Raw genomic sequence first — 231329 nt, 5'->3', positions numbered from 1 at the left:
AGGCACTAAAGTTGCCCCCAAGTGGTTTCAAAGAAAGTCACTAGCCAGCCTCTGTTCCCCTCTGAATTCTGAAACGATTACGAAGTAGAGCATCCTTATGACTACAATGTGAGCGTCATGGCTGGAAAAGCCAGAAGGGAGGATGTGGCTCAGACCAGAGGCCAAATGGGCTTCCTCCACTGTCACTGGACAGTCCCAGGCAGGGCATCCGACCACTCCTGCCCCAGGCCACAGGGAGGAGTAAGGTAAGGAACTGAGAGAGGGGCCAGAGGACCCTTCTAGCCCGGGCGATGGCCAACAAATGGCACAGGCCCCAGCCGACAACCACTGCAGACAGCCAGGTTCACCCTCGCAGGTGGGCACAGACCTCCACCTTCCCCTCCTTGGAGGCAAGAGGAGGGATAAGCAGCACCCTCTCCTGGTTCTGTCCCAGCTGCAGCCCAGGAGACCTTTGCATCCAGTTACACTTTGCTCTTTCTTTCTTTTTTTCTTTTTCTTTCTTTGTTTCTTCTTTCCTTCCTTTTCTTTCTTTTTGATGGAGTCTTGCTTGGTTGCCCAGGCTGGAGTCCAGTGACGTGATCTCAGCTCACTGCAACCTCCACATCCTGAGTTCACGCCTCAGCCTCCCGAGTAGCTGGGACTCCAGGCGCCCGCCACCATGCTTGGCTAATTTTTTGTATTTTTAGTAAAGACGAGGTTTCACCATGTTAGCCAGGATGGTCTCGATTTCCTGACCTCGTGATCTGCCCGCTGGGCCTCCCAAAGTGCTGGGATTATAGGCGTGCGCCACGGCGCCAGGCCTGCATTTTTTTCAGGACTTTGACCTTGAGTTTCCTTGCTAAGGGCCACAGGCTTCACTGCTCCTCCTGGAACCAAGAGGCACCAAACTCTTGAGCCTCCTTCAAGAGAACTTCGGTCTCACGAAAAGCTTTCCTACCCGGGTCCCAGAGAAAAGCATGGAGCAGGGAGGCTGAGGGCCCAGCGTCCCTACATCCCTACCTTGGAGCTAAAGTAACCAGTCTTGGCTTTTCTGAACTTTCTGCCCCAGCTTTTAACCTTCTTTCCTCTTATCTGAGACAGGCACCTGCGGAAACTATGTGCTGAGCCACCAGGCCCTGGGGTCAGGGGAGCTCAGGCCTTTGCCCACCCCCACCTGCTGACCCCCTGCCAAGCTCCGAGCACTCATTCCACGCTGCCCAGAGTCAGCACCCTGTGTCAGAACTTCTCTGTCTCCTGTTGATTCTTAGCCCCTAGGAAACTGGCTCAGTGCAAGATTCTCAGCCATCCTGGGTGGACTCCCAGGCCAGTCTGCATTTAGCGACTTGGTTCCACCTCCCGTGGTCACGTGGTCCCATGTTTCGTTCAACTAAAAACTCTGCCTCCATAACATGCAGAGTTAGAGCCACAAGAACTGGCACAGAAATAATTATTCCATTTCCCTAATAAAAATGCTGCTGATTAAATGATGGGTGCACCAAAATCTCAGAAATCACCCCTAAAGAACTTATTCATGTAACCAAACACTACCTGGTCCCCAAAAACCTATTGAAATAAAAAATAAATTAAAAAACAAAAAGTGCTGCTGAGGGCCAGGCGCGGTGGCTCACGCCTGTAATCCCAGCACTTTGGGAGGCTGAGGCGGGCGGATCACTTGAGGTCAGGTGTTTGAGATCAGCCTGGCCAACATGGTGAAACCCCCAGCTCTATTAAAAATACAAAAATGAGCCAGGTGTGGGGACTCACGCTTGTAGTCCCAGCTACTCAGGAGGCTGAGGCAGAAGAATCGCTTGAACCTGGGAGGCGAAGGTTGTGGTGAGCCGAGATCCCGCCACTGCACTACAGCCTGAGCGACAGCGCAAGATCTTTTTAAAAATAATGCTGCTGAAAAGTCCCTCTCCTCCAGCCCAGCAGCCCCATTCTATCCTGGCACTGGTGTTACTTAGAACAGGCCGACTACCCGCCGGGCGCGGTGGCTCACGCCTGTAATCCCAGCACTTTGGGAGGCCAAGGTGGGCAGATCACGAGGTCAGGAGATCAAGACCATCCTGGCTAAAACGGTGAAACCCCGTCTCTACTAAAAATACAAAAAATTAGCCGGGCGTGGTGGCGGGCGCCTGTAGTCCCAGCTACTCCCGAGGCTGAGGCAGGAGAATGGCGTGAACCCAGGAGGCGGAGCTTGCAGAGAGCCGAGATCACGCCACTGCACTCCAGCTTGGGCGACAGAGCAAGACTCTGTCTCAAAAAAAAAAAAAAAAAAAAAAGAATAGGCTGACTACCCAACCAACAACCCCAAGCATATACAGGATTCATAGAATAGAAGTTCATTTCTCACTCCTATAAAGTCCACTCAGCTGTGCAGGGGTGGGTCCTAGGCTCCACCCAGTCCTGCAGACATTCAGAGACCCATGGAGACTCTGCCATCTTCAACATGGGCTTCTTAGGTTGCACTGAACATTGATGTCCAGTGGGCAGTTGGAGGGGAGAGAGAATAGATGATACTGTGGGTGGAAAGCCTTGTGGGAGGTTTTAATAGACCATGAAGTTGTGACTTCACCCTCTGTCCACATGCCATTGGCCAGAACTCAATCATGTGACCATGTCTAAGAGCAGGGGAAGGTGGGAAATGTAGTCTAATTCAGGGGAAAAGGAAAGCTTGGGGAAGAGCTGGTCAGTGTCAGCCCCCTGGTCTCTGTCTTTTGTTTGGTAACTCCCTGCTTGGCCTCCCTCCACCAAACTTTTTTGGGCATGCCCACTTTAAAGTGACAGCTTTTCCTGGGACTGCATCAACCTGTGTGTCCTGAGCCCCTCCTTCAGCTCCAACGTGATGTCTGACCTCTACTCTCTCCAGATGCCCCGTCTGTAGCATGGGTCCATACTACTTTCAATCCAGGTTGGAGGGACGGTCTTGAGCTTGTGCCTAGACGCAAATAAGAACCACGGAATTACTGAACATCATGCTTAACAGAACTGGCAGACACTTTAGGAATATCTCATTCAACTTGATCATTATATCCACGATCAAGATACCAGCAGAAAAATGCATACATTTGATCATTATAGAAAAGGATCAGGCCCCAAGAGGGAAGGAGAGGGGTAGAAGGAAGGAAAAATGAAAAGAAAGAAGAAAATCATTTTTTGAGAATTTTCGTAACAACCGTGAAAGGGAGCTACCGCTAGCCCAGTGGTTTTCAAGTAGGGGCAATTTTGCATCTCAAGGGGATGTTTACCAATATCTGGAGATATTTTTGGTTGTCATAACTTGAAAGGGGGGTGCTGCTGACGTCTATTGGGCAGATGCTGAGGATGCTGCTAAGTATCCTACGATGCACCAAACAGCCCCATGCTTCATCCCCCAAAAGAATAATCTGCCACAAATATCATTCGTGCTGAGGCTGAGAAGCCCCGCACTCACTTGATTCAACAGTGAGGGAAACTGAGGCTCAGAAAGGGTGACACCACTCGTGCACCATCACATGGCAAGTTTTTGGTGCTTACTGTATCTAGGTTGTGGGCATACTACGAAAACGCATATGTTTAATCCCAGCATCTCCTTTCCCTGCAACCCATTTAGATTTCTGCCTTTTTCTTCTTCGTTGTTGAACCAACAGTTTCAGAAACAGACACTGGAGTTCGAGGAAGGGAATGGGAAACAGCCCCTGTCCCTGGGGAAGAGGGCTTTCTTGGAAGCCTGTGACCCTGTGTCTGGGAACAGAATGATGATGGAATTCAATCAGAACAGGCAGCAGGAGAACAAGCCCAGAAGCCTGGCCCAGCCTGACACAGGGATTCACCCTCCTCCGCCTACACCCTAGAAGCCGCAGTGAGATGGTAGAGGACCAGAAAGATGGAGATCAAAACCCAGCTCCTCCACTCTGAGGGGCAGCACTGGGCAAGTCACCCAGCCTCTCTCAGAGCCTGTTCCCTCCTCAGTCACATGAGGCAGGTGACATCCCCCACCTCGCATTGTTGAGAGAATGAACTAAATTTTCAACAAGGAAATGCACATAAACACCCCAGTTCAGCGACTGGCATTCTAGTGAGTGGTCAGGAATGTTTGTTGACAAACAATACTAAAGGAATTTCCCAAAGTGGATTATTCTAGAACAGCTGTTGGAGGCAGTGCTCTGAGAGCCAGGCCCAGAGGGTGCCTGGTGCACTGCACTTTGCTTTGGGAGAAACCTGCCATCCAGTATTGAGTCTTGCACCTGGGAGCGCCCCCTGCTGCCAGCTCCTTCTATTGCCGAAGCCCATTTGTTTTCACCCTCAGTGTCCTGGGCTGCTGGGCGGAGGTGGTCAGGGCAGCTGTGTGGCTGCTGCTTTCTTTGCAGGACCTGACAACCCCCAAACCCTGCTGGGGCCCTCCTGGTTCCATGAAGGTTATGCAGGCTGCAAGAACCCAGTCCTGACCAGCTCCCAGGTGCCCTGTTCTGGTTCCCTAACGTGGAACCACAGGAGCTGGCACTAAGGAGAGGCCTGGGAGAAAGAGGGGTGTGCGTGGATGGGAAGTAAGGGGGCAAGGGAGACCTCCCTGCAGGGAGCTCAGAGCCAGCCAGGTTCTGAGCCTTCAGCTCCCTGCATTGGTACCCAAGACAGCATCCCTCCATCACTGCCTAGCCCTAGAGATCTGGGGCAGGGGGGAGGGATGGGAGGACAGAAATGGTTGCTCAGGGACCTTAGGATCCAGAGGGTGGAAGATGGGGCAGATATACCTGAGGCAGATGTTCTTAAACTTGCAGCTTTCAGCAAAATGGCTGGTGCAACCTCAAGAACAGAAGTCCTGCGATCAAAAAGGGTTACCAACCCACATCCTTGTGTGCTTAGAGCCCATTCTCTCCTCAGTCACCTGAGGAAGGTAACATCGTCCAAACAGCAGTGTTGGACCTGCAGGAGAGGAGGCTTGGAGGGACCTACACCTGACCTTTGTCCCCTATTCACTCCTATAGGACACCCAGAGGCCAATGAAAAGGTCAGGCCTTCTTGTCTACCTCCAAACCCAGCCAGGAGCTTGTCCACATGTGCAGCCTGAGGGCCTGGGCTTTGGGGACAGCAGCCTCAGCCACCACCTGCCCCCACTCCCCCCACCACTCCACAGCCAGCAGCTTCGTACTGCTCTCCTCTCCAAAGGCTGAGCCTGCCTCATCCACCAGACCACACATTTAGCCATTCTTTGCCACCCAAAATAGAATTCCCTCCAGTTGCCTAGTATATCCGTCAGTAGGGCTGTGTAACAAACTGCCTCAAAACATAGTGGTGTTAAACAACCGTTCAATATACTCAAGGACTCTTGTCTCTGCTTGAGCAAGACAGGGTCACGATGATTTTTCTCTACTTCACTGTCTGGGGCCTCAGCTGGCAGGCTCCAAGGCTGGGGGCTGGAATCATCTGGAGGTTCCCTCTTTAACTCACATGTCCAGTGGTTGATGCTGGCACTTGGCCAAGACCTTAGGTTCCGTTTTCAGCCTGAATCTCTATGTGTAGACTCTCTGTGTGGCCTGAGCTTCCTCACAGCATAGTAGCTGAGTCCAAAGACGAGTGTCTCGAAAGTAAGAGAGAAAGGTGGAGGTCTCAGAAGTCACACAGCATCACTTTCAGTGTATGGTAAGGGTTGGAATGGTCAAAAGGCCACTTAGGGCTCAAGGGTAGAGGAAATAGACTCCACGCGTTTATGAGTAGTAACAAGGTTCTGGAAGAAAAAGTGGGAGCAGAAACACTGCTCTGGTCGTTTTTTGAAACCTGCTCCCCTCATCTCTCTAGTACCTTGTCAGGCTCTAGGCTTCTCCACCCACAGACCCTCCCTCCCATCCTCCATCTCCACTGTTCCCCCTGGAACTTGCCACATCTTTACGTCTCCTTGCTGTGGTCTCCTTCCATCTCCTGGTGTAAAAGAAACCATACCCTCACCCAAGGACATTGTGTCCTCCCTGGTGAAAGCTGCCCATTCTGTAAGAGGTTCGCTCTCTGCCCAGGTTCCCAATACAGCAGTCCCAGCAGCCCAGCCCCAGACTCAGTCCCAAGAGATACACAGGTGGGAAGGGAGAAAGGATCTGAGGGACCTTAGACTCCAGGGACAGGCTCAGGCAGACACACCTGAGACAGATATTTTTTAACTTGCAGCTTCCAACAAAACAGCTGGTGCAATCTCAGGAATAGAAGTCAACGATAACAGATGGTTATGAACTCATGTCCTTGCACGTGGAATTGCAGGCAAGGAGAGTTGGTGGTGGTGGGGGGGGGCTGCTAACACCTGCAAACCATCACTCCTCCACCCTCCTCGGGCAAAGTTTTCTCCTCTGAGGGTCTAAATTGGCCATCCTGAGCCCTTTCTCAACACCATCACCTCCCCAACTCCTTTCCAGCCACTCAACTCACTTTCATCAAAGACTTCACCTTGGCTAAAGCCTTCCTCTGTACCCCAAATACTGCCACCATCACAGCACATTGATGTCCATGGGACCAACCACTCTGACTCCTGACCACACAGCTCTCTGGCCTTCTCACCTCCATTGACCTTCATCTCCAACCTTGACCTTGTCGTCACCCCTAACTGTCCTGGTGTAATCTTCAGGACCATCATTCTCTTCTCTGACCACAGTCTCCAATGCTCTCAATTCCTCCATGCTCTCTCCGCCATGACACCCGTTCTTCAACCTCATCAAGCCTCAAGGTCTTGACTCCTCCATTTTCTCCCAATCTATCAATGCTTCCTGGTTTCAGGGCCATCCTAACCAGTCTAGACCATGGTGAGGCATCTTTTAACCTCGCCTTTGCCAACACCTCAGTTCCCTTGGGCTCTCTTCTAGTATTTGTCTCCTAGAAGATCCTCAACCCTCTTCCAATCTCACCTATCAAATTTTCTCCATCTCTGCACCTGAGCCTCATGGTAGCACCAGAGAAAATCAAGTGATTTGTAAATTGGTGCCTGTGGGAGGCAGAATGGTGGTCCCCTGAGATGTCCACATCCCAATCCCTGGAACCTGTGAATATGTGGCCTTACATGACAAAAAGGACTTTGAGAGTGTGACTCGCAGGTGACTGAGGAGAGAATGGGCTCTAAGCACACAAAGAATCTTCAGATGCTCGGATTATCCTGGATTATCTGCATGGTCCCAGATAGAAGGACAAGGGTCCCTCTAAGGGAAAGAGGGAGGCAGGAGGGTTGGAGGAAGGCTGTGATAGAGCAGCAGAGGTCAGAGTGATGGGACTGCTGACTTTGAAGAAGGAAGGGGCCGCAAGCTGAGGACCACTGGCAGCCTCTAGAGGGCAGGAAATCTGAGGGGTCTCCCCTAGAGCTTCCAGAAGAAACACAGCCCTGCCAACACTTTCATTTTTAACTCAGTGGGAATTAAAACCTCCAGAACTGGTATGATAATACATTTGCATTGTTTAAGCCACTAAGTTTGAGGTAATTTGTTCCAAGAGCAAGAGCCAATGAATACAATCCCATGTGTATGCATGGGGCTGGTACTGTACTGCACCCCAGCTATCATCCTTAATGCCCTTGATATGCTTTGGCTGTGTCCCCACTCAAATCTCATCTTGAATTGTAGCTCTCATAATTCCCACGTGTCGTGGGAGGGACCAGGTGGAGATAATTGAATCATGGGTGTTTCTCCCGTACTGTTCTCGTGATAGTGAATAAGTCTCATGAGATCTGATGGTTTTATAGATGGGAGTTCCCCTGCACAAGTTCTCTTGCCTGACACCATGTAAGACGTCACTTTCCTCTTCCTTGTCTTCCATCACGATTGTGAGGCCTCCCCAGCCATGTGGAACTGTGAGTCCATTAAATCTCTTTCCTTTATAAATTACCCAGTCTCGGTATGTCTTTATTAGCAGCATGAGAACAGACTAAAACAGCCCTTGTCAGTGGACACTCCAATACTCACAACAGCTATTTCACACTCTCACTACCTCCACGAAACCCTCCACCCATCATTTCCATCTCCTACTTTCAGCCATTGGCCCTACCTCTGAGGTCACCAAGAAAACAGAAGTCTTTAGATGGCAATCCCCTTACCTCCCCCCGCCTCACCACCTGTAGACTGGTTTCCCTCATGACTCATCTCTTGCTTGGTCCTTTCCATCCTGGTGGGGGAGGTCACCCCCCTCTTCCTGTCCATCGCCAGCCCTTTCATTTGAGGTCTGGTCATCCCCATCCCCTCCCCTAGAATCTTGCATTTCTGTCTTAAAACAGCAAATACCAGGCCGGGCACAGTGGCTCACGCCTGTAATCCCAGCACTTTGGGAGGCTGAGGCAGGCGGATCACGAGGTCAGGAGATCGAGACCATCCTGGCCAACACAGTGAAAACCCATCTCTACTAAAAATACAAAATATTAGCCAAGCATGGTCGTGGGTGCCTGTAGTCCCAGCTACTCAGGAGGCTGAGGCAGGAGAATGGTGTGAACCCAGGAGGCAGAGTTTGCAGTGAGCCGAGATCATACCACTGCACTCCAGCCTGGGTGACAGAGCTAGACTCCATCTAAAAAAACAAAAACAAAAACAAAAACTAAAAAACGCAGCAAATACCAAACTTCCCTCATGCCTCTCCTTCCCTTCTAAGCTGAGCACTTTACAAAAATGTCTAAACGTGTTGTCTACCCTTCCTCGCCTCCCATTTCACTCCTCAATTTATTACAGTCTGCCTTGATATTTTTACCTGCCAGTTGTCAAAACCAATGGACATGTTTCTGTCTTGACCTCCATAGTGCCAAAACTTATCAGCCACTCTTGCCTTCTAGAGATGTCCTCTGCTCCTGACCTCTAAGACACTACCCTCTTGGTTTCCTCTATTTCTCTGCCTTCTCCTCTTCTCCTTTGCTGGCTTCGTTTCCATTCTGTATCCTTACATCTTAGGCCACAGAACTCCTGGATTCCACTCTTGGAGCTCCTCTCCTCTTTACCTCGTCACTTCCCCTTAGTAACCTCATTCCCTCTCACTATTACAACTACCACCAAGTCCACATGTCTAACTCAGATCCTTCCCCAAGCTCCAGATCTCCTCCTGGTGTGTCTGCAGCAGACTGCCCTTGTCTCCCAAAATCTGTTCTCCCCTCTTCCATGGTAATAGAGAGCTTTAGCTGGCTAAATGGCCACCCAGCTAATCTCCAGGGCCCTTGGAGATGGTCAAAGTTCTCAACAATTTAAGTGTTTTGTGCAACTGGTGTGTCCACTGTTTATAAGGAAATTGTTTGGTTTGAACTCCAACTCTTTCCCCCTTTCTTGTGGTCTGGAGCTGCCATGTCAGTGACCCTGGCCTTGCACACGAGGACGATACCCCAGAGCATGGTGGAGCAACAAGACAGGAAGCACCCGTGTTCCATTAATGACTGGATGGAGACAATCACCCTGCCAGCCAGACTGTGCTTGAAAGAGAAGCATGCCATGCTTCTGCCTAGTTAAGCTGCCTTTGGGGGTCTCATTGTGATAGCAGCATGGCCTGTATCTAATGAATACAGTGCCTGAGCCCGAACCCATCTCCTGAACACTCAGTCTTTTTTTTTTTTTTTTTTTTTTTTTTTTTTTTTTTTTTTTTTTTTTTTGAGACGGAGTCTCGCTCTGCCGCCCGGGTTCACGCCATTCTCCTGCCTCAGACTCCCCAGTAGCTTGGGACTACAGGCGCCCGCCACCTCGCCCGGCTAGTTTTTTTTTTTTTGTATTTTTTAGTAGAGACGGGGTTTCACCGTGTCAGCCAGGATGGTCTCGATCTCCTGACCTCGTGATCCGCCCGTCTCGGCCTCCCAAAGTGCTGGGATTACAGGCTTGAGCCACCGCGCCCGGCCGAACACTCAGTCTTTTCTCCTCCAGTTCATCTCATCTGTCAGCAGCATCACTGTCCACCCAGGCCTCCGAGTCTGAAATCCCAACTCCTTCCTTCCATGTTTAGTCTCTCACCAAATCCCTTTGGGTCTCCCACGTGTGGATCTTCCCAGTAGACCCCTTCCTGCTTTGGTTCCCACTGCCATCTCTGTCTTCGTTCATGCTTTTGTTATTCCATCTCAACCCCTTCTATTGCCTGCATTGCTGTTGGTCCAGAGTATCAGTCCATTTTCACACTTCTATAAAGATACTACCTGAGACTGGGTAATTTATAAAGGAAAGAGGTTTAATTGACTCACAGTTCTACATGGCTGGGGAGGCCTCAGGAAACTTACAGTCATGGCAGAAGGCGAAGGAGAAGCAAGTAATCTCTTCACAAGGCAGCAGGAGAGAGAGAGAGAGAGGAGGAGGAAGTGCCAGACACTTAGCAAACAACCAGATCTCATGAGAACTTCCTCACTATCACAAGAACAGCATGAAGGAAAACCATGATCCAATTACCTCCCACCATGTGGGGATTACATGTGGGGATTACAATTTGGATTGACATGCAGGGATTACAATTTGGATTACAATTCAAGATGAGATTTGGGTGGGGACTCAGTCAAACTATATCATCCAGGCAGATGTAGACACATCAACACTGTTTAAAACCCTTCTGCACACTGGTCATGGTAGCTCACGCTGTAATCCCAGCACTTTGGGAGGCCAAGGTGGGTGGATTGCTCAAGGCCAGGAGTTTGAGACCAGTTAACATGGCAAAACCTCATCTCTACCAAAAAATACAAAAATTAGCCAGGCCCGGTGGCAGGCGCCCATAGTCCTGGCTGAGATGGGAGAATTGCTTAAACCCAGGAGGCGGAGGTTGCAGTGAGTCAAGATCGCCCCACTCCAGTCTGGGTGACAGAGTGAAACTCTGTCTCAAAACAAAACAAAACAAAAAACAAACGAACAAAAAACCTTCTGCAGCTCCAGCTACTCTTAGAACAAATGTACGCTATTTTCTGATATGGTTTGTCGGGCTCTGCAAGGTCCGATCCCTACTCATCTCTCCAGCCACATCTCTCTGTTCCCCGCTTGCCTTGCCTCCCTTGCACCTGCCCAGACCTAATCACTTACTCAGTTTAGAGTCTGGACTCCTCCTCCCCATAACCTCCACACCTGCTCTTCCCCTGCCAGCTGGTCCTTCCTTCCTCTGTCCTCACCCCACTCAGCCTCCATTTCACCCATGAGGTCTCCTGACTACCCTCTCCAGTGTCACTCTACCTACGGTAGTGGGCCAGGGGTCCCCAAGGCTGCCCTCGAGTGGTCTTAATGATTCACTAGGAGGACTCACAGAACTCAGAAAAGCTGTTATACTCATGGTTACAGTTTACTGCAGTGAGAGAATCCAGATTAAAATCAGCCCAAGAAAGGGGTGCAGAGGGCAGAGTTCAAGAGAGACAAGGTGTGGGCTTTCAGTCGTCTCTCCCAAGGGAGTTGAACAGACTTCATTCTCCCAGCAGTGCTGTGTGACAACATGCACAAAGTATCGCCAACCAGGGAAGCTCCTCTGAGGTGAGACTTGGTGTTCAGGTTTTTTATTGAGGATCGGTGCCTATGTGAATGACCTTAGCTACTCAGTATTCATTCCCCCATCCCAGAGGTCAAACTGTCTGAGGTGGTCCAACGCCCTTACCATCAATCACATTGTTAGCCTAAACTATCTGGTGTGGTCCAAGACTCCGGCTAGGCAAAAACACTCTTACCAGATAGAGTATTCCAAGGACATAGACGTTATCTCCCAGGAGCCAGTTAAGGGCCAGTTCTCTCTTTGGAATGTGTAGGGTTTGGACAACCCAGGCCTGCTGAGTTAACCCTTTACTGAACACCAATGTTCCCAGCATGCCCTCTGCTATCCATCAGAGCAGACTCATGTTAGTTGATGCCTGACTCTCCCACCAGACTGTGGGCTCCTACAGGGCAGACTCGATGTCTTATTCACATTCTAATAGCCCTACAGTGATCAGTAAGTGTTTGATGGATGAATGAATGACAACAACAGTCACAAAATAATATTTCCCTAGCTCCATCACTACCCATTCTGCAGGAACCACTGTCATCATCAGATTTCTCCAGAAGCACTCCCAGAGTGAGAGTAGTGAGGCGGACAGTCAATGGGGATTTGCATGTTCTCATCAAACTTCTCTTTGCTTGGCTAGAAAATCATCATCATTATCTTTTGACTCTGACCTGCTCAACAAGGTGTTTCCTGCTGCTGCCCAAGCCATGGGCACCAACACTGCAGGTGTCCAGCCCTCTCAGAGTCCCACAAAGCTTCGTATGAAGTAACGTACATCACAGTCTATACGTGCACACATACATTACTGCATTTAATTCTCGCTATAACCCCACAAGGTAGTTATGATCCTCCCTTCTTTGTGAGCAAGAAACAGGCTCAGAAAGGTGACCCATCTCTCACAAGGCACACACACAGTCAACAGCAAAGCTGGGGTTCCAGTCTACGACTGTCACTCCCAGAAAGGACATGCGCTTTCCCTGACAGCTGCGTGCTTCACACAGCAGCCACCCCGGGACACTGGCATGATGCTTGCCACATCCTAGGCGCCACCTGTACAATTACTTGCTTCATCTCTTTCTTTAAATTACCACTTTTAATTTGATCTTGACCTAAAGAAATAATATTAATGATATAATCCAGATCCTCATGAAAAGAAATATGAAAATCGTTAGGCCAGGCGTGGTGGCTCACACCTGTAATTGCAGCATTTTGGGAGGCCGAGGCGGGTAGATCACTTGAGGTCAGGAGTTCGAGACTAGCCTGGCCCATATAGTGAAACCCTGTCTCTACCAAAAATATAAAAATTAGCTGGGCGTGGTAGTACATGCCTATAATCCCAGCTACTTGAGAAGCTGAGACAAGAGAATTGCTTGAACCCAGGAGGCGGAGATTGCAGTGAGCTGTGATCACACCACTGCACTCCAGCCTGGGTGAGAGAGGGAGACTCCATCTCAAAAAAAGAAACATAAAAGTCTTTAAATGACTTTTACAGACACGATGGCTCACGCCTGTAATCCCAGCACTTTGGGAGGCTGAGGCAGGCGGATCACGAGGTCAGGAGATCGAGACCGTCTGACTAACACAGTGAAATCCCATCTCTACTAAAAAATACAAAAAAAATTAGCCTGGCATGGTGGCAGGCGCCTGTAGTCCCAGCTACTCAGGAGGCTGAGACAGGAGAATGGTGTGAACCCGGGAGGCGGAGCTTGCAGTGAGCTGAGACTGCGCCACTGCACTCCAGCCTGGGCAACAGAGCAAGACTCCGTCTTAAAAAAAAAAAAAAAGTATTTAAATCACAGGCTGCCTTCTCTCCTCTTGCACGTATGTACAGGGTGCACTTTGAGAACCCTGGCTGCGGGCTCAAGCCTCCTGAGGGGCCCATGTCTTGCCTGGAGCTCCTCCTCTCCACACCTCTCCAAGCAGGCTGAGTTCTGTCCCAGGAGACCCCCACAGCCCCTCCCAGTACAGTCTCAGCTGCCCTAACAATTTGTGGACTCCTCAAGGGCAGGGAGTGGGTCTTCTCCTGCTTGGCAGGGCAGAAGTCCCAGCGTGGGCCTTATTGTGCCCCAACTTAACTATGGCCCAAGCCCTGGCTGGCCTGTATGTTCTGGAGGCCTCAGGAGGGTCCTGAATCAACAGGGAGGGAAAAGGCCACTGTGATCAGGGCAGTCGGAAAAAGCTGCCAGAATTGGAAGCTGGCAGAGTGGGGTTGTAAAACCAAAGGGAATTGGGCTGGTGTGGATAGGATAAAAATATCTCAGGGGTGCAAGTAAGCATCAACATCTGGAGAACAGAACAGGAAAGGAGCCCCCCAGATTTCCCACAACACTGTGAGTGCCAGGCATCCAGGGCGATTGATTTCTTACCATTACATCCTGTGCTGAATCAAGTACTCAATGCTCTATTAAATGCATGATGGCCTCTCTCCGGTCTCCTCTTATGAGAACACTGCTACTGTTGGGCTCTGTGTCCCCACCCAAATCTCATCTTGAATTGTAATAATTCCATGTCACGGGAAGGACGCAGTGGGAGGTAACTGAATCATGAGGGTGTCTTTTTCTCTGCTGTTCTCATGATAGTGAATAAATCTCACAAGATCTGATGGTTTTATAAAGGGCAGTTTCCTGCACGTGCTCTCTTGCCTGGCGCCATGTAAGATGTGCCTTTGCTCCTTCTTCATCTTCCACCATGATTGTGAGGCCTCCCCAGCCATGTGGAACTGTGAGTCCATTCAACCTCTTTCCTTTGTAAATTACCAGTCTCGGCAGTGTGAGAACAGACTAATACAGACACTACTCCCATCACAAGGCCCCCACCTCCAGGAGCTCATTTCATTATCTCCCAAAGACCCCATCTCCACACACCATCACATTGGGGGTTAGGCTTCAACCTATGAACTTGGGGAAAACATGATGCAGCCCATAGTGCCTACCATGGCTAAGCTGGTCCAATGCACTCCCTCCTGTCCTTCTACCCTCTCCACAGCCAGGCCCATTGCTTTCATTTTACAAAGGGCAGCTTAGAAAGGCTAATGACTTGCTGGAAGCTGCACAGCTGGAGCCAAGCAGTGCAGGGATTTGCTCAGGGCTGGCCAGCTCCATCACCCTCTAGCTTGGTCCCCCTCTCGCATGCTGCCTCCCTGAGATGCTCTCCTCCCTGCTGCCCTGGAAAGGGTGAGATCTGGGGGGAGGACATGGATGTTGCCCTGCCCAACTCTCAGCAAATGCCTGTGGATACTGAAGTCCTTTCCTGGCCCTGCCAGGCTCTTGGGGAACCAGGCAGGCAGCGCGGCAGTGCCTCTGTGAGCAGAAAAGGTGTATTTGAGGGAGCTTTTAGTAAACAGGGGAGAGAAAGTGGATCTGTTGGCTTCGTGGTGCGACTTACACAAAGATGACTTCAAAAGGCAGAGGCCATCAATCTTTAATGCTTTCACTGCACTGGGGCGGAGGACTCTGGACCCCTGCATGGGGCACAAACCTGCCCCCCACCGAGGGAAAGAGCAGCAGAAGTTCCTGGTTGCTGTCCCCGCCGAGACCTGGCATCTTTGAAGGGCCTGCAATATCATCATGGCTGGTGCTGGGTGCACCCTGTGGGCTGGGCCCTTTCAGGGTGCTTTCCAAGGCCGTCAGAGGCTCTTGGCACCGAAGAGCTTAGGGCACCCACACCCACCACATCAGGAAATTCAAAAGACACTTTTATTCTTCCAGCGACACTGTATTTACTTGTAGTGCTAAAATTAAACAGCTTCTTTCTAGATATTCTGTCTTAAAACACTGGAACCCTATTCTGGCTCCCCAGCTTCTGCTTTGCTTTGTGCCTGGCACTCAGTAGGTCTGCTCAAGCTGTCCAGCACCCCCTGAGATCCCCAGGTGCCAGGATCCTGAAGCTGGGCCCCCACAAGCAACAAGAGAGGGCTCAGAGGCTGCGGCCATGTCCCAGGTTCCGGGAGTTCCCCATGGAGACGGTCCACCCACCTGGTGACAGGCAGTTTCTCCGCGAGCTGAAGCAGGGGCGGCGGCATATGTCAACAATCAGTCAGTGATCAGTCAGTTGTGATGGATTAGCACCCACTGGGAACACAGAGGTGGGGGGACAGGGAGGAAGGGAAGCAGAGATTAGAACAGTGGGGAGAGAAGCTCTCGGGAGATTGTAATATGGATGAGAGACTGACTTTAAAAATATGAACGTTTGGATGGAACTGCAATAAGCACGAGCCTGTGGCTGGAGACACGAGGGTTCAGCTCAGCCTCGGGGCTGTTCACCAGGTGGTCCTGGTTCATCATGTCTCCTCTCTGGGCTGCAGATTCCTAATCTGTCACAATAGATCTTCAAGCTTCTTCCCAGTTCTAACCATTGGTTAAGACTTCGGGCTCTGGGTCCTGAAACCTGGCTTCCTCATTTTCCCGCTGTGTGACCTTAGACAAGTGACTTCACGTCTCTGAGTGTCCATGTCCTTGTCTGTGAAATGGCAGTAACAGTTGTGTTACTGTGAAATGGCAAAAACAGCCACAGTCCCCTTGTGGATTTGGTGTGAAGAGTAACTGCGATGATGGATGAAGGCTTAGCAGAGTGCCTGGTAGATAGTAAGCACTCACTGAAGATGAGCCACTGCTCCTATTATCATCATCATGAACTTTCTGTGATTCCAAGGTTGGAGGCCAAAATGTTTCTGTCCACATGGGCAGAGTCTCTGTAAATCGTGTCAATCTGAGGCAAGAATTTTGAAGTTCAAGGCCCCACCCAGCTCAGGAGGCTATTCCTGATCATGCATCAGCCTCTCGGCTACACCCAAAAAGGGCCACCCAGTGAGCTGAGAAGGGAGAGATGGCACAACCCAGGAGAGACGTAGAGGCCGCAGCCTCGGGGACAGGCCTGGGGGCCAGGCAGGCGCACAGGACCCTCGGAGGGTGGTCGATCCCAGGCTTTCTGTGTTCTCTGCCGTATCCGCACACCCATGAGCTCCTGATGATCCCCTATAAATCAACCTATTCGTTCTTTTTCACTCACACACATATTTTGCAAATTAAAACGTAACTGGAAAATCGTTATCACCTGCTGTTAGTAGACGGCAAAACCAAACACAGTGCCCTGAAAACAGAACAACCAAGTCCAGCAGGATTCCTCGTCCTCTTCAGGCCGTTCTCGCTTTGCTTCAGAGGACACTTTGCGGGCAGTAATGACACTGACCTCGAACGGAGCTCTGCTCTGGACCCAGTTTTGGGGATGGAAAGAGAATTGAAAAGGAAGTAATGTTCTCGTGGAGGGATCAGAGTTGGGTAAGGCCAGGCCTGGGAACCACCTAAAATCTTCCTATGGTTTGCGGGATGCTGTGGGGTTTGTGGCTAAAACGCTTGCCTGAGAGGTGGACTCCACAGGCCCCGGACAGGGTCCCTGGGATGTCCCTAGACAGAATCCTAGGCCCCCCAGATCCCAGGATGAGAACCTACTCACTGCCCCGCCGGTAGTAGGCTTACAATGTGGGAGCCCGGGACGGCCGTGCAGCCTGCAGCTCCTGGTCTCCTCCCCTGGCCTGGGGTGCCCTTTCCCATCAGCCCAGAGCAGACAGATCTCCACCCCTGGGGCCCTGCTGCCCACCCCTCGCCCCCTCCCAACTCAGGCACCCTGAGCTGCTACTCCATAGAGGCCTCAATCCACCATCCAGAGCCTTCTCTCCTTGCCCCACCCCCCACTGGGGTATTTCTGGCTCCCAGAGGGGCAGACAGCGCTGAAACCCGAGCAGAAGCCGTCCCCGGTGCCACGCCTGGAGAGGGGCATTAATAGCAGCCTTCCTCAGGCCCCTGACGCGTCTGGGCAGCTGCTCAGCACATCCCGCGTCCCTCAGCCCCAAGGCCAGCCCACTCTGGCTCAGCCAGGCACACTAAACTTAGTGGCCACTCCCAACTCGACAACCACCGCCACCCCCCAGCTCGGCTGTCACCTGCCGGAGGAGACGCAGCTGCCGGACCCTGCCCAGGGCACCCACGCCTCAGCGACCACCATGTCCCAGACCAAAACGCTGAAGGTCCGCGTGACCCTCTTCTGCATCCTGGCAGGCATCGTGCTGGCCATGACGGCCGTGGTAACTGACCACTGGGCTGTGCTGAGCCCCCACATGGAGCACCACAACACCACCTGCGAGGCGGCCCACTTCGGCCTCTGGCGGATTTGTACCAAGCGCATCCCCATGGACGACAGCAAGACCTGCGGGCCCATCACCCTGCCCGGGGGTAACGTACCCACCCTCCGTCCCGATCCCCACCTCCCGCCCTTCCCCGTCGTCCCCCGGACAAATTTGCCCATGCCAAGGAAGGCAGGTTTCTCAGGCTAGAGATAGGGCAGCCGCCCAGCCCTTTCTGCCCAGGGAAGAAGATCTGAATTGCATGTGCTGTGCTGGTGGCTGGGGCTGGGTTGTAAGACGAGGGCGTTTGTCCCAGCTATTTCTGTCTGGCTGGACCCTGGGGCTTTTCGCCCAGAACAGAGATCTGGGCAGGCTCAAGACGGGAACCGCAGCTCTACCAGCCCAGGGACTTCTGGGCTCCATCTGGTCACTCTCTCCCTGCAAAGACATGCTGGGTGGCTCTGTGTCCTCAGGCTGGGGGAAACCATGGAGCTGGCAGGTTTGTCCCTGGCCTCAAGGCAGGGGAGGAGAGAGGACAGGCGACGGAATACGCAGGGTCCTGTGCAAAATGAAAATGCAGGGTTCCTTGCTCCAAATTACCAAGGATTTCAAGGCAGTGATAGCAGCACATGAATCCAAGCATGGACCCTTGTGGGCCCTGGGCCTGGAGAAGCTGCACAGGTTGAATGCCTGTGAAGCAGGACGTGGCTGTGGGTGAGCCACCTGCCCCTACCTTTTTTTTTTTTTTTTTTTTTTTTTTTTGAGACAGAGTTTTGCTCTGTCGCCCAGGCTGGAATGCAGTGGTACAATCTTGGCTCACTGCAACCTCCGCCTCCTGGACTCAAGTGATTCTCCTGCCTTGGCTTCCCCAGTAGCTGGGATTACAGGCATGCGCTGCCACACCCATCTAAGTTTTGTACTTTCAGTACAGACGGGGTTTTGGCATGTTGACCAGGCTGGTCTTGAACCCCTGACCTCAGGTGATCCACCTGCCTTGGCCTCCCGAAGTGCTGGGATTACAGGCGTGAGCCACCGTGCCTGGCCTCCGCCCGCCCTTTTGTCAGGACGTCAGTCCATTATGCATCCTCCGTTAGCTCAGACCCTGTCAGAGTTACAAAGCATTTCCTCACCCTGTAATTTAAGCGTATTCCTCGATTTCCTACCATGTGACCGAACCACATGTCGAAGGTAAGCTCCTTTTCAGGAGTACCTGGTAGTTGCATGACTAGCCTCTATTCTGCAAATGCCGAGGCTTCTGGATTCTTAGCAAATACAGCACTTTAGAGGAAAGGGTGCTACGTGGAGACCAGGCGGCCAGGGATCTAGTCACCATTGCCCATTACCCTCAAATGACCATCCAGCGAGGACAAAGATCATCTCAGCCTCTGCTTCTTCCTCTATAAAATATGGGACTGACTCTCAGCAATGTAAGATCCCTTCCCAGGTTTACAGACGCCCATCCACGGTGGCAGTGGAGCAGGGTTATGTCAGTGTGATGTCCCACCTGGTTTTCAGGATTATTCCCTCTTTTACCAGACTTTGGTGTTCCTTGAAACCTGTCCTTCAAGGACACTAGGGCTGAGTCCCCAAAGATGTTGCAGTCTGCATGTGAACCAAAGAGCCAACACCCCATCCTCCCATATCTCTGCTCCCTCTTCCTTCCCTGCTGCTTGCTCCAGAGATCCCCTCCCTCATTCACGCCCACTGGATGCCCAGAAGACTCGTAAGTGCCCAACTGTTATAGAAACACCGAGTCCCAGGGCTGAGGGTGACAGGTGTGGCCATGTGCTGGCAGGGTATCGCATAGCCCGGATGCCCATGCCCCTTGGCGACTGCCGAGCACACCCATAAACAGGCAATCCCTCCAGCCAACTCCCCTGGGCAGGGCAGGGCAGGGCAGCTTCTTCAGGGACCGCGCATAGGGACGTGCTGTTACAGTCCTGTTCACCCGTCCTTGGAACCATCTGCCTTTTAAAGTCAGAGCAGAGGACTGGGCAGTGAGCAGAGTCCACACAAGGAAGAGACAGGCTGGTGAGAGGTGACTAGACCAATTACAGGGGACCAACAGGCATTGCTTGTTGGACCAACAGGCCTTGAGCCTCACCAGGATCTACCTCTTTGCCTTCTTAGCCTAACCAGCTATGAACCATACTTCCCACACTTGTGACACTGAGCACTACCTTTCTCCCAGTCATCTTCCAAAGTATGTTCCTGCCTTTTTCCCTCTCTTTTCTCTGCAAATGGACATCTTTCTCCTTCCCCATATGCCCTTCTTGTGCCCCCTGGGACCATTCTTGTCTGGAGGGAGGAAGCGGCTTCATATGTGGCCTCTCATTTATTATTAACAACAACAACAATAATAATGGCACATACATGTAACCCTATGTGCCGAATATTTTTGTAAATGCTTTACATGTATCAACTTTGAATGACATCACGAAAAAGATGATAGAGAAAAAGAACTTCCAAAAATCTTCTTCTCCATAAAAGCAATGAGAAGGCTGGTGGAAATGGTCAGAATCAACATTTTCAGAACTCTGGAAATTAACCAAAGTCCAGCAAGAAAAATGGGTGAATCTCAGGAGGACCAGTGAGTTCTGTGGTGTTTTAACTTGACTTATTCCTGATTCCCTTTCCCAGCTCTGTGGTAACCTCGCAAACCAACATTCATAACCACAGCGAAAATCAGCATCCCAGTAGCCTCTGGAGGGGAGAGAATGGGGTTGGATCAAAGGCCCATTCCCAGAGCATTGTCATGATTTGACCTGTCTGGTGATTCCCTGAAAAGCCCCACTTGAGAAGCTGTTTCTGTTTGACCTGACTCTGAGCTCACCCAGTACAAAGAGTCTTTCTCCCTGGGGACATTTGTGGAAAATAATTAGAGATGATTACTTAACATCATGGCTGTCTGAGGCAGTAGATAACAGTTGGGAAAACAACAGGCTAACCAAAAAACTGGAGACTGAGATGTCCATAGGTTGCTTTGAAAAGCTCCAACAAATTCCTGGGAATCTAGGAGGTCACACGCATGCACAAGGCTATGTGCACACTCAAGAAAGACCTAAGAAGGCCCTAAGCACTCTCTGCCTTATCTTAAGGCTCTGTTCAAGCAGAAAGTGAAAGCTAAGGCAGAGGTGTGGGTGGCTTACCTGAGTGTGAGTCATATGCACAGAGCCCCTCAGTAAAGACTGGGGGAGTCATTGTTGCCAAGCATTTTAGGAAATTTCTAATTGGTCACTAAGCTAATTGAACAGGGATTTCAGTGGTCACACATGACAAAAAACAGACTTTACCATCTGAGTTCAAAAAGTCACTAAACAATAGGAACAAATCCTCAAGAAGGGGGAACAACTGATTTCCAGAGTTGCCACATTATATTGTTTAAAAAATACTGGCTGGGTGTGGTGGCTCACTCCTGTGTTCCCAGCACTTTTGGAGGCCAAGTAAGAGGATTGCTTGAGGCCAGAGGTTTGAGATCAAACTGGGCAATATAGCGAGACCCTGTCCCTACAAACAAACCAACCAACCCCACAAAATAGCCAAGAGTGGTGGCATGTGCCTATAATTCTAGCTACTCCTGAGGCTTAGGTGAGGGAATTGTTTGATCCCAGGAGTTAGAGACTACAGTGAACTATGATCACACCACTGCACTCCAGCCTGGGACAGCGAGACTGTCTCTAAATAAATAAATACATACATAAACACAAGACATGCAAAGAACTAAAATGATATGGGGCATATATGGGGCAGGGAGAGCTCGATAGATCCCTAAGGAAGCCAGATATTGGACTTACTAGACAAAAACTTTAAATTGGCTATAGTAAGTATATCCAAAGAACTTTTTTTAAAAATCAAAAGCATTAAAGATGAAAATGATGACTCATGAAATAGAAACTATCAAGAAAGAGACAGAAATTATTTTTAAGGACAAAATGGAAATTCTAGAGTTGAAAAGTACGATAACTAAAATGAGAAATTCACTAGAGGGGCTCAATAGCATATCTGAGCAGGTAAAAGAATCAGTGACCTTTAAGATAAGTCATTTGAAATTAGTTAGTCTGAGGAACAGATAGAAAAACAAAAGAAAGAAAAATGACAAGAGCCTCAGAGACTTATGGGACACCATCAAGTGTATGTAAAGGAAGTCCCAGAAGGAGAGGGAAAGGGAGAAAGGAACAAAAAAGGTATATGAAAAATAATGTCCAAAAGCTTCCCAAATTGGATGAAAAACATTAAAAATCTACAAATTTGTAAAGCTCAATGAACTCCAGGTAGAATAAACTCTAAGGGATCCACACCTAGACATACGATAATCAAACTGTTAAAAGAGACAGAGGCTCTTAAAAACAGAAAGAAGCAATTCATCACATACGAGGAATCCTTAATAAGATGAACGGCCAATTTTTCCCCAAATCGATGGAGTCCAGAAGGTGGTGGGATGACATACATATATTAGCTCACCTAATCCTCACAAAAACCTCCATGAAGGCCATGCTATTATCATCATTCCAATCTTACGGATAAAGAAAATGAACCACTGAGAGGTTGAGATAGTTGACAAGGTAACACAGGTGATGAGCAGAGCAGCCAGGACTCATACTCAGATGATTACCCCTAACATTCACCTTCTTAGTCAATAAATCAACTACTTTACAACAACCCAGTGAGTGGATTCTTATTCTACAGGTGGATCCTATTCTACAGGTGGTTCTTATTCTACAGGTGGTTCTCATTCTACAGGTAGGAACATGGAGGCTGAGCATAGCCTTCCCCAGGCCAACTAGCTAACAAATAGAGGTTCTCCACCCAAGTCTTGAATCCAGAGCCTCCTTTCTCTCCAGTTCCTTCCCACACCCTCTATTGTGCATGTAAACACAGCTCCTAAAAGCTCTGATCCAAGTGAACACAAGGAGTCCAGCTTTTGACATGGCATAGTTTGAGGGTAGCCAGACCAGAAGCTGGTGCAGTGGAGGAGACCTCTCACGGTCCCATTTAGTCTTAGAATGTTGGAGGCTCAGTGGGCAAGAGTTGTCTAATTTTTCTACTGTCCCCCACAAGAGTTGTCTAATTTTTCTACTGTCCCCCAAAGAGTCTTAGAAGGACTTCCATGTACAACATCTAAGACCAATTCCAATGCCTCCAGAATGAGAGCAGGGGCCTCTCCCATAGGAGAGACTATGTGTTCTGAAAGTCCAAATGAACCCGCAGAGAGGCCATCCCCTGCCCTTGGGCTGGGTGAAGTGTTGCTTCTTTCAGGCTCTGCCTCTTTAGGGCAAGGAGGCAGGCTGCCCCAGGGCCCACTTTGCCTAGTGCCCCATTTTCCCTACTGGTCCATCTTCTCTCAGTGCAGGAATTGGGACTGGATGAAAGAGCATGATACTACTGACCCCAGGAATTTCATGGGCTCCCCTCACCACTCAGGAGTCCATGCCAGAGGCCTAGGCCAAAGCCAGGCTTCTCCCACGGAAGAGTAGTGCTCTGGAGCTCCAGGGTCAGGTCTTGGAGATTTCTCCAGCCCATTTTATAAAATTCTTCCATCAGAGGTGTGGGAGGAGACACAGCCCAGAAAACCACTGTCAGGAGCTGATAGAACTTCTTTTACCAAAAGGCTAAACACAACACTGGCATCAATGCAACTTAGAGGCTTTCTTGCATCCCTAAAGTACCAGTTTCTTTGGTTTTGGACAAATCCACAAATTATCTTTGAGTATATGAAAGTCTCCATGGACTGTCACTTGGTACACTGATACGTTCTCAGTGATAACCCAAGGCATCCCCTAATGCTACCAGCTACTCCAATGATCAAAGAAAGATCCCTCTTAACTCTAGTTCAGCTTGGAGCTAAATGTGGCTTCTGCTCTAATTCTTCGAAACTGGCACACTAGACATGGTTCTGCACAGTGACTAATGCCCTTAACCAGAACACTTGTTTAGCCAGACGGTTCCATCCCCCAGTCAAGTCTGAGGGCTGAGTTCACCACAGTTTTAATAAATACCCCATTTAATATTTTTAAACCACTGAGTCTTACAGAAATAAGGAGATTAAAATCAGCATAAGCCATTTGCAGAGACAAAGGAGAATGGCACAACCTCAGAGTTCCTAACACCCCAGATCATCATCCTGGCATTGGAATCTTTGCTGACTTAGTCGGAAGCAAAGCTGCAATCCCTGAGCTTTGTGTAAGTATGATGGAAGCCAGGGCAGTGGGACAGAGAAGGACATCCCAGAGGCACAGGCAGGAAGGCTCAGAGTCTGCACAGGACCGTCACAGTCCCTCTCCTCTTGCCCCATGGCTAAGACGGGTTCCCCCTGGATGTCCTTCCTCTTTACGTTGCCCTGGATGCTCAGTTTCCCAAATAATATCCACCTGGACCCAGGGACAGGGCAGGGAGGGAAGGGGCTCGTAGTAGGGTCTGTCCATCTGAACAGGACCCTCGCCCTCTTGAGTGACATGGGCAGATGCCTGGCCTGATTTATCCTGAATGGGGCCTGGGTCTGACGTGCCCCCACCCCTACAGGGGCCATCAGGGACCATGAAAGGGTTTATGGTCTCCAGTGGGCAGCCACATAGCCCAGGAGTGGATGTTTCTCCCAGGTTCAGGGCAGGACACACTGGCCTTTTTCATGTGCTAAGCCCAAGAGAGGGGACAGGTCGGCCCATCCGTCCTCAGGCCCCTAGTTCAGCCATGTAAGAGTGAAGCTGAGGCTTCCTGATGCCCCGAGAAGGAATCCTAGCCACTGGAGGCCCCCTCCCTCCATTTGAGGACACTTAATGGAGAAGAGGGAGGGGGAACATTATCCCTGGACCACCAAAAGAAAAGCATACCCCCCAAAAGCTCACAACCTGGCTCCTGCAGACATGTAGGCTACCCCTGTGTCTGAGTTAAGATCATTTCTATCCAAGCAGCCAGCAGCCACACAGAGCCTGGCGTTTATCTGGTGGGGATTTGGCGAGCCAAATGCTACCTGTGCGGGAGTCACCTCAGCAACCCACCGGGTGCAAACAGCCGTGCTCCAGCAAAGCGCTCCGTGGCCCTCATCTCAGGGTCCTCCGCTGGGAAGGATTTTAACTGACAGCTTTCGAGCAGTCAGGGAGGCAGCTGACGGTGAAATACACTTGAATTCAGTCAATTCTGACAACTGAAACTGGTTCTTAAAGAATACAACGGAAACAGAAATGTTTCTTTGTCCAGAGGGGGACACATGGAGACTTACAACATAGCATGGGCCATTTCGAAGCAGTGATTCAAGAGATCTATAGCTAATAATCTAACAAATAGAAGAGGTCTGCATTATGCTTTAAAATAGCACCGGACGCCGAGAGAGAATAGCAGAGCACCAATTCTGACATCACCACCAGCAGTCAGACACCCCAGGTAATGTGGTTCAAAAGGAAAGTGATTTAAATATAGAAGCGCACAGAGAAAGCTGTTTATGCCAGGAACGGGTACTGCTGCTAAACCACATCCCATCTCCAGGGTCATTTCCTTCCTCAGCCTCAGGAGAGGCAGCAGCCCCGACTTTTGGGGCAAGGAGGGGAATAGTACGAGACCACAGGCTTAAGGAGCAAGAAGATGATTTAGGTCCGATTAAAGAAGGCCTTCATCCCCCCAAAAAAAGCCTTGGTATCACTGCAGGTACGTTTCCAGAAAGAACTAGCCATCAACCGCCTTGTGAGCATCTAAATGAAGCCTGGAAGTGAACAAATGAATTGACAAACTAGACACCATCTAAACTAGAGGAAGAGATGCCTTTCTATTTGAGGGTCATTGACCCACAGGAAAAGAAATCAATGAAGGGCCTCCACAAATAAAAAGCAAACTAATTTAGTTTTTGAAGGAAACATAATATAAAATAACCCATTCATCCACTTCCTAAATCAAGAGCAAAGAAGATAAACTGGATTTAGGAAGAGATAAGACTGTGCAGACTGTGCTTTTTTTTTTTTTTTTGAAACGGAGTCCCACTCCATCACCCAGGCTGGAGTGCAGTGACACGACCTCAGCTCACTGCAACCTCTGCCTCCCAGGTTGAAGCAACTCTCCTGCCTCAGCCTCCTGAAGTGCTGAGATTACAGGCGTGAGTCACTGCGCCCAGCCTGTCCTTTGATTTTATAGTATACCTAGCTATGAGAGAGAGACTGAAGGAGAAAAATGGAAGTGAAATTATATTTTAAATCAGCATGAATTTCCTTGTGCTGAACCCCTCCCCTCTCCCTCATCAAATTCAGATTCGTGTTCCTACTACCCACAGACTTTCCATAGCTTTTATGACAATTATCAGGTGGGCCAAGCGGCTTTGCGGGGCAGGTCTCATCTGGGCTGTCTCACAGAGACCAGCGACCCAGTGAAACCACATGATGGTCACATTCAGCCCTCGTAGGGGTTCCATCTGCGTCCCGGCCATCCCAATGGCCACTCGGAAAAAGCCCTTTGCGGGGCATTTTAAGGGGCCTGGAGCAGGGTTCCCATCCCGGCTGCACATCAGGATCTCCCAGAAAGCTTTTGAAAAACACTGCTTCCCAGGTCCCACCAGTGAACCAGGGTGGGCCTGGATTCTGATGAGAAACAGTCGCAGATTTGGGGTTGGTCCAGGGTTTCTCAACCTTGGCACTCTTGACATTTTGGCCTGGATCATTCCATGTTGGGAGGGCCTGTCCTGCGTGTTGCAGGATGCTCAGCAGCGTCTGTGGCCTCTACCGGCTAGGTGCCAGGTGTACCCCTCTCACCACCACCATGTCCCCAGGCATTGCCCAGTGTCCCCTGGGGGGGCAGAATCGGTCCTCACGGAGACTGCTGTTTGGTTCTTTAGTGATTGTGCACCCTGCACACCCTGAAAAATGGCTTAAGCCTGGGCCTCGGTTACCCCGTCTGCCTAATGGGGTGCAGAACCCATAGGCCGTCTGCCCTGTGGACTCATCCAGCCTCAGCTCCCTGAAGACCTCTCAGCCTTCCAGGCAACCTCATTATTCCACTGAGATGTTGTTCTAAGGGTCAAAGACAGACGTTTCAGCCCAGATTAAGGATCTGGGGAGAAGAGAGCCTGCCAGAGCCCCTGCGTGCCCAGCAGAATGACACCGCACTCTCTGCCAGGCCTCTGTCCTTGCTACAGGTCCCTGCCCTCAACTCACAGTGTGTCTCCTCCTTTGCAGAGAAGAACTGTTCCTACTTCAGGCATTTTAACCCCGGCGAGAGCTCGGAGATCTTCGAATTCACTACTCAGAAGGGTGAGCCTGGGTGGAAAGGGGGCTGGGGTGACAAGAGGGGACTTCTGTGTCATGCATCACTGGGCCAGAAAGCCACTGGGGGCAAAAGCACTGACTTCCTCAGGCCTGATGAGAAGAAGCCCATGGTGCATTTGAACAACAGCCTCGTCACCTCTCTGCTCCGGAGGCCCCAGGTAGCCGCCTTCCATCTCCAGGGCCCAGAGCTTCCACACCTCGGGGCCAGGGAGCATTTGCAGAAGCAGCACTTCCTGGCAAGCTCCTACCCAAGGGCAGCTGTTGTGACGGGAGCTGTGGATGTGGAACAAGTGCTCGGAGGCCCTGTGGTGGCTCTTGGTGGGATGTGATGGTTAGAGTCTTCAGGGACAGTCTGAGTCCCTCCCTGGCCTAGAAATCCCTCCCCAAGTACCGAGAGGGCGCAGTGGGCTCTGGAGCTTTTCAGGACCCACAGAGCTCAGACGCACACCCACTGTCGGGACACACACCTGTGCCTGCCCGCGCCCAGACAACTGCACACAGGGTGAGTGGGTAGACACACAGACACACACTGACACACACAGACACACAACACAGATACACACATACAATGACACACACAAGACACACAACACAGATACACACATACAATGACACACACAAGACACAGACACACACACACTGACACACAGACACACAACACAGATACACACATACAATGACACACACAGACACACAACACAGATACACACATACAATGACACACACAGACACACAACACAGATACACACATACAATGACACACACAGACACACAACACAGATACACACATACAATGACACACACAGACACACAACACAGATACACACATACAATGACACACACAAGACACAGACACACACACACACACTGACACACAGACACACAACACAGATACACACATACAATGACACACACAGACACACAACACAGATACACACATACAATGACACACACAAGACACAGACACACACACACACACTGACACACAGACACACAACACAGATACACACATACAATGACACACACAGACACACAACACAGATACACACATACAATGACACACAGACACACACAACACAGATACACACATACAATGACACACACAAGACACAGACACACAGACACACACTGACACACAGACACACAACACAGATACACACATACAATGACACACACAGACACACAACACAGATACACACATACAATGACACACACAGACACACAACACAGACACACACTGACACACACAGACACACAACACAGATACACACATACAATGACACAAGACACAGACACACACACACACACTGACACACAGACACACAACACAGATACACACATACAATGACACACACAAGACACAGACACACACACACTGACACACAGACACACAACACAGATACACACATACAATGACACACACAAGACACACGCAACACAGATACACACTGACACACACAGACACACGCAACACAGATACACACATACAATGACACACACAGACACACAACACAGATACACACATACAATGACACACACAGACACACGCAACACAGATACACACATACAATGACACACACAGACACACGCAACACAGATACACACAATGACACACACAGACACACAACACAGATACACACATACAATGACACACACAAGACACAGACACACAGACACACACTGACACACAGACACACACAACACAGATACACACATACAATGACACACACAAGACACAGACACACAGACACACACTGACACACAGACACACAACACAGATACACACATACAATGACACACACAAGACACAGACACACAGACACACACTGACACACAGACACACGCAACACAGATACACACATACACACACAACACAGATACACACATACAATGACATACACAAGACACAGACACACACACACTGACACACGTACAATGACACACACACAGTGACACACACAGACACACAACACAGATACACACATACAATGACACACACAAGACACAGACACACAGACACACACACTGACACATGTACAATGACACACACACAGTGACACAGGCAATGACACACAGACATACAATGACACACAGGCAATGACACACACAATGACACACACGATGATACATACACAAGACAATGACACACACAAGGCACACACACAGAGACACACTGACACACATGTACAATAACACACTAAATGACACATATGACATACTGACACAATTACACACACAGTTACACACACAAGACACAGGCACACACAGAAACACACACTGAGACACATATACAATGACACACACAATTACACACAATGACACAAAATGACACAATGACACACATGACACCACACAATGACACACAATGACACACACACCACACAATGACACACAATGACACACACAAGACACAGTGACACACACAAGACAATGACACACACAATGACACACAAGACACATAGACACACAGAGGCACACACACATGTACAATGACACCCACACAATGAGACCCACACAAGACACACAGAAACACATACTGACACAATGACACAAGATACACACAGAGACACACACTGACACACGTACCATGACATACACACAATGACACACACAAGACACACAGAGACACACTGACACACATGTACAATGACATGCACACGACATGCAGTGACACACAATGACACACACAAGACACAGTGACACACACAAGACTGACACAATGACACACAAGACAGACACACAGAGACACACACACGTACAATGACACCCACACAATGACACCCACACAAGACACACAGAAACACATACTGACACAATGACACAACACAATGACACAAGACACACACAGAGACACACACTGACACATGTACCATGACATACACACAATGACACACACACAAGACACAGAGACACACTGACACACATGTACATTGACATGCACATGACATGCAGTGACACACAATGACACACGAGACACAATGACACAAGACACAGTGACACACAGGCAATGACACAGACACTAACATGCACAGATACATGTACACACCAGCACATGCAGACACACATACACACAGTGACACACCAACACACTGACAGACCCAGATACACATGCACACACTACCATACGCAGACACTAACACATTCTGACAGATCCTCACATATGTGACACATACATGAACACACACACTAACCACACACAGACACGCACACTGCCACACACACTGGCAGAGCCTCACGTGCACCGGGCTGCGTGACAAGCCACCCTGTGGTCCTTTGCTCCTTAACCCCAGGCAGACCACCCGCCACCCCAGTGCCTCCGGCCCTGTCACTCGAGGAAAGTTTCTGCTCTGGAAAGGCCTCCAGCCACTTGCCTCTGGCCTCTGCCCCCGGTGGGGACCTTGCAGCCTGATGCTCTGGGAAGACATGGGTAGAAGAAGCCCCATGGCAGCCTGGCTCTGCGTGGGCCTTAGGGAAGGACTTGGCCCCTGGGGCTGTCGGCTTTCTCGTGTGTGAGATGGGAATTGTGGTGCATGGGGTGGTCCCTAACCAGCCACCATGAGAGCTCCTGGACTGAGGCCGCATGCCGGGTGTCCCTTGTGTTTGCAGAGTACAGCATCTCGGCAGCCGCCATCGCCATCTTCAGCCTTGGCTTCGTCATCCTGGGCAGCCTCTGTGTCTTCCTGTCCTTCGGGAAGAAGAGGGACTACCTGCTGCGGCCCGCGTCCATGTTCTACGCTTTTGCAGGTAGACTGGGGGCTCCGCCCGAGCACCGGACTGGGGGGACCATGTCGTGGGGGATTCTCCGCTCCACTCTCATGCCCACCGTGGGATTTGGGTGGGGGGCATTTCCCAGGCTCCATCCCCATCCAGGGGCAAACCTGGCCAAGCCCTCAGCGACCCCAGGTGGGCTGGAGGGAGACAGAGCTTGGCGGTCTGTCCATTCCTCCCCATGATTCAACCCTCAAGGCCCCAAAGAAATTGCCCAGAGAATGATTAACAGAAGAAGGAAAGAAACGTGGTCACCTTTCTTTCTTTTTCTTGGGGGATGAGGAAGAGGGTCTCGCTCTGTCGCCCAGGCTGGAGTGCAGTGGAACGATCACAGCTCACTGCAGCCTCGAACTCCTGAGTTGAAGGGTTCCTCCCGCCTCAGCCTCCTGAGTACCTGGGACTACAGACGTGCACCACCACACCTGGCTAAGTTTTTATTACATTTTAATTTTTTGTAGAGACAGAGGGCTCATCACTATGTTGCCCAGGCTGGTCTCAAACTCCTGGCCTCAAGCGATCCTCCTGCCTCAGCCTCCCAAAGTGCTGGGATTACAGGCATGAGCCACCGTACCCGGCCATGTGGTCGTCCTTCTAAGGGATGCAGGAATAGGGTGGTGCGTGGACAAATGGATCCTTCTGCAGGCTCCCAGCTAGAACCTGCCTTGAGGCAGCTTTTCCCCCAAGGCAAGGTCACTGCCTCCTCCATGCACACAGGCTGGGGTGGGGCTGGGGGTAACCGCAGGCACCCGTCCGTCCCTGAGCGTACCTGGCTCCGCCCCCAGGTCTCTGCATCCTGGTCTCGGTAGAGGTCATGCGGCAGTCGGTGAAGCGCATGATTGACAGTGAGGACACCGTCTGGATCGAGTACTATTACTCCTGGTCCTTCGCCTGCGCCTGTGCTGCCTTCGTCCTCCTCTTCCTCAGTGGTCTCGCCCTCCTGCTGTTCTCCCTGCCTCGAATGCCCCGGAACCCATGGGAGTCCTGCATGGATGCTGAGCCTGAGCACTAGCCCTCCTGTGGCCCTAGCGACCCTCAGACTTCTTCTCCAGGAAGCCAGGTCTCAGCCCGGAACCTTCCAGAGGGGAGGCGGGAGCAATTTTAGCTCCACCATGTTCCCATCTGCCCCCTGCCACAGTCGCAGGCTGCTTCCTCTCTCTGAGCTCCTCTGGGCTGCCGCAGGCTCCCCTGGGAATAGAGCAAGAGGATGTCAGTCTCAATCTGGCCACAGTTGGGAAAGGCAGGGCCAGCAGGTGGACAGGTGTTTGCAAGGGCCCCACTTCCCCTGGAGCTCAGAGGTGTCCCCACTGTACCAGCCTCTGATAAGCTGCCTCCGGTTGTCCTTTATGAACATTGCAGGGACAACCTGTGTTTGCCAGTTCTTGGTGTTCTGTGTAAATAGCCAGCCCCTCCCTTTCTCAGTGATAAAACACACCCTCTCTGGTGAGCGCAGCGTCCCCTCCTTGGCTTCCAGGAGCCCTGGGAAGCATTTTTAACTGAGTAGAATCTGTCTGTGGCTTGAAATAAAAAGCTCTCAGAAAACTCACGTTTTCCTCACACCTTGCATAGAAATTGCTCAGATTCCTGGTCACATCAGGGGCCCCCTGACGCGGAATGAGAAGGGAAGGCAGGTCACCCGGGTACGTTGAGGACTTTTGTGGGGACAAGAGGGCAACACACGTGGCTTAGAGGCTCTGAATTCCAACTCAGACAGGGTTTCTCTAGGCCCTGAGATTGTTTTCGGGAGAAACTAGAAACCTTCTGATGAAGCAAGGGTGTTAAAAATAGGAGGGGTTATTTCTAGAGCCTGGCATGCAACGCACCTGGTGCCAACGCAGCGCTAAAGCAGCCAGCCAGTGTCTGATTTCTGATGCTGGATTTCTGTTGTGAAGAACATCAGGAAGCAGGGCTTAGCAGTTAGACGCTTAGGGCCACATGAAGAGCCATGATTTGCACACTTCTGCCTTCCAGAGCCCCACAGTACTTGCCCAAGCTTCCGAAGTGGAGTTCAGACATGATTGGCAGATGGGATCTTTGCCTTGCACCCTGGAGAACCCACTGGAGTTCATGCTCCTAGGGCAGGGTTTGGCAAACTGTGGCCCATTGGCCACACCTGGCCTGCCCCCTCTTGCTGTATGGCCCACAAGTAAAAGGTAGTTTTTACAGTTTTAAATTGTTCAAAACATTAAATTAAAAAAAAAAAAAAAAAAAAAGCCAGGCTCGGTGGCTCACACCTGTAAATCCCAACACTTTGGGAGGCCAAGGTGGGTGGATCACGAGGTCAGGAGTTCAAGACCAGCCTGGCCAAGATGATGAAACCCCATCTCTATTAAAAACACAAAAAATTAGCCAGGCGTGGTGGTGCGCACCTGTAATCCCAGCTACTCAGCAGGCTGAGGCAGGAGAATAGCTTGAACCCGGGCGGTCGGAGGTTGCAGTGAGCCAAGATTACGCCATTGCACTCCAGCCTGGGCAACAGAGTGAGACTCCATCTCAAAACATTAAAAAAAAAAAAACCCAAAACAATCAAGGAACTGGGCATCGTGGCTCACACCTGTAATCTCAGTACTTTGGAAGGCTGAGGCAAGAGGACTGTTTGAGTCCAGGAGTTTGAGACCACACTGGGCAACATAGCAAGACTCCATCTCTACAAAAAATAAAAATAAAATAATTTAAAGATAAAAAGAAGAAGAATCTCTCATGACATATGAAGATGATACGAAATTCACATCTCAATGTCTGTAAATAAAGTTAGATTAGAACCCAGCCACACCCATTCTGTGGCTGTTTTCGTCACCATTGAGTAGTTTCAACAGAGATCTTCTGTCCCGCAATGCTGAAAATATTTACTATCTGACCCTGTATAAAAACGTGTGTTTACCCTTGTTCTGGAGAAAAACTGTACAAACATCAGCCCACATATCAACCCCTTACTAGTCCCATCTGAAAGCTGAGGGGAAGTTCATTCTTTCAATTTGCCTGCGGTACCTCGGGGGTGGGGGGCTGGGCTAGGAGGGGTGTCAGAGAAGACTCACTCAAAGATGCAAAGATCCAGCCAGGAAATAAACTTGCTCCAGGTAAAGGAGAATCAGAAGATGACAGTCCTGGCCAGCCAGGGAGCTGAGGCCACAATTTATGAGGAAGAAGGAAGAGAGATAACTTCCTCCCATTGATAACCATTCTGGAGGTTGATATTATCGGGTTTTTTCTTTTTTGAGACAGGGTCTCATTCTGGAGTACAGTGCCCAGGCTGGAGTACAGTGGCACAATCACAGCTCACTGTAGCCTCGAGTTCCTAGGCTCAAGTGATCCTCCTACCTCAGCCTCCCAAGTAGTGGGGACTGCAGGCGTGTGCCACCACACCCAGCTAATTTTTTTCATTTTTTGTTGAGACGGGGTTTCAATATGTTGCCCAGGCTGGTCTCTAACTCCTCAGCTCAAGCAATCCACTAGCCTTGGCCTCCCAAAGTGCTGACATTACAGGCATGAGGCCACCACACCCAGCCTGCTTTTTTTTTTTTTTTCTAACAGATTGGAGTCTTGCTACACTGCCCAGGCTGGCCTCAAACTTCTGGGCTCCAGCAGTCCTCCTGCTTCAGTCTCTGGAGTAGCTGGGATTACAGGTGTGAGCCACTATGCCTGGCTCCCATATTATTGTTTTATTACTCTTTTTACTTTTAGCAGAATCAGACTGGCGTGCCTTTTTTCTTTTCTTTTCTTTTCAGTTCTCTTCTCTTTTTTCTCTTCTCTTTTCTCTTCTCTATTTTCTCTCTCTTCTCCCTTCTCTTCTCTTTTCTTTTCGATGGAGTCTTGCTCTGTCACCCAGGCTGGAGTGCAGTGGTGCGATCTCAGCTCACCGCAACCTCCACCTCCCAGGTTCAAGCCATGCTCCTGCCTTAGCCTCCCAAGTAGCTGGGATTACAGGTGCCTGACACCACACCCAGCTAATTTTTGTATTTTTGGTAGAGACGGGGTTTCACCATGTTGGCCAGGATGGTCTCAAACTCCTGACCTCAGGTGATCTACCCACCTCGGCCTCCCAGAGTGGTGGGATTACAGGTGTGAGCCACCGTGCCCAGGGCCTTGGCATGCGTTTTCTACTTCCTCATGGGTGCCTATGGGTTGGTGCCCCCAAAAGACATCTGAATGGAATATCCACCAAACAGAATACATTCGGCTTCCCAGGCTTTTAACTCTTTTAAGATATACTTCAGCACAGCCAGAACTGCAATGCAAACCAAAGGGTTGGAGGCTGTCTGCCAGAGAGCCACACATCCTGGCATCTGCCCCAGAAAGAGGCAATGGAGCAAAGCAAAATAGAGTCAACCAAACCAATGAGGGAAAACGTCTTACTCCCCACCTGCCAAATGCTGCTTGCCAGAAGGATGTCCAGAGGGGAAAATGGTCGGCTTTGGCAGGGACTGAAGGCCTCACTTCAGGGTCCGTGCAGGTCCTGCTCTGAAGGCCACCCACAGCCCAACCACAGAACAACAGTGCCATCTGCCCTGAAGCCTATGGTTGGCCTCAGAAGCCCATGGCTTCTCACTCCTTGCTTGGAACTGCGTGACTGACTCTTTCTTTCTTTCTTTCTTTCTTTCTTTCTTTCTTTCTTTCTTTCTTTCTTTCTTTCTTTCTTTCTTTCTTTCTTTCTTTCTTTTTTCTTTCTTTCTTTCTCTTTCTGTCTGTCTGTCTTCTTTCTTTCTTTCTTTCTTTCTTTCTGTCTTTCTTTCTTTCTTTCTTTCTTTCTTTCTTTCTTTCTTTCTTTCTTTCTTTCTTTCTTTCCTTCCTTCCTTCCTTCCTTCCTTCCTCCTTTCCTTTCCTTTCCTTCCTTCCTTCCCTCCCTCCTACCCTCCCTCCTTCCTTCCTTCTTTCCTTCTTTCTTTCCTTCCTTCCTTCCTTCCTTCCTTCCTTCCTTCCTTCCTTCCTTCCTTCCTTCCTTCCTTCCTTCCTTCCTTCCTTCCTTCCTTCCTTCTCTCTCTCTCTCTTTCTTTCTTCTCTTTTTTTTTGATGGAGTCTCGCTCTGTCGCCCAGGCTGGAGTGCAGTGGCACAATCTCAGCTCACTGCAAACTCCGCCTCCCCGATTCAAGTGATTCTCCTGCCTCAGCCTCCTGAGCAGCTGGGATTACAGGCACCTGCCACCACGCCAGGCTAATGTTTTTACTTTTAGTAGAGACGGGGTTTCGCCATGTTGGCCAGGCTGGTCTCGAACTCCGGACCTCGGGTGATCCGCCCACCTCATCTCCTGGAACTGCGTGACTTTGACACCCAGCACAACTTGATGTCCTGTCACGCTTGCAATTTCTCAGCATTTTTTGTTTATCTATTTATTTTATTATTATTATTTTTGAGACAGAGGCTTACTCACCATCTAGGCTGGAATACAGTGGAGGGATCTCAGCTCACTGCAGCCTTGACCTCCTGGGTTCAAGTGATCCTCCCGTCTCAGCCTCCCGAGTAGCTGGGACCACAGGCACACGCCACCACACCTGGTTAATTTCTGTATTTTTTTTTTTTTTTTTTTTTTTTTTTTTTTAGAGACAGGGTTTCGCCATGTTGCCCAGGCTTTCTCGGCTTTTTTACATCCATCATCTTCCCTGAGGCAAAGAAGGCAGCAGAGGCAGGACCAGCAACTAGTTCATCAAGATCCAGACTTAAGTGCGATTTTTTAAGAACTGTGGTAAAATATACATAATGTAAAATTACTATCTTAATCACGTTTACGTGTAGAGTTCAGTAGCATTAAATACACTCACATTGTGCAACTCTGACCACCGTGCATCTCCAGAACGCTTCGTCATCCCAAGCTGAAACTCACAAGCACTTACTCCATGTCCTCTCCTTCCCACAGCCACCCTTCCACTTTCTGTCTCTGGGAGCTTGACTCCTCTAGGTACCTCAGATCAGTGGAATCACGGAGTATTGATCTTTTTGTGACTGGTTCATTTCCCTCGGCTGCTGATGCCTTTAAGGTTCATTCACAAGGTACCAGGTATCAGAACTCTCTTCCTTTTTCAGGCTCAGCAATATCCCACTCTACGTAGTCCCATATTTTGTTTATCCACTCGTCCATTGATGGACGCTGGGTTGTTTCCAACTCTTGGCTCTTGTGACTTACTGCTGCTATCAACATGGCTTCACGCTCTGCTTCAGTCCCTGCTTTCGGTTGTTTTGGATATACTGACTGGGACTTTTTTTAAAATTAAAATTAATGCAAAATCACCACAATTAACACAATATCGAAACTATTAGGTCGGTGCAAATGCAATTGCAGTTTTTGCCATTGAAAGGAATGGCAAAAACTGGCCAGGAGCGGTGGCTCAAGCCTGTAATCCCAGCACTTTGGGAGGCCGAGGCGGACGGATCACCTGAGGTCCGGAGTTTAAGACGAGCTTGGCCAACATGGTGAAATCCTGTCTCTACTAAAAATACACACACAAAAAAAAGTTAGCCAGGCGAGGTGGTGGGCACCTGTAATCCCAGCTACTTGGGAGGCCGAGGCAGGAGACTCACTGGAACCTGTGAGGTGGAGGTTGCAATGAGCCAAGATCCTGCCACTGCATTCCAGCCTGGGTGACAGAGCGAGACTCTGTCTCAAAAAAAATGGCAGCCGGGTGCAGTGGCTCACGCCTGTAATCCCAACACTTTGGGAGGCCGAGGTGGGCAGATCACGAGGTCAGGAGATCGAGACCATCCTGGCTAACACGGTGAAACCCCGTCTCTACTAAAAATACAAAAAATTAGCCGGGCGTGGTGGCAGGTGCCTGTATTCCCAGCTACTCGGGAGGCTGAGGCAGGAGAATAGCGTGATCCCGGGAGGTGGAGGTTGCAGTGAGTCGAGATCCTGCCACTGCACTCCAGCCTGGGCAACAGAGCGAGACTCTGTCTCAAAAAAAAAAAAAAAAAGGAATGGCAAAAACTGCAATTATGTTTGCACCAACCTAAATTAGAACCAAGGCTGCTGGTTTCCCACCAGTCTGATGAGAGCCCTTCCCAACCCTCACTTGGCCTCTGCCCAGGTTCCTGGGAGAACCAAGAGATGGCTCCCTCTCTCTCTGGCCAGCACATGGTAGGACCTGCTCCAGTGGCTTGGTGCTTAGTCCCTCCTTAAACTGAAAATTACAAGGATCTCTGTGTACCTCTATTTTTTTTCTGGCTGTGCTGGTTAAGATGGATTTTAATCACATCCTATCTCAATATTTCCCCTGCCAGTGAGACTTGTTCCATTTTGACCAAATATTTTATTTACAAATCCATTTCTAATTTATACCCTGCCCGCTTTCAGAAACGATTAGAAGTGGAGACAAGGTATTAATAAACCTATGATGTGGAAAGTATCTATTAAACCAATGATTGGTATTCAGGCTGGGACGCAGCTGCCCCTGGCCTCCCCAACCCTTCGTTTCTCAGTCTCACTCAATTGCAACCACTGAAGCCATAAAGTAATCCCCACACAAGGCATTGATCCTGCACACTGGAGAAAGTTATTTAAGGTCATTGCCATTACAAGCAGTGATACTTTCTGTCCTTTTGACTTTGCTTCTGACAAGAATTTTTGCCTAAATGTGAAAGCCCGGACTTTTTGGAAATGTTCATCATTTAGGGGACATGACTTTCATACATAGCTAGCTCTACCTTACTGCTACATTATTATTATTATTATTATTATTATTTGACACAGAGTCTTGTTCTGTCGCCCAGGCTGGAGTGCAATGGCACAATCTTGGCTCATTGCAAGGCTGGAGTGCAGTGGCGCAATCTCGACTCATTGCAACCTCTGCCTCCTGGGTTCAAGCAATTCTCCTGCCTCAGACTCCCAAGTAGCTGTGACTACAGGCATGCACCACCACACCCAGCTAGCTTTTGTATTTTTTGTAGAGACAGGGTTTCACTATGTTAGCCAGGCTGATCTCGAACTTCTGACCTCAAGTGATCCACCCACCTCGGCCTCCCAAAGTGCTGGGATTATAGGTGTGAGCCACCGAACCCGGCCTTGTACTTTTGACCTCTGCTTCCTTCATAAAATTCTCCAAAATTTCCCCCGAAGATTTCCGTTGTACAATGTTTGCGCTTCTACCATCTGCCCTTTAAACTTTGGTGTTTTCTGCCAGGTCTCATCTCACATCACAATTTCAAGGAAATCCCATTCATCTCCAGGACGTCGGTTCCCGTAATCATCATGAGCTCCTGCCCATCTCTCATGCAGGTGTCAGATCCGGTGTGTTGCCTTGCTTTCTGCAGAAACCTTGTTCTCTGGAAGTTCTAGGCCACCCCACGTGCTTAAGTCCAAACCCAACCCATGGCTTTTTTTTTTTTTTTTCACTCTTGTTGCCCAGGCTGGAGTGCAATGGCTCCATCTCGACTCACTGCAACCTCTGCCTCCTGGGTTCAAGTGATTCTCCTGCCTCAGCCTCCCAGGTAGCTGGGATTACAGGCGCACACCACCATGCCTGGCTGATTTTTTTTTTTTTTTAAGTAGAGATGGGGTTTCAGCATGTTGGCCAGGCTGGTCTTGAACTTCTGACCTCAGGTGATCCACCTGCCTCCGCCTCCCAAAGTGCTAGGATTATAGACATGTGCCGCCATGCCTGGCCCCAACCCATGACTTTTCTTAACCAAACCGACTCTGCCTTTTCTGTTCCCTCACTTCGATGGGCACCCTATGTACCTATGCCCCCAAGCCAGAAGTTGCTGTCATTTCTCGGACTCCTATCTTGCTCACTGAGTCAAGCCTCGCAGATTCTGCTTCTGAAATGACTCCCAAATCCATCTCCTCATTTTTGTTCTTTCTGCCACTGCCTAAGGGCTCTCTGACCCTCTCTCTGCCACTGGTAAGCGTTGACTGCTCTGGAGAACACTGTTTCTCAAACATACCAAGCCAGCTGACATCCCTCCCACATGGGGCCTCCTTCACTTAAACACACACGTTTACTGAGTATGTTCGCTTTCCATGGATGCTGTAGCAAATAACGGGAACTTAGTGGCTTAAAATAACACAAACTTATTCTGCTAGTTCTGGAGATCAGAAGTCTGAAATGAGTCTCAGGAGGCAAAAATCAAGGTGTCCGCAGGGATTGTTCCTTCTGGAAGCTTCAGGTGAGAACTGATCGCCTTGCTTTTCCAGTTTCTGGAGTCAGAGGCTCTCCTTGGTTTGTGGCTGCATCACTCCAGTCTCTGCTTCCATCATGGCCTCTCTGCCTCTTTACTTTGATTCTCCTGCCTACCTCTTAGAAGGGCCCCTGTGATTACACTGGGCCTGCTCAGAAGATCCAGGAGAATCTCTTCACCTCAAATCCTTCACTTAGGCCAGGCACGTTGGCTCACCCTTGTAATCCCAGCACTTTGGGAGGCTGAGGCGGGTGGATCACGAGGTCAGGAGATCCAGACCAGCCTGGCTAACACAGTGAAACCCCGTCTCTACTAAAAATACAAAAAATTAGCCAGGCGTGGTGGTGGACGCCTGTAGCCCCAGCTACTCAGGAGGCTGAGGCAGGAGAATGGCGTGAACCCGGGAGGCGGAGCTTGCAGTGAGCCGAGATTGCACCACTGCACTCCAGCCTGGGCGACAGAGCAAGACTCAGTCTAAAAAAAAAAAAATTCTTCACTTAAGCACACCTGCCAAGTCCCTTTTTCCATATAAAGAAGCAGGTCCCACAGGTTAGGAAGTGGACATCCACACAGGGTCTGAGCATTCGGATGGGGATATTTGGGAGGACCACTATTCTGTCTACCACGTTGATGATCAACATTGCATGCCAGGCTAGGCACTGTGCTAAACTAGAATAAAACAAGGAATAAATTATGATCCTGTCCTTCAGGAACTCAGAGTTCAATGGCAGATGATTTTAAAGTAAAGTGCTGGCCAGGCAAGGTGGCTCATGCCTGTAATCCCAGCACTTTGGAAGGCCAAGGCAGGTGGATCATCTGAGGTCAGGAGTTCGAGATCAGCCTGGCCAACATGCTGAAACCCCATCTCTACTAAAAATACAAAAAGTTAGCCAGGCATGGTGGTGGGTGCCTGTCATTACAGCTACTCGGGAGGCTGAGGCAGGAGAATCTCTTGAACCCAGGAGGCAGAGGTTGCAGTGAGCCGAGATGGTGCCACCGCACTTCAGCCTGGGCAACAAGAGCGAAAGTTCATCTCAAAAATAAAAATAAAAATAAAAAAGTAAAGTGCTATGAGATTTGGGATGAGGACTAAGCTCCATTTTTTTTTATCTTGCTCAAATTCCTACCTAAGCGGTCTAAGGAGTCATACCCTACAAATCATAATCCTCATCAGATGGGTTTTATTTGACCCTATATATTGTGACTTACTTTTCAATCTGACTGGCATAACATTATCAGACAAGGAAAAAAATATTTAACCCCAAAATATATTTCCTTGCCATACCTCGAAATTACCCTGCAAAGTCTCTTGTGGGAAAAATCCACACTCTATGGAGAATCCCTTTCCCCCTTTGTTTTCCTGCCTTTCTTTCCAGATCCAGGAGAAAATCAACTAAGAGCCAGTCACCCTTTTAGGTCTGATAAGAAACATTTTAGGCTGGGCACGGTGGCTCATGCCTGTAATCCCAGCACTTTGGGAGGCTGAGGTGGGTGGATCACCTGAGGTCAGGAGTTCAAGACCAGCCTGGCCACCATGGTGACACCCTGTCTCTACTAAAAATACAAAAATTAGCCAGGTGTGGTGGCACACGTCAGGAATCCCAGCTACTCGGGAGGCTGAGGCACGAGAATTGCTTGAACCTGGGAGGCAGAGGTTGCAGTGAGCCGAGATCATGCCACTGCACTGCAGCCTGGGTGACAAAGCAAGACTCTGTCTCAAAAAAAAAAAAAAAAGAGAGAGAAAGAAAGAAACATTTTACAATCTGCTGTCTCTCTCTGAAATCTGTTATCTAAGAGATTCCTCTGCACAATAAAAGTTGGTCCCCACAATCCTTTATCTTAACCTGAACATTCCTTTCCATTAATCCCAGGTCTTCAGATAAACTCAACCAATCGTCAACCAGAAAATATTTAAATTTACCTATAGCCTAGAAGCCCCCGCTTTGAGGCTGCCCTGCCTTTCTGAATCAAACCAATGTATTTCTTAAACGTATTTGATTGATGTCTCATGCCTCCATAAAATATATAAAATCAAGCTGTGCCCCGACCACATTGGGTACATGTTCTCAGGACCTCCCGAGGGCTGTGTCATGGGCCATGGTCACTCAAATTTGGCTCAGAATAAATCTCTTCAAATATTTTACAGAGTTTGATTCCTTTTGTCGACAGGGAGGGTTCCTTTTTTTTTTTTTGAGACAGAATCTCACTGTATCGCCAGGCTGGAGTGCAGTGGTGCGATCTTGGCTCACTGCAACCTCTGCCTCCTGGGTTCAAGCGATTCTCCTGCCTCAGTCTCCCAAGTACCTGAGATTACAGGCATGTGCCACCATGCCTAGCTAATTTTTGTATTTTTAGTGGAGACAGGGTTTCATCATGTTGGCCAGGCTGGTCTCGATCTCTTGACCTCGTGATCTGCCCGCCTTGGCCTCCCAAAGTGCTGGGATTACAGGTGTGAGCCACTGCGCCTGGCCTCGGGAGGGTTCCTTGGAAGCATAGAAGGGGCATGTGGCCTGGCCCTCTCTACCCTACTTGTTCTGCAGGGCCCAGCTCAGACATTATGAGGTGAGATATTCTCCAACTCCTCAAGGCAAAATTCATGCTTCTCTCCTCTTTGACACTTTGTTCATATTTCTAGTACTTACCTCGTTGTAGTACAGCTCATTGGGCCACATGCTTTGCTGATTATAAATTCTTTGAAAGGACGGACTGTATTTTCTGCAGAATCATCCTGCCAGCTAGAATCACCCCCTTCCCCACAATCCTTTTGCCAAATCCTCTGCACAGCAGCACACAGTGACCCCAGGACATGCTAGTGCAGTAAATAAGCTCATGAACTACAGTCAGAGAGGGAATGGGCAGGAGGGACGCATGCAATGATGCTACAAAAAAGAATCGGGGCTGGACGCAGTGGCTCACGCCTGTCATCCCAGCACTTTGGGAAGCTGAGGCAAGAGGATCACTTGATCCCAGGAGTTCAAGACTAGCCTGAGTAACATAGCAGGACTCCGTCTCTACCAAAAAAAAGAAAAAAGAAAAAAAAATTAGCCAGGCATGGTGGTACACACCTATGGTCCCAGCTACTCAGGAGGCTGAGGTGGGAGGATTGCTTGAGCCTGGGAGGTGGAGGCTGCAGTGAGCTATAACTGCACCACTAAACTCTAGCCTGGGTGACAGAGTGAGACCCTGTCTCAAAAAAAAAAAAAAAAAAAAAAAAGGTGGTGGGAGAATCCACACCATAAGAAGACCTCAAGAAGCAAGAAAAGAGTACAAAAGAGCCCATTCACAATCCAGGTCCCTGACCTCAGGTGTTGGCAGCCACAGTGGCTTGTCCTTGAGCTTTGCTTAAGTCAGATAAATGTGACTGAGCCAGCTGTATTTGCTACAGCAGAGCCCACAGCTGCACATCTCTGAGATGAGATGATTTTCCGAGCTAGAACACATCAGCTGACAGGTTTTAAGAACAGACAGATTTCAGGTAAGGTGCGGTGCCTTATGTCTATAATTCTTGCACTTTGGGAGGCCAAGGTGGGCGGATTGCCTGAGTTCAGGAGTTTGAGACCAGCCTGGACAACATGGTGAAACCCCGTCTCTACTAAAATCCAAAAAATTAGCCGGGCGTGGTGGCAGGCACCTGTAGTCCCACCTACTCGGGAGGCTGAGGCAGGAGAATTGCTTGAACCCGGGAGGCAGAGGTTGCAGTGAGCCGAGATCGTGCCATTGCACTCCAGCCTAGGTGACAGAGTGAGAGTCCATTTCCAAAAAAATAAATAAATAAAAAGATTTCTGTAATTACGGTAGATCACAATTTATTTTTTTCCAAAAATGTTGGTCTTCCACTCTGTTAGCTGAGCCAGCCCAGCAGGAATTACCTGTGGTCCTCGACAGCCACCCTGAGATTTGATTTATCAAGATGAAGCCTATTCCCTCACCCATCTCCCAATCATCTTCTGTTAATTTTGCCCCAGGTTATACAACTTGCTTTAAACCTGGTTCTAAAGCTGAGAGGATTGAATCTGCAAAACTTTGTCTAAGAAAAGGAGCCTAGAGCCCCCACATCTGTTTAGCTTTGGAAAATCACAAACATCCCTGAATTCTAAACAGATGGAAGACTTAACCAGTGGGTGGGTTTGGGGACCAGGCACCAAGACAAGGCCACCTACTCTTGTGACTTCCGGACCTTCCCTTTAGGCTCCCGTGTATCTTTTGCCTATAAAGGAAACAAAACTCAGAAGACTAATTGGAACATTTCCAAGTTTCCTTTGCAAGATCTCCAAAACTTTCAGGCACTCCCCTCCTACATCCAAAACAGCTTGTCATCAGTGTTTCTGTTCAATCTTCCCAGATTGAACAATATCAAAACTCCATCCTCCCACGGCTCCATGTGCAGGGGAGCACAGCATGTGAGCTGAGTGTCCGGCTGGCCATGCCTACCTTCAGAGTCCTTCACTGGCTCCTCTATATCACCTCGCCTGCATCACTTTGTTCTCAGGGAATTGCAGCACAATTTCCTGAAACAAAGGTTCAAATCAATTTGCAGAGCAGCAGTTTTAATGAGCTAAAAGTGGGATAATGCCATAGGTTTTGCAAGCTGCAGCTTCTATTCAACTTAATTACCTTCCTCTGTGGATTTCAAATCAACCAGAGCTTCAAAGGGGGAATTTCATCATATTCCCAGAGCACTGCATGGCAGGTATATGCCTACAGACCAGAATGTGCTAAAGTAGGCAGCATCCATCAACACTGACATAACCATGGTGAAGCTGTCAGGAAAAGGGTTCTAACAGTGATATCAGGCAAGACACAAAATACTCATGAATGCTAATACTTTGTCACTGCTCGGAGAACCATGTGGAATGGGCAGAGACATCACTGGACAGGACAGCTTACTCCTCCTTCATTCCAAGCCATCACTCTCCTGCCAAGTGTTGTCATAAGGCCACACTGTGTGGGCAAAGAATGTCAGGCAAAGAATGTCAACGGGGAGGGGAGAGCATCTTTAAGCTCTTCTCTCGATCAAACCCCCAGATCCAGTTCAGCAAGCGTTCATCAAAAGCCTGCCATATAACAGGCACAGAGCTGGTGCTGGTGGTTTAGAGGTCTGAGGACATGATCTCTGCTTCCCAAAAGCTCATAGACTCCCAACTATAATACAAAAATGGTGATAAGGGAGGTATAAAGCTTAATTGCAAGCACAGAGACAAAAGGGGCTAATTCCAACTGGGTAGTGTGGGAGGTGAAATTGAGTCTCAATTAATCAGTATCTCTGGGGAGTGGGAGTCTGAGAGCTGATGGGCACGTTCCAAACAAAATCGAGAGGCCGGAAGATCAAGGGTTTATTCAGGAAGTGACGGTGACTGATCTGCTATAACCTGGTATGTGCAATGCACAGGAACATGCCTTGGGTGCCTCCAAGTCCAGCTAAGGGACGTAGGATGTGATGGAGAGCCACTGAAGGCTTTTCAGCCAAAGAGTGGTACAATCTGATCTATTTCAGAAAGGGAACTGGTTGCAGTTGGTAGCATGAACTGAGGGCTCTTCAAATCTTAAGAGGATTTCCACTCATTAGGGAATTGATTTGTTAGGACAATATTATGTAACTTGAGCAGCAGAGTCAATTTCAGACTAAGTGCTCTTTGGCTGTTCAGAGCTAACCACAGGAATATCTGGATGTTCCAGTTTAAAAACGGCTCTCCATCCCAGCACTGCTTCTGCTAATCAGCTTTCACTCTTCATGCTTGACCTGCACTCCACATCTTGCAGTTTTGATGAAAGGAAGTGATTGTTTTATCAATTTTCACACACACTAACTTTCATACTAATACCATTCTCAGAAAAATGCTTCAAAGGGCATCAATATGGCATAGGGCTAACACCTGAGGCAATCACATCTGCATTTTCCCACTCACAGTGGAGCCTGGGGTTATTTCATCTAGAGCAGGGAACAGCTCAAGGAGCCCCCCCAAATCCATTTGATTTATATAGAAAGAAGTTTTTATTTCTAAAGTCCAGATTAGAATAATGTCATATCAAATCAACTCAAAGCGAGATACCTAGCTTAAAATGGATTCACCACAATGAGTACAAACGGTCCATTGTCCTTAGGAAAGGCTGACCGTCCCATCTACTTACATTTACAAACTTGAAGCACAGTATATTCAAGCTAGATTTATGGTGCCACATTAATAGGATGTTAAAAATAAAATAGCCAGGGCACACAAAGCCTTCTGTGACCTGCTAATGCTTCTCAAAATCACATCATGGCAGATGCAAAGAATTATTTCCCCAAGAAAAACAAGACGTTGACTTAGGACAATTTTCTGCACAACCAGCAATTTTTTTTGTTTGTTTTGGATTGTTGAATTAATGCTTGTCACACATCACTGTGAAGTACGTGACTATACCTACATAATATATTGCTACAAACTAGGTTTATGAGTTCTCAAATAAATTCCGGGCTGCATTAACAACTAAGTGACGTGTTAAGAGTAATTCAGGATAATTTTCTTAAATTCGTAAGATGTATGTTGAATGACTCTTTGAAAAGGGCTTATTTTCTCACTGACCACTAGAGATCTTTAAACTTTCAGGTAACACTTTTAAGTCTTAAAAGCATTACTGCTGAAGTTTGGGGATTTAAGCCAAGTCACAAATTTCTGGAAAGTAGAATTACAACTTTACAAATTCACACTGAGTTCTCAGTTACATTCGTTTTACCATTTACTATCAAGAATAAAATCAAAGGGCTGTGCTTAACTTCAGTCAGACCTTTGACCTTAAGAGCAGAAGGAAGCAGAGAATTACAGTTCACACATAATAAACACATCTCCAAATTATTAAAAAGGCATTTTATTATAAATACATTTTAGTTGTAGCAGTAAAATACATTTTGTGTTACCATGAATCTTTGAAAACAAAAGAACTTCACTGAGACAATGAGCACACTGTAGGAACTGTAGACCCCAAGTTGAAAACTTGTTCTATGGAACCAAAGTAGCTAACGTAATTCCAAAACTAAGTTAGAAAAGATAAAGACAAAGAAAGAAGAAAATAAAAACCCTAGAGAGTGGCTTTGGGGTTATTTTATGGTACAAAGTCACTTTTCCTTTTAAGGATCAACTCTTTAGGTATTAGAGCCTCTTAGATGAGGTATCCTTTACTGCAAAGAAAAAACATTGTTCTAATTTTGCCACAAATTATGCTTATTTAGATGGCTGTATAACTGGTACTTTGAGGAGATGAACCTGACCACCTCAATTTTGTACAGCTTCCCTCAGGAAGACTTCCCAAAATAAGACCCAGTATGAATTTGCTAAGTAACTCATCTATGAAGTTAGCTGAACAAGTTTAGATAAGAACTATATGTATGAAGCATTAAAAAAAAAAATCCTGTGTCACTAATAACAGGACCCTTTAATAAAATGCAGAACTCATTATCTTTATAATTTAGAAGAGAAGTATTTTAATCACCATATTTACCTAGGATACAACTACTACATATAGCCAGTACCTTTATGGGGTTTAAAGGATCAGGTCAGATGACTGGCACAGGAATCAGATACAGTACAATGTCATATACATGGATTTATAGGAAGCAGGCATGGTCTGGATTTATGAAAATCCAGGACCCTTCCTCTGTAAAGGGGGAGGCTGAGAGACATTCTCAGCTGCACTGACACTTTGGGACTTCAACCAGGACAAAGAGCCCTCTGACCTACTGAAAGATATAAAGAGGTCTTCGCATACAAGGTATCGTGCAAAGCGAAGTGTAAATAAACCAAAGCTCCCCCTAAGTTGGGACTGCATAAAGGAACCTAGGCTGAAAATATAAACAATCCTCTCCGAAGGTTAGCGAGCCTTTTCAGCAGGAAGGACTGTGTCTTAAGAAAACTCCAAAGCTGTATATTCTACGACGGTCTTCACGTGTACTTTTACACCTAAGTCATTCTGTATTCTATTACCTTAAAAATAGATTTTTTTTTGTCTTTCTAGTATCTCAGTAAATTCAAAGCCAAACTAAAAACCAGAAGCAGAGCCCAATACCCCCCAAGATGCAGTCCAGATAAAACAGCAACACACAAATTAAAAACTACCCAAAGACCTGACAGGTTTATTATATTATAGGCAGTTTCTTTCTCAAAAATAACGTGCCCATCCATGTGCATCTATGACTTATGAATAATCCATGCTGTGCAGGTGGCAGATCCCCCTAGGCTGTTTTGCAAACACACATAGATTTTTTTTAAAGGTAGCAAAGTGATCAGAGACATTTATTTTCTGCCATATATAACACTTCAGGCTCTCTCTAACACCTGCTGGCATGCCAGAGAATCTAAAATAACTTTGTTAACCTGAGAAACACATAATTTGAAAAACAAATCCTTTGCCCTCACCACCCTCCCCCCGCCAAAAAAATAATAATAACCATAAAAACTAAACATTGGCCGGGCACGGTGGCTCATGCCTGTAATCCCAGCACTTTGGGAAGCCAAGGCAGGCAAGATCATGAGGTCAAGAGATGGAGACCATCCTGGCCAACATGGTGAAACCCCGTCTCTACTAAAAAATACAAAAATTAGCTGGGTGTGGTGGCGCACACCTGCAGTCCCAACTACTCGGGAGGCTGAGGCAGGAGAATCACTTGAACTCAGGAGGCAGAGGTTGCAATGAGCCTAGATCACGCCACTGCACTCCAGCCTGGGTGACAGAGCAAGACTCCGTCCCAAAAAACAAAACAAAACAAAACAAAACTATTATTTAAGGATTATCTGTTGTTTTCGATGCTCCAGGCCACTGCCATCGTAGGACAGGGACTGCTGCACTCAGTGCCTCGATACATGCTAGGTGCATTCTCATGGCATTCTGATGGCTTCTTTCCAGGATTCTCACTTCCATGCATGTGGATCAAGATTGACTCTAAGCACACCAAACAAATGCACAGCTTCTAGACCAATGCCCAGGCAGCAGTGTACACAAAAGCAAACTCACCCTAAAACCAAAGAGCTCCTTCACCCTACTGCGGAAGAGCAGTGCAGACCCCAGCAGGGGTGACAGGGAGGAGGGATGGCGGTCAATCCAAGGGCCTGTCGCTCCATGGAGACCTTTCTCCACAAATGTTCCACTCATGGCACCAGATTTATAAAAATGTCTCCAGAGATCAGTTTTTTACACTGAGTAAATAAATGCATGGTTGAAAAGACATTCAGACTCTGAAGGTCTCTGAGACTTTCAAACCGTGAGAATCAGACCAGTGATTTTCAAAGTGTGGTTCCTGGACTGGCAGCATCAGCATCGCCTGGAAACTTGTTGGAAATGCAAATTAACAGGCTCCAGACCAAAATCAGAAATGCTGGGGGTGGATCCAGCTATCTGAATTTTAACAAGACCACAAGGCAATTCTGATACTGGCTAAAGTTTAAGAACCATTGCTCCATCCTGCTCACAATTCTAAAATCTTAAAACAGGACAGATTTGTAAATAGTACTATATGACTTCTACTCTGTGTTGCAACCTATGTAATTTGCCACCCTTTCCCCTTTACTTCTCAAACATTAAAAAAGTATTAATGAAAACACTTCATAAAATCAAAAATTTCTTAAAAGGTAATTGATTTCCCCTCCTCTACATAGTTCTAAGGCAGGCAATCACATGCTAGTATGCAAAGTAAAATACAGAAGAGACCTCATATATGAGGTAGAAACAGTTAAAAAGACTCCCCACGAACATAATGAAAATTTCATAATATTGTTTAATGAACTCATAGAATTATATAAAACTTACTATGCTTTATGCTTAATATCTGTATCAAAATAAAATCTCTCTGTTGAACAAATTGCAAATAAAATCTGGTCTAATACTCTGATAACTGAAACTATATGAATGTCTCTGGGTTTTCTTAACACTCCAGTTTTAGACGCTTTAGACGACCACTGCAGAACTGGGTTTGGAATTTAAACACAGTTCACATTTCTAAGTCTAGATTCCTCTATTAGGTACCTCCCTCCCCAAAATTTTTAGAAACTCCGGTGACTGTTTACTTAAAGTTCACTCCAAAGTAGACATTTTCAATTGGTTCAAAAATTTTAAATGTTACAATTGTTTTAAAATCTCTTGAACCTCATATTCTAGTTTAAAGTAGTAACAATATGTTTAATAAGATTCACTCCTTGCAACAATGGTCTTGACATTACTAATTAAACAGGTATGAAAGTAGAAAGTGTGACTTTAGCAGTTTTAAAGTCTCAGCTAATAAATGTCCATCCTCAAGCAGATGGGAAATCTGAGGAGCGTATCATAACGAGCACTTTCAAGACTAACATGCCAGGTACTCTTTCAAGATGGAGATGGTGTCTTTGTAAGTGATTGGCACCACTACGGGATATTTTGAATCATAAATCATAGTTAGAACATTAGCTATTCTTTCTAATTTCTAGACGGTTTGAATGTGGATCAGATGGCAAAGAGTGGAGACAAATCAGATCCATCAAGACATTTATACCTTGAGATTCAGGAAGACATATAGCGTGACAGTAGAAATTAAGGATTTTTCATATGTTAAGGGGATGGTAAGCAAGAAATAATGTCTGGTAAATCATAAAAGACAAATTACTACCATTGAGGAGCTGGAGGGAAAAAAACAAAAAACGATGGCTAGCCTACATAACATCTGAAAGCACCAATTTGTATCTTTCAATACATTTAAAGTTTTAACCTTGTATTTTTATAGATTCTTTCTGGGATTCCCTTTTTAACAACAACTCCACTATAAAACAATGCTATAGAAGGTGTCTGTTTTTAAATGAGTATTTCAGTAAGTCTAATTTTCTTAATAACGATAGTTGAAATACTAAAATTTATCTTGAAATTGTTCTTCACACCCTGAACTCTTAACAAAGGTGGCTCGCTGTAGCTAAGGGGGCTAGAGAAATACCTTTTACGTCTGCAGCTTTGCTCTTGACATGAAAAATATTAAACACATAAAATCAACTACACTAGAGCAACACAATACTATATATTAATTATCCCAAAGTTGGGAAATTCAGTTAGCTTTCTCAGCAGCTCCATTGCCTCCATAAAAGAGGAGAGTATTTTCATAAATAGGTCTTAGAAATTGCTATGTTTAATTAGGTAATGCTTATTCAGTGGGAATTCTGCTTATTGTATGTAGTCTGCAGTTCTCTGAACTGAAAAGACCAGTTGATGCTTACATCGAACCTAAACTTATTCTAAAATCTGATGATTAAAAAAAAAAAAACCCTACACAAAGCAGTTTGTTATTTCACGTGTAAAAAATGACCTGGATAGAAAGCATATCTGTGTGAGGAAAGGAAAATTAAGGTCATGTTAGTTTAAATGGTCAATAATTAACTACTGATTAATCAAAAACAAAGTTCTGCTATAACATTTTGGCAAAGCATATGTCCAAATGACAACCAAAAGCCCCTTTAAAAACACACCAGAAAATATCCATATTACACGGAATGAGATTCTTCAAATCGTAACAAAATACCATTTTTAGATCATGAAAAGAAATTTTTCAGCATGAAGGCTCTACTTTACAAACTCTATCATCTAAAATACGGTCTTTAAGATCTCAAGTAGCACTGAAATTAAAAAGTGAAACAAAATATCCTGGCAAGAAAAAGAAAACTTCAGAGTGACACAAAGGACAAAGACGTAAAAAGACATTATGTGAATAATTAACCTCACTTAGAAAAAAATCTGTTCTGAAGAAATGGAGGCTGGTAATACTTGGTATTATCTGAGCGCTATCATCAAGTTTTCTGGAAAAAAAAATTTATATACATATACTATACATATATATGCATATATAAGGGTTGAACCTAGTATATAAATTATGTTTCATAAATCTGATTTATGGGTACTTGCTACTACTACTCAAGTAATACCCAAAGAACATCAGCTGTACTCAGGAGACATGCCTCATTTTGATGGAAACTTGCAATGATTCTTACACAAGACTTGTTCAAAATGTTCTAAGATACTATGCGTAATGAGCAGGTTCTTTAAAGCACGGTTACAAAGATGGCATTATGTAATGCTGAGGAAGAGTAAGCTTGTTATAAGTCAAAATAAGCATTTGATGCAGAATCTAAGAAGAGTATCAGATGGAAGCAACATGAGAATCCTTGACTGGCTATGGAAATGATAAGGAATGAGGAGCACTCATATACTCACAGCAGAGAGGTGGGCCAATAAGCAGCTATTATTTTTAGTTTTTAGAAATAACTGCTTAGAACAAGGATGTCATGACAACTTAATAGACTCCTTATCCAAAGCTTCCATCATCAACATATTTATATAAGGTAATGGGGGTGCATACATGACCCCATGACCCTTAACTAAATATAAATATAAATAATTTAAAAACTGATATTTTTTAAAGATTCAAGTATAGAAAACAGAAAATTAGGCAATAACCTCATGACAAGGGGTCAACTGAAAGCCTTGACTTGACAATTCTGTCTTCATATTATCAGATTGCTTTTGAACACTTATCTAGCTTGCGTTGTAGTCCTGTGTACTGGGGTGGGGGCCGGGGGGTGGATAATCACTGATGGGAAAATGATAACATCCTCACATCGGGGAGATCTAATTTTCATTCAGACTATGTCTTGAGTTTCGTCATAGACTTAAAAGTACATGGCAAAACTTTTTCTTCTTTTCTTCCTACTAAAGTATGTTGAGTAAAATTTGACATTGCTAAATGTGGTGATCTAACATCATACAGAGAAAGTGTGGTGCTGGAACTTGCTGGCTCAGTTTTCCAACTGTGATTTATACTAACCATTAACACGTCTGCAGTTTACAAGTCTATGTCTGCCACCTTACACAGAGACCCACAGCCTGTAACGCGAAGCCACACACAAATGAACCGCGCTCTTAGCAGAAAGGTAGAGCTGAATAAAAGAGGCACGCGGCGCTTGTCCTGGAGCTTGCTAACCATTAACCAAAGGCACTCTTTTATCCCAAATTGTCTGAGGATTAAAAGGGGCTGTAGCTGGCCAACATAAACTAAACTCCAATCATAGAAGAAATGTCAGTAATTTTTCTTTACCTTTGCCACCTCTCAACCTGGTTTTAAAAAAATGTACTTTGATTATAGGATGTCCTATCAAAAGTGGTCTTCCAAAAACCTGTTTTTGAATGGATCATCAGGAAGACTGGGTTCATTTGAAAGGTTTCCCAGCCTCGTCTTATTATTTTTTAAAAGTTTATACTGTAGTTTTAAGATACCTCTGAAATATAAAAGTAGTATTACTAGGTCAGGAAAATAAGGACATATATTGCTTTAAATGTGTGACAAGACCAAAAGTTTCAAGAGGGTAAACATTTTCCTTTGGATTTTACCAAAATTCATTCAAAGCAATTTTTAGATGGTAGAATATTTAAGATGGCTTATTAAATTTTATATTGTGTACAAGTTCAATAGGAGAATTTTAGAAGAATTGAAAGACATGAAAAACAAGGGTAGTTTTCTGCCCCAGATTCTGATGAATTTTGATACATTTTTGACAAACAGTATATTTCTTCTTTAATGGTCTTCCTCAAACAAGACAGCTAGCAAAATATTTGAATTGCCACATATAATGTCACATTTTAATGTAAACATCAAATAAGGTACCAAAATTTTTACTGGAGGGAAAAAAACCCAAACCTTAAAGCGGCACAATTCTTTATACCACTGGAGAAGAGGGAAGCCAGGTTACAAACATTTACACATGCATAGTGAGAAAAAAAGAATTGTACTAAATTCACGCATTTTTAAAATAGTTATCAAGTCTACTAAGCACCAACAATCCTAAAAATTTTTCAGCTTCTTGATTTGTTTAAAAAAAAAAAAACACACTATCAAATTAACATTAAAAACAAGCTTGAAGTGTAGCTTGTCCAAAAAATAACTAAGTATGCCAACGTTTTTTTCACATTTCAAAAAACAATGGCATACAAAATATGCCTGCAAAAAGAATGCCTTTAACTCTATCCTATGGTGGATGGAGATTACAACAACACATCATACATAGTCTAAAACTATAAAAGTTTTAGAACGCAGCATCGTGTCACAAAAAAAAAAAAAAAAAAAAAAAGGCTGATAAAGTACTTAGAAGATGCTGCCCCTTTATTTTAAAAAAAATTTAAATGAATTTAAGCAAAAATAACATACATTTGTACATCAACTGGCCATTTCTGGTACAGAAACCCAGCATATGGTAATATATTGAATAAATGTAAATGCTACTTACAATTTTTTTTTCTTTTTAAATACATTTTAGACAAATTTTTTTTTTTTTTTTTTTTTTTTTTAATAGTTGCACAATTAACCTCTTGGCTGCTAGCTTGATGCAAACATGTAACAATACACAAATTTAAAAATTTGTTTTTATTCTACATAAAAGCTGTCAAAGTTTTGACACATCAAAAATGCAAAATAATGGAATATACTTTAAAAAAATTAGTTGCAAGTCTAGCAGCAAAGCAATTAAGTGAGAACATATTTAATATTAAAACAAAGGGAACTGTGCATCTATAGATGAAGTCCAACTACCTTAATTCTACTGATACAAACAGAAATTAAAACATTCTCCCTTGAGGGGAAAAAAAAGTGATTATTTAAAATATGAGTAAAAGCCATTGCTGCCAGATGAGCTTCCCAGGCTCAGTTCCTGGAAGAGAGACAGAGGGTCGCTACTCTTCTTGGCCTGCTCAGGAGGGGGCCTGGGCTTTGGAGGGGCCCGCAGAGCGCTGGCATAGGACATGGCAGGCTTGCCCCCTGCAGAGCTCTGGGGGCTACTGCTATTGGCTGACTCCGCGATCTGCTTGTTGGGCATAAGGGGTGGAAACTGGCCGAGATGCTGCAGCACACTGTAGTTGAAGGAACTGGACACCTCGAGGTTCTCCGACTTCAGTTGATCCTCAGGGGGTTTGACAGTCTTGGGTGGCGCTAAAAGCAGAGAACAGTGACACTGATTTAAGGATGAGCCCAGCAATGTTCATGTGCCTCATTCACTCAGTGTGTCAGAACTGGCTCTCATCTCCAGGAACACGGGGACAGTAGAGCCACAAGGACAGACACCTTCTGCCACAGAACGCTGAAATCACAACACATCCAACCAAACGTCTCTATCTTATAGACACATAAAACAGCCATGAGAAGTGGAATAGCTAACATCTAAAAACTAAAGTTCAAATCTTAAGGCTTGCTGAAAAATAAAGTAGTTTGTGTAACTGTACACTTTGATATTTATTCTAGTAACTGCTCATAGTTTGTAAACAGGCACATGCTCTCTCTTAAATAAAAAGGAGCTGCATATCCAGACTCCTGGTCAAAACAGCTTTTATTACTGAGCTAAGGAACAGTGCCATGGGATTCCATTTGTTTACAATGCTACCCTTCCTTGTATTATATACTGAGTAACATGGAATAAGGTGTGTGTGGGGGGACTGTAAATGACTTCACATTTCCTATAATCTGCCTGACTTTCAAGGTTCCTTAAAATTTGACTCCATCCTTCCTAACCAATTTTATTACTCACTAAACCCACAGCTTGCTTTCAAATAAATGCTTTTCTTTTCAATCTTTTAAAACTTTACATTTTACTGGATTATAAACAATACAAATTCACTGAGGACAATTCGAAAATTTCAGAAAAGTTCAAAGAAGAAAGTAAGTCATTCATACTTCTGAATACCGAGATAGGCCTTAAGTTGTTGTTTTATTTTTCCCTAAGTACTGGATTTACAGTATTTCATAACTTACTTAGGTAATGTCTCATTTTTAGAAATTTTCATTATCGCCAATTTTTCCCTTCTCTGGACTGTGATGTTCCAGGTAAATATTTCTAAATATTCATGGCTACTTCCTCAGGATAAATGCCTAGGTGTACAATGGGATGTACGAGCTATACGAATTCATGTATTTCACAGCTGTTTCCTAGGATAAATCCCTAGGTGTCCAAAGCTTCTAACAACTGTGGCCAAACTGCTCCGCAGGAAGATGCTGCCCATGTGTACTCAGCCAGTCATGTCTGTCCACTGCCATACCCCATCACAACACTGGCATTATGACTGTTTAAAACCTTAGCCTATTTTATTAAGCAAATAATTATCTTGTTGTGGTTACAATTTGCATTTCCTTGATAGTTGGTGTGTAGGAACAGTTTTTCCCTGTTTATTACCTATTTGCAGACTATCTTTGTCCATTATTCTATTGGACATACTATTCTATTGTTTTTTCCTATTATTTTGTAGGCACTTTTTACATATGAAGAATACTATTCTTTTGTCACATGTTGCAAATATTTTTACCTGTTTCGTGATTTCCCTTTTAATGTTATTTATAATGCTTCCACTTTGTCAATAAAATGTTTTAGATTTTACTAAGCAAATCCATGAACTAGTTCCTATGCAAAGTCAGGTAAATATTTACATCTTTTTGTGAATCTTTAAGGGTTTCCTGTTTCAAATTAAAATTTTATAATCTATCTGCAATTTATTTTGTTATGTGGCATTAGGTAAAGATATAACTGTTCATTTATTTTCCCCTTGAATAATTAATTAAATAATCATTTATTGAATAATCCATCCCTTCTATGCTGGTCATACTTCTATTATTACTAAATTCTTTTGTGCATTGAAATCTGTATCTGGGCTTTCTAGTCTTCATGTTCCACTGAACCGTGTTTCTATTCCTGTGTCAGTATTTTTTAAGTTTTTTGTGACCCTATAATAAATTACGTTCTCTGCTCTTTGAAGTCTTCCTTATTTTCCACCTCTACGTCTTTTCAAATAAATTCTGGATATTCTCACAGACCTTCCATTTAATTAAACAGTCAGGTGAGCCATGGTCAGTGTGCTTTTCCTGCTTTCTCACAGGTTGCTTCTCATATCTGGAATTTGCCCATTTACCCATCCAAAACCTTGAACTGCCATCTCAATCCAATAAATATTTATTGAGCACTTACTATGTATTCACTGCTGTGCTATACCCATGAAAGTATACAGTTGGTTAGAGCAGCCCTTCAAAAACTTATCATTTTATTGTGGAAATAAGATAGAAACCCATGGCAAGGCTAAATAACAATAGAAGTGGAACAATGAATGCTGATAGGTCCTAAGGGAGTTCTGGGAGAGCCAGGAGGGAATCTACACAGGGAAGATGAAACCGGGGATGAGTCCTGAAGGATTTAAACAGGTGGGGAAAGACTAGGAGGGCATAGGAGAGACTAGTAACAATCTCTTGGTTTCCGTGCTTTCCCTGCTTCCTTTTAGGTACAGAAACCCCACCCACTACACTAAGCTTAAATTGGACACGTGGTTGCTCATCTAGTGACTACATTTCCCAGCTTCCCTTGCAGCTGAGTATGGCCAAGTAACTAAATTTGGCTTAATCAGATATGAGCAAAAGTGTGCATGCAATTTCTGTGTCATCTCTAGCTTGAAGATAAGCCACTTGCCTTGAAACATTTTCATGGCAGAAACCTAGCTTTGACTACGCAAACAAAGACAAGCCTTTAGAGGACAGTGGGACACAGTAGAAGGACCTTGGGCCCTTCAATGACTTTGTGAAGCAAAGCTACTCAGATAGTGTGAACCAGCCAATTAGGTGAAAGAAAAATAAGTTTCTATCTTATTTAAGGCACTGTACTTTGGGGTCTCTTTGGGACAACGACTTAGCCTTTACCCTAACTGATACAGGTAGGAAAGGACAAACATGGGAAGCATTTCCTCATTAGTCTCCTCTGAACGTAGTAAAAGGTTAATATTAGACAACAGAGGGCGATAACAGAGAGGTGAGTTAGTTCCTCTTGTACAAAGTTTTCTCCCAACTACTCCACCATCTTTAAGGGTACAGTGTCTATACTGCACATTTAGCACTTAGTTTTATGCCATTTAATATTGATTGTTATTGCTTTATGTATGTTAATCTTATTTCCCAAACTAGATAGCTCCTTGAGGGAGAGGACCATGCCATCTTTTTCACTGAGCTCTATGAGTATGGCACTCTGCTTCTTGATGGCCCTGTGGTTAGCGGGCCACAGAGACTGTCTCTTCCTTCCTTGTGTTCATGTCAGGAAGAAAGTGTCCCACTGGAACATACTTGATTCATATGGGGCTGGATTTCTTTTCCCAGAAATTTCAGTATGTGTATGTGAGGTGGGGGCCGGGGGGGGGTGTGGGGGCGTGGGTGCAGACAGAGAGGTAAAGTGAGACCTTTAGCTAGATTACTTAAAACACACAGAAGAGTACAGTGATCAGAAGACCAATTCACAGAAAAGCAGGACAAAGGAACAGGTACACAGAGGAAGCCATAGGCCTGGAGGGAGATGCTAAGACCATCACATGGCGTGGCTATTTACCATGGGCCAGGCACTTTGTGCTATGCACCTTCCGTGGTTTAAACACAGTGGCCAGAAAATTATCCAGCTCCCCTCATCAACCCAGCTGGCCTCCCTGGACCTTATTTCCAGTAAAACTATTTTTACCTGAGCTACTTTGGGTTGGTTTCTGTTTCTTGCAATCAGATGTAGCTTAAGACAATCATCAAATAGAATGAACTCAGATATTTGATCTTCAAATATTTAGCGAGGTACCTCTATCCTTGAGTTCAAAATAAGTAAAAAACTGAAACCACAAGAAATCCCACTAATATTTCTTTTTAAAACTCAAACCACAATGGTTCATTTCCTCTAAAACACACTAGTGACACCTGATGGAAGCTACTTTACACTCAGTATGACAAAGTTTCAAAAGCATGTTAACATCAGCAATACAGCTGTGTCCAATATAACATAAAACTAGAATTCAGAGGTTAAGGTGAAAATATTTCACGTTTTAGCTTGAGTATTTTCTTTATTCAATATGTTAATTTTATAGTACTATTTTAAAATTTTAAAAATTCATAATATTGTTCAAAATGATTTTAAAGCATTTAACATCTTTCTAGTATATTTATCACTTTTCCCTCTAAATGTCACTGATTTTGTGAATTAAACAACTGCTTTCAAGAACAATTTAACAAATATTTCAATATAAAAATGTTCTTTGCTGTCTAAAATAATATATAAAATAAACATGGCTTTGGTTGTTCAAGAACTTACTATTTTTATTTACTTTATTAAGACTTATTTAACAATGTTCTCTGTTCCATAGCAATGTAATTAGTTTTAACTGGTTTTTTTTGTTTGTTTGTTTTGTCTTTTTTGAGACGGAGTCTTGCTCTGTTGCCCAGGCTGGAGGGCAGTGGTGTGATCTCGGCTCACTGCAACCACCGCCTCCCGGGTTCAAGTGATTCTCCTGCCTCAGCCCCCAAGTAGCTGGGATTACAGGCACGCATCACCACAACTGGCTAATTTTTGTATTTTTAGCAGAGATGGAGTTTCACCATGTTGGCCAAGCTGGTCTTGAACTCCTGACCTCAGGTGTTCTACTTGCCTTGGCCTCCCAAAGTGCTGGGATTACAACTGTGAGCCACCATGTCCAGCCTAGTTTTAAATTTTTTCAATTAAATAAATACTTAGAAAATAATATTTTAGAAGCAGTTTAACTTAATGCCTACATCCTTGTCTAACCATGAATACAAGATCGCTACTAATTAATCATGTATATATTCCCAATAAGAGAAAACATTCTCTGAGACTATGAATTTCACTAGTCTTACAACGAATATTTTTCAAAATACACATCTCAGCTGGGCGCGGTGGCTCACGCCTGTAATCCCAGCACTTTGGGAGGCTGAGGCGGATAGATCACGAAGTCAGCAGTTCTAGACCAGCCTGGCCAACATGGCGAAATCCAGTCTCTACTAAAAATATAAAAATTAGGCAGGCGCCTGTAATCCCAGCTACTCAGGAGGCTGAGGCAGGAGAATTGCTTGAACCCAGGAGGCAGAGGCTGCAGTCAGCCGAGATGGTGCCATTGCACTCCAGCCTGGGTGTCAAGAGCAAGACTCCATCTCAAAAACAAAACAAAACAAAACAAAACAAAAAACACATCTCTACTCTAAAATTTTCATCCCATGCATTAAAAGAAAATGTCTGCTAAAGTATGTCTTGTCACCAGGTAAGTGAACAGAAACCAAACATACCTGTGTTGGAGGAGCGACTCCCCACCCTCTGCAATGCAACTGGGTCACCCCCTTAATTGCACAGAATCTAGTTTCATTATCTCCTTTCTTCACAAGCATTTACTAAGAGCCTAAAGTGCATTCAGTGTTAAAATGGGAAATTCAAAGTTTAAAAAGGCCAAAGATGGAGTTTCTATTTTAGGCTTACAGCTTAATTGTAAACTGATATCCATATCAAATACAATGATCTTTTTAAAATTTCAAACCAATATAATATAAACGGTTTTCTTCAAGCTCAAGAAATAAATTTCTAACTTCAGTAAGAAGTCTCTCTCATGTAATTATTTTATGTCTGATACCACTACTACAATTCTCTAAAAATAAAAAATTGATAAACAAGAAGTTGTGCTTCAGGACACTCATGATTTGAATTAATTTTTTAATGCCTAAGTGATACTTTCAATTTAAAAATACCACAGTACGTCTCCAAGCAATGAAGAAAATAATGACTTCATATTTGCAGAAATGATACCATAAATGACATGAGCATTTGCTCAGGAACTTTCTACCTTATCAGCTTGGGTCAGCTTTTTATTAATTTTGGCCAAAAGCTATCCTAAAACTTAGGTTAAAAAAAAAACAGAAAGAAAAAGAAGAGAAATGATGTTATCTTTAAAAAAATTATAATAACCAAAAAAGTAACAAATTATCATCACTGATTTGTAATGTAGATGCTTGCCAGGAAATTCAAATATAACATGAGTGTATTTATACCAGTGTATTTATACTATTTATGCTTTGAAAGTGACAAAGCAGGCTCACACCTGTAATCCCAGATCTTCGGGAGGCCAAGACAGGTGGATCACTTGAGGTCAGCCTGGCCAACATGGTGAAGTCCCGCCTCTACTAAAAATACAAAAATTAGCTGGGCATGGCGGTGCGTGCCTACAATCTCAGCTACTTGGGAGGCTGAGCCAGGAGAATCACTTGAGCCCGGATGGCGGAGGTTGCAGTGAGCTGAGAATGCGCCACTGCACTCCAGCCAGGGTGACAGAGTGAGACTCTGTCTCACAAACAAACAAAAAAGTGACAAAACAACCAGGCACAGTGGCTCATGCCTGTAATCCCAGCACTTTGGGAGGCCGAGGTGGGCAGATCGCTTGAGTTCAGGAGTTTGAGACCAGCCTGGGAAACACAGCGAAACCCCATTTCTACAAAAATAAACACAAAAATTAGCCAGGCATAGTGGCACATGCCTATAGTCTCAGCTACTTGGGAGGCTGAGGCAGGAGGATCGTTTGAGCCTGGGGTGTGGAGGTTGCAGTGAGCCGAGATTGCACTACTGCAATCCACCCTGGGCGACAGAGTGAGACCCTATCTCAAAAACAACAACAACAAAAGACAAAGCAACCCGAGTCAAAATACAGCCGTTTACTCCTAACAGGTACTAACAAATGTCTAAAGATTAAAATGGCAATGTCTTTTGCCAGGAAATAAAAGCAAAAGCTTTAAAAAAATTTTTTTTCTCTACCACGTCTATTGTTCTAAAAATATGCTTGCATGGCACATACTCAAAAATGGGCCAGTTATGGAAACAATAGATTCACATTCTAAAGATGAACAAAATTTGTTTCAAATAAAAAATTGATGCTACTGGGCAAAAATTCACCACACAAAGATCTCACACTGTTCACAAAGATCAACGTCTACAGCATACAAAGAGAAGGAATTAGAGAATTCAAGCAATATAATTAGTTTCTTGATATTCAATATAAAAAAGAGAACAGAGGAAAGATCAAAGTGCATTCATCTTTAAGGCTAAAGAGGAAGACTCTAGATTTTCCATCAGACAGTACAAGTTTAGAGTGTCTTATCCATTCCAATCTCTTTCTATGCCTTTTTTGTTCTTTAGCCATGAAGTTCTACAGTTTATCAGAATAAAGGAATAAACACAGGATTCCTAAATCTCAAAATGTTAGACTTTACTGGTCTCTCTCGTGGCCACACTCTATTATATAGCAAATTGTCAACACTTTACTGACAACAAATCCTTGAAAACATATTAATCTAACCAACTCCCACTTGCCCCCCTCAGCCCTGAAGGAAAAAAAAACAAAAATTCCACAGATATCCGGGAGCTGAGAAGTAGAGATTAGTTTTAGCCACCAACTCTGTCTTACCTATCAACTCTCTGGGCTGAGCTGTCCTGCTGGATCCATTGCACGGAATGTTCTGATAAGGAGTAGATGAGGTGGTGTTTACCCAGGACTCCGGGGATGAAAAGTTGAAAGAAGATTGATTACTGTGGTCCTGAAGCTCTTTACACTGAGCCAGACTGTCTTGAGGAGTGCTTACTTCTTCAGAACAAGGTTGAACTGAGCTAGATGAGATTCTTCTTTGGTACAAGGGCCGACCAGGTCCTCTGGGCTCATACTACACAAAGAAAAATAACATTTCATAAATCAGTGCACCTTGTGCCATAGTCCTCTCTCTCTTCGCTCCATAGCAATCTCACTATATAAAGTAAAAATTCTCAAGAATACTCTGTGACTGTGAAACCCTCCCTCCACCCTACTTCCACCAAAAAGAAAAAGGGTCGGGGAGGGGGCAGGCTAGGCTCTGGACATGGTGTCAGAAGACCTGGGCTCAAAACTCAGTTCTGTTCCTCACTGCATAGTCCTGACAATACATGTCTGATTTCTGATTCTGTTTTCTTATCTGTAGAATATGGGAACTGAAGTAGTTATTTTCAGTTCTAAAATTCTATTGACATTTTAAATAGTAGATTAAGAAAAAGCATGAAGGCACAAATCCGATCAAAATTAAATGGGTAAAGTATAGTCGATTGAGTCATGGCCCTCTTGAGCAGAGTCATCTATTCTAGACTTATCTCTTGGGTCCTTCCTTTATAACATCACAATTTGTTTTTCTTTAGACCTGAGGGCAAGATGTGATTCCTCCTGTCCAACATAAGTACTCTTGACTAGACTCCACTGCATTTCTTTTAGTCAAACTTCAAAGGACACAGAATACTCATTCATTTATTCAAAAAAATATTTTATATGTTTGAAACCGAATTAACTTACTCAGTATATTTTCTCCTCCCTAAACGCCCTGTATTTGCACAAGCCAAATTCCTTTAACCCTTCCAACAAGATCTATGTGGCAGCCATGTCAAAATTTTTTTATAGTTACCCAAGTGCTGTTCAATTTGTTCTTGCCAGATTCTTGTGATCAATATTCAGAGTCAATTCTAACGGCAAGGCAGTGTACAGCAGTGGTTAGGTACCCGTCTCCATCTAAAGCCAGACTGTCTGTGTTAGACTTCAGACTCCGACTTTTATTGGCAGTGTCACCTTGGGCAATTGATTTAACTTCTTTGTAACATGAATTACCCACAGTCCCCACATCTTGGGATTGTTGGGAGAATTAAATAAGGATGCATAGCATTTACAACAGTTCTTGGCACACAGGAAGGGTTCATTGCTATATAATTATTTTAAATATATAAAGATAAAATTCCATGTTCAGTCTCAAATGACAGAATGGGATTGGTGTTTTATTGCCCCTTTCTTTTTCCTCTTTTCTTTTTTGGATAGCAAATAATAAATTTGCTGTTCAGTCTGCAGTCAATTATGACTCTCAGAAACTGTACTTTCACCACTGTTGTTAGCAATAATTGAAAATCAGGAACTGGAGGTTGGATTAAAAAGAAGGCAGAGAGATGAATTGGCACAGCAATAACAGGATGGCTTCTGGAAATATAAAATAGCACAAGCAGACACTATCAAGCCAATTAAATGTGAAAATTGTGGGGGTAAGCACTGAGAGTATTAAGTCAAAGTAGATGGAACCACTAGGATACAAACTAGGGAAGAAAATGGGTCTGGACTGGCTGCCCTTGTGCAGAGAGGCAGGAAAGTGGGGAGGAGAACACTTCTCTCACTATTAAGTTTTGAGGGCCTCCATTTCCAAAGTCTTAGCTATTGAATGGAGGAAGGCAAGAGGTAGTGCTGCCATCTAATTAATTTCTTTTTTCATGAAATTTTATAGATCTGTTTCTAAGCATAGTATCTCAATTCATGTTTAATTTTACTCTGCTTTAAAGGCAATTGTTTTCAATGGTCAAATCATTATGAATTTGATTTTGTTTTCTAGAATATTAACCATCCAAATTAATTTAGTGTCGACTAGGAATGTAATCAGCACATTTGAAATTTCTTTGTCTAAGGCATTAAATTACGGTAGTGAGTGGAATAAGTAACCTTTCTAAACTGCACGGTGTGCTCTATGCCTGACAACCCTGGATCACAATGGCTGTGCAGTGAGTCTTTTTTTTTTTTTTTTTTTAATTGAGGTTTGTAATGAAGACAATTAGCTCTTAAAGTTGAAATGTAGTATTTCTTTTTATGACTATCCTCTGAGTGTTTAGTCACAATCTTCAGGGGATTACCTTCTAAAGTTTTCATATGTGAATACCAAAGTACAAAACTAACGTTGGGTATGGGCTCAGAAAGAGCAGGTTATGATAACCAAGTCTCCTGGTGACATAGAACACTCAATATACTCTCGTGAATTTCACGCGTTAACTTTATAAGCCCCTTTTCATTAAATAATGGACATACACAAACCAGTAGTATAAACAAAAACCTTTTTACAATGAATAGACATATGAACCAGAAAGCTTAAAGGAAGAAAACTAAAACTCAGAAAGAAATGGAAGGCTGATATAAGAGACAATATGCAATTAAACTTTATAGAAAATGTGTATCATTTGTATCTTCCAAACTGAAATCCAAAGTAATCACTCAGTTGACATGCACAGCAGGCTCCAGTGAAGTATTGTATAACTTATCTATAGCTATTGACAGAGATAAATGTGTAGATAAAATATGAAATTCAATTTCAAATTATGTTATGAATATGATCAATTTTTAATGTCAGAAAAGCAAAGCCGAAACTGGAAAATTTTTTAATGCTTTTCAAATTAGATATATTGGAGATTATATATATATGAGAGAGAGAGAGACAGATTGATTGATTTTTGTGTGTTGACCTTGTATCTTGTGACCTTGCTAAATTCACATTAGTTACAGGAATCTCCCAAGGAATTGGGAGATTCTTCGGGCTTTTTCTATACTGACAACCATGTCATCTGTGAATGGAGACAGCTTCATTTCTTCCTTCCCAATCCCTAATGCCATTTATTTTCTTGCCTTATTGCGGGGGCTAAGACTTTCAGCACAGTGTTGAAGAGGAATGTTGAGAGCAAATGTCTTGCTTTATTCCTAATCTTAGAAGCATTAAATCTCTCACTATTAAGTATGATGGTAGCTGCAGGATTGTTATAGATGCCCTTTAACAGGGTGAAGAAGTTCCTTTCCATTTCTAGTTCACCAAGAGTTTCATCATCAGTGGACAGTGCATTCTGTCAAATGCATGTGGTTTCTCTCCTATGTCTACTGATATGATTGTGTGATTTTTCTCTTTAGATTGTTAGTATGGTGTATTACATTAATTTATTTTCAAATACCACGCCAGACTTGCATTCTAGAGATAAGCCCCCCATGGTCATAGTACATTATTCTTTTCATATATTGCTAAATTCAAATGGCTAATGTCTTGCTGAGGATGCTTACATTGATATTCATGGAAGTGGATCTGTGGTTTTCTCTTTTTGTACTGCCTTTATCTAGTTTTGGTATCAGAGTAATGCTGGCCATACACAATAAATCGAGAAGTGTTCTATTCTCTGGAAAAGATTGTGTAAGTTGGTGGTTTTCTTCTTCATATTTTTGGAGGAATTCCATGCTAAAACCATTTGGGCCTAGAGATGTCTTTTTTGGAAGGTTTTAATTACAAATTCAATTTCTTTAACAGTTACAAGACTATCCATATGCCATCCATTTCATCTTCGGGGAGGTTTTAAGGAAGTGGTTCATTTTATATACGTTGCTGAATGTATGTGCACAGAGTTGTTTGTAGTGCTCCCTTATTACCATCCTTTCAATGTCTACTGGGTCTGTAGTAACCCAGTCTCCTTCCTAATATAGGTAGTTTGCATCCTCTTTTTGTCTTCGTCAATCTTGCTAAAGGTTTATCAATTTTACTAATCTTTCTGAAAAACTAACTAGGTTTTACCGATTTTCCTTTATTGCTTTTCTGTTTTGAATTGTATTAAATTCTGTTCTCATCTTTGAAATTCCCTTCCCTCTTCTTGATTTGAATGTATTTTGCTCTTCTTTTTCTAATTTCTTAGGGTAAAAGTTTTGATTACTGATCTGAGATCTTACTTCTTTTCTAATATAAGCTTTTATTAAATTCTAATATAAGCTACAAATTTAAATTCTAATATAAGCTATAAATTTCCCTCTGACACAGCTTGAGCTGCATCACACAAATTAGGACAGGCCGTATTTCCATTTTCACTCAATGTAAAACATTTCTAATATTTCTAATAAAGAAGCTTCCTTTGGTCAAAGATAGGGGACAAGGTATCAAAATGTATAATGACTACAATAAAGTAAAAACTCAAATATATAATGATATCAAATAATAATATTCAAAGTGCAAAAAGAAGGGGAAAAAAAAGCCTCAATGATCATCCTGAGGCCTAAGGCCTCAATTCATTACTCTGAAAATTGACTAATAAAGGGCAAGGATTAAACATTTATCCTGCCCTTTCTATATAGACTATATTTTAGGTAGTAATTAAATATTCAATGAGGAAAAGTTCTCCTTTATAAAAGAAAAATAAATAAAAAAGAAATTCAAGGAAGTTTTAAATAATCATTTTGCCGTATCTAATGAAGCAACAGATCTAAGCAACTACCATCAACAGCTGCTAAAATCTGAAAGGTTGCTGGGAAATTTAAAAATCAATAGATCAGAATGACATCATCTGATCACTGAAACACAGTGATCAACTTAACATAGCTAAAGTGGGAAAACTGGATATTAGCTACATCTTTAAACATATAATTTAAAATGAGACATTACATAATGCCTGGTAATTTTTCATTGAAATATCATCGATATCTTTCCATGTCATTAACACTCTTATAAGATTTAATAAGCTGCATTTTTTTCTTCATTTACTTAAAACTAATCTATTTAATTTCCCCAAGATTTGAGGAAGAAATCCTTGATTATAGAACACTTAGGGTCTACTAACTTATTTCAATTTAGCTCCCCCTCAAATTATCTTCTGCTTAAAGCAATATGCTACAGTTTGCTAGATACGTACAGTTCCCTAGAGAGAAAAAACTAGGATGGTGCAAGGAGAGGACTATCACTATAAGATTAAAAATAATCCATTTATTAACAAGCCAGATAACGTGTGATGAATAAACTGTAGTTTACAACAGTAATATCTGTGGGTTCATATCTATGGGTTCATGTGATGTAATCTATTGAAAAGCACTTGATAAACTATAAAATCATTTTTTAAAAGCATGATTCTCAGTTAATGGTGGCTATTGGCCCAAGACTCCACTAAAATAATAATAAATGAATATAAAAGATATACAGCAATCAAGACCATGAGACTGGTCATCAATAGAGGACACATTTCCAGAATACATGGAGACTGGATGGAGGAATGGTGTCTGTGGAAGAAGAATGAAATTACAGCTACCACCCAAGAAGGGAAACAATTCACCTAGCAGAATTCCACGGAGGCTTGCGCCTAAGAAATGCCAACTAATACAAAATGAAAGGAAGATGAAGGGATAAAATTGGGGGGTAAGTGAAAGACTATACAGGAAACAGCCGGACTCATATTATACTCCTCCCTACAACTAGTCGGACACAGCCAGCCAGGTACCTACAATACAGACAAAAAGATAAGGAGACAGACAAGCAAAAATCCAGGAAAAACGAAGTCCTCCACATGGATTCAAGCACTAAAACGTCCCCAGCGAAAGGCCTGCCAGGCAATACATCCTGTGATATACACAAAACTCCCAAGTTGCTTTTTAGTGAAAGATAATCAAGCGGCCCGGCGCGGTGGCTCACACCTGTAATCCCAGCACTTTAGGAGGCCGAGGTGGGCGGATCAACTGAGGTCAGGAGTTTGAGACCAGCCTGGTCAACATGGTGAAACCCGATCTCTACTAAAAATACAAGAATTAGCCGGGAGTGGTGGCAGGTGACTGTAATCCCAGCTACTTGGGAGGTTGAGGCAAGAGAATTGCTTGAACCCAGGGAGCAGAGGTTGCAGTGAGCCAAGATTGTGCCACTGTACTCTCGCCTGGGCGACAGAGCAAAACTCTGTCTCATAAAAAAAAAGATAATCAAGGATTACCAGACTTTTAGGGAAGCTCTCCAGCATAAAAGATGGTCCCAGATAAATAAGTTGAAAAAAGGGAGGCCCAGAAAGAAACAATAGTGATATTTTAAAAATATTTTAGAACATTGTTTTAGTTCTTATTAAAAATTGAAAACAAAACAACAAACCCTCTAATTGGTGTTCTCAGAAAAGGCACAGCACTTGGAAAACAAGATGTCACGAAAAAGGAAAAAGCTCAGAATAAAGAACTCTTGTGAGTTTAAAACCTGAGGGCTCAAATATTAAATGCAACAGAAGTGCTTGTAGATAAAATCAAGGAAATCTTCCTGAAAGTAAGAAAAAGTACAAAGGTAACAAAGTATGACAGGAAATAAAGATTTGGAGAATACAGGAGGCCCAACATCTTATCAAAAGAAGTTTCAGAAAGTGAGACATGGAGAAAAATAATGCTAGACAATTATCCAAAAAAGATGAATAATAATAGACAATTTCACAGTTGAAGGATATGAGTCCTTCTCTAAAGCAATGCTGTCCAAAAACAATTTCCTGTGGCGATGGGAATGTTCTGTGTCTGTACTGTTCAGTAAGGCAGCGCCTTGCCACAGGAGCTCCTGGTCAGTCAAAATGAGCCTACCAGGGCTGAAGAATTCAATTTTAAATCTTATTTCATTTCTAATCATAACCTCTCCATCAAGAATTCCTCTAGGTTCTACCTGCAAAGTAGATTCTGAATTTATTTCTTACCATTTCCACTGACACCACAAGCCACAACCACCTCTTGCCTAGGTAACTATGACGTCCTTCACTATTTATTTTATATTATTTTTAAAACTTTAAAAAAATAAATTGCATTATTTTCATATAATTTTTAAAGTAATTTTAACGTCACTTTAGCCTTATAAAATTCAATCATAATGACAGAAGCAAAAACGTATCTTAGTTTCCAAAACTCTAGTAGATTTCTAGGTTTTATTGTTTTCCTTAAAAGAAAGATACAGACCAAACTCCCGCAACATGCAATTTATCCATATAACAAACCTGTGTGCGTACTCCACTGAACCTAAGATAAAAGCTGGAAACAGCCTGCAGTTCCAGCACTTTTGGAGGCCAAGGTGGGCAGACTGCTTAAGTTCAAGAGCTCGAGACCAGCTGGGTGACATAGGGAAACCCTGTCTCCACCAAAAAATACAAAAATTAGCTGGGTGTGGTGGCATGCACCTGTAGTCCCAGCTACTTGGCAGGCTGAGGTGGGAGGATCACTTGAGCCTGGAAGGCGGAGGTTGCAGTGAGCTGAGATCATACACTGCAATGCCAGCCTGGGTGACAGAGGGAGACCCTGTCTTTAAAAAAAAAAAAGAGAGAGAGAGAGAGAGAGATACAGGCATACCTTAGAAATAATGAAGGTCTGGTTCCAAACTACTGCAATAAAGCTAATACTGCAATAATGTGAGTCACGTGAATTTTCCGGTTTTCCAGTGCATGTAAAAATTATATTTATACTATACCATAATCTATTAAGTGTGCAATAGCATTGTATGTTTTAAAAAACACAACATATAAAGGCGGGCATGGTGGCACATGCCTGTAGGCCCAGTTACTTGGGAGGCTGAAGAGGGAGGATCACTTGAGGCTTAAATGAGCTATGATCGCACCCATGAATAGCCACTGCACTCCAGCCTGTGCAACATAGTGAGACACTGTTTCTTTAGACTTTTTTTTTTAATGTATATGCCTGAATCTTAAAATAATGTATTGCTTGTGATTCTCTGGCTAAAACATTTAAGAACAAAAAATATATACTGTATTGCTAAAAAATGCTAACACTTATATGAACCTTCAGCAAGTTGTAATCTTTTTGCTGGTAGAAGGTCTTGCCTTGATGTTGACGCTGCTGACTGACCAGGGTGGTGGTTGCTGAAGGCTGGGGTGGCTGTGGCAATTTCTTAAAATAAGACAATAATAAAGTTTGCTGCATAAGTTGACTTTTCTTTTCACAAAAGATTTCCTTATAGCACACAAAGTTGTTTGATGGTATTTTACTCACAGAACTTCTTTCAAAATGGGAGTCAATCCTCTTAAATCCTGCCAGTATTTTATCAACTAAGCTTATGGAATATTCTAAATCCTTTGAAATCCTTTGTTGTCATTTCAGCAATGTTCACAGCATCTTCCCAGGAGTGGATTCCATCTCAAAAAACCATTCTTTGCTTATCCATAAAAAGAAAGTCCTCACTGGGCTCAGTGGTTCACGCCTGTAATCCCAAAACTTTGGGAGGCCAAGGCGGGAGGATCACTTGAGGCCAGGAGTTCAAGTCCAGCCTGGGTAACATAGTGAGACACAAACAAACACACACCAAAAACAAAACAAAACAAACAAACAAAAAAACAAAAACAGAAAAACAAAAAAATTAGCCAGGCATGGTGGTATGTGCCTGTAGCCCCAGATACTCAGGAGGTTGAGGTAGGAGGACTACCGGGGTCCAGGAGGTCAAGGCTGCAGTGAGTCATGATTACACCACTGCACTCCAGTCTGGGTGATAAAGCAAGACCCTTCTCTTCAAAAAGAAGGGAAGAAATTCCTCATCTATCCAAGCTCGATCATAAGATTACAGCAAGTTAGTCATATCTTCAGGCTCCACTTCTAATTCTAGTTCTCATGCTATTTCCACCACATCTACAAGTTACTTCCTCCACTGACGTCTTGAACCCCTCAAAGTCATTCATGGTGATGGAATCAACTTCTTCCAAACTCCCATACATATTGATATTTTGATCTCTTCCCAAGAATCGCAACAAGAAAGCATTTTTTAGCAATACAGTATATATTTTTTGTTCTTAAATTTTTTAGCCAGAGAATCATTAATGGCATCTAGAATGGTGAATCCTTTCCAGAAGGTTTTTAATTGACTTTGCCCAGATCCATCAGAGGAATCACTATCTGTAGCAGCTATAGCCTTACAAAATGCATTTCTTAAAATAATAAGACATGAAAGTCAAAATTACTAATTGATCCATGGGCTGCAGAATAGATGTGTTAGCAGGCATGAAAAGAACATTCATGTCCTTGTACAGCTCCATCAGAGTTCTTGGGTGGTCAAATGCATTGTCAATGAGCAGTAACATTTTGAAAGGAATCTTTAAAAAAAAAAAAAAAAAATCCCCCCCCCCCCCCCCCACGAGCAAAGCAGTAGGTCTCAACAGTGGGTTTAAAACATTGGTAAGCCACGCTGTAAAATGGATATGCTGTCATCCAGGCTTTATTGTTCCATTTATAGAGCACAGGCAGCGTAGATTCAGCATCATTCTTCAAAGCCTTAGGATTTTTGGAATGGTAAACTGGTACTGGTTTCAACTTAAAGTCACCAGCTGCATTAGTTCCTAACAAGAGAGTCAGCCTGTTCCTTGAAGCTTTGAAGCCAGGTATTGACTTCTTCCTCTCTCCCTAAGAAAGTCCTAGATGGCATCTTCTTCCAATAAAAGGCTGTTTTGTCTACACAGAAAATCTGTTGTTTGGTATAGCCATCTTCATCAATGATCTTAGCTAGATCTTCTGGGTAACTTGCTGCAACTTCTATATTAGCACTTGCTGTTTCATCTTGCACTTTTATGTTATGGGGATGGCTTCTTTCCTTAAACTTCATGAACCAACCTCTGCTAGCTTCCAACTTGTCTTCTCCAGCTTCTTCATTTATCTCGGCCTTCACAGAATTGAAGAGTGAGGAGGGCCTTGCTCTGGATTAGGCTTTGCTTAAGGGAATGTTCTGGCTGGTTTGATCTTCTAACCAGACCACTAAAACTTTCTCCACATCAGCCATAAGGCTATTTCATTACATTCTTATCATCCATATATTCACTAAAGTAGCACTTTTAATTTCCTTCAAGAACTTTTCCTTTGCATTCCCACCTTGGCTAACTGTGATAAGAGGCCTAGCTTTTGGTCAATCTTAGATTTTGACATCCATTCTCACTAAGCTTAACGATTTCTAGTTTTTGATTTCAAGTGAGACACACGCAACTTGTCCTTTTACTTAAATAGAGGTCGTGGTAGGGTTGTTAACTGGCCTGATTTCTATACTGTTGTGTCTCAGGGAATAGGGAGGCCCAAGAAGACTGAGTGATGGGGAACAGCAAGTCGATGGAGCAGTCAGAATACACATAACACTGATTGCCCAAAAACAATTACAATAGTAACATCAAAGATCACTGATCACAACAGAAAAAGAAATAATGAAAAAGTTTAAAATACTGTGAGAATTGTCAAAATGTGATACAGAGGCACAAAGTGAGCACATGCTGTCGGGAAAATGGCGCTTCTAGACTCGCTCAACATGGGGTTACCATCAACCTTCAGTTTATAAAAAATATAGTACCTGTGAAATGCAATAAAGCAAAGTACAATAAAACAAGGTATGCCCATATACTGAAATAAATGTGACTTTGCAACACAGTGCACCAAAATCAATTTGGGTCTAAAAGAAAAAAAAAAAGCCATTTGAAGCATCTCAGAGGCAAGGGCACTTAGAATTTACAAATAGTATTTTCCTACTAAGCAATACTATTTTCCTATACATCCATACACAAGGTCATAGAAGGGATACTAGAATGAATACAATATTACATCTCAGAGAAAAATGTCAGATTCACTGCTGTGACATTTGGAGCTACCTTGAATCTATCTGACTCTTGTTTACTCTTCTTGAATATGAAACAGTGAAGTTAACAATTAGAGAGCACAACAGCTCTTACAATGAGCAAATGTCGGGGTGGATAGGAAATAAAATAGTTTGCAGTAAAAGTTTACTCTTTGACCCATAACTATTTGCATTTTCTCTGAAGATTCGTAATTACTACAACTAAATAAATTTTACACCTTTTGGAAAAAATGTAATGCTGGAAAGTGTGTTTATTCTTACAGAATGTGGAGAAATTAAGTACATTTCTGATATTTGAAATCTCTAAATTAATCATTTGAGCAGTCAAACATTTAGCAGCTACAACTGGATAGATTTCAAGAAATCAAGAATTCTAAAATGAACTAGCTCCCTTTCTCCCCACCACCCAGAAAAAAGAAAAGGCAAATTTTACACAACTGAAGATTGAATTCTTCACAAGAACATAATCTTGCTTTTCCCCACATCTAGTTCTGTGTGATTGCAATCATTTCTCATTTTCTAAGAATAAACCTTACTCATGGAACAGAGCTCTGAAGAGCAGTGTGATGCTTCAGAAACTGCATGGGACTGTCAGGAGTCTCCACTCCCTTGGGTTAATAACTGCTTAAGTTACAAGTCCTATAATATCTTTGTGCCTCAGTTTCCTTTTAAAAGGGGGGAGTTAAATGATCTTTAAGGCCTGACTAGTTCCAAAGTTACAAGATTTGAAGTCTTTGATAAATCAAAGTCTTTTTCAATGAGAATATATTTTAACTTTTAATTTAAAATGTCCAAACAAAGCCAGGTGTGGTGGCTCATACCTGTAATCCCAGTCCTTTGGGAGGCCAAGGTGGGCAGATCACCTCAGGTCAGGAGTTCGAGACCAGCCTGGCCAACGTGGTGAAATCCCATCTCTACTAAAAAAAAATAGAAAAATTACCTGGGCGTGGTGGTGGGCGCCTGTAATCCCAGCTACTTGGGAGGCTGACACAGGAGAATTGCTTGAACCTGGGAGACAGAGGTTGCAGTGAGCTGAGACTACACCACTGCACTCCAGCCTGGGTGACAGAGTGAGACTCCATCTCAAAAAATAAAAATAAAAATGTACAAATATCTATCATCTTTAACAACCATCAACAATTTGATAGACTCACTAAACTATTCCAAGTGTGATGACAAATCCAAGCCTATTTATGTGATTTAAATTCAGAAAACTACAGGACATGCTAACTGACTGCAATGAAACGCATTCTGGGCAACAAGTTAAAAATGTCCTCTTTTTTCCTCTGCCAGAGGGTACTTCCTATACAGTAAGTTGAAAGACAAAGGTCCCCACACCAAAATTTTAGAAAAACATCTGTAGCCTGCAAAAGAAAAATATTTCTGACAGAGAAATCCCTTTACATCTCCATCAACACTGTAGTTTTGTGGGCCCCTAGGCTGTTTAAACATACTTTCCTTCCTTTCTTTTCTCATTTCTTATTCATTCTTATTTCTATTCTTATCTCCTATTTTCTTTCCTTTTTTCTTGACTTTGTTTCCTATTGCTTTCACCCAGTTCTGTTTCAGGAGGTGAGTATTCCTTCTACGTACATCTCCAGCCAATCAGATTGTTCCTTTATTTTCAGACGGCAACCCTTCCAATGACTGATGCTCAGGTTTAATTTTAGAGTCCTCAGGTCTTAAATAATTTCATTAATATTGTTTAAAGGCCCATTTACCCTGCCAGAGAGATTCTTAAAGAGATTCTGGGTTCAGTATCAACTCCATATATGATTGTGTGTTTATAAATATGCTTCATGTTTTACTGTGAAATCGTTATGGTACTACACATATAATAACAATTTTCAAATTCTGCTAATATTTCTTTCCAAATATTAAAATGTAATGCTAACATTTCAAAAGCCATTTAATACATGAAATCTAAGAAAGAAGGAAAAAACTAAACTACAAAACTCATGTATAAATTTTTACTGTTAAAGATAGTTTTAGTTTAAGTAAAAACTCCTAATTTGCTTACCATTGTCTTATAAGACACACCTCTAATATATGACGTTACCAAGCCATTTCACCTGTGTGTATATAAATAGATAACTGGGGAAAGGTCAGCAACTTAATTAATAAGGGCTCTATTTATAATTATGCTATCAAAGCTAATCACCAAGTAAGAGCTAAATACACTAGTGGAAATTCTAAGTCTCATTAACGACGGTGCCAGAAATTTTAATTAAAATAGAACATCTCATTTAAATGATTAGCTTTGATAATTTAAGCATGAATAGAGGCCTAATTTATTAATTTGCTGATCACTGTTAGATGGTTTATTAGATATCATACATTAATGATCTCTCTGAGAAGCTAGGTCAGAGAAGACAGCAATATTTCTACCTGGTTATACAACACAAGTCATAAGTTATCACCATCTATTTCTAAGGTGACAATACGCAATAATCAACCAAGATTATAATCTTCAAGATACATCTGAACAATACCTTCCTCTATAAAAGAGAACTTGGGGGAGTCACGATGATTAGACAACAGTATATTGAAACTAAAATTATCAACTAACTTCAAATCTAGAGTTGTTTGAAAGAAAAAATGAAAATGGCTCAAAGCGTCTTTGCTGAAAAACCAACACACAGAACAAGAAATAGTTCAAAGCAGACACATCATCGAAACATGTCATCTCTAAGATGATGTAAGTAAATGTCAATTTACTGAAAGCTGATCAAAATAAGTGACCTACTAGCATTCCATTTTTATCAGAAAGCCATTACAATATCACCACCACAACACAAAAATGAGCCATTTCACAAGCCAACTCTGAGACTTTTACAAAGACACTTTCAAAAAGGATTTTCTATTTATTCCTTATGAGCACTTTTAATCAAACTACTCCATAGTGAAGCATATCTTAAATGGCAAAAGCTTTCCTTTGCACCAGTATCATCACTGCTACATAATCATTTTGAGAATTTGTCCCTGAAGATAAAATGACTGAAAAGTATAATGGAAAAAAAAGGTCCCATTAATAACAAAAACAAAACAAAACAAACCATTCTAAGATTATTGGAAATACTCAAGATTTAAATGAAGATCCTACAGATTTTTGAAGAGGAACATTCAAAAAATAAGAAAGAGAGAGAAAGAAGAGAGAGGCCAGGCGCGGTGGCTCACACCTGTAATCCCAACACTCTGGGAGGCCGAGGCAGGCAGATCATGAGGTCAGGAGATCGAGACCATCCTGGTTAACATGGTGAAACCCCGTCTCTACTAAAAATACAAAAAAATTAGCCAGGCGTGGTGGTGGGCGCCTGTAGTCCCAGATACTCGGGAGGCTGAGGCAGGAGAATGGTGTGAACCCAGGAGGCGGAGCTTGCAGTGAGCCCAGATAGCAGCGCCACTACACTGCAGTCTGGGTGACAGAGCGAGACTCTGTCTCCAAAAACAACAACAACAACAACAAAAAGAAGACAGATAAAGGGAGGGAGGAAAGAAGGAAATAAATTAAATGAGAAGTTTAAAGTATTTGTAAAGATAAAATTTCCCTCAATTTAAGCTACAGGTTTAATGTCATTCAAATAAAAAGCCAAGAAAGGTGTGTAGAGGTGGGACAGAGGAGGAAGAAAGAGTTCATGAAGTTATTCTTAATTTTTTTTAGTAGAAAAACCACAGAATGACCCTCCTCCCCCATCCACCCCATGCCCCACATATAGCAACTGGAAGGGAAAAAGTAATAAGGGAAACTTTACACTACTGGGTTAGACCACCACAAAATCTCAAAAATTAAAACAGTAAAATTCTAGTACAGAAACTTATAGATGAAGAAATATACAAAGTCCAGAAATAGATCACAATATGTAATGAAGAAATGCATCTTACTCAGAGGTTAGATTATTAAATTATCATGCAAAGTGAAAAATCCCACACAGATAAAAATTACCTTTGAAAAACCCTTAATCATGCCAAAATTACTAAAAACTGAACTACTGGAAGCTCAGAGGTCAAGAATTAACCTCTGTTGTTTCTCTCTGCATTTCATTTTTCACTACCCCCACCCCTTGGAGCAAGTATGATACAGTGCTATTGCAAAGAATTCGGAAAGCGACATCTATTTAGTGAGAATGTAATAATTTCAAAAAGACAGGAAGACAACTGGCTAAACGTCTGGAGAAAATGTAAACCCTAATCCCAAGCTTACACTGGCATTTAAGATCAAATTGGAGCAATTTATTAATCTACTGGCAATCAGGGATGGTCTACTGCCTGGCTCAGGAGGAGATGGCATTTTGCCCTTTGTTGTCCTCCTCATCCCATCATACCTGTAAGGACCGGAAGTGGGAAAGGATGCAGGCAGTACTGCCAGACCACAGTGTCCAGCCTTAGCCAAGTAGCCAAGGACTATGGCTTTTGCTGCATTTGAGGTGGGGAAAGAAAACCCATGGAGTTAAGCCTTAATTATCTACACGAGAATAGTCTAAAAATTGAAAGTAGCAAAAAATGTTACAGAATGGGACCAAGATCCCAATCAGTGATGATATAGGTGGGCACAGCAATTGCAGGAACGGCAGAGATAAATTGTTTCAAGTTTCCCCAACAAATAATCTCCCTCCATTAATGGATCATACATTCACATCTATAAATGCTAGGAAAGGCTAAACGTTATAGTAGGTATCTTTGTATAGTGAAATTATAAATAATTTCTCTAACTTCTACATTTTCTGTGCTGGCCATGTATTTCATTTGTCACAAGAAAATCAAAATTACTATAAAGAGAAAAAACAAGTGAAACATAATGTAACCAACCATCTCCATTTAAGTGAACTGTTAACTAACATCCAGATATCATCCCACAAGATTAATCTACTAAGTTTTCTGGGAATAAAAGAATCCATAGTGGGAGGGAAAAGACTTTTTTCTCTGTTGTTAACGTTAAAGAAATTATTTTAAAAGGTTGGAAATAAACAGCAAGCACATCAATCATTCACTTTGTGAGATGATTCATGCAAAAGCATTTTGAACAAACCAAAGTTACCCTAATACACCGAAAATGTGAAAATCTGCAATGTGCTAAAAACAATTATCTTTGTCAAATAAATTTTTCAGTGTTGTAAGTGAATCACTCATTTGTGAATCTCATGCATCAAAATAAAACTAACCAAATATTTTTGCAAAAGTAAATTTCACTCTAAGAACCCACTGACAAGGAAAGGTGCTTATTCACACACATACACAGAGACAACAGAAATAGCAAACATTAAGCGCACCAAGGTACAAAACACTTAAATTCCAAAATTAAGGCCCATTTAAAAAGATCAATGACTAAAGTAGATTATTCAATATGAAGTATTATTTAGTAAAGTACAAAACTTCATAAAACCTATAAAAACTTTGGCACACAGTTCCCCCTCATATTATGAACTCGTTTGGCAGGTTAAATAAAAACATCATAAGTGATATCAGCGAGAACAGCAGAGTGAGGAACTCCAAAGTCCAGTCCTCCATAAAAACAGAAAAAAATTGGCAAAAGCTGTAATAATCCATTTTTTAGGAACCTAGAAACCTAAGTAGAAGCTTGCAGCAACCAGAAAAACAATCAAGAATTAAGCAAGAAGAAGAAATAAAAGGCATCCAGATTGGAAAGGAAGAATGAAACTATTTTTACTTGTAGATGACATTATCTTCCATATTAAAAAAACCTAAGATATCTACAAAAAAATCTATTACTTAATAGAGTTCAGCAAGATTGCAGACACACTATCAATATACCATCGTGTTTTTAAACACTAATAATGAACAATCCAAAAATGAAATTAAGAAAACAATTCCACTTATGATAGCATGAAAAAGAATAAAATGCTTAGGAATAAATTTAACAAAGGAAGTGCAAGACTTATACTTGGAAAATTATAAAATACTGTCAAAAGAAATTTTAAGAGACCTGAACAAACAGAAAGATGTCCCATGTTCAGGTACTCGAAGACTTAATATTGTTAAGGTGGCAATACTCCCCAAATTAATCTACAGATTTAAAGCAATTCTTTCTTTAAATGTCAGCTGGCTTTTTTTCTGCAGAAATTGGCAAGCTGATCCTAAACTTCCCATGAGAAAATTCAAGGAACCCAGAATAAACAAAACAATCTTCCAAAAGAACAAAATATAAGGACTCATACTTCCAATTCCAAAACTTACTACAATACTACAGTGTACAATACAGTGTGGTACTGGCAGAAAGACAGACACACAGATAAATGGAATACAATGGAGAATCCAGAAATAAACCCGGCATCTACAGTCAACTGATTTTTGACAATGTTGCCAAGACTATTCAATGCGGGAAAGAAGAGTCTTTTCAAAAACAATGCTGAGAAAACTGGCCACATGCAAAAGACTGAATTTGATAACCACCTCACACAATATACAAAAATTAACTCAAAATGGACCAAAGAACTAAGAACCAAGTGTAAGAGGTAAAACTATAAAACTATAAAAAGGAAATGTAAAAGTAAATCTTTGCGATCTTGGATTAGGCCAGGGTTTCTTGGATATGACACCAAAAGCATAAGCAGCCAAAGAAAAAACTGATAAATTGTAGTTTAGCATCAAAGGACACTATCAAGAAAGTGAAAAGACAACCCACAGAGTGAGAGAAATAATTGCAAATCATATATCAGATTAAGAGTCTGTACCAGAATATATATTTTAAAAACTCTTATATGAATAGACATTTCTCCCCCAAAAAGATACAAATGACCAAGAAGCACATGCAAAGATATCAACATCATCAGTAATTACGGAAATGCAAATCAAAACTACAACGAGGGCTGGGTGCGGTGGCTCATGCCTGCAATCCCAGCACTTTGGGAGGCTGAGGATGGATCACCCGAGGTCAGGAGTTTGAGACCAGCCTGGCCAATATCGTGAAACTCCGTCTCTACTAAAAATTTTAAAAAAATAAAATAAAAAAAAATTAGCTGGGTGTGGTGGTGGGTGCCAGTAGTCCCAGCTACTCAGGAGGCTGAAGCAAGAGAATTGCTTGAACCTAGAAGGCGGAGGTTGCAGTGAGCCAAGATCGCGCCACTGCGTTCAGTCTGGGTGAAAGAGTAAGACTCCGTGTCAAAAAACAAACAAACAAAAACACTACAATGAGATCCTACTACACACCCATTAGGATGGTTATAATTTTTTTACAAAGCGAGTATATAAATTGGAATCCTCATACATAGCTGTGGGAATATAAATGTACAGAGAACACAGTTTGCAGTTCCTCAAAAGGTTAAACATAGACTTACTACATCACCCAAGAACTCCACTCCTAGGTTACAGTGTGGATGCACTTCAAAAGCCAGATATAAAAGGCCACATAATGTATGATTCAATTTTTATGAAATGTCTCCATAGACACAGAAAGTAGACTGGGGATTACTAGACACTGAGAGTGGGGAAATCGGGGTGTAACTGCTTAACAGTTATGGGGTTTCTTTTATGGGTGATGAAATGTCCTAGAATTAGACAGTAGTGATGACTGTATAACATTGTGAATATACTAAAATCCACCAATTGTACAATCTAAAATGGCTAAAATGGTGTATTTTATGTGAATTTTATTATAAATAGCTAAAACACCACTTAACTGAAAATTACATTACTGCTCAGTTGTAAAACTACTGTTCATTATAATCTGAAAGACTGTCAGATGTGTACCAAATTTTTGTAAAGTATGGTTCCAAAATTCTAGATCCTGACAATACATATATGTAGATAGATACCAATTCATCTTTATTATGCTTCTAATTTACTTTAAGAGCCTAAAATCGCAGTAAGTTGTTTTAATGACAGCTATGCAGAATGAACCAATCAATGAATACTGGGACAATTTGAAGAGACTGCCTCTAAATCCCTACAAATAAGACATACAGTTTTCCCTATGAATCTTGACTTTTAATTAGCATCTATAGCAGACAACTTGTAAAATGTGAATCGATTATTTTTAATGGCCTTTAGATATCATTCTGAAACTGCCAAAATGAAGCTAATATCAAAAAAGTATTTTTCATATATAAAAATTAGAAATGTTTATCCCGATTTATGTCTCTGTCTGATATGACTACAACCAGCTTTATACATTCTTATCTTTAATCACGGCAAATTTAATGGGATCAGCTAGACATTTTTATAGCCTACACCACACGGTACTGCTTTGGAAGTTTTATAACCTGGAATTACTACGTTTTTCATAGCAATAAAAGTCCATGAAGATGCTCTTTAGAAATATCTAACTATTTTATTTTATTTTATTTTGAGACAGAGTCTCGTTCTGTTGCCCAGGCTGGCGTGCAGTGGCACATCTTGGCTCACTGCAAGCTCCGCCTCCCAGGTTCACGCCATTCTCCTGCCTCAGCCTCCCGAGTAGCTGGGACTACAGGCGCCTGCCACCACGCCCGGCTAATTTTTCCTATTTTTAGTAGAGACGGGGTTTCACTGTGTTAGCCAGGATGGTCTCGATCTCCTGACCTCGTGATCCACCCACCCCGGCCTCCCAAAGTGCTGGGATTACAGGCCTGAGCCACTGTGCCCAGCAGAAATATCTAAGTATTTTAAGATAAAATTCAGTTTACCTTAAAATGCTTAGTTTAGCAGAGTCAATTTTATGTTAAAAATCCGCAAATTCTGATATTTGGGAATCAGAGTACCTCAGTCTAACAAAGCACCAGGCTGAGTGGCAGGAGAAGGAGCACAGAACTTGGAGCTGGCACTGGCTGAAAAGCCAGCATCTTTGGAAAGCTCTCGTTAACAAATGTATAATTAACACATGTAACTTAAAGCAAAAAGATGAATCACTAAAAGCCATTTCCTCAGATTAAAAAAAGACAAAGCTCCTTGAATAGAGTCCTCAGATATTCAGTATTTTCTGTAAACAGTAATAAAAGACTTTTAAGGGGCTTCATGTTTCAACAGTAGTGTCCATTTTACAAAATCTGAAATACAATAGGATTAAAATAATTCCCAAGAAAGGATTATCTTTAATACACTATTACATTCAATAAGATCTGTGCCTTCCTATCGTCAATCAATAAATACTGATATTTTTCACACACAATCAACTAATAACAAAAGGAAAATAAGAAGACATTTACCTCTTCTAAGCTAGGGAGCGAAGAAGAAGATACTGTTCGAGATGACAATGGGTGAAATGGCTCTTGACCAATAGCATGTTGATGATTCTGTATTTGTACAAAAGGGTTCTGCGGTGGCCTGTGAGGCAATGGAGGTAGGCCATACGGAAAACCTGGCCCCATTAGGTGATTCTGTTGCAAGTTAGCAAAAGTCCATGCTCCATCAGGTGCCAGGTATTTCAAGGGAGGAGGGGCAAGGTGTTCAGATGGCAATGAGAAAGGTGAGCTGAATATCTGGGGTGGGAGGCGCTGCGGAAATGCTGGGTTGCTGGCTACTTCAATGTCTCTGCTGTTATCATTAAAGTTAGAAAAGTGGCTACTGTGGTCTGTACTGGATGGGGGAGATGGGACTGCTGGTGGGCTTCTAGTCTGTACTTGTCTATATTGCAAAAGTCTTGATTGAGGTGGTGGCATTTCAGCTAGTTCCCGTGTTTCACTTTGATCACGATGAGACAGTTCTCTGATTAAGTCTTGAAACCTACAAGAAAACAATAAAATATGAGGAGAAAACAAAAGGCTCCATCACATTAAGGAAAGCTTAGTCAACTATACATGTATTTTCAACGAACAAAATCATAGTACTAATAACTAGAACTGGCATTAATTCATCTCAGATATAAGCATTAGCACTCAATAGATGCTGAGATGAAGACATTAAATATGCTCAATTACCTGATTTCTTTCTGTTCCCACTGTATTAAAAACATATCCCCATAAAAAATATTTTTACCTTCAAAAAAAAAAAAAAAAAAAACAAAAACATATCCTTGTCTCTATATGTCTTTGACAACTGGAAGTTATAAAAGGTCACCATGATGGTGGACCTTGTTCAGAAGGGATTAGGAAACACGTCAGAGCATTCATGTGACACTGGCCATAAAAACCACCTTACAGTTAGGACCACTCACTCACATGTAGCTGGAATTATAGGAATGTAGAATTCTGTGCCACCAGAAAAATAATTAATTATATAATTTTTAGCTTTTAACCATGAATTTACTCCTGTCTTTATTCATTCTTTGCAAGTATTACTACTAAATAAAAAAACCTGCTCACAGCGATGGTGTTTCTCCTGCAGAAAAGACCACAAAGCAAGGGAACAAGTTAATTTCCAACCCAGAGTAGATCATCCATGCCTAAATTTGTACAAGAGTTACTTCTAAATGAGTTTTCTGTATTTTAGAGCCAATCAAGAGGACTGTGTAGCATGTGCTTAGAAGGCCAGCATCCAATTTCTCTGAGGCAATATTCCAGCTTGAAGCTAAAGGGACTACAGTCAAAAAAGAGAACAGTGAGGGGGTCGCATTCCAGAGGCTATTTTCAGTCGGCTGGAATACCTTGAGTATGTGGTCTCCACTTCATCTTCGGCACTGCTGGTGAGCTTCCAGTCTGCCCGCACTGGCGGCTGATGTAATCCCAGGGGCGGCTGAGGAAGATGCTGGAGGTGAGGATGGTGATGGTGTGGGTATGGAACGCTGCCCTGACTGAGAAAGGCATGATGTTCACTCCATTGCTGGAACCGTGCCTGCTGCTGTCTTAATGTTTCCAGAGCGACGCTCCCATGTATACGATCTGCAAAAATATTTGTGAAAACTTTTTTTATGAATTTGGGGTTTCAAGTTCATTATTTAAAGTTTTTACTAACATATTTTCTCCACAAAGACAAAGAAAGAGCTACAAATTTGGTTTTAGTAAGAAGTAAATGTTTTCTATATTTGCCAGAAATCAGTTATGGTGATGATGATGACTTACATAATGATGATCCTGACATCCACTGGATACTATCATACAGCATTTAGAACTAATTTCTGATTATCACACTAAACGGGGGGTTTTTGCTAGCATTATTTGAAGAAATGATTCAATCTTAACCCAAAATGATACTGTACATACAGTCCATGTCATTTTAAGTAACTAATCTCTGAATTTTCACATCTGGCGATAATAGAACTTACCTAAAGCCTCCCCTATAGGTAATCCTGGGGGGTTCTCATCAATGAAGCTATTCAGATGCGAAGGAAGAATGGGGCCAGGTTGTGTAATGGCTCTCAGAGGACTGTGGCCTTCTTGCAGCATGGGAGGGGGCTGCTGCTCCGAAATCACAGCCTCTGCAGGAGGAGACTGTGGCCGATGAGCAACTGCATTATTAAAAAAAGCATTGTTGGGTCCTGCCTGATATGCAGGAGAAAGCTGAGGAGGTGGCTGCTGAGGCTGCTGATTCAACTGACTTTGCTGCTGGACTACCTGATTTGGCTGAGGTGGCATCTGATTTGCTTGTTCAGGCAAATTATTCTGCTGCTGATTTAACAAGGTGTGCTGCTGTGGAATTGGAAAGGGTGGCCTTGGTAGCTGGGGAAGGGGATGAAAATGGCGATTAGGGATTGCATACTGTGCGTGGGGAGCAGGAAGGGGAAGATTTATGTGTCTTGGGTTGAGATTATCTTTGCGAGGAAATTTGGTACTGGGATAAACAACACTAGGACGTGATTCAGGACTTCTGTTCTGTGGATTTGATTCCAAATCAACCTAGAAAAAAATAAGAAGCCTTTTTTAACTGCAGAAGATTCGAATTCAGTTGCTCTCCACCTTTTCCCAACCCTAACACATCTAAAGGATATGATACATTGATATCTTCCAGCAGGAGAGCTGAGTGCTCAATTATTTACTTCCTCACAATTAAATAAAGGAAAATTTTTTTAAATTTAAAAAGATGACACAGAAAAAAACAGCATATTAAATGTGAGTCATAAGAAAACATACTGCCATTTTATTAGCATATCTACTTTAATTCCTTTCAGGGCATTATTTTTAATTTCACACTTTCTTCCTTAGAAAGATGGTCATTTATTTCATTCTGATATAAATCATTAAAATGTGTTTTCCTTCTGATTTTATGGTGGTTTTTTTTTTTTTTTTTTTTTTTCTTGGAGACAGAGTCTCATTCTGTCTCCCAGGCTGGAGTGCAGTGGCACCATCGTGGCTCACTGCAATCTCTGCCTCCTGGATTCAAGCAATTCTCCTGCCTCAGCCTCCCAAGTAGCTGGGATTACAGGCATGCGCCACTACACCCAACTAATTTTTGTATTTTTAGTAGAGATGGAGTTTCACCACGTTGGCCAGACCTGGTCTCAAGCTCCTGACCTCAGGTGATCTGCCTGCCTCGGCCTCCCAAAGTGCTAGGATTACAAGCGTGAGCCACTGCACCCAGACTGATTTTATTGTTTTTATACATCTATTTCCTTAAAAATATCTATGTTAATAAAAAGGTGCATCTCAATTTAAACAACTTTGAAATGAACAAACAAGTACTATACCGCTTTTGTATATAACTAGTTTGGTTGTCAATTTTTCCATTACATATTGACATTCTTTCTTTAACATTTATTGTGGCCAACCAATACACTGTGCCTGGTGTTGGAAATTAAATAGGCAATAATAAGACAGCCTACCCATCAAGAGCCTAGTGCAGGGGTCTATATACCATGCCCCCACTCCAATGCCATTTCCAGCTCACCAGATTTTGTAAATAAGGTTTTCTTGGAACACAGCTACATTCATTTATTTACATATTGTCTGTAGCTGCTTGTGCACTGTAACGATAGAGCACAGCAGCTGCAACAGAGACCATGTGGTCCCCAAGGCTAAGATTTACTGTCTGGCTTTTTACAGAAGAAGGTTGCTGACCCCTGGCCTACGTCCAGTAGAAGATAACAATATGTAAACATATCACTAGAAGTACTATAAGAGGATGCAACTGTAGTGCCTGAGAAAATTAAGGAAGGTTTCACAGAGGTCAAGACATTTGAGTTGAATCTTATAAAAAGAGGTGGAATATTCCGAGGAGGGAAGGACATTCCAGGTAAAGGTAACAGTTTATGCAAAGGCTGAAGAAAGGAAAAGTCTGGCAGATTTGGAGAGCATGGGAAGTTTTGTGTACGCAGAGCTGTAACTTCACTTGTTTATATATTAGTTTTCCCTTTTTAACATCAGAGGAAACTACAAGAGCCCAATCACACGAGACCCTGAATTACTCAATTCTGAGTAACTGTTTTTAATGCCATAAACTGTGGTAACTACAAAAGGTTTTTAAGCTGGGGAGTGTTGTCATCCTTCTGAAATGTAAGTTTGATCATAAGTGATGATAATGTGAAAAATAAAATATAAGATGGAAAGCGACGATTTTCTTTTTCCAGCTCTCTCAAAACACTCCATGCATTGCTTGGAGTGTAAATAAATTTGGCACGTCAATCTCCTTATAAGTTTCACTGATGAGCTAGTGACTGAGGATTGCACAGCGCTTGCCTCACCCAAGGCTCTTAAATTAGACACAGAACTGACCACTACCAAAAAACAGAACAAGTAGCTTGTTTTTGAACTGCAGTTGGGGTACATTTGGTGACCAACCTGTTGCAACAAATGCTCGCGATGCAAATTGTGTGCCAATTGCATCCTCATCTGTAATCACCTAGCTCAAATGGATTGCCATTAAATTTGGCCAATTTTAGGCTCTTAAAATTACTTAGTATATACAAATTATCTAGAAAAAGAAGTGAGAAGCATGACAATTCTATCTCGGTCTTCCCAAGTATGCAATGCCTGTTCTTCAGATGTCTCAGAACCTCATTAAGGTTCTTCATAAACAAACATTTTCCTCCATAAATCTCCATCCTTTCAACGACTAAAATTATATTCACCTGGGATATACTTTTTTTCCAGAAGATATTGTTGATATGCATACTCTGGTCACATGAGGGAGGTCATAATCAGATGTTAAGGTTGTTTATGAATAAGCTGCTATCTTAATTGTCTCTATCACTTCTGACCTTGACATAGAAAGGAAGCTAGGTCTGTGTCTCAGGACTGTGCTACTCTATAATACTACAATCGGCTCCCTAAGCAAGGTAGAGGACGGTAAGGGCTGAATAAGCCTGCATCTGCTACTATCAGAATCAGATTCTCCTCTATCATTTTCCTCTTAATACTGAGGAGGCACTGAGTCGAAAGAGCCAGGACTAGTTCTTTTATTTTTCCTGGGCCCCAAGACAAAGCATCAGGGTGGGAGAGAAAATGAAACATGTTTTCAGGTTGCCTAGTTCTCTAACAGAGAGAATTCTAACAGAAATTTTAAAACGAGGACATGAGAGACACTTAGCTATCTTGGCTTCAGTTGTTCTGAGAGCATCTAAGACTCGTGTGATTGGTTTCGTCCCAAAGTTGCCTCTGACTGACTATATGTGCTGCTGGTGCAGGTGCACCAGCTTGACATGCCACTCATTCCCTCTCTGCACCACTTCCCAAACACATACCACTTCTGCTTTCACTGCAGCCCCCGCTTATCTATCAGGAGGTTCCCTTGGCTGCCTCATTTGTACTGCAGCCCCTCCAGAAGGTACTGAATCCTTCCAGATATAGAAGCTGTGAGTAAAGAGATGCTTATGTGATATAAGTAAATGAATAAAGAGAATAGCTGCTTAAATAAAACTAGGCTGAGGTTGGAGATACAGATTTGGAAGTCGGTATCATGAAGTGGATACTTAAAATTATGGTTCGGACTGGTTTAGAAACCATAGAATGCAAGACAGATGGGATAAGGACAGAACTCTGGGAAATCCCAACTTAAGGACTAGGGACAGATGTTGCGGGAGGCTGAGCAGGAACTTTTTAAAAAAGAGGTCATGTTAGAGAGACAGTGAAAAGTAAAAATGTGTCAAAGAAAACAAAAGAAACAAGATGGTCAAAGACAGAAGTAGAAAATAGTGCCTAATACCAAGAAAAGCCAAGTAAGAATACATTTGAAGTATGTTCGTAAGAGCACAATAGTTTCAGTGAAATGTAGACTTTGTGGGTTAAAGAGCAAATAACAGGTGAGGAAGAAAGGAGAAATGAGGTAGTAGCTATAAAGGAGATGAAGGTTAAAGAAATTATCTTTTTAAAAAAAGTCTATCAAGTAATTTGCTTACTTTAGGCTAAAAGAGATCTAAATATGCTATAGGCTAACAGGGAAGAACCAACAACTAGAAAGAATGGAAAGATAAATGAGGAGAAGGGACAAGGTCTATGTGGTACCTGAAGAGGAGAGATTAATCTTTTTTTTTTTTTTTTTTTTTTTTTTTTTTGAGAAAGAGTCTCACTCTGTCGCTCAGGCTGGCACGATCTCAGCTCACTGCAAGCTCCGCCTCCCGGGTTCACGCCATTCTCCTGCCTCAGCCTCCTGAGTGGCTGGGACTACAGGCGCCCGCCACCACGCCCAACTAATTTTTTTGTATTTTAGTAGAGACGGGGTTTCACCTTGTTAGCCAGGGTAGTCTTGATCTCCTGACCTAGTGATCCACCCATCTTGGCCTCCCAAAGTGTTGGGATTACAGGCGTGAGCCACCACGCCCAGCAGAGGAAAGATTAATCTTAACAGGAACTCTTCTTCTGAGACTGGTGATCAGGAAGTAAGGGTGCTCAGGGCTATGGTAAAAGTGCTAAATTTAAGGTTACAAATTAACAAGAGAAAATCCTGATGAGGTAAGTCTAAGACAAGCCATCCAATAAGGTAACAGAATGTGGAAGGTAATCAGGCTTGAGAAGAGTCACTGAGACAACTGGGCAAAGGAAGTGAGATATGTGTGAAAGAAATGAAGGAGAGCCCTGAGGGTTCCATTCAGATTAGAAAACAAGAACTTCCAGTGGCGCTAATTCAGCCAGTGACTTGATTTTCTCTAAGTAGTTTATAAGCACAGAAGCAGAGAAAATAGATGAATGGACAGATAAAGAATTAAGGGCTTAGTGGGTATGATGAGAGAATAAGGTGAGGGACCTGAGGAAGTCTTCCTGTCTCCAAGGAAGAAGTTTTCCTTCTTCACGATAATGACACACTTGTAATAACACACCTGTAGCTCTGTCTTCATTTACTACCTTATCATAGAAAATCTCTAAATTCAACTTTATCATGAGTAACAGAATTTGAGAAAAGTATACTGATACATGAAATAGCACAGCCAAAGAAGAGATGAAGAAAGAGAGGGCAATATGGCTCACTATATCCCTGTGAAAAAATAAACATAAAGGATAAGGGTAAAAATGGAGGTATTTTTCTTTAAAACATCAAGATTCCAAGATGACCAATCAGACTAAACCCACTAGAACAATGCAGTCACTAAGCAGCATACCTGTTTTGGTTCTGTTGGCTTTTTCTCTGGTGTTCGAATCTTAGTAATTTCAGGTCCGGAATTATTTGTATCACTTTTACCTAAGAAAATATTTAAAAATCCTTATAAGTTTTCTCCAGTGGATATGACATTTCCAAGGCTTATCCAATATTAGAGAAAGAGGCAGAATACTTTAAACACTTTTCACCTATTATGATCAGTGTATGACTACTTGGGTTTTGTTCTTAAATTGTCAGTCATAGTTTCTCTGTAAGAAAGAAAACTTATAAATGAAGCAAACTTCATTGACAAGACAAAGCCTAATAAGCGAATAACCTCAAAGCATCAAATAATCCCAAAGGAAACTACCCAGTCTCCAGGAATTACAGCCTCATTTGCTTAAACTAGGTGTATTAAAGGCCTTGGCATTCTTGCCTATTTATAAAGGTTCAATGCTTTGGTCACTTATAAATGCAATTAAGCGAAAATCTAAATAACGCCTCAATCCAATTTAGTAAAGGAATCTAAATATAATAAAGATATTCAGAAAGGAATGTAGTTATACTGTTTAAAATTAATAGATATCAAACTGAGTATAAGTGGGTGAGAAATAGTAGAGGAGGCAAAATTAAGGTTTTAAAAAAGCACAGTTATAATAGACAACTCATACATGGGAAATGCTTTTAATTTACAAAAGAATAACCACTGGATAGTTTAAGTTCCTTGAAGGAATCCTGGATTTAGGTTCTTGTTCAGAAACATTCTTTTTGGAACGCCACTGGAACTTTGTAAAATGAATTATCGCTCCAGAATTACCCTACCATTAAGCTTCAAGAAATGAAAACTATAGTATCTGAGATGAAGAATACATTGAATGGAATTACCAGCAGAATAGACACTACAGAAGAAAAATCTGGCAAATTTGAAGGCACAGGAATAGAAATTATCCAAAATGAAACATAGAGAAAAAAATTTTTTAAAAAGTAGCACCCATAAACTGTGCAAAAACTTTAAGCATCCCAATATATGGGTAATTAGAATCTCTGAAGAACAGTGGTAGGGGCAACACAGAAAAAAATATCCGAAAAGATATAAAGGTTAAAATTTTACAAACTTGATAAAAACTATAAACTCAGAGATCTGAGAAACTCAACAAACCTTGAACACAAGAAACAGGAAGAAAACTACATCAAGGCATGTCATAATCAAACTGATAAAACCAATATAAAAAGAAAATCTATGAAGCAGCTAGGGAGAAAAAGACTTGTTACATACAGAAAAACAAGGATAACGATGGCATCAGATTTCTCACTGGAAAAAAAGCAAGTGAGAAAATGGTAGAACAACACCATTAAAGTACCAAATGATAAAAACTGCCAACCAAGAATTCTCCACCCTACAAAAACATCTTTTAAAAATGAAAGCGAAATAAAGACACGTTCAGGCATACAAAAGCTGAAAGAACTCATCATCAGCAGACCTGCACTGTAAGAAATGCACTAAAAGTCTTTCAGGCAGAAGAAAACTTGTATCAGCTGGAAACATCAATATACAGAAAGAAAAATTACTAGAAATGGTAACACATGGGTAAATACTTAAGATTATTTTTCTTATGATTTAAAACTCTTTTACTTGGCTGTTTAAACAAAGATAACAATAATGTTTTGGGGACTTATATGTAAAAGTAAAATACATGACAACAATAGCATACAGGCCAGGAGAGAAAAAACAGCATACTTTAAGCTTCCTTTACTGTAAATGCAGTGGTAAAATATAAATTGGAAAGTAATCTGTCAAGATTAAAGATTTATACTATAAACCCTAAAGCAACTAGCAAAATAATAAAACAAAGAGTTGTCACTGTTAAGCCAATGGAGACAAAAAGGAGTCATTAAAAAAAAAAATACTCTCCCAATCCAGAAGAGGGCAGAATAAAAGGAGAAGGGGAAAAAATCAATTGGACAAATTGAAAACAAATAGCAAGATGATAGAATCAAATTTAACTATATCAACAATCACACTAAAAGTAAATGGTCTAAACACCCCAATTAAAAGGCAGAGATTGTCACATTAGATTTAAAAAAATCAAGAGCCACCTATATGTTACCTAAAATAAACAAACGTTAAATATAAAGACACAAACAGATTAAAAGGTAAAAATATACATACACACACACATACACACACACACACGCACACCATGCTATCACTTGATAAGAGAAAGCTGAAGAGGCTACACTGATATTACGCAAAGTAGATCTCAAACCAGAGAATATTTTCAGGGACAAAGAAGGTCATTCCACAATGATAAATGAGTTAATTAATCAAGAGCACACAATACTAAACATTTATCTTCTAATAATAGAACTTCAAAATTCATTCAGAACTGATAGAACTTAGAAACCTGAAAACTGAAAATTAGACAAATAGCAATTATATTGGGAGATTTCAATATCCCTCCTCAGTAATTGATGGAAAGAATAGAATCAGCAACGATACAATGGACCTGAACAACTCTACCAACCAACTTGACCTGATTAACATTTTTTTTTCTTTTTTCAAACAGAGTTTCGCTCTTGTTGCCCAGGCTGGAGGCAATGGCACGATCTCGGCTCACTGAAATCTCCACCTCCTGGGTTCAAGCAATTCTTCTGCCTCAGCCTCCCGAGTAGCTGGGATTACAGACGTGCGCACCACATCCGGCTAATATTGTATTTTTAGTAGAGATGGGTTTCACCATGTTAGCCAGGCTGGTCTCAAATTCCTGACCTCAGGTGATCCGCCCACCTCAGCCTCCCAAAGGGCTGGGATTACAGGCATGAGTCACCATGCCCAGCCCCCAATTAACATTTACAGAGCAATCTATTCTTTTCAAGTACACACTGAACATTTACCAAAATAAACCATATTCTGGGCTGTGAAACAAATCTCATTCAAAAGCATTCAAGTCATACAAAATATGTTCTCTTAACACAATGGAATTAAAGTACAAATCAGTAACAGAAAAATTTCTAGAGAATCACCAATAATCAGCAACTAAAACACCTTTCTAAATAATCCATGGGTAGGATTTCAAGAAAAATTAGGAAATATACTGAACTAAATGAAAATAAAAATACAACATACTGGTATTTGTGGAACATATTACTGAAGAAGAAAATTATAAATCAAATACTAATATTCATTTAAGCTTTCACTTTAACAAAATATGTGCAAAGACTGTATATACCGAAACCCTTTTTTTTTTTTTTTTTTTTTGAGACGGAGTCTTGCTCTGTCACCCAGGCTGGAGTGCAGTGGCGCGATCTTGGCTCACTGCAACCTCTGCCTCCCAGGTTCAAGCGATTCTCCTGCCTTAGCCTCTCAAGTACCTGGGATTACAGGCGTGCACCACCATGCCCGGATCATTTTTATATTTTTAGTACAGACAGGGTTTCTCCGTGTTGGCCACGCCTGGTCTCTAACTCCTGATTTCAGGTAATCCGCCCACCTTTGCCTCCCAAATGCTGGAATTACAGGCATGAGCCACTGTGCTCAGCCTGAAAACGTTTTTTAATACTGAAAAAAAAAATAAAGACCTAACAGAAAAAAATGGAGACATATACTCTGTTCAAAGAGCAGAAGAATCAGTATGTTAAGATGTTAATTCTCCCCAAAATGACCTAAAGATTAAACACAATGCCAATCCAAATCCCAGAAGGCTAAGTAGGAACTGACAAGATGATTCTAAAATATATAGAAATGCAAAAGACCTGGAATAGACAATTTTGAAAGAGAACAATGTTGGAGGACTTACACCTGATTTAAAGACTTTTACAAAGCTGTAATAATCAAGACAGCATATTTGGTGTAAACATAAACATATGCATTAATAAAAAGGATCCACACATAGGATCAACTGATTTTCAACAAAGGTTCCAAGGCAGTTCAATGAAGGAAGGACAGAGTTTTCAACAAATAGTGCTGGAATCACTGAACATACACATGCAAAACCAAAACAAAATAACAACAACAAAATCTCAGTCCTTACCCTTACACTATATATAAAATTTAATTCAAAATGGACCTAATTAATGTAAGAGCTAAAAACTATAAAACTTCTAGAAGAAAACATAAAAGAAGATCTTGGGTTAGATATATTTAAGACACAACACCCAAAACATGATCCACAGAAGAAAAAATGGATACAATGGACTTCAACAAAAATAAAAGCTGCTGCTCTTTGAAAGATACTGTTAAGAAAATGAAAGCTAGACACAGTGGCATGTGCCTGTAGTCCCAGATACTCAGGAGGCTGAGGTGAGAGAATCTCTTGAGCCCGGGAGTTCAAGGTCTGACTGGGCAACATAGCAAGACTCTGTCTTTAAAAGGCAAAAAAAAAAAAAAAGCGCAAGCCATATCCTGGGAGAAAATATTTTCTAAATATATATCTCATTAAAGATTAGTAAACAGAATGTATAAAGAACTCTTAAAACTGGAGACAATCGACCCAATAAAAAAGTGGGCAATAGATATAAATAGAGGTTTCATCAAACAAGATACACACATGGCAAATAAGCACAATAAAAAGATACTCAACATCACCCATTATTAGGGATATGCAAACATGTAAATTAATACCACAATGAGATATGATTAGATATCCACTAACAAGAGTACAATTTAAAAAAAAAGACTGACCATAGCACATGCAAATGAGAACATGGGACAACTGGAAATCTCATACATTACTAGTAAAAATGAAAAATGGTTCAGCTACTTTTGAAAAATAATATGGCAGTTTCTTATAAAGTTAAATATATATTTATAATATGCCCAGCAATCTCACTCCTAGGTATTTACCCAACGGAAATAAAAACACATGTTCACACATATGTTCACAGCAGCTCTATTCATAAGGGCCAAAAATTAGACGCAACTAATATGTATATCAACTGAGGGATGAATAAACATATTGCAGTACATCCATACAACTGAATACTAACAGTAAAAAGGAACAAACAACTGAAACATATAATCTGGGGGAATAGCAAAAGCATTAAGCTAAGTGAACAATGCTGCACACAAAAAAATTATACATTATAGAATTCCATTTTTATGACATTCTAGAGAGTATGGGACAAAAGTCAGATCAGCGGTTGCTCAGGGTTGGGGGTTGGAGGATGGGACTGCAAAGGGTGGGAAGAAACTTTTTGTAAATATGTAAATATCCTGTATCTTGATTTTGGTGGAAGTTAACAACTCTGGATATTTGTTAAAATTCATCAATGTACGTTTTAACAGGATGAATTTTACTGTATTTAACTCATACCTCAATAAACTTGAATAAAAAATATGGTAAGTTTTCCTTGAAATTCTAGCAGATTTGTAGTAAAAATAACCTTTTATCAACAATCCCACAACATTAATGCGTAGTATACCACAAAAATATTTCGAGTTAACAAAAATGTTTAACAGGACCTTCCATCTCAATTTTAAATGACTACCACTTTAAAGTACTCTAAATATTCAAATTTAATGTTTTTTTCAGAAACTCAGTGACACCAATCGTAAGTGGTAGGATTTAACCTAAAGGACACTCTGAGGTTACATCTCAATTTTCTATCTGTGTACATAATTTGTATCTTCTGGAGAGCGGATCCAAAGTTTATATATTAGATTCTCTCTCTTTTCTTTTTTTTTCCTTTTTTGAGATGGAGTCTTGCTCTGTCGCCCAGGCTGGAGGGCAGTGGCGCGATCTCGGCTCACTGCAAGCTCTGCCACCCGGGTTCACGCCATTCTCCTGCCTCAGTCTCCCGAGTAGCTGGGACCAGAGGCGCCCGCCACCATGCCCAGCTAAGTATTTTGTATTTTTAGTAGAGACGGGGTTTCACCGTGTTAGCCAGGATGGTCTTAGTCTCCTGACCTCGTGATCTGCCCGCCTCAGCCTCCCAAAGTGCTGGTAGATTCTCTCTCAAAGAGTTCTATAATCCATGAGAAAGTTAACAATCATACTGTTAATGGAACTTTCTATGTGGCTAAAACTTTACATGTCATCAGTTTAGGAACAGGAGAACAACAAAGCACAACTTACCATTTCGATTTTGCTCATGTTGATCCTTCTCCTGATGCTGATTTTGTGGCTGGCCTATGCTGACAGGTGGGTGATGTCCAAGGCCATAAGGAATAGGAGATCCTCGTCCATGTGTCTGTAACAGGTTCATGTTATAGGCCATTGCTGCCTGATGTGTAATGATTCGAGGATCAACTGCAAACCTACCCTGGTATCCTGTCCATGGTACCTAGGTTATTAAAAAATAAAATACATGCATTAAGTATATTTTGGAAGACAAACTAATAGAGTGCTACTAATTAGGAAAAAGCAAACATACAAAGACATACATACGTGCACACACACACAGAGATGTTAATTTTTTCAAAATAAATAACTACAAAGTTGATGCTAATAGTAACAACTGTGTCTTAACTGGCTAAAAAACAGCTCCCTGAACCTTTAGTATGTAATGGAAAACAGATCATTTTTCAGATTAGGAAGAAACTGAGGGTTTAAAATTGGTAATTATTCCTTGAGGCATTAAATCATTTTATAGTATTTACTTATTTCCCCTCCATAGGAATGTATACATGTCAGATTACCACAAAAATTATCTTATAAAGTCATAATTGCACAGAAACATAGTTTAATAGACAGGGGAAAAGTTAAGGAAGAACTTAGCCTAAGGAGTCTCAACTCAAAAAATTTGGTATTCCAACTTAAGATGAGTAACCACATCATTTAATGTTCATCTATTATAGGTAAAATTCAAATGGGTCATTACTTTTTAATCTGTGCCTTTAATTCAACTCTATCTTAAAATACAAAAACAGAAAACTTGTTTAAGTGTGTCTAGATATATAATCTCTGCATATTAACATAAAAGGAATAAATACAATGACATCTTAGCTACTGCTCCTATTATTTTATTATAACTGTTAAATGTAAACTCTCAGAAATCTTACAAAACAGAAGCCTCGTTAACCTAATAAAGTGAAATATAAATCCTAAGGGACTTACTATTTAAAGCAGATCATGTACAACGTTGCCAGGCTGTCTGGAGAAATAACTCTGCTAAAATCCAAAGTCTGAAGTCTATGGGGAGTGGGCATGAATTACATATTTCTCATTTACAGTCATTCTCCTTGGCTGTCAGATTGTGAACTATCCTGACCAACATGGCTGAGAAATGTTTGCAGCTTAGCATTTTCCCATTCTGGAGTGTTGCCAAAAACCTTTGGCAATGATCATCTCAGCCCGAAATTAGTGCTTGCCTTAAATGAAAGAAATTGTTTCCTAGGCTAAAACTCCTGAATTGAAAATACTCACATCAGCAAATTAACAAAATATTCAAAAATTCTAAAGAAAGTGAAAATGGGTTTATATACAAGACGGAAGGCCTCTAAAAATCTATAGTCTTACAAAGAATAATGTTTTTAAGTAGTAATTAAGATTTCATAAGATGTGGAATTTCTCAAATCAATTTAGATCCAAGTGAACTACACTAATCCAAGCCTCTCTGTGTCCTGTATTTCTTAGGAACAGTTTTTGACATATATAAAATGAAAACATCACTTTACAAAATGAGACCAATTCATTAGCTCCGTTAACTTTTAGCTCAATTTTCTTCAATGAAATATTTTAAAAGATTACAAAGGTGGCCGGGCGCAGTGGCTCATGCCCGTAATCCCAGCACTTTGGGAGGCCAAGGTGGGTGGATCACCTGAGGTCAGGAGTTTGAGACCAGCCTGACCAACATGGTGAAACCCTGTCTGTACCAATATAAAAAATTAGCCAGGCATGATGGTGCATGCCTGTAATCCCAGCTACTTGGGAGGCTGAGGCAGGAGAATCGCTTGAACCCAGGAGGCGAAGGTTGCAGTGAGTCAAGATTGCACCATTGCACTCCAGCCTGGGCAACAAGAACAAAATTCCATCTCAAAAACACAAAACAAAACAAAAAATTACAAGGTTTCTAAGTTGAAATATAATTTCTTCATAGTCACTAGTAACCTAATAATGAATTGTAAGCAACAATTCACAATTTGAAGGTTAGAGGCAACATTTGCTTTAAAAGAAGCTTAGGAGCGCTGAAAATTTTTTTTAAAACAGAAGTTGGTAGAATACTATTTGGGATTAGCATCATTTTAGTGAAACCTATTTTACTTGATTCAATAGAAAGTATTTTGAATGTCCACTTACAGGTAAAGGCACCGACATAACTACATTCCCTCCATAGACAGCAGGTACATAAAGAATACTTGTCCCAGTGTGAGGATCTATTCTTTGAACAGGGCTTGGAGATTTTCCCAAATTTGGGTGAGGTCCAAGAGGGGGTGGAGGAGTATATGCTCTAATAGGATTGCCAATGAGTACAGAAGGATTGGGCTGAACTGAAAAATAAACAGACAAAGGATGCACTCAATAGCTGTACATAGTCATCTAGAAAAAATAATTTAAATCATTCAACAGCGAAATATGTTTCCCAGATTTGCCTAAGATATCTTATCATCAAAGAATTATCAGTGTGGAAAAGTAAAGCATATTACAAAAAAAAAACAAAGAAACTTTTATAATGCTTCCTAAAATTAACTTGAATTATACAAAGCATTCCTTGTATAAACTAGCATAATTTCAAATATTTTCTGAGGAACTCAGGATGAGTCTTTCAAGAGAGAAAGCTATGCACACATTCCTAGTAAACAGTCTTCTGTCCAAAAAAGTATACAACTCTTCAGAATAAAGTTTTGACTGGCAATTGTAACAGAACCACATACAATATGGAAGTTAAGGAATTGTTATTTTAAAAGCACAACTATGCAATATTTAAAATCATTTAAGTAAATTTTTTACCTTGAAACTTTTATGACCTGACGTGTGTAGAATATAATTATTTTCTGAAGACTTATGTTGCATAAAAGGCTTAAATGTTTTTCCTCAAAACTTCTGGATATGTACATGAACACCTACAAAATCACCCCTTTTCAGAAATAACAGATCAATGCATTGATAAAACCCTAAGTGTTGAATAAAAGAATTAAGAGAGGTTCCAAAGTGACTGCGTGTGTGCGTGTGTGTGTGTGTGTGTCTGCCAGAAAGAGAGAGAGAAAGACAGAGAAACCATCTCCCCATTCTCCTCTTTCTTGTGGTGAAATTTGGGGGAAATCTCTTACATCAGAAAAGCAAGTTTTCGTAAGGTAATTTTTCCACTTACCAATTCCATCATTCTGGAAGTGATCATTCTGGGTATGATGAAGACTTTTCCCCTTTAAAGAAAAACACAAATGTATAATAATTTAAGCACATTTAATATTAGAAAACAACGATTTTCCTAATCATAGGTAAATTAACGTATACACCAATAATTAAAATTTTAAAACTGTGAGTCTATAATTAATAACCATTAGACTGCTTTGAGCCAATTTTCTTTTTAAACATTAGGTCACAGCCATCTCAAATAATACGGATGGGCCTCAAGTTTTCTCAGTTTCAAATTAAAGGTATCTAAAATTCCTTCTTTATGAATATTTTTCATTAAAATGAAACATGCAATCAACATGACTTAAATTCTATTCCTTTGAAGGAACAGAACTGCAGTTTCTCTATACATTTTCTAACAAATCACAAAACGCAGAAGTTGTTTTTCAAAGTAAAAATGTGAATCTTCAATTCTTGAGGATGAGAACCTTTAAAACAGTAAAAAGAATGCAAATATGGCTTAGGATTTATGATATTTTGAGTATAATTCATGGTATATTAAAGTATAAAATTTACTTTAACAAAACAAAAACAGGAAAAGGGGAACTGTCATCATTTGCTTGTGAGATAATCTAGCTAATTGCTAGACAGCAATATGGCAATACGTATCAACAGCATCAAAAATGTACATATGTTAACCCAGTAACCGCACTTCCAGAAATTTATCCAAATGAAGTAATCATAAATTTGGGCACTGAGAGCTTGGTTTATGTGCATAATAAATGTTAACAATCTACATGCCCATCAGTGCAGGATTTACTAAATAAGCAATAGCAAATTCACATAATGGTATATTTAGTCTACCATTAAAAATGATGACAAATGGGCAGAAACAATATTTGAAGAGACAATGGTTCTGAATTTCTGGATTAAAAACAAAATTCTCTCTTCCCATGGGCTAAAAGTAACACATATCAAGCCAACTGAGGAAAAGTAGAACATTATGCAACTTACCTTTAGACACACACAGATTTGTAAATTTGTAAATTATACCTGAAAACTAAAGAGGGGATTATGTCTACAGCAGGAAGAAAAATTCATTCTTGACCAAAGCAAAAACACAAGGATGTTTGATTTACCTACCTATCTAACTGTTGGAAAGAGCAAATACTCAGATCAGCAGTAAACACAGAAGGTTTAAGGTCAATTGGTTATGAGTGAAGAAGGGCAACTGAAGTCACAAAGTCATCAAAAAGCCTCATGAAGTCAGAAAAAGACTCCCAAAAAAATCACAGTTTGTCCATTAACCTCAAGAGAAAGAATGTTCACAGTGACTGGCACCAACTATATATATATATATATATATAAAAACTTCTGAGGAATAGAGAAGTGATAAGAAAAGCATATAGAAAAAAGGAAAAAAAGGCAAAATCAAGATGGCAGAAGTAGAAGATGAGAAGCAGGAGCAAATAGAAGAGACAAGAGCGCCAGTAGCACACACACTGACAGAAGAAAGGAGAGCCAGTGACAAAAACAGCAGATAAGACAGTTCCAAAAGGCTGACAAACCATTTAGATTTCTTATCCTCCAGACCTATCACTAATTTGCTAATGACTCAACAACCAGGGACAACTGCATAGCATGTAGAAGAAACACAGCAATTTAATCAGAGTGTGACAGGCAGAATGGCCCCTGTAAAGAGGCCCACATCCTAATCCCTGGATCCTGTGAATATGTTATGTGGCAAAAGGGACTCTGTGAATATTAATTAAAGTTACAGATTTAAAATAGGGAGATTATCCTGGATTATGTGGGTGAGCCCAATCTAATCCCATGAGTCCTAAAAGCAGAGAAATTTCTCTGGCTGGAATAAGGGAGATGCAGTGGAAGAGGAAGTAAGAGAGATTCCCAGGGAAAGGAGGACTCAATGTACCAGTGTTGGCTCTGAGATGTAGGGGACACAGTTGAGAACTGGTAAGAAGCCTCTAGAAGTTAAGAATGATTCCCAGCTGACAGTCACCAAGGAAACAAGAATATCAGTCCTATAACCACAGGGAATTGGATTCTACCAACAACCTGCATGATCTTGGAAGCAGATTCTTTCCAGAGCTTCCAGATAAGGACCCAGAAAGCTAATACCTTGATGCTGGCCCTGAGAAGCCCAGAGCAAAGAAACCAACCAAGCCAGTTCAGACATCCGACTCATAAAATTGTCAAGTAATCTATTTGTGTTAAGTCACTATGTTTGTGCTTATTCATTACAGTAGCAATAGGAAACTAATAAAAAAATAATAACCATAATCTAGGGTAATCCTATATTGTAAAGCTGGAAGCACACTAGACAATATACATCAGCACGATGGGTGCTGTGTAGTATACTAAATAAAAAAAGCAAATTGGGGCCTATGGAGTAAAAAGATAGTGGCATGTCTACAAGTATAACTCAGCATTCTACATGGTTCAATACAGGATACAATCCTCCAGTCACTGTATTTTGTATTTTGACTCAGCAAGAAACCATAGAACAGTAAATTTACTTAGTTTACATAAAATACACAGTGTTTGGTAGCTTATTAACAAAATAATAATATAGCAGGCTAGACACAGTGCTCAAGTCTGTAATCCCAGCACTTTGGCAGGCCAAGGCAGGCGGATCCCTTGAGGTCAGGAGTTTGAGACCAGCCTGGCCAATGTGGCGAAACCCCGTCCTACTAAAACACATACACACACACACACACACAAAATTACCGGGCATGGTGGCGCTTGCCTGTAGTCCCAGCTAGTTGGGAGGCTGAGGCAGGAGAATCGCCTGAACCCGGGAGGCAGAGGCTGCAGTAAGTCAAGATCGCATCGCCCCATTGCACTCCAGCCTGGGCGACAGAGCAAGACTCTGTCTCAAAAAATAATAATAGTAATAATGATGTAGCAGTAAGCTAGAGCTAGCTATGTATGAAAGTCATGTCCCCTGTTCTCTCATACCATGAGTCTTTTGTAAAAGCTCTCTTAAGCTTTACTCATTCATTTAAAAACTACTTCTAAGTACCTATTATGAGTCAGATTTTGCTCTAGGCACAGAGGTGAGAGCAGCAAATAATACAGGCAAAAATCTCTGCCTTAACTGAGCTTATCTTCCAGTTTTTGACATGTTTCCCCAATCTCCCACTACCTCCACCCATCCAATAAACTTCTGAACAAGATCTCCTTGGTAGACATTTGCTTGAATCTATCTACTTCCTCTCACTCCTCCAACATGGCCACAGGAGAACTCAGGGGCTAACTTGCTTATCTGTGCTCCTTTAGCACCTACAATAACATCAGGCACATAGAAGTAACTTAACTGATAAATAAACAGCTAATACATTAATAGTATAAGCTTGAGAAATCTACAAGATTCATTTATGTAGAATGTGTGATACCCTAAAGATGCCAAATCACAAGTAGTATTGTACATTAGGTCCATTTTTATTAAACTAAGAATGTACAACAGTATATTAACAGAATAGTTATTAACAGAATAACTATTAATAACTATTAATAACTATTAATAACTATTAACAGATAGTTATTCTGTTAATAAACTATTAACAGAATAGTTCTCTTCTCAGCGGAGTAACTATTTAGCTAAAAGATTTTCAAAGTATCAAACCATTAATTACTGCTTACACATTAAGATTTACATTTTTTGCCCTGGTGCAGTGGCTCATGCCTTTAATCCCAGCACTTTGGGAGGCCAAGTCATGCAGATCCCCTGAGCCCAGCAGTTTGAGACCAGCCTGGGCAACATGCTAAACCCTGTCTCTACAAAAAATACAAAAGTTAGCCAGGCGTGGTGGTATGCGCCTGTAGTCCCAGCTACTCCAGAGGCTGAGGCAAGAGGACTGCTTGAGCCTAGGAGGTGGAGGCTGCAGTGAGCCCAGATTGTGCCACTGCACTCCAGCCTGGGTGACAGAGACCCTGTCTAAAAAAAAAAAAGATTTACATTTTTTAAAGGAAGTGCAAAACTGATATACTCTTTTAATTCTTACTGGTAACTTTAATATGCTGATGATTATAAATATTAAAACAAAACAAAACAAAACAGAACAAATACTAAACATGCCAGTCTCAGAACTTTTTTTTCTAGACGGTAAGTGCAAGCATTTTTTTCAGGCACTCTAGCAAAGAAGCCAGGTGTCTCTGTCCAAAGTAACTACAGTTCAAAAGTGGAAATGGCCTTGACTCCCCTGCTCCACTTCCTCTGACTAGAATACTTCTATACAAGAAATATGGGTCAAAATCAATTACAGTCATCTTCAAGAAGTCAGCCAAATTTTTTTACTCTGTCAAATACCACCTCAAACGAATCGGTCATCAGTAAAGGTTCAGAATTATTTTCTTTATATAAATATCATTATTATAACATTATTCCTTATAAAGAATGTAAGGACATGTTTTAATAAGTGTGATAATCTTTTAAACTTCTTTGTTTTTTTCACATCTCACTAAAACAACTCTTATCAGTAAAGAGGATTAGGAGGTTATTTTACATAAATGATATCAAAAGTTATCAGGTATTAAAAATTGTTTTGAGAATGATTATAACATTAAGCATGACTAAATGCCACACTGTATTTTCACTTACATGTCCACACTAAACAAGTTCCTTGCAGAAACCGCTTGCCGCCAAATGTAACCTTCAATTCCAACACTTAAAGTAACTTGCAGCCCAATAAACCTTTGGCACTTCTGCGCAGTTTTCTCCCTTTAACCTCTTCAATTTCATTAACAGAGGCTTTACCTTGGGTGGTGATTGCTGCTGTTTGTTGGTACTTCCTGAATGCTGCAGTCTTAGAGCCCGGGGGATAAATTCAGGTGCCAGCGGATTCAACACGTATGTCTTCTTTAGCTCTAAAGCCTCTAACTGGGCCTTGATCTGTTCGAAAGTGATTCCATGTAGGCTATTGTTTTCATGACACAGGGCAATAAACCGTTCCCAAAATTTCCTACAGAAAAGATTTACAAGATCAGTTTATAATTCAATGGATGAGATCACAGAAATGAACATAAGTAACTAAAGATAATTTCAAATTCCACCCCAACTTCAAATCCTTAAACCCAATAGTCATCTGACTATGATTGAGATAAAATCTTTCTACTAGATCACAAGACTACAGAAGTTTGATTTTGAAACTATAGTCATACCTTGTATTACAGTACATATAAAATAGGCTCTCCATTAATTTTGGCTCATCAATGCAAGTAATATGGTCAGTACTCACCTATCCACACTAATTCAAAATGATGTTTTTTATTACCCACATAATAAGTTTTCAAAACTGATGGCAACTCATTTCATAAAAAATTTGTACTTCTAGGCATACTTACTACATACATATATATACTATATATACATAAAATTCAATATAATGAATATAAATAATTCTAATTTATATACATATGCATACACACATATACATGCATGTATATGTGTATATATGCACATATATACATACACATATATATACACACACAGAGATACACACAAACATGTGTATCTATGTGTGTGTGTATATATTTGAATTATAAGGCCAAAGTAGCCTAGTGTTAGATGACTAAGAAAAGCCAACTCAAGACATAAATTTGAGTCACAAAGTAGATAATCCTCATGAAAATTCTTAAGAAATAACCAGCTACTCCTTATTTTTCTCTTAATTAACAGGTGCTAGTCACAAGCACAACTTATACTATTAACTAAGTTATAAGTGTTAAATGAATTATGAAAAATATAGGAAGTTGGAATGCTAATTTTAATGTTGATTATTCATTTCTTAATTAAATTAATAAGTACTAAAGGAGAAAAATACATTCAAAACTTGTTGCATTTGTATACTGTTGTTCCTAGGTTTGAAAATTGATTTCTAAATATTAAAATTATTAAATACACATTACAAAAGACAACATATAGTTTTTAAATTTTAAATGACTATTATAAATATGCATACCTATGTTTAATATGAGAGGTTCAAATAATGTTTTATTATGCTATAAAAGATATGTGATATGGTTTCTTCCCAAGTTGGTATCCTTGTGTCCAGGTGGACAGCAGGTAATCAAGATGGCTTCAAGAAGCATAAATGAAAAGGTTTATATTATAAAAGTTAGTATATGAATGGGAATTGAGTTATTAATATATTCATAAAACTTTGCAGAGTTTAATTTCAAACTATGCTTCTCTTACATATGCCTTCTATCCATCTTTCCTAGTTTTTTGAAGATGAGTTTAAGAAATGAATTGAGATATTGGAGATTCAGAAGGTAGAGGGGTGGGAGAGGGGTAAGGAATGAAAAACTATCTGTTGGGTACAATGTACACTATTCAGGTGAGGGGTACACTAAAAGCCCAGTCTTGATTACTATACAACTTATCCATGTAACCAGAAACCACTTGTACCCATAAAGCTGTTGAAAAACATAAGTTTAATAAGAAAAAATAAAAAATGTTAAATGGAATGAATAAACAAAAAAATAAACAAATGGGTTCAGAAAAAATTTTAGACCTATATGTAAACAACAGAAAAAGTAAAAATGCTACAAAATATTAAATATATACTTCTGACCATAAGACTAAGGCTAATAAAACAGTCATGCAGTTGCTGGAAATGTGTGTTGCCAAGAAACGCACGCTGAAAAGCTGTCCTTTATTTTTATTTTTAAGAAGCCCAATGAAGGAACTGTGCTTTTTTTCTCATCTTAACATGAGAAAATATAAGGAAGGACTATCTTATATAGCACTCAGGATCTAAAATCCATCCACTTTCCCACCCTTTTAATAAGAATAGCCACAATATTCAACTGTATGAATATTTTTATCAATACAATTCTACTACATACTATATTCAAAAGGTCTTTTCAGTCTAATTGATAAAGTATCAGTTTCATAAAGTGGCATTTCATGTTTGTGTTGGACTTCAAGACAAAGCAAAACATCAAGGAAAGAATGGATTGACTTTTACTCTGTCTAGTTGAGTTTTTTGTTTGTTCAGACAGGGTCGTGGTGTCACTCAGACTGAAGGCAGGAGGGCCGTGGCATGATCACAGCTCACTGTAACCTTGAACTCCTGGGCTCAAGCCTCTTGCCTCAGCCTCCATAGTAGCTGGGACTGTAGGTGTGTGCCACTACACCTGGCTAATTTTTAAAATTTTTTTTTGTAGAGATGGGGTCTCGCTATGATGCCAGGGCTGGTTTCAAACTCCTGGCCTCAAGTAATCCTCCCACCTCGACCTCTCAAAGTGCTAGGATTATGGGCATGAGTTACTGTACCCAGCCTCTAGCTCAATTTTTAATATCAATTTCTTATTATGTTTTTCATCTCCAGCTTACACAGCCAAAATGCTAGAACCTGATCTATTTTTAAGCTACCTTTTAAAACTCCATACCCTGTTCCTATATCACCCTCACTGACCTTGACTGCAATGAACAGAATTTCAAGTAACGTTGAGTTAAGTCAAACAACCTCATACTTCACAAAAAGCTGGAGCTCGGTGACAGTCTTTGCCTACAAGATTCCAGGGATTTCAAAGAAATAGCCTTCGAGTTAAAGTATACTAATTTAAAAGTAACATTAAATAATTACTATAAGTTAATCAAGTTAAACTGGCTCTAAAAGTGACCTGAAATTTGCATGTTAAATCTGACATTTTTTGGGGGGGGAGGGGGCACCGTTAATATAGCAAAATGGTAAAGCATATGGATTCTAGAACTAGCCCAAAATCTTGACTCTATCATTCAGTAGCTGTGTGACTTCGTGCAGATTACTTAGCCTCTCTTTATACTTCAGTTTCCTCATGTGTAAAGTGGGGCACCAGCACGACTATTATTATTATTCTTTACTATTGAAATGACATTTGTGTCTTCTAAATTTTCAGGGAAATGCTTCTTTCCTTCAAAAATTCTTAGTTTTAAAGCTAAAGTTTTTCCTTTTTTCTCTTTACACTGGCCCTTGAACTCCCCAATATCTGACCAAAGTACTGTGTATACAATTATGAAGCATTTCTGAATACAGATAATAGAAAGATCACATTAGAATGAGGACAAGAATTCACCACTCTGGTTATTTAAAGATTTTATCAATTCTTAGCCCCCTCCCTAAAATGTTAATATAATATTATGTTAACCATTTTTTAGTACTATTGGTTTAAAAACCCAACTGTGCATTACACTGTAATATAATTTTAGGCATTTCAAAGGATGTAACCTTATTTTTAATCACTGCCTGAACACAAAGTTTGATTTTCTTTCTGTGTTAACCTTACTTCTAAGATGACTGATAAAACACTAAAACATCACTTGGTGTCCTTAGGTCACTCTGTCTGTGTGTGTGTGTGTGTGTGTGTGTGTGTGTGTGTGTGTACACATATACATACATCTCTACACATACATGAGATATGTTTATATTTCACAGAGTAAATAAAATGTGCTAAATGAAGAAATTCAGTTCAAGGGAAGACCTTCTCCAAAGGTCTTGGTTTGAAGAAAGGTTATCACTCTCCTCTTAGCCTCCTGCCATTCCGTGCAGATTTATCTGAGCATATCCATCAGTTCTGGGAAAGGCAGCATAACCAGAGAGAAGAATGTGGGTTTTGAAGTCAATCTGACATCTGTTTGAGTGGACCACATAATAGATATGTGACCCTGGGCAATTTAATCTCTCTGAATCAGGCTGCCCATTTAAAATGCAAATAAAATATCCACATTATAGGGTTGTTAAGAGGACCGAATGAGGCAATGTGTGCAAAGTACATAAACCAGCACCTGGCTCAAAGAAAGCTGTCAATAAACAGCAGCCACTATTAATACTTGTTAGCTTGGCGCGAGAGCGGGAGGATCTTCACTATATCCATTTTGGATTAACAGAAAAAAAAATCTGTTTAAAAATAAAACAAAAAAGAATATATAACTGACTGACTTCTGAACTGATATAATATACACAGTAAGTATTCCTCAAAAACTTGATTGATATTTGGGAATATATTAGTTTTTTTGAAAATATTAAATGAAAAAAGCAGGAAAACAGTCCTAATGAACTCAAAGAACTCACTCTTCCATTTTTACAGGACCCAAGAATCGTATTACATTCTCTGAGTTTACTTGTATTGTGAGGGTAAATTAATATCTAATTAAATTAGTGAGATTAAAGCTTAAATATCCATATGCCCCAACCATTAATTCGTGGGCTACAGCCATGATTAAACTGTACAAATAAAGCAGATAATCAACATTGCCATGTAACTATGAAATGTATGGTTTTTTTTCCACTCAACACAGTATATTTACTTCCCTGAAAATATTCTGCTTAGCTTATCAATTAAGGTGTATACCTTGACACTTCCCAGTTGAGTAGTAAGAAACAGGCAACAGTAGATTCAGCTTTGAAGTTAAAAATTAGCCCTGGATAATTCTGAAAGCATGGCCTCAGGAAGAATTATTCACCCATTTGCTCCAAGAAAGTAATGACTTCTGTCAGAGAATGGATGAAAAATGCTGATCTCATGCAATTCACAGTATAATATGACTCTATTAAGAAAGGGGTAATGGTTTCTTTAAAAATATTCAGGTTGGTAAATATATTTGGAGTTATATGTAAGGAGAACCCAAACCTAATGTGGCTTAATACTATTCTTTTTTTAATTTTCTTTGAGGCAGGGTCTTGCTCTGTCACCCAGGCTGGAGTGCAGTGGCGTGATCACTAGAGCCTTGACCTCCTGGGCTCAAACGATCCTCCCACCTCAGCCTCCTGAGTAGCTGGGACCACAGGCACATGCCACCACACCCAGCTGAACTTTGTATTTTTTGTAGGGACAAGGTTTTGCCATGTTGCCCAGGCTGGTCTCAAACTCCTGAGCACAAGCAATCCACCCACCAGGGCCTCTCAGAGTGCTGGGATTACAGGTGTGAGCCACTGCGCCTGACCGTAACACTATTCTCATATCCGTTTACTCCCCTCATAGTTTCTAGTTGTTTTCAACACATTCCAATCTACATATGTGCTTTAATATATTACATTCTAATCAAATAGTATGTGCTGTCTCACTTATCAAATAATAAATATAAGCAAAAATGGTAAAATACCACAAGCAACATTCTAACCAAATATACTTACAATGACTAGTAAAGTAATATAAAGTAAAATTCTTAGGATGAAAGCCAAAATAGTAGACTCCTTGATATACTTGGTTTCTTCTATTCATTTGTAACTTAGGATATTTTCAGCTAGGCGTGGTGGCTCACGCCTGTAATCCTAGCACTTTGGGAGGCCGAGGTGGGCAGACTACCTGGGGTCGGGAGTTCAAGACCAGCCTGATCAACATGGAGAAACCCCGTCTCTACCAAAAATACAAAAAATTAGCTGGGTGTGGTGGCCTGTAATCCCAGCTACTTGGGAGGCTGAGGTAGGAGAACTGCTTGAACCCAGGAGGCGGAGGTTGCGGTGAGCCGGTATTGTGCCAGTGCACTCCAGCCTGGGCAACAAGAGTGAAACTCAGTCTCAAAAAAAAAAAAAAAAAAAAATTCTCCTCCCTCCAATTTTTTGTCATTAGTGACTACAAATGCATGGCAATATGTTTTTAAGGTATGAAATTAAAGATGTTACAACAGAATTGTTTATAGACAAAGTCACGGACCCTCCAAGCTTTGATTTTTAAAGAAGAAACATTTTTTTCATCAATTAAAACTCTACTTGATTCTTCTGATGACAGCTTTCCCCTAGAAAGGCCATGAACTTTTTGAGGGTCTTAAATTCTGATACATCAAACTGATTCTTAAAGGTGTCAAATAGTCTCCCTTCCCATAGGATTTTTCTTCCTGCTAGAACACAAAAACAGATAATAAAGTGCTATCATCATCTATATTGTAAGAAAAAAAAACCTGATTTAAAGAGTGCCATGTCCTAATAGTTTTGTCTACTTTAATTCTAACAGATCAAAAAGAAATAATTACCCCAAGGCAGATTCAGGACTATCTACATTTCTTTTTACTATTCCAAACTTCCTATGACAGGAACTAGCATACTTATAAAATTTTAAGTAATCCCTAGTGTATTTCTCTCTTTTTCACAAAAGAATATATAAATATCTGTTCAACTGCTTTTTTTTTTTTTTTTTTAAATGCTAACACAGTTCTTCAATACTCAAAAGGCCAAATTTTCTATTACTGGCTTCGTACAGTTAAAATTCCAATTCACTGGTATAAGTCACAAGTGTATAAAGAAAGATTTTGGTGTGCAGGTTGGTATTTTAACCATATTTAGTAGAAATTGTTCCTTAAAACTAAAGTCTAATGAATACTAATAATGCTATCAAAAGACAAGTAATGACCACGTCTAACCCCCTAATGTTAAGATCTTCTGGATTAACCAGATACAAAGAATTATCTACATTGAGAAGCCTTGAGAGAGCAAGACTACAGAAGGAAATTCATCAAAAATTAGAACAATGAAGGGGAAAAGTGAGGCACCAAGGGATACAAAAGTTAATATCCATCAATTACAGACACATACATGAAACCAGCTCAGGACCCTTGCTCTGGTTGTTGCTTCTTCCTGGAGCACTTTTAACCCAAATAGCTTCTCCCTCACTTCCAAAGTCAGCTTCTCAGTGAAGTCTGCTCTCACCATGCTATTTATAATCACAAGCCAGTCTGCCCCGTCCCCATCACTCCTAATTCCTCTTAATATTTTCCTTTCCATTCAACTTACCATGTAAAATACTATGTAATATTCCTATTTAGTGTATGGTAATCTTCCTCTCCTTAATAGTAAAAAGTAAGCCCCACAAATAACATGTAAGCCCACAAGGGCAGAGATCTTTTGTGTATTTTGTTCACTGCTGTATCTTTAGGAGCTGGAAGAGTGCTTAGAACCTAGAAGTCACTCAGGAAATATCTCTTGAATAATGGCTCAATGAATACACAATTATGCATACAATAAATAGATTCAAAGTAATATGCTTTTGTGTTCCCATTGGATATCAGGCTATAATAAACCTGATTTTAATTAGCCAGTAGGTCATATGAATAAATGTACACACAGGGATACAAATCATGTCACATTTCCCCTTTAATGTCTCAACATTAATACATATTTACCTGCATCTTCCAATAGAGCACAGAGCAATGGGATCACCCACCACAGCAACCAGGGATTGTGCTCTTGTGATGGCAGTATTGAGAAGCTTGTAGTTAGATAAAAAACCATAATCTAAGTCCTCTGTGGAATCTTCCAGAAGTTGCTCTTTCTTTTTAATTGGTGTCTGTTTATGTTTACAAGTATGTCTTGTACGTACTGTGCTAAGAAACAAAACTCTGAATTGCTTTCCTACAAAGAAAATTTTTAAGAAAAGACTTAAGATTGTCATTCTGAACCACTGATATAATAAAAGCATTGCATTTTTTAAAATGTAATTGCTAAATAACAAACATTGGCAAAGATGCGGAGAAACTGAAACCCTTATGCACTGCTGGTGAGAATGTCCAATGGTACAGCTGCTGTGGAAAACAGTGCAGCAGTTCTTCAAGAAATTAAGCAGAGAACTACCATATGATCCAGCAATTCTATGCTTACATACATACTCAAAAGAACTGAAAGGAGCAACTCAAACAGATATTTGTACATCCACATTCATAGCAGCATTATTCACAATAGCCAAAAGGTGGAAGCAACACAAGTAAGTATCCCTGGACAGAGGAATGGATCAACAGAATGTGGCATATACATACAATAGATTATTCAGCCTCATAAAGGCATGAAATTCTGACACATCTTACAACATGGATGAACCTTGAAGGCATTATGCTAAGTGAAATAAACCAGTCACAAAAGGACAAATACTACATAATTCCATTTATATGAGGTAGCTAGAATAGTCAAATTCATAGAGAAAGAATGCAGAAGGGTGACTGCCAGGAGGTAAGGAGGAATGGGGGCATTTAATGCGTATAGAATTTCAGTTTGGAAAGCTCAAAAAAGTTCTAGAGATGAATGGTGACGACTGTTACACAATAACGTAAATGAACTTAATGCCACAGAACTTATGTGCATAAAAATGGTTAAAATGGTCAATTTTACATCATACATATTTTATGACCATAAAAAAAATATTTTTAAGGATACTGTTGGAACCAACCTTAAAAACTATCCAGTCCCACGTTCCATCCAACACAAGGACCCTTTGTTGAAAGAGTCATCTAGTCTCTGGCCAACGGGGGCAGGCACAGTTGATTTCATAAAGAAGTCTACAGAAAGTCTAGGTGTATATCATTTTTTCTTATGTGCTTCATATAGTAACATATCTATTCCCTCACCCTATGACGAGTCTCAATACAATGTTGATGTCAATCCTTAGTCTTCTCCTCTCCAGGCCAAACATCCTAGTTTTCTCATGGCAGTTTCTTGACCATTCACTACCTTAAGTCTTCTCTGGGTGCTTTCTAATTTACTCCTAATGTTCTTTCTAAAATGCTCACCTAAATTCTGTATAATCTGGATAACACATCGTACAGTAGAACTATTTTTTTCCCATGCTCTTACTGCTGGATATTACCATAAAACCTAACATTGTATTAGGCTTCATTTAGGGTTCACATCATAATGTTGCTTCATATATTTAAAAGCACAAATTTTATAGCAATTAATTAAATGAAGATAATTTAAAGGAGTTGCTGTTAACTATAAACTTAGAAAAGCCTATAAAGGAGTTGCTGTTAACTATAAACTTAGAAAAGCCTATACATAAAAATCTTTATGAAGAAATTCATCCTCAGATACAGTATAACAGCAAAATGTGTGATATACTATTATGATTGTAATTCACAGCATACACATACTATGTGGCACTGATACAATTATGGTCATAGAAAAGGTATATTTGTTAATACTTATTTTGTTTGGATATAAAAATTTAATAAACATGTAAATGAGTGCAACCTTTAATTGCCAAACCTGGCATTAAAGAACTTGATATGAAAAGAACACATAAGTTCAGAAAAGAGATCTTAAGCATTAAAAATCCAGTGTGAACACACTTTAGATTTAAGCATTTGAATGACTTAATTCATTTCAATTGATACTTACCTTGAACATTTAGCACCCTTTCTACATTAACATCAGATAATCTCTTTTTTCGAAGTTCAGCACGTATTCTAAACACTTGATCAGCATATGGAGTCACCACACCAATACTGCCATCATCTAACTTCCCCCACGCTACTGGCCACTTCCTTCTTAACTCTTCCACACGTTCCACCACTTCAAACACCTTTAAACGAACATACACATGCATATTAAAGTCATCATCAATGTTCGGAGAAAATAATATCGTAACCGAAACACATTTATAAAGGATCCCATTTTAGCAGACGTCATTAAAAAAAAAAAAAAAAAAAAAAAAAAAACTACCTCTAAATGGGAGTAATGCTTTGCTGATGTGAATAGAATGAGAATATAATTTTTCCATTTACATTTTAAAGAGTAAAATTCTCCAATACTACAACCAGTGAAAACATGAAAATCAGGGGCAATGCTACTGGCCCCCAAGTTCCTGTGTAGGGAGGAACAAGATCAAGTTCCTGCATGGGGAAAAAGACAGGCCATGATCCTAGGGGAGGTAAGTTCTCACAGCCCCAGTAATTCTAAGTCCACTATCTTCAGATCAGAGAAACTAACCAACTAGAAGCTTCCTGTCATCAGGGACGTCACTAATTCCCAGCAGTACAAGGCCTAACATTGTCCCCTTCCTCACTGATATAACTAAGCAGACCAGCCAACAGCCACCAATTGACAACAAACCACAGTTGGGAGTAGGCCACATGTGGATCACAGAGACAGACTTTCAGAATTCACTACCTGCTAGTGGTACAAGTCCAGCCAAGCCATTTCATTAACCTTGCAATAAAGACACCACAGTTTATGCAACTAAATTTTTCAGACCCTAATTACTGGATTATGATAGGGTTTTTAGGATAGTTTGTTCTACTTTAATTCAATAAATTGATCAAACAGTTTCAATGTTTGGCACAGTGGAGAAGGTACAAAAATTAATAAAACATGTACCTTGCCTGCTACTTACGGAGAAGAGCTTATGGTTTATTTAGAAAAGAGAGCTATAATAAAAAAAATACATATAAGGCAAGCACAACAGAGGGTCAGTCAAGAGTCTAGGGGCATAGAGAGGAAGGAGATACGCTTTTAAATATCTTTAAGTACATCGTTTCTTTATTAGTTACTAACAGTATCTATTTGAATTTATAATATTAAATATATTTAATAAAAATTGACAATTTTCATCTTTTGAAAAACTTGAGGTTATTGACTGTGAAGCAGTTCCCATGTCCAGATACAAATTCAATGAACTACAGAGGTAAGGACTACAGTTATCCTATTGTTATTATGATACAGCAGCAGGTGCATCACATACACAGACCACCCAGGGAATGTGAAGAGCAAACTAAAGACATGGCGTTCTCACTATCAGGAAACAGAGTAGACATACTGAGTCTACTGAAATAAGGAATAAGAAAAAATTATCTTTACCCATGTGGTTAGATGTGGGGATAGATGAGTTGGGAAACACCTCTGCTGCACCCTCCCACCCCATAAACAGAGTTCCCACCACTAAGCAACACACAACCATTTCTGCACTTTATCCTACTGTCGTGTAGTCAAAAAACAGACTTAGAATGATGGTATGAGTCATTGTGGGAAACCTCTTCCCCAGACAGACATCTTTTAAGTTGGTCAAAATTAGCAAAGACAATCAAAGTCTCTAAAGACAGACGAAAGAGGTTACAAGAAAATTGAGAAGCATCTACCTATTCAACAAAACCTACAAAACTCACTGAGAACAGTGGAAGGTTGAGGCCTATAAGCTACGGGCTGCCTCCATTCCCCCACAGCTCTGTCTTACAGAACTGTTTCAACGGCCAAGGGCCAATTTCCATCTCCCTAGCTCCCTCCTATTCCAGGTGCTTTTGGCAGCTGGTAAACATTGGCAGATTTCATTTTTCACAGCTTTGTGCTGCAGAAGGCCTATGATAAGCAGTTGGCAGTAGTCAGGTAGTACCTGTTCCCCAACCACCCACCATCTCCTGCTACACAGGGAATGGGACAGTGGGTAGCAGTGCAGTCCCTCTTTCCTACATAGCTCTGTATTGCAGGAGAGCTGTTCCAAATGCCTTGGCAGTCCACTGACAATCTCCATTTTCTCTAGCTTCCTACGACAGAAGACCTATGCTTCGTAGACTCAGCAGCCACTGAACATCAGCAGATCCCAACCTCCCCTGGTCTGCACTGCAGAAGACCCACATTGGGTAGTGGCACCAGCTGGATGGAAGCACCTGGATGGCAGCATGGATTACACACAAACACACAGCATACACAGAGCTCCTGCTCCATAGGATGGATGCAGGTTGGGAAAAGCAGTGAGGAGGAAGTTCCATGTATTCCCCCAACAACTGCTCCATAAGTTCTGCCCAGGAGACAGTGAGAGGAAGGCTTACAAACTGGTAACATTCTGTCTCTGCCAAGAGACCCATGGCAGCTGGATTACACCGTGGAGCAATTTATGCCCTAGGAAGTAGAAAAGTAAAAACATTGAAATGAAAAATTTATTGCCAAGAGTCAAATGTAGATTTGAAATAACAGAAGCATGACTCAGCAAACATGAAGATACATAATGGTTACGCAATCTGAAGAACAGAGAGAAAAAGTAATGCAGAAAAAAGAACACAGCCTCAAAGAAGTGTGGAACACCAATTAAGCTCACCAACATGCATCTGATAGGAGAACAGAAGGAGAGCAAAGATGGAAAGGAGCAGAAAAAAGGTTCAAAGAAATAATGGCTAAAAATTTTCCATATTTGATGGAAAACACTGAGCTATACATCCAAGCTCAAATGAAATTTGAGTAAGATAAATGCAAGGAGACCCACACAACAGACAACCATATTAAAAACTACAAAAATAAAACCTTGAAAACAGCAAGAGAAAAACAACTCATCACTTACAAAGAAATTCCAGTAAGACTAACAGATTTCTCACCAGAAACAATAGAGGCCAGAAAGCAGTGAGAAAACATATTTCAATGCGCTAAAAGAAAAAATCCAACCAATTCGACTAATAATCTTATATTCTACTTTTCAAAAATGAGGCCAAATAGAGACATGCCCAGATGAAACATAACCTAAGAGAATTCCTTACTTGCAGACTCCCCTTACAAGAGACACTGAAGGAAGTTCTTCAGGCTGAAAGCAAGTGATACCAGACAATAATTCAAATCCACACAAACAAAGGATCTCGGTCAAGGTGATTATGTGGGTAATGATAGAAGACAGTATAATAACATATTTCTTCTCCTTTCTCCTCTTAACTCATTTAAAAAGCAATTGCATAAGCCCATATGTACATAATTGTATTGTTAGGCTATAACATATAATAATGTAGTATGTTTGACAATAACAGCACAAAGGAGGTAGGTAAAAAATGACACCAGATGGTAACTCAAATCCACAAAGAGAAGTGAAGGTTAATATAGCAAACTCCATAAATATGTACTTGTCACCCTTCTCTCAGAATTTTTTAAAAACATAAAATTATATAAATTAATAATTATAAAAATATAGTTTGTTATATATAGGTATACTATATATACTATAATGGCACAGAAAGGAAGGAGGAATAGAGCTATGTAGGAGTAATTTCTACAGCTCTTTGGAAATAAGTTAGTAAAAATTTGAAGTAGATTCTGATAAAGTAAGATGTATATTTTAAGCCCTAAAGAAACCACTAAGAAAATAACTCAAAAAATATAATTAAAAAATAATTAAAAGAAATGGCCGGGCATGGTGGCTCATGCCTATAACCCCAGCACCTTGGGAGGTCGAGGTGGGTGGATCACTTGAAGTAGGAATTTGAGACCAGCCTGGCCAACATGGTGAAACCCTGCCCCTATTAAAAATACAAAAATTAGCCAGGCATGGTGGCAGGCACTTGCAATTCCAGCCACTTGGGAGGCTGAGGCACAATAATCACTTGAACCTGGGAGGCGAAGGTTGCAGTGAGCCAAGAACATACCACTGCACTCCAGCCTGAGCAACAGAGTAAGACTTTGTCTCACAAAAAAAAAAAAAAAAGAAAAATAATAATTAAAGGAATTAAAATGTGACACTAGAAAATATGTACTTAATACAAAAAAAGGCAATAAAGGAGACACAGGAGATCAAAAACTACATGAGACATAGAGGAAAAAAGGGCTGAGGTAAATCCAACCATATCAATAACATTAAATGTGAATGGATTAAAAATCCCAATCAAAATGCAAAGATGTCTGCAATTCCAGAACTTCGGGAGGCTGAGGGAGGTGGATAGCTTGAGCCCAGGAGTTCAAGACCAGCCAGGGAAACACAGCAAATCCCATCTCTACAAAAAATACAAAAATTAGCTGGGCATAGTGGCATACATCTGTAGTCCCAGCTACTTAGGAGGCTGAGGTGGGAAGATCACCTGAGCCCAGGGAGGTCCAGGCTGCAGTGAGCCATAATCGTGTCACTGCATTCCAGCCTAGGTGACAAAGCAAGACCCTGTCTCAAAAACAAAAGAAAACAAAACAAAACAAACGAACAAAAAGGCAGAGATTTTCAGACTTTTTTTAAAAAATCAAGATCTAACAATATGCTGTCTATAGAATATGCACTTTAGATTCAAACATGTAAATAAGATGAAAGTACAATAAAAAAAGATATACTGTGCAAACAGCAACTATAAACAAGCTGAAATTGTTATACTAATGTCAGACACATCAACTTTAAAACAAAAAACTGTACTAAGATAAAGAGGGATTATTTATTTATTTTATTTTATTTTTTTGAGACAGGGTCTAGCTCTGTTACCCAGGCGGCAACGCGGTGGTGCAATCTCAGCTCACTGCAACCTCCACCTCCCAAGCTCAAGCCATCCTCCCACCTCAGACTCCTGAGTAGCTGGTACTACAGGCACCTGCCACCATGCCCACCTAATTTTTTCATTAGAGACAGGGTTTCACCATGTTGCCTGATCTTGAACTCCTGGGCTCAAGCAATATATCCACCTCGGTCTCCTAATGTGCTGGGATTACAGGCATGAGTCACACCAAGGAGGGACATTTAAAAATGATAAAAAGATCAACCTATTAGGGAGATGTAACAATTATAAATATAGATAATTAACTGCAGATTCTCAAAACATATGAGGCAAAAACCACGTTCTCCTCTATGCCTCAGGTGCCACCAAGCCCAATGGATTCATTTTGTATATCTGTACAACTCTGTCTACCTCTCAGACCACACCATCTTATGGTTATTATCCATAGCTCCTCCCTTCCAACTAAATTTTTCAAGGTAAAGAACTAAACCTTGGCCCGGTATGGTTGCTCACACCTCTATTCCCAGCATTTTGGGAAGCTGAGGTGAGAGGATCGCTTGAGCCCAGGAGTTCAAGACTAGCTTGGGCAACATAGTAAGACCTCATCTTTACAAAATATATATTTAAAAAAAAATTAACTAGGCGTGGTGGTGCGTACCCATAGTCCCAGCTATTTGGGAGGCTGAAGCTAATGAAGCTAAAGGATCACCTGAGCCCAGGAGGTCAAGGCTGCAGTGATCACACTACTGCACTCTGGCCTGGGTGACAAAGAGAGACTCTGAGTCAACAAAAAGAAAAAAAAAAAAGAAAGAAAGAAAGAAAAAACATATCTGTGGTGCTTAGTATTTAAATTGTACTTTTTTCTCACCTTGGCATTAAACTGAAACCATTTCATTACTGTGGGATATAAGTTCAGAATCAAGAAAAAAAAGAATGATCTTTCTCAGTCTCCTTCTACAATTTTAAGCACGTGAAAGAAGACACAATTTCAAATGATGTACAAAGCACGAGATACGTAAAATAAAAAGCATGTTGCCTAAACAAAAGAGAACTGTGCACAGCACAAATGCTATGAGTATTCCTTCAACTTGAGGTTCTTGAACTTTACTTTTATTTCCAACCTTTTTTTTAAAGTTTATTTTTATTTTAACTCTATGTAAGACTATCTTATTTTCCTAATAGTGGAATGTAAACTATTTTCAAATGCTCTCCTAAGTATTATACTCTTTATAAAAGATATCATTTTTCCCCTACGAATGCAACTGATGCCACTTCCTCTGCTTGTTCTATAACACAAAATAGATTTGAGTTTCACTTTTAAATTACATACCATCAAGAAAAGACCAGAGCTTCTAAAATAATCTTACTGTCCAAATAAACCTATATTAGTATCCAAATATGCCTACACTGGTATTCAAAAATTCAAAACACCTACACTGGTATTCAGCTGAGGTGAACAGGGTCAGTTTTTGCCCCTTGCAGAAAGAGTCCTGGAGCAGTATGTCTCAAAATTTTTGACTACAGTAACTCATGGGGCTGAAGACACTCTCTGAACAACCCTGCTTTGGTGAAAGTCAAGGTGATTTGAAATGTCTCTAAAGTTACATGCTTAATATTTAAAGGTCACACGACCTTTAAAGTGAGCTGTCTTTGTGACCTTTTAATATGAACAAATATTTTTCAAAAAAAACCAAAAAACAAAAAACCTTTGAGTAAAACTGACAGTCCATGAAACAGCACCTTATTTATCCTATAGCTTACGGGTTTCCTGGGAAACACACCAGGTCACTGTGAATGAACAAGTAACCCAGGCTGAGAAACTGAGCCTCTCAGTCGTAGTAGGCAAACATCAATCCTGCCTCAGGATCAAGGATCAAGGCTCAGCTCTGATGCCTGATGTCACCGCAGGGCCACCAAGGCTTCTGGATTTCAGGCCCTGCTTGCCGCTTCCTGTCATCCCTCCCACCCATAATCACGGCTAATTCCTAGGTCAGTGGTTTCCAACTTGAGTGCAAAAACAACAAACGAGACCCCTAAAGTTATTTTCAATATTTCAAATATTTAAAGAAAAGTTTACCTTTTCCTAAAATTAAACGGCACAGACTAACCAAAATGTCAAGTTTGTTTTTGGCTAGGATTTTATCAAGTGAGTACTGATGATTTTTTTGTACTGACTTCTAACTACAGGCCCGTGAGCAATGTCTTAACGGAAAAATGAATTCCTACTACATCATAAAAGCCATTTCTTTGTTAATAATATGGGTAAAGCATGGAATTCAAGGGCAGTGGAGACTGGAGATCAAGAGCCATGCCCCCAATGCTCTGCCATCCTCCAGGTTTCCTCAAGTCCAGAACTCCACTCCCTCCTGACGGACAGAACCTGAACTCCAGGGTTTCTGGTTTGTTAGCCCCTGAAGACGTTGCCATTTTTTTGGTCTGCTGCCTGATCTGACCCTTCAAATACTCACATTCTCTCTAAACCTAAAAAGTCAGAAATTATAAGAGAATTATGTAAGTTGGAGCACATCATGGAATTGCAACATTGCTGTCTGGGTCCATGTGATCTCTCTGGAGCACAGGATTCTGCAATTCAAGTTTTATTCATTTAAAATGATACCTCATTTGCATATGCACTATAAAACTTACTCAGAGTCTATTTTAGATACCTAACAATAATGATCTAATTGAGAACAATGTTGGTTTTTCTTTTGAATGAAATCATGTATTTTGTGTCTTACCATAAGACAAAATGTAAATCAAAGTTTTTGTTTCCCACAGGAGATTCATCTGAACAAATCAATGTTATACAAGAAAGAATAAACTTTACATACTATTAACATGTAAATGAAGTCAATATGCAATACAATGTCAACCCAAAACTTTAAATAAATGCTTAACAAAACCAGACGATGTGACTGAGGAAAATGTCAACAATTTTCAAAAAAGAATTAAGGTACCTCTGCATTATTATAAAAAGCTGTGCTATTTTTTTCTTGTACATCTTCTCCTCGTGCTGTAAAGAAAGTTAGTGGGTAGAAATCTTTGTGTGCTGGCTGCTTCCCACTGGCCATCAGTTTGCCCTCATAGAAAAGCTCAGAGGTGTAACTGTAGTAAAAGACAAAAAGAAAAAAGGGGGAAAATCTACATCAATATTAATTTCACCTATAAGAAAAAAAAAAGTCAATTCTAATAATATTGCCTTATGTCCATGATTAATTTTACTCCAATCATCTAATACTTATGATGCCAAAAATTTCTCCAAAAATAACAACAGTAGGGTCCTGGCGTAACATTGTTAAATGGAATGATTTTGGTAAGCTACAAAGCCAAAACAGGAAGAAATGATGACAGTTCAACACAAGATGAGACTTTATGAGGAAATTTGCTAGCCAGTATATTTCCTTGGTTACTATGTATTTTTATTTAAATGAGTCACATACAATCATGTACCACATAATGACGATTTAGTCAACAACAGACAGTATATATGATGATGGTCCCATAAGATCATAATACTGTATTTTTACCATACTTTTTCCATGTTTAGATATACAAATACCATTGTTTTATAATTACCTACAGTATTCAGTACAGTAGCATGCTTTGTACGGGTTTGTAACCTAGGAGCCAACAGGCTATATACACCATATAACCTGTATATGTAGTAGGCTATGCCATCTAGTTAGTGTAAGTTCACTGTGACATTCACACAACAACAAAATTGCCTAATGACACATTTCTCAGAATGTGACCCATGATTGTACTAATACATGCAAACACATAGATATACAGATGCTGAAACAATGTACACAACTGAAAGACGATCAAGCTGTAAAATGAATCCACTTTACTGATGAAGACACCATCTAGTACTTGACTCATCCGTGACTGCAGCAAACGACTGAAGACAATAGAAGAATCACATTGTGAGAGATAGAATTATATCTATCCAATTGCATTCAGGGAAACCTAAAAACGGTTCTCACATGGTTGACATAATCAATATTATTAAATTATACTACATTTTTTTACAGTGTTAAGTTTCTGGTCAGGGTAGTGACTGGAAAGGAGCACAAAGGGGCGTTCGGAGCGCTGGTCATGTTCTGCTTCCTGATCTGGATGAGGGTTACATGCTGCATGCAGGTGGTGACAATCCACTGAGTTGTTAAGATATATACCTTTATATCTCTTTATATTTATGCACACTATAGCTAACAGAAATCTTTTAAAACTTATTAAGTTTCATGGTTTTTCTCCCTCCCTTTCTTTCCCTTCTTCCTTTCTTTTAAAGCAGATTCCTTGTACAACATAGCCAAAGACATAAGCAAACCATCATGCTATTTGTCAATATATTTATTATAGCATGTAACTTTTCATACAGATTATATATTTGGTCACAGAAAAACATATGTATAGCTAACATAATCTAAAGTTTTGGTTTCCAGAATTGCCCTTGTGGTGTTATTTTATTTATGTGTGTGTGTGTGTGTCTGTGTGTGTGTGTATATATTTTTTTTCATCCATAGTTCCTGGCTCATAACTACCATAGCTCTTGTTACAGTCTTTTGTTATAATTTGGGTATGTCAGGCCCAGAATCTCTCTGACCTTCTCCTGCCTTCCTTTCATCGGCCCCAAAGCAAGACTCTAATCTTCCAGTCTTTTTCTTCTTATTTTTGTTTCTGAGACAGGGTCTTGCTCTGTCACCCAGGCTGGAGTGCAACAGTGTAATCATGGCTCACTGAAGCCTCAACCTCTCGGGTTCAAGAAGCCCTCCCACCTCAGCCTCTCAAGTAGCTGGGACCACAGTTGCATGCCACCATGCCCAGCTAATTTTTTTTTTTTTTTTTTGGTAGAAAGGGGGTCTCCCTGTGTTGCTCAGGCTGGACTTGAACTCCTGAACTTAAGCAAACTTCCTACCTCGTCCTTCCAAAGTGTGGGTCTTAAGACCCTCCACAGAGAGGGTTCCGCCCTATACTCTGAGGGAAGAAATGCTGACATCACAAATCCTTCCATAAAAACCCAAAGAACTGGGTTCGAAAGCCTCTAGAAAGCTGAACATGTGGAGGTTCTGGATGGTGGCGTGCCCAGGGAGGGCATGCCAGCTCTGCACACTTTCTCCCACACCATGCCCTAGGCACTCTTCATTTATATCCTCTGTAATATCCTTGATAAGAAACCAGTAAACGTAAATAACTGTTTCCATGCGTTCTGTGAGCCACTCCAGCAAATTAAGTGAACCCAAAGACCCAAAGAGAGGGTGGCAGGACTCTCAACTTGAAGGCGATCAGTTAGAAGTTCCCAAGGCCCAGGCTTGTGACTGCTGGAGGGCTGGCAGGTGGGCAGTCTTCTAAGCCCTCAACCTGTGGGATCGGACGTTATTTCTGGATAGATGGTATCAGAATTGAATTGGAGGACACCCAGCTGGTGTCCCCTGCAGAACTGGTTGCTTATTTGTTGGTGGGAGGGAATTCCCTACATTCGATCATACAAGTCTTCTGTGTTAATTGTTGTGAGAAAGCAGAGGAAGAACATGATTTGAGTTTTTCCCAAAATAGCCCTACTCTGTGAAAACTTACAACTCTGACTTCTGAAGTTTTCTTTTAAAGACACAAAATTAAACATAATTTGCAAGACAAGGGACACTATGTAAGTCTGTTGGGAATCATCTGTCCCTAGTAACAGTTCTGTTTTGAGATCCTTCCCACCACCAGACCACAGAAAGTATGACACGGAGGGGGCAGTTCACACCTACTTGATGATAGCTTCATGGGAGCGGTAGTTCTCACACAGGAGAATCCTACATGGGAACTCAGCAGGGTAATGCTCATAGAGTCGGTCAAGTAATGAAACGTGAAGGTTTCTCTCCCTGGCAAACTCGCTGTAAACAAAAGGACTGAGCTGTAACAGACAAACATACAGAGAAAGTTTAACTGAATATACAAATAGTATTTTTTAACCTACTTATAAAAAAATCCACCAAGCTAAAACTTCTTATATACCAAACCTCAACATGCTAAATGCTGGGACAAGCACAATCAGTAATATTTTCTCTGAACCATTACCTCTACTAAGAACTTGGCTAAAATGTCTAACTTCTCATTGCAGTTTACCAACACTAACCTAGAGTTTCTTTCTACACCTGACAAAGGGCTCCCCAGCATAATAATGAATAGCTACTACTTCAGTGATTCTAGGCATGCAACCCACTGCATCACTGAGGGAGTCTAACAGTTATTTCACTAAAATTGATTAATTATTTTAAATGGTGAGCTGGTAGGACATACAGCCTACCACTAAAAAATCATTTTTAGTAATTAACAAAACAATCCTCTTGATTGTATGAAGTATAAGGAGCCATTCATGGTTATGCCTTTTACCACTAGAGAGCAAAATTAAACTACTTTAGGCAAAGAAATGAAAACAGAATTTGTTCCTCTACATTTAACTCTCTCCTTGATGTCCTGACAGCTATATAGTAAGATGTAAGTCCAATCTTAACTGCAGCAGGAGAGAAAGAGCCCCAAACTGCGACCTTGTGAAACAGGTATCCTCATAGAAAAACTGTATTTCTCTTTCCTACATATAGATATTCAAATATATAAAATCACACTCTTTCAGATTTTGGCTATAATTTTTAATTAAGCCCTCTATTTCCTAGTTTTCTATTACACCAACAAAAATTACTCCTTCAGGTAAACAAATAGTAAAGTCAGGAGCTGGGGAATTACAATTCCCCAGGATCCTACAGGAATGATCATTTAAATTTTACTTCACAAAAAAAAGTAAGAATCAGATATTCATACTATAAAAGAACAGAACTTAAATAAACATGAAAATTATAACAGTGACAGACTATCCAAAGAAGAAAAAGAGTAGCAGAATAGTAATTTTTCTTCAGAAATAACAATATTTTTCACTATTAGTACAGATTTGAAGTACTAAAGTTATAATGCATGGCATGATTTCATAGGATGTTTTAGAAATAGATTAAACATCAAAATATAATTAAAAGTTACTTTCAACACAGCAACTTAGAGGGCATTTACCTGCATGTGATCACCAGCCAAGACAATCCGAGTGTTTTGAGTTGCTAATGCTAGAGGCATAATGGTTTCACACTCCATGGCCTGGGCAGCTTCATCTAATAGAATGTGTGTAAAAAACCCTAGAAAGTACAGCATAAACACAGGATAGCATGCTAGAGCAGCAACAAAGGCAGAAGGACTATAGTTATCTTCTAATCTGCTAAGTAAAGAGTTCAGTTTGCTAATACTCTAAGAGTAGTGAGTACTTTTATTTATTTATTTATTTTTATTTTTATTTTTTTTTGAGACAGGGTGCCACTCTGACTCCCAGGCTGTAGTGCAGTGCTATGATCACAGCTCACTGTAGCCTCAACCTCCTCGGGCTCAAGTGATCCTCCTACCTCAGCCTCCCAAGTAGCTGGGACTATAAGCATATGCCATGAGGCCCAGCTAATTTTTGTACTTTTTTATAGAGATGAGGTTTCACTGTATTTCCCAGTCTGGCTGAACTCCTGGCCTCAAGTGCCTTGGCCCCCCCCTCAGCCTCCCAAAGTGCTGAGACTACAAGCATGAGCCACCACACCTGGCCCCAGATTGGTACTGCTTTTTTGATGATTAAGTTTTGCCATATTTGTCAGAACAACTTCCTGACATCTTACATCTGTACTTCACATAACACTAGTTTGATTTTACATAGCTCCTGTACTCAAATATAATAATCTTAATAGTATGCCATAATAAAACCTATTATAATTATCATCTCTACAGTATATAATGCAAAAGCATTTTATAACAAAAATCTGAGAAAAGTGTAAAAAAAAAAAAGAAAAATACCAACACTCTCCAAATTGGAATTCTTCATATGATCAATAATAAATACCATCTGACCAACTAGAGAACAAATGGAATAGCTGTCACTAAAATTAAACCAGGGGTTGGCAAATTTTTCTTCAGTAAAGAGCCAAACTATATATTTTAGATTTTGTGGACCATATAATCAATCTCTGCTGCAACAACTCAACTCAGCCACTGTAACACAAAAGCATCTACAGACAATAAACAGGTAAATAAATGAGCATGGTTGTGTTCCAGTCAATAAAACTTTATTTACAAAAACAGGCAGTGAGCCAGATTTGGCCCACACACTGTAGCTTGCCAATCCCAGTCTAAACTGAATTCATAAGCCCTAAAATTGTGAGACTGTGTCTTGAGTCAGCATACCAGGTTCAAGGTCCAACTGACAGAGGTACTGGGAAGTATTCAATGTAACAACCACCACTCGATGTTTAAGAATATCTTCTTTCTGGGGCATCTGAAAGGTGGAATGTGCACTTGAGATCAAACAGTACTGATGCACAACTGGGTGGACAGTCTTTACCCAGCGATTTCTGAAATATACCCTGGAAAAGAAGACAATATTTCTGATTTACATTTACTAATTTCTTAACAGTATCTAGTTATTAAAATACCGACATTGTTATTTTAAGACTGCAACATATGAAAAGTAACAAATGAATCTGATAACCATTAGCATTCTATTGAATTAGAATTTAACATACAACTGCCACTATATCCACTGTGACTCTCTACCAAAAAAATGACATAGAAGTATATGCAATTCCACAAAATAAATGCCTATTTTTAAGTGCTCACAGTAATCTTGCAACAGAATCGTATAAACATAAGATTTATAAGCATTACAGTTTTTTAAGTTCAAAACATTCCCATTCTGGAATTACCTTTTTCTAGACTGTTCTTACAAAAATACACTGACTCCTATTTTAACTATTTATGCTAACAAAAAACAGTGAATTGCATACTTATAACAGGAATTCAAAGGTTATTTTCATTTTATATTAGACTATATTCTTATACCTATACTTAAATAGACCTCTGAGGTTCTGGAAATTTAAGAATAAATTTAAAATTTGAACAACTGGAAAGTCTAAGTACTTCCATTATTTGCAAAAGAAAAATATTAATAGGCCTCATGCAATAGATTATTAAAATGGTACAGAAATTACTCATCCATCCATCTACTCATCCACCCACCCATCTCTAACCTACCCAAGTAACAAAGATTCTTTAGGTATCTACTATGCTCCAGCACAGAGGCAGATCACATAGGGCTTGTGAGCAATCCTTGGGTTTACTCTGAGTTTGATGAAAAGCCATCAGAGAGTTCCAACAGGGCAGTGACACCATACGACTTATTTTGTTAAAGGACTATTCTGTTTCTCTGGGCAGAACATATACAGTGGGGGTGGACAGTGGTGTGCTGGCAAATGTTTAACACCTAGCTCCTGGGCTAGGAAGAGGAGGGGATTTTGGTTTGTAGTGTTTGCTGATTTGTGGTGTAAAATTGTCATGGCGATTTCAAGCTACCAGCATGTCACTGAACGTGAACCTGAGAAGTCGTACACATGATTAGCTCTAACAAACCAATACAAGTTGGCTCCAATACAACACTGAACGGCATGGAGGAAGGAGCAGGGGGTGGAAGCAAGGAGACCAGTTACAAGGTTACTGTTAAGACTGCAGACAAGAGCAGATCGTAGCTTGGACTAGGCCAACAGCAGAGATGTGACAATGGTCAGATTCCCTAGACATTTTGAGAGTAATGCCAACAGAATTTACTGATGAACTAGAAGTGGAATTTAAGAGAAGGAATGATTCCATGCCTCTGAAACTGGATAAATGGTGGTGGCTTTTGCAAAGGTGGTGAAAAAGAGGAATGGATTTGGGGTGGGAATTGAGAGTTTCGTTCTGGGCATATTCAGTAGATATCCAAGTAGATATATCTAGTAAGCAAGGCAATACATAAGTATGGAGTTCAGGAGAATGCCTGGGGCAAGATAGCTACAATTGGGATAATACTAAACCTTGAGACTAGATGAGATTAGAGAATAAAAGTAGATTAAAAAAAAAAAAAAAAAAAAAAAAAAAAAACCTAGTGGAAGGAAGAATGACTGATGGACCACTCCAACATTCAGAGGCTGGGAAAGGAGACTGGGAAGGAACAAAGATATAGAACTCTGGAGAGCGTGGGGTATTGGAAGTAAAATGAAGCAAGTGTTTCAGATAGAAATAGATAGGAATAACTGTGTTAAATGCTGCTAAGAGGCTTAAGTAAAATGAAGACTGACCACAGGACTTAACAGCAAGAAAACCAATATGATGAACCTCAATATGATGGTTTTAGTGTAAAAGTACAGATGGAAATCTGATTAGCTTGAGCTTAAGAAAGAAAGAGAAGAGAGGAGATAGTGCCAGGGAGTACATATAGACAACTGTCTAGATAAGTTTTGCTTAAAGGCATGCAGGTCAGGTGAAGGTGAGTTTTTGTTTTTGTTTTTTTTTAATAAGACAATAGTATATTTTCATGCTATACAAAGAAAAAACTATGGAGGAAAGAAGAAGCTGTGTATCCAGGAAAGGATGAGAGCTCATTCACAAGTAGAGAGGTTGGTCCCTAGAAAAGAAAAGAACAGTTTAGAATGGGAGGGAAAGCAGTTATTTAGGAGATGCAAGTCAGATGATCTATCAAAGAGAAGATGTGGGCATTCTCTTCTGATGGCTTCTACTCCATCGGTAAAATTACAAAGATCACCAGATGATTGTTATTTTCATCACTACTATTCCTCTTTCCTAGTTAGGAAAACCGAAGCCCAAAGAGCTTACAGCCAGGATTTAAACCTGTGTTCTTCCCCTCTCTAAGCTTCATTTCTTATTTCCAAAATGAATATAATAATTCAACTTCTCAAGGATTTGGGGAAATTAAATGAGATAACAGATGTATAATATGTAGCATAATGCCTGGCAGCACCAACAAACCGAAGCCCCCCACTTCCCTTCACCCACAGCAAAGCTGAAACTAAAACCAGCATTTCTAAACACTCAGTAAATATTCAATGTACACTGCGCAAACGCAAAAAGGTAGCATCATGATATGAATATAGGCAATCAAAACAATTACTTAAAAGATCTGTTGTTTATTCCATCTAAAAGCACATATTGTGTGAAATATTTTATTTAATAAGTCATCATATGGAACAAAAGAATAATTTATACGCAGCTTCTAAAAAAGTAAGAGCAAAATCTGGTGCTTAATTGGCATGCCTTCAGTTAGTCTAACATTTTGGTAACAATTTCCTTTTCTCAAAGAGCCACCATTTGTTACTAGGCTCTTGTCTCTTACTTTGTGTTAATGTTTCTCAATTTTATGGCCTCTGCATATTTTATGAAAGCAATCTTAAATTATTTTTGGAAGCAAACCAAAAAGGTTTTTAAAAGAGAATTATTAATATTTTGGCCACGCACGATGGCTCACACCTGTAATTCCAGCACTTTGGAAGGCAGAGGTGGGTGGATCACTTGAGGCCAGGAGTTCAAGACCAGCCTGGCCAACATGGCAAAACCCCATCTCTACTAAAAATACAAAAATTAGCCTGGCGTGGTGGCATAAACCTGTAGTCCCAGCTACTTGGGAGGTTGAGGCACAAGAATCACTTGAACCCAGGAGGTGGAGGCTGCAGTGAGCTGAGATGACACCACTGCACTCCATCCTGGGTGACAGAAAGAGACTGTGTCTCAAAAAAAAAAATTTTTTTTTAATTTAGAATGTAAAATAAAAGGCCGGGCACGGCTCATGCCTGTAATCCCAGCACTTTGGGAGGCGGAGACGGGCGGATCACGAGGTCAGAAGATCGAGACCATCCTGGCTAACACGGTGAAACCCCGTCTCTACTAAAAATACAAAAAATCAGCCAGGTGTGGTGGCGGGCGCCTGTAGTCCCAGCTACTTGGGAGGCTGAGGCAGGAGAATGGCGTGAACCCGGGAGGCGGAGCTTGCAGCAAGTGGAGATCGCGCCACTGCACTCCAGCCTGGGCGACAAAGCAAGACTCCGTCTCAAAAAAAATAAATAAATAAAAAATAAAAGAGTAGTTATTTTTACTGTCTGATATTAATTACTAAGTAACTTTCTGTTTCTTTGTTTTTCTTAGACATTGGAATTCTATTATAGTAATAAATCTTGCAAATTGCTATTAAAAGTCAACTTTACTGATTTCTTAAATAAGAAAAATAAAAGTCTTAAGTTGATAATCATTTTTTACTAAAAATCACATCAAAATATGTTTTAAATTCTTCAAACCAAAATTGAGTTCACTTTTCCATTTTTCCTTCAATTCAAGACCACACTTGAAAGTGATAATTTGGTGAGGGGGGAAATTTTACACAATGGAGATAATCTAGACTTGGCAGAAGAATTACAACCTCTATATCGTAAGCTATGTACAATCATTTTCTTCAAAAGGCAAGCACTGGCTCACACAAAAACATCTCTGGATACATCAAAGTTAATCATGAAAAAAATCCTCATTATTTCTGATCCTGGCCTACCTGTCTAAATATCAACTTACTGGTAAGCAAATACTAAGGAAAAACTAGGCAGTTATGAGCCACATTTTAAAACTAAAATTCTACCCATCCCCCAGATGAACTATTAAATCTGATAGCAGAATAAAGGCATTTTCAGATATGCAAAAGCTAAAAAATATTACCTCCTATGAACTTTGTCAGAAGGGTTGAAAGCACTAGTTAAGGGTGTGTAAAAAAGGATGTGCACCATCAAAACAAGGTAGAAAATCAAGAAAGAGGAAGACCTAAGATCCAGGAAATGGGATCTAATATAGAAGAGAAGAAAAAGAAATTCCAAAATAATGGCAAAGAGAAGTGTCAGCATAACAAAGAACAACCAGTTCAGAAAGGAGGAGCAAGTGAAATCCAGAAGGGGAGCTTCCAGGAGAAAAAAACAGCACTGACAAATTATCTAAGAGCTGTGACAATAAAGACCCTTGTTTCAGTAGGTATTTACAGAGTCACTTAGGGTATAAAGACCTGATTAGACGTTCAAAGAAAATAAAGCAAATGAAAAACAGTAAGTATTAATGCTAGAACAAAGCCAAAAACATATATACATATTATTTGTTAGGAGCAAATAATTTACAGGATCATCATAATAAAAACACTAAAAATGAAGCTACCATACACTCTGGGAGGCCAAGACAGGCGGATCACCTGAGGCCAGGAGTTCGAGGCCAGCCTGGTCAACATGGTGCAACTCTGTCTCTACCAAAAACACAAAAGTTAACTGGGCGTGGTGGCGTGTGCCTGTAATCCCAGCTACTCAGGAGGCTGAGGCAGGAGAATCACTTGAACCCGGGAGGCAGAGGTTGCAGTGAGCCCAGATAGCCCCACTGCACTCTATTTTGGGCAACAAAGCAAGACTCTGTCTCACAAAAAAAAAAAAAAAAAAAAAAGCTACAACAGAAAGTCAACAAATATCCAAAATCAAATTAAGACACAGCAGTTGATATATGTGTGTTTATATATATTTGTTATATATATACACATATATAATTTGTATTTTATATATTTATAATTTGTATACATAATATACACACACATATATAATTTTTATATATTATGTTTATAATTTAGAAAAATGGAAGTATCAAAAGAAACTGCTAAAAAAGTCAAAAATTCCCTTGGGAATGATACTTGGTGAACAGTGGCTAGGTTAATTGAAAAAAAAAAATTTTTTTTGCTCTCAACTTTAAATACAACATGACCTTCTGTAATAGTGTATACATGTGATTTCCTTTAATAAACATAAATACTAATCTAAAACAAAAGCTAATTATTTGAATCATTATGGGGAAAATAATTACCAATATTTGAATTTAACCTCTCACTTATAGGTGGCTTTTTAAAATTAAAATTCTCTAGTTTCTCTTGTTTAAATAGAAACTTTACTTAAATTCTCATATTCTCCCAGTCACTGTCCAACCTCTCCCCTCCTTTCACAGCCAGGCTTCTTTTTAGAAGTATTATCTAGATTGTCCTCTCCAGTTACCAACCTCCTACTCACTCCTCTACTCATTCAACATGGCTTACCTTCCATCTAATCAAGGGACATAAACAACTTCCACATCACTAAATCACACGGATGTTTCCAGGCCCATCGAGTTACCTGACTTGGCAGCATGCAAAGTTCCGCTGTTGCTCCCTCCCAGGAACTCTCCCCTCAGCTTCCATGACTCAAGCTTTCTCTGATTCCCTTCTAACTCTCCAGCCCTCCTCTCCCCTGACAATCTCATCCATGCCCACGCTTCAATCACCACCAATACCCTAGTGACTCACACATTTTCTCTCTCCAGCCAAGACCTCACCTCTGAGCTCCAATGAGTATTTCATTGTAAAATTGAAGGAAAAAAAAAAAAGGTGGTTTTTCAAATTATTCAGTTATACAGTATGGATATTTGTTCCCATCAAAATCTCAAGTTGAAATGGAATCCCCAATGTTGGAGGTAGGGCCCAGTGGGAGGTGTCTGAATCATGGGGGCAGATCCCTCATGAGGGGCTTGGGCCATCCCCTTGGTGATAAGTGAGCTTTTGCTCTGAAATCTGATCTTAAAAGTATATGGCACCTCCCACACGCACACTCACTCGCCCCTGATTTCACCATGTGACATCCTACTCCCCCTTTGCCTTCCACCATGACTGTAGCTTCCTGAGGCCTCCCTAGAAGCTGAGCAGATGCCAGCACCATGCTTTCTATAAAGCCTGCAGAACCATGAGCCAACTAAACCTCTTTTCTTTATAAGTCACCTAGTCTCAGGTATTTTTTTAAAGCAATATAAAAACGGCCTAATATCATCAACTAACTCCAAGCACCTGTTTTTTCCTCAAAGGAAAAAAAAAAAGAAAGAAAGAAATTAAAGTTCTAAGTCTCACTGCTGACTTTTTCACATTTACCTTGGAAAGTTACCTCAAGTTGAAGCTAGTAAGAATACAAAGCTTGACCGCTGAGCCAATTTTCTTGAAAGTATAATATTCTAGTCCCAACTTTTAAAAGATCTTATTCTCTGCACTTTCATTTTGTGCAACATTTAAGTTAGACACTGTGTAAAAGATTATTTAAAACACAGCTAACATTTTTTTAAATTGGAGAATTGACAGTAACAAGACAATTTCAAATTCACAGTATAAAATATAATACCAATTAAGAAATTTACATATTTTCCAGAAAGAAATCAATCCACATATCCCACATGAATTATAAGAGAGAGTCTGGTAATATATAATTTTAATTCACTAATTTTATTCATGTAGTAAATTTATACACAACAAATAATCCCCAAAATGTCATTACTTAAAATACTATGAATAAGAATGACCTGATCACAGAAGAATATGCTTCTTTGAAGATCAATATAAAACAACAATTACCTTCCATTTTCCCAGAAAGGAAGAAATGCACCCCTCCATAGATGACCCCTATCTGCAAAGCCATAACTCTGTCAGAACCAGATACTGATCTTGAAAACCACACACAAAAATAAACTGTGTTTTCCCCTCTATTCCATTTTAAAATCTTCTAGTTCTAGTGAAGTAACAAGTAAAAACTGAAACTAAGCAGGATCTAAAATGGTTTCTAAAATCTCCATCTCCAAATATTTTAAGTTCAGCTCAACTCCTGGCAACTAAAAGAGTTTTACAAATTTTAATCATAAGTATGTATATTTAAACACATTTACTACTGTATTCACTATGTAATGTTTTGACTATTTTCACACTATAGCACTTTCCAGGGCCTGTTCCAGACTATATCATGAAGACAGCAAACCCTTCATGAGCCTTTCTCCCTAGAGACAACCATCTTCATGGTCATGAGCAGACACTTAGTGCCCTCTTGTGTTCTTTCCTCTGCATCCTGGGACAATTCAGATAAAGCTAATCTTCCCACAGCACTCAGTCATTCTAATCTTCTCTATTCCATTTCACATGCCTCCTATGTTTGTTGTCTATTAGGAAAATTATCAATTAATCTGAGTTAATGTAATATTAGATAGTGCTAATAAATCTTAACAATTCAATGCATAAATACTCTGAGGAAATACATTTGCAAGTTAACACCTTTCCCAAAGAGAAAAACTATGGTGAAAATGTAGGACTACATAAAGCAAATATTTGGGAAGTCAGACTTTTTCTTACTTTGTTCCATTTACTAAATGAAACCACATGAAGTTTGCATTTGAATATATTTATAAATGTTTTTCCATCTTGGGTTGAACCACTTTTGAGACTTACAGAGAGGTGAGAATTTCTGATAAAGGGCAAGTTTCAATATTTGGGCCACAATGATACATGTACCCTACTGAACATAACTTCTTATTCTGCATATCGAGATGCACCACATGTTGGATTATAACCTCCAAAAAATAATTTTACATGGAAAAAGCTAAATATAAGCTAGTTGAGTGACGCATTTAGTGTTCATCAGCAACAGCTCTACAGCCCCAAATGTCAAATAGCCTATACTAAGTCAACCAAGATTTGAGTGGGCTTTACCCCACTGTTTTCACACCAAGTACACCATGATAACTGAGGTCACACTTCCTATGGAACACACATGCGCACTCTACCAACAATATAAGTGAACAAAACAAACCACTCATATCATTAGAGTAAGAATACCTATAGCAAAAAAGGTAACTACTCAACTTTCACTTATGAGCTGGAAGAGATTAGATTCTGAATCAAACTATTTATTGATGAATGTATCCTTCAATAAATACCATGTTTTCATTTATAGTGATAATGATTGTATATATGTAATATTTTCTTATTAAATACAACCAGATTCTATTTAAAATAATTACTGCTTCTTAATCTTCCAGAGTGAAAATAAAATATGGCAAAAAAAACCTGTGTTAATAGGTCACACCACTTTTTTCCTCTTTTTTTTTTTAATGGAATTCTAAGATCATTCAAACAGCTTTGGTTATGATTACTGAAGAATTAAATAACATAATTTCATTTCCCATGCTTGAGCTCTAGTAGAAATAAAAAGTTAGTGACTTAATGATTCAAAAGTGCAGTTAGAAATTAATTTATAAACAACTGTATTCAAACAACCTAGGGCATGACATATTAGTTTGTAAAATGGCAAAACTGAACATTAATCCATATAACAATGAAAGCAAATGGTATAATAAACAACAATTTGATGATTCTTTATTGTTTTCTGAAGAAAAGGATTTCTATTCCCCCACATCCTATATTTAAGTACATTTCATGTTCATATATACTCAGAGGACCTTTCTATATCAACCTTAAATTTTCTTTGACACTTAAATGGTAGCAAAAGTTGTTAAATACCAGTCAAGTACATTTTGTTGCAGAAATCATTTCAGTATTTCATGTTTAATGTGTAGCTTCTATGAAATTACCTGCATCACAGCCAAAATTTTATTTTCATAAAGAACTGTCCACTGCATGACTAATCTGCCATGCAAAATATACTAGAATTTTAACTGAACTAGATTTAATTTAAATTATCATATTATGTTATTTCATCATACTAGCTTTTAGAGGTACATATCAAAATCTACTCAGGTTGAAACAACACTTTACACACAAAACTTAAAAAAGGATGTCTTTCTCTTACTTAATGTTTAAGAAATGAATAGTCAAAGATTTTTACATTTTTCCTTAATTTAAACAGTTTCTTCAAAAGACATAACCTCTAAATGTCAATGCACAGTTAAAGACTTTGGTATTTCCAAAGTTACTAAAATCTTTACAGACACCTTTTCTTAAGAATAATAAAGTATGATACAGATACATAATAAGCCTTAAAAAAAATACCTGAGAGGTCTTGCCTGGGGATTGCCTGCTTCTACATATGGATGTAAATAATCCTTTATGTAGAGATCAGCAGCACTATTAGAATGGGTGCAAATGAGAATCCTGCTGAAATAAATGGTGCAAATAAAAAGAATGATAAAACACAAAACTATTCAAGCAGTATAATACCGAAAAAAAAAAGCAGTGGCCATCCTAACATTATACAATTCCCTCATCCTACTCAGTAATCCCTAGCACTATTCAGTGATACCTTTAGGAAATTAAGTTAAAAAGGAAGTACCCCAAAATTATTTTTAAATCTATCATATAAAATATATATACATACGTTTAAACCCAAGTCTTTTGGCTCTAATAGATAGCACAATTCCATAGCAAACTTGCTCTGATGGCTATTTAAAAACTATTTTAAAACTTACTGTCTATACTACCAATTTTAAAAACAGTATGTTTTAAGAGAATTCAAATTTTTAGTGCTCTGGGGTTTGGATTTACGGCTTTTCCTTTTCTTTTTCATGTTTAAGAGCTGCATGAAAACTGTCTTGCTAGCCCTCATTTTGCATTTAAAACAAGAACAGAGGTAGTACCCTACCAGGGAAATATGAGCACGCTTCCCACCCTCTCACCTAGTCTCCTGTTGCTGCAGAATATGTTTGACAGCCTGAGCTAGAGTGAACGTTTTGCCTGTCCCATAGGGTCCGATGATAAGCACAGGCGGCAGCTGGATTGCAAGTGGAGTGGTAATGGCCAGAACAGCCTCTTTCTGTTTTGCATTTAGTCGAGGATCCAACTGTTCATCCCATTGTCTATGGAAAACAAAAATTTATTTTAAACATATGCATCTTGTTAATAAACAGAACACAACACAAGAGTATCCTGAATTTCAGTGAACCATTAAAACCACTGAAATAGCACAGCATCTATAAAAACAAATGCTTATTCTAAAGCTACTTTTTAGAAAGTTACCCAACAGAGTCAGTGTAGAGTGTTTTAACATGTAAATCAAAATTAATTTTATCTTGTCCTATTCTACATACAAAAAGATTTTGGTAACTTATCTAAGGAAATCACATACTTCGAATCTAGCTGCTGCCAGGTCTTTAAGTAGAAATGGCAATGTTTCAAAAATGTAATTTCCCTCTGTTACAAAAAGCATCATAAAACTTTTTACTGATATTAACGAAGTAGTACTTTTTTTTTGCATAACAAATGAAATGCAAAAGGGAAACGATCTGAATTTCAAATTCTAATTATTTAAAAGATCTGCTGGCAAGGTTTAAAACAAGAGGAAAAGAACAAACCTATATGTCCCTGGTTAAGAGATACTAATTTTTACAAAGATCTTAATGTAGAAAAGATTAGGTCTTGTAAAAAGGCATAAAAAGCCAAACAAAATGAAATGTTTTTTAATATTTTTGCACACACACACACAAATAATATACATATCATACTGGTCAGCGTAGAAAACACCTGTCACAGTCGCACAGATGGCTACTGTAATGAGATCTATCTTACTAGTGCCCCTTCTATGACTTGGCTAAGTTTCGAAGATTTAAATGGACAGCAGATGCTGCAACAGATCAAACTGAGTGGAGAATCAACAGCATTTTTTCTCACAACTACAGTTAAAATACTATACATTGCAACAACTATGGTAAAAATGAGAGGGATGTGAATCAAAATAGTAAGGGTGTGTAAAGAAACTCTTAGAAAATTTAAAATAAAAGTGCCTGCAAAATAACCCTGAAATAGAGGACAGAGTTTAGACAGGAAAATTCTCTCTGTGAGGCTATATCGTACTTAAATCAGAAGCTGGTTATTTTTGAAAAATCTTAACACTTTCAGTTTTCAAGAAATTATAACCTAGCCAGGCGTGGTGGCTCATACCTATAATCCCAGCATTTTGGGAGGCCAAGGTAGGAATGTCATTTGAGATCAGCAGTTCAAGACTACCCTGAGCAACATAGCAAGACCTCATCTCTACAAATATGTATAAAATAACTGTTAAATTATGACATATAATCTCAAACCAACAAAATTCTCCTTAAAAAATGTAAAACTTTAGAAAACAAATTTTGACCATGTAATCATGCCAATATTTCTTTTTCTGAAATTTGCCATTCGCTAAACCCCAAACATTTTATTTCAGAGTCCCTCAGCATTAACTGGCTTATTTATTCATAATTCTGCCAGTATCCAGCAATTTTCCATCTTCTATAAATGAGAAAACTGCTTTAGGTGATGGCTAAGTCCAGACCTACTGCATGTAGCACTGGGTGGAATGGTTACCCTAAAACCATCAGAGCAGCCTTCTCCCCTGCCTTCCTTTACTGTTGAGCCTAGTCAGCTATAACGCTCCATCTCCCAGCCTCCTGTGCTATAGACCCAATTCTGGTCAATTAGATGGGGGAGGAAGTCCTCAGAAGGACTTCCATACACAATAAAATAAAAACAAAGCCTCACTTATTTTATATATATGTATTTTTAACTAAAAAGAGCCCTTCTTGCTCATCACTTCCTTCCTCAGCTGACCAGAAAAAGCTTATGGTAAATAAACTACAGCAATCATCTTATATTTTGCATGAGGCAAAACACATCAGGAAGAAAACAAACATGCCCTACATGGTAGAAAGCAGGGGGAGGTGTCTGTCCTTGATGGCCCTGCAGAGCTCCTGCACAGTCCTGGACCATGTATCTCTAGGCTGATAACTCCACCTTTTAAAGTCACAATCAGTTCAGTAAACTGCTAACTGAATCTATACCTGACTACTATGATTCTATGATACCTGTCCCCAATGGTTCCTTTATCTGTGCATGAAGATAATGACATTTGCGTCAGATGGTGATTTTAAAGATCAAGTGGGATAATACATGTAAAGCTGTTTAGAAAAATAATTGAGCAACAAAAGTTCAATTAAGGTTAGCTTCTGTTACTACAATATTTTCTAGAGATTACAGAAAAATGAGATATTACTTGACTAGTACACACTTTTAAAGCAAAAAGTTCTTAAAATACCCTCTCATCTTTCAAATCTGGGGACTTTCATGAGTCCTCTCATCTTTCAAATCTGGGGACTTTCATGAGTCCTCTCATCTTTCAAATCTGGGGACTTTCATGAATGAGATAGATATCATGATGAACATTTATAGAAAGCCAGTGAATGGAACAAATTGTATTTATTTATCGAACTGTCCACTTAATAAGGGAAAGAAGATTTACAATATACATGCTAAGAGGAACTTCTGATTTTCAAAATTTAAAACAATATAAAATCTCAAGTTTATTCTGAATGAAATACTTCATTTCATTCCCAGAGCTAAACTAATTCGAAGTCCTTTCTTCCCCTGACCTAATGTAGTTATAACTAATTTACAGACTATATGCTCAAGAACAATTTCTCAATTTCATTTATCTATCTATATTCTACACTAGTCCAGAAAATATATTCTGGCACAATTGTGGCTCACTGCAACCTCAAACTATTAGGCTCAAGCAATATTCCCACCTCAGCCTCCTACCTAGCTGAGACTACAGGCGTGTGCCACCACACCCAGGTAATTTTAATTTTACTTATTTCTTTATTTATGTATAGAGATGGGGGTCTCACTATATTGCTAAGGCTGGACTCTAACTCCTGAGCTTAAGCAATCCTCCCACCTCGGCCTCCCAAAGTGCTAGGATTACAGGTGTGAGCCCATGACCACAACTCAGTATGTTCCTAGACCCAGATACCTTTTAATTGCTATTTAAATTACAGTGGTATAAAAATATTTTCTTGCTTGAAAGTTTGCTTACTTTTGCAGCTAAAACTTACAGTCAGTAGTATTTAAATATACTATGTTATACACAATATAATTTTCAGAAGTGAGCATAACCAGTAAATGTGCCTACAAGCTTACTGGTATGGCCTCACAATTGAAACTTTTCTTCTTTAAACTTGAAATTCTTATTAACTTAAATGTGCTGAATATGAATAATGTGTAAAACTCTATGGGTATTCGAAGAAAAATAAGACATGGTCTCTTTCTGTACAAAGTTCAGAGTTTACCAAGAAAAACAGTCTAGAAACGTACATGAATTGACAAATTTAGAGAAATTATACTTTAAAGCACAAAACCGAACCTAGTACATGTCAGGCACTCAACAAATAGTTGTTAAAATATTGACATGAAAGCGTCAGGTTCATCTGCTGACCCTTTAATCCAGAGCATACGAGCTGGACTAAATATTAAAGGACAGAGAGCTCTTCAGTGAACTAACATTGGGCAAAGATTATATGAGAGAAAAAATCACTTAAAGAGGCGGCAAGGCTGCAGGAAAGGAGAAATGCGGAGTTGTCTGATGGGTGTACAGCATCAGTTTTGCAAGAGAAAAAAGTTCTGGAGATTGCACAACAATGTGAATATATTTAACACTATGGAATTGTACATTTAAAATGGTAAAGAGGGTACATTTTACGTTATGTGGATTTTACCACAATTAAAAACTTTTTAAGAAGAATAACAGAAAGATAAGGAGGCAAATAAGTATATGGCAAATTAAACAAACTTCAAGGTAATTCAATATTACTAAAACATGGGGATTTAGAGGGAGAAAAGGAGTGTCAAGCAGAAAAAAATAAAAGAAATCTGAAAGGATACCGCAGGAAAGCACAGTCAACGAGGCCATACACGGGCGCTTCGGCTTAGACTGCTCACCCTTTATCTACATATCGAGGAGAAGCCATCAGAGATTTGTGAGCAGTGAAATGACATGATTATTTCAGAAAACTAACTCTAGGAGAAATATTTGAGATGAGCCAGAAAACACAGCCACAGACGGCAAAGCTACTGAAATACTCCAGGTCTAAAAGCAGCACTGGCTCTGAGAAAGAAAAGAAAAGGAAGCATGAAGAGGAGCTGAGTCCAAAGAGAACTGAGGAGATGTCACTGGATTTTTACAATTAGTAGATCACCAATCACTTTCAGGATAGCACACAAGAGGAAAACAGAGGTTACAGAGTGAGTAAGAAAGAATACTGGAAATACACAGACTATTCCCTCTCAAGAATTTTGGCAGTAAAAAGAACAGAGGGGGACAGCACAGTAAGAGTAAGCAAAACAAGGGAAAAATGACTGAGGCCTTGTGTTGTAAGGCATATTTCGTGTTGTTCTGCTTTTACGACCATAAGAAATGGAATGTGAGGGAAGTGATATATGCCACTTCTAGGCCTGGCCCATAAAAGCTTCCCACACGACCCTTTGTGCTCACTCTTCCCCCATCAGTCAGCTGAATGTCAACACCCAGGGTGACCCTGGAAACCACTCACTGAAGATCCCAGAGGCTCCATCAGTCATGGAAAGGGCCACCCTACCATGATTAAATTGAAAGTGATAAATAAACTTCTATTTTGTAGAGCCACTGAGATTAAAAAAGAAAAAAAGGTGTTGTGAGTTGAGCATGGGCAGGCACTAAGGGCATAAAACCCAGTGAAGAGATGAAAAGGCAGATACAGGCATACAGCTCTCAGTCATCCATGCTTATAACAAAATGGAAGTACCTTCTTCCCCAAAAAAATTTAGGCAGAACAATATTTATATGACCATTAACTGGACAGAAGTTTCTGAAGCAGTTTCTTCTATTGTAATTTGTCCATTTTGCTCATTTATAAAACTCTCACCTATCTTTAAAAAGTATTTTAAATTAGGACAGGTGCAGTAGCTCACATCCCAGAACTTCGGGAAGCCAAGGCAGGAAGGTCACTTGAGGCCAGATTTCGAGACCAGCATGGACAAGATAGCAAGACCCCTGCCTACAAAAAAATTTTTTTTAATCAGCCAGACACAATGGTATGTGTCTAAAATCCTAGTCACTCAGAGGCTGAGGCAGGAGAGTTGCTTGAGCCCAGGAGTGCAAGGCTGTAGTGAGCAATGATCACGCCACTACACTTCAGCCTGGGTGACAGAGCAAGACCCTAACTCTAAATAAATAAAAATTGTTTTAAATTAACTACTGGAACCACTTCAGAAAGGCCCTAATTTCCCCATTCAACTTCTACTTGGAAATATTCCTAAATTGCTTGGCATCCTATCAAATTAAGGCTGTTGAGAAAAGCAGTGGAATTCATTTAGACTCCAAGAAAAAGTAAATAGATGATGAACCTCCAATGTTTCATTTTAAGTGTTCTTTTACTCTCCTTTCTAAACTAATGTCTCCTGAAAAGCAAAGGCAAACTTTCTTATAAAACTATGCTTGAATTATCTTATACAGATATTCAATTTAATATTAACCTTCCTTTAATAAGACAACGCCTTAGAGTACCTGTTAGGACTCCACGGTATGGTGGGAGTCATACTGATGTCTGGAAACAAAACCCCATTGTCCTTGATCCTGTCTAGTGCATAGTGCATTTCACAGAGGGGTAATCGATTTAACTGAAACTGAAGTTCAACCTGAAACACAAAATGAATTTTTTAAAAAACCGCATGAAAGCAAACATCAATGCTGGCAGCTCGCTAGAATACTTTGGGAGGAATCTGTTTGGGATAATAAGTGCAGAGATTCTTTCAAAGTATAATCATAGTCTAACCATAATTACGATGAATATTTGCTTTGTTCATTTATAACCAGGCACTGTAACAAGTACTTTACTATGGATTATCTCATTTCATAGTACCAATGATATATATACTATTATTAACATCATTTTACATATTAAGAAACAGACATATTTATAAGTTACCTAATCTCTAGATAAAGGCTACTTGACTCTACCATTCGCATGAAAATACATTAGCAAAAAATCCGAACATGTGAAGTATCCAGTCGTGAGAGATGATTAGCCCTATGACACTCTATCAATTTGCAATGAATAAATAATATTCACCAAGTTTTATGTTTACAAAGAAAAAAAGATTAATCTTCCAGTTAAATATGGCAGACTGAAGACATAATTCACCTAAAACCCCATAAAGATAGAGAGAACAGGAACAGATACAACTGCAGATGAGAGAGGTCCCAGGAGGTAGCTTAATTTCTTTTCATCTTTTCTTCCATTACTGATTTAAAACTCTAATCAGAAAGCTCGACCTTGTATAACACTAGAACATTCTAAATGTTACTTAAATTTAAAAGAATCACTTTTCTCTGGGAGTTGCTACACGTCCAATTCTCAACCTACCACCGTAGACTTCAAAGTCAGCTTTGCTTTCGTTTATGGCAAAAGAAAAACTAAGCCAGAGGAAGACTATGAGCCGATAATGAGGCTACAGACCACTTTGGTTAAACTGCAACCATAAAACATACCTGTGTGTCACAGTCAGGCCGAAGATTAAGTTCTTCACAGCATTCCCTAGATAGCCTTAAAAATATATATTCCTTTGTTTTTTCTTCAATAGTAGCTTCATAAACCTTCTCTTTGGTTCCCTGGGTCTGTCCTAACTTCTGTTTAGGGACTGGTAATAAATAAACAGCATTGACTTTGGTCATCACCAGTCGTCCAGCCAAAGTATCTTCAGAAAGTGTTTCAGTAAGCTTAAAGCGACCAAAAAGTTGTCCATTCTGAGCATACTTTGCACCTCCAGAAACGCCAGTGAGCATGAAGCTTGCTAGAATCTGCAATTGCACTTTAAGGTTGAACCTAAGTAGAAGTAGAAAACTAGTTTGAATATTTTACATACAAAATATATAAAAACTAGAATAGTGAAAGTAAATCAAATATACACACAACAAAAATTAAACCATTATATCACTTCCACTTCATTGAGCTAAAAATTGTATTTTTCTGCCTTTAATACAAGCTGGAAACAACAACACTTTTTTTTTTTGAGACGGAGTCTCACTCTATCGCCCAGTCTGGAGTACAGTGGCATGATCTTGGCTCACTGCAACCTTTGCCTCCCGGGTTCAAGAATTCTCCTGCCTCAGCCTCCCAAGTAGCTGGGATTACACGTGCCCACCATGCCCGGCTAATTTTTGTATTTTTAGTAGAAACACGGTTTTGACATGTTGGCCAGGCTAGTCTTAAGCTCTTGATCTCAGGTGATCCACCCACCTCAGCCTCCGAAAGTGCTGGGAGATTACAAAGGTAAGCCACTGTGAATGGCCAACAAAACTTTTTTTTAAGTGAATAAACTCCCATGTAAGTTACATAAAGATACATACTAACTTGTGTTGAAGAATATGCACATTCAAAAAACATCAGAGTATTTAAAATGAAACTAAATGTCGTTTTTGAAAGTAACATGAAATATTATATACTAATTAATATAAAAGTCTGTTTGAACACACCATTGGGACAATAAAGACTTTAAAATCACCTGGAACCAGAAGGAAACACATTGCACTGAAAATTACAATGGACTTTAAACCAATTGCTTTCCAAGTAGAGCTTATCAACAGATTCAAACCATAAAATATCTCTTTCAATAATGTTAATGAACATTTAAAATAAATTTTCATTCATGGCTACATGGAGGCGGGTCTCATGCAGGAATTATGGAAAGAGAAGTTAAGGCCTATCTTATTAGACAATGGTTGGTATACTCCCTCACACTTCCATGTGTGCACGTGAGTGTGAGAGAGTATGTGTGTGAAGGCAGCACAGAGAATCAAGATTAATTTACACAGTCAAGAAATACGGAGCCGGACATGGTGGCTCACGCCTGTAATCCTAGCACTACGGGAGGCTGAGGCAGGCAGATCACCTGAGGTTGGGAGTTGAAGACCAGCCTGGCCAACATGGTGAAACCCTGCATCTACTAAAAATACAAAAATTAGCCAGGTGTGGTGGCACGCAACTGTAATCCCAGCTACTTGGGAGGCTGAGGCAGGAAAAACACTTGAACCCAGGAGGCGGAGGTGGCAGTGAGCCAATATCATGCCATTGCACTATAGCCTAGGTAACAAAGTCAGATTCTGTCCCCAAATTTTAAAAAAAAGAGAGAAATATGAAGTGAAAGAAAGATGTAAACTAATTAACAGTTCTCCTTCGCTGTTCTGAAATGGTGCTATAAGAGGTAAGACAACATGGTAAGAAATGGTGGCAATATTTTCTCCTTTCTCTTAGGTTTGTCTTAGTCTGTTTTGTGTTGCTGTAACAGAATACCTGAGACTGGGTAATTTATAAAGAACAGAGATTAATTTCTTACAGTTCTGGAGACTAGAAAGTCTAAGATTAAGGGGCTGGTATATGGTGATGGTCTTCAGGCTGCATCATCCCATGGTGGAAGGCAGAAGGGCATGAGAGTGTAAGCAAAAGCAACGGCAAGAGAGGACTGAATTCACTCTTCTAACAGCCCACTCTCATGCTAAGGAGCCCACTCCTGTAAAATCACATTATCCACTCATGAGGGTAGAATCCTCATGGCGTAATCACCTCTTAAGAGTTCCACCTCTTAATACTGTCCCCATGGCAATTACGTTTCAACATTAGTTTTGAAGGGGACATTCAAACCACAGCATTCTGCCCATAGCCTCCAAATGCACGTTCTTCTCACATACAAAATACATTAATTTCATCCCAATAGCACCTAAAAGTTTTAACTCTTTCCAGGATCAACTCAAAAGTCCAAGCCCAGAGTCTCAACTAAATCAGAAACAGATAAGACTCAAGGCACAATTCATCCTGATTCAAATTCCTCTCAGAAGGAATTTGTCTGTGAAATTAATGAGTTACATGCTTCCAAAATACAACGGTGGGACAGGCACAGGATAAACATTCCCATTCCCAAAGGGAAAACTAGGCAAGAAGAAAGGAATAAGTGGTTCCAAGTAAGTCCAAAATCCAAAAGTGCAAACAACATTAAGTCTTTTTTCTTTCTTTTTTTTTTTTTTTTGAGACGGAGTTTCGCTCTTGTTGCACAGGCTGGAGCGCAATGGCGTGATCTCGGCTCACTGTAACCTCCGCCTCCCAGGTTCAAGCAATTCTCTTGCCTCAGCCTCCTGAGTAGCTGGGATTACAGGCATGCACCACCATGCCCAGCTAATTCTGTATTTTTAGTAGAAACCGGGTTTCTCCATGTTGAGGCTGGTCTCGAACTCCTGATCTCAGGTGATTCACTCGCCTCGGCCTCCCAAAATGCTGGGATTACGGGCGTGAGCCACCGTGCCTGGCCTACATTAAGTCTTAAAGCTGAAGAATAATCTTTGCTTCCACATCCCACATCCTGGCATACTGGAACAGTAGTTGGGCTCCCAAGGCCTCAAGCAGCCCTGCTTCTATGGCTTTGCTGCACTCAGTCCCCCCAGAAGCCCTCACAGATTGAAAGTCTTGTATCTGTAGCTTTCCCAGGTGAGAGCTGCATAATGCTGACCCTTCAGTTCTGGGGTCTCAGGATCTAGCCCACTCCCAGGGCTCCATTAAGCACTGTCCTAGTAGGGGCTCTGCACAGTGGCTCCGCCTCTGCAACAAGTCTGCCTGGGCCCTCAGGTTGTCTAATACATCCTTTGAAGTCTAGGTGGAGTGACCATTCTGGCCAACCTGGTGAAACCACATCTCTACTAAAAATACAAAAGTTAGCTGGGCGTGGTGGCACACGCCTGTAGTCCCAGCTACTCGGGAGGCTGAGGCAAAAGAATTGCCTGAACCCAGGCGGCGGAGGTTGCAGTGAGCTGAGATCGTGCCACTGTACTACAGCCTGGGTGATGGAGCGAGATTCTGTCTCCAAAAAAAAAAAAACACACGGCCGGGCGCGGTGGCTCAAGCCTGTAATCCCTGCACTTTGGGAGGCCGAGACGGGCGGATCACGAGGTCAGGAGATCGAGACCATCCTGGCTAACATGGTGAAACCCCGTCTCTACTAAAAAATACAAAAAACTAGCCGGGCGCGGTGGCGGGCGCCTGTAGTCCCGGATACTCGGGAGGCTGAGGCAGGAGAATGGCGTGAACCCGGGAGGCGGAGCTTGCAGTGAGCTGAGATCCGGCCACTGCACTCCAGCCTGGGCGACAGAGCGAGACTCCGTCTCTCAAAAAAAAAAAAAAAAAAAAAAAAAAAAAAAACAGGAGGCCATGTGTGGGGGCTCACACCTGTAATCCCAGCACTTTGGGAAGCCGAGGTGGGAGGATCACTTGAGGTCAGGAGTTCAAGACCAGCCTAGCCAACATGGTGAAAACCCATCTCTACTAAAAACACAAAAATTAGCTGGGCATTGTGGCCCAGCCTGTAGTTCCTAGCTACTCAGGAGGCTGAGGTAGGAGAATCACTTGAACCCAGGAGGTGGAGGCTGCAGTGACCTGAGATAGCGCCACTGCACTCCAGCCTTGGCGACAGAGTGAGACTCCATCTCAAAAAGAAAAAGAAAAAAAAAGAACCCTTACTTTATTCATGCTTTCTTAAATGAAATTAAAATTGTACTTTCCTTTTACTACCCATATAATATGCAGAGTTTAGGGGTCATTAAAACTTTCTTAGAGGGAGGAGATTACTTCAGAGTGCAAGAAATTCTTGATTCACAAAGGACCTCTTTTTGCTAAGATGATGTACATGATGTACAGTTTTCTTATTTTTTTTTTTTTTCACTATACAATCAATGTCTTCTTCCTTTGAACTCCCTCTTCCATGGACTTCTGTATGGTAATGCTCTCCTAGTTTTCTTCCTACCTCTCCTAGCTGCTCTCCATCTCCCATCTAAGCACCAACTACTTTCTATAAGCTCCACCCTGCCTTCCTTCTACTCTGTAAGTTCTTGCTAGGTCACCCTCTCCCAGATCTCCCAGCTCAGGGCTGTAAATCCAACTGTCAAATGGACACTCTTGTTTATATGCCCTTTAAACTCAGTATATGCAAAACTATCTGACCTCCCCAGTGTGACCCAACCCAATCTTCCCATGTATTAACAACTTAGAAAATGGCACTATCATCCATGTAGGTATCCAAGCCAAAAATCAAGTCATCCTTGACCCTGCCTCTCTCACCAACCTTCATTCACGCAACACAGAATCACTATGCCCTGTTAGTTCCTCATGGCCCTGTTAGTTCCCCTCCTTCCTAATTCATCTGCATCCTAACATTTTTAACTTGCATTACTATAACAGACTTCTAACCCGACTTCCTGTCTCAAATCTGTTCTCCACATCCCCATCAGAGGATCTCTGAAAAATGCAAATCTGATAAGTAGCTTTCTATAGCTGAGGACAGAGCTTCTCTCTCATCTAACCTGTCCCCACCACACAAGCACCCTCCATTGCAACTACAATAAACAACTGGCAGCTCCCCAAAACTCTATGCTCTTATTCTCATCCTGTTTCCTTTAACCAAATATTTTTGTCCTTTTTTTTTTTTTTTTTTTTTTTTTTTTTTTGAGACGGAGTTTCACTCTTGTTGCCCTAGCTGGAGTTCAATGGCCCCATCTCGGCTCACTGTAATTTCCACCTCCTGGGTTCAAGCGATTCTCCTGCTTCAGCCTCCTGAGTAGCTGGGATTACAGGTGCCCACCAGCAGACCAGGCTAATTTTTTGTATTTTTAGTAGAGACAGGGTTTCACCACGTTGGCCAGGCTGGTCTCAAACTCCTGAACTCAAGTGATCCACCCGCCTCGGCCTCCAAAGTGCTGGGATTACAGGTGTGAGCCACCGCGCCCAGACTTGTCCTACTTCTAAACCTGACGAATCCTTACCTGTTTCTCAAAGTTCGACTTACATTCCATCTGCTCTAGAAAGCAGATGTGAGCCCCTCCTTGACTTGACTACCCTCCTTGTCTCCACTAAGCTGGGAAAGTGCCTCTTCCACGGGGCCCTTGTGCATTCCTCCAGTACAGTGCTGATCACATATTATTATAACCCTATATTTACGGGTCTCTCTCCCCTACTGGATTACAAACTTTTAGGGGACAAGGAAACGTATTTTGCTTGCCTTAGAATCAGCAGTGACTAGCAGAGAACCTAACGCCTTCAATATTCAATAAATTTTGTTCACTGAATTAATTTTATGTTTTTCTAATAATCTGATTTTTTTCCCAAGCACCATATTCCCACTTCAGCCACTTTATATTATTTCCTAACATATTCTTGAAATCCTGTCATATATTTCTCAACTATCTTAAGCCATATATATTTTTTTAATAGTTTTTTGTTTTGTTTTTTGAGACAAGGTCTCACTGTCACCCAGGCTCGAGTGCAGTAGCACAATCTTGACTCACTGCAGCCTTGACCTCCTGAGCTCACGCAATCCTCCCACCTCAACCTCCTGAGTAGCAGGGACCATGGGTGCACACCATCACGCCCAGCTAATTTTTGTATTTTTTGTAGAGATGGGGTCTCGCCATGTTGCCGAGGCTGGTCTCAGACTTCTCGGCTCAAAAGACCTGCCCTCCTGGGCCTCCCAAAGTGCTAAGATTACAGATGTGAGCCACCGCACCCAGGCCTTAAGCCATATATTAAAGTTTCACTCATGTCTATTTGAGAATCACCATCCCAAAACACTTGATCACAATTTAGCAGGCATGAAAAGTTAGTCTCACAGTTTAGAGCAACAAGAAAATCCTCTTGTGACACTGGTTGTGTCTTGTAACAAAATTCTTGAGGTAGAGGCACTAGAAGTGCTAAGAAATAAAATAAAAGTCTTAAGAAATGCAGCTTTTCCCGCAAAAAATTCATCACATGTTCAAGATGCAGACATTATAGACTTTCTAGTAGAGGTTATAGCTAATAACAATTAATTTGTATAAAAGATTAACAGGCTAAAACTAAAATTATGTTAGTAATCTTAAATATTAAAATACGTACTTTTTGAAATTTAATAACTCAAAAATACCTAAACTAGAAAATATATCCTACAATTAACAAAGATATTTCTTAATAAGAAGAAAAACGATCTTTTCATTGTTGCATGCTACATTTTAAAATCAACCTTAAAGTTTACATAATCCCTAACCTTTTAGGGAATGGCAGAATTACAGTCAATTGAATACTCAATAGACTTAAAAAGATACTTCTAGGCTAATGAGAAATATGGCTCTATCAACCTTAGCAACAATTCTATCTCTTGAGTGCAACTTTTCAAAAATTTCAAACCTACAGTGTTTTCATTTCATGTGATTTCTGACTATATGAACAATAAAAATCAACCAAAGTAATAAAACAATCCCTGAGTTTACTAAAGCAGAGCAACAGAACAGAGGTATCACCAATAGAAGCAGCACCCATCTAAACGATGAAATGTGCACCCCACACTAGGCCTGTCATGTCAGCTGTTAGCATTGAGAAGCCAAGCACGATGACCCGATGAGGCATGCACAGTTTAATGGACACAACAGCTTCAGCTAAAGTACATTTCTTTTGAAAATGCATCTCTTAAAAATCAAACAGATTTCACTTCAAAGTAGAATCATTATTGAACACACACCAACATGTGACTGAGTATGAGAAGTAAAACAAATCTCAAAAGAAAAGCATTTTCTAAAACTTAAATGAAATGAAATGTAGTATTATCTTTATCACTTACACACATCTCACACTAAAAAAACCTAAGAAGAAATTTCTGGACTGCTTTGAAAAAAATCATCCCCTAAAAAAAAAAAAAAAAAAAAAACTAGATTATTAAATCCAGCCTCAAACCAAAACGTATTTTACCTAATCTTGGGAGCCTTTTTTCAATCTACTTTCTAGAAAGAAATGCTAAAATGACCATGTAAAAGGCACTGTCTGATGGGATCTTGCTCTGTCGCCCAGGCTGGAGGGCAGTGGTGCGATGACAGCTCACTGCAACCTCAAATTCATGGGTTCAAGTGATCCTCCTGCCTCAGTCTCTTGCAACCCTTATCATCAAAATGTAAGAAACTAGTATGAAGCTCCTTGATACTACTTTCATGATTAGAAATATTCTGCTTTGGCCTGGTGCGGTAGCTCGCACCTGTAATCTCAGCACTTTGGGAGGCTGAGGTGGGTGGATCACCTGAGGTCAGGAGTTCAAGACCAGCCTGGCCAACATGGTGAAACCCCATCTCTACCAAAAATGCAGAATTAGCTGGGCATGGTGGCACTCGCCTGTAATCCCAGCTACTCAGAAGGCTGAGGCAGGAGAATTGCTTGAAACCGGGAGGTGGAGGTTCTGGTGAGCAAGACTGCACCACTGCACTCTAGCCTGGGCAACAACAGCAACACTCCATTTAAAAAAAACAAAAAGAAAAAGAAAGAAAAGAAAAAAGGAAATATTCTGCTTAAACTGTCAAAGTTCACAGAAGACTGATACATTCTCGGGACCTTGGGAAATATCCTACTAATTGTGTGGCACATCTGACCACAATGTCACAAAGAGGCAAACTTCAGTGTGTTCAGAACACACTTATTACTGTCAATACATACCCAAGTCATTTAGAGAGATGAGTCAATATAGGCATACCATTGTCTCCTACCTCTAAATTGGGTTTCAAACCACAACAAAACATTCTTCATGATTCTAATGGTGACTTGGGTTTGCTCTGATGACTGGTATTGATTGAACAGACAAGCAAAATGGCCCCGTCAGACAAACTAGAGCACAGTCCAAAGGCCAAAGCCAACCTTCAGACTGTTTCTGTATAGCCCTTAACTGACAGTGGATTTTACAAAAAACAAAAAGAGAAGAAGAAATGCAACCAGGCCTGTATGAAATTCTCAAAGCCTAAAATATTTATTAGCTGACCCTCTACAGAAAAAGTTCCTGAGCCCTGCACTACACCATAGCTTAGCAGCTACACAGAGACCTCCCCCAAAATTTTTAAAAATATATCTTAGTTATGTTATTTATACTTAAAGAATTAACAATCAAAGGTAAATTAAATTCAAGGCAACATTAAAATGCATATAAATATTAAGTTTAAAGAGTAAGTAAAATACTCTTTTAAGCAACAAAAGTCTGTCACAGACTTTTGAAAATCTTCACAATCTATGTCTACTTGCTTACAGATGCATTCTGAGAACTCTAATTACTATTGGATCTGTTTCTTTGTATGTGTACCAATTCTGCACTGCACTTCACTAACATTTACAGGCCTGCCAAATTGAGAAATTTAATTTACCAGCCTTCATATCCAGGGTTACCTTTAGGTGAGAGTATCACCAGAAATTCCAGAATTCTCTAGCACAGTAACTACTTGTCACATGTTAGGCAGGTCACAATAAATTATCATTTATATCTTGAAGATCCTTCAAAACTCTTGTGTAGTTGTGTACAGAACACATCAATAGTGATCCGGCTGATTTACATTCAGTTTGTAAATATCCCTATTTGAGTCAATAAATATGATATAACTTTAAAGATTTAAAAAAACAGAAAGCTCAGAAGTTCCTATAAAAACATTCTACACTATCTTACCACTGCCTTACTGCAATCTCTTCTTTTCATACCTAAGGGCTTTTTACACCATAAGCAGCAAGTGTTGCCACTAATGATGTACCAGTTTCCTTTACATTTCTTTGTTCACTTTTTTTTAATTATAAGAGCAATATATGGTCATTACAGAACACTTCAAAAGTAGAGAAAACTATTACAACATAAAAATCACCTGTTAGTCCATCAACCAGAACATTTTGCTTTAATTCTTTCCAACATTTTTATACACAAATACATACATGTATGTGTATAGGCATCTATATAAAATTAGAATGGCAATAAGGTGTTATAACTAGCATATTTTCTTCCCTAATATTATATCATGAGCATCATTACTGTATTAAAAATTCTTCAAGAACATAATTTCAAGTTATATAACATTCAATCATATAGCTATATCATAATTAACTTATTCTTCACTACTCTTTGAAAGACATGTGTCCAGAGATCTTTGACCTGATTATTGCTTCATTATGATTCCCCGTAAGTAGAATTGCCACAACAAAAGATTCAAACTTAAGGTCCTTGATACAAACCGCCAAACAGCTCTCCAGATAGATCACACAAACTGGGCTGGGGCAGGGGCTCATGCCTGTAATCCCAGCACCTTGGGAGGCCAGGGCGGGTGGATCACTTGAGCCCAAGAGTTCCAGATTTTCCCTGGGCAATATGGCAAAACCACATCTCTACGAAAAATACAAAATGAAGCCGGTGTGGTGATGCACACCTGCAGTCTCAGTCACTCAGCCTCTCCAGTTAGGCTGCAGAGGATCACCCCAGCCCAGGAGGTTGAGGCTGCAGTAAACTAAAATCATGCCACTGCATTCCAGCCTCGGTGACAGAGTGAGACCCTGTCTCAAAATAGTAACAATATTTTTTTAAAAGATCACACCAACTTAGTTTGCCATCAGTGCTAATATTTTTAAGGCCCTCTCATACTGGCTTTGAAAGCCTTTCAAGATACTCGAACAGTGCACTTTCAACTATCCAGTTTCTTTTTTTTTTGAAACAGGGTCTCTCTCTCTCACCCAGGCAGTGATGTAATCACAGCTCACTGAAGCCTAGACCTCCTGGGCTCAAGCAATTCTCCCGGCTCAGCCCTCAAGCTGACACACGTCATGCCTGATTATTTAACTTTTTGTAGAGATGAGGTCTCATTATGTTGCCCAGGCTGGTCTCAAATTCTTGAGCACAAGCAATCCACCCACCTCAGCCTCCCAAAGTGCTACAATTACAGGTGTGAGCCACCACGCCCAGCCTTAGATACTCGATCAGTATTTAACCTCTACAATTTTGTAGGGTTTCTCCTTTTATCCATTCAGACTAGTTTCCGCTTTTAAAAGATTATTCTGAATATAATACTGCTAAGCTTTTTGGGCTTTACATGCACATTCTAAAGTAATGGAATGATTCATAAACCTTAATAAAATATTAAACAAATAAAAGTTAATATACAATTTTTTCTGAATTCCTACTATGATACTCAAAAATAGTCTCCAGGATTCCGGTAAGCTTTTAAATACTATTTAATCCCAATATTTATGATTTATCATGGTGTTCTTTCCTAAGGAAAAGGAATCCATGACAATATAAATAATACAGATGATACAAGTCACTGTCCTTCTTATTTAATAAACTAACAGCCTACAGACACAAGTGATAAAAGCCTTTTAAGAGACCATCAATGGGCCAGGATTTAGTCTTAGAGTAATGAAAACTATACTCTGACTTTGTAAATTTTACATGTATTTAATTTGAAATTAGGTATTTTCAAAAGTTAAATCATAACTAATCTATAAATAGGGTAACCAAAGTATCTGTAAGTTTTCACTTTCTTTTCCTTTTCTGAATATACTCTTAATGAGTGTTCAGTATTTATTATTAATACTAATGATAAGGAACCATAAGGCATCCTGGAGAAGAAAAATATGCTGGTTCAGCTGTATTTAAAAGTAAAACTACTTATAAAAATGAATTCAGGTCTCATAATTGTGGGTCAGTTTTTAAGGCCTGTCTCCAGTTTATCCAAAACATATTAACAGACAGCTACTACCAAATACAACTATTTCACGAACATCTTCCCTCACCCTAACTTTCTTTTCTGAGATTTTTTTTCCTAAAATAATTCAAATAAGCTTTTGATTTAAGCACTTGCTCTTAACCTGTGGCATATGGATAAAATGTAAAATATATTAAGGCATTTATAAGCTGCTATAAAGCTATTTTATTATCAACTCGTTTTCCTGAAAATCTAAATAATTTCATTCTTAAAACAACTTTTCAAAATATGTGGTCTCTTTCAGTTGTTGTATATCTGTCCAACAAATATTCATTCAGTGCTTGCTACGACTACCATTGACTGAAAGCTCCTTATGAGCAGGAACCACAGATTTATACTCCCGGCATGTGGCAAAGAGCTTGTCCCCTAATAGATGTTTAGTAAGGTCTTATAGAAATGAACTATGTGCTAAAAAAAAAGGGATACCATGGTGAGCATGATAGAGTTCTTGCCTTAAGAAGCTCGTATTTCATTTAAAGATAGAATACAGTTATTTAATAACAACCATTTACTACCTGTCTTCACTTAGGCACACTTCCATTTTAAAGATTAAAAATACCATTCAAAGGGGAGAGTTTTTGTTTTAAAGTGTTTCTAAAGTAACTTACTTGCTGATTTCTTTATACTGGGCTATCTCCTCAATATAAAGAAGGTCATGTAACCGTGACTGATAGTTGCTCTTGGTCAATGATTTGTCTAAAACGGACTGGGTAAATAGCTGGTCAGCAGAGAGGGGAATTTGGTATCTGATAAGAAGGCTCTTCTCCAAATCAGTAGTTTCATTAGGTTCAAAATCTATAATAGTCTTAGAGGAAGAATCCCAACGTTTAGCTGTGGTTACTAGCTGCTGTTTTGCATGCATCAGGTATTCGAGATCTAAATGGAAACAAAAAACACATTTATAAAGAAACAGAACATTAAAATTTTTAAATAACATTAAAATTCTTAAATACATTACATATTCTTGTATGAGAATTGTATATGGTAGAGCTGAAATTCTTAAAAACTTAACAACACAAATACCCATTGACTGAGTATTTTCCCCATATCAAAAAACAAAACAAAGTAACATTAGTATAAATCCATGTTTCAAAAAAAAACTTTTTATAGAAATTAACATTAATATTAGAAATATTAGACTATATAATTTCTAGAATAATTTCTAGAAATACTAGAAATTATTAACATTTTTAAAATACAGATTAACATTTAGAACTTAACTCTTCGGTCAAGAGAAATCTGATCTGCATGAAAAAGATATGATAAATTCTTCATAGGTTTTATCAGATGATAATCACCTTCTCTTCCTACTACCAATACCCATCCCATTATAGAAAGAGATGATCAAAAACTGTAAGAAGTTAAATCTTTTCTTGTGTGATAAAGCACAATGAAACTACAGTATCTTAAAGTCAACTTACTACAAACAAAAATCTTTTAGAAAACATTAATGTAAAACACTGCTAAGTCCTTATGAAAATGCAGTACAATGCCATTCAAATGTCATTTCCAAAAAATCCAGGTTAGCCTCCATTAAATTATACTGTAAGTAGGGCATAATGTCAAAACAAATGACTGTTCAAGTTCTGACATATCAGGGAAAAAAAAAGTAGCACAATACCAGCACAAGATGAAACCCATAGTAACATCAACTCTAAGCACTGGGTTGGCTCACTCTATATGTAGAACATGTTACTTTTCTATTGAGTGAAACATACATATACCCATAAAAAGAAAACTTAACCAAAAGAAAAAAAAATGTAACCTTACTGACATATTACACCAAGATTTTGACATAATTGGAAAGACGGTTTCACAACTCAGATTAAAATTTTAGGAAGAAATAATTAAAAGTTAGACAAAGATCAGTCTCCAAAGTACAAATTGTCCTAAACTCTCTTTGAAATGACAACATAATGCATAATTGTCATGTCTTTTTTAGTGAGAGATTTGGCAACATTTAAATGTTACATATATATTATAAATGTGAGCCTAGTCATGCACCAAGATTAGTGACTCAATAGTGGCAAATAGCTTATGCTAATAATCTTAATAATTTCTAACCTTTGCTCCTTGAAAAGGCATTTTTACATGCCAGTTTTATTTCTCAAATGGCAACACAAATACCATTATAACGATCAAATGTAAAGATGGTCTGCTTATTAAAAACTTACACTTTAAAAATACTCTGGATTGGGGCTGTGCACAGTAGCTCCTGCCTGTATCCCCAGCACTTTGGGAGGCCGAGGCAGGAGGATCACTTGAGGTCACGAGTTCACGACTAGACTGAACAACATAGCAAGACCCTGTCTCTTAAAAAAAATAAAATAATAAAATATATGATAAAATTAGCTATCATTAAAAAAAATACTCTGGATTGATGGTCTGTCTTTGCAATAGCCTCACAAGCAGAAGTTTCCTAATGTACACTAACCACATTTTCTTCCTAAATCACGTTGACAGCCAGGTACAGTGGCTCACACCTATAATCCTGGTACTTTAGGAAGCTGAGGTGGGAGGATCACATGAGGTCAGGAGTTCCAGAACAGCATAGCCAACATGGAGAAATCTGGTCTCTATTGAAAATACAAAAGCTGCCGGGCACGGTGGCTAAAGCCTGTAATCCTAGCAGTTTGGGAGGCTGAGGTGGGTGGATTGTCGGAGCTCAGGAGTTCAAGACCAGCCTGAGCAACACAGTGAAACCCAGTCTCTACTAAAATATAAAAAATTAGCCAGGAATGGCGGTGTGCGCCTGTAATCCCAGCCACTCAGGAGGCTGAGACAGGAGAATCAGTTGAACCTGGGAGGCAGAGGTTGCAGTGAGTCGAGATCGTGCCACTGCATTCCAGCCTGGGCGATAGAGTGAGACTCCATTTCAAAAAAAAAAGGAAAGAAAGGGAGGGAGGGAGGGAGGGAGGGAGGGAGGGAGGAAGGAAGGAAGGAAGGAAGGAAGGAAGGAAGGAAGGAAATACAAAAATTAGCCAGGCATGGTAGCAGGCGCCTGTAATCCCAGCTACTTGGGAGGCTGAGGCAGGAAAATTGCTTGAGCCCAGGATGTGAAGGCTGCAGTGAGCTGAAACTGCACCATTGTACTCCAGCCTGAGTGACAGAGCAAGACTCTGTCTCAAAAGAAAAGGAAAAAAAAAAAAAAAAAAAGACTTTGAAATTGAAAACTGCCATAATTATCATTCATTAGATCATAGCTACAAAAAGTATTGAAATTTTATAAATGCCAATACCCCTAACATAGATTATACCATCACTAAAGATCAGGGGCTAATTATTATCAAAATAACAAGGAGGTATATAATTTTTGTCCTTCACTCAAAAGCCAAAAAGAGAAATAGCGTATTACAGTGACATATCAAATAACCAACTCTTTAAAAATAAATAAAAACTGCCGAGCGCAGTGGCTCATGCCTGTAATCCCAGCACTTTGGGAGGCCAAGGTGGGTGGATCATGAGGTCAGGAGATCGACATCATCCTGGCTAACACGGTGAAACGCCATCTCTACTAAAAAAAAAAATACAAAAAATTAGCTGGGCGTGGTGGCGGGCGTCTGTAGTCCCAGCTACTCGGGAGACTGAGGCAGGAGAATGGCGTGAACCCGGGCGGTGGAGCTTGCAGTGAGCCGAGATCGCGCCACTGCACTCCAGCCTGGGCTACAGAGCAAGACTCCATCTCAAAAAAAAAAAAAAAAACACAAAAACAAAACTTAGCCGGGCATGGTGGCATGCGTGTGTAATCCCAGCTACTTAGGCAACTGAGGCAGGAAAATCACTTGAACCCAGGAGGCAGAGGTTGCAGTGAGCCGAGATATCGCCCTGTGGCACTCCAGCCTGGAGACAGAGCCAGACTCCATCTCAAAAAATAAATAAATAAATAAATAAATAAATACTAAACCCTACATAATAGTAAGGAATCTATTTAGTATGTAGTTTTTAAAGGAGATCTAACTACTCTTTGGTGGTGGGGAGACTGTATTTCATAATTTTATTTTACATTTCACTTTAATAAAATTAATTAAGACAATGCCTAGATTACTATTATGTTCATATACTTTAAAAACTCACTAGTGACTCCTAACCGATGCTTAAGTAGCTGAGACAAGAACAAACCTAAAATGACAGAGCTTTCCCTTGAAAATGCTTTTTGAATCACCTACCTAATATACAAACAAAATGCAGAAAGCTTTTCTACTCTGGGTTAACAGTATTTAGGCTTTTGGGGAAAAGTGGCATGAGCAATAGTAGTGTTTGTTTTTCTCATTTTATCTATATAGTACCAATTCCCACCTTGATTTTATGAAATTCTTAAATGCTTGTATCAAAATATCACACATACTTCATAAATGTATACAACCATTATGTATCCATAAAAATTAAAAATTAAATGTTAAGTGTCTTTAGCAGGTAGCACAGGAATTTCAAAACAATTCTCAAACAATGCTAAATTTTATTCCATTTACTTTTTTTGATGACTTTAAACACAGTGCAGGGGAAAGGAAAAGTAGAGGAGCAAAAAGAATCTTGAAAAAAAATCCACACATGCCAGCAACAAAAAACCTACAAACTACTGATCTGTCTTCAACTCGGATGTCAAAAAATGAACTGTGGCCAGTGACTACTACTAAGGATACGGTATGCAAAACCCATTTCTCTTTCCCTACTTCATCTGAATTTGAGTCAAACTTCCAGCTCCATTCCTCTCACTTGTACAAAGAAACTTACTAAATGGATTTAATGACCCACCTAACCTACAGTGCTTAAAGGTCACCTAGTAAATAGAGGAAGGACGTGGGTCCCTTATGGGGACACTGGGCATGACTCCTACTGGGGATCTTTGTCACCTCCACCAACAGCACATGCATACCTGCTAACACCTCAGCACTCAGGGCAGCCTAAGACAGTGCATACTTGGCATGCATTTTCTTCAGCCTAGATTAGGCTAAAGTGAAAAACACTGGAAAGTTGAGAGGTGGCTCATGCCTGTAATCCCAGCACTTTGGGAGGCCGAGGAAGGCAGGTCACCTGAGGTCAGGAGTTCAAGACCAGCCTGGTCAACATGACGAAACCCCATCTCTATTAAAAATACAAAAAAAAATTAGCCAGGCGTGATGGCTCGTGCCTGTAGTCCCAGCTACTCGGGAGGCTGAGGCAGGAGAATCACTTGAACCCAGGAGGCAGAGGTTGCAGTGAGCCAACATTGTGCCACTGCACTCCAGCCTGAGTGACAGAGCAAGACTCGGTATCAAAAAAAAAACAAAAAGATGAGAAGTAAGCAGGTTAGGATCAATTTCATAAAATCATTTAGGAATTTAACTTTTACACTGACTTATTAACCAATTCCTATAATAATAAATCTCAAAGCAAACTCAACAGAAATTACAGACCTATGGAATGTGTTACCCTGAGATGTGCTAGGCAAAAACTACAAACAGATTTTAATAGCAATCTGTAAGAAAAAGTTAAAGATAATTAGAATACACCTAATCTTTTGAAGATAATAGTCTTTTGAAGGGGTTCCGCTATCAAAAATAGAATTCAAGGTTGAAATAACTAGTCTGACACAAGATACATTTCCCAACTTCCCTTGGCCTTCTGACCCTGAGAATAGCAGTGCCTGCATTTCAACCATATCTTTACTATTCTAATAAAGCATCCAAAGGGTGGGTTTGTTTCGTCTTGAAGTATACAGTACAGCAGACTTGAAAAATACCTTTAACAGAACCTGGAGGGTAGATAAGAAGAAAATAAGGGGTGGGGAAATCGAGTGTTCTAAGTATCCAGCACAAGGGCTGACATGTAAGAGGCAGGCAATAAATGGGTGTTAAATATGGAATTTATTAAAACCTGCTATATTTATCTAGGAGTTAGACAATGAGATGAAATGCCTCCTAATTCCAAAATCAGATACCACACTCTTCCTTAGAAAATATTTTGGTATGTGGCTTTACAAATCTTGACTGCCCCAATTAACAATAAAATAAAATCCCACAGTAATCCCAAACGACCGCTTCAGTGATCCATTTCTATACCCTTTCTTTCACCCAAACTGCCACATGGAAGCAAGGTAAGTATCTCTCAGCTTGTCCGTGTTAACTGTCCCTATTTCTCTCTCTGAAAGAGGCTAACAAAAAGTTAAAACAGCAGAGTAAGAGCATTAAGAAATACTTCATGCTTTTGGCCGGGCGCGGTGGCTCAAGTCTGTAATCCCAGCACTTCGGGAGGCCAAGATGGGTGGATCACGAGGTCAGGAGATCGAGACCATCCTGGCTAACACGGTGAAACACCGTCTCTACTAAAAATACAAAAAACTAGCCGGGTGAGGTGGCGGGCGCCTGTAGTCCCAGCTACTCGGGAGGCTGAGGCAGGAGAATGGCGTGAACCCGGGAGGCGGAGCTTGCAGTGAGCTGAGATCGGGCCACTGCACTCCAGCCTGGGCAACAGAGCGAGACTCCGTCTCAAAAAAAAAAAAAAAAAAAGAAATACCTCATGCTTTTTACATGCTTCTATTCAGTTTTGTTTCTTTTATTGACAAACTAAGTCTATTTTTCTATTACTTTTCTGATTACATAACATTATGTAGATACGTAATATGCTCTTCACTTACCAACAACTTTGGTAGTTGGGAATACTTTCTAAGATAGACTAAACTTTAATGCTAATGTTAACATAGACAGCTAGACTCAAACTAGAGATATATATGATATCAAGTGTCCATATTTAACCACAAGAGTTCATTTTCAACATGCTGCTTCCAGATACTCAAAACAGAATTCCAAATCAATTTTGCCAAACAAAAATTTTCCATTAATCAAGTTGTGGTATAAACCATAAGAATGCAGTCTGTTTTCTAAACAGGGGATAACTCACTAGCTTCCTTCCTTTGCAGATGCCTTTTGCCACGTATTTTTGAAAAGCCATATCCTTCGTCCAAAAACTCTTTTAGTATATAGTGTCTTTTAATGAACCTGAATCTCCCCAACAAGGGGAAAAAAAAAAACTAGAAAAAGCAAAGAGTTTTTTCCTAAAGAGTTTCCAGGATTGCCAAAATGACTAGAGAAAAAAAAATGTTTGTTCATGGCCTACAAATAGAAAAGGTCTGGATGCTTGAGGTATAGTGACAGTAATATTAAAAAAAGAAAGAAAGAAAGAAAGAAAGAAACCTAAAACCTATGTTTATCTTCCTCCAATTCAAATTTGAATTAACTAAAGTAGGATTTTTAGTTCAATACTGAACAATGAACTAAATAAATGTAAATATTTGCTATATAACTTGATTTTAAGTTTCAATGAGTAACACTAATATAACTAAGTTACACGAATATATCAGTTTGACAGACACTGAGAGCCAAGGATTGAGCTACACTGTGATTCTCTAAGAGAGAAAGAATGCATGCTGCATTTCTAAACTTACTTGTACAAAGAATTCTACACCTTAGGTGTTACTATTAATTTTAGTGGAACACAATTTAGAAAATGCTAAGCTAACAGACAGCCTAGCATGGTCCAAATTTATAACTTTATGCAAGAGAAATATGTTTCCAGCATTCATTTAAGGACAAAAACTTGCTTAAAAACAATGAACAGCCAATCAAGTGGAGGAGGCAATAAATATTTCCCACTGAGAAGGAGTAATCTCTAAAAAAAAGAAACATAGGCCGGGCACGGTAGCTCACGCCTGTAATCCCAGCATTTTAGGAGGCCGAGGCGGGTGGATCATGAGGTCAGGAGATCGAGACCATCCTGGCTAACACCGTGAAACCCCGTCTGTACTAAAAATACAAAAAATTAGCCGGGCGTGGTGGCAGGCACCTGTAGTCCCAGCTACCTGGGAGGCTGAGGCAGGAGAATGGCGTGAACCCGGGAGGCAGAGCTTGCAGTGAGCCGAGATTGCACCACTACACACTCCAGCCTGGGCAACAGAGTGAGACTCTGTCTCAAAAAAAAAAGAAAGAAAGAAAAGAAACACACTGGCCGGGCATGGTGGCTCATGCCTATCATCTCAGCACTCTGGGAGGCTGAGGTAGAAGGATCACTTGAGCCCAGGACTTCAAGACCAGCCTGAGCAACACAGCAAGAACCTGTCTCTACAAAAAAAAAAATTTTTTTAATTAGCCAGGCATGATGGTGTGCACCCATAGTCTCAACTACTTAGGAGGCTGAGGTGGGAAGATCACTTGAGCCTAGGAGTTTAAGGCTGCAGTGAGCTATAATCGCACCACTGCACTCCAGCCTGGGCAACAGAGCAAGACTCTGTCTCTAAATAAGTAAATAAATAAATAAATAAATAGAGATATTTCCTAATCCAATTCCAGTTTCATGGAATCACTATGTTTTCTTGTGTATGCAAAAACCAAATTATATTATAATTTATAATATTTTGAAAACTGTTTGGAAATATGACAGATCCCAGACCTAATTCAATTCCCAATTGCATTTGGCCAACTTATACCTGGAATGACACTTTTCTCCTAATTTCAGGCCAAGGAAGATCCATTGATGAACTGGCTGAGGCTGAAGATCAAATTAGCCAGGCTGTCAGATTGTCACCAATTTAACAAAGTAGTTATCTTGCTCTCAATGTCTCTGAATGTTGTCCACACAAGTATTCCAGGAAAAGATACAAAATAGGACACTGCCATTTTACATTTTTATTGTCTCAGAACATTTTATAAAATTGTAAATTTCACATAAACAAATTGTTTGCCCGTAAACATATTTTCTGCTGACAAAGACTCTCCCGTGCTAATCAAAACACTAACTGTAATAGTACTAAGATAAAAGCAAGAAATAAATATTACACTACTTATATTCTGCTTTCACTTCTTCACAATTCTGTTAGGACTCTCCACATAATCACACTGAAACCAATGTAGTCACGTAATAAAAATTTTAAGAATTAACAAAATGGTAAGATATTCAATGACATCAATTTTAAGGGTAGGGAAGTTATCAAAGAGCTAAAAATTAGCATAAGTCATTATGCTGATGACTAAAAAAAGTTAGCCCAATGTCATCTAGCTTGACTAAAACCTAGATCTAAGTTTTCCTTTCCCCAACTTTCAAAATCTTACATAAGAAAATGCATTTTGTAGATTTCATAATGTTCGTTATTTTTCCTTTGTCTTTAAACAAATTTCACTATGTGAAATCATGTTAATGTTTCCAAATTAGTTCAAGAAAATGCTTAAGTTTTTTCAATTATTTTCTATCACAAGATTTAAAAGTAAAATCTTACTTAAAGGAAAAAAAGCAAACTACAAAGAAGTCACTAAAAAAGGGATATGGTATTATAAAAAAAAAGAGGAGGATATCCTCGTCTGTATAAATCCCCTCTACCTCTGAATGAAATGTAAAACTTAAAACATTTTCAAACTGATATATTAGAAACATCAGAAAGGAGACTCTCTGTTTCTTCCCGCTACCAGGCTCAAAACATCAGTCATCTTGGAAAACTACGCTTTCAACTCCTACATTGTGTTCTGTTGCCAAGATCTGCAGGCACTGTGGCCTCAAGGACTCGGGTCTTCATCTCTGCTCTTTAAGTCCTCTACTTGCACCCTAGTCCGAGTCCTCATTCTAAAAAACAAAAACAAAATAAAGAAACAAAAAAAAAACCCAACTCTTCTCTTTTCCTCCTTTCTTCCTTTCGTGTATAAGCCAGAAATTATCCTAATCAAGGCTAATTATAAACATAATAGCTACTATTAACTAAATGTCTATTATGAGCCAGATGTTGTACGAGGCTTCGGGTTCTCACAATAACCTGTGACAGATATTACTAGCCCCATTTTACAGATGTTTCCCCATGAAGCCCAGAGAAGCTGAGTACTCTGCCCAGGCTCACATACGTAATAAGCTGAAAATCAGGATTCAAATCCTATTCTATTTGACTCTGAATTTTGTCCACTGCTCTTCTTCTCCAACTAGAAAAATAACACATATCTGAGGCAGAAGTAGTCAAAGTACTTTTACTCTTCTCAAGCCTATGAAAGTACCCCGAGTTCTTCTTCATCAACACCTTCTCTAATTATCATCTGTTTTAATAGTATCGTTCTTTCACATTTTGCTGCAGACATTTAACATTTTACATTATTAATTAAATATTTTATTAACTAATAAGAATTCTTGACAACACTTATAAACATTTCTATGGGTAAAGGAGTCTGAGCTATAAGCCACAAACTTCTAAAATACAACCCACATGTAAGCCAAGAACATCCTTTACAGTTATATTTGAGAGTAGGAAATGTATGTTGGTCTCTCTTTATGACTTAAATCTCTTTATGATTTAAAAAGGATGCTGCCTAGTGGTTCTCAAGGTCTGGTCTCTAAAAGCAACTTACTAGTATGGGGTAGGCAAACTACAACACGAAAGTCAAATGCAGCCATTGTTTTTGAAAATAAAGTTTTATTGGAACACAGTCACTCACACCCATTTGCTTCTGCATTGTCTATGGCTGCTTTCTCATTACAATGCAGAGCTCAGTAGTTGCAACAGAGATCACCTGCCCTGCAACACCTACAATATTAACTGTCTGGCCCTCTGCAGAAAGAATTTGCCAAATACTATGCTAATATATATAAGCCAAATACTTTATTTTTATTTTATCAACTACCATATCTATTTAGCTGTGGAAATTAATTTATTCTGATTCCAAAGAGTACTGAAAAGATGACAAAAATACATACTACAGAATAAAAACAAGTAAAAGGGATCCAAGTCAATGGGAAATAAGGGTAAAGTGAAGTTTGGGTAGTATCAGTACACACAGAAGAAGATGTCACCGAACAATTGTTAAATTTGGGCACCATCATTGTTTCAACCTTACTAGCAGCTAAAGTAAAGAGGAAGACAGACCAATTTCACCTTTTCACTATTTGCAAAAAAATAAAAGTCTAGCATTTGCTCATAAGAAAAACAACTTCTTCTAGGTTCTCATGAATGGCACATTATGGTACATAGTAAAAAACGTCCTCCACAATATGGTTAGTTTTAGTCAATACAAAGACAAGTTTCATACAGTTCTGCTTTTTGAAGTGTTTGTTAAATAAATATTTAGTTTTTGTTAAACAGAATAGAACACCTATAAATCCAACTAAGAGCAAAGGAAATGTGGGCTAACATGCCCTTTCTTTATCCTGTTGGATCTTGGCATAAAATTTAGGTGTAGGCAATAAATTGACAATGTACAAAGTAATTTCTTATATCACACTTGACATGTTGAAACCAGGGACCTCTTTCCAAAAACAAAGAGCAGATTTGATTAAAGGCACCTTGGCCTCCTTAACGCTAGTGGATGCACAAAATGATTTATGAAGGCTTATTATATTCAAGACTTTTCATTCAGAAATAATGTACTAACATCAGCAAAGTTAACTAGTCAATAGGACATGAAAATAAACATTGTAGGTATATACACAATTACCATTAAAATGATATTCTACCCAAACTAATATTGAAAGATATTACTGTGCTAAAACCATCCTACTGTGAAATGAAATTGGTAGACCAAAACAGGCCTGATCATCTACTCAAACAAGTTGGGGGAACCCCAAAGCTCAAGCTTTGCCTGGTGGCTCTATGAAGAAATCAGGGCACAGTGTGAACCATTATAAGCCCATTACACAGTAAATAAGTCAATTAATCTGCGATTTTTTTCATTATTATTATTCTCTTCCTATCCATGGAATATATTCAGGGGCCAATACATATCTTTAAATGTTGCTTTTTAATACATTGTATCAGGGGAAAAAAGTCTAAATATTACCTTCTGTAGAAGCTGCATCAATCATTACTCTTTGCATGAGTACTGGTTCCAATCCAAAGTCGAAAACTATGGTTTGGCGAAAAGTTCCAAATATTTCTGTGTTAAATGCTATCCCGACTTTATACACGTAATGATCTAATCCATTTTGGGCCATCTTTCCTCCTATCCATTCTTGACAGTTTTCTGGGACTTCTTGTGATACCTGGGTAGTACTATCTCCGGCAGATATTGCAATGATACTAAAATGAGGACGATGAGCATCATAAAGCAATGCTACACGATACAGCATTCTTGCAGGCTACAAGGAAGTTAAAATAATTCATTGAGTACAAGGGGGTGAAAAATCCAATTGTAATTGGGCTCTTCAATGAAAATATCTCCATAAGGGACTTTTACTTCCCCAAGCTTCTACGATACTATGTTAAAACACAAATTGTGCTTATAAGCCATTTAAGATAAAAATCAGAAGGGTTTTTGAAAAATCAGTTGTTAAAATTATATATTTATGCTATATCGTTAGCCTCCCTTCTCTTTCTATGACATGTTCATTTTTCATTGTGGCAAAAGCTATCACCCTATATAACCATCAACCTTCAACTTTCCATACTCTTTGCCTACAAAAGTTTCATGTAGCCTCAAGTAGGAAGCCTTCATAAGAGGGCAGTTACCTCTGAAAGCAATGGATTGGGTTCAAGGCTGAAGCTAACTGTTCTTAGATTTTTCATCCCCAGATACAGAAAGTACAGCGGAAGAAATGCCACGAAAAAGACAAAAACTTTTCCACTGAGCATACTCATAGAAACTGTTTATTTTGCTTCAGTCTTAAACTTTGACTACTATAATTTAAGATGGGAAGCACTGCAGAAAGTGCCCCATATTGAAAACCTATTATCACAGAATGTGTGACTTCATCATACCAAATATAAAAACAAGTTGTTATGGTTTAAAAATCTTAGAACTGCTATATTAAACAATTTTTAAGTAGTTAATTATAAGCCATGAACCCCACCCTATGTCCCAAGTTTAGAAGACAATATGTCAAAGATCTCTTTACCAAATAAATAAATATGATAGCATCCTAAATATCTACAAAGATTTCATCTAAAAGTATTTTTTAAATTGTACTTTTAATAATCAAAATACAGAAATACACTTTAGAACCTATATATAATATGTTTAGATTAAAATATTTTCAATATTCTTTTAACACAGAGATTCAAAGGTCACAAGACTTGAGAAAATTAAACACAACTTACATGCTTTAACTAGCACAAAATTCATACCTTACAGGTGAGAGCAAAGGTCCATGTCTGGTGGGATTTTTTAGTGCTGACAGTAACTGACAGGTCAGGATTGTGCTCTACCTTTACTCCTTCTATACATTCACTAAGCTGAAAACAGAAAGCAATTTACGTTATGTTTTTATTGCTAAGGGTACAAACAAAATCTTTTGCATGGAAAATAAATGTTAACAGTTAAGATGATGATGGAACTGTTTACAGAGTAAAGTATTTTATACCTTCATTTTCAGTAATTTTGATAAGAACAAAATATAGTAAAGCTAAAATAAGAGAGGGAAGAAAATTAATCACCACCACAAAATGGCACTCAAAAACTGCCTGAATGAAGGTAATTAATACGGTACAGGCAAATCTTCAAGCAAACGGCTTAGTTCTGCTCTTCATTTTAACAAATGGGTCTACTACAGCTACTAAAAACATCATTCTATCAGAATCAAGTTCTTTGCAAAGAAGATAAGGAAATAAACCAAAATAGAGCACATAACAAAGTCAAGACTCAAGTTCACTGATTAAGACAAACAAAAAATAATGTAGCTTATTTTCCTCACCACTTTCTCAGGAGACAATGAATTCATCCACTTTTCTATCAACGTTTCCATGTAACTGCCTGAGAGCTGTTTATTCTCATTTTGCTGTTTCAATTTTATCAGCCGTGAAGCATATCTTTTCTGCCATTCTGCTAGTTCTTCCTGGGAATGTGCTGAAGTACACTGGGCACCATACCTACATATTCCTTGCTCTAAAAATCTAAGTAGAATAGGAAAGACTGTTTTATCATATACTTTGTTGAACCATTTAAAAATAAACTCCCAGCATTTGCCCTCTGATTCTTCAATAAGAAAAACAAAACTTCATGTGCTGAAAGGCCACATTTATCATACTGTCTTATATAAAGGAGGGAGAAGAGGTTTAGAGAACATTTACAACAGTTAATCAAAACATCAACTCCCCATATTATTCACTGACTTTCTCTGGAATTAGGGGATCCTAAGGCATAGGTATTCACGTTGGCCCTCCAAAAGAGGCACTGAAAAATAGCTTCTTTGGTCATATAAGGACTCTATTAGACAATTCCTCTTAGAATAACTGGGTTTTGTTTTTGTTTTCGTTTTTTTGGGGGGTTTTTTTGAGACAGAGTCTCGCTCTGTCACCCAGGCTAGAGTGCAATGGCGTAATCTCAACTCACTGCAACCTCTGCCTCCCAGGTTCAAGCAATTCTCTGCCTCAGCCTCCCAAGGAGCTGGGATTACAGGCACCTGCCACCACGCCTGGCTAGTTTTTGTATTTTTAGTAGAGACGGGGTTTCATCATCTTGGTCAGGCTGGTCTTGAACTCCTGATTTCTTGATCCACCCACCTCAGCCTCCCAAAGCGCTGGGATAATAGGTGTGAGCCACCATGCCCAGCCAGAGTAGGATTTTTTTAAAGCAACACTGACATCAAGTGGATTTGCTGCTCACACACAGGTATGCCCTACTTCCCAAAATGATAAGGACCTTAAAAAAGTTTTCTTTTTTTTTTTTTGAGACAGAGTCTCACTCTGTCGCCCAGGCTGGGGTGAAGTGGCCGGATCTCAGCTCACTGCAAGCTCTGCCTCCCGGGTTTAGGCCATTCTCCTGCCTCAGCCTCCCGAGTAGCTGGGATTACAGGCGCCCGCCACCTCGCCCGGCTAGTTTTTTGTATTTTTTAGTAGAGACGGGGTTTCACCGTGTTAGCCAGGATGGTCTCAATCTCCTGACCTTGTGATCCGCCCGTCTCAGCCTCCCAAAGTGCTGGGATTACAGGCTTGAGCCACCGCGCCCGGCCAAAAAATTTTTCTACATATGCGAAATGCATTCTGAAAAAAGTTAACATATGATTAATTACCATTTTAAGGCTTTCACTTTTCACCTTTAAACATAGTGATTTTACTCTTTTCTACATTACTATTACCTATATTTCACTGAAAATATAACTTGCTTGAAGTTTTAAATAAATTTAGAATAAGTTTTATATTACAGAGTCACAAATTTATTCAACAGTCATGTTAAATTCAAGAGAATAAATTATAAATGTTCATTTTAAAGGAAACAGAGTCAATGATTTCTCAACGTTTACAACTCAGAAAATTCAACTGACAATTCAGTGATCAAAAACAGATAAAAATAAAATACCTTGATAGTTTTCTTGTTTTTTTGAAACAGAGCCTTGCTCTGTTGCCCAGGCTGGAGTGCAGTGACACAATCTTGGCTCACTGCAACCTCTGCCTCCTGGGTTCAAGGGATGCTCCCGCCTCAGCCTTCAGAGTAGCTGGGATTACAGGTGCCCGTCACCACAATGCCTGGCTAGTTTTTGTATTTTTAGTAGAGATGGGGTTGCACCATGTTGGCCACGCTGGTCTCGAACTCCTGACCTCTCAAGTGATGCACCCGCCTTGGCCTCCCAAACAAAGTGCTGGGATTACAGGCATGAGTCACCATGCCCAGCCCTGATCACTAACTTTTTTAAAAAGTTTTAAATACCCTACAAAATTATAGGCAAAGCCAGTTTTTAAATAAAAATAATAAAAACACTGATAAAAGATCTGAGAAAAAATGAAAAGTAAACTAGTAATATAATTAAATGGTTGGGCGCAGTGGCTCATGCCTGTAATCCCAGCACTTTGGGAGGCCGAGGCGGGCAGATCACCTGAGGTCGGGAGTTCAAGACCAGCCTGACCAACATGGAGAAACCCCATCTCTACTACAAAATTAGCTGGGGTGGTGGCACATGCCTGTAATCCCAGCTACTTGGGAGGCTGAGGCAGGAGAATAGCTTGAACCCAGGAGGTGGAGGTTGCAGTGAGCCGAGATCATGCCATTCCACTCCAGCCTGGGTAACAAGAGCAAAACTCCATCTCAAAAATAAATAAATAAAAATAAATGTAATTAAATGTAAATATAAAACTATAAATAGCAAAAGATAGATGTTATATTACAGACCATTTTTCAATTGGAAAAAATATGGACAGTAAGAAATAAAAAAATGAACCATAGCACAATATAAATTTTCAAATGGTTCACCGTTATTTGAAAAAATGAGTATATTTAACACTTTTCCTGATGGTACAACAAAGTACTTGAACTTAAAATTATACTATTTATTAAATTCCGTTACACTTCTGAAGACACACTTCAAATCATTTTATGTTTCTTTTCAGTATGTCTTAATGCACCAAATCTTTGTCTTTCTATTGCTTGGCTTTAAATTATTTCCCTAAAAAGTGAAAGTGTTATATTCTTATCTGTACTTCAAATCTTCTCATATTTCCTTTTCATAGGACTGTGTTCTATCTCTTCTACAATATAACACCACTAGGATTTTCAATACTTACTCATTAGTTTCCTGACTTTCAATAATCAAAACCATGTAGCAAATTTCCTTCACTACCAAAAGCGATCTAAAGAGGTACTGAGAATTTATATCTAAAAATCCCACTAGTTACAAGTTCTTACAAAAAGAACCAAAGAGTTTATCATTTTAAATGTAACGTTAATCATTCATTCCACATTAGTAAATTATTAAATTTTGAAAGGTTAGCCCTCCAATATGAATTATTCATAAATTCTACATAAGAATTACATGAAGATAATATTTTTCAGAAAGGTTAAAACAATTTAACATTTCTTTATTTTACTTTTTACATAAAGTATTGTCAACTTCGATCACCACAACCTAAGTAAATTTCACATTAACAAATGGCCATGGTCAGGTGTGGTGGCTCACATCTGTAATTCCAGCATTTTGGGAGGCCAAGGCAGGAGAATCGCTTGAGCTCAGGAGTTCAAAACCAGCCTGAGCAACATGGAGAAACCCCGTCTCTACAAAAACATACAAAAATCAGTCAGGCTTGGTGGTACACACGGGTAGTCCCAGCTACTTGGGAGGCTGAGGTGAAAGGATCACTTGAGCCTGGGAGGCAGAGATGGCAGTGACCTGTGATTGAGCTACTGCATTCCCATCTGAGCAACAGAGTGAGACGCTATCTCAAAAAAAAAGAAAAAAAGAAAAGAAAGAAAGAAAAGAAAAACAAAAGGACAGAAATTAAGTTCAGCCATAATAATACAACTGGTATTATAAAAGACTACTGAGGCTGGGCACAGTGGCTCATGCCTGTAATCCCAGCACTTTGGGAGGCCAAAGCGGGCAGATCACGAGATCAGGAGTTTAAGACCAGCCTAGCCAACACAGTGAAACCCCATCTCTACTAAACATACAAAAAAATTAGCCAGGTATGGTGGCACGTGCCTGTAATTCCAGCTACTCAGGAGGCTGAGGAAGGAGAATCGCTTAAACCCGGGAGGCGGAGGTTGCAGTGGGCCGAGATCGTGCCACTGCATTCCAGCCTGGGCGACAGGGAGAGACTCCATCTCAAAAAAAAATAAATAGATAAAAATAAAAGACTACTGAACAGTCTTAACAACCTGCACTTAGATCACTGTTTTTTAGAATTAAAGGAAGACGACTCATCAACATGCTTTTGACTTTTATTATTTAATGATAATGACTAACTTTATGGCTTCTGTTTCAAATTGAAAATAAACCATTTCACTCCATTAGATAAGGAAAATTATCTGTTCTTTCAACAAAACATGTCATTGTTTAAAAAAAAAATTCACATTACCTTTTACACAAAGTATATTCCTCGCTGCTTGTGATTCCCCTAGGTGGTGGGCGGAAATGCCAACCATTACAAGACCCTAGGGAGTAATTAGGATATAGTCTTATCATTTGAGGCTAGCCAGTAATTCTGATATTTTAATGTATAAGAAACACTACAATCCCTCCACACACATCATCCCATATGATATAAAAAAGAACATGACATACTTGCCTCTACCAAAAAAGTAATCTACCAATCAGCTACATAAAACGTAGGAATCACTGAAGAGGCAGTTTCCCAGCAGTTAGTTAAATCAAGCTGGTGACTCTGACTCTGTCCTAGCAAATGGTGGACAGGTTTCCATGCAATCTCTTCCCTAACAGCACAAGGCGGGTGGCTGGCATATTGGTCATTTCTAGGCATGGGATGTTTGTCTATCAGGAATTCCTTCAGGAATGAAAAAAATCATTGTATCCTGGAAGGAAAGCTTACATAACAAATTCCACTACTGCATAGTGAGAAGAAGTTCCACATTATCACATTATCATCCATGTTCCTTAGGATTTGTCTGTCACATGTCACTGTAGAATGTAATCCTTCTTTATAATTGAAATAAAGTTCAAAAAGTTGAATTCTGAGACAGGAGCTAGAAACGTAATTATTTATTTACTTGTGAATACAATGAGCTTTGAGTTGTTTGGATAAGAGTTTCTAAATAAGCCAGGGAAAATAAGGATTATGAGGGAAAACAGACTAGAGCTTTATAGAGGTTGAGCAGCAACAAGTTTCAAGGAACTTACAGTCATTTTTTACTCCCTCACAAGTCATTATGCCCCCCAGAAAAGGAAAAGAAAGATATTCAGCCAGGTTGAGTTTAAAGCTGTGCTTCATCTCTTACTAGCTGTGTGACTTTGGGGGAACTCATAAACCTTAATGTCAGTTTCATCACCTGTCAAAAAGATGAAGAAGGACTCTAAGAAGTCAGTACATGTTTTGTGAAAGACACTGCCCGTAGTACACAGCATTCAGCAGGCACTCAATGAATGTTCATCTTTTCCCTTTCCTCTGGTGAGAGGAGAGGAGATCACAGAGTTTCATTAGGGCAGGAACAACTCAGCTTACAGATCAAAACTTCCAAAAAGTGGTAACTGTACTAGCATAGGACAGAGAAAGAAGAAAAATCTTCCCTCTACAGATTGTTAAGAATGATGTTTAAATTTAGTCCTACATGGAGGCAAGGAAATAAACAAGATGACCTCTGAAGTTACCTCCTACCTCCATTACTCCATTATTCTATGAAAAAGTACCAGGGAGAAAATTGCTTTCATCTACACCTACTTCTTAAAATTAAAATCTTATATTCTCTCCTACATCACCATTTATAAGTACCGCAACTCAGTAAATTTTCTCCCAATAATTAATAAAAAAGCAAAGCCCATATTCACAGCTACCAGAAGTTACACAGCGTTTGGCACTTACCCTCATCTAAGTCTTCCACGTGATATCCAGAGAGGGCGTTACTAGTTGCTGTCTGCAATTTTCCAAATGAAAGACATTTTTTAACGAAGAAATAATCAGTTGATGCTGAACTAAATTTGAACATTTTCAACATTAAAACAAAGGTGAAGTTGGAATACTCAGAAATTTTTAATAACATTAATATGTTGCCAATGATTTTAGTCTTTTTCTATGTTAAACTATAATTAAATACGGAAAACATGTATTTGTGAGGCTCTCATTAAGGAAACTGATAGAGACCTCCTACACAGAAATTAACTGGCAGAAGAAGAGAAGTCCAAGTCTCCGGTCCTGAACCTCACGGGGTAGCATCTTCCATCCATTTATTCACTTTACTCTCCTCTTCATAACACCTTGAAAATGTCTGATTACAGAGGTCCTTTTCCATTTTTTTTCTTTTTTTTGAGACCAAGTCTTGCTCTTTCACCCAGGCTGGAGTGAAGTGGCACAATCTCAGCTCACTGCAACATCCACCCCCTGGGTTCAAGTGATTCTCCTGCTTTAACCTCCTGAGTAGGTGGGATTACAGATGCCCATCACCATGCCTGACTAATTTTTGTATTTTTAATAGAGATGGGGTTTCACCATGTTGGCCAGGCTGGTCTCCAACTCCTGACCTCAGGTGATCCACCCACCTCGGCCTCCCAAAGTGCTAGAATTACAGGCATGAGCCACCATGCCCAGCTAGAGGTTCCTTTCTCTTGCAGCTAATGGCGTGCTACCAGTTTGGAGCCTGGGAGCACTTCCTGCCAGGTCCCCCACTCACTCTGAGATGAGCCCTTCTCCCACAGAGAAGTCCAAGGCTAGGGATCCATTCGCTCTAACTTCCTCAGATAAATCGCCAATCTGCGCATTTGGTTCTAACTTTACCCTAAGCTCTACACCTCCAATTTCAACAAAGTGCCAACCATAGTACTTTTTCTAAACTATTCTGTAGTATTTTACATGCTGGATCGTTACCAGCTATATACAGATCTGCTGTCAGCAGTCTGTAACTGCCTTTCTATATTCTTGTACCTCTCAAAGTATCTGGCACATAATAATGGGTGCTCAGTAAATGTTGGATGAGTGGGTGGGTGGATAGATAAGACGGTTGATGAGCTGGATGGAGGGTTGGATGGATGGATAGATGGATGGATGGATGGATGGATGGATGGATGGGATGGATGGATGGATGGATGGATGGGTGGGTGGGTGGGTGGGTGGATGGGTGCATGGGTGCATGGGTGGATGGGTGCATGGGTGGATGGGTGGATGGATAAATGGATGATTTACCTAAGCACTTTAAATGCAATGGGTCCAAAGCAAAATTCATCAACTTTATCCCAAAGTTGATCCTTCTTCAGTGTCCTTTATCACAAGTTAATGGATTATTCATACCCAAAGAGAGCCAAGCTGAAATTTTTAAAGCCATCTTGAACTCCTCCCTCTTCTATCCTGCCCTGAATATTCTCCAAATCTTGTCCAAATAGGTCCAGAATGTCTTTCATCTCTCTTACATTCTCTCCTCCCACTTCCACTGTCCTAGGTAAAGCCCTAATTACCACTTGTCTCATTTATCCCTGAACCAACTGACAGCTTGCCAATCTTGCCCTGTATCAAGTCACCTGTGAGTCTTTACTAAGTCATATGGTTTGGCTGTGTCCCCACCCAAATCTCATCTTGAATTGTAGCTCCCATAATTCCCTCATGTTGTGGGAGGGACCCAGTGGGAGACAACTGAATCATGGGAGCAGTTTCCCCCGTATCATTCTTGTGGTAGTGAATAAGTCTGATAACATCTAATGGTTTTATAAGGGGAAACCCCTTTCACTTGGCTCTCATTCTTCTCGTCTGCCGCCATGTGGATGTGCCTTTCACCTTCCGCTATGATTGTGAGCCCTCCCCAGCCACATGGAACCAAGAGTCCATTAAACCTTTCTACTGTAAACTGCCCAGTCTCAAGTATGTCTTTATTAGCAGTGTGAAAACAGACTAATATAGACTAATATACTTAGCTATCCCTATCCTTTAAACTCAGTTCTCACACTTCTGCCTCCCTGATTTCCCTGCAGAGTTTTCCTCTTTCCCTGCCTGTATTTTGTGATAGCACTTACTGACCACAGGCTGCCCTGTGTGCACATTAGCTATGTGCATCTCTGACCTGACAGATTGCTTTTCATGGACATCTCAGCTTTCCAGAGCCTTGAACAGCACAGGTGCTCAGTAAATGTTAAACTGAATCAGAAGGAGTAAACAGTATCCCAAGATGAAATCTGGAATATCTTGTACCATAGAAAGAATGTCATGAATGCTAACTGGTCATAACTGAAACAATACTATCACTATAATTTATATGCGGTTGATTAAATTGTACTTTTTAGGTTGGGCTTGAACTAAACTCTGTAATACTGTTTCTACAGGAAAATGCCTTCTGATTATCAGTAAAGCACTTACTAAGGAGTTTTTAAAAGGCAACCCATTCTTTTTGTAAAATGAAGGGCTGAATATAAGAATACACAGATTAACAAATCAGGAGTAACTACTCATACTATAAGCATTCTATGCTGCCAAAAAAAAAAAAAAAAAAGCCATTAAAAGATCTCTTTAAATTCTCCAAGCAAGGTCTATGTGCCACTGTCACAAACTAGCCCTTCAAATGATTCTGTTTACATAACATATATAAATAGATAAGCTAAAAATTCACTGCAAGTAGGAAAATTTTAAAGTATCTCCTTTTTAAAACCTATCAAAATAAATGTATCAAATGTGCAAGAAAAATAACAGGAATAAAAATGTTTAATAAACATTATTAAAATGTTTTGGTCATAAAATAAAGCCTAAAACACTTATAAATGTTGGCAAGAACACCACACGGTGCATTTCAGCAGGCAGCGCCTGCAAGGATCAGTGGCGACCCACGCAGGCCTGTGCTGACACTGAGCTCTAGGTCTCGTGGGGATCTGGGGAGCAGCACATGCTCAGCAGAGAACTGGCAAAGTAAGGCACTCAGCCCAGCTAAGTATTTAGTAGTACTGGCTTTTAGGTTCCAAAGCATTGTGATTGTTTTTTTAAACACTCTATTTATGCGCTCATACTCCAAAACAAGACAACAGTTTATCATCATTAGTCTTTACTGACACCTTCAGGAAAAACGGCCAAAGATTACACTGCTAGAACTATAAATTCAGAATTAAATCTATTAATCAGATATTTTAAATGTTACTAAAGAATATTTACTAAACAATACTTGTTTTTGTTTTTATAAATCAGCCTTGAGTTCCAGGTCTTTAGTCTCATCCACTAGCATTTCCAAGTTAAATGCCAACTTAGCCCAATCTTTAAATAACAAATTGTTGCTATTTTTAAATGTGTCATGTGCAATAATCAATAAGGGTAGCATTGTTTGTTAGCTCTTCCTAAACGGTTATCTTTTAATAACATCAATTCACTAACCAAAAAGACTACTACTCTAGTCAGATAGAAAAAAAATTACAAAAACTTAAGTCACTTCTTCCAAAAGTATAGTCACAAAATAAGAGTCAAGTGATATTTGTGGCCTTACATGCAACAGGATTATAAACATTAAAAATAAAATAAATTGCATGTGTTTATCAGATGTAAAGCTGGTAATTCAATTAAGGCAATAAAAGAAGAACAAAGCCAAAAATCTTAATGAAATGAAAGGTCATTTTATGCTCTCATTTTAAAAGTCTACAACATTTACAACTGCCTTCTGTTACTTCTTAGAAATTAAAATGGCTACATATACACTATTAGGTTGGTGCAAAGTAATTGTGGCTTTGCCATTATTTATTTATTTATTTATTTTATTTTTTGAGACACAGTCTCACTCTGTCGCCCAGGCTGGAGTACAATGGTACAATCTCGGTTCACTGCAACCTCCGCCTCCTGGGTTCAAGCCATTCTCCTGCCTCAGCCTCCCAAGTAGATGGGATTACAGGCACCTGCCACCATGCCTGGCTAATTTTTGTATTTTTAGTAGAGACAGGGTTTCAACATGTTGGTCAGGCTGGTCTCAAACTCCCGACCTCAGGTGATCCGCCCACCTTGGTCTCCCAAAGTGCTGGGATTCTAGGCGTGAGCCACCGCACCAGGCCTGTTTTGCCATTCCTTTCAAAGGCAAAAACTGCAATTACTTTTGCACCAACCTAATACCTATATATACATATGGCTTTGAAGTTAGTGAGAGCTTACTAATTCTCGGTTAATTCACAATCAGGCAACATAAGACAAAGAAAATGGAATTTAGAAGAAAAAGCCTAGTAGTAGCAAAGCAGTTATTTTTTCCAGCTTGTATAATCCACAGTAACCATCTTCTTTGCTGTTTTTTTGGTATGAACTGGGATACATTACTACATTTGGAATCGAAAGGAACCTACAGGAGGTCAAAGTTGACACCAGGGTCTCTGCACATCCCCTCTGGCTGTCTGAAGTGCCCTCTATCTCACTCTCCATGAGATAAGCACCTTCTGGACTCTCAGCTCTTGATTTAACTGTCTCAGTCCCTGGCCACCAAATCCAGTGATTTTTCCAGCAGAAGAGTTCATTCTTTTCCCTCATACCACCTACCTCTCTGTGAATTACACCTACGGTTGTTTAATTCATTTATTTGTCTATCTCCTTCCTAAACTTTAACCTCCAAGAGGACAAGAACCATGTTCAGTGTTGTATCCCCAGCAACAAGCACAGTACCTAGCACACAGGAAGTGCTCAATTCTTGAATAAATAAGCCAATTAATCACTGTGCGTGGGCTTTTATTTATGACCAAAGCTGAAAAAATGGCTTTTTAAATAAGACATCTAAAAATAAAAATACTTTTGTTTTTTGTTTTTTTTGAGACAGAGTCTTGCTCAGGCTAGAGTGCAGTGGCGCGATCTCAGCTCACTGCAAGCTCTGCCCCCCGGGTTCACGCCATTCTCCTGCCTCAGCCTCCCGAGTAGCTGGGACTACAGGCGCCCGCCACCACGCCCAGCTAGTTTTTTGTATTTTTTAGTAGAGACGGGGTTTCACCGTGTTAGCCAGGATGGTCTCGATCTCCTGACCTTGTGATCTGCCCGCCTTGGCCTCCCAAAGTGCTGGGATTACAGGCTTGAGCCACCGCACCCGGCCATAAAAATACTTTCATATGCCTATATGAAGAAGAGAAATTTACAAAGCTCAGGGCCTTTTACATGCCACTGTTGTCCCCGACCTTCCATGTGTCCTCCAAGTCCTTCACTGAAGTACTTTTTTGTTCACTATTTATCCTCACACACATTATTTCCATCTCCTAAACACATTCCTTAAAGACAGTCCTTAAGTCACAGACTTCCATCAGGTGCTTTAAAAAAGACAAAAAGAAGGCCTGGTGTGATAGCTCATGCCTGTAATCCCAGCACTTTGGGAGGCAGAGGCAGACGGATCACTTGAGCCCAGGAGACCAGCCGGGGCAACATGGCAAAACTCCATCTCTAGCAAAAATTACAAGTAAAAATATTAGCCAGGCGGTGGAGTGCGCCCATAGTTCCAGCTACTCAGGAGGCTTAGGTGGGAGGATCACCTGAGCCGAGGGAGGTCGAGGTTGCAGTGAGCAGTGATCACGCCACTGCACTCCAACCTGGGTAACAGAGCGAGACCCAGTCTCAAATAAATAAATAAGAAATAAATAAGGCTTGAGGAGTATCTCATTTTTAATGATAGCATTTCATTTTCTAGTAGCCAGAAGTAGTTAAAAACTAAACTTTCCCAATCATCTTCCCATTTGTTGTCCAGGAGAAGCAGCGTTCCCAGGATGGGACTGTGGGTTACGGGGGTTACGAGGGTAGGCTGGCAGTCCTACTGCCCCACCTTTACAGACTTGCCTTCCGGCTGATGTCACAAAGGTTTTCCAAAATTTAATACATAATGCTTACTAGACAGATTGAGTCAAACTCTTCCAAACAGATCCACTGAAATGGTCTTACCTCTGTTTCTGAAAGAAGTGTTTTTAGTCTTGTCAAATCCTTTGTTACCATCCCATTCTGAAAGGGTGAATAAAAAAGAGAAAAACCAATTAGTATATTAGTTCTTTACTATGGCAACTTAGCTCAATTCCTCTGTTGTTTCTGAAGTTTATTTGTAAAAAACAATGTTATCCTCATCCCTCATCACTACTACTATTAACAATGATAATAAAGCAACACATCTACAAGGAAAGTTTAAAAGGTTAACAGGAAAAACTATACAGAGTGCCTTTTCTGGTAAGTAAAACCACTGTATTCACCTTACATTAATTAAAATTAATTCAAGAAACTATTAACAACAGGTACCACCACAGAGCAAGATAGCATAAATGAAAAGGGAAATAATCTATAGCTGTTTTTAACCTTTTCCTTAAGATTAATAAGCTTTTATGTACAAAATGGTGAATTCAGCCATGATTCAGAAAGATTCATAAGCTGATCACACCACTTTAAAAATGACTCTTTAGGCCGGGCGCGGTGGCTCAAGCCTGTAATCCTAGCACTTTGGGAGGCCGAGACGGGCGGATCACGAGGTCAGGAGATCGAGACCATCCTGGCTAACACGGTGAAACCCCGTCTCTACTAAAAATACAAGAAAATTAGCCGGGCGAGGTGGCAGGTGCCTGTAGTCCCAGCTACTCGGGAGGCTGAGGCAGGAGAATGGCGTGAACCCGGGGGGGGCGGAGCTTGCAGTGAGCCGAGATCGCGCCACTGCACTCCAGCCTGGGGCACAGAGCAAGACTCCGTCTCAAAAAAAAAAAAAAAAATGACTCTTTAATAAAAGGAAAATACTGCTCTGAAATCTAAATTTCATTTGAGATTTAAAAGTAAATTACTCTTTACTAGTTTTAAATTTAAAAACAACAGGTAAAACTGTAATATACTTAACTTATACAGAAAAGTCCTTTAATGACAATCTTAATAACAAAGAAGAGAGATATTCCTTTATCATCTACTTAGAACTAAATAGCTATATAATTTTTCTATGCTAATAAATTTTAGCTTTTAAGTTCATTTGTGAATCTGGTGAAATCAAAAGACACTGATAAACATAATTAAACAAGTCACTGCACAATAATTCCTTAGAAAATAACTATCCCAAGATGGGCCAATACATTACACTCAAAAACATACCAAGTACTTTCCTAACTTCTTTTTAACCAAATATAGTTATTTAATATTTGAAGTAAAAGCACAAATCTGCCTCATAATTTTATCACCTATATCAATTCAGAATAGGTAAGATACAGGGAATTCACACAGCAGAGCAAAGTATACATATACTTTCTTGCTCTCACTGTTTTTCATTACGATTCTTGAAAATTATCAACAAATTTCATAAGTTACGAACTGATTTTAAAAAAAAGGTTATAGCTCTTCCACTTTGTACAGATTATCAATTCCAAAGTTTCAAAAAGTAGTCTTTCAACTATCTTAACAAAAAAAAAGCCAAAAAATTAAACACAGTGCTGAGCAAGTGGCATATGCCTACTGCCCTAGCTATTGAGGAGGTTGAAACAGCATCACTTGAGCCCAAGAGTTCAAAGGGGTAGTGCACTATGATCACCCCCTGTGAATAGCCACTGCACTCCAGCCTCAGCAATATAGCAAGACCCTGTCACCTAAAAAAATCAAATGCTACATTTACAAAATTGATTATAAAGTCTGAATAAAGTTAGTTCCATCAGAGCGGTTATGGATATTACTTACACACATATGAAAAGAAACAGAAGCCCTTATTACTTAGTCTGGATAGATTTAAACATTTATGAAATAAATTGTTGAATGTAAGAACCCTATCAGATCATATGTCCACATCAGCATTTTAAAACTCAGGCTCTGTTAAATCCTATCTTCAAAGAAAATCACTTAGTTAACCTAAATTATTTAAAAGTATCTATAATTCTTATACATATAATCACAAACTACAAGAATCAATAATTAAACATCAGTTTGGTCTTGAAAAAAGAGCAGGGGCTCACGCCTGTAATCCCAGCACTTTGGGAGGCCAAGGAGGAAGGATCACTTGAGCCCAGGAGTTCAAGACCAGCCTGGGCAACACAATGAGACCTCGTCTCCACAAAAAGTCAAAAATTAGCAGGGATGGTGGTGTGCATCTGTAGTCCCAGCTACTCAGGAGGCTGAGGCAGGAGGATCACTTAGGCCTAGGAGGTTGAAGCTGCAGTGTGCAGTGATCACACCACTTCATTCAGCCTAGACAACAGACTGAGACCTTGTCACAAAAAAAAAAAAAAGAAAGAAAGAAAAGAAAAACAGGTATTACATCTCAGGATACTCATGAATTTTGCTTTCTAAAAAGAACTAAGAGAAAAAAAGATACACTTTTTTTCCCACAATATACCTAAGGAATCAAACAAAAAATTGTTTTCAGGCATACAAAATTAGAGCTTATCAACATACCAGGGACTCTCCTGTCAGTGACTTGGCAAGAATGGTGGATATAGGTTGGAGCTTCCCTTTCAGCTGCATGCAGCAAAGCACTGCCCGAAAGGCATCCTCTCCCTTGGCCAGTCCTTCTCCCAGCACTGCCATGAAAGAACAGCCATCATTAACCACATGGACATTTAATGCACAATTTTCTTGATTATAGTATTAACACACTATCACAAGCATGGTTTTTTATATGTTAAAAGAATAACTTCAAATACTAGAGGGAAGCAGTGGTGTTTCTATTCCGTCCAAAACAGGCATATAAGAACAAGAAAAAACATGCCGCAATAAACATACCGAACTTACAACCAGTTGAGATCAAAATCACAGGAAGAATCTATCCTAAAGCTCTCGGGGGAAAAATACTGTTCAACCTATGAACCGGGTAAACGAGGGTTTTTAAACTGCAGACTTAGCTGAATAAAGCTCTCATGTTTTTTACAGTGACATAAGACTGGGTACCATTAAAATGAATAAGAATAGAAACTGCAAATCTCAACTAGATATTCCTAAGCAATTAAGAATTAGTCTTTATCAAATCCAACAAGATTTACTAAGAATCCAATGGCCCAGTGGCCATAGAAAATGCTACCCAAATTGTTTGCAAGGGTTTGCAGATTTAATCTAACACAATCATGAGGATCATGTTTCTAACGAAACAGAATATACTCATTTTTATGCCATGTCATTTGAGATGATTTCTCACAGCAACTGCTAATGGTTCAACTAGCAGAGCAATCTGTATCCTTCTCTGCATTGCTAAGTCCAAGGTTCTATTATTAGTTTGTACATACTTTAGCTTCCTTTGCAAGAAAATAATTTGCTGAAAGAAAATATTTTAGAAATTATTTTTTAAATTATTTCCAAGGAAATGTTTAAGTATAGTATAACATACCATACATATAAAGTCCACTGGATCTGTTCATATTTTTGTTGTTATATCTTCTTATATTGTTTGATTTTTTATTACACAAACAAAAAAGTTCATCATAATCTCACTACTCAACAGTTTTCACTTATTCATTTTCTCCTCCAATTCTGATCAATATTCACATAATATTTACAATGATTGTAACGGATGCCAACATGACAGCTTGTATTCTATTTTTTTGCCCTCAGCACATTCAGTATTTTCCATGTGATCAGTGCTTATCATATTATTGGCTATATAATGTTCTATCAAGTAGATACATCAACTTATTTAACCTTTTCCTTGCAAGATAATTCCAATTATTAACTATTAAAAATAACACCATAATAAAAATCTTTACATATACCCTTTATTGAATCAGATTACTAAATTGAAAGTTGCAGTCTCTCTGTATTTGAAAGGGTTTTAATAAATTATTTTTAGTTTGGACAAATCAATTGTTTCAATCCATCTATATTACGGATCACTCATCTACTCAACAGTCACTAGATAATTCCAATTAAGTGAAAAACTCCAATAAGGTATCATTAAGAATCTCTTGAGTGTCTTACAAAGTTCCAAGGTAAGTATTCATTTCCCTCAGATCTTACTATTCCTAAAACTCTTCAAATCTGACCTTGGGCAAGTTACTTTATCTCTCTGACCCTCAGTGTGGCCATCTGTAAAATAGAAACATGTATAAATTTGCCATTAAAGATTAAATGAAATAATACAACTAAAATGCTCTCGCCAGGCATGGTGGTTCACGCCTGTAATCCCAGCATTTTGGGAGGCCAAGGCGGGCAGATTACCTGAGGTCAGGAGTTCAAGACCAGCCTGGCCAACATGGTGAAACCCCGTTTCTACTAAAAATACAAAAATTAGCCGGCATGGTGGTAGGCACCTATAATCCCAGCTACTCGGGAGGCTGAGGCAGGAGAACTGCTTGAACCCAGGAGGCAGAGGTTGCAGTGAGCCGAGATCGCACCACTGCACTCCAGCCTAGGGGACAAGAGCGAAACTCCGTCTCAAAAAAAAAAAAAAATTGCTCTGAAGAAAAATGACACTCCTACTAAGGTATGGATTAGTTACATCGCTAAGCCTATTTCCTCCCCTATCAGATGGAGGTGACAGTAGCTACTTCATAAGGTTGTGATAAAGATTAATTATGCTAATTAGAAAAGTATCTAGCCGTCTCCTGCATAAGAGTTCCCTACATATTACCTTCCCCTTCTAAAAATTTTACAGCAGTACTGAGCACTGCTGAGGAAATATCTTAGTTCATTTTTAGTAACAGATATTAAGAAACTAGTTGTCAAGAGCTGAAAAATGTTTGCAGGAATGAAAAAGTCTAAGAATATTTCAACCTCATATGATGATGTCACACTTAAAGAGTATTAAATCACATAACATTTTACAAACATGTTTCATAGATATTTGGTTTTGTATGAGGTATTTGCTGAATTTCATTTTGCAAAGTTTCTTCCACTACATTGCTGTATGAATATCTTAACATTTGTCAAATTTATGTTTCCCTTTTTTCCATCTCTTTTTCAGACATGAAGTAGTACTGACATACTTTCTTCCTGTTTCCCTTAAATGCAATTCAATTTATGTATGGGAAGATCCCATGTAAAAAAACTATGGCATAGAAATAGTCAATAACTATAAATAAAAACCTCTCCTGCTACTGTATTGTATAACAAAATTAAATTGCAATGCTGCCAATCTAGTTCCTTATTACCTTGAAAAAGCTTGGGGAAAAAAAAGTATGGCCTACTGTATTATTAAACTTGTCTTAGCTATAAAAATTGAACTTGCCAAAAGAGATGACATTAATAATATAATCTTGAACAATTGTAAAAAAGTTACAGCTCCTTGTAGATAAATTCTCTTCCCATCAACTATGTGTGAGATTGTACTGTGTGCACACAACTGTTCTCAAACTGAATTGTTCCTTTCTGTTTACTAGGAGTTACAAAGGAGGACTTCTGTCAGCTCGTTGTGTATCTTTTTTGTGGTATTTTCTAACACGTGAAACACGTCTTAGAATATTTTGGACTAGATACTGAGTAGTCTTAAAGGAGTAATATTCATTGAACTGTTTTAGCAAAATACATCTTTGCTGGGGTTCAATAGCCTCTGGCTATCACAAGGCAAAGATTAACAATTAAAATGCAATTCCCCTTGCTTGTAAAAAATTACCTACTTATTATAAGGAAAGTAATCTTAAAACAAGCTTATAGTAAATGTTGAGTATTATTCTCTACTGTTTTCAGTAATATGACCATATTAGGACTTTTTTGTTTTGTTTTGTTTTGTTTTTGAGACAGTTTCACTCTTGTTGCCAAGGCTGGAGTGCAATGGCACAATCTCGGCTCACCACAACCTTCGCCACCCAGGTTCAAGTGATTCTCCTGCCTCAGCCTCCCAAGTAGCTGGGCTTACAGGCACCTGCCATCACACCTGGCTAATTTTGTATTTTTAGTAGAGATGGGGTTTCTCCATGTCGGTCAGGCTGGTCTTGAACTCCCAACCTCAGGTGATCCACCCACCTCGGCCTCCCAAAGTGCTGGGATTACAGGCGTAAATCACCACACCTGTTCTTTTTTTCCGAGATGGAGTTTCGCCTTTGTTGCCCAGGCTGGAGTGCAGTGGCATGATCTCAGTTCGCTGCAACCTCCACCTCCCAGGTTCAAGCCACTATCCTACCTCAGCTTCCCAAGTAGCTGGGATTACAGGCATGCACCACCACGCCTGGTTAATTTTGTATTTTTAGTAGCAGTGTTTCTCCATGTTGGTCAGATTGGTCTCGACCTCCTGACCTCACGTGATCCGCCTGCCTCTGCCTCCCAAAGTGCTGGGATTACAGGCATAAGCCACCACGCCCAGTCTTTTTTTTTTTTTTTTTTTTTTTTGTTTTTTGAGATTAAGTCTCACTTTGTCGCCCAGGCTGGAGAGCAGTGTCATGATTAGGCTCACTGCAACCTCCGCCTCCTGGGTTCAAGCAATTCTCCTGCCTCAGCCTCACCAGTAGCTGGGATTACAGATGCGTGCTACCACACCTGGCTGATTTTTGCATTTTTAATAGAGACAGGTTTTCACCATGTTGGCTAGGCTGGTCTCGAACTCCTGACCTCAGGTGATCCACTCGCCTCAGTCTCCCAAAGCACTGGTACCACAGGCGTGAGTCACTATACCTGGACTAGGTTATTTATTTTATCAAATCCTTAGTTACTTCTGAAGTGTTTTATTAAAGAGCTTAGCCTAATGAAGGTATTTTTTTCCAAAAGCTTTCCTAAAAATTTTTTTCATTACCATACAAACTAAATCCTTTATTCAGTAATGAAATAAAATAACTCATTGCTTAGATATAATCATGCTCTCAGAACTAACACTTCAGAAACTGAATTTAAAATGAAAATAAAGGCCGAGCCTATAATCCCAGCACTTTGGGAGGCTGAGGCAGGCGGATCACCTGAGGCCAGGAGTTAGAGACTACCCAGGCCAACATGGCAAAATCCCATCTCTACTAAAAACACAAAAATTAGCCAGGCGTGGTGGCGCATGCCCATAATCCTAGCTTCTTGGGAGGCTGACTGCCTGTACCCAGGAGGCTGAAGGTACAGTGAGCTGAGCTCAAGCCATTGCACTCCAGTCTGGGCGACGGAGCAAGACCCTGTCTCAAAACAAAAACAAAAACAAAAACAGCATGGATGGATCTCAAGAGGACCATGGTGAGTGGAAAAAAGCCATCTGAAAAGGTCATATGCTGTATGATTCCATTCCAAATTAGCTGGTAATCTGAAGTACAAATACTGCAAGTACAAAACACTGCTATTTTTTTTCCTAAAGGTGTTATTTAAAATAATCAAATTGCTTTTCCATGTTATCAACCTCATTTTGGAACAAAGAACCACAAATGATGAGAAAACTCTTTATTACATTCTCAAAGTGGCAAAATTAGAGAGCTGAAGAACAGATTAGTGGTTGCCAAGGGTTAGGAAAGGTAGTAAGGAAGGGTGGTTGAGTGTGACTGTAAAGGAGTAGTACATTTCCTGAGAAAGAACAACAAAAAAACAAGTTTTTTTAAAAAAAAACTGTAAAAGGTAGGAGGCAGCACAAGCGAGATCTTCACGATGATGGAGCAGTTCTGTATCTTAATTGTGTTGGCGGTTAAATCAGTCTACACATGATCAAAATGACACAGAATACACACACTCCTTGTACTAATGTTAATTTCCTTGTTTTGATATGGTGCTAGTTACGTAAGACATAACAACTGTGGGAAAGTAGGTGAAGGGTACATGGGACCTCTGCACTATCTTTGCCACTTCCTGTGAACCTATAATTATTTCAGAATAAAGAGTTTGAAATAAATAAAGCTTATATATAAATTTTTTTAAAAAATAGTTTGTAACTGGATCCAACAAACAATGAATTAAGAAATGTTGTTAAGGCTGGGTGCAGTGGCTCACATATGTAATCCCAACACTTTGGGAGGCCGAGGTAGGAGGATTGTTTGAGCCCAGTAGTTCGAGACACGCCTGGGCAACATGGCAAGACATCATTTCTTAAAAAAAAAAAAAAAAAAAAAAAAAAAAAAAACACCACACACACACAAAAATTAGCTGGTTGTGGTGGCATGTGCCTATAGTCCCAGCTACTTGGGAGGCTGGGGCGGGAGGATCACCTGAGCCCCAGAAGGTCATCAAAGCTGAGGTGAGCTGTGATCACACCATTGCATTCCAGCCTGAGTGACAGATTGAAACTCTGTCTCAAAAAAAAAGAAAAGAGAAAAGAGGAAAAAGAAAAAAGAAAAGAAAAGAAGAAAAGAAAAGAAAGAAGAGAGGAGAGGAGAGGAGAGACGACGCGAGGCAGGAAGGCAAGGCAAAGGCAAGGGCAAGCGCAAAGGCAAGGGCAAAGGCAAAGGCAAGGCAAGGGAAGAAAAGGGAAGGGAGGGAGGAAGGAAGGAAGGGAAGGCAGGAAGGAAAGAAGGCAGGTTGGTTGTTGAACTGCATCTCTATTTTAAAAGCCTGGGGAATTAAAAAACAAAAACAAAAAACAAAAACATGGTATGGCACAGGAGCTTAAATACTGAAATTCTTGTCTCCAGCACACTAATATTACAATTATTTAAGCGATCCCGAGGCTCAATTTTTTTCATTTCTAGAATAATACAGTTCTTTTTGTGCCTGTTTTCCAAGTTTTTAGGCTAAAGGAGATAAAAGCATCTGCAAAATGCTGAAGTAGGCCGGGCGCAGTGGTTCCCGCCTATAATCCCAACACTTTGGGAGGCCGAGATGGGTGGATCACCTGAGGTCAGGAGTTCGAGACCAGCCTGGCCAGCATGGTGAAACCTCATCACTACTAAAAATACAAAAATTAGCCAGGCATGGTGGTGGGCATCTGTAATCCCAGCTACTCAGGAAGCTGAGGCAGGAGAATCGCTTAAACCCAGGAGGCAGAGGTTGCAGTGAGCCAAGATCGCGCCGCTGCATTCCAGCCTGGGCAACAGAGCGAGACTCTGTCTCAAAAACAAAACAAAGCTGAAGTATACACAAGTACTAGCTGAGGATAAAGCAAAGCAGCACGCCCTTTCAGATTAGAAAGACTTCAGTTCAAAACCACACTTCCACTCTGGACTGGCTCTGTGGTCTTAAGCAAGTAACTTAATCTCACAAAGTCTGTCTGCTCATCTGTAAAACTGGAATGGTAATACAATTTGACTAAACAACATATTTCAGAGGGCCCGACCCTGTGATAATTCTAAATAAATACTGTTACCCCATTCATTAAATATTTTTTGCAATAAGATTTTTAATTACCATAGAAACTAATCAAAACTCTTCTGAGGACCAGGTGCAGTAGCTCACACCTGTAATCCCGACACTTTGGGAGGATGAGGCAAGAGGATCGCTTGAAGCCAGGATCACTCAAGACCAGCCTGGGCAACAAAGCAGAACCCCATCTCTACAAAAAATACAAAACAAAAATTAATCAAGTGTGCTGGCACATACTTTGTTGTCCCAGCTACTGGGGAGGCTGAAGCAGGAGGATCACTTGAGCCCAGGATTTCAAGGCTGCAGTGAGCTATAATCGCGCCACTGTACTCCAGCCTGGGTGACACCGTGACATGCCATCTCCAAATAAACAAATTCTTCTGAGAAGAAAGATAGTTACAGATATCACTTCCTCCCCCAGAGAGAGTACAGAAGTTTCAACCAATCGCCTATCAATTTGCCTTTCTAACAGTCAGCCTCTTTAACAGCAGTTGTTGATTACTGAATCATTTACTTCACAGGCCAAGTCTCACAACAATAAACGTCAATAGACGACCCAAGCCCCTTTGTTTGCAATGATGACTTCTTACATTAACAAAACCCTCAGCTAGGGTTTACAAATCTTACAGCCTCATAAAAAATTTTCATTGATGTTTATGATGATTAAGTTTAACCTACATATTACAAGTGGTATAATACTCTTAGTTGATAAGATTACTTTCTTTTGATTTTACTTTCTCCATTTACCTCATTCTTTTTTTAGTGTAAAAAAATGGCCAGGCACAGTGGCTCACACCTGTAATCCTAGCACCTTGGGAGGCCAAGGCGGGCAGATCACGAGGTCAAGAGATGGTGACCATCCTGGCCAAAATGGTGAAACCCTGTCTCTACTAAAAATACAAAAATTAGCTGGACGTGGTGGCACATGCCTGTAGTCCCAGCTATTTGGGAGGTTGAGGCAGGAGAATCACTTGAACTCGGGAGGCAGAGGTTGCAGTGAGCCGTGATCACGCCACTGCATTCCAGCCTGGCGACAGAACGAGACTCCGTCTCAAAAAAAAAAAAAGAAAAAGAAAAGTAAGTTTCCTATATAATGACTATTCCAAAGGCAAAAATAGAATCATTATTTCATCAAAGTTTTTGTGTTATGCCAAATACGACTGATGTTCAGACAACGAAAAGTGACTTAACTACCTCACTTACCCAGTGGTCACTGGCTTGGCAATCTTCACTATCCAGAATACAACAATGAACTTGGAACTGAAACCCAGAACTTAAAAAGGTGCCCTTGAGTCCTAACTCAGAGTATGTTTACTCTTATTGAAGCAGAATTCCAGCTTTAAAATTTTATAACCTTTAATCAGTTCCTGGTTTAAACAAATCAGCCATTAAAAAAAAAAAACTTTGGGGACAGAAAAACAGGTAAATTTGATTAAGGACTGGACTTTAGATAGGTTAGGGAATTATTAGGGAATTACATCGATTCTATTATGCTAATAATAATATTGTGGTTATGCGGTCTTGATCTTATTTTTTAGAGAGGTATACTGAAGTATTTAGGGGTAAATGTCATGATGTCTTTATTCTCAAATATTTCAGAAAAATGAAGTAAATATGGCAAAATATTAGTTGTTCAATCATAGTTTTGAGAATATGAATGTTTATTATATCATTTCCTCTACTTTCCTGTATGTCTTACATTTTTCATATTAAAAAAGAAATAATGGGCCGGGCACAGTGGCTCACACCTATAATCCCAGCACTTCGGGAGGCCAAAGCAGACGGACCACTTGAAGTCAGGAGTTCGAGACCACCCTGGCCAACATGGTGAAACCCCTTCTCTACTAAAAATACAAAAATTAGCCAGGCATGGTAGCGGATGCCTGTAATCCCAGTTACTCAGGAGGCTGAGGCGGGAGAACTGCTTGAGCCCGGAAGGCAGAGGTTGCAGTGAGCCAAGATTACACCACTGCACTCCAGCCTGAATGACAGAACGAAACTCTGTCTCAAAAAAAGAAGAAAGGGGGAAGGGAAGGGGAAAGGGAAGGAAAATAAAAGATTGCTTTTTAATTCCATGATGAAGACTGCTGGTCTGATTTCCTAACCCACAGTAGGTCAGAAGCTGCAAGTGGACAGGGAGAGTAGCTGCAATGAGGCATGTTGAGAGTTGGAAGAATGCAAATCGATAGCCTGACAGTAAGAGAACAGACATCAAGACTATGCTGTAAGGCCAAGGCGGGCAGATCACCTGAGGACAGGAGTTCAAGACCAGACTGGCCAATAGGGTGAAACCCCATCTCTACAAAAATACAAAAATTAGCTGGGCATGATGGCAGGTGGCTGTAATTCCAGTTACTGGGGAGGCTGAGGCAGGAGAATCGCTTGAACCCTGGAGGCAGAGGTTGCAGTGAGCTGAGATCGCACCACTGCACTCCAACCTGGGCGACAGCGACAGCAAGAGATGCCTTCTCAAAAGAAAAAAAAAAAGGCTACACTGTATATAAAATGCAAACATAAGAAGTCAACGGTCTGGGGTGCTTAAACTACAAGCTATCCATGACCATCCCTGGAAGCATCTTAGCATTACAAAACTATAATTAACAGAGACTGAGGTTCACATGTTACTTTTTATTACTGTCTAACCATAGTATTTCCTCTTACACAAAAATAATGTTACTAAAAGTTGAAAAGAAAAAATTACATGTAACAGCAGAACTCTACAACTATTAATATGCATGTATAATCTTGGCCAATATTTCCAAATGTCTATTTCAAATAAACAACTCTGGATATACTGCTTTTGGATTTATTTTAAAAATGACCATTTTCCAAGCTCTTACTTATCACATAAAGGGGAACAAGGAATGTGTAGAATGTAATTAATGAACTCCTTCCTTATTGCAAGCTAACCTATTTTTCACTTTTATACACAGCACTGCAATGACTACCACTCTGTATACAGTATTTTCTCTTTTGGATTACTGATTTAGGATAGTATTCCAGAAATGAGATTAGTGAGCCAAGGGTATGACTATATTACCAAGTTGCATTCCATTCCATACTCCACCAGTACCACAGAAGCATAATCATTTCATGACAACTTTATCTTAGGCAATGGATAAACTTGTATTTTAGTGATTCAAAAGTTGTGAAATAGCACCTGATTTTAAAATGCTAAGTAAAACAATTAACAGAATAATGCAACATATGTCCATATGCTCCTTCAGCATTTACTTTTGTAAGACTTTCCCTAAGTCACTGAACTTTCTAAGACTTTGGTTTGTACATCTTCAAAATAACAAGACTATCAATTTCACTAGTACTCAGGGCAATGAAAACTGAAGAGGAACTATTTCTCACACATGAGATTGGCAAAATTTCAACACTGACAGGTTTCAGTGATAGATTACAGACTGGGCAGTCTCGTCTATTGCTGTGGGTGTGTGCATCTGAAACTAATCTGACAGTGTCTATTAAAATTATAGGCAATCGCAGCACTTTGGGAGGCCGAGGCAGGCAGGTGATGAGGTCAAGAGATTGACACCATTCTGGCCAACATGGTGAAATCCTGTCTCTACTAAAAATACAAAAATTAGCTGGGCATGGTGGCACATGCCTGTAGTCCTAGCTACTCGGGAGGCTGAGGCAAGAGAATCGCTTGAACCTGGGAGGCATAGGGTACAGTGAGCTGAGATCACACCACTGCACTCCAGCCTGGCAACGGAGCGAGACTCCATCTCAAAAATAATAATAATAATAATAATAAAATAAAATAAAAACAAAAAGTGTACATACTCCTTAACCCAGAAATCCAACTTTTAAGACTATCCTATAAAGGGCAACAAAAAGAAAGAACTTGTCTATTACAGGATGGTTTATAATGACAAACCAGAAAAGCAGAACCACCTAAATGCCCATCAATATGGGAATAGTTGAATAAAGAGCAGTACAACCACTCCATGGAATATTAAACAGGAATTGGAGCCAGTGTATTAATTTAGAACAATATTCATGGTATACTGATATGTAAGAAAGCAAGCTGTTAGGAGATGATCACAATATAACTCTTTTTTAATTTTTAAAGGAAAAACTTTCTATGTATCATAAGCACTTCTGTTTGTCACTATAAAGGCACAGAAGACCTTTCTCATACAGCAAACTACTAACAATAATTTCTTCAGATGGGGGAAGGATAAATTATTCCTCTATATTATTTGACTTATTACTGTTTGCTCATTGTAATTTTAAAATTCCCATAGATAGCAGGGATTTTTTTAAAGGAAAATTCTACTAGATATCTCTTAATTTCTAGTTAACTTTCAAAGCATATACTTCTAGGAAATGAGGTGAACAAAGGTCAAAGAATCTTTAATGAACGGTTAAATTATGTTCAAAGGCCACAACAGTATGTAACATAGTTTTGTAAGGTTTACAGCAAACATAGTTAATACTTCTTTTTTTTTTTTTTCAGACAGAGTCTCACTCTGTCACCCAGGCTGGAGTGCAGTAGCACAATCTTGGCTCACTGCAGCCTCTGCCTCTCAGGTTCAAATGATTTGCCTGCCTCAGCCTCCCGAGTAGCTGGGATTACAGGTACGTGCCACCATGCTTGGTTAATTTTTGTATTTTTAGTAGAGACGGGGTTTCACCATGTTGGTTAGGCTGGTTTCGAACTCCTGACCTCAAGTGATCCACCTGCCTCAGCCTCCCAAAGTGCTGGGACTACAGGCATGAGCCACCGCGCCCGGCCTAATACTTTTTAAAGTGTTAACACAAAGGAGTAAGCAGGGGGAAAAAAAAATTAACTCATGTTAAGTATCTCAGCACCGTTACCCCCAAATTCTGGATGAATGAAATACTGCGTTAGTCAAATCGCTGAGCTCTGCAAACAATTCCACCAAATGTGTGTGAGACTGTACAGTGAACTCTTCTCCCACTCACTCCTAGATTCATTTTAGTAAACAGCAACCACCACAAAGAAAAGGATTCCTATGAGTACTCGAAGAGCAAGAATCTTATTAATCTCAATTTCCTGCCTGAAACAGGAAACCAAGTTCGGTGGCTCATGTCTGTAATCCCAGCACTTTGGGAGGACAAGATGGGCGGATCCCTTGAGCCCAGGAGTAAGAGACCAGCCTGGGCAACACGGTAAAACCATCTCTACAAAAAATAAAAACATCAGCTGGGTGTGGTGGCACACATCTGTAGTCCCAGCTACTTGGGAGGCTAAGGCAGGAGGACTGCTTGAGCCTGGAAGGTAGAGGCTGCAGTGAGCTGTGATCACCCCACCCCACTCCAGCACGGGAAACAGAGCAAGACTCTGTCTCAAAGAGGGGGGGAAAAAAACAGGAAAAATTACTAAAGAGCATTCTAGCTAGTCTCCTCTCTAAGGAAGATCTTCTGATCAAGAAGGAAAGACATTTTAGGAGGGACAGGCCCATCCTTTCCATGTATCTAGGTAAGCTTAACATTTTATTCAACGTGAGTTACATTTCTCAAACTTTGGCCCTCATGACTAGAACTATTCAAACTTTTTTTTTTTTTTTGAGACGGAGTCTCGGAGTATCACTCTGTCGCCCAGGCTGGAGTGCAGCGGTGCGATAACAGCTCACTGCAACCTCCGCCTCCTGGGTTCAAGCGATTCTCCTGCCTCAGCCTCCCAAGTAGCTGGGACTACAGGCATGCACCGCCACGCCCAGCTAATTTTTGCAGTTTTAGTAGAAATGGGGTTTCACCATATTGGCCAGGCTGGTCTCAAACTCCAGACCTTGTAATCTGCTCACCTCGGCCTCCCAAAGTGCTGGGATCACATGTATGAGCCACCACACCCGGCCTCACACAAACTTTAAAAGGACACATCATCAATGTTCCCAGGGGAGTGACAAGAACGTAAACATTCATGAATAACAGCAATGTTCACAGGTATGCCCAGTTTAGTGGGAATGTCATCATCCAAATCAGTCACTAGCCCCCACAGTAAGGTGGGCTTTTTAAACATTATCATCACTTTTTAAATTAGCACCCCCCCCCAAAAAAAAATCAAACCTTAAACATGTTCAGTTCAATAATTCAAAAGTCTCACTTTTAAACATACCATGTCTACAATCTTCATCAGCTTGCACATAATTTTTCTGCAAAACAAAAATACAAGATAAAATTAAGTATTTCAACAGCTGCTTTTAACAGAAATGTTATCAAAGGGAAACTTGGCTTTGTTTCAAAGTTTAATCATTAATGTTGTAAACTTACTATTCACAGAGCAAAGCTAACACATGTGCCCTCTGAGGATTATAGCGCACTCTACAAATAAACGTCATAGTGTACTTCCTAGTCCATGGACCCCTACTCCTACTTCTCACCTTCTCTAACTCACCAGCACCTCCTTCCCCGCCAACAGCTTTACTGAGAAAACTGAAGCCACAAGAAGAGAATTTTTCATAGACTGTCACCATGTCTCCCCACTTCCCAGCATACACTCTGTCTTCCTTCTACCTGTTAACAGACATACTATCGTGCTCCTTTCTAAAGTCAACCTACGCCTGTGCAGATCAACTCAGCTGCCTACGCAGGTACAGCAACTCCAGCAAGCCTCCTCGACTTGTCCTAAATCACTAATTTTTTGCTTTTGATTGGCTCATTTCTATACAGAAATACAGTTATTTCTCCCATCTAAAAAAAAAAAGTCCCTTGACTTTATCTCTCCCACTAACTACCATTCCTTTTTCTTTTTCCTTTTCCTTTCTCTTTCTTTTTTTCTCTTTGGTGTCTCTTCATGGCAAACCTCTTCAAGAGTTGTCTATGTTGCTGTATTTCAATTCCTTCCTCCAATTCTCTCCTAAACTCTCTTTTTAAGCAGACTTTCACCCACTACTCCAAGGAAGCCACTCACATGAGATCACCAGTGACCTCTGCTGCATCCACATGGACCCACACGATTCACATGTGCCCACTCAGACTCATTCTCACGGCTTTCTTGGCAGCTGCTGACACCACTCAACATTTTCTCACTTGGACACACTTCCTTCCTTCACGTGGCTACCAGGACTCCTTACTCTCACACTTTCCCCCTTCCTCAGGGTTGCTCTTTAGGGTGCTTTGCAGGTTGTTGCTCTGCTCCCCAACCTATTGACACTGTAGCAGCCCAAGACTCGGCCCTCAGTCCTCGCCTCTTCCCTATAATGCTCATTTTCCCTTGGTGATTCTAAACAGGCACAAGACGTCATACAGCCCTTCTGTCCCACACTCTTCAATGAATCTCTCTCCCAAATTCCATACGTGCGTATCTGACTGCTTACTCAGCATCCTCACCTGGGTATCTGAATGACATCTCAAACTTGGTATGTCCAAAACTCAACTCCCACCTTCCCCAACAAAACCTCCTCCCTAGCTGTAGCCTTCTAACCTCAGTTGAAGGAAACACCATTCTTCCAATTGCTCAGACAAAAAGAATCGAAGTAAGTAACTGCGACTGCTCCCCCTCATTCCCTGCGTTCAATACATCAGGAAACCTGATTGCTTCTATTTTCAATGTGTAAACCAAAACCTAGTTACTTCTCACTATCTCCACTGCTACCATTCTGATCTGAGCCACTCTGGCCTGGATTATTCTAATAGTCTCCAACCTAGTATCTTTGCATCAACGCTTATCCCTTTACAGTTTATTCTCAGCACAAAAGTCAAACAATTCCTGTTAAATTAGATCACGCCACTCCTCTGCCCAAAGCCCTGTCATTAGCTCCCCAACTCACAGAGAGTAAAAACCAAAGTCTTTACCACGAGCCAGTGGGCCCCACAGGCTTTAGTCCTCCCACCTCTCCACCACGCGCACTCTATTCTGGCCAAACTAACTCCTAGCTGCTACTCAAGCACAGCAGGCATGCTTCTGCTGCTGGGTCTGTTTCCATTGCCTGTAATGCCCTTCCACCAGCTTTGCACATGGCTCAACCCCTTGCCTCTGGTTATCACCTTCTCAATGAGGCCTGCCTTGGCCACTCTATTTAAAATTGTAACCCCATCTCTAATCCCAATATTCCCAATCTCCCCTGCCCTGTTCTCCTTTTTTCATGCAGTTATTACCTTTTAACAATTTATGGTGGTTTTTTTTGGTTTGTTTTATTTTATTTTTTTTGAGACGGAGTCTCGAAGTCTCACCCTGTCACCCAGGTTGGAGGAGTACAGTGGTGCAATCTCGGCTCACTGCAACCTCTGCCTCCTGGGTTCAAGCGATTCCCCTGGCTCAGCCTCCTGAGTAGCTGGGATTACAGGCACGCGCTACCATGCCTGGCTAATTTTTGTATTTTTAGTAGAGACAGGGTTTCACCATGTTGGTTAGGCTGGTCTCGAACTCCTGACCTCGTGATCCACCTGCCTCGGCCTCCCAAAGTGCTGGGATTACAAGTATGAGCCACCATGCCCGGCCAGTGTTTATTTTTTATAATGTTTACTGTTTATTTTCTGTTCTCCTACTAGAAAAAGTATCATAAAGAAGAGACTTTTCTTTCTCTTTCATCAATATATATAACAAGAACCTAGAACAGTGTCTAATACACAGTACATACTCAATAAATACTTGTTGAGTGAGTGCATAGTCCAAAATGCCCTAAAGTAATATAATTTTCAAGGTTCAAAAACATAGTTACCTTGCCTCAAAGATACTCAGCAATCACCAGCCACTTCACTCACATCTCATCGGCCCAGAATTAGCTATTTGTATCGTCCCCACTCAATGAAAAAGGCCATTTTACATAGTTCAGCATTGGCTTATTGACAGTGTTTACTCACCAGTTGCAAAAATGAGGCAATTCTGTAGAGAAGACTCTCGATTTTGATGCGTTCTATTTCCAAAGGACAAGGCCCTGTGAAGTCTGCCATGGAGTACTGGCCTAGAGAAAGAAGGGCCTCTGTGCAGTGCTTGAGGGCCATTTCATAGTCCTGCCTCTTAAGTGATTCACATGCTTGTTCACATGACTTTTCCGCTCTTCTGTCTTCCATGACTCAGGGACAAAAATCCTACAGACAGGGAGAAAGAACAAGAGAAGGTTTTTAAAACTTATTAATTATAAATTCTAGCCCCATTCCTATCTCAGCTGGCTTAATTATCTATCTGAACACTCTCAGCTAGCCTTTTGATCAAGGTCATGGCTAAGCAGCAGCTATTGATGCTACAAAATCTATACTTCTCTTTGATATTTTATGAAGTCTTTACTAAGATTCAAGCAAAATGTCAATCATAAGCCAAGATCATACCAACAATATAACAAATTTATAAATGAGACAAATTTAGAAATGAAATATGACTGTGAATATTGCAAAGTATTCAACAAACCATAAAGGATTCCCTTTCTTAACCAAAGGGACAGAAACATTTCATATCCAAACCTCCAAATTTCAGTTTTCTAATTTCATTCTCACAGTTCTGTGACCATGATTGCAGAAAACCAAAATCTATACCATGCAGGATTATTTCCCACCAATTAAAAAACTGGTTGGAACTGTTTGAACTGTCCATTAATTCAATTCAACAAACATTTCTCAAGGGCTAGGCCCTATGCTAGCAGCAATGAATACAAAGACAGGGCATGTCATCACTGCTTTCAAGAAACTCAGATTCTAGCAAGAGAGGCAAAGCACAAATGAACAATTACAAAAAAGACTTATTCCATCTGCCTAAAGGCATGAGCTGATTGCGAAAGGTGAACAGGAGTTCACCATACAGATGATAGAGAGAGCAAATGCGAGCTTTTCAGAGAGAAGAGTTCAAGTGAATCACCAAGGGGAGAAAGTACACAGCCTAAACTCAAGGTACAGAAAAGTAAGAGAAACTATGAATGACCTCAAATGCCACAACAAGAAACGAGGGTTTTATTCCATAGGCAATGGAACACAATGAAATTTTTTAAATAAGGAAGGAATCTATCAAATATAAGTCCGACCAGCTCTATAAAGAACTGGTTAGAAGTAGAAGAAACCACAGGCTTGCCACAGGGGAAGAAATGGCAAGCACTGCCATTAGTAAGAGATCACTAAAATAGTCCAAGTAAGAAATAGCAGGAGTTTACACATTGTTTCTCCCTACCTATATCACTCATAGCAGGAGCAGTAAACTTGGACACAGAAGACCGACATCCTTTGACCTGACATTCACAATACTGTTCCAAACAGTCCCTCTTGCTGACCATCTCTCTCAGACTTACAGATTGCTTTCCATGCCTGCATCCACCTTCTCTCTCTCCTGCTCTTCCCTACCTTCCACCTTAACCAGCTGGCTTCATGGTACTTCTCTGTCCCTTCCGCCTGCCTCCAGCCTACATATACATTCTCTGCCAGCCTTCCCAGCTTTGATAATGACACACGGGCCCTGCCCTCTCCTCACTGTGCTATAGCCATCTGCTGCCAATAAACTGCAGTGCAAGATGAGGGTAGAAAAGTCATTGATGGGCAGCCCATAGAGAGTGGCAAGAGGCAAGATGACAGACATCTGAAGAGGTCTAAGCCCCTTCAGCTTTTGAGATTCTTGGTCTACCAAAACAGTAGAAATAGCTAGGCAATGAGATAAGGAAGAGTTCAAACAGGACTTCAACAATATCTGTCAGCATTTGTTCAATGTTGGGGATTTACACATGTGGTACAATATAATATTCCCTACTTTTCTCAGTTTGGAATTTTTAATTAATTTTAACACTTTTTTTGGGACAGGGTCTCACTCTGTTACTAGGCTCGAGCAGAGTGGTACGATCACTGCTCACTGCAGCCTTGACCTGCCAGACTCAAGCAATCCTCCTAACTCAGTATCACAAGTAGCTGGGACTACAGGCATGCACCACCATGTCCGCCTAAATTGTTTTTATTTTATTTTTGTAGTGACGGGGTCTCCCTATGTTGCCCAGCCTGGTCTCAAACTCCTGGGCTCAAGCTGTCTTCCCGCTTCAGCCTACCAAAGTGCTAGGATTACAGGTGTGAGCCACTGCACCAAGCCTAAATTAACACTTTAATATAAAAAGAGAAATCTAATTGTGTTATTAAGATAACCTCCCCCCCCACCCCTCCAAAAAGAGTATTTATCCTTGGTCTTCTACAGGGTTTCCGTTTAAACTTCCTCAGGGGGTGGGGGAAGGGGCCGTAATTCCCAGTTTAGTTTAAGGGTAAGGGGATTTAAATATTTAAGTCACAGTTGGTATGTATGCTTCTTATACAAACATATATTGATGTGGGTGAAATCAATTATTCAACAAAAGTCAAAAACAATTTCTGTATCACTACAGCAATGTTGCCCATTAGACAAAGAGTGGCATTACAAAATAATTACTAACTTATGATATAGTCCAGATATAAAATATCAACACTATTAACATTTTGGGCTTAATAATTTTTTGTTGTGGGCCGTTCTGTGCCCTGTAGGTTATTTAGCAATCATTATCCCTAGTCCCTACCAGCTGATGCCAGTAGCACATCCCCTGACTGTGACAACCAAATATGTCTTCAGTAAACGTCTGGAGAGGGTAAAATCAGCTCTAGTTGAGAACTACTAATATAGACAAGCACACACTGCTTGCCAGATAACAGCAACACAAGATTCATAAGTCCATGGATACCAGAGGCCCTAGAATTAGCAAATCTTCCCTACAGAACTCCCAGCTCAGATCCAGACAAATAATACAAAAAGAAGTAGTAAGAAAACAAAGCTAATAATGTACCAGCTAAAATCTTTCTTAGGAATGAGTACAGCACAGTGATCCAGAGCACAGACTAGGAGCCAGAGGACCTGTGTTCAGAATTCACCAGCTGTACCACTCTCCAGCTGCATGGCCTGAGGCAAGGGGGTTTACATGGATTATTTCAACTTGCTCACCTCTAAACTGGGAACACAACTAATACCTACCTCCTGGGGTTACTGTAAGGATTAAGTGAAATAATACCATAAAGTACTTAAAAGAATGCCTGGGACATAAGTGCTCAATAAGTGTTAGCTATTATTATGTCCCTAAAATTCCTTATTTTCACTTTATATAAAGCTTTTTTTGGGGGGGCGGGGGGACAGAGTCTCGCTCTGCAGCCCATGCTGGAGTGCAGTGGTGCAATCATAGCTCCTGTAGCTTCACACTTCGGAATGATCCTCCTGCCTCAGCCTCCCGAGAAGCTGGGACTACAGGTGCATGCCAACTGGCTGATTTCTTTTTTTATTTTTTTGTAGAGACAGGGTCTCACTGTGTTGCCTAGGCTAGTCTTAAACTCTTGGCCTCAACAGATCATCCCGCCTTGGCCTCCCAAGTGCTGGGATTACAGGCGTGAGCCACCACACCCAGCCTATATAAAGCTGAAATCACTTTACTGATCTCAACATGCAATAGAGTACAGACAATAAAGTATTATTCTATGTAATTACTTTACCTACTTGACAGAGGAATTATTTTCACCTATTTTCTCCATCTCAATACACGGTAATGATTACGCAAAGAATAGCCATTGGAGAAATAAGTATATCTGCAAGTCACTGATAAGGATTAGCTAAACCCTAAATCTGGCTATGAGGGATGATCACAAAGACTACTATCAACATTGATCCCCAAGCATATTAGTCAGAGAGATCTTGATAACATTAATATATAAGTAGAGATTAAGGGCAGAACTATGAATTTCAGGAGCTTTGAGAGGAAATGACTCAATTTATGACCCAGGTGCCTTCCTCAGAAGTGAGTATCTACCCCGATTACCTTTGTGAATCAGGTCCTGATACCTAGTTTCCAAGGTCTACCTGAATCACAGTAGGGTCACCTAGCTGTAGTGTGGAACTCAATCCAACGCATGCTCCCTTCAGCTGTTTTTTCGAGTTTTTCAGAAAACAGCATGACCTTACTGTACCCACTCCTTCTGAAGAAGCTAAAGTGGTTTATCAAGCATAAAAGCAAAACTGTCTGTCAAAGTCAAAATGAGAAAACATCTCAGGCCATGCTAAAATGGACTATGGATAATACACAATGAGAGATCTAGAAGTACTTCTAAACAAGGACAGCTCCCAGATATACTTCAAGAGTATAGCTGACACCCTGTCTAGGACACATGGATACATCTGTATCTATTGTACGTGATCCTGCTACCTGAACCTAACAGCCAGATTCAAGGGCAGATACTGGCTAAGTTGGGTCTCTAAGGATTTTTCCCATGGGGACAGAGTGGCCCAGGGAACGGAAGTCACTGGAGCTGAGTCACATTAAGCACACTAATGTAGGAAGAAGCATCACATTCGCCCATTGCTGAGGTCCACCCCATCTGTCTTGACTCTTTCTCTTCCTGTTAAAAATTATCCAAACTTGGCTGGGCGTGGAGGCTGACGCCTGTAATCCCAGCCCTTTGGGAGGCAGAAGCAGGTGGATCACAAGGTCAGGAGATCAAGACCATCCTGGCTAACACAGTGAAACCCTGTCTGTACTAAAAATACAAAAAATTAGCTGGGTGTGGTGGCACGTGCCTGTAGTCCCAGCTACTCGGGAGGCTGAGGCAAGAGAACTGCTTGAATCCAGGAGGCGAAGGTTGCAGAGAGCTGAGATTATGCCTTTGCACTCCAGCCTGGGCAACAGAGCACGACTCCTTCTCAAAGAAAAAAAAAATTATCCAAACTTCTATCAAAAGAACATAAAACACTAATTTCCTGCAAACTCCTATCCCTATGAGAAACACTGACTTGGAGGATGTGACTTCACAAGCAAGAAAGCTGAAATCAGAAACCAGCACTCTAATCCAAATCCACTAACTCCTCTGATCTGCTGCTGACCTATAAAAAGAGACTAATACCATGCAATGAACATTAGTTGTTTTGCCACCAAATACCCATTCCCTTTCCTGGTAATAAAAGCCCACAATTTCCCTTTGAGAATTCACCTCCCCCCATCTCTCAGACCATGTGGTTCCTGTGCGGGGTGGCATGTGACACTAACTGGCCAATATGAGCCTCACAGTCATGAACACAGGGATTGGCTCAGGGTAGGACATATGACCCTGTAAGAGCCAATGAGACACCACGAGACTTGCTGAGGCTTCTGGGAAGGAAACTGATACTCCTTCCAGCTGAATCTAAATTCTGAGAAGCTACAGGTGGTTGAATATACCGCAGCCATTTTTCTTACAGTGTCAGCAACTGAAGTCTATAGAGAAAAAGCAGAGCTGATTCACAGGGAGAAACTGAGTCCTGATGACATCACCTGACCCCTGAATCCAGCTCTGGCTAGCTGTGCCTGGACTTCGAAGTTAGGTAAGCCAAGAAACTTTTTTCCAGCTGAAGTCAGTTTAGGTTGATATTTCAGGCAGTTGGAACCAAGACAGTCTTAACTTAGATAATCTGATCAGTACCAAATGAGCTGATAATTGTCTTGTAAAACAGTGTATACACGATTATTAATAACAATGATGTTATTTATTACTAATAACAGTAAGTGTAAAAAGAAAAAATAAGTGAGTATAGGAGACAAATGGCTTAGTGTGATATATGATTCTTCTGTGTCTTAAAAATATAAGCCTAGCTTTCCGTGCCCATAGTGCTCACACAAACACGGTAAACGTTGCTAAAACCCACCAGACTTTCTGTAAGAAGTGTGGCAAGCACCAACCCCACAAAGTGACACAGTACAAGAAGGGTAAGTATTCTCTGTATGCCCAGGGAAAGCAGCGTTATGACAGGAAACAGAGTAGCTATGGTCGAAAAACTAAGCCAATCTTCCAGAAAAAGGCTAAAACTACAAAGAAGACTGTGCTAAGACTTGAGTGTGTTGAGCCCAAACAGATCTAAGAGAATGCTGGCTATTAAAAACATCTAAGCATTTTGAACTGGAAGGAGATAAGAAGAGAAAGGGTCAAGTGATCCAGTTCTACGTGTCTTTTATTATGAAGACAACAAAATATTGAGTTTATGTTCAAAAAATATTATACATACATATATAAGCCCAAAGCATTTGTTTTAACAACTTATAAAGTTACTTCAGTAATAACAACAAGCTTTTACTGAATGTTCATTGTCGATTACATGTACATAATCTAATTTAATCCTCACAATGACCCTATAAAGTAGATATTAGAACTGTTATTATTATCATTCCCATTCACAGATGAGGAAACTGAAGCACAGAGTTAACTTACTAGGTAAGTTAACTCTCCCAGTTACACTGTAAACGACAGAGGCAGGATTCAAGTCAAGGCAGTCCGACAACTCCTACTTTTAGCCATGACACTGATTCTGAGCCCACAAGCAACTAAGGTTCTAATGCTATTCCAGTGGAGTAAAAACTCAAAGTCCAGCACTCCCAAAAGCACCAAATGTGACAGTAAAATATCATCTTTTAATTCTGAAACAGAGTTAACATAGTTCTGCATTATAAAAAGTATGTCTGTGTTAATAACCACAACGTTAGTGATTACCATTTTAAAAAATGTAAACATACACACACACATACCACACACACACACACACACCCCTAAGCCAATTATCTCCTTGGTTAAGCAAAAGTCCTATGTGTCTCAAGATGAAGGAGTGTATTAATTAGTACCATCTTTCCATAAAATGGTAAGAATTTGCATTCTTCCACAAAAGTCAACTTTCAGAGAGTATCCAATCCATAAGTTACTTTTTACCACTTTTATAAAACAGAAACTTATTCTAAAATTGATTCATCTTAGCACAATCTGACAAAAGAGAAAAATTGATAAATTTTCCCAAAATTAAACATTTTTGTACTATGAAAGACACTGTTAAAAGAATGAAAGACAAGCTAGAGACTGGGAGAAATTTTGTGCAAATCACTTATCTGAAAAAGGATTCAGGTCTGAACATATAAAGAACTCCCAGCCGGGTGCGGTGGCTCACACCTGTAATCCCAGCACTTTGCAGGTGAATCACCAGGTCAAGAGATCAAGACCATCCTGGCCAACATGATGAAATCCCATCTCTCCTAAAAATACAAAAATTATCTGGGCATGGTGGCGTGCACATGTAATCCCAGTTACTTGGGAGGCTGAGGCAGAAGAATCGCTTGAACACAGGAGGCGGAGGTTGCAGTGAGCCGAGATCGCACCACTGCACTCCAGCCTGGCGACAGGGCAAGACTCCATCTCAAAAAAAAAAAAAAAAAGAAAAAAAAGAAAAAAAAAGAACTCCCAACAGTCAACAAAAAAAACAAATAAAATCTCAAAAGATTTCAACAGATACTCCGCAAAGAGGATATAAGGATAACAAACAAGCACATAAAAGGATGTTCAATGTTATTAACCATTAGGGAAATGCAAACTAAAGCCATGATTAGATACACTACATACCTATCAGAATGGCTAAATTAAAAATAATTGATAACACCAAGTGATGTACAGTAATTGGAACCCTTATACATTGCTAGTAGGAATATAAAATGATTTAGCCACTCTGGAAAAAGGGTTTGCAGCTTCTTATAAAATCAAACACACACACTACACTATATGACCCAGCAATCCCCTTTGCCCCTCAGATACCACAGAGAAATGAAAACTATGTTCACACAAAGATCTGAACACAAATATTCATAACAGCTCTATTCATAATTGCTAAAAAGTGGAAACAACTCAAATGTCCTTTAATGAGTGAAGAAACAGACCTCTTTGTGATATAAAACTACTCAGCAATAAAAAGGAACAAGCATTCAATATATGCAATAACGTGAAATAATCTCAAAAACATTATGCCACATAAAAGACCCCAGTCTCAAAAGCTGACATACTGTATGATTCCATTTCTTACCTCAAAAAGATGAAACTACAAAAATGAAGAACAGATCAGTGGTTGCGAGCAGGTATAGGTTGGGTAGGGGTAACTATGAAAGAATAGCATGAGGAGTTTTTAGGGTGATGACACTGCCCTGTATCCTGACTGGGTGCACATGTGTTAAATTAGTAAAACTGTATAGCAAAAAACATCAATTTTACTGCATGTTAATTTTATGATAATATTGTAAAAATTATTTTTAAAATATGAATCTGAAAGTCACATTTGATTTTTTTTTTTTTTTGAGACGGAGTCTCGCTCTGTCGCGCAGGTTGGAGTGCAGTGGTGTGACCTCAGCTCACTGCAACCTCCGTCTCCTGGGTTCAAGCAATTCTCCTGCCTCAGCCTCCCCAGTAACTGGGACTACAGGTGCACACCACCACACCTAGCTAATTTTTGTATTTTTAGTAGAGAAGGGTTTCACCATGTTGGCCAGGATGGTCTCGATCTCTTGACCTCGTGATCCGCCCACCTCGGCCTCCCAAAGTGCTGGGATTACAGGCGTGAGCCACTGCACCTGACCGATATGATTTTTTAAAACTAAAAAGGAGATACAGCAGGATAAGCGTGCTACGAATAAACAGAAAACCCATGCACTTCCCTTCCTGCATATGTAGGTTTTAGAGGCAAGAATGGAGCCTCAGAAAGAACCTCTCCAAAAGGAACAATGATTGAGCTCACTTGGCAAAAAATGTAGAATACTTCTGAAGAACTCCATCATAGCTAGATGGCTGGTCCAGGACCAAAAGTAAATGCTGGAAGAAAAACAAAATCAATCTTTCCACTCCAAACCTCTGTCTGTGACAGTAAGAACCACCAGACCACCTTGAAATCAAGTCATGAAATATAATTTCATTTTAAAAATCAGTTATATTCCTCAAATTAACTTCTCTTGTTAATGTAGTTATAGTCGTCTTTGATCTCAAAAAACCAAATCCTTTGTTAACAGACAGCCTTTAAGCAAAAGTAAACTGACCAAATAGCAAGAGACCACAGTAGTAACTAAAATTTCTTCTATATAAATTCAAGATGATTTCTGCATCTCTGTCTTATACATTTGCCTATTAGAAAAAATATATGTATCTACCACAAAATTAACTTAGGTGCAATGAATTAGACTGCATTTCTAAAGGTTTTAGAAGACTGACGAATTACATTAAACATCATCACTCTCTCCTCTGACAGAAATTACTAACACCCGTAATTGGTTCTTAATCAGACCCCAAGATATCTTTACTTATTAGACTATATAAACAATAAAACTTAAAGGACAAATATAATAAAATGCACATTTCATTATATAACAAAACAAAAATTTAAATCAGAAGAATTGCTAGAAAAAATTGGATATCCACATTTCTTAAGTTAGTTATTTGCCATTAATTCTTCTAATTGTTTTCCTTGTGGAAATTAGGTTACTAACCTGAAACTAGAAAGTAAATACACTTTGAGTGGCCCAGGCAGGCAGATTGCTGAGCTTAGGAGTTCGAGACGAGCCAGGACAACATGGCGAAACCCCGCCTCTACCAAAAATACAAAAAATTAGCTGGGAGTGGTGGCACACACCTGTAGTCCCAGCTATTTGGAAGCTGAGACACAAGAATCACTTGAACCCTGGAGGCAGAGGTTGCAGTGAGCAGAGTCAGCAGAGATCATGCCACTGAACTTCAGCCAGGATGATAGAGTGAGACTTTGTCTCAAAAAAAAAATTTTTTTATTGTGACAAAAGATAGAAAAGCCAAATTGATACATCATCATCATTATTATTATTATTATTATTATTATTAGAGACAGAGTTTCACTCTTGTCGTCCAGGCTGGAGTGCAATAGCGTGATCTCGTGATCTTGGCTCACTGCAACCTCTACCTCCCGGGTTCAAGAGCTTCTCCTGCCTCAGCCACCCAGGTAGCTGGGATTACAGGCATGCACCACCACACCTGGCTAATTTTTATTTTTAGTAGAGATGGGGTTTCTCCATATTGGTCAGGCTGGTCTCAAACTCCCAACCTCAGGTAATCTGCCCGCCTCAGACTCCCAAAGTGCTGGGATTACAGGCATGAGCCACTGCACCCAGCTGATACATTATTAAAATAACCCAAGTGAAGAGGAAGAAAGCCTATCAGAATGTGCCCCTTTCCCCACTGAGCAGCAAGGCCCTGGTGAGCCAGTGTGGCCAAGGTGTATCATGCTTCCACATGGAGAAAAAGTATTACTTTCGAGATGGCACAGTAACTCTGAAATGCCCATAAAATAATGTCAAAGCTCATTAACAGATATCTGGGCCACCACCAATCTGGCTACAACCTAACTTGCCCATTACCCCAACACAGGTCCCAAGTACATAGTCAGGCCTCTGAGATACTGATAACATTGTTCCCTCTGTCCAGAACATCCTTTCCTCACCTCTCTCTGGACCTAAATCTACCCAGATTTTAACAAATGCTTCAAGATCTACTTCTCTAAGATGCTCTCCTCCCAAAGCTAAAATAGCATTACTTCCTATAGAATTACTTGGCCTCTGAATCATCTATTATCTTGAATTAAATGTATTATGTAAAATGCCTTATCTGCCCAACACAACTATCTTATAAATTAGAGTCCATTTTACACCATTTTTATCCCCATGACAACCATTTAATTCACTAAAACCATTCCATAAATAATTAAATTTCCCAAAGATGACCTAAAATAGCCTAAATGCCAAGCATACCAAGAACTGTCCTATACCAAATTCAGTTCTCATTAGCATGTCAAGTCACAAAGAGGCATGCTGTATTACCTTTAAGTTCATCTGCATTTTTCCAAAACTGGAATCTATATGGTCCTATAGTATACACAGGCAAAATATTCTGCAAAGTAGTTTTACTCATTGTACTGCGCTTAATATTCAGTCAGACTTGCATTTTTCGCTAAAACATGAAATCACTGAGTATGCAAGAAGCATTAGAAGAGAGACTAAGCCTACAGAGAAGAAAACTAAAAACTAAGATCATCAACCATGCTCTATTTTGAATAATCACTTTCATAAAGAGGTAAATTCTCTTAAATTTCAGAATAAATGGAATTTAGTAGAGTATAAACTGTTTCAAATACATAAAATAAATATTCTGATGGGCCTTCTGCCATCTGTTTTAGTGACTGAGATAAACTGAATTTTCTAAAAATTATATCAACAGCTAAAATTGAGATTTTTTTTTTCCATCTATTACTTTGACTTTTCCTGATCCATTTTTCAGGATTTCCAGCAGTTCTGGAGCTTCAAGAATTCCAAATCATTTCTTGAAGAGTTTGAGCCTCTTCCCAAATCACTTAACATGCTTATTAATTTAAAAGATATGAAGAAACAAAAAAGCCACACTTAAGAAGCAAGCAAGGCTGGGCACAGTGGCTCATGCCTGTAGTAATCCCAGCATTTTGGGAGGCCGAGGTGGGCAGATCACGAGGTCAAGAGATGGAGACCATCCTGGCCAACATGGTGAAACCCTGTCTCTACTAAAAACACAAAAATTAGCCGGGGTTGGCAGCACATTCCTGTAATCCCAGCTACTTGGGAGGCTGAGGCAGGAGAATCACTTGAACCTGGGAAGCAGAGGTTGCAGTGAGCTAAGATCGCGACATTGCACTTCAGCCTGGCGGCAGAATGTGACTCCATTTCAAAAAAAAAAAAAAAAAAAGCAAGCAAGCAAATTATACTAAAAGACTGACTTCTAGAAAACGTTACTGCTTGCCAAGAAAATTGTATTACTATAAAACATTGTCTATTCTTTTTATTTCTTGATTTTCCCTTCCAGATTATCTGTGTAGACACAGAATCATATTACTACCACCACCACTACTATCACAGCCCCTTAAAAGCCATCTTCAATTTACCAACAGATTATGTTCTAATGCTGTATTTTCAAATCAGACTTTAAAACTCAGAACAGAGTTTTCTATACAATGTTAACAATAACAATAAGGTTACTGGGAAGATCTGAAGTGACAAAAGCAAGTTATAAAATAATATATATGGTATAATCCCATTTTGTAAGTAAAAACAAACATTATAAAATAATTGTCATCTCATTTTTGTAAAACATGTTAAGTATTGAATATTTTGCATAAGAAAATCAGGAAGAATGAGAAACAGTCTAATCATGAAGAAAATATCAGAGAATCCCAAACTGAGGACCATTCTATTAAATATCTAAATAGTACTCCTGAAAACTGTCATGAAAAACAAAGTCTGAGAAGCTATCACAGCCCAAAAAAGACTAAGAAGACAAAATCACTACATTCATTGCAGGATTCTGGATAGATTCTGGAACAGAAAAAGGACATTAGTGGGAAAACTGGTGAAATCCAAATAAAATCTAAAAATTAGTTAATAGAAATGTACCAACAATGGTTTCTTACATTTGACAAACATGCCATGGAAACTTAAGACATTAACAATGGGGGAAACTGGGTAAAGAGGTTATGAGAACTCTGACCTGCATGTCTAACTTTTCTGTAAATCTAAAAGTATTCCAAAATTAAAAGCTTACTACAGGCTGGGTGCAGTGGCTCACCCCTGTGATCCCAGCACTTTGGGAGGCCGAGATGGGTGGATCACTTGAGATCAGGAGTTCAAGACCAGCCTGGCCGACATGGTGAAACCCTGTATCTACTAAAAATACAAAAATTAGCCAGGCCTGGTGGCAGGCGCCTGTAATCCCAGCTACTCAGGAGGCTGAGGCAGGAGAATTGCTTGAACTCGGAACTCAGGAGGGGGAGGTTGCAGTGAGCCGAGATCACAGTGTACTCCAGCCTGAGACAAAGAGCGAGACTCCATCTCAAAAAAAAAAAAACTTTACTACAAAAATAAAAGTGGATATCTCCGGGTGATGCCATTACAGCCTTTTTATTCATCTGTATTTTATAATTTTTTTTTTCAAGATGGAGTCTCGCTCTGCCACGCAGGCTAGAGTACAGTGGTGCAATCTCAGCTCACTGCAACCTCCGTCTCCCAGATTCAAGCGATTCTCCTGCCTCAGCCTCCCAAGTGGCTGGGATTACAGGCACGCACCACCATGCCAGGCTATGCCCGGTTAATTTTTGTATTTTTAGTAGAGACAGGGTTTCACCATGTTGGCCAGGTTGGTCTCGAACTCTTGACCTCGTGATCTGCCCGCCTCGGCCTCCCAAAATGTCAGGATTACAGGCGTGAGCCACTGTGCCTGGCATTGTATTTTATAATTTTTAACAAGCAACAAGTTTTCATTGTCATGGAAAACAAAAAGACTTAGTCCCAGAAGACTTAAGTTAATTTGCCCAAAGACACAAAATGGAGGCAGCATAGCAATTCTGGAATTAGTCCTCTTTCTCTTTACTCTAGACCCCATGCAGAAACCTAAGAACATATCCTATTAAACTTTTTGACTCTCCATATTTGCTAATACACAAAATTTAAGGTCACCAAATTACTTTTGCTTCACCATTTGCTTCACTGTAATTGATGAAGAAGGAGGAAACAGATGAAACAACACAGAGAGCGGGTGAAGGTGGACGGGGTACACGGGCATTGATTACACTCTTCTTTCTACTTTTGTATGTCTGAAAATGTCCAGAATAAAAAACTTTTAATGAAAAAATAACCAGCCTGGGCTGAGCATGGTGGCTCATGCCTGTAATCCCAGCACTTTGGGAGGCCAAGGTGGGTGGATCACTTGAGTTCAGGAGTTCGAGACCAGCCTGGTCAACTGAGTGAAACCCTGTCTCTACTAAAAATATAAAAATTAGCTGGGCATGGTGGCACATGGCTGTAATCCCAGCTACTGGGGAAGCTGAGGCAGGAGAATTGCTTGAAGCCGGGAGGCAGAGGTTGCAGTGAGTCGAGAATGCACCATTGTACTCCAGCCTGGGTGAAGAAGCAAGACTCTGTCTCAAAAAAAATTTAAAAAAATAACCAGCCTTGCCAACATGGTGAAACTCCATATCCACTAAAAATGCAAAAATTAGCCAGGTGTGGTGGCACACCCCTGTGATCCCAGCTACTTGGGAAGCTGAGGTGGGAGAATCACTTGAATCTGGGAGACGGAGGCTGCAGTGAGCTGAGATTGCACCACTGCACTCCAGCCTGGGTAACAGAGCGAGACCCCCATCTCAAAAAATTAAAAATAAAAATAAAAAAAGGAAAATAAAGTCCTCACTCCCCAACATAACTATGCCACTTCCTACTCTATTGAGCACTGTTGCCTGGGTGAGGAGACACCACTGCTGAGAACCTTCAGTATTTCTCGGTGTGAAGCAGAGAGAAGTCATGGACTGGGAATCTTGAAGCTTCCATCTTGGTTCTGCTTTAACTAATTGTGAGACCTCACTGATTCCTCTAACTTTTCAGGGCCCTAAACTTACTTAGCTGTTGCCCCAATAAATCTCTGAAGTTCCTTCTAGGATTAAAACTCTGATTTCAACTTTCTACCAGCTCCTTAAACTCAACACAATCAAAACCAAATTCATCTTCATTCTAAACTCCTAAGAGCCATTCTCCCTCCTGACTTCCCTATTCTTTTTTTTTTCCTTAATGTCCCATTCTTCCAGCCACCCAACCATAAAAACCACAACCTCATCTCTAACTTGAGATGTAGAACTCAAGTTCTATATAAACCCCTGTCCCCGTCTCTACTAAAAATACAAAAATTAGACAGGCATGGTGGCGGGTGCCTGTAATCCCAGCTACTCAGGAGGCTGAGGCACGAGAACAGCTTGAACCCGGGAGGTGGAGGTTGCAGTGAGCTGAGAACATGCCATTGCACTCCAGCCTGGGCGAAGAAGCAAGACTCCGTTTCAAAAAAAAAAAAAAGAGAGAGACAGAACTCTGGGAGGCCAACGTAGGTGGATGGCTTGAGCTCATGAGTTCAAGACCAGCCTGGGCAATGTGGCGAGACCCCATCTCTACAAAAAATAAAAAAGTTAGGTGGGCATAGTAGCTCATGCCTGTAATCCCAGCTACTAGGGAGGCTGAGGCGAGAAAATCGCTTGAACCCAGGAGGCAGAGGTTGCAGACAGCCGAGATCGAGCCACTGTACTTCAAAAAAAAAAGAAAAGGCCAGGCGCAGTGACTCACGCCTGCAATCCCAGCACTTTGGGAGACCGAGGCGGGCGGATCACGAGGTCAGGAGATCAAGACCATCCTGGCTAACACGGTGAAACCCCGTCTCTACTAAAAATACAAAAAATTAGCTAGGCGGGTGCCTGTAGTCCCAGCTACTCGGGAGGCTGAGGCAGGAGAATGGCGTGAACCCGGGAGGCGGAGCTTGCAGTGAGCGGAGATCGCACCACTGCACTCCAGCCTGGGAGACAGCAAGACTCCGCCTCAAAAAAAAAAAAAAAAAAAAAACAGAGATACAGAATTAACTGTTCCCACCCTACCCCAACTAATTAGTCACCACATCTCTCCATTTAACCTCCAAAATAACTCTTGAATCCTTTCCATGGCCACCAACTCAATTCAGGCTCTCATCGCTCTACCTTAGACTACTACGAACCCAACTAAAGGCCCTGTCTCTCAATTCTCTTCCCTACAATCCATCATACTCATCCTTACTCTAACATTCAAGAAACTCCAAGGCCAAGCATGGTGGCTCAGGTCTGTAATCCCAGCACTTTGGGAGGCCAAGTGCTTTAGGCCAGGAGTTCAAGACAGCCTGGGGAACATAGCATCCCCTAACTTTATAAAAAATGAAAATAAGAAAAAGTTAAATATTAAAAAAAAACCTCCACAAAACCCAGTCCTGATCTATTGGCAGTCTTACCTTCCATTATGTTCCTTTATGTATCCTAGGACCCAGGAAACTTGGATATGCAATTTCCTGACACCCACATTTCTGATATAACCCCCAGACTTCCCTCCAGAATGCCCTTTTCCCTTTGCTTCTCGGCTTCCTGGTGGTGTGATTTAAATGCCACCTCTTCACTTGAAGTGTTCCCTGATATTCCCAAGGAGGTAGTATCGCTCACTCCACTTAATCCCAAAGTACCTTGTATGGCCCCCTTCAATGGCTCCTATTAGTCCTTTCATTTGGGGGTGCCCCTATTCTCTCTACAGATAATTATTAGTTCCTTGTCAACAGAACAATATTTCCTTTATCTTTGGATCCCTCAGAACAGAGCTTCTCAAAGGGTGTGTCATGGCACACTGGTATGCCCTGAATGAGTTAAAGATGGCCTAGACAGTTGTAGTCTTCTCAGCAATCCAAGCAGCCACAAATAGAAGGCCAGCACGGTGGCTCACGCCTGTAATCCCAGCACTTTGGGAGGCCGAGGCGGGTGGATCACGAGATCAGGAGTTCAAGACTAGCCTGAACAACACTGGTGAAACCCCGTCTCTACTAAAAATACAAAAAATAGCAGTGCATGGTAGTGCTAGTCTGTAATCCCAGAATCTCAGGAGGCTGAGGCAGCAGAATCAACCTGAACCAGCGAGGCAGAGGTTGCAGTGAGTCAAGATCGTGTCACTGCACTCCAGCCTGGGCAACAGAGCGAGACTCCACCTCAAAAAAAAAAGAGAGAGAGACAACAGAAGCCAGAACCCACAAATGGTCAAGCCTCAAGCAGTGTCCTGCTTCAACCCAGCACATGCCATCACAAGAACTCGAGAACCACTCAGAGGTCACAGTGATACAAAGGGGCTCACAGCAGATGCCCAATAAATACTTGCTGAACTGAATCCTGGAATAATCCATCTGTTCCCCTTCAACCACTCTTCCCAAGATCATTTATCATTTCGACCATACTCTCTTATAAACAATTTTTACTGACCATGTTATACCAGCTTTACCATTCAAAGCCTAAATAGTTAACTGCATAATACAGCAACAGATATCAACAAACAATTCACCATAAAGAGGCTCAAATAGTTAAATTCAACATTATATAACAAATAAATGAAAGTGCCATTTTACACTATTAAATTCACAAAAACTTCTGAGGAAAAAATGGTTTTCTGTACTACTTATGGTAAAACAGGTATATCCATATCTCTTAAAGAGCACAAAGTGGTATAACACCCTTGAAAACAGTAAGACAATATATGTGAAGAGCCATAAAAACATTGATACCCTTGAACATAATAATAGACTCCAAAATTTATCCTTAAGATATCATTAGAAAAAATGCAACAATATCTACAGTGATGTAGATTAAAGTGTTAACTGAAAACCAGCCAGACAGCAGTATAAATACTTAACATAAAAAGACTTAGGTAAATTGTAGCATGACTTGATGAAATTATTTTTGCAGCCTTTCAATATATAAAGTTAAATTATAAAATCTGTAAGATGTAAATGTTTCATGATATAGTAAGTTTTTAAAAATCAAACTATAGGCCGGGCGCGGTGGCTTAAGCCTGTAATCCCAGCACTTTGGGAGGCCGAGACGGCCGGATCACAAGGTCAGGAGATCGAGACCATCCTGGCTAACACGGTGAAACCCCGCCTCTACTAAAAAATACAAAAAACTAGCCGGGCGAGGTGGCGGGCGCCTGTAGTCCCAGCTACTCGGGAGGCTGAGGCAGGAGAATGGCGTGAACCCAGGGAGGCAGAGCTTGCAGTGAGTTGAGATCCGGCCACTGCACTCCAGCCTGGGTGACAGAGCGAGACTCTGTCTCAAAAAAAAAAAAAAAAAAAAATCAAACTATAATGTATTATAATTTAAAATGAATTTTTAAAATGTATATTTTGAAATGAAATGCCAAAAAGAAAATCAACTGTCTTAGGACAATAACCCAACATTTAACAATTTATTTAATATCAATTTATTCAACATTAAGTAATAAAGTTCTACCCTACTGAGGAAACAAAGGGGTTCCAGGAAACAAGCTTGATAAAGTCTCAAAAGGACCACCCCTCCCTTCTACTGCTCACTTTGGCCTTGACTGAGTGTTTTCATACTCTCCTTGGTCATGATGACCTATAACTAACCCAAACCCAAATTTTCAAGGACCAGCCAACTGCCTCAATTGGTCCTCTGACCATCCCTATGAACCAGTGGAAGACAAGTCATGCAAAAAGAGCAACCACTCCAGAAACAAAGAACCTGATCAAGCGCGGTGGCTCACGCCTGTAATCCCAGCACTTTGGGAGGCCAAGGCGGGTGGATCACCTGAGGTCAGGAGTTCGAGACCAGTCTGACTAACATGGCAAAGTCCCAGCCACTAGGGAGGCTGAGGCAAGAGAATCGCTCGAACCCAACCCAGGAGGCAGAGGTGGCAGTGAGCCGAGATCCCACCAGTACACTCCAGCCTGGGTGACAGAGTGAGACTCTGTCTTGAAAAAAAAATTTTTTTTTTTTTACTTATTAGTTTAACATTTATTTACTACTTTAACAATTTACTTCTTTATTACTTTAGCCAATCAGCAAGTACTCAGCCCAAGTTTCACTGTAAACACTAAAAATATACCATATTGGCACACTAAAATCTCTGGGATTCTCAAGGCCAACTTGCTGACTTAGCAGTGAACTGTATCAGTTAAAAGGCAGTGTGGACTCAGACAAATCAAAGAACCAGGGGCCAGGAGACCTGAGAACAATTAAAAGCAAAATGTAGATAGTTTTTTTTTTTAACTACAAAAAACACAAAGCTAAAAAGTCCAGCTTAAACCAGATGAGTAAAAAAATTAGCTGGAGATACTCTTTTAAGTCTTACATAGCCAAAGTGCAAAAGAGAGGATGGAAAGTCATTTTATTAAGAGCTGAAGCTAGCCGGGCACAGTGGCTCACATATGTAATCCCAGCACTTTTGAGACGCCAAGGCGGGTGGATCACTTGAGGTCAGGAGTTCGAGACCAGCCTGACCAACATGGTCAGTAAAATCTCTAGTAAAAATACAAAATTAGTCAGGCGTGGTGGCGCACACCTATAGTCTCAGCTACTCGGGAGGCTGAGGCAGGAGAATCGCTTGAACCCAAGAGGCGGAGGTTACAGTGAGCTGAGATTGCCCCACTGCACTCCAGTCTCGGCAACGAGAGCGAGACTCCGTCTCAAAAAAAAAAAAAAAAAAAGAGCTGAAGCATTCTGCAGATGAAGACATCTCACAAAAGACAAGTATTGAAAATTCATGGCCAGCTATGGTGGCTCACACCTGTAATCCTGGCACTTTGATAGGTTGAGGCAGGTGGATCATGAGGTCAGGAGTTCGAGACCAGCCTGGCCAACACAGTGAAACCCCATCTTTACTAAAAATACAAAAAAATTAGCTGGGTGTGGAGGTGGGCACCTATAATCCCAGCTACTTGGGAGGCTAAGGTAAGAAGAATCGCTTGAACCTGGGAGGCAGAGGTTGCAGTGAGCTGAGATTGTGCCACTGCACTCCAGCCTGGGTGACAGTGCCAAGACTCCACCTCTCAAAAAAAAAAAAGAAAATTAATTAAAAAATAATTTTAGACCGGGTGTGGTGGCTCACGCCTGTGATCCTGGCACTTTGGGAGGCCAAGGGGGGTAGATCACCTGAGGTCAGAAGTTTGAGGCCAGTCTGGCCAAAACGGTGAAACCCTGTCTCAACTAAAAATACAAAAATTAGCTGGGCGTGGTGGTAAGCACCTGTAATCCCAGCTACTCGGGAGGCTGAGGCAGGAGAATCACTTGAACCCAGGTGGCGGAGGTTGCAGTGAACCGAGATCATGCCATTGCACTCCAGCCTAGGCGACAAGAGCGAAACTCTATCTCAAAAATAATAATAATAATAATTTTAACTCTGATGCTCACAAGGAAAGGATTAAAATCCTTCTAATTTATTTCTGTAGTATTACCATTTCCTAAGTATAATAATGAAAGATGAAGATACCTTAGTTGACCAAGAAGATTAATTACTGTGAAATAATAAATACTCAAGATTTAACTGTTTTTAATTAACAGGCATTGCAGTAAAAGGTAAATAATCTGAAAGACTAATAGTACCAATAGAGGTAGTAAGACAACTAGGAAAAAAAGTTCAACCTTTTGTTTCTATTGATATGTTTGTTCTCAGTATTTAGATCCTCAAAACTGCAGATATATACAATCATTCATGACACTATGTAAACAGCAGATAACAGGAAAAACAATTCAATACTTAACCAAGTTCACTGAAGAACAAAGTAATCACCACTCAAGAATGTTGACACAAAAACTGAAGGACCTCTCAAGTTCCAATAGCACACAGATAGGTTGAGCCCCTATGCAGTTACTCATCTGAACAGAAGTGGAAGATTAACCTACCCTCACTCTTTTCACACACACTAACCTGACAAGGCAGCAGGCAGTCTCTTGGGAGCTTGTTCATCATTCAGTCTGTTCCAGAAGTAACCGATTCCGTTAGGATCTGTGCCTTCAGGTTACCACCATTTCACTACAGCCCTATATCACTTCACCCTTGTCCCACCTTATTCTTTCAGGCATTATAAAATTATTGTTTTCTAAATAAACTTCTCCTAAACCTTACTCACCTGCAGTTCACTGCACTGGGTATCACCCAAATAGCCCATCAGAGCTCTTTATAATTTCTGAAAGACAAAGAAGAAAGTTTTTTTAATACATAGTAGAAAACACCATTCACCAAGGTATCATTCCAAAGTATGTGGTCTTTTGGTCCACACTAGTTCAATAAAATGTAGCATGACCAGCACTGGACCAAGAGTCTTGAGATAAGCCTCCAAAGATTAAAAACAAGCTTGGTTTAATGTTGCTACTACTGAGCTGTGTGACCTTGAGCAACTCATTTAATTTCTTCAGGCCTAAATTTCCTTATCTGGAAAATAAGTCACTCAGACTAGCTAGAGAAAGAAGAGTACAGGCTTTCCAGAAAGAACACCAGCTCCACTACTTTACTGGTCTCGTGACATTACGTTAGTTGAGTCACACTTAAGCCTAAATTTCTTCCTTTGTAAAATGGAAATACCTATCTCGTGAGTTGCTATGAGAATTAAAGGAGATGATGAGTTATAAAAAGCCTATAGTAAATATACTGTGCAGCTTATCTTAAAATTCAACAGATGGTAATTCATTACTACCATTAACCCCCACCAGCCCTAACATTACATGAATTCAATTCACGCATATTTCTTTTAAAAGATCAACAAATCAAAACTTTACCAACCTGACTAAAGAATTAACTGTTTTCGTGTTTCACAATTCAAAGTACAGTTATCTTAAGCTGATGGTAGTTTATCATTATTACTTATCACAGAAAATAAGAACAGCATAGTCCTTGCACAACATTCAAACTCTGGTTCAATGACCATGCCTTTTCTGACTTCTCACTCTACTTTCACACTGCCAGAATATCTCAGGAATAGAGAGGTCTTCCAAAAGCTAAATGACACCCAGCTGTTTACCAGATTCAGCTCAGGGGAGCAGGACTAGAGACAGAGGAAGAACAGAGGCTTTTCTTTTTTTTAACCTTTTTTACTTCACGTACTTACGTACTGCTCAAATTTGTTTACCATAAGCATACAGGAGTTTTGCATAAAAGTAAGTAAGTTTTTAAAATTATATTAGTTAAACACGTTGCCTACTGACAGGAAGCTCGCATTACAGGACATTTTCATCACAACAAAGATAATTTCTGCAGAAGGAAGCAAAAAGGCAAATTCAGATGTGCCAAGAACACCTAAAATATGGCACAGAAATGACAAAAATCACAAACATTCACACTTCAGAACAGTTCAGTCAACAAAGATGCCACGCATTCTTTGAAGAACCTGACAATGAATCAAGTTCTTTTTTGTTCAAAGGCAAGAGGTATGTATACACTGCTTTACCAAACAACTTCCTGCTCTTACTTGGAGAAACTGACCCAGCACGATTCGCAAGAGTAAACAAGTCGGTGTGACTGTTGGTATTAGATGAAAAACTTTCCATTTCTTTTAAATAATTAAAAGTTGACCATAATAGTTATTATATGTATATACAAATAAAATTCTTCCTGTTACATCTACAGTGGTCTTTTAAAAAGAGGAATATTAACTTCTAATAGATTCAAGATTACCCAAAATTATTATCCCAGCCACCTTCAAAGCAATAAACTATCATGTTATATGCTGCTTCTAGCCAATGCTACAGAAGTAACCCTGACTGTACTCATCAACTGAAATGAATGGCAAGACAGTTTGTATGGCATACTCTCCACTAGTATCACTTTTCTTCTGGAAAACATTTCAAAACATTACTTAGAAATTCTTTTTTTTTTTTGAGACGGAGTCTCGCTCTGTCGCCCAGACTGGAGTGCAGTGGCGCGATCTCGGCTCACTGCAAGCTCCGCCTCCCGGGTTCACGCCATTCTCCTGCCTCAGCCTCCGGAGTAGGTGGGACTACAGGCGCCCGCCACCACGCCCGGCTAATTTCTTTTTGTATTTTTAGTAGAGACGGGGTTTCACCGTGTTAGCCAGGATGGTCTTGATCTCCTGACCTCGTGATCCGCCCGTCTCGGCCTCCCAAAGTGCTGGGATTACAGGCTTGAGCCACCGCGCCCGGCCAGAAATTCAATTACATCTGCTTACATCTGCATGTACATTCACCTAAGTTTATGAAAATTAAACCTAAAAATTTGCTTATAATTTTTTTAAGTAGTTCCTCCCCATCTCTTGGATAACTATTGTTGGTAAACTTGGCCTGAAATCTTCTATACATTTGAAACAAAAGGCAAAGGTCCTTATTTCTTGTATGGGGCCTGTATTTGGATCTTAGGGTCTCTGACAGACAATTAAAGACTAATCTACATTCAATATTAATGCCAAGCCTACTGCTTAAACAGAAAACACATGCATCTATCAGATCTGCCCTGCTTACTTGTAGGTCCCTCTGCACACTATTCTTAGCCTTTCATGAATATGCTGTAGATTTTTTAATTACACGAGGCCCTTTGCAAGCAAAAATTACTTTTCCTGTTGTTTTGGCATCACTCCTCTTCCAGTGAAAACTGGACAGTCTATAAATATATACCAACTTTAAAACAATGCATTTTAATATCTATGGCATTAGAAAATAAAACTTCTTAACAAACGCAATAATCAAGCTTACCAGCTAATAGAAAGGTACTTACTCCCAAAAACTACAGCCTTACCTAAAAATAGTGTCCTAGCTTCCCAGCCAAAAGGACAGACTAAAAAAGCTATGTCTTTATTCAGCTCAGAGAAACAGACTTCTACCTCAGCACAACCTTCAATACTATGGCATTTCCCATTTTAGAATACTCTGTGTAACAAGTTGTTCAGTGGCCAACCACTAACTTCACTTTGAAATGAATACTAACACTTCACATAGTCTACATGTGTGAGAACTGTGGAAAATGTCTTGACACAATTCAGGTCAAACAACACTAGCCACACAAGATTACCTAATTCTAAATATTCCATTTTAGACTACAAACAAACATCTCCATAGGCAAAAAGCAGACCACTGGCTCCTTTCCACAAAGTTATCTGTAGGTTTCAAAAAATAAGATAAGGCCAGGCATGGTGGCTCACGCCTGTAATCCCAGCACTTTGGGAAGCCAAGGCGGGTGGATCACCTGAGGTCAGGAGTTCGAAACCAGCCTGACCAACATGGTGAAACCCTCTCTCTACTAAAAATACAACATTAGCCAGGTGTGGTGGCACATGCCTATAACCCCTACTTGGGAAGCTGAGGCAGGAGAATCGCTTGAACCTGGGAGGTAGAGGTTGCAGTGAGCTGAGATTGCACCATTGCACTCCAGCCTGGACAACAAGAGTGAAACTCTATGTCAAAAAAAAAAAAAGAAAAAAATCTATCTATATATAAAATTATAGATGTATATAAAATCTATATATATAAAAATATATAAAGTTCAAATTGGGAGGTCTAAGGCAGGAATATGCCTCCATCTGCAAAATAAAAATAAATTTTAAAATCCATATTTGCTCTGTCAAAAATAAAAATTATATGAAATAAACATAAGCACTGCTGAGTTTCAAATACAAGAAAATGTAATATGTGCATTTACAAAAGAATCTTGGTTTATGTCTACCTTCCTCTCCTAAGTTTTTATTTTTTTAAGGCAAAATGTCAATTACATGCCTCAATCTAGACAAAAAAAAAAAAGGACAGCTTATTCTTCTTAAACAGATGTTGTGATAGACATGAAAAATTTGTGAGAGGATTTCACAATCCAGAGGCCCAGATGTGTGGAGAGAGAGAAAGAAAAAAAAAAAAAAACAAAACTGCAGTAACCAATAGATCACAATTACTTATGTTTTTCTAAAAAAAAAAATTAGTAAAATATTTTAAGTTGAGAAAACTGCTTGTGAAAAATGTTAAAGTAGCAAACTTCTCTTCCTCTCTGTAGCACAGAAAACTATTCACTAACACTGTATCAATAATATCCTTTAAATCCAAAGCATTACAAATTAGATTAAATAAAGCAGTCTGAATTCACACACCATGTGTGATCAGGACATAATGACAAACTAGTCTTATCCCTAATAAGCTAAACAGATCTCAACACTATCATCTTTATTTCAAAATAATCATTAAAGAGAAAAGTACTACTCCATGTTTCAGAAAATAAAAGCAGGAGTGACTGACCTGCCTAATTCTTTCCAACGGAAAGGGTATACTTTACAAGAGTCCCACAAACCAGGTACACACAAAATCCATATACATAATCACCGGGACTAAACGTACAGTAGGTGATAGACACCAAAACACAAATAAAATTAAGACATCCAAGTAAAGTTACGCAAGAAAATTTGAATAGGCAAACTATAATTATCCCTGGTGAAGATACTGATCAAGAATAGCTGCAAGTAACATTTGGCTCTTAGTTAAGTACCACTATGTTTGAGTATGTTGGAGCAACTGAAAAGATTGGTACATTCAACATATTTTTCCTTTCTAAATCTAGCCCTGCCCATAGACCCATTTGACTGAGTGATATATTTGGAAAACAAAGATGGCCCCATCAAATTACTCAGTTTCAGCCCTACTCTCAGACGTTGATTAAAATAAAGAAAGAAAAAAAAGGAAATTATTTTCAACTGCAGTCTCACCTTACACATCTCACCAGCACTGTAGTTCATTAGTGATCAATTACTTCATCCAATTCCTGAGGCAAATAGAAAAGATGTGTCTATACAACACCAGTAACAGACATTATCAGCAGCAAACATTTTATCAGCCTGAAGTGAAAGGGCATCCACATTTAAAATGGAAAAAGTTACAAAAAATGGTACAGTGTGCAGCTTTGCAATGAGTCTTTTTTTTTTGACCTTAAAACATTTCCTTTCAGTAAGATAAAAGAATAGATTATACAATGCTCTTAAAACTCAAAAACATAACAAAGTCATCTTTTTCAACACGGACTGACCTTACTTTCAAAAGCAGAAAGAAATGAAGGAGAGGAAATTTAGTTAATATGAGTTTGAGAGCAAAATTAAGAACTAGGCAAGACAGACAACTCCTCCCTCCTTCCTCCGCTCCAGGAATCCACTGTCTCTGTGAAGTTACACTTTTTATTATATTAATGATTTGCCTGAAAAGTGTTAAGTTGTGAGGGAGAAGGAATGACAATTTTTGAATTGCAAACAAAACCTGAGAATCCCGATCCAAGAACAATCAGAGGATCCTGGCTTCCAGCCCTGTCTGAAGAATTCTCAGCAAAGGCGAGGGTGCAGAAGGCTCCAATAATTTGGGGGAGAGGAATCAAAGTTCCCTAGGTAAGACTGCAGTCTGTGAGCCCTTGAAAAGGGTACTGGAGTACTCTCAAGGAATCTCCAGGAAAAGAGAGCCTATCTTTATTTTTGTTGATGTGCTTGTGGGCCAAAGAGCATTTCCGAGGAGGGGGCGGGGAAAGGGGGGGAAGAAAGTGAATCTCGGGCCGAGAGCCCTCCGCGGGGGAGGGAGGGGGCGCACCCCTGACCCACTTTTCCCGACGCCCCCGCTCCAGCCCCCGCCCCACCCGGTGTAAGTCCGAGCCCTGAGGGGGGGCATTGAGCGGGGCGTGGGAGGCCCGCACGCTCCCCACCCCCAGCCGCGACCCGGAGGAGGGGAACGTGCCGGGAGGCTCGAGTCCCCCTCCCAGAGTGCCCCGGGCCAGAGAAACCTCCCGCTGGCTCCCGGGCCGGGCGTGCAAGGCCCCCTCTCCGGCCAGGGCCCAGGGCGCCGCGGGCCCCAGCGGAGGGGAAGGGGACTAAGTGGGGAAGAAGCTGTAAACAGCCCCAGCGTCCGGGCCTCGCCTCGAAGAGCCCCGCTTCCCAGGCCCCGCCGCGGGCCGCCCCGGCCCCCAGCCCGCCCCGGGGCCGCCGCGCCCGGGGTCCGGGACACCGGAGGGGAGTCAGGTCCCCTCCCCGGAGAGCTCCGGGAGCTCGCGGAGCGGCCCCAGGAGCAGAGAAGGGGGAAGTCAGGACTTACCTGTCATTACTTTCTACGCCATCTTGGATCCACTTGTCAACGTCCCCACAAAGCATTATGGGTAAGAAAGAGCCTTTAAAGTGACTCCCCCCCGGCCCCCGACTCCCGCCTCCCGCCGCCGGCGCCGCCCCCTCCGGCCGCGCCTCCCGCCCGGAAAGTTGCCCCGGGTGGACCGCCGACCCCGGCGCCCGCAGTTGGCCCCCTCCCCTCCCCCGGGCTGACGGCATTGAAAATTCACCCGCATTTTTAAAATGTGGCTTTGGGGTTTTCTCTTTTTCTCCTGCCCCGGCCTCCCTGCCCCCACGCCCGGTCCTCTTGCCCCGCCGCGCTCCTGCCCGGGCAGACGCCCCGCGTCTGCATTGAATCAGCCCGAGGTTTCCTTGCCGCCGGCGACGCGGAGCTGCTCGCGGATTTATTGGTGCGCGTGGATGTGAGCCTTTCTGCTCCTGCGGCCGCGCTTCCAGGAAGCCAGCGAGCGGCCGGGGTCGCCTTCAGGGCCGGGCAGACCAGCTCCGCACCCGCCACCCGGAGAGGTGCCTCTGCCCTGGGAAACCGCCCCGGGACCGCCGGGCTCCGGGAACTGGGAGGACGCCGTGTCCCCGAGTCCACCAGCGTCGAAGCACGATTTTAAAAAAAAGAAAAAAATGAGCCAAATGCAACTTTTTACCCCTTGTTTACTCTGCCTCCCGCGGTCTCCTCCTCCCGGCGGGTAACGTGATCCGCGACCCTCTAGGTGGGGACCCCTCCCCTAGGAATGTGGCTCCGGGCCCCGCGGATCCAGCCTGGGAGCGTCCGGGCTGCGGACTGTGACTCCGGGGCAGGTAATCTGGGGCGCGGGCTGCGGGCTGCAGGCGGGGCGGGGCGCGGAGGCAGCCAGGGCACGGGGGAGGGTCTCGGGCGGAGAGCAGGGTGCGCTGGTCCGGGTCCACCTGGCGGGCCGGGGGAGAACCGCGGGCGCCGCTGCAGCTCGGGAGGCTGGAAGTGAGGACGCCCGGCGTCTCCGGGCTAAGACCCGCTGCGCTGGAAAGTGCGGGGCGTCTCGGCGCGGGCCGAGGTCTGGGACCCGGGCGAGCACCCCCAGCCCGCCACCCACGCTGCTGCCGGGCATCCTCTCCCCGCGACACCGCGCCCGCTTTCGGCTGCGCGGGGGGAGCAGAGTACTGGCCCCGGCGTCCAGCCGCCCAGGTCCCCCCAGCAACGGAGGCCCCTTGGTCTGGCTCCGCCCGCGCTCTCCCCAGAGCCTGTGGTCCCTGCTTTGCTGTCTTTGAAGGCCTGCTCCAGTTGCTTTTTTTTTTTTTTCCAAGCGAGTTTTTACAAGGAGATACCCAAAAGAAAATTCTCCAAGACAGGAATGTTTGCGAATTGTATTCGGTACAAAATGCTGTTGAACGGCTCTCCCTTTAAAAGAACGCAGAGGCACTGGCATTAAAACCCCCTTTCGGTGCACGGGGAGGGCCTGGGGCCTTAGGTCTACCCGAGGGTTTTGCGCTCCTCCGGACCCTATCAGCGGCCTCACTAGAAACGTGGACGGTGGCAGACAGGAGCCCTGCCCCTGGGGAGTCAAAAACTCCACCAGGCAATTGTCCCGGTCTGATGAGAAGAGTGAGGTGTAGACACATTAAGGGATTGGCCCCGGGTCACTCGTGAAGGAGGGAACGAGGTAGTGAGTCATTCCCAGCCAAGAACGCAGCGTGCTGGGGAGCAACCTCCCCTGAGTCACCCGCTTCTCACCTCGGAATAAGTGGAGAAACTGGAGCCTGGAGCCAGGTTCTTAGATGGCCCAGCCAGGTAGCCACCAAGGGCATGGGCTAGGCTGGGGGGTTGGCAACACCCCACCTGCTGGAAAAGGGAATGCTTGTCCCGTCTAAAGAAGGCTCCAACGTCTCTTTCCAGGGTACCCCAGTTGCTTATTTTCCAATTCCTCTTTTGCACTTATTTAGCCACTGGTACGCACTGACTTAATGGTGGTTTTGTTTGCATGGCACCTTTCTGTGTGTGCTCTGAGTTGACTATTAGGTTAATGCAAAAGTAATGACAAAAGTCGCAATGACTTTTGCACCAATTTAATTTAAGTAAACAGGAAATAAGCTGAGGGCAAGGACTGTGTCTCCCAAACACGTTTCTTTGATAGGCAGCCTTTCTTTGCCTTGTATAGGCATTGACCCAAATAAGTGTTCAGTTTGTGTGACTGTCTAACCCATTCACTGCCTGCAGTGTGTGTATCCAAGCCCAACCTTGTCAAATACACAGTTTGTGTGCCTGAGGTGGGATGGCCTGCTGACTCTTCTCCCTGCCCCTCCTGGATACCTACAATTCGTCCTCCACCTGACCAACACTGTGACATTTGATGAATGTAAATCAAACCTAGACTCCTCTGCTGAAACCCTGGAGTAAAACCCAAATTCCCAACCATGGCTTACAAGCTCCTTTGTGAGGTGGTCCCGCCTTCCCTCACCAGCAGGGGTCCAGGCTGGCCTTCTCTCTTTCCCTGCAGCGCCCCAAGCTTCCTTCCAGTGAGAACCCTATTGCCCCAGATATTCTGATCATCTTTTCTTTTTTCTGTTTTTTTGTTTTGTTTTGTTTTGTTTTTTGACGGAGTCTTGCTCTGTTGCCCAGGCTAGAGTGCAGTAGCGCAATCTCAGCTCACTGCAACCTCCGCCTTCCAGGTTCAAGCTATTCTCTGCTTCAGCCTCCTGAGTAGCTAGGATTACAGGCACCCACCACCGCGCCTAGCTCATTTTTGTATTTTTAGTAGAGACAGGGTTTCACCATTTTGGCTAGGCTGGTTCCGAACTCCTGACCTCGTGAGCCACCCGCCTCGGCCTCCCAAAGTGCTGGGATTACAGGCGTGAGCCACCACGCCTGGCCCATCATCATCTTTTCATCATATTTAGGTCTCCTCAAAGAGGACTTTTGTGATCCCCTTAGCCAGACCAAGTCTCACTGAACACTTGACCTGTGTTAGAAGTTCTCTTGTTTATCTGTTGTTTGTTGTTTCTTATCTGCCCCACCCCCATTTGAGCATATGTTCCATCAGGGCACAGGCTCTGTCTGGCTTGTTTGCCTCAATGACTAGACCAGGGCCTGGCACATACATAGACGCTCAGCAAGTATTAGTCGAGTATATAACCAAACTTCTCTCAGGGACGGGCGTGCTGATGAATGGGAGTGCTAAAGTGTGGAGTGAGATGCTGAGGGCCCTGCCTTGCATCTCTTCAGACCCCTCTGACCACACACAGCTAGAGGCAGGCAGAAAGAAACAGTGTTGAGGGAGAACAGGTCCCTTGGCCACCGTTGATTTGGCTCAATTCTGATTCTGATCTGATGAACACACACAGCCCTAAGTAATCCCCCCTGCATCGCATCCCCCTTCCTTCCCTCATTTTTTCTTTCTCTGTTCCGCACTGGCCGTGGCTTCTTTTCACCTTTTTTTTTTTTTTTTTTTTTTTTTTGAGACAGTGTCTTTCTCTGTCGCCCAGGCTGGAGTGCAGTGGCGCAATCTTGGCTCACTGCAACCTCCGCCTCCTGGGTTCAAGCAATTCTCCCGCCTTAGCCTCCCAAATACTGGCACCACAGGCGCACACCACCATGCCCAGGTAATTTTTGTATTTTTTAGTAGAGATGGCGTTTCACCATGTTGACCAGGCTGGTCTTGAACTCCTGGCCTCAAGTGACCCGCGTGCCTCAGCCTCTCAAAGTGGTAGGATTACAGGCGTGAGCCACTGTGCCTGGCCACAAGGCCTTCATTTTCTGCTGCTTGGAGAGTCCCAAGTCTCAGTCCTTGGGTTTCTCTTCTGCAGCTACAGTCCCTGGTCATTTGTTTCAGTCTCAAGCTTTTGAATACCATGTTTACCCTGAGGAAGGACTCCCCGACCTAGAGCTGAAATCCAGAGCCTTGCCCTGAGCTTCAGACTCTTATCAACATCTTCTTGGCATCTCTACTTGGACATCTTTTAGGCATCTCAAAGTCAGCATGTCAAGAACTGAATTTGTATTTTGTTTTTGTTTTTTTGTTTTTGAGACGAACTCTTGCTCTGTCACCCAGGCTGGAGTGCAGTGGCGAAATCTTAGCTCACTGCAACCTCTGCCTCCCAGGTTCAAGCGATTCTCCTGCCTCAGCCTCCAGAGTTGTTGGGACTACAGACGCCCGTCACCATACCCAGCTAATTTTTGTATTTTTAGTAGAGACGGGGTTTCCCCATGTTGGCCAGGCTGGTCTTGAACTCCTGACCTTGCAGTTCACCCATCTCGGCCTCCCAAAGTGCTGGGATTACCGGCATGAGCCACCGCGCCAGGCCCAAGAACTGAATTCTTGAGCTCCCCACACAAATATGCTCCATCGTGGTCTTCCCCAGCTCCATCACTGGCAACTGCATCCTTAAAACTGGCCAGGTTACAGTCCCTCCTTTCTCTCAAATTCCACCTTCAATCCATCTGCAAATCCTGCTGACATATATCCAGACCTGATCGCTTCTCACCACCTCCATCATTTCCACTCTGGTCCAGTCCACTGTGATCTCCTCCCCTTTGCCCACATCCAGTTTCATCTCAAGGTAACTGGGCCTGATAAAATGCAAAGCAAATCCCATCACACCTCTAAGCACAACCTTTTGGTTTCTATTCATCTCATTCAGAGGAGAAATGAGTCCTACATAGTCGGCCTCCTCTCGTCTCTCTGGCCTCATCTCCTACCTCTCTCCCTACTCTGCTCTGCTTCAGCTGTAATGCATTCCTTTTTGAGGATTCTCATGGTTCACTTCCCTTTGGTCACTCCAGTAAGTCTCTCTCACCATTCTGTTTAAAATTACAATATTCTGCCTGGCGCAGTGGCTCACACCTGTAATCCCAGCACTTTGGGAGGCCAAGGTGGGTGGATCACAAGGTCAGGAGATCGAGACCATCCTGGCTAACACGGTGAAACCCCCATCTCTACTAAAAATACAAAAAATTAGCCGGCGTGGTGGCGGGCGCATGTAGTCCCAGCTACTCAGGAGGCTGAGGCAGGAGAATGGCGTGAACCCGGGAGGCAGAGCTTGCAGTGAGCCGAGATCGTGCCACTGTACTCTAGCCTGGGCGACAGAGTGAGACTCAATCTCTAATTAATTAATTAATTAAAATAACAATATTCTGGCTGGGCGGGGTGGCTCACACATGTAATCCCAGCACTTTGGGAGGCTGAGGCGGGCGGATCACAAGGTCAGGGGTTTGAGACCAGCTTGGCCAACATGGTGAAACCCCGTCTCTACTAAAGATCCCAAAAAATTAGCCGGGCATGGTGGCGTGCACCTGTAATCTCAGCTACTCAAAGGAAAAAAAAAATTACAATATTATTCAACACACACATACACACACAAATTCCGTATTTCTTTTCATGCTTTATTTTTTTTCTCCAAAGCATGTATTGCCTTTAAACGTAAGTAATTTATTCAGTTTCTTGTCTATCTCTCCTCATGTGACAGAGTCAGCTTGCTAATCACCAAATACTCCTGTTTGCTGCTGGTAACTGCATTTCCCAGATGTGCCCTTGCATTTGGCTGGGTCCATGTGATTAATTCTTGCCAATGGACATAGAGCAGAAGTGGGACTCTGAATGAACACTCAGAAACTGCCCTGGCCAAAAACACCTGCTCTGGACTCTAAGTTGAGTAGACAATAGATCTTTTTTTTAGACGGAGTCTTTCTCTTGTCACCCAGGCTAGAGTGCAATGGCGTGATCTCAACTCACTGCAACCTCCGCCTCCCAAGTTGAAGTGATTCTCCTGCCTCAGCCTCCCAAGGAGCTGGGACTACAGGTACCCGCCACCACGCCCAGCTAATTTTTGTATTATTAATAGAGACAGGATTTCACCACATTGGCCAGGCTGGTCTGAAACTCCTGACCTCAGGTGATATGCCCGCCTTGGCCTCCCAGAGTGCTAGGATTACAGGCCTGAGCCACCATGCCTGGCCAATAGATCTTTATGATGTTAATCCACATAGCATCTAGCACCTCAATTACTGTACCTTGGTTACTGTGGCCTGCTAGAATGGAAGCTCAATGAGGGCAAGAATGGATAGATGTTTTGTTTATTAATGTCTCTGTCCTCAGTGCCTAGAACAAAGCTTGGCATTTAGTAGGTACTTAGTATTTGTTGAGTGAATGAATGAGTAAATAAATGAATGAATGCATACCCTTTTCTACCGTGAATTGCAAAAATAAGTGGAGAACACAAAGGAAAGAAGAACAAAAAGGAAAAGGATTAAATTGTTTTGTTTTTGGTGAAAAGTAGAAACTGGGTTTCTAAGAACCATTGGCTGTAAGGCCTTGGTAAAAGTAGATAGAATTCCTCCCTTCACTTTGGGAGGCTGAGGCTGGCAGATCACTTGAGGTCAGGAGTTCAAGACCAGCCTGGCCATCATGGCTAAACCCTGTCTCTCCCAAAAATACAAATATTAATCAGACGTGGTGGCAGGCATCTGTAACCCCAGCTACTCGGGAGGCTGAGGCAGGAGAATCGCTTGAACATGGGAAGTGGAGATTTCAGTGAGCCAAGATCACACCACTGCACTCCAGCCTGGACCATAGAACGAGACTCCAGCTCAAAAAAAAAAAAAAAAAAAAGTAAATAGAATCCCATTCTTTTAGTTTTGTTCTGCCCTGTATTCACCTTTTCTTCTCTTCCACTTTTCTACCACCTCCATCTCTGTTCCACAGAAGTTCTCCTTCACTCCTCCCTTCTCGAACTCTTTCCTTTCTCTGATGGGCTATCTTGTGTTTTTTCCTCCCACTTAATCTAACAAGAATTCACTGCTTATTAATTTCAGACACTCTGAATGCTTAGCCAAGATATCGGCTCCAAGTCATTTAAAATATACTATGGGGGGATAACATGGGTTTGAAAATATAACAGAATTTTAAATCCTTGAAGTCTAACATTCCTCTTCTACTTTTAGGCCCACTTCATTTCTATTTGAGATACAGAGAAGAAGTGATGGTGGACTGGATAATGCAGGCTAACCCTGCCATTGAGGACAGCAAAAACAAAGTAGATCATATTTTTTAAGGCATTTGCTTGAACACAGCTAGGTAAAAAGAGTGAAAAGCTACCAATAGTAGACAGAAAAGGAAGGTGATTCTAACATTTGGGGTCCTTTTGCCCTAGGAACATTTGCTTTTAACAGCTCAACTGAACAAGTATCAGCAAACGTTTTACATAAAGGGCCATATAGTAAATATTTTAAGCCTTGAGAACTATATGTAGTCTCTGTTGAGTATTGTTCTGTTTCTCTTTGTCTCTCTCTTTTTTGTTGTCTTTTAGGAGTTTTTTTCCCCAACTTTTTTTTTTTTTTCAGACAGGGTCTAGATCTGTTCCTCAGGCTGGAGTGCAGTGACATGATCTTGGCTCACTGAAACTTCTGCCTTCTGGATTCAAGCTATTCTCCGGCCTCAGCCTTCCAAATAATGGATTACAAGCATGCACCACCACGCCCAGCTAATTTTTTGGATTTTTTAATATAAACAGTAGGTTTCACCATGTTAGCCAGGCTGGTCTTGAACTCCTGACCTAAGTGATTCATCTGCCTAGGCCTCCCAAAGTGCTGGGATTACAGGCATCAGCCACCACAGCTGGCCCCCAATTCTTTAAAAATGTAAAAACATGGCCAGGCACAGTGGCTCACGCCTATAATCCCAGCACTTTCAGACACCAAGGCAGGAGGTTCGCTTAAGACCAGCCTGGGTAACATAGTGGGACCCCATCTCTACAAAAAAATACAAAAAACAAAAAAAAAAATGAGCCAGGTATGGTGGCATATGCCTATAGTTCCAGCTACTCAGGAAGCTACAATGCCAAAGGAGGTAAGATACAAGTTTGGAAATTTGAGCAAAAATATCATTTAAAAAAAAAAAAGAACAAAATGGAAATTCTAAAACTAAAAAATAATATAAACAAAATAAAAAATGAAATTACACGATAGTATTAGCAGTAGTTTAGACCAAGCTGAAGAGAAAATTAGTGAATAGGAAGTTATATCAAAAGAAAACATCCAGAATAAGGTATAAAGAGATAAAACGACGGAGAATACAAAAGCGAAGGTAAATGGCATAAAGGATACATGAAAAGATCTTAACATGTATACATACAATTGGAGTCACAGAAGGAGAGGATAGAGAGTAGGGCAAAAGCTAAATTCAAGGAAATAATAATTGAGAACTTTAAAAAACTAATGAAAGATACCAACCACAACCCTATGAAGGTCAGTTTCAAAGTTCAATTTATGGCTCACACCTGTAATCCCAAAATTTTGGGAGGCTGAGTTGGGTGGATTGCTTGAGCTGAGGAGTTTGAGACCAACCTGCATAATATGGTGAAATCATCATCTCTACAAAAAAGTGTTTTAAAGAGAGAAAGGAAGACATCCACCATCCTGGGTTCCTTCCAGTCCTCAGCTCCTATCTCCTTCTTTTTTTTTTTTTGAGACAGAGTCTTACCATGTCTCCAGACTGGAGTGCAGTGGTGTGATCTTGGCTCGCTGCAACCTCCGCCTCCTGGGTTCAAGCGATTCTCCTGCCTCAGCCTCCTGAGTAGCTGGGACTACAGGCGTGCACCACTACTCACAGCTAATTTTTTTTGTATTTTTAGTGGAGATGGGGTTTCACCATGTTGGCCAGGATGGTC

General features: G+C 40.8%; 3 protein-coding genes and 1 pseudogene across 5 annotated transcripts; 3 read left to right on the top strand and 1 right to left on the bottom strand.

Moving 5' to 3' along the window:
- Positions 1-17185: 17185 nt before the first annotated feature.
- Positions 17186-32046, top strand: CACNG1 (calcium voltage-gated channel auxiliary subunit gamma 1). The gene is made up of 4 exons (XM_050762488.1): positions 17186-17606; positions 26650-26724; positions 30346-30483; positions 31290-32046. Exons 1-4 carry the CDS (start codon positions 17378-17380, stop codon positions 31514-31516), a joined length of 669 nt encoding a protein of 222 aa, XP_050618445.1. The 5' UTR covers positions 17186-17377; the 3' UTR covers positions 31517-32046.
- A 14394-nt stretch (positions 32047-46440) lies between these two features.
- On the bottom strand, positions 46441-222728 carry HELZ (helicase with zinc finger). Of its 3 annotated transcripts, none has more exons than XM_050762384.1 (33): positions 222673-222728; positions 221313-221368; positions 216753-216809; positions 196314-196541; positions 193627-193663; positions 180810-180934; positions 178350-178406; positions 172365-172416; positions 170907-170982; positions 166814-167012; positions 166248-166355; positions 164965-165262; positions 153796-154063; positions 142124-142457; positions 141140-141270; positions 135465-135644; positions 134842-134946; positions 125349-125527; positions 124149-124267; positions 122855-123000; positions 120059-120206; positions 112282-112465; positions 110298-110526; positions 102954-103158; positions 98193-98244; positions 97181-97371; positions 95018-95225; positions 88966-89045; positions 83764-84334; positions 83146-83380; positions 81770-82286; positions 61871-62123; positions 46441-54569 (listed from the first exon to the last, which is right to left on the bottom strand). In XM_050762384.1, exons 4-33 carry the CDS (start codon positions 196521-196523, stop codon positions 54235-54237), a joined length of 5832 nt encoding a protein of 1943 aa, XP_050618341.1. In that variant the 5' UTR covers positions 196524-196541; positions 216753-216809; positions 221313-221368; positions 222673-222728; the 3' UTR covers positions 46441-54234. The 3 variants fall into 3 exon arrangements, with proteins under 3 accessions (XP_050618341.1, XP_050618343.1, XP_050618342.1); XM_050762386.1 differs by having other exon boundaries at positions 134842-134943; XM_050762385.1 differs by lacking the exon at positions 221313-221368 and having other exon boundaries at positions 222673-222727.
- Positions 201903-202427, top strand: LOC126938325 (60S ribosomal protein L36a-like; annotated as a pseudogene).
- LOC126938324 (translation initiation factor IF-2-like) lies at positions 202628-228360 on the top strand. Its single transcript, XM_050762376.1, has 4 exons — positions 202628-202661; positions 222231-222733; positions 223016-223493; positions 228132-228360. The coding sequence occupies exons 1-3, from the start codon at positions 202628-202630 to the stop codon at positions 223301-223303; spliced, it is 825 nt and encodes a 274-aa protein (XP_050618333.1). The 3' UTR covers positions 223304-223493; positions 228132-228360.
- Positions 228361-231329: the final 2969 nt, after the last annotated feature.

Source organism: Macaca thibetana, chromosome 16, assembly GCF_024542745.1.
Source record: "Macaca thibetana thibetana isolate TM-01 chromosome 16, ASM2454274v1, whole genome shotgun sequence".
Taxonomy (NCBI): domain Eukaryota; kingdom Metazoa; phylum Chordata; class Mammalia; order Primates; family Cercopithecidae; genus Macaca; species Macaca thibetana.
This window is presented reverse-complemented; position numbering and strand designations above follow the sequence as displayed.

Bases quoted from the DNA above. Each gene is read 5' to 3' on its own strand.
- CACNG1 (XM_050762488.1), top strand. From the start codon at position 17,378: ATGTCCCAGACCAAAACGCTGAAGGTCCGCGTGACCCTCTTCTGCATC. The intron at 26,725-30,345 runs GTGAGCCTGGGT...TTGTGTTTGCAG, and splicing joins CGAATTCACTACTCAGAAGG to AGTACAGCATCTCGGCAGCC. The intron at 30,484-31,289 runs GTAGACTGGGGG...CTCCGCCCCCAG, and splicing joins CATGTTCTACGCTTTTGCAG to GTCTCTGCATCCTGGTCTCG.
- HELZ (XM_050762384.1), bottom strand. From the start codon at position 196,523: ATGGAAGACAGAAGAGCGGAAAAGTCATGTGAACAAGCATGTGAATCA. The intron at 135,645-141,139 runs GTACTCTAAGGC...TGTTTTCCATAG, and splicing joins ATACCGTGGAGTCCTAACAG to ACAATGGGATGAACAGTTGG. The intron at 124,268-125,348 runs GTATGCTGACTC...TGTACTTTCTAG, and splicing joins TCAGTTGGACCTTGAACCTG to GGTTTTTTACACACATTCTA.
- LOC126938324 (XM_050762376.1), top strand. From the start codon at position 202,628: ATGAGGAAACTGAAGCACAGAGTTAACTTACTAG. The intron at 202,662-222,230 runs GTAAGTTAACTC...ACCCGGTGTAAG, and splicing joins GCACAGAGTTAACTTACTAG to TCCGAGCCCTGAGGGGGGGC. The intron at 222,734-223,015 runs GTAAGAAAGAGC...CTGCCCGGGCAG, and splicing joins GTCCCCACAAAGCATTATGG to ACGCCCCGCGTCTGCATTGA.